This window comes from Lactuca virosa, chromosome 3 (genome assembly GCF_052849685.1).
Source record: "Lactuca virosa cultivar CGN04683 chromosome 3, Lactuca_virosa_CGN04683_v6, whole genome shotgun sequence".
Lineage (NCBI taxonomy): Eukaryota > Viridiplantae > Streptophyta > Magnoliopsida > Asterales > Asteraceae > Lactuca > Lactuca virosa.
In genome coordinates, this window is record NC_136428.1 from 175,321,518 (window position 1) to 175,609,875 (window position 288,358).

The window sequence follows — 288,358 nt, forward strand, 5'->3', positions numbered from 1 at the left end:
GCATGGATTCTAACTCATGAATTTAGAACTCTTCTACATCCAAAAAATCAATGTACGAATGTTTTCCATTCAAATATTGTCTTCCAGGAAACTTTTAGAATTCACCACCATGATATATTTTCAAACAAAAACATACTTGGGTCTGAAGTTGTAAAATAATACTATGAGCTTTGATCCCCAAAATGTGTTATGAAGAAGAATACGTATTATTCTTTAAAATAAGAGAAATAGAGGAACATACCGTAAATAGCATCGACGTCTTCATGCTCGTTACTAAAGAAAATACATACCATTATTTGATAATTGAAAGTTACATTATTGTTTTCCTAGTAATTATTACATGATATCCGACTATTGTATACTTCTTAACGAATAGAAAGGTAATTGTAAAGCTTCTCCTGTTCGAATACATACCAACTTTTCAATTTCCTGAAAACACATGCATTTAAAAATATGTCAACATAAAGTTGGTGAGTCCACAGGTTTTGACTACATATAGAAATAATACATTTTCCAAGTTCAAAAGTATAGTTTTGAAAGTATCATTTTGACTCTCCATCGTTTAGTAGATATATTATGTATAATAGTTTACTTATCAATTAAGTGATATACCTAAACGTTCCATGTACCTTGAATGACGACAAAGTATAATGTTTCTATCAATTTTCTACCATGAGCCTATAACCGCTGCTATGACATAATACCTCTGATAAAACCCACTCATGATTTCCATGCGGACAACCCACTCATGATTTCCATGAGGACAACCCACTCATGATTTCCATGAGGAACACCGCACGCTTCATCGACGCCGGAACAAATAACAAATAAAAGGATAGTTCGTCACTCGCTTATGGTTGACTGTAGCTAACAATCACAAGTGGGGTGGTTTACCCGTATACTAATTATACACGACTTCTTCACTCACTCGGGATTAACGGTTACAGTTCAGAGGATTTCTGCTAAGATCCCCAATCTTAGTTGATGAATACAATTACTCATGTAGACTTCGACGGCTTCCTATAGCTCTAACAACAAAAGCATTTTCGTGTCTAAAACCCTAAGTTACTAGACTATGCTTTTAAACATTACTCCTAACTTCATAACATTTAGGCAGTATAACAGCCATAACTTGAAGTAAAACCAGGTTTTATCTTAACATAAAACCAATAACAACAACAACATATAACATACCAAGTTTTATATTGTCATAAAACTAACAATAACAACATATAGCATACCATGTTTTATCTTGACATAAAACCAATAATAGCAACATACTTTATAAAATAACGTATAGAAATTCCGAATATAACTTCGGAACTATATCGCACACAACATATATATAGAATCCTAAGTATAACTCAAGATCTACATTAGTATAATAACATGCTAACAAGTTGATAATAGTTGTATATATTCAAAATATTATATTTGGAACAACTATATCCCGGTTAATATAATTATTTACATTGATACTACTATACCATCATATAGACATAATAGTAACGTATATACAATATTTAGCATGCGTTCTCCCCCAAAAATATTAGAAATTTGGGCCGTGAAACACAACCTAGTAGCGTGATTTTATGTAATCTAAGCATAAACGGTCAGCGGTACGAGGTCGTCGGGGCTCGGGATGCAAGAGGGCTTCAACAAATGAGAGAAAGGGAAGAAGTTCAGGTGTAAGAAGGGCATTTCTGTCATTTCACAATCACAGGGACCATTTATGAAGTTTTGCCTCTTTAAAAAAAAAGAAAAAAAATATAATTATTTAATACTAAATGGTCTCTCTCTCTATATCTGTCTCTCTCTCTCTCTCTCTCTCTCTCTCTCTCCCATTAAACCCCTAAATCCTCAAATCCATTCTGCATCCCCTCGGCTTCACGGCTTGCAAATTCCTGAGCCATAGTCCAATCGTAGAACCTTCATTTTTCTGAATCGCTCAATACATCGTAAACTTCTCTTAGTCTCCTGAACATTTGAGATGCTGTTTTCAGTGGCAGAGAAGTGGTGGCATGGCTGTATTATTTTGATAATCTCCGGTATGCCGCCTTGATTTCTTCCAAGTCAGCTTCTGCTGCCACCCCTAAGAATCAATTGTTGTTTAGTTGATTGAAGGTCTTATTACAATCATACAATTGCTTGAGTTGTGTTACTGAATGGAGAAAGATTTATTCGTAATGAGAATCGGTGGAATTGTTGAGTAATTCGGAGAATTTTTCACCGAGTAAGTTGTTTGTCTGGTCTTCTTCTTTTGCAGATTCGGTGGCGCCGCTGCCAACCCATCCGTCATCGTCGTTTTCCCAGTGGATTCTGGTATCGATTCCTGGTGGTTCTATCTGCCTCCCTCCTCCGCCTTCTATGTATGTTGCATAAAATCTTAGGACTCTTTTGCTGCCTACTCCATTCATAGTTTTCCAGCAAGAGACGATGGTAGATTGGGGGTGTTGGTGGTGACGTGTCTTCCTTGTAGGAGACAGAGTTGAGGTGAGGGTATTGTTGTTCTTGCAGACATATGATTTTGTTGGTTGAAAAAGAACCTGAGAAACCCTAAGAAGAATCACAAGTACCCATATCTTTCATAACACAACCATCCTAGTAAACACAAAATCGGAGCAAAAAAGGTAAACAATATTTGAAATTCGGAAAGGCTTCTGGATTCAATTAGAAATCCCATTTGGTAAGGTAATTTGAGATTCTTGACAGGGGTTCCCTCATATCATTTTTTTTACTAGAAATTGAAGGACGTACAAAACTGCAAAATCCAAATGATGAACAGGTTGTAGATTTTAGGATTTTATTTTGATTTTAGATAGAGAAAGCACTCAAAGATGAGAGTGAGAGAGAGAGACCATTTAATATTAAATATATATATTTTTTTCTTTTTTTTAAAAGAGGCAAAACTTCATAAATGCTCCCTGTGATTGTGAAATGACAGAACTATCCTTCACGTAACAACTAAAAGCTAACGGAGTTAGTGAAAAGGACCATCTGTTAAAAGTTTTGAAACCACAGGGACCATCTGTGAGGTTTTTAAAGATTAGGGACTAAACTTCAAATTTTCGAAAACCACAGGAACCGTTTTTGAAGTTTTTTCATATATATATATATATATATATATATATATATATATATATATATATATATATATATATATATATATATATACATGCACTACTACATGTTTCTAACATATACATCATACGTACTCTAAATATACGTACATGCTTTGGTAGATGTTCTTGCACGTATAACCATCATATATATTATTATCTAATCACTTTGGGGCATTCACTTAGTCCCCTAAGATCCAACATAATATATTATAATAAAATATAATATATTATATTATATTATTTTATATATATATATATATATATATATATATATATATATATATATATATATATATATATTATAATGTATAATAAAAAAATACTTAGTCTAAATAGAGAGTGAGAGCTATAGCTCACCTTATTAGTTAGTGAAAAGTAACTACCACTTGGATCCTTTATTCAATTGATGCATTCTTGATTTATCTTCTTTACTCATAGGCATATTTGTGCGCATATTGAAATTTCTTAATACTTGTCTTAACCTATTAAGAGCTTAATGACTCTCTTGGTCAAAATGACCACTTAATGGATCATAATTATATCTTCTCAATTGCTAGTTCTTAATTGAGTCCAAGCAATGACTTAACAATCACATACTATCTGATTCATATTAATAAAACCTCTAATGTGTCAATCATATTCTCACTAGTTAGCGTTTCAAACCCAAACTCTCATTGGGTTGATTATACCATGGAAATCATTTCCCAAGTGTGATTAAGGCATTTAAAGACTCTTAATAACATCATTATCAGGCTAGAAGTTGATCAATTCAACTAATCTACACATTTCACCAATAGTGGAGAAATCATACATTAATATGGAGAGGATGAAAACCCTAACAATCCACCATTTCTAGCTTCTCTTTGCATAGCTTTGACCCTAAAATCCCCACCTTTAAGCTCCGAGTCAATCCTACCTTCAAATGGATCGATATAAGCTCTTAATACTTTTCAAAATCTATTATGGCACTGTCACCACGCCGTGGTGGCCTTCTTGCCACGCTGTGGTGACAGCAATTCACAAATTTCAACTTTGGTATTTTTTGCTTCCAATCATTAAAAAGTCATAACTTCTTCGTTTCAAACCCGTTTTCAGTGATCTTTATACACACACGAAGGTATTGGAAATCTATAAAATTATATCCAATTACTTTTGGCTTAATTCATATGGAACTTATACCATTAAGCCATGCAAAAAGCTTAAAATATAATTTTGTCCCATTTTCTAATTCATCTTCAAAGACGCATAACTTCTTCATCTCATCTCTATTTTGCATAAATTTTATATCCACATGAAGGTGAAGATTATTTCTAAAACTCCATAAAGTCACTTCTAACTGAACTATTATGGGTCTTAATCTATTAGCTCACAAACTAAGCCGAAAAAAGCATAAAATTTCCCAGATTACCGTTTTTGCCAAAATGCAACTTCTCATGCATTTCTTCTCTTGAACTTACTTATCTAATCTCACCTAATTGACTTAAACTTATCTTGGCCATTTTCATGAAGTCACAACTTAATAATCTCACTATATTCTTATTAATGGCCATTTTTCCCTTTTGGTCAATATTTGACTAAAAGTCAAATGTCTCTAAATTTCAGGTTCATACATTACATGAAGTGTTATTGAAGAAGATATGGTTTTTTTATTGGCAAGGTGGTGGTATAGGGACATTTGGTCTAGAAAGTGTGGTGTTTTGGATGTGTATTGTTGAGGGAACCTTCGGTTGAGGTTATTAACAAGGAGACCATACTCATTATGAAATTATTTATCAATTGGTTTATCAAAAGGGTACATTTGATTTGGATTAAAGCCATGAGTGCTTTGGACAACTAGAGCAAGGGGTCATCCATTCCTCTGATTTTGTTGAAGAATACTTGAATCTTGAGCTTGAAATTCACCATATAGTTATATAAGACTCATTTCTTGAGATTACCATTTCCCTACAAGATCAATTTAACAGTAACCCAACCATCACAAAGACCATCCCGGAATTTGACATCTATCTTAAGGTTGGTTTTCGTGGTTTTAACATTAATGATTTGGTTGAGAATGAGTGTGAAACGAGTGACAACCATCTACAACTTTCACTAGGAATGATATGAAGTTTGTCGAAGTCGTTGATAACAGATGTGGGTTTCTTATCTTTAACATTCTTTGTTCCTTCAAAAAAGGTATGTTATAAAAAAGATCAATAGGTATTCTATAAAAAAGCTTAGTACCAATAAGGGTTGCAACCAGAACATCTATGGGTTTTCTTCTATTGTTGGAGTTCTTGGTTGTCTTCTTACACCACCAGTACCAAGAATGGTTGTAGCAATAATATCTAGGGGTAGAATTATGACAAAGTGAGGACCTTGAATAAAAAAATGCCAGACATCCTTTTCTTTTCTTTTAAGGTAGTTTCCCATTCTAGTTTTCCATTGCTCATATTCTTCCACAATGAGAATGGGAGCTCTGGTAGAACAACCGACACTATTGGATACTTTTACGACATATATCGGTTGTAAGTTTGCTATTTTGAAACCACAATTTTTCACCAACGATGGCATATAGAGAATGCTTCTAAGCTTCCTAGAAATGTAAGTCGCCATGGTTTCTTACAATTAGAATATGTAGATAATATATAGTAAACAACCAATCTAGGCTCTGATACCAATTGATAAACCATGATTAATCTTTAATAATGAAGAGTCGGTGAGGAAGATATTAAATGAACAAATAATAAATAAATTAATAATGAAAGACCAAATACGTAAGTAGATAAAGAAGATGAACAAAAGAGCAATCTTGTATTTCAAGGAAGATTATGTTACAAAGCCTTATGAATGGTGCAAGGAGAACCATAGATTGGTTCCACTTTTATAGACATGTAAAAGGATAATCTTCTAAATACAATCTGACACAAGATATAGATAAGATCCTCTACAAAATTTAAGGATCGAGTGTCTTTACAAACTGATAGAAAAAAAATACTAACACTAAATGACAAAATACGTGTTGCGCTCCCACTGATGACAACTATGTTTGGAAAATTCAACTCTTCGGTCAAAAGCTGTGGAGGGTCACTTTAAGGCTCAATAGTTTTGAACAATGTATGTTTAAATTTAGTTTGACTAAATATATATGTTTCATTTGCATGTTCGGGTGAATGATATTTTACTTAATTGATTTTTAAGATGATGAGATTAATATTCTAAGATCATTAATTGAATTTTGAGGATTAGACATCTTAATGGAACTATAAAGTAAATCTAAATGGTTTTCTACATAATAGTTCCATATATAATTCAAACATCTTTAGACTCAAATATGATTTGAATCAAACTTATATATGACATTGTCACCTTTTCTGATACATAACAAATTCAAAAGAGTGAAATTCAAAGGAAAATAATATGATTCATTTGATAAATGTGAATCTTATTTAAATGAAAGATGACTAATGTTATTTTCTCAAGTAATAGAGAAATGACTTTTCTTAGGAATTATATGTAGTGATGCTTTACATCATTTCAAATAAATGTATAGTAATGGTACAAGATACCTCATGAACTTCACTAACAACTATAGTTATTGTAATTATATTATATATGATAAATCATAAGTACAAAACATTTGAAATGTTTAAGTTGTTTCAATGTGAAGTTGAGAAGCTACTTATGACAATTAAAAGCCTTAGTGATAATGAAGGAAACAAATATCTAAACCGAGAGTTCTTAGATCGTATTAGTTGTTGAAGATTTGTCTCATAAGTTACATAATGTATTAAACCACAAGATAGTGATGTGTCTAAAAGGAGCGGCAAACCTTATAAGATATAGTTTGATCTATGATAAGAAGAAGTACACTTCCCTTATCATATTAGATTTATTCTTTACTCATTGTTTATTACAATTTGAATATGAAACCAACCAATAAAATAGATAAAACTCCATATGAGATTTGCCATGGAAAGGTTTCATCCTTATATTACTTAAAGATGTGAAATTATTAAGCCTTTGTTAAACAAAAAGCTTCATGTGAACTTGACCCAATATCTACTAAGTGTACTTTTTATGATATTGTAAAGATTTTTTAGCGTATTATTTCTATAATTTGAACGTTTAAGGATATTGTAAAGACTATTTATCATATTTGTACAATCCAAACGAAAATGAGATGTTTATTTCTTTGGAGGCTAACTTCTTATAAAATAAGTTTCTATTGGCTGAAACTAGTAAGAGGATGAAGGTTTGTATCAATCAGATACACTTCAAGTATAATAAACAAGAAAAAACAAATTAAGCAAATAAAGAAAAGAAAAGTAAAGAACACAAAGGATTCTCAAAATTGTATTTCACCAAGAAAACAAGTTGTCAAAAAGACGGTCACCAAGACGTACACCTTAGGGTTTCACCCTAATGTCGAATATATACTAATCCATACAAGTATATCCCTTGATTGAAGGAATTGTATCTAATCTATACTAAGAACTCATCTTCATCACAAAGATACCACGTCTGTTATCTATTCTATACATATCTATATAACTACCTAATATACAAAGATTACATTAGATTATATAACTATGCGATGACGATGATAAGGCTTGAGGCGCTTGTGCTGATGCTAATGTTTAGGTTGGCAATGTCAGTTAGCGTGCAGAGTGTTTAGTTTTCCAGATCATAAGGTGTGACCTTATAATCTCTCATATATGATGATGTCAAAACTAATCTTCAATAGATTCTTTAGCTCGTACTCCCCTTAAGAGTAAGATTGAAACTTTAAGTTCTTCAATTTTAAAGATGCTCCCTTTGAAAAAATGTGACCTCTAAATTTTTTGATTATCAACAGTAGATTAGCGTTTATGAGAAGCAGCGGACGAACGGATAGATGTAAGCTTAATGTGAAGCTTGACTACCCCTTAAATTTTTCTTGTCTTTAGATATAGCAAGTTTCTCCCCCTTTTGGACATCAACAGTAAATATGGGACTAGAGGAACTAGTAATTGCAGCTTGTAATCCAATAAGTATGTGATGTCTCCTAAGAGTATGGGTGTGAACTATCATTCGCTGACATAGTTTTCAACATGTTCATCAAGATGTGGTTTCATACACTGACTCATTAATCACTTTTATTTAGAAGAAAATGGAAAGAGTGGTATGATGCGTGTAATACATTCCGGTCTGAAATGTACTTATCGGCAAAGAGTTTTGAAATTTTGTCACTGTATGCCGAATTAAGTGAATTATTAACTTCTTAAGAGAATAAATTTAAAAAATAATGGATTGTTTTAGTCATGCTGAGGTGGAATCAGTGTGAATCATAAACGGAGATAACTCATTAACGAGAAGTGGTTTAACTTCCGTATCATAGAGTTTAGTTGCAATCTAGAACTTTGAAGTGCACCGTCAATTCATAATGGTACCATGTGGTGCCTCAATCTTGGAGGTTAATGAAATAAATGACTGTGCAATCAGGGCAAGCCATTGGGTTATGCTCAATGTTTCAGCATGACATGAGACTTGTTGCATATGGCAAGCATGCTTCCAAGGATGAAGTCAGGTAAGAGACAATTGAAAAAAAGTGAACACCTAAGCCTTTCTAGAATTTATTAAATTTGGACCAGAAAATCTCACTTTGAAAGCTTAGACTATGCTAGACAATCAACGTGAGTGGGTGACTCAATGTCATCTCAACAGATGGTCTCACTAATTAGATACTTAGAGAGATTTACGCACATACAGCAACATGCTTCTAGGGACAAGGATTTGTTAATGGTTACATACTTGGCTTGAAAAATGCCACCGTCAACATCAATAAGAAAGGTAAAAAATAATAAATAATATAAGAATACAAACAAAGGAGTTAGTGAATCGAGGATATATTCTAAAAGAGAAATATGTGCATCTTTTTAAGAAAGATGATATAGACTCGATCCACCAAATCTTTTGAATTTAAGGGCCATAACTGTACTTCTGATGAGAATTAAGTTCTCTATGATCGTTTAGATTCATAACAGACTTAGTCAAACACAATAAAAGTAAAGAACACACGATGAATCAAACAAGAGCTGAACGATTAATATGCTCCACCTCAGAAGAGCTCGACAATGAACTTCGACTGTAGAGGTGTGCTAGGGTTACAGTACAATAAAGGAATAATTATTATCAAGCGTACAGAGAACGATGCATGCATGCATCTTATGTACTAAACCCTAATGACATAAACACGGTTGGACAGGCCCAAACCGTGATAACAATGGACCGAAGTAACAGGCCCAATGACGCAACTTTTAGACCCAACAATCTCCCCCTTTGCGTCAATTGAGGCGAGAGATCATTTCGGTTGAGTGAGAGTAGATTTCTTCACAGTCTTGAATAGCTTCGGTATAATGGCAAGAAGGGTTTGACGGAAGTCAATATACTACCGAAGCATATGCGAAATTTTTTCTTATCAGCTTCACTGTTTAGCTTACACCTGTGAGTGATGTCAAGAATGTGCTCCAAACAAGAAGTGGAGAACATGTGTTTATCATCAAGAGCGAAGAAGCACTTTTGGCCTTCGGCTCTGGTGAACATGACTGTGTGATACTTCGGGGCAATCTTTCCCATCTGCATCTTGTTAACATCACTTTCCTTCCCAATTGGTCTGATTGTAGGCTTCTTTCTTAAGGCAGAGGCGATCTCTTGATCAATCTTGGCAACCTCATGAATGTAAGAAACTAACATTCGCTTGATGTGATCAATGATAGGCTCGTACTGCTATTGATCATTTAGAAAAATGTTGTTCAAGAGGATCCAGTTGTGTGGGTTTAAGTTTGGCAGGTCAGCAAGAGAAATCTTATCAACCGAGTTGTAAGAGCCTCGGGTCACTTTGAACATTACATTTATAAAATTTCCCACTGGAGTTGGTTTCAATACCTCGACTGTTGTGATCTTTTGTGCACTCCAGGTCAAGTATTGTGGCTGAGAGAATGCAAGATAGTAGTCAATTAATTCTCGATCAACCTTCGGGTTAGGAGAAGGAATAGCGGCGATTGGCTCAAAGTAATGAAACACAAATGCCTTTCGGGTGATAGGCATGTCGAACTGAGAGTCTCTCGAATTTTCACGATCAAACGAGATGACCGGTTCAAGCCAGTGAATGTTAGGAGACTCGATTGCTTCTTTTAAGAGTTTCTCCAATGTCCACAAAGGAAATAGAGTTTTTCTACTCTCCAATGCGTCATAAGCTTCTTTTCGTTTTCTTGCCCTCTCTTCTTCTTCTCTTGCAATGCGAATATTTTCATCAAGCTCTCGATCACATTTCTTTATTTTGAGTGCATCTTCTTCAGTTTCTTCCTCATCACTATCACCGACTCTCTTTTTGTTTTTGTCCTCCACACTAGAACCCGAAGCAACATTACCCTTCGGTTCAGTGGTGACTTTCGGTTGTGAAAAGATTTGAACATGTTTGCTTGTTGGAGGTTGTGGGGGTTGACCCTGACTTGCTTCTCCCCCTTGTTTCGGAGGGACAACAGTCTCCGGAACACCCTCTATTCGGCTTAACATCTCAAGAGCAGGTCTCAGCTTCTTAGCCAAATGTCGTCGGACAGTGAGAGTAAGAACCGAATCATGTGCCTCTAGGAGATTGGACAAAAGAGAATGCACATCACCAACACAACTTTTGATAACTGCCCATTCAGACTTGAGATCACCAATTTCATTGGTCGCTAGAGTGAGCTTCAAGGTCTGAGTTTTGAGCTGAGCAGTGCGACGATCCAGTTCATCCATGACTTTGTTTCCACAACTAGCTCGGTCTGGAGTTGATCAAGACAAGCCTTAACTGAAGATACGAACTCTGCATTATCAGCTTGAATCCCCGTTCTAATGCTTTCAAAATGCTTATGCTCCTCCTGAAGCTTAGTGGTGAGATCCTTAATCGTAGCATTCACCATATTGGCATTTTTTTTAAGCAGATGCCTGGAGAGAGTCCAAAAACACTTGAGCATCAGAGATTATTTTGTCAACATTTTCAGCCGCTTTTTGACAAGAAGTAGTAGAAGCATCCACAGCTTTGGTAGCTTTGTCAATCGAGTCCTGATGCTCTTTGACCAGAGTAGAGAACAGTGCCTTGACCGCTGCTTCCGAGTATTCAGTAGTAGAAGAGGAAGATGCAGAGGTAATAAGCTTGTCAAGTTTCTCGTTAAGATCCTTTAAATTTCGTTTCGTTACAGGAGCAACATCATCATCATCACTCTGAACTCTTTAGGGGCTAAAATAGAAGGAATCAAAGTCTACGTTCTCTCCACCGAGAACAATGTCCGATTCATTTGAGTGAGGTGGAGACAGAGGTTTAGAGGTCATCGGGGTTTCGGTCCCTGAAGTAGGTGCCCCCGTATCAGATACGTTTACACGAACTTGAGGTTCGATTGGAGTAGTGGTGGTGGTGGTAATTTTGGTGAATAAGGGTGTTGGGATTAGTATAGAGGTTGCAGTTGAATAAGAGAGTGGAGGAGGGCATGGAGCAATAGTTATAGGAACAGAGCGAGTAGGAGAGGAAGGAGGTGATTTTCGATTAACCTGATGAGCCGGTGTAGGTGGAGGCGAATCTCCTCTGAGCGAACTCTCTTCTTGAGAATGTTCACTATCGCTTGACTCTTGTTTAGGTTGATGGTCAGAGGGAACATATTCGGAATCACTTGATGACTGAGCCTTTGGCTTGGGCGCCTTCTTCTTGATCTTACGCTTCTTAGGATTGGAAGGAGCTGCTTGTTCTGACTTTCGCTTTTTAGGCGGAGCAGCTGTAGATGATGGTACTTCCTTCTCCCTATTTTGTTGATCAGCCTTCTTCCCTCGTTTCGCTGGTTTATCAGCGGTATCCAGCGATCTTTTCATTTCAGGGGTTAGCTGCCTCGGTCCCGTAGGAGGAAGCTTCTTGTATTCACGAATGAGCTTTCTTTCCCCAGAAACACAATGGTACATTGACTCAGGAATCGAACCGATGAACAGAAACTTGGATGGATCGGTAATAATAATATTCGTCGTGTGAAAAGTGGCAATAGACGACATCAAAGAGTCTGCCATTGTTGGAATGTGGAATTTCTCCATTGCCCATTGAGTAACAAGGGTCCAAAACCTGCCACATGATATTTTAGAATAACGAGAAGACGAAGTAAGGCTTTGTACCAGTTGTGGCCATAGAATAGACCCATAGTCCATCTTGATCGCATGGTAAAGACCATAAAGAAGAGTAATAAACGCTTTGCTTGCCCCGTCAGACCCTACAACCCTCTCCGATAAACTCTTGAAAAGAAGAGTAAATAGACCATTCCATTGCGGAGGAAGACAAGACTTCTGGAACTTTGTCATTGTGGTAAGAACTTCAGTGTACCCCATATCCTAAAACATGGTGAAAAACTGTGTGGTGCTGATTGAATCTGGGTTTACCATGGAGTCGTCTAGGAAAAGCCTTAGCAATGAGGAAAATCTAACCTTTGAAATCGAAGTCTTCTGATCCAAAACCTGAAAGAAAATCCTCTCCTTGGCTTTATCGTATGACGCCGTTGAATAAACTTGAGAAAGGAAAGACATCGGGACAGACTCCACCTTGGTTAGAGCAATCACAAGTGGTGAATATTTGAGGCATTCAACCACATGAAGCATGTAAGGATCGTACCGAAAAGGAGAGAGTTTGATAATCAGATTTTGATTCGGCTTGATGGTGAGAAGCGACGACTGTGCGCTTTGTTCTTGAATAGACGACGAGTCAGCCATTGTTGAAGCTTGAAGTGAAGAAGATGAACAGTAGAGAGAAATCGCCGTTTAATGCTCGAGAGGGTTTTGTAAGTGGTAAAGACGTAAAAAGGAGGTGAGAAAACCCTTTATACGATTAGCAAGAGGGAGAAAAATCCAGAGTGATGATTGCACGATTTTCTGAATCGACGCCTGAAAAAGCGTGATTTGACAACGATTTTCTGAATCCAGAGTCAATGGCGTCAGGCGACATGAGAAAAGGAAACGGTTCACATTCACGCGCCTTTCAAATTCACGGTTCAAATTCACGCGCCTTATCCATTCATCGCCTCTTTAAATTTTTTTTAAACGCTTCAAATTCCCTTTGAAATGGGACTCACTCTTTCGCTTTCATTGGAATTGTCTAGCCTTCGCTTCCAAACATAGTCGAATATCATTACGTATTGAACCGAAAGTACATATATGAGAAATAGACATTAGTACCATGATCAAGACTTGTGGATGTTGGGTTTTTGAGCATTCTAACACTCCTAAGTGTACATGCAACCCTAAACACCTTGGATCTATGTTTTCTCTATTATACATGCAAATATGAATATTCCAAGGTATTACCCTATCTAGCATACAATCCTTGATACTTGGGTAATATAACAAGTTAGAATACATACCTTTTAATGAAGCTTGAAGTCTTGAACTTTAAGAGCTTAGCCCCAATAGCGTGGAAGCCTCAAGTGGAATCACAAATCACCAAAACACCTTGGAAAAACTTCAGAGAATATGGATACTTGGGTCACACTTATGAAATCGGTTATTGCCCTCTTTAGTGTATCCACACTAGCCACTCGCCTAATTTCATGAACCATAAGACCCTTTATATAGTGTGGAGGATTAGGGTTAAACCATAATACCCATGACCTTTCATTTCCTAGGATCCATGGCTTAAAGCTCCATGGACTATCCATGAAGACTTAGCCCAACCTAAATGAACTTGGCCCACTACACATATATATCTAAGAGTCCATATTTAATTAGTTCCTTTTGATCCCTTAATTAATTATAAATTAATTCTTGATCAATACTAATTAAATAATATGATTATATATTAATATATTAGAAATTATAATATATTAATATAAATCATAAGTATACTATTCTCAAAAGACTATCCATATAAATTGTGTCGGTGAAGTGCAACCCAAATGGACCATGTCGGATCGGGTCAAGTACATACCAAATATAGTTATCGACTTAGACATTAATCCAACAGTCTCCCACTTGGATAAGTCTAAAACTATTATTGAGTATGACTTCAAAAACCAACTGGCAATCGTAGCTCTTAAAGCCGCTGTCGAACTCTGATCTTGTCAACGAACTCTGACCTTTGTCAATGACTTGTCCATTAGATAAGGGATCATATATTCCTCCATTCTAGATATCATATGGACTGAGACATGGATTATCAATCATTCTCTCTGTCCATTTGTTGTTTCCCGATTTTCGATTTATGATGACTGACTGATTGAACAAATGAAATCAGTCCTGGCTTGGCCAAGCACTCACATGAGTCATCGCTAAATCATCGAGGGGCCCACAAATATCGCTTTTATCCCGAAGGTAAAAGGAATGGATAAACTTCGACTCATATGGCTTGTTCTACTACTTGTTGAATCATACACAAAGGCACGTTTTATAACATCGAGTTACCAAATGCGTTTTCGTGCAATCAATGTATAACCAACTCATAGTAACAACTCATATCTCTAGGTTTGAAGAACATAAGATATTATCGTCTCATGATTACTCGTGATAAAAGCCATGAAGTGATTCAAATGAGCGCGGGTTGAATCCAATACTCAGAACTTATGAGCACTCATGAGTGTTGTAGCACCACTTTGTCCACCAACTTGGACCTCTACAAACCAACCCATGACAGTCTTGATTCATATCTACTTCCAACATATGACCGACTGTTGATGGTTTGAATAAGTTGTTGGGTTTTGAGCATTTTAACACTCCTATGGTGTACATGCAACCCTATAAACCTTGGATCTATGTTTTCTATATTATACATGCAAATATTAACTATTCCAAGGTTTCATCCTAACTAGCATATTATGAAGCACCTATACTACAAAGTTCTAGTTAGATGACATACCTTTTGATGTAGCTTGATGTCTTCAAGATTTAAGAGCTTAGCCCCAATAGTGTGGAAGCCTCAAATGGAATCACAAATCACCAAAACACCTTGGAAGAACTTGAGAGAATATGTATGCACACTAAAATCGGCCCACTCTTATTTTCACACACTTGTGCCAATTTTGTGAGCCAAGGACCCCTTTATATATTATGGAGGATTAGGGTTACATCCATGTAAACCCTAATACCCATGACCTTTCATTTACATAGGATCCATGGGTTAAAAGCTCCATGGACCATCCATGAAAGCTTAGCCCAACCTAAATGAACTTGGCCCATTCCATATATATAAGAGTCCATATTTAATTAGTTCTTTTTGATCACTTAATTAATTCTAAATTAATTCTTGATCAATACTAATTAAATAATATGATTCCATATTAATATATTAGAACTTATAATATATTAATATAAATCATAAATATACTATTCTCAAAAGACTATCCATATAAATTGTGCCGGTGAAGTGCAACCCAAATGGACCATGTCGGGTCGGGTCAAGTACATACCAAATATAGTTATGGACTTAGACATTAATCCAATAGTCTCCCACTTGGATAAGTCTAAAACTATTGTTGAGTATGACTTCAAAACCTAACTGGCAATCGTAGCTCTTAAAGCCGGTGTCGAACTCTGACCTTGTCAATGACTTGTCCATTAGATAAGGGATCATATATTCCTCCATTTTAGATATCATATGGACTGAGACATGGATTATAATCATTCACTCTGTGCATTTGTTGTTTCCCGATTTTCGATTTATGATGACTGACTGATTGAACAAATCAAATCAGTCCTGGCTTGGCCAAGCACTCACATGTGTCATCGCTAAATCATCGAGGGGCCCACAGATATCGCTTTTATCCCGCTTGTAAAAGGAATGGATAAACTTCGACTCATATGGCTTGTTCTACTACTTGTTGAATCATACACAAAGGCACGTTTTATAACATCGAGTTACCAAATGCGTTTTCGTGCAATCAATGTATAACCAACTCATAGTAACAACTCATATCTCTAGGTTTGAAGAATATAAGATATTATCGTCTCATGATCACTCGTGATAAAATCCATGAAGTGATTCAAATGAGCGCGGGTTGAATCCAATACTCAGAACTTATGAGCACTCATGAGTGTTGTAGCACCACTTTGTCCACCAACTTGGACCGCTACAAACCAACCCATGACAGTCTTGATTCATATCTACTTCCAACATATGACCGACTATGGATGGTTTGAATAACTTAATCATTCAGGAAGAGCGACTTAGTTATTCTGGAAGTCAAAACATGCAAAGTGAAACACAAGAATAAATGAATCAAATATGGTATCAAACCTTATGAATATAAATAAACACTTTTATTTATCACCATACTGATTACTCATTATTCATTGTTTCAGTTTTATCAACTTTATACTTGAATTAAAAACACTAGTTGTCCCATGCTCCAAGCATGTACACTATGTTTTTCTTAAACAATAGCTTTGCCATACACCAAGTATGCACTCTATGTTTGTCTATGATCCTTACTTTGTGAAATAAACCAATTGAACATAATTTCAATGATTCTAATTTCACACTCCCAAATCCTTATCGAAAAACGTGAGAATTTCAAATTCCTATCATTTATCGAAATCTGTTTAGATTTTAAACTTATATGCACTGACCCTCCTGTAATGAATATGTACAAAGTCACAAAGACTTGTCAACAGTCATTATAAGGTATTCCAATGGAGATCAACTCCATGGAAACTAAGTCTCATATTCAAAGTACATTGCTTTGGACATGCTTCTTGCATTAAGTTTTCTAATCTTACACAGATAACTTCCACCTATGCAGACAACTCCATATTCTCATTTTGACTATCACTTCTGAATAAGAGATGCCTCTTTTCAGAATATGTCAATATGGTCCTTCCAAAATTAGCACTATACTTCCAATTGTCCCTGAGCAACCAATCTTTGGTAAACCTCAGATTGTCCTCGACAATTGCTTAATCATTTTAGTCATATCCAATTCTAGACCTTTTCCCTTCTTAATGACTCTGGGCGTTTGGAAAAATTTAGAAATGACAAATATTATAGCACATGCAATCGATCCTGTACCCAAAGCAAATGGTACACAATTCATGATGTCTCACATAAAGACATGATTCTAGACCAGTCTTTTGCTACAATATTTTTATTTGCCATGTTTTCAAAATTTGACTATGAAGAGGGATGCCGTAATCATAATCGAATTTTGAGAACGCAATATATAAAATTTCCTTAAGTTGAACCAATCCAACATGAAATTCATATATATATTCTTGACTAAAGATGATTAAGGTCTCAATCTAAGCCTTTAGAACTGAAATGAAGTATATCCTCTCCCTTAATTATAGCAAAACAACTTTTTCAATCCCTTAATCATAATCGAATTTTGAGAATGCAATATATAGAATTTCCTTAAGTTGAACCAATCCAACATGAAATTCATATATATATTCTTGACTAAAGATGATTAAGGTCTCAATCTTTAAGACTCCCACTTTTGTTTTCTATAATTAACATTGCTAACTTGCAACACTAACAATAATTATCATGCTCCCACTAACATGATGATTATTAGCATAACACTTATGCTCCCACTAGCTTTGACATGTACTCAGAAATCAGCTGGACTTCTAGAAATGAATACTTTATTGACTTTCTTACCAAAGTTCAGATTTCTGATACGAGATGCTTTGATAAAACTTTATCAAAATCATACACCTTTCCTTAGATAGCATGCATGTGTGTCTAAACAATTTCAGAACTATGAAAAGGGATGCCGTAATCATAGTCTCAATTGTTTAGACCTTTATGCCATCTGCTTCAAATCTACTTGGTGGAAGTGTTTCCTCACCATCATTTTCATGAATCGGAGAGAAACCTTATGACCCTTAGATTTTATGGTGTATGTGTTCTTATCCATGTGAATCGTCAAAACCATAGTCACAAGACAAGGATAATGACAAATCCAAACTCATATGGACTGAACTTATGCAATCTTAACTTCTTGCCACCTGGCGGTACAGGGCCTGCCATTGCTTCCAAGTTGTTATGCAACCAATTGAGAACATTCAGAACTCCTATGCAAAGCCAACTTTAACTGGAATGGGCACAGAATATGTCAACACGATAGGTTATAAACCTCAAGTCGTGTGCTAGTGAAGAAACTCAGGTTTTATTCTTGATTAGTTCTTGAAATTCTTTTTAGGATCTTTAAGACTCCCACTATCCTCTTGACATATAAGACTATCTTGCCAAATATTCAAGAGATAGTGCAGATTCTTTATCAAGACAAACACTTCACACAATTGGCCTTAGTTGGTCTTTGTTTTATCCAAAACATCACAACTTACCAATTTCAAATGTACAAGAGTAGGACACTTTTACTCTTACATTTGACAAGTGTTTTAAACCTTTCTTTAAGATATGTCACTCAAGTTACAATCTTGGAGTATGACTCTAAGAATTGTTTTGGAACGAAGTATAACTCATCTTCCTGATCTAACCATTTCAACAATTCATGAATCCTCTTCTTAGTCACAAGAATGCACTAAGATGACCTTTAGAGGACTAATTGTGATATGATTTCTAAATCATTAAGATGATCACAAACATGATACTAAAGTACTCTCCCATCTTTTCAGATTTGAGAAACTTTTATCTTTCTGCCTAATTTGATTCTTCCCATTCGTCCTTCCATACATTGAGACTTTTCCAATGTCTCAGAATTATACTTAAACTTGTAAGTATAACCATATTTACTAAACTTTAGTAAATCAAATAGTCTTAACGATCTTTGTGGTGGACATGACCAGTGCACAAGAATGTGTACTCGATCCCTTTAGTCCTTCACTTGATTCACACATCCATGTGAACAAGTAATTAGCCTTGATTTTCCAATGCTTGAAAGTTCTCATTCATCATACTATTCAACTTGCATGATTCCAAGTTTCGGTCCAATTGAAACTTGGGCGATGAGGAACTTTCCTGATTTGGTAAATTTAGACACTACCACAAATGAAAGACTCAAATCCATTTTCCAATATTGCTGTCAGTGGAATCATATAAGCAACAATTTTCCACAAATGCCATTGTAAGGATACTTCAAATAAATAAAATTAAACAATTTTCTTTTATTTTAAAACTTTGCGGAAAAACTTATCCTTACAATCCACATGGAAAATTGTTGTTATCTATTCCTTAGCAATATATCATAACTTCTTAAGCAACTGCTCAAAATTCTGATGCGATCGAAATCCACCTTCGCGATCAGAATCAACATATACATCCTTTAAGTTTTCTCTCTATTCTTTGATTGTTAAAACATCAACATGTGACTCAGTCACATCATGTAATGAGGATCTCAGAATAGAACTTAATAGAGTTAGATAATGGGCTGTACCTGATATAGACTCAAACTTATTGACTTTAACATCCTTAGGTAAATTTGGCAGCATTGCAATCAACGCCCCTTCCTTTGGCAAAATAAACATATGGACCCTTTGGTAATGGGACTATCTCAGACTTAACCTTTCTCTTTACCATTTGGTCAACCGGGTTAACTATGGCCAATCCCTTTCCATTGGGAAGAGAATGCTTTTTCTGGATTTCCAGTGTCACCATTGTCACTGTCCATAAAGTTTTTGGGAAGTTGATCTTCTAATCAAATTTGCTTTACTATCATTCCAAATCATTGCTGATTCAGCAGCACCAAGCAAATAGATATGATCATTAAGGTTCATGTCATAGTCTGTTTCATAGTAGTCCCAAAGGAACTCACTATGTGACTTAGAAAGTGATTGAACATCCAACTTTCTCAAGACTTTGACACCCAACTCTCCCGGCTTGTCAATATGTGACTTCATCTCTAAGATGTGATCACACATAGACCTTGCTTGCCATTAGGGCTTGAGTGACCTTGAACTTGTGGGTTAGGGAGAATAATTGGAGGAGGTGGAGGAAGAGAAGTATGACTTCCATGAGCCAAACTCGGGAAGTCATATTCATTAGGAAAGCTTGGTTTAGGAAGATCAATGTTGTCTAAACCAGACATCAACAATGGGAGAAATTCACGTAAAGTTGATTTAAGTCCTTAATATAACACCCAATATGATATATTAAGGCTAGGCCCCAACAAACTATTTTATAACTTGGAAGAGGGATGCCGTAATCCAAGCTATAAAATATTTGAAGGTAGGTGAATGACGATTCACCAATTTCCACCAAGATAAACGAAATGTATTATTAGGTTTTAATTGGTTTTGAAACTCCTAGATTCTTTTGAGATTCATTGAACTTTTCAATGGCATGTTTCAATCTCGAGTGTGCCCTTCAGGATTTGTGACTGGGATGCCGAGGATCACAAAACAAGGTGTGAAGTAACCATGCAAATATACTTGGTACCCTTAATATTTACCCCTCAATCGATGTGCCGGTTAACCACACACGCTCCAACGATACTATGATAAACATTAAGTTACCCTTTGCCTACCTTGTTAAGTCCAGGTTAGTGTGCCGGTTAACCACACACGCTCCACTAACAGCTTAAACAAAGTGCAAAGTGTAATTTCATGGATAAGCACCTTATTCACATTTTCCTAAGTAACTAAGATTGGTAATTTATAAGTGTTTAGTTACTTAGTATTTATCATTATACTTATAATGAAGGGAGAATTATAGTCCTTGTCCTACCTGTTCGGCTAACGACCCTCCACCGGTCAAGGAAGCGGTGAGTGAGAGTGGACACCCATTAAACTGACATTTTATAGGCAGTAACCTTATACCCCCCTTATAGACCGGCTTCGTGAATGAGGCCTACTAATGGTAAGACGACTTGCTCTTATACATATAATATATTAAACTTTTAATATTATAATAGTATAAGGGTGTATTTTAGACATTTAAAATATTTGGTGGTTTAATCTATTAATTAAACTAGACTTTTAATTTAATTAAACTCAAACCATATATTTATGGATTTAATAATACTCTTTTAATTAAACGCTTTAATTAACTATTAATAAAGTCCATAAGAGTTAATTTGAACTATTCAACAAAACATCATAATTCCAATTATTAAAATCAAAATTAAAACCATTTAATTAATTATTTAAGTTATGAACCGAAGAGTTTTAGAATTCAATACTTTTTTTCATAAAAAACTTTTCTCAAATTTCAAAACTTGAGGGCAAGTTTTGTAATTCTTGAAAACCTTTGGATTCCATAACTTATGGAATTAATGGTGTTTTATGATGAAACTTTCCATGTTCCATAACTTAAGAACAAGTTATAGAATTCTTTAAAACATTAACACCAAATTTTGTAACTCCACAAAAACTTTGAATCAAATTTTTTTTTTAAAAAAAAAAAAACTTTCATATCCATAACTTATGGAAGTTTCAAAAACCCTTAAGATCACAACTTTAAAAAAAACTTTTGAGCTCCAAAATTTTATGACAAAATATGTAACACCTTAAAACGTTTAGATCAAACTTTTAAAACTAATAAAATAATCATATCATTTTATCTTTTACTAAATTTGACCTAATTCAACTCATATAACAAATGATTCAAATTTTACAAATAATTCGTTTTTCACAAAACAAGTAATTATCTTAAAATTTGACAAACGTCATGTTTTTTTTCGTTTTTTTTCCAACTTGAAAATAAAACATTTGCATCAATATAACAGAAAACAACCCATGGCTCTGATACCACTGTTGGGTTTTGAGCATTCTAACACTCCTATGGTGTACATGCAACCCTATAAACCTTGGATCTATGTTTTCTCTATTATACATGCAAATATTAACTATTCCAAGGTTTCATCCTAAGTAGCATATTATGAAGCACCTATACTGCAAAGTTCTAGTTAGATGACATACCTTTTGATGTAGCTTGATGTCTTCAAGCTTTAAGAGCTTAGCCCCAATAGTGTGGAAGCCTCAAATGGAATCACAAATCACCAAAACACCTTGGAAGAACTTGAGAGAATATGTATGCACACTAAAATCGGCCCACTCTTATTTTCACACACTTGTGCCAATTTTGTAAGCCAAGGACCCCTTTATATATTATGGAGGATTAGGGTTACATCCATGTAAACCCTAATACCCATGACCTTTCATTTACATAGGATCCATAGGTTAAAAGCTCCATAGACCATCCATGAAAGCTTAGCCCAACCTAAATGAACTTGGCCCATTCCATATATATAAGAGTCCATATTTAATTAGTTCTTTTTGATCACTTAATTAATTCTAAATTAATTCTTGATCAATACTAATTAAATAATATGATTCCATATTAATATATTAGAACTTATAATATATTAATATAAATCATAAATATACTTTTCTCAAAAGACTATCCATATAAATTGTGCCGGTGAAGTGCAACCCAAATGGACCATGCCGGGTCGGGTCAAGTACATACCAAATATAGTTATGGACTTAGACATTAATCCAACATAAGTTAATCATTCAGGAAGAGCGACTTAGTTATTCTGGAAGTCAAAACATGCAAAGTGAAACACAAGAATAAATTAATCAAATATGGTATCAAACCCTATGAATATAAATAAACACTTTTATTTATCACCATATTGATTACTCATTATTCATTGTTTCGGTTTTATCAACTTTATACTTGAATTAAAAACACTAGTTGTCCCATGCTCCAAGCATGTACACTATGTTTTTCTTAAACAATAGCTTTGCCATACACCAAGTATGCACTCTATGTTTGTCTATGAACCTTACTTTGTGAAATAAACCAATTGAACATAATTTCAATGATTCTAATTTCACACTCCTAAATCCTTATCGAAAAATGTGAGAATTTCAAATTCCTATCATTTATCGAAATCTGTTTAGATTTTAAACATATATGCACTGACCCTCCTGTAATGAATATGTACAAAGTCACAAAGGCTTGTCAACAGTCATTATAAGGTATTCCAATGGAGATCAACTCCATGGAAACTAAGTCTCATATTCAAAGTACATTGCTTTGGACATGCTTCTTGCATTAAGTTTTCTAATCTTACACAGATAACTTCCACCTATGGAGACAACTCCATATTCTCATTTTGACTATCACTTCTGAATAAGAGATGCCTCTTTTTCAGAATATGTCAATATGGTCCTTCCAAAATTAGCACTATACTTCCAACTGTCCCTGAGCAACCAATCTTTGGTAAACCTCAGATTGTCCTCGACAATTGCTTAATCATTTTAGTCATATCCAATTCTAGACCTTTTCCCTTCTTAATGCCTCTGGGCATTTGGAAAAATTTAGAAATGAAAAATATTATGGCACATGCAATCGATCATGTACCCAAAGCAAATGGTACACGATTCATGATGTCTCACATAAAGACATGATTCTAGACCAGTCTTTTGCTACAATATTTTTATTTGCCATGTTCTCAAAATTTGACTATGAAGAGGGATGCAGTAATCATAATCGAATTTTGAGAACGCAATATATAGAATTTCCTTAAGTTGAACCAATCCAACATGAAACTCATATATATATTCTTGACTAAAGATGATTAAGGTCTCAATCTAAGCCTTTACAACTGAAATGAAGTATATCCTATCCCTTAATTATAGTAAAACAACTTTTTCAATCCCTGCAGCCTCACGAATTGAAACTTTTGTTTCTATAATTAACATTGCTAACTTGCAACACTAACAATAATTATCATGCTCCCACTAACATGATGATTATTAGCATAACACTTATGCTCCCACTAGCTTTGACATGTACTCAGAAATCAGCTGGACTTCTAGAAATCAATACTTTATTGACTTTCTTACCAAAGTTCGGATTTCTGATACGAGATGCTTTGATAAAACTTTATCAAAATCATACACCTTTCCTTAGATAGCATGCATGTGTGTCTAAACAATTTCAGAACTATGAAAAGGGATGCCTTAATCATAGTCTCAATTGTTTAGACCTTTTACCATCTGCTTCAAATCTACTTGGTGGAAGTGTTTCTTCACCATCATTTTCATGAATCGGAGAGAAACCTTATGACCCATAGATTTTATGGTGTATGTGTTCTTATCCATGTGAATCGTCAAAACCATAGTCACAAGACAAGGATAATGACAAATCCAAACTCATATGGACTGAACTTATGCAATCTTAACTTCTTGCCACCTGGCAGTACAGGGCCTGCCATTGCTTCCAAGTTGTTATGCAACCAATTGAGAACTTTCAGAACTCCTATGCAAGCCAACTTTAACTGGAATGGGCACAGAATATGTTAACACGATAGGTTATAAACCTCAAGTCGTGTGCTAGTGCAGAACCTCAGGTTTTATTCTTGATTAGTTCTTGAAATTCTTTTTAGGATCTTTAAGACTCCCACTATCCACTTGACATATAAGACTATCTTGCCAAATATTCAAGAGATAGTGCGGATTCTTTATCAAGACAAACACTTCACACAATTGGCCTTAGTTGGTCTTTGTTTTATCCAAAACGTCACAACTTCCAATTTCAAATGTACAAGAGTAGGACACTTTTACTCTTACATTTGACAAGTGTTTTAAACCTTTCTTTAAGATATATCACTCAAGTTACAATCTTGGAGTATGACTCTAAGAATTGTTTTGGAACGAAGTATGACTCATCTTCCTGATCTCACCATTTCAACAATTCATGACTCCTCTTCTTAGTCATAAGAATGCACTAAGATGACCTTTAGAGGACTAATTGTGATATGATTTCTAAATCATTAAGATGATCACAAACATGATACTAAAGTACTCTCCCATCTTTTCAGATTTGAGAAACTTTTATCTTTCTGCCTAATTTGATTCTTCCCATTCGTTCTGCCATACATTGAGACTTTTCCAATGTTTCAGAATTATACTTAAACTTGTAAGTATAACCATATTTACTAAACTTTAGTAAATCAGATAGTCTTAACGAGCTTTGTGGTGGACATGACCAGTGCACAAGAATGTGTACTCGATCCCTTTAGTCCTTCACTTGACTCACACATCCATGTGAACAAGTAATTAGTCTTGATTTTCCAATGCTTGAAAGTTCTCATTCATCATACTATTCAACTTGCATGATTCCAAGTTTCGGTCCAATTGAAACTTGGGCGATGAGGAACTTTCCTGATTTGGTAAATTTAGACACTACCACAAATGAAAGAATCAAATCCATTTTCCAATATTGCTGTCAGTGGAATCATATATGCAACAATTTTCCATAAATGCCATTGTAAGGATACTTCAAATAACTAAAATTTAACAATTTTCTTTTATTTTAAAACTTTGCGGAAAAACTTATCCTTACAATCCACATGGAAAATTGTTGTTATCTATTCATTAGCAATATATCATAACTTCTTAAGCAACTGCTCAAAATTCTGATGCGATCGAAATCCACCTTCGCGATCAGAATCAGCATATACTTCCTTTAAGATTTCTCTCTATTCTTTGATTCTTAAAACATCAACATGTGACCCAGTCACATCATGCAATGAGGATCTCAGAATAGAACTTAACAGAGTTAGATAATGAGCTCTACCTGATGTAGAGTCAAACTTATTGACTTTAACATCCTTAAGTAAATTTGGCAGCTTTGCAATCAACGCCCCTTCCTTTGGCAAAATAAACATATGGACCCTTTGGTAATGGGAATATCTCAGACTTAGCCTTTCTCTTTACCATTTGGTCAACCGGGTTGACTATGGCCAATCCCTTTCCATTGGGAAGAGAATGCTTTTTCTGGATTTCCAGTGTCACCATTGTCATTGTCCATAAAGTTTTTGGGAAGTTGATCTTCTAATCAAATTTGCTTTACTATCGTTCCAAATCATTGCTGATTCAGCAGCACCAAGCAAATAGATATGATCATTAAGGTTCATGTCATAGTCTGTTTCATAGTAGTCCCAAAGGAACTCACTATGTGACTTAGAAAGTGATTGAACATCCAACTTTCTCAAGACTTTGAAACCCAACTCTCCCGGCTTGTCAATATGTGACTTCATCTCTAAGATGTAATCACACATAGACCTTGCTTGCCATTAGGGCTTGAGTGACCTTGAACATGTGGGTTAGGGAGAATAATTGGAGGAGGTGGAGGAAGTAAAGTTCCAAGAGATTTAGGAAGATCATAGATGTCTGAACTCGACATCTTTTGGGAGATATTCAAGATAGTTCATTTAAAGTCCTTAATATAACACCCAATATGAAATATTAAGGCTAGGATCCAACAACCTATTTATAACTGGAAGAGGGATGTCGTAATCCGAGTTATAAAATAGTTGAAGGTAGGTAAATGACGATTACCAATTTCCACCATGAAAAACAAATAATTTAATTAGGTTTTTTACTTGGATTTGAAACTCCTAGATCTTTTGAGATTAATTGAACTTTTCAATGGCATGTTTCAATCTCGAGTGTGCCCTTCAGGTTTTGTGACTGCGATGCCGAGGATCACAAAACAAGGTGTGAATAACCATGCAAATATACTTGGTACCCTTAATATTTACCCTTCAATCGATGTGTCGGTTAACCACACACGCTCCACCGATACTATGATAAACATTAAGTTACCCTTTGCCTACCTTGTTAAATCAAGCTAGTGTGCCAGTTAACCACACACGCTCTACTAACTGACTTAAGCAAAGTGCAAAGTGTAATTTCATGGGTTAGCACCAAATTCACATTTTCCTAAGTAACTAAGATTGGGTATTATTAAGAGTTTAGTTACTTAGTATTTATCATTAATACTTTTAATGAAGGGAGAATTATAGTCCTTGTCCTAACCGTTCGGCTAACGACCCTCCACCGGTTAAGGAAGCGGTGGGTGAGAGTAGACACCCATTAAACTGTCATTTTATAGGCAGTAACCTTATACCCCCCTTATAGACCGGCTTTGTGAATGACGCCTACTATTGGTAAGACGACTTGCTCTTATACATATAATATATTAAACTTTTAATATTATAATAGTATAAGGGTGTATTTTAGACATTTAAAATACTTGGTGATTTAATCTATTAATTAAACTAAACTTTTAATTTAATTAAACTCAAACCATATCTTCATTTATGGATTTAATAATACTCTTTTAATTAAACGCCTTAATTAACTATTAATAAAGTCCATAAGAGTTAATTTGAATTATTCAATAAAACATCATAATTCCAATTATTAAATTCAAAATTAAAACCATTTAATTAATTGTTTAAGTTATGAACCCAAGAGTTTTAGAATTAAATTCTTTTTTTTTCATAAAAAACTTTTTCCAAATTCCAAAACTTGAGGGCAAGTTTTGTAACTCTTGAAAACTTTTGGATTCCATAACTTATGGAGTTAAATACTTGTTTTATGATGAAACTTTTCATGTTCCATAACTTAAGAACAAGTTATGGAATTCTTTAAAACATTAACTCCAAATTTTGTAACTCCATAAAAACTTTAAATCAATTTTTTTTTTTAAAAAAAACTTTCATATCCATAACTTATGGAGGTTTCAAAACACCTAAGATCACAACTTTAAAAAAAACTTTTGAGCTCCAAAATTTTATGACAAAATTTGTAACTCCTTAAAACATTTAGATCAAACTTTTAAAACTAATAAAATAATCATATCATTTTATCTTTTACTAAATCTGACCTAATTCAACTCATATAGCAAATGATTCAAATTTTACAAATAATTAGTTTTTCACACAACAAGTAATTATCTTAAAATTTGACAAACGTCATGTTTTTTTTTCCTTTTTTTTCAACTTGAAAATAAAACATTTGCATCAATATAACAGAAAACAACCAATGGCTCTGATACCACTGTTGGGTTTTTGAGCATTCTAACACTCCTAAGTGTACATGCAACCCTAAATACCTTGGATCTATGTTTTCTCTATTATACATGCAAATATGAATATTCCAAGGTATTACCCTATCTAGCTTACAATCCTTGATACTTGGGTAATATAACAAGTTAGAATACATACCTTTTAATGAAGCTTGAAGTCTTGAACTTTAAGAGCTTAGCCCCAATAGTGGGGAAGCCTCAAGTGGAATCACAAATCACCAAAACACCTTGGAAAAACTTCAGAGAATATGGATACTTGGCTCACACTTATGAAATAGGTTATTGCCCTCTTTAGTGTATCCACACTAGCCACTCGCCTAATTTCATGAACCAAAAGACCCTTTATATAGTGTGGAGGATTAGGGTTAAACCCTAATACCCATGACCTTTCATTTCCTAGGATCCATGGGTTAAAGCTCCATGGACTATCCATGAAGACTTAGCCCAACCTAAATGAACTTGGCCCACTACACATATATATCTAAGAGTCCATATTTAATTAGTTCCTTTTGATCACTTAATTAATTATAAATTAATTCTTGATCAATACTAATTAAATAATATGATTATATATTAATGTATTAGAACTTATAATATATTAATATAAATCATAAATATACTATTCTCAAAAGACTATCCATATAAATTGTGCCGGTGAAGTGCAACCCAAATGGACCATGCCGGGTCGGGTCAAGTATATACCAAATATAATTATGGACTTAGACATTAATCCAACAGTGGAAAATCATAAAGATCTTCGTGCATTAGAGTGCCAAAGAAAAGAAATAAAGACACAAAAGTGTGGATCCCGGGCACGAATCTCTTCCTTCAAAGTCAAGAGACACTTAGAATTTTTTGTGTGGTTTCCCGTTAAAATACGATCAAATGCTTATTAAGAAGCATTGAAAGGCATCTTTTCAGTGTTAGGCTAATAGGATGGCTTTTGCTTCAATCGAACTACGGAACTTGATGTAAGACCGAAAGTTGGATGAAGTACTTGTGAGATCGGTGTAGTCTATAAAACAAGTAGGTTTGATCATTTTGCAGTGACTTGATGATATTTTAGAAATCTCTAAAACAAAAATAAACTGGATCTTTTGGGTAGAAAAGTCTTGGTGTTAGACAATTTCATAAAGATCGCTCAAAAAATGAAAAGAGATATCTTGGTACCTTCGACTAAAGTGGTTTCATTAATACTTGGGTGAAAACTAGAACATGTGATTGTTCACCGTCAATTCATTGTAGGTGTTGGATTTTGGGTTTCACTTGGATCGTGGTTGTGACAACCCGAAATTTCCATTTGAACAAACTCTACCATCTAGCACTTCAATTACAAGTCAAATTCTTTTCTGCTAATTTTTAGCCCGGTTTAAAGTCCGGTTGAATATTTTTAATATTTATTTTCTTGAGAGAACAAATTAGAGGAAGTATACTTTAGGAATAATTGTGCAACATTTATGTCACAAAACTTCAAGAGTTGGGAGTTTTCGGCCCAAATAGTGTTAGGGCCGAAAACCCTAAAGGGTATATAAATGACACTTAGTCATTTTTAGTCTTTTTTTCCCATTTCCAAGTCAAGAACAATTCTCTGTCAAGTATCATCCGAATTTTTGTCAAGATCTTCAAGATTGTAAGTGTTTCCTTCCTTGTTTAGTTGATCTCTTCCATTATCTAGTGATCTTACATGATTTCATCCATGAAATCATTCCATTTTCTTAGATCTTCAAGTGTTCTTCATTTCACCAAGGACACCAAGAACACACACTAGTGTTTTGGACCGAAAACACCCCTCTTTGCTTCCATATTGTAAGTATGTATCTCCTATACTTGTTATCTAGTAAGGATACTTGATTTATAGCTTTGAAATCGTCATTTATCCAAGAACAAAAGGCGTTTTCGGTCTAGTGCATCTCCTTAGACCGAAAACCCTTATAAAAGGTGCAAAATGACTTTAGGCCTTTCCTAATCCTTAGTATTGAGTCTAGAACACTTATTTGATTGTTGAAGGTCCTTGGAAATCATCTTATGCATCAAAGACCATGGGTTTTCGGTCACCTTTTGGACCGAAAACCATTTGAACCGAACACCTTTTGGACCGAAAACCTCTTTGGACCGAAAACTCCCTTAAGTGGCTTTACAACCCTTAGATGCAACCCTTAGTACTTCTAACACTTGAATCAAAGTGTTTTGCATGTCCTAGGGTGTCTTAACTTGATAAATTAGTTGTTATTTGACTAATTAGATACATGTATGTGTTATTATATGTTAAATAGGATCCGTGTGTGTGCTCAAGTCTTCACTTGACACTTAGCATCCTATACCATCCGTTCAACCAAACCACTCACTACAGGTGAGTTCATACCCCTTAATCAACCTTTTAAATGATTTTTAAATGCTTTTATGGGTGGGGGGAATACAAGTTGAACTATTATAGCTATTATATCAATCACATGTGATTAATAACTATCAAGCTTATGGATTTTCTTACTTTTCAAACTATGTTATCAATCAAACTACTTCAAACTGTTTTGCAAACTCTTTTACATGTTAAATACTTTCTATTCAAACTCTTTTAAACTTATACTTTGTCAAATGTGTATCTATATAGATATAGTTATATACGTAGGATTGGAAGGACTTACGACTGATAGTTCGCCTTGCTTCCTGTTCCTTGTTTGGTTGTGGACTTAGGGTATCGGTTATTTGTCCGAAGGTCGTTTCAATCCTAGTCATATATTATGTATATGTAAATAGATATAAAAGTTACTTCTTTCAGTTCAATGCCTTTGGGTAGCAAAGGTATACCAACATGTTCATACATACAAACAACATTACTAGTAAACTATAATAGGTATAGTTTAGGAAGTTACAATACTATTACTAGAACAGTGAAACATTCAATGAGTCAGTTCATACATGAGTCAATACATACTATGATGAGAAACAAACATAACATTCAGATAGAGAATACTATAACGAGAAACAAATGATAACATACAGAGAGAACATACATACATACTAGACAGAGAGAGAACATACAATACAGCTAGTACACACAATACATATACAACTACATTACAATAGTTATGTGAGCCACGTAATGAGACATGGCATCACCTGTCATCGCTAGTTTTGTATCCAGAATCTCCTTAAGTGGAGAGCATTGAGTTTGTGTATAGATCTATAATGGATTGACTATCCTACACCTTGCTGCTCGCTACAGTGGGACTTGCAAGTCTACGGGTGCCAAATGTCATTTCTTCCGACGTCTTTCATCGTCGTGTTTTTAGTCGGTAGTATGGTACAGGCATATCACATGGTACTTTAAATAAAAATTTGTTTAAGGTAGTTAGTACAGCAGTAGTTACTTAATACAACACTACAGTACTTTATTATTTCCCCATTGCATTCACTGTGTGAACTTCACACAATGAACAGTAATGTAAAACTATATTTTTGGTTAATGATAGTCATATTTGGGAAAATTCACACTTTTACAAGAAACAGACATACAAACATTTGATGCCTTGGTAGAAGGCTACTTTTAGTAGAAAACAAAGGGTTTTCTAGGAGAGTTCAAACGTTTACAAACAATTACAAACATTTACAAACTTATACATCACATACTTACAAACACTTTCATACAAGCAATGACACCAAAATACTTATGATCTCACCAGCTTTAAAGCTGATCAACTCTTTCAAAATAACTTGTATTCTCAGGTCACCAGTAGACAGGTACCGGTGCCAGGTTTTGAGAAGATGGAGCTCGTTCAAGACTCATCTTTTATTTTGTTTCATACTTTTGGTGTCTATTAAACTTAACAGAACACACTTGTATTAAATTATATTATTAATGCAATGGATGATGTTGTTGCTTGTTTACTACTATTTATTGTTGTGATACTGTACATGACGTCCTCCACCCCTGAACGTTTCTGCCGTTCCGGTTTTGGGGTGTGACAGTGGTTGACGAAACTAAGATCATGACCACATATGTTGTGTAATCATAAACCTCAGTGGTAAATTCTGAGAGTCTCAAGGGTTACTATTATGAACCGAAAGTGATGGAGAAAAGTGTGAATGTGGTTAAAGAACCGAAAGTACCTCTGCTATATAGTAAGGACCGAGTAGAAAACTCTAAACTCAATATGAGAAGAGTAAGGTAGCTCGTGACTTAAGTGATTTTATCAGCCTGATTGGGAAGAATCGATTTGTATATATCGAATCAGTAAGGCTTCACTTGAAGTCCTTGAGGCTTTGGACAACATGCAGCAGCATGCTTCTAGGGACATGTAGCTAGTACAGAGATAAAGAGAGTTATACCTTCCCCAACTCCTCCAGTGGAAGTTATCCAAGAGTCCTTTCAGTGTGATATTTTTGGTATTTTGCTTTTATATTTGAAAAAGAAAAGAAATAAAACTAAACACAAAATAAAATATTTTTGATCATTTTGATTTTTCTGAAAAATAACAATAAAAATAGAAAAGAATATATTTTTGGATTTTATGAATTTTTCTGAAAAGAAAGAAAAACAGAAAAGAAAATATTTTTGGGTTTTATGAAAAGAAATGAAAAACATAAAACGAATTGAGAAAAAGGTATACATAGTGTACAGTGTATACAACCGAAACATCACATTTGGAGTGATGAAGCAAAATGGATCGAGCGTTCGGTTCATTTCGGTTCCCGAAAAATCTACACCCGAAATAGACCGAGCGTTCGCTCTATTTCGCTTGCTTAATTTTAATGACGCGAAAGGGGTTTCGGTACTGACTCAACTTCCATCATTCCCAAGCCTTTGAGTATTTTATTAAAACTTGCTTTTCGTAAGGCTTTCATGAAGATGTCAGCTAATTGATCAGCGAATCGAACAAAGTGGATCTCAACGTTACCATCTTCTACGTGATCCTTGATGAAGTGTTATCTCAGTGCTATATGTTTCGTTTTCGAGTGTTGCACTGGGTTGTGACATATCCGAATAGCGCTTTCTGAGTCATAATAGAGGGGAGTTTTCTTCATGTTTATACCATAGTCTCTAAGCTGACTTTGTATCCATATGACCTGTGAAGTGCAAGACGCTGCAGCGATGTATTCAGCTTCGACCGTAAAAAGAGACACGCATGTTTTTTTCTTGGATTGCCAACTAATGAGTTTTCCATCAAGGAATTGAAACCCGCTAGTTGTGCTCTTACGGTCTAGACCACATCCTCCAAGATCGGCATCGGAGAATGCTTGAACAAAGAAACCTGACTTCGCAGGGTACCAGAGACCGAGAGATGAGGTTCGCTTCAAATATCTGAGGATATTTTTCACAGCCACCATATGAGGTTCACGTGGATTAGCTTGGAACCTAGCACAATAGCAGAAAAAAAACATAATATCTGGTCTACTAGTTTGTAAATACATTAGAGACCCTATAATTTTGATGATAGAGAGTCATATCAGCAGCCGGTTTCTCCAGAGATGGTGTTAGCTTCGTTCCGAATGCCATTGGAACCTTTACTTTAGAATCTCCCATCATACCGAACTTCGCCAGTAGATTCTTCGTGTAAGCCTCCTGATTAATGAATATGCCTTTTGGTCCCTGTCTTATGTTCAGTCCAAGGAAAAAGTTAACCGGACCCATTGATCTCATCTCAAATTTACTCTCCATCAACTTTCGGAATTTAGCCGTTAAGCTAGGATCCGTAGAACCGAAGATGATGTCATCGACATAGATTTGGACGATCATTAAATGGTTACCCTCTTTCTTGCGAAAGAAGGTTGGGTCAACCGAACCTTGTTTGAATTTTGTCATTTTTAGAAAGCGAGTTAGTGTTTCATACCAGGCTCTCGGGGCTTGCTTTAAACCGTAAACTGCCTTGTCCAGAATATAGAAATGATCAGGGTACGTCTCATTCACAAATACAGGTGGTTACTCCATATATACGGTCTCTTCTAGTTCTCTATACAAGAATGCACACTTGACGTCCATTTGAAAAACTTGGAAATTCTTGTGAGCAGGATATTCCAGAAAGATCCGAACTGATTCCAACCTTGCTACTGGAGCGAAGGTTTCTTCATAATCTATACCTTCTTCCTGACAATATCCCTTAACCACTAGTCTTGCCTTGTTGCGTATCACATTCCATTCTTTTTCCATCTTGTTCCAAGATACCCACTTTAGTCCAACCACAGATGCATCCTTTGGGTAGGAGTCAGTCTCCAGACTCGGTTTCGCTCAAACTCACTGAGTTCGTCTTGCATAGCCTGTACCCAATCAGAGTGATCAAGTGCAGTGCTAACCGTTTTCGGCTCAATTTTAGAGACAAATGAATTAAACATGGAGAATTCCATTTGAGAGAATAGAGTTGTTTGCTTCGCTTTCAGTTGAGAGCGTGTAAGAACTCCGTCAGATGGTTCACCAATAACTTGAGGTTTCAGATGATCTTTTGTCCATTTAGTGAGAGGAGGGTAGTTAGGATCATAAGCAAGATCCAATTCGGCATTGACATCTTCTTCAAATTCTGACTGAAAGTCATCATCATTCGTATTACTATTCTCCCCCTCGAACGATGAAAAATTTCAACATCAGTTTCAGAATTCTCCCCCTCGATTAGACTTTAATGGTTCATTGTTGGAGATGGGTTCTCCCCCTGGAAAGGTAAATCAGAGTGCTTTGATGTAGACGAACCCTGCCCCTGGAAAGTAGGGCGATCATTTTTGGGTTCGCTTGGACCTTTGGGTTGGATTGGATCTTTAGGTTTGCTTTCCATGGCTTTTGCAGCTTCATTGATTATCTCCTTCAGGTTGTCAACCTTGTTATCAGCCGCTTTCGCTTCAGAGAGATTTGCATTTTTCGGTTCATCAAGGAGCAACATGTACTCTTCAAACAGATTTGCTATAGGAGCCGTGACTTGACCTGTTTGTGGAAAGATCTCATCCATTGGACTTTTGCTGGATTGAAGTTTCTTCACGTAATTGTCATGAAAAGTGACATAATAGGTTTCTTCTATCTTCTTTGATCTTTTATTCAGAACCCTATATGCCTTGGAGGTAACAGAGTAGCCTACAAAAATCATTTCGTCTGCCTTCACATCAAACTTGTTTCGGTTCTCTTTTGAGTTGAAGATGAAGCACCTAGAACCGAAGACATGAAAGAATTTATCATTAGGCTTGCGATTATTCAAAATTTCATACGGTGTGATTGAAAATCGCTTATTCAGGAAGGTTCGGTTCTGGGTATAGCAAGCAGCAGAAATCGCATCAGCCCAAAAGTACAGAGGTAGAGAAGCGAAGCTGAGCATAGTTTGGGTGGCTTTACACAACGAACTGTTTCGCCTTTCAACTACACCATTTTGCTGTGGAGTATAGGGTGCAGAGAAGTTGTGAGTTACTCCCTTTTCGGCCAGAAATTCTTCAAAGTCGTGGTTTTTGAATTCTAAACCATTGTCACTTCGGACATTTCTCACTACCTTTCTCAGCTTTACTTCCACCTGTTTTATGAAGTTTTTGGGTTGTGGAGTTGTCTCTGATTTCTTTTTAAGAAAGAAAACCCAAGTGAAACGTGAAAAATCATCGACAATAACAACAATGTACTTATTACCACGAACACTTTCTATGGCCGATGGACCGCTTAGATCGATGTGTAGAAGCTCAAGAGGTTCGATGATCTTTGTGTTAACACGTATGGGATGACTCTTTCGGCTTTGCTGTGACAACCCGAAATTTCAATTCTATACAACCATTCACTTCAATAGAAATCAGAACTGTTTCTGCTAACTTTCAAGCTTTTAGGAATAAGTTTGAGTGTTTTTAAGTTAGTACTTCAGGAGATATTAGGAGAGAGGATGCCCTAGGGTTTATTGTGCAACAATAATATTCCAAAACTCCAAGAGTTTGGAGTTTACGGCCTAAACAAGGGTGTTTACGGCCTAAAACCCTAAAAGGGGGTATAAATATGACACTTAGTCATATTTTACCACTTTTCACATTTTCAAGATCCAAAATCAAATTCTCTCTCAAGTATCATCCAACAATTCTTCAAGATCTTCAACTTGTAAGTGTTTCTAGCCCTAATAAGTTGATATCTACCTTAATCTAGTGATCTAACATGGTTACATCCGTGAAATCATTCCAAAAGTGTAGATCTTCAAGTTTCACCAAGAACACCAAGAACATACACTAGTGTTCTTGGACTTTTAGCAACTTTTCAAGCTTCTACCTAGTAAGTACTTCTACCCTAGTGTATTATAAAGCTTGTTACACTTCTAAATATCAAGAAAACAACCAAGAAACACAAGATCAAGGTGTTTACAGTCCAAGATGTTCTTGGACCGTAAACCCTATTAAGGGTGCCAAAGTGTGCCCTAGTCCCTTCTAAGCCTTGGAAAACTAGTCTAGACCCCTTCCTTGTTGTGCTTAGGACTCAAAACAACCAAAAGACCATAATCATTTGGGTTTACGGCCGTAAACCCAAAGGGAAATGGTCTAAGGACCGTAAACTCCTAAAAATGAGTGAAATGGTTCCCTAATCACTTCCTAAGGCTTAAACATGAAGTAGGAATGCTTCTTGTGATCTTTAACGCTTCAAAACACAAAATGGTCAAGAAACATGAGTTTACGGCCGTAAAATCATGGGTTTATGACCGTAAACTCAAGGATTTATGGTCACAAAACCGTAAACTCCAAGGGAAATTACGCTTGAACCCCAAACTCAATAGCAAGGTCCTACCACCCTTAGATGCAATCCTTATGACTTATAGCACTTAAATCAAGTGTTTTACATGTCTTAGGATGTCTTAAACTTGGTTAATTAGTTGTTTTATGACTAATTGGATACATATATGTGATTATATGTTAACTAGGATCATTGTGTGTGTACAAGCCTTCACTTGACACTTAGGATCCTACATCATTCAGTTCATCCACAACCACCCACTACAGGTGAGTTCATACCCCTTAATCAATCTTTTAAATGATTTTAAATGCTTTCATGAGGGGGGGGGGAATACAAGTAGAAAACATGAAGTTATAAAATCAATCACATGTGATTTATAACTGTGTTTTCAACCAGCTGATTTCACATACTTCAAAATGTGATAAATACAATAGTTTTCGGCTGTTTTATACTTTGTTATCAAATGATTTACTTTTGAATCTTTTTATAAACTGACATCAAGTCATCATTATTTATTGTTCAAAACTCTTAAATGTTTTACAAAACCTCTTTGAACTTATTGTTAAAAACCATATCTATACACTTATGTGTCATATACATATGTATTGATATGAGAGCTTTCATTCTTTCTTCAGTTCCAACACTCTTGTGTCGCAAGGGTGTATAAACCTACTTGGATATTTAATTTACATTCCAATAAACTATTATAGGTATAGTTTAGGGGATACAAACTACTATTCCTATTACAAGGAATTACACGAGAGTCAGTTCATTCATGAGTCTATACTAATACATTACATGCTATATGAAGAGATACTATTACATGGATACCATTACATGGATACTTTTACATGGATTCTTTTACATAGATACTATATGATGAGATACTATTACATATTATATGTGTAGATACTATTATATATGTACGGGACTAACCATTCTACACCCAACTGTTACTACAGAGGGAAAATGCACATCGACGGATGTCTACGGTTAATACTATTCGGCAATTACTATGCCGTGTTTATCCTAGTACCAAAGGATAATACTTAAATGATTATATAATTCCCCTTTTACTTTTATTTTGTGACACATTCACATAAACAATGAGGTAGACTATATATTTATAATAATAGTCACACATGGGAAAAACTTTCATTTATATAGAAATGCGTCTTTCAAAGCATTCAGGTCTTGGTAGAAGACTACCTTTTATACTAGTAGGAAAAATGGGATTTTCTAGGGTTTTCACATTTATACTAAATGTTTTATTAAACATTTACAAGTATTTCATAACAACTTTTCAAATCAATGACACCACAATACTTATGAATTCACCAGCTTTATGCTGATCTACGCTTTCAAAATAACTTGTATTCTCAGGTCACCAGTAGACAGGTACGAGGACCAGCTTTTGAGAAGACGGAGCACAGACAAGACTCGTCTTTTATTTTGATTACATATTTTGGTGTCTTATTACTATGAAAGAACACTCATGTATTAAAACTTTACTTTTAATGCAATGGATGATGTTATTGCTTGTTTACTACTTTGCACTGTTATGATACTTTACATGACGTCCTCCACCCCTGAACGTTTCCGCCGTTCTTGGTTTTGGGGTGTGACAGATTGGTATCCGAGCTTTGTTTATAGTTAATTGAGTATATCAACCCATAAAAGATATACAGACTATAAATACATTGGGATTAAAATACTCTGACCAAGAGTTTATACTTTTAAATAATAAAATATTTAACTAAGTATACATGTCTGCATTCATACTAAAATCAGTGTCACAATGACAAGAACAAAAGTATTACGATTGTTGAATATCACAAGTAAGCTCGGGGATGTATGGTCAGTCCTGGGAGTGGCATAGCCTGATCAACTATGCTGGTCCGAGGAGTGATTAGCACATGCCCAATAATGGTTGTGATATGGCAACAAGTCTAAAAACTTCCCAACATTACCACAATGAAATACCATAGGGGTATTTGGTGTTACTATAATTACTTATTTGAGAACTAAAAGGTCTTTATCAGTAGGTCAATAGTTGCTGAGTGGATACACTAAGATTATATGTATCTAGCATGTCATAGACTTAGAATCTGTGAATATTTGCTTTACTTCTTGTCCTTGTTTGGTTGTAGGCTTAGAGTTAGGGTCACTTATTCGAAGGTCTATCCTGTCCTGAGTACATATAACTGGTATGCACTAAATGTCACACCCCAAAACCGGAACGACGGAAACGATCGGGGGTGGAGGACGTCATGTTCAGTATCACAACAATGCAAAGTAGTAAACAAGCAACAACATCATCCATTGCATTAATAATATAATTTCATACAAATGTGTTCTGTCAAGTTATATAGACACCAAAAATATACATCAAAAATAAAAGATGAGTCTTGAACGAGCTCCATCTTCTCAGAACCTGGCACCGGTACCTGTCTACTGGTGACCTGAGAATACAAGTTATTTTGAAAGAGTTTATCAGCTTTAAAGCTGGTGAGATCATAAGTATATTAGTGTCTGTAATTGTATGAAAGTGTTTGTAAGTCTGTAATGTATAAGTTTTGTAAAAGTTTGTAATTGTTTGAACTCTCCTAGAAAACCCTATGTTTCCTACTAAAAGTAGCCTTCTACCAAGGCATCTAGTATCTGTGTGTGTGTCTCTTGTAAGAGTGTGTATTTTCCCAAATCTGACTATTATTAACCAAAAATATAGTTCTTACATTATTGTTTATTGTGTGAATATCACAAAGTAAATGTAAAGGGAAAATGAAATAGTACTGTAGTGTTGTATTAAGTAACTACTGCTGTACTAATTACTTAAAACTATTTGTTATTTAAAGTACCATGTGATCGGCCTGTATCCTGCTACCGACTCTATAGTAAAACGACGATGTAAGACGTCGTAAGAAATGACGTTTGGCACCCGTAGACTTGCAAGTCCCACTGTAGCGAGCAACAAGGTGTAGGATAGTCAATCCCGTATAGATCTATACACAAACTCATACGCTCCCCAATTAAGGAGATTCTGGATACAAAACGGGTCATGACAGGTAGTTCCATGTCCCCCGTTAAGTGCCTCACATAACTGTATGTAATGTATATGTATATGTATATGTATGTGCTAGCTGTATTGTGCGTTCTTTCTCTGTCTAGCTTGTATGTTTTGTTTATCATCATTGTGTATTATGTTTGTTTCTCATCACTATGTATTATGTTTGTTTCTCATCACTATGTATTATGTTTGTTTCTCATCACTATGTATTACTCATGAACGAACTGACTCATTGTATGTTTCATTGTTCTAGTAATAATATCTTCCTAAACTATACCTATTATAGTTTACTAGTAATGTTGTTTGTGTATATGAACATGTTTGTATACCTTTGCTACCCAAACGCATTGAACTGAATGAAAGAAGTAACCTTTTATATCTACACACATATACATGATATATAACTAGGATTCAAACGACCTTCGGACAAATAACCTGAATGCCCTAAGTTCACAACCAAACAAGGAACAGGAAGTAAGGTGAGCTATCAGTCCTAAGTCCTTTCAATCCTACTTATATAACTATATCTATATAGATACAGAGAATATAAGTTAAAAGAATTTAAGTAAAAGTATTTAACATGTAAAAGAGTTTGATAAGAGTATTTGGTATGTAAAAGAGTTTGTAAGACAGTTTGAAGTAAAACAGTTTGGTAACACAGTTTGAAAAGTAAGAAATCCACTTGTTTGGTAGTTATTAATCACACGTGATTGATATAATAACTATAAATTGTTCAACTTGTATTCCCCCCGTAAAAGCATTTAAAAACATTTAAAAGGTTAATTAAGGGGTATGAACTCACCTGTAGTGAGTGGTTTGGATGAACGGAATGTATAGGATGCTAAGTGTCAAGTGATGACTTGTACACACACAATGATCCTAGTTAACATATAATAACACATATATGTATCCAATTAGTCTTTAAACAACTAATTAACAAAGTTATGACATCCTAGGACATGTAAAACACCTTATATAAGTGCTATAAGTCCTAAGGATTGGATCTAAGTGTTGTAGGACATTGCTATTGAGTTTAGGGTTCAAGGGAACCCTTTATTTGAGTTTACGGTTTTGTGACCATAACTCATTGAGTTTACGGTCGTAAACCCATGAGTTTACGGCCGTAAACACATGTTTCTCTGACCATCTTGTGTTTTGAAGCTTTACAAGTCCTTATAAGCATTTCTACTTGAAGTATAAGCCTTAGGAAGATATTAGGGCACCATTTCACTCCTAAATGGAGTTTACGGTCCCTGGACCACTTCTCCTTGGGTTTACGGCCGTAAACCCATATGGTTTATGGTCTTTTGATGTTTTCAAGTACTAAAATCATTAAGGAAGGGATCTATGCAAGTTTCCAAGGCTTAGAAGGGACTAGGGCACACTTTGGCACCCTTTTTAGGGTTTACGGTCCAAGGTGTTCTTGGACCGTAAACACCTTTGATCCTTGGTTTCCTTGGTGTTTTCTTGATGTAATAAAGTGTAACAAGCCTTATTATACTCTAGGATATAAGTACTTACAAGATAGTGGCTTGAAAAGGTGCTAAAAGTCCAAGAACACTAGTTTGTGTTCTTGGTGTTCTTGGTGAAACTTGAAGATCTAACCTTTTGGAATGATTTCACGGATGGAAGTGTGTTAAATTACTAGATTAAGTAATATATCAACTTATTAGGGCTAGAAACACTTACAAGTTGAAGATCTTTAAAAATTGTTGGATGATACTTGAGAGAGAATTGAGTTTGGATCTTGAATTTGTGAAAAATGGTAAATAATGACTAAGTGTCATATATATACCCCCAATTTAGGGTTTACGGCCGTAAACATCTTTGTTTAGGCCGTAAACTCCAAACTCTTGGCGCTTTGGGACTTTATTGTTGCACAATAAACCCTAGAGCATCCTCTCTCCTGGTATCTCCTGAAGTACTAATCTTAAAATACTCAAACTTATTCCCAGAAAGCTTGAAAATTAGCAGAAACAGTTTTGACTCCTATTGAAGTGAATGGTTGTACAGAATAGAAATTTTGGGTTGTCACATCATCCCCCCGTTAGAAGGAATTTCCTCCCGAAATTAGAGTTTAAGCAAATAAGTAGTTACAAATAACTAAGTAAAGAGAAGAGGATATTTCAGTTTCAACTGATCCTCTCGCTCCCAAGTGAATTCAGGCCCTCGCTTGGCATTCCAGCGAACCTTCACTATCGGGATACGGCTTTGTTTTGTTTGTTTGACCTCCCGGTCTATGATCTCTACTGGTTCTTCCACGAAGTTGAGGCTCTCGTTGATCTCGATCTCGTTGAGTGGGATTACAAGAGTCTCGTCGGACAGACACTTTTTCAAGTTCGACACGTGGAAAGTAGAATGTACGTTACTGACTTCGCGTGGTAAGTTAAGTTTGTAAGCTACAGGGCCGATTCTTGCGAGAATCTCGAAAGGCCCTATGTACCTTGGATTTAGCTTTCCACGCTTTCCGAAGCGTATCAAGCCCTTCCAGGGTGAGACCTTCAGTAGAACACGGTCGCCCACCTGGAATTCCAATGGTTTCCTTCGTTTATCAGCGTAGCTTTTCTGTCGGTCTCTAGAGGCTTTCAATCGTTCACGAATCTGAACGATCTTCTCTGTCGTTTCCCGAATGATCTCCGGACCCGTGAGAGTGCTTTCAGGAACTCGTCCTTTAGCTAACTGGGTATCACCCACCTCAGCCCAGCACAGAGGGGATCTGCACTTTCGGCCATAGAGGGCCTCGAATGGAGCAGCCTTTATGCTCGTGTGATAACTGTTGTTGTAGGAAAATTCGACAAGGGGTAAATGAGTATCCCATGCTTTCCCAAAGTCGATCACACAGGCTCGCAACATATCTTCCAAGGTTTGGATAGTCCTCTCACTTTGCCCGTCTGTCTGTGGATGGTAGGCTGTACTCATGTCCAGCCTAGTTCCTAGGGAACTTTGTAACGACTGCCAGAACCTCGAAGTGAATCTACTATCTCCGTCTGAGATAATGGATATGGGAACACCGTGCAGTCGTATAATCTCCCTAATGTAAGTTCTTGTAAGTTTCTCTATCTTGTCTGTTTCCTTGATAGGCAGGAAGTGTGCGGACTTGGTCAATCTGTCGACGATGACCCATATGGTATCAAGTTCACCCGTTGTCTTTGGCAACTTGGTTATGAAATCCATAGTGATCCGCTCCCACTTCCATTCCGGTATCTCTGGTTGTTGTAGTAGACCGGAGGGTTTCTGGTATTCGACCTTGACCTTTGCGCAAGTAAGGCATTTACTTACGAAGGTAGCAATCTCTGCTTTCATGTTAGGCCACAAGTATAACTTTTTAAGATCCAGATACATCTTATCTGAACCTGGGTGGACGGAATAACGAGTGTTGTGTGCCTCGTTCATGACCAAGTCTCTGAAACCACCAAGTTTCGGGGTCCAGCTCCGATCCATGAGAAAATAAGCTCCTCCACTCTTAACCTCCAAGTTCTTATCTATCCCTCTCAGGGATTCACCGCCACATTTTTAGTTTTCAAAGCGTCGAGCTGAGCCTCCTTAATTTGCGTGGACAAGTGTGAATGGATAGTCATAGTCAATGATTTGACTCTACGACCAGAATATTCTTTCCGACTTAGGGCGTCAGCTAATACGTTGGCTTTACCCAGATGATAACAAATTTCGCATTCGTAATCACTGAGTAGCTCGACCCACCGTCGTGGTCTCATGTTGAGCTCTTTCTGGTCGAATATATGTTGTAGGATCTTGTGGTCTGTAAAGATTGTGCTCTTTGTACCGTACAGGTAGTGTCTCCAGATCTTCAGAGCAAACACAACTGCTCCTAGTTCTAGATCGTGGGTAGTGTAGTTGACCTCATGTGTCTTTAGCAGTCTCGAGGCATAGGCGATGACCTTACCTCGCTGCATCAGAACACACCCGAGTCCTTGATTTGACGCATCACAATAGACAACGAAGTCTTCTATTCCTTCGGGGAGGGATAGTATTGGTGCGGTGCACAAGGCTCTTTTGAGCGTTTGGAACGCTCTCTCCTGCTTCTCTTCCCAGTCAAAGGCCATGCCCTTCTGGGTCAGTGTCGTAAGAGGTTTCACAATGCGGTAGAAGTTCTGAATGAACCTGCGATAGTAGTTAGCGAGACCTAGAAATTGACGAATTTCGGTAGGCGTCATCGGTGCTGACCAGTTCTCAATGGCTTTAATTTTGGAAGGGTCCACGTGTACTCCCTCTTCGCTAACCACGTGCTCTAAGAATTCATCTCGTCGGATCCAAAATTTGCATTACGAGAACTTCGCATAGAGCTTCTCTGAACGAAGGGTTTCTAAGATTAGTCGCAGATGTTGACTATGCTCCTCCTTACTATGAGAGTAGATAATTATCTCATCTATGAAGACGATGACGAACTGATCCATGTAAGGACGACACACCCTATTCATTAAGTCCATGAATACAGCAGGTGCGTTTGTTAATCCGAACGGCATCACTACGAATTCGTAGTGCCCATAACGAGTTCGGAAGGTTGTCTTCGGAACATCCTCCCCTAGCACCCGTAGTTGGTGATATCCGGACCTTAATTCGATTTTTGAAAAGAAGTTCGCCCCTTGAAGTTGGTCAAATAAATCGTCAATACGAGGCAAAGGATAACGATTCTTGACGGTCAGTTTGTTGAGCTCCCTGTAGTCGATGCACATACGAAACGATCCGTCTTTCTTCTTGACGAACAAGACTGGAACTCCCCAGGGTGAGAAGCTTGGTCTTATAAAGCCCTTGCTGAGCGGTTCGTTAAGTTGACAGGACAGTTCTTGCATCTCTGCAGGTGCTAGACGATAGGGTGATTTGGCTACGGGGGTAGCCCCTGGAACTAAGTCGATTCGAAACTCGACTTGATATTGCGAAGGTAATCCTGGGAGTTCTTCCGGAAAGATGTCGGGAAAGTCGTGTACTACTGGAATGTTATGAATGTCTTTCGCTTCTTGGCTCACATCGACCACATGAGCAAGGAATGCACGACATTCCTTTCGCAAGAATTTCTAAGCTTGAATGCTCGAGATGATACGAAGGTTTGTGCCGGGTTTGTCGCCATATACTACTAGAGTTTCGCCAGACGGCAGATTAAGGCGTACAACCTTTTCGTAACACATGATCTCGGTACGATGAAGACTCAACCAATCCATGCCGATAATGACATCGAAACTTTTAATTGAAACCAGCATGAGGTCGATCGAAAATGAATGGTTATCAAGTGTTAGGGTACACCCTATGAATATATTGCTAGTGCTCTCTATCTTTCCATTAGCCATTTCTAAAGTGAACGGTTCTTTAAGTGCTCGTGATTTTTGCTTAAGTAAATGAGCAAATTTTTGATTCACGAAGATCCTCTCCGCTCCACTATCAAACAATATGCATGCATAAGAGTTATCGAGGAGAAACGTACCAGTGACCACTGTGGTGTCGGCAACCGCTTCCTCGTGGCCTATGGCCAGAACTCTTGCCACTCCACCGTCATTTCCTGCCTTCGGGCAGTTCCTTTTGTAGTGGCCCACCTCGCCACAACCGTAGCAAGTTTGGCTCACACCAGCGCCGGGGACTTGGGTGATTGGCCTCGCCGGGGCTTTGCAGAAACGGGCAGTGTGCCCCTTCCTGTTGCAGTTCAAACACTGCATTTCCCGGCAGGCTCCTACGTGGTGGAAGTTGCACTTGTTGCACTTGGGCAAACTTCCAGCGTACTGCTTTACCGGAGCAGCAGCGGCAGGTGCTATTGCAGCATGAACTGCCACGACCTACTGCTTTTTGGCAGCCTTTATCTTTCTCTTTTCATCCCAAAACTTCCGCTTGGAATCAGCGGGTCTGACGGGTTCTGAGATGGCCAGGATTGTTGTTGCGGCCGGGGTACGAACCCCATGGTCTATGAGCCACTGTGCCAATCGCTTGGCACTATCAAATGTAGTGGGGTTTGAAGCCAAAACATTTCCCTAGAATGGAGGCATCAGCCCCCATACGTACCTTTCAATCTTCTTCCCCTATGTAGGAACCATGTTGGGATAGAGGGCCACCAGTTCACAGAACCTGGCGGTGTAGGAGAATATGTTGGAGCCCTTCATGGTTAGGCTCCACAGTTCTTCCTCTAGCTTTTGGATTTCGCCCCTCGGGCAGTACTCCTCAACCATTAGCTCTCTCAGAGCTTCCCAGCCCATAGCATTTGCCACTATAAGAGATAGTGACTTGACATGGCTATTCCGCCATGTCAGGGCTTTTGACTCGAAGGTTCAAGCAGCAAACTTGACCTTGCTTCCCTCCGGGCATGAGTAGATCTCAAAGAACAACTCTGTTTTTTCGAACCATTGCGAGAGGGCAATGACTCCGCTAGTCCCCTTAAAGGACAATGGCTTGCAGTTTGTGAAGTCCTTGTAGGAGCACTCTCTGGAGCGCACAGGGATTTCACCATGAGTAGATAGGACAAGGGTTCCTCCTCCAGTGGAACCAGAAGAATGATATTGTGCCGTGGCCGTAGCCACAGCCGCAGCTACAGCAGCATTTAGGGTTGCCGCGTCGAATTGAGGAGCATGTGGTGTTGGTGCGGGAGGATCGCGTCTTGTCGATTTACGTGGAGGCATATTTTAACTATAAGTTTAGAAAGATGAAGATATTGATAAGAATTTAATAGGAAGTAGATAAGAATGACTCATGGACTAACTCTCCATAGTCCAACAGCACAAATGAATAGCACGATTGAATAGTATTATTGAATGAAGATCTAGTACTAACAGATGATAGCAATTGGATATTGATTTCCATGAGATTAGATATCTGTCAATAATACTCGAATTACAGATGTAATGAGTTCAGGAAAAATGACCTAGAAGTAGGTCTTACATCAACCAAGATGGGAAATTTTGACAGACTACTACCAAATCAAGACCTAACGGGTCTAAGATTTACAAATATAGGAAATTAGACTAGAGTTTTTACACAAACTAGGTTATATCCAAAAGAGAAGTCGATAATACTCTATCGGCGACGAGAACTACTAGAGTGAGTTCTTGAATCCGACAAAAGGCGTTATATGTCTCTCACGCGCCTATCAGATCTTGCTTGCTGAGCTCGAAGTTCCCTGACTTCAGCTTGGGTTTCAGCAAGTTCCCTATGTAGAACTGCATTACGGACCTGAGTCCTTTCATGAGCAGACTCTAGTTGGCGAATGCGGACAGTGTTAACGCTAGAGTTGGCGTCAATCTCTATGACTCGGTCGATAGCTGCTCAACCTTGCTCGGTGTTCCGAGCAATCCTACGGACCATTATGGGTAGGACCCTGTCAGCTGAACCTCCCTCAGTGAGGTTGTAGAAGCTTCTGTCTCCATTGTAGGGTATGGGTTGACCCTGTTCCTGACTCCATCTGTTCAAGTTTGTGGCCCACAGAGGAGTGGGTCCTTGAAATGTTGGACGAGGGTTCAGGTTTGGGTCTTGAGCAGCTGGGGGTAGGTTGTTGACTTCAGGCTCTGAGTCAGAACCATCAGAAAAGCCTTCAACTTCGTGATCATCCAAAGGGATTGGGTGATCATCTTCTGGCTCTTCTCCCAGCCATCCTGCATTGCCGTTGTTGGGATAGTACGGGTCTCCGGGAAAATGGAATCCAGCCATTATATCTACGCGAGAAAAGGGATAAGGAAATAATTAATAGACGAACTAACTAGATAATTATAAGATGATCTTTATCAGTTACTCCAACATTTACGTAGTGCATACCAGTCATAGGTAACCTAGACAGGATAGACCTTCAAATAAGTGACCCTAACTCTAAGCCCACAACCAAACAAGGAACAAGAAGTAGAGCAAATATCACAGATTCTAAGTCTATTCCATCCTAGTTACCTATAACCTTAATGTATCCACCCTGCAACTATTGACATACCAATAAGGACCTTTTTAGTTCTCAGATAAGTAATTAATAGTCACGCAAAATACTCCTATAGTATTTTAAGTTTGTGTTCTGTTCTACTGTTCTCGTTGTAGTAGTGTTGGTAAGTTTTTTAGACTTGTTGCAACCTCACAACCATACTTAGGCACATGCTAATCACTCCTCGGATAATGTAGTTGATCAGGCTACATCTTCCCAGGGTTGACCATATGTCTCTAAGTCTACTTGTGCTGTCCAACAATCGTAATACTTTTGTTCTGTCCTAGTGACACTGATTTTAGTATGAATGCAGGTATGTATACTTAGTTAAATATTTTATTATTTAAAAGTATAAACTCCTTATCAGAGTATTTTAATCCCGTTGTGTTTATAGTTCGCATATCTTTTATGGGTTGATACACTCGATTCACTATAAACAATGCTCTGATACCAATCTGTCACACCCCAAAACCGAAACGACGGAAACGTTCGGGGGTGGAGGACGTTATTTTCAGTATCACAACAATCCAAAGTAGTAAACAAGCAACAACATCATCCATTGCATTAATAATATAATTTCATACAAGTGTGTTCCGTAAAGTTATATAGACACCAAAAATATACATCAAAAATAAAAGATGAGTCTTGAACGAGCTCCATCTTCTCAGAACCTGGCACCGGTACCTGTCTACTGGTGACCTGAGAATACAAGTTATTTTGAAAGAGTTTATCAGCTTTAAAGCTGGTGAGATCATAAGTATATTAGTGTCTGTAATTGTATGAAAGTGTTTTTAAGTCTGTAATGTATAAGTTTTGTAAAAGTTTGTAATTATTTGAACTCTCCTAGAAAACCCTATGTTTCCTACTAAAAGTAGCCTTCTACCAAGGCATCTAGTATCTATGTGTGTGTCTCTTGTAAGAGTGTGTATTTTCCCAAATCTGACTATTATTAACCAAAAATATAGTTCTTACATTATTGTTTATTGTGTGAATATCACAAAGTAAATGTAAAGGGAAAATGAAATAGTACTGTAGTGTTGTATTAAGTAACTACCACTGTACTAATTACTTTAAACGATTTGTTATTCAAAGTACCATGTGATCGGCCTGTATCCTGTACCGACTCTATAGTAAAACGACGATGTAGGACGTCGTAAGAAATGACGTTTGGCACCCGTAGACTTGCAAGTCCCACTGTAGCGAGCAGCAAGATGTAGGATAGTCAATCCAGTATAGATCTATACACAAACTCATACGCTCCCCAATTAAGGAGGTTCTTGATACAAAACGGGTCATGACAGGTAGTGCCATGTCCCCCGTTAAGTGCCTCACATAACTGTATGTAATGTATATGTATATGTATATGTATGTGCTAGCTGTATTGTGCGTTCTTTCTCTGTCTAGCTTGTATGTTTTCTTTCTCATCATTGTGTATTATGTTTGTTTCTCATCACTATGTATTATGTTTGTTTCTCATCACTATGTATTACTCATGAATGAACTGACTCATTGTATGTTTCATTGTTCTAGTAATAGTATCTTCCTAAACTATACCTATTATAGTTTACTAGTAATGTTGTTTGTGTATATGAACATGTTTGTATACCTTTGCTACCCAAACGCATTGAACTGAATGAAAGAAGTAACCTTTTATATCTACACACATATACATGATATATAACTAGGATTCAAACGACCTTCGGACAAATAACCTGAATGCCCTAAGTCCACAACCAAACAAGGAACAGGAAGTAAGGTGAGCTATCAGTCCTAAGTCCTTTCAATCCTACTTATATAACTATATATATTTAGATACACAGAATATAAGTTAAAAGAATCTAATTAAAATTATTTAACATGTAAAAGAGTTTGATAAAAGCATTTGGTATGTAAAAGAGTTTGTAAGACAGTTTGAAGTAAAACAGTTTGGTAAAAAAAGTTTGTAAAGTAAGAAATCCACTTGTTTGGTAGTTATTAATCACATGTGATTGATATAATAACTATAAATTGTTCAACTTGTATTCCCCCCCATAAAAGCATTTAAAAACATTTAAAAGGTTAATTAAGGGGTATGAAGTCACCTGTAGTGAGTGGTTTGGATGAACGGAATGTATAGGATGCTAGGTGTCAAGTGAAGACTTGTACACACACAATGATCCTAGTTAACATATAATAACACATATATGTATCCAATTAGTCTTTAAACAACTAATTAACAAAGTTATGACATCCTAGGACATGTAAAACACCTTATATAAGTGCTATAAGTCCTAAGGATCGCATCTAAGTGTTGTAGGATATTACTATTGAGTTTAGGGTTCAAGGGAACCCTTTATTTGAGTTTACGGTTTTGTGACCATAACTCATTGAGTTTACGGTCGTAAACCCATGAGTTTACGGCCGTAAACTCATGTTTCTTTGACCATCTTGTGTTTTGAACCTTTACAAGTCCTTAGAAGCATTTCTACTTGAAGTATAAGCCTTAGGAAGAGATTAGGGCACCATTTCACTCCTAAATGGAGTTTAGGGTCCCTGGACCACTTCTCCTTGGGTTTACGGCCGTAAACCCATATGGTTTATGGTCTTTTGATGTTTTCAAGTACTAAACTCATTAAGGAAGGGATCTATGCAAGTTTCCAAGGCTTAGAAGGGACTAGGGCACACTTTGGCACCCTTTTTTGGGTTTACGGTCGAAGGTGTTCTTGGACCGTAAACACCTTTGATCCTTGGTTTCCTTGGTGTTTTCTTGATGTAATGAAGTGTAACAAGCCTTATTATACTCTAGGATAGAATTACTTACAAGATAGAGGCTTGAAAAGGTGCTAAAAGTCCAAGAACACTAGTGTGTGTTCTTGGTGAAACTTGAAGATCTAACCTTTTGGAATGATTTCACGGATGGAAGTGTGTTAAATCACTAGATTAAGTAATATATGAACTTATTAGGGCTAGAAACACTCACAAGTTGAAGATCTTGAAGAATTGTTGGATGATACTTGAGAGAGAATTGAGTTTGGATCTTGAATTTGTGAAAAATGGTAAATAATGACTAAGTGTCATATATATACCCCCAATTTTGGGTTTACGGCCATAAACACCTTTGTTTAGGCCGTAAACTCCAAACTCTTGGAGCTTTGGGACTTTATTGGTCCACAATAAACCCTAGAGCATCCTCTCTCCTGGTATCTCCTGAAGTACTAATCTTAAAATACTCAAACTTATTCCCAGAAAGCTTGAAAATTAGCAGAAACAGTTTTGACTCCTATTGAAGTGAATGGTTGTACAGAATAGAAATTTCGGGTAGTCACACTAAACAAGTATTGAAGTAACTGATAAAGATCATCTTATAATTATCTTAGTTAGTACGTCTATGAATTTCTTCTTATATCCCTTTTCTCGCGTAGATATCATAGTTGGATTCCATCCCCACGGCGACCCGTACTACCCTAACCACGGCAATGTTGGATGGCTCGGAGAAGAGCCAGAGAATGATCACCCAATTCCTTTGGATGATCACGAGGCTGAAGGCTTTTCTGATAATTCCGACTCAGAACCAGAAGTCAACAATCTACCCCCAACAATTCCGACTCAAGGACCCAAACCTCTGTGGGCCACAAACTTGAATAGATGGAGTCAGGAACAGGGTCAACCCATACCCTACAATGGAGACAGAAGCTTCTACAACCTCACTGAGGGAGGTTCAGCTGACAGGGTCCTACCCATAATGGTCCGTAGGATTGCTCGGAACACCGAACAGGGTCGAGCTGCTATCGACCGAGTCATGGAGATTGACGCCAACTATGGCGTTAACACAGTCCGCATTCGCCAACTAGAGTCTGCTCATGAAAGGACTCTGGTCCACAATACAGCTCTGCAGAGAGAACTTGTTGGAACCCAAGCTGAAGTCAGGGAACTTCGAGCTTAGCAAGTAAGATCTGACAGGCGTGGGAGGGACATAGAACGCCTTCTGTTGGAATCAACAACTCACTCTAGTAGTTTTCGTCGCCGATAGAATCTCATCGACTACTCTTTTGGATATAACCTAGTTATGTAAAACTCTGGTCTAATTTCCTATCTTCGTAAATCTTAGACCTGTTAGGTCTTGATTAGGTCGTAGTCCTGTCAAAATTTTCCTTCTTGGTTGATGTAAGGCCTCCTACTAGGCCATTTTTCCCGATCTTGTTACATCTGTAATTCCAGTAATATTGACAGGTACCTAATCTCATGGAAATTATTATCCAAATGCTATCATCTGGTAGTTCTAGATCTACATTTAATCGTGCTGTTGGACTATGAAGAGTTAGTCCATCAGTCATTTTCATCAACTTTCCTATTGAATTCTTATCTATATCTTCATCTTTCTAAACTTATAGTTAAAAGATGCCTCCTCGCAGAAATCTGAGGCGTAACAATAATAACGAAACACCGATACCACCACCACCTCCACCACCTCCTCAATTCGACGCTGCTATGTTCCAAGCAGCTGTCACGGCGGCCGTAGCGGCTGCCATGTCCCACATCAATACTCCTGTCCCTAGTGGATCGGGAACAAGTGCACCTCATTCCAACCATGGCGAGATCCATGGGCGCTCCCGGGAATGCACCTACAAGGATTTTACGAATGCCAAACCCATAAATTTCAATGGGACTGGAGGGGTTATGATCTTAAGGAAGTGGATAGAAAAGACAGAAGCAGTCTTTGATATCTACACCTGCCCAGAGAACAATAAGGTCAAGTTTGCTACTTGTACCTTTTGTGACAGGGCCTTAACTTGGTGGAATGGCCACGTTAAGTCACTGACTCTAATAGTGGCAAATTCGATAAGTTGGAAAAACTTGAAAGCCATGCTGATGAGAGAGTACTGTCCACGAGGGGAAATTCAAAAACTCGAACAGGAACTCTGGGGTCTTGAAATGGTTGGTTCTGACATATCAAATTATACTAATAGATTCTGTGATCTGGCAATTCTTTGCCCTCATATGGTTGCTCTTGAGAGCAAGAAAGTAGAGAGATATATTTGGGGACTATCGCCCCAGATCCAGTCAAGTGTGTTAGCATCCAGGCCTGTTACTTTTGACAGCGCCAAAGAGCTGGCACAATCTCTTGTAGATCACGGAAACCACCAGAACCCATCGATTTCTACACCTGAACAACAAAAGGGAAACAACAACAACAACAAGAAAAAGGGGTGGAACAAGAGGAAAAGCATGGCTTCGCAAGAATCCTCAAAGAGACAACAACTAGTTACAATCAATGCTGCCACAGTAACTCTTGTTGTCCCTGCTAACCCCTTACCAGCAAAGCCTTATGCCGGTAATCTTCCGAGGTGCAACAAATGCACCTTCCATCACAACGGACCTTGTCGGGAAATGCAGTGCTCTAACTGCAACAGAAGGGGGCATACTGCCCGTTTCTGCAAGACTCCAACAAGACCGACCGCTCAAGTTCCTAGCGCCGGTGTGGGCCAAGCTTGTTATGGTTGTGGCGAAGTGGGCCACTACAAGAGGAACTGCCCTAAGGCAGGGATAGCTGGCGGAGTAGGAAGAGTTTTGGCCATAGGCCACGAGGAAGCCGTAGCTGATCCTGCAATAGTTACTGGTACGTTTCTCCTCGATAACTCATATGCTTGCGTACTTTTCGACAGTGGAGCGGAGAAAAGCTTCGTAAACCAAAAATTTGCACACTTGCTTAAACAAAAACCACGTGCACTAGATAAATCATTCACTATAGAAATGGCAAACGGGAAAACGGAAAGTACTAACTACACATACGTAGGTTGTACTCTAACTTTAGATGGTCATACTTTCGAGATATACCTCATGCCGGTCCCAATTAAAAGTTTCGACGTCATTATCGGCATGGATTGGTTGAGTCTTCAACGCGACGACATCTTGTGCTTTGAAAAAGCAGTTCGTCTTAACCTTCCTAACAGCGAAACTCTAATTATCTACGGTGACAAACCTAGTACGAGTTTTCGCATCATTTCGTGCATCCAGGCTCAGAAATGCTTACGAAAAGAATGTCATGCATTTCTCGCTCACATCGTTGATACGAGTCAAGAAGTGAAAGACATTCAGAACATCCCCGAAGTACACGACTTTCCCGACATCTTTCCAGAAGAACTCCCAGGATTTCCACCACAACGCCAAGTCGAGTTCAGAATCGACTTAGTGCCAGGGGCTACTCCAGTAGCCAAATCTCCATATCGTCTGGCACCAGCGGAGATGCAGGAACTTTCCAGTCAGCTTAACGAACTTCTCAAGAAGGGATTCATTAGGCCAAGCTTCTCACCATGGGGAGCACCGGTCTTGTTCATCAAGAAGAAAGACGGATTGTTTCGTATGTGCATCGACTACAGGGAACTCAACAAGCTTACCATTAAAAATCGTTATCCCTTACCCCGCATTGACGATTTATTTGATCAACTTCAAGGAGCCAACTACTTCTCGAAGATAGATCTACGATCCGGATACCACCAACTACGAGTGTTAGAGGAGGATGTTCCCAAGACAGCCTTCCAAACTCGTTATGGGCACTACGAATTCGTAGTGATGCCATTCGGATTAACTAATGCGCCCGCAGTATTCATGGATTTAATGAATAGGGTGTGTCGGCCTTACTTGGATCATTTCGTCATTGTCTTCATCGATGACATACTCATCTACTCTCGAAGTAAGGAGGAACATAGTCAACACCTACGAAGAGTCTTAGAAACATTATGATCGGAGAAGCTCTATGCGAAGTTCTCTAAGTGCGAATTTTGGATTCGAAGAGTCGAATTCTTGGGCCACGTAGTTAGGGAAGAGGGAATTCATGTGGACCCTTCCAAAATCAAGGCCATTGAGAACTGGTCAGCACCGAAGACACCTACAGAAATTCGTCAATTTCTAGGTCTCGCTGGCTACTATCGCAGGTTCATTCAGAACTTCTCCCGCATTGCGAAACCTCTTACAACACTGAACCAGAAGGGCGTGTCCTTTGACTGGGAAGAGAATCAAGAGAGAGCATTCCAAACGCTCAAGCGAGCCTTGTGCACCGCACCAATACTGTCCCTCCCCGAAGGGATAGAAGACTTCGTTGTCTATTGCGATGCTTCAAATCAAGGGCTCGGTTGTGTTCTGATGCAACGAGGTAAGGTCATCGCCTATTCCTCGAGACAGCTGAAGACACACGAGGTCAACTACACCACCCACGATCTTGAACTAGGAGCAGTTGTGTTTGCTCTGAAGATCTGGAGACACTACCTATATGGTACAAAAGCACGATCTTTACAGACCACAAAAGCCTACAACATATATTCGACCAGAAGGAGCTCAACATGAGACAACGACGGTGGGTCGAGCTACTCAGTGATTATGAATGAGAAATTCGTTATCATCCGGGTAAAGCCAACGTAGTAGCTGATGCCCTAAGTCGGAAGGAATACTTTGGTCGTAGAGTCAAATCTTTGACTGTAACTATCGATTCACACTTGTCCACGCAAATTAAGGAGGCTCAGCTCGACGCTTTGAAACCTGAAAATGTGGCGAGTGTAACCCTAAGAGGGATGGATAAGAATTTGGAAGTCAAGGGTGGCAGAGCCTTATACCTCATGGATCGGATCTGGACACCAAAACGCGGTGGCTTCAGAGACTTGGTCATGACCGAGGCACACAAAACTCGTTATTCCGTCCACCCAGGATCAGATAAGATGTATCTGGATCGTAAAAAGATATATTGGTGGCCTAACATGAAAGCAGAAATTGCTACCTTTGTAAGTAAATACCTTCCTTGCGCAACGGTTAAGGTCGAATACCAGAAACCCTCAGGTCTACAGCAACAGCCTGAAATTCCTGAATGGAAGTGGGAGCGGATCACTATGGACTTCATAACTAAGTTGCCCAAGACAACGGCTGGACTTGATACCATATGGGTCATCGTCGACAGATTGACCAAGTGCGCACACTTCCTGCCTATCAAAGAAACAGACAAGATGGAGAAGCTTACGAGAACCTACATTCGGGAGATTATACGACTGCACGGTGTTCCTATATCCATTATCTCGGACAGAGATAGTAGATTCACTTCGAGGTTCTGGCAGTCGCTACAAAGTTCCCTAGGAACTAGGCTGGACATGAGTACAGTATACCATTCACAGACCGACGGACAAAGTGAGAGAACTATCCAAACCTTGGAAGATATGTTGCGAGCCTATGTGATTGACTTTGGGAAAGCATGGGATACTCATTTACCCCTTGTAGAATTTTCCTACAACAACAGTTATCAAACAAGCATAAACGCTGCTCCATTCGAAGCCCTCTATGGCCGAAAGTGCAGATCCCCTCTGTGCTAGGCTGAAGTGGGTGATACCCAGTTAGCTAAAGGACGAGTTCCTAATAGCACTCTCACAGGTCCGGAGATCATTCGGGAAACGACAGAGAAGATCGTTCAGATTCATGAACGGTTGAAAGCCTGTAGAGACCGACAGAAAAGCTACGCTGATAAACGAAGGAAACCGTTGGAATTTCATGTGGGAGACCGTGTTCTATTGAAGGTCTCACCCTGGAAGGGCTTGATACGCTTCGGAAAGCGTGGAAAGCTAAATCCAAGGTACATAGGGCCTTTCGAGATTCTCGCAAGAATCGGCCCTGTAGCTTACAAACTTAACTTACCATGCGAACTCAGTAACGTACATTCTACTTTCCACGTCTCGAACTTGAAAAATTGTCAGTCCGACGAGACTCTTGTAATCGCACTCGACGAGATCGAGATCAACGAGAGCCTCAACTTCGTGGAAGAACCAGTAGAGATCATGGACCGGGAGGTCAAGCAAACGAAACAAAGCCGTATCCCGATAGTGAAGGTTCGCTGGAACGCCAAGCGAGGACCTGAATTCACTTGGGAGCGAGAGGATCAGATGAAACTGAAATATCCTCATCTTTTTACTTAGTTCTTTGTAACTACTTATTTGCTTAAACTCTAATTTCGGGACGAAATTCCTTCTAACGGGGGGATGATGTGACAACCCGGAATTTATATTCTGTACAACCATTCACTTCAATAGAAGTCAGAACAGTTTCTGCTAACTTTTAAGCTTTTAGGAATAAGTTTGAGTGTTTTTAAGTTAGTACTTCAGGAGATATCAGGAGAGAGGATGCCCTAAGGTTTATTGTGTAACAATAATATTCCAAAACTCCAAGAGTTTGGAGTTTACGGCCTAAACAAGGGTGTTTACGGCCGTAAACCCTAAAAGGGGGTATAAATATGACACTTAGTCATATTTTACCACTTTTCACATTTTCAAGATCCAAAATCAAATTCTCTCTCAAGTATCATCCAACAATTCTTCAAGATCTTCAACTTGTAAGTGTTTCTAGCCCTATTAAGTTGATATCTACCTTAATCTAGTGATCTAACATGGTTCCATCCGTGAAATCGTTCCAAAAGTGTAGATCTTCAAGTTTCACCAAGAACACCAAGAACACACACTAGTGTTCTTGGACTTTTAGCACCTTTTCAAGCTTCTACCTAGTAAGTACTCCTACCCTAGTGTATTATAAAGCTTGTTACACTTCATTACATCAAGAAAACAACCAAGAAACACAAGATCAAGGTGTTTACGGTCCAAGATGTTCTTGGACCGTAAACCCTATTAAGGGTGCCAAAGTGTGCCCTAGTCCCTTCTAAGCCTAGGAAAACTAGTCTAGACCCTTTCCTTGTTGTGCTTCGGACTCAAAACAACCAAAAGACCATAATCATTTGGGTTTACGGCCGTAAACCCAAAGGGAAATGGTCTAAGGACCGTAAACTCCTAAAAAGGAGTGAAATGGTGCCCTAATCTCTTCCTAAGGCTTAAACATGAAGTAGGAATGCTTCTTGTGATCTTTAAGGCTTCAAAACACAAAATGGTCGAGAAACATGAGTTTACGGCCGTAAATTCATGTGCTTACGACCGTAAACTCAAGGAGTTATGGTCACAAAACCGTAAACTCCAAGGGAGTTTACCCTTGAACCCCAAACTCAATAGCAAGGTCCTACCACCCTTAGATGCAATCCTTATGACTTATAGCACTTAAATCAAGTGTTTTACATGTATTAGGATGTCTTAAACTTGGTTAATTAGTTGTTTTATGACTAATTGGATACATATATGTGATTATATGTTAACTAGGATCATTGTGTGTGTACAAGTCTCCACTTGACACTTAGGATCCTACATCATTCAATTCATCCACAACCACCCACTACAGGTGAGTTCATACCCCTTAATCAATCTTTTAAATTATTTTAAATGCTTTAATGGGGGGGGATACAAGTAGAAAACATGAAGTTATAAAATCAACCACATGTGATTTATAACTGTGTTTTCAACCAGCTGATTTCACATACTTCAAAATGTGATAAATACAATAGTTTTCGGCTATTTTATACTTTGTTATCAAATGATTTACTTTTGAATCTTTTTATAAACTGACATCAAGTCATCATTATTTATTGTTCAAAACTCTTAAATGTTTTACAAAACCTCTTTCAACTTATTGTTAAAAACCATATCTATACACTTATGTTTCATATACATATGTATTGATATGAGAGCTTTCATTCTTTCTTCAGTTCCAACACTCTTGTGTAGCAAGGGTGTATAAACCTACTTGGACATTCAATTTACATTCCAGTAAACTATTATAGGTATAGTTTAGGGGATACAAATACTATTCTTATTACAAGGAATTACACGAGAGTCAGTTCATTCATGAGTCTATACTAATACATTACATGCTATATGAAGAGATACTATTACATGGATACCATTACATGGATACTTTTACATGGATTCTGTTACATAGATACTATATGATGAGATACTATTACATATTATATGTGTAGATACTATTATATATGTACGGGACTAACCATTCTACACCCAGCTGTTAGCTACAGAGGGAAAATGCACATCGACGGATGTCTACGGTTAATACTATTCGGCAATTACTATGTCGTGTTTATCCTAGTACCAAAGGATAATACTTAAATGATTATATAATTTCCCTTTTACTTTTATTTTGTGACACATTCACATAAACGATGAGGTAGACTATATATTTATAATAATAGTCACACATGGGAAAAACTTTCATTTATACAAAAATGCATCTTTCAAAGCATTCAGGTCTTGGTAGAAGACTACCTTTTGTACTAGTAGGAAATATGGGATTTTATAGGGTTTTCACACTTATACTAAATGTTTTATTAAACATTTACAAGTCTTTCATAACAACTTTTCAAGTCAATGACACCATAATACTTATGAATTCACCAACTTTATGCTGATCTACGCTTTCAAAATAACTTGTATTCTCAGGTCACCAGTAGACATGTATGATGACCAGGTTTTGAGAAGACGGAGCACAGACAAGACTCGTCTTTTATTTTGATTACATATTTTGGTGTCTTATAACTATAAAAGAACACTCATGTATTAAAACTTTACTTTTAATGCAATGGATGATGTTGTTGCTTGTTTACTACTTTGCACTGTTATGATACTTTACATGACATCCTCCACCCCTGAACGTTTCCGCCGTTCTTGGTTTTGGGGTGTAACATTTGCTTTCCTATTGCACATGCAGCACATAAATGTTCCTTGTCAAACTTTAGAAGTGGCAGTCCTCGCACATGATCACCAAGAACCAGGTTGTTGATGTCTTTGAAGTTAAGGTACGAGAGTCTTCGATGCCATAGCCAGCTTTCATCAGGATGAGCTTTCGTTAGAAGACATACAGCTGACTTCAACAGAACTGTCTTAGTTTTCTTTTCAACGATCTCGGATCCTTCATCATCAAATGAGACCTTCAGGCCAGTCCCTACTACCAATTGTGTAACACTTATAAGATTGTGTTGCAATCCTTCCACGTAGGCCACCTTTCGAATGGAAAAAACTCCATTCGTTATCATTCCATAGCCTTTTATTGTGTCATATGAGTTGTTTCCATACTTGACACAACCACCATCTTTTAGAGCCTGAAACTCCCTCAGCTCTTCCTGTCTCCCTGTCATGTGACGCGAGCAGCCACTATCGATATACCATTCGTCGTTGAACTGCTCGTCATTGATAACCTGCAAAAATCAAGAAGATTTAGGAGCCCAAAGTTGCTTGGGTCCACGTGAGCTTTTTACAGAACAGGGAATAGCAATAGAAAGATCAACCAAATATTTTCGTTTTCTTAAAGTGGTTTCGTCCTTCCTTTTGATGGTGGAAACCGTAATGTTGTTAGCTTTCCTTTTGTTTGAATCAGTTTGTGGAATTTTATTTTGATTCTTAACAAAAACTTTTCCCTTTTGAACAATGTCGGCCAGTTGATCAGTGTATGGATTGTAAAATTGCTCCACTTTTCCCTTTTGAACAATGTCCCTGATGAAGTGATGATGAATATCGATGTGCTTGGTATCATCTGAATGACACTTATGTTGTTACAGCCGATCAGAGTCTTTGAGAAGTTTTGAACAATGTCCCTGATGAAGTGATGATGAATGTCGGCCAGTTGATCAGTGTATGGCCAGTTGATCAGTGTATGGAATGTTGCACTGGATTTTGTATCATCTGAATGACACTTATGTCGTTACAGCCGATCAGAGTCTTTGAGAAGTTTTGACCATAATCTAAAAGCTAATATTAAATCCATCAAATCTAAGCACAACATCTTCCAGCGGATATATATTCATCTTCAGCAGTAGAATAAGCCACTGATGTCTGCTTCTTGCTGAACCAACTCACCAATCTATCTCCAAGAATTTGAGTCCCTCCTGAAGTACTTTTACGATCAATGCCACATCCACCATGATCGGATTCAGTGTATCCAACCAGTTTGAACTCAGAATCACGAGGATACAATAACCCAAGATTGGGTGTATGTTTCTGATGAACCAAAGAATCGAGTAATGAATTAATCAGAGTATGAATTCAAGTAAGAGTGCGAGATTTGAACACGGAATGTATATATGATCTGTTATGCTCTATTACGCTTTCGAATTCTTTACAGAGTACAAAATACAAGTCTGTAAAAGTTCTTATCTAACTCTAGTAAATAACCCTATTTATAGGGAACTGAAAGCATAAAAAAAATATACTAAGGCATAGACACTAAAGCTTCGAATAAAAGTGCCCTAGTAAAATACATTACAAAATATTCGAAGAGTACAAAACATACTTCGACTAATTACAACAATTCGACCCTTACAATCTCCCCTTTTGTAATCATAGTCGAAGTCTTCAATTTGTAAGAAGCGTGATGGAATATAGTAATACTCTTCGAATCTCCGTGTACCAGGAGATAATCTTCTTCAGCTCTTTCTTGTCACCTTCATTGTTCTTCTTGCAATGATTCATACGAACAATTAAGTTCGTATACTGTGATGTTGAATACCTCTCCACTTCACTTGCCTGGAATAAAAACCTTTTAGCTTTTCCAGCTTTGTCTTTTCCTGCGAAGACCATTCCAAATGGCTTCAGGAAAATTTCACCATCAGCATACTTTTTCAATTCAACCTGAGTCTTCGTAGCAGCCATAGGTGCTTTTATTTCCATTCCCTTGGCAGTAGCTAACTCCACATCTGTTAGTGCCAAGCACTCATAATAATTTTCGATAAAAATCTTGATGTGAGCAACTCCAAGCTTGAATTCATCTGGTTCAGTGTTTTGAAGGAATGAAAATGATTTGTCTTTTAAGAGCTATGCAACTTGTATGAGATCATACAAGTTCATCAAAGGAAAATCAGCAATCGTAAATTCGCAAATCTTTCCATTTGCCCTGGCAACCACATACTTAACATTCTGGACTGTGTTTTTAAAAATCACATCCTTCTTCATACTGATCACTTTCTTTATTTTAATCAATGACCATACTTCCTCACGGGCTTTTCCAAGAACAGCATGAAAACGAATTTTCATGTGTGTACCTTCATCTTTATTTTTAAAATTCCCTTCTGCTTTGAACTGAGGCATGATAAACATCATTTCATTTATGGGAAAATCCAGTTGGCTTGCATCAGTGTTTGTGACCAAATAGCTCTGCTTTGGTTTCTTTTCGAATGTATACATGTGATTGAACGCAACCTTGGCCTCGATTGTTTCGTAATTATAATGTTTGGCTGGATCACCTTTATCCATTCCCTTCGGATCACTAGCACGTTGAGTCCTAATGCTTTGGATAATCCCCGGTTTTTCAATTTCAGCTTCTGCTTCAGCCTTCTTTTATTCTTTCGATTTTTCCACAAGAATTGATTTCCCTTTATCTTTCAAGGCTGGATTATCAATTGTTTCTTTTGGATTCGAACCACTCCCACCAGTCTCCGAAGATTTATCAATCACAATTCCTTTCGAAATTGGTCTTGCAATTGGTATTGTTGTTACGACTGTTGAAGTAACCATTTCAGCAGAAACAATTATTGGTTTTGTTGTTGAGATTTTTGAAGAAAAAACTTTTCACACAACTTTCTCATCCTCACCACTAGCCTTCGACTCAGTAGTTTTTCTTTCTCCCCCTTGCACCCCTGTGGAAACAGGCGGGGCATTTGTTGTTAGAAGAAGGCTTGATATGCGAAAGAGAGGAGCGAGTTGTTTGTTGAGAATGGCTTCGAATTGTATAAACTTCTGAGATAAAAATTCAGGAGTAATCAATGAAGAAGACATTGGCCTATCAGAAATCTCCTTTAACTCCTTGAGCAACTTAAGTACCTCCTCAAAGCTTGCACTTTCGGATGTTGAAAGTTGAGTAATTTGAGGACTCAAATTTTCATACAACTTAACAAATCGAGTGACTGCGTCACAAATGATATCAACCTTTTGATGCAATGATGCATAGTCATGTTGAACAGTTGCTATTTCTCTTTTCATATCTTCACGAAGTTCGTGAATTTGCAAGTTGACATCCTCTCGTACTTTCTTCACATCTTGAATAAAAAGAACGTGTCTTTCCTTTGCAACATTCTTCAACTCTCTCAGATCACCAGTAAATTTCGAATTTTGAGAATTGATCCGAAGTTCATTGTTTTCATCATTATGATCAATCTTCTCCAAGACTCGAGATTCAGAATCTTTAATCATCCCCGATACTTTACTTGTGATTTTGGATTCCAACACCTTCAGCAACGAATCAACTTCAATACTTGAAACAGACGAACCAACCCTGAGATCTGCTTGATATTGAATGACAGAATTCAACTTTTGATTTAAAATCTTAAACTGCTTCATGGTCATCAGCATGTGATCTGGAAACTGCTCTTCTTCGTCATGAAACTCCAAATCTTCAAACATTCCGCCAAACCCCTCATTATCAGTCTCTGTCTCCGTACAAACAGTTTCTTCAACAGGTGAATTTGGTTTGGGTGGCTCAGTAGATTGAGAAGAAAAAATAGAAGCAAAGGGTTGATCAAGAATATGTTCGAATGTTGGGGAATCTGTTGTTGAAGTAAGAGGAGTAGAAGATAATGGTAAGGAAACAATACTTGCAAAAGGAGCAGAAGTAGATGGACCTTTAGCTTCATTTTTCGAAACTCCTTCACCCATATTGACATTTGCATCCGTATCAGATACGTGTGCAGGGATGCCTGAAGTTCGAACCTCCTCAGGAACTGATTTGGCAATCGAAACTTCGGGTGGTATAACGACTGTCTTCTCAGGAGTAGAACTTTCTGTGATAAGAGTAAACTCTGGAGTTTCTGGAATTATTTCACCTTCATCTTCGGTTGGCTCAGTAGAAATCAAAAGTTTGCGAGTCTTCTTCTTCTTCTTCTTCGACAAACGTTTTGCCATATATTCAGCCCTTCGTTTCTTTGACACAGGACAAACAGGTGTTGGCACTTCCTTAATTAAAACGCCTTGATGAGTGATTTGAGGCTTTCGAATCATTTGTTGTGTGGGAGACTTGCGTTTATGGGAAGACTTCATTTTAATTCTTTGTAACATTCCAGTCTTCGAAGGAATGATAACATTTTCTTGTGTTTCCTCAAGAATGGACTCAACCACTTGAGTCTCAGCAGCAACAGATACTTCAACAGTTTCAGGCTTCTTCTTGGGAGATTTCGAAGATTTTGACTCAGTTGCATTCTTCTTCGTCTTCTTGGATTTCGTATCTTGTCTATCCAATAGTACGCCAGTTTCAATTGTAGAATCAATAGTCTGCAAATATGCCACTAAAACTGAATTCGAAGGATCGACCCTTTTAAGCATTGCATCGGGAATACGAGCAACTGATGGAAAAATTCCAGCAATGTCTGTGACATCCTTCGGATAGTGGTATGGTTGAAAAACTGCTCTTTCTTCATCATTGGGTACTAAAATACCTTCCTTATTGTAGAAATGTTGCAAGATCAAGCTCCAGTATCTTGGACACGAAATGCCGTGAATGGCATTCGTATGTTCTACACCCTTTTGAAATTCCTTCCATAATTGAGTAGAATAGTCCACTTGAATATCATAATATATGCCAGCAACCATGGCATAAACTTCCATCCTTCCTTTATCAAGACCAGCGGATCGCCCAATCAAACATCTTAGAAAAATTCCAAATAAGAAATTCTAGATTCTTGGAAGTCCAGATTTCTTAAAATCACTAATGTTGGACAATGGTGGCTGATATCCCATCTCATTGAACATGTGAACGATTTGTGGAAAAGTACATGAAACATATGGAGGTGAATTCGGAATATCAAGAATTTGACAAAATAGTTTCTTGGTTAGCCTGACCTTTTTATCGTTCACCAGATGAAATGTAATCGTATCAGATGCTTTGTTGTATGTTGCAGTCGATCCTGCTTAAGAGAGCTAGGACAATGGAACAGAGAAAGATTTGAACATCGCTTTAGCCAAAACCGAGTTCTTCAAAGCAACTACGAGCATCTTTAATTCTTCCGGATACTGAGAAACTTCACCCTCCAAGTAGTAGTTTGTTGCTTGAATCTTCATTATTGGTATTGAAGAGGCATCTTCAGTTGTATGAGAATCAACATGAGCAGAAGTCGCCATTGTTTGGGTTTGAAGAAGATGATGAACAGAGAATTTTGGGAAATTTGCTTTTTGATCGCGTAAACGGACAATGAACCCTTGAATCCCCTTTTTTGATCGCGTAAACGGAAAATGCTATTGCTTCATCATCCGAATTCATGATGAATCCTTCTTCTTCCTCAGAATCACCATTCTCAGCTTCTTTCTCCGAAATCTTTGACACAAGAGCTAATGGACTTCCCAAATTCAACTTCGATTCCTCAGCAATTTCATTTACTTCAATTTCGTGTGTTTTCAACTGATTGTACAAATCATTGAGAGTTGATGTATCAAAACTTTGCTGATTCTTCACCATCATACTCACACTTCTCCATTCTTTTCGAAGCCCCATTACAAAGATGAGATTGAATTCCATTGAAGTCCTGGTAATTCCATAGCGATTGCATCGATAGATTAGCTCATTCAGACGATCATAGTAAACTTCAATTGTTTCTCCTTCTTTTTGTTTGAAGTCTTTCAGCTCAACCAAACACTATTTAACTGAATTGATTTTTGTCTTCTCACTTCCTTGAAATTTATCTTTCAGATTGTTCTAGATTTCCTTTGCAGTTGTACAACTCCTAACGTAATTGTACACAACTGGAGGTAAAGCACCTCATAATTCCCTCATACACCTTCTCTCCAATTTCTTCAGACGATCACCTTGATTATCAACACCAGAATTTGTGGAAGAAGATCCGATTGGTTGAACATTCACAGGAACATTGATACTTCCAGTGATACATGTCCATAATTCTTCATCAAGAACATTCAGATAATCATGCATCCGATCAGCCCATTGATCATAGTATTCAGGGATTAGCATTGGAATTTTGGTTGATGAACCTAGCAGATGAGAAAACGAGGTCATCGAATTGAGATTGAAACTCGCCATTGTTGTACGGAAGAAGATTTTGAGAAGTTTGAAAAGATTTGAGAATTTGAAAACAAACTAGATGAATCAAATCGAATTGATGAGAATAACACTCGATTCAACAATTCAAATGCAGAATCGAATCACAGACTAAGATCTTGACAATTTTTCACTTTCAAAAAACTGCGGAAACTTTTGAATCAAAGAGTTGATTCAAAAACTTTTTGAACAGCGTGAAAATCAGATCAGAGATATGATTCCTGCTCTGATACCAATTGATGAACCAAAGAATCGAGTAATGAATTAATCAGCGTATGAATTCAAGTAAGAGTGCGAGATTTGAAGACGGAATGTAAATATGATCTGTTATGCTCTATTACGCTTTCGAATTCTTTACAGAGTACAAAAGACAAGTCTGTAAAAGTTCTTATCTAACTCTAGTAAATAACCCTATTTTAAGGGAACTGAAAGCGTACGAAAAATATACCAAGGCATAGACATTAAAGCTTCGAATAATAGTGCCCTAGTAAAATACATTCAAAGAGTACAAAACATACTTCGACTAATTACAACAATTCGACCCTTACAGTTTCAAGTAGCAAAAAAATCTTTTTACAGCGATAACATGAGATTCCTTAGGATTGGCTTAATAACAAGCACACAATATGGTAGAAAGCATAATGTCATCATGACTAGCAGCAAGACATGGCAGTGATCCCATCATTTCTTGGTAAAGAGTTGCATTCACATCAGCGCTAGTTGGATCAGCACCACTACACAATGATGAGGACATTGGAGTCTTTTTCGGCTAGCAATCAGAAAAACCAAATTTATTCAACATATTTGCAATGTATTTATCTTGAAAAACAAAAATTCCATCAGTAAGTTGTTTAAACTACAGATCTAAAAAGAAAGTTAGTTCACCCATCATGCTCATCTCAAACTTCTAAACCATGATCTCAACGAATTCTGAACTTAGTTTCTCATCAGTCGATCCAAAAATGATATCATCAACATACACTTGAGCAAGAATGATATGAGCTTCTGAATTCTTGACGAACAAAGTGTTGTCAATATTTCCTCGTTTGTATCCACTTGCAAGAAGATAGCTCGCCAATGTGTCATACCATGCTGTAGGTACCTGCTTCAAACCATAGATAACTTTATCAAGAAGATATACATGATTTGGAAATTCTTCACTTTCAAACCCTAGAGGTTGCTTTAGAAAGACTTCTTCTTGAAGATTTCCGTGTAAGAAAGCAGTCTTAACTTCTATTTGATAGACTTTGAAATTCTTAAATGAATAAAAAGCAAGAAACAGACGAATTGCTTCAAGTCTAGCAACAGGAGCAAATGTTTCATCATAGTCTAACCCTTCCGATTGACAAAACCCTTGAGCCACAAGTCTTTATTTATTTCTTATGATGATCCCATCTTCATCCATCTTATTTTTGAATACCCAACAAGTGCCAATGATAGTTTTTCCATGAGGCTTTGAACAACAGTCGGCACTCAATGACGTTCACATTGATTCAGTTCATCCTGCATAGCCTTGATTCAGTCAGCTTCTCTCAGAGCTTCAACGACATTCTTTTCTTCAATCAGCGAGACAAAGTTCACACACATGTAAAAGTTGTTGCTGACTCTGCTACGAGTGAGAATCCCATAACTTACATCTACAATTATTTGAGATTCAGATTGATCTCGAAGAATACTAGGATTAGAACATTCATTTGAATTATTTGGAACATAATCTTCATTATTAGATGGCCCAGCTTCTTCAGAATTGATGAAGGGTGATCATATCAATCATGAATGAAACAGTCTTCAATTAAAGACACATGAGCAGTTTCCTCAACAGTTTGCCTTGAATGTTTGAATACCCTGAAAGCTTTGGATATACTCGAATAACCTAGAAACACGCCTTTATCATCTTTGCCTTCAAAATTAGAACGTTTATCTCTTTGATTCAAAATGTAACAAACAAATCCAAATACATAAAAGTAAGAGATATCCAGTTTCCTTCCCTTATGTAGCTCATAGGCAGTTTTCCCATGACACTTAACAATGATTGACCAATTTTAGGTATAACAGGATGTACTGACAGTTTCAGACCAAAAGGACAAAGAGAGACTAACTTCAACAACCATAGTTCTTTCAGCTTCAATGAGTGTTTTGTTTCTTCTTTCAGCAATGCCATTTTGTTGAGGAGCTCTAACAACATATAAATTTGGGAAATTCCTGAGATTGAGCAAAAGTCTTCCAGGGAGGAATATCTAAACTCAGTTTCATGATCACTACATAATTTCCGGACTTTGTGATCATAGAGATCTTCTCATTTCTTAATGAGAGAAATGATTTCATCACCGGCATGACTCTTCTTTATTAAAAAGACTACCTAAGTAAATTTGAAAACTTATCTACAATAACGAGAGTATACTTCTTCCCAGCTCTTGACTTAATCGGGACCGGTTCAAAAAGATCCATATAAATGAGATGAAGTGGTTTGATGATGGGATAACAAGACTTATGCGTGAAAGAATACGTGATTTTCTTTCCCTTTTCACACGCTGAGCATAACTTATATTTGACTAATTGCATCTTAGGAATTCCTCTTACAAGATGGTTTCCCGAAATCTTTAATATGTTCTTGAAATTCAAATGAGATAATCTCTTGTGCCACATCCAATTTACATGAGACTGAACACGAGAGAAGAAGCAGTGATGGAGAGAGTTGTCAGCTAAGAACATATCCAAGACATAAATATCATTCTATTGATTAGCAGTTAGAACAGTGACATTATTTTGTTCAACAACCTTTCCTTCTTTATTGTTAAAGTGAACTTCATAATCAATGTCACATAGTTGGCTAATTGAAATCAGATTGTTCTGAAGACTTTTCAAGTAAGAAACATTCTTGAATACAATAGAATTGCACTTCATAGCTCCATAACCCTTGGTAGCTTCCTTTCCATTATCTTGATATGTAACAACACGACCATCCTTCTTTATGAAATCTTCTGGAAGAGACTTAAATCTCGTCATATATCTTGAGCAGGTGCTATCTAGATACCAAATATGTGTTGGGTTTTGAGCATTCTAACACTCCTAAGTGTACATGCAACCCTAAATACCTTGGATCTATGTTTTCTCTATTATACATACAATTATGAACATCCAAGGTATTATCCTAATCTAGCATACAAAATAATAAATATAACAAGATAGAATACATACCTCTTTGATGTAGAATATCTTCATGAAGCTTGAGTGCCTAGTGCGCCAAGTGTGACACCTCAAATGGTTCACACAACACCAAATACACTTGGAATAACTTGAGAGAAACTTGAACACTCCTTGAAATCGTCTAGCGCTCACACTCACACATTAGTCCACGATTTCTTGAGCCATGGGATTCTTTTATATGGTGGCTATTAGGGTTACACCGTGTAACTCATAACTTTACCCATTCCTTATGCTCCATGGATTTTAACCTCCATGGAGTATCCATGGGTCACCCCATGGACTTAGTCCAACATAAGGAATCTTGGATCACAAGCCCACATATATAAGAATGATTGATTTGCACAATCAACCCATATATTTAATTAGTCTCCTTTTAATCACTTAATTAATTCCAAATTAATTCTTGATCAATACTAATTAAATAAACTTATTAATATATTAGAAATTATAATATATTAACCAACCTTAAGTGTTATTTCTCTCATTATAGTCTATCCAAATGCATGATGCCATGCAACCCAAATGGACCATGCCGGGTCGGGTCAAGTCTTACCAATTATAGTTATGGACTTAGACATTAATCCAACAGTCTCCCACTTGGATAAGTCTAAAACTATTATTGCGTATGACTTCAGGAACCGATCAGCAATCGTTGCTCTCAAAAGCTTCTGTCGAACTCTGACCTTGTCGATGAACTATGACCTTTGTCAATGACTTGTCCATTAGATAAGGGATCATATATTCCTCCATTCTAGATATCATATGGATTGAGACATGGATTATCAATCATTCTCTCTGTCCATTTGTTGTTTCCCGATTTCCGATTCATGATGACTGACTGATTGAACAAATCAAATCAGTCCTGGCTTGGCCAAGCACTCACATGTATCATCTTTAAATCATCGAGGGGCCCACAGATATCGCTTTTATCCCGAAGGTAAAAGGAATGGATAAACTTCGACTCATATGGCTTGTTCTACTACTTGTTGAATCATACATAAAGGCACGTTTTATAACATCGAGTTACCAATGCGTTTTCGTGTAATCAATGTATAACCAACTCATAGTAACAACTCATATCTCTAGGTTTGAAGAATATAAGATATTATCGTCTCATGATTACTCGTGATAAAATCCATGAAGTGATTCAAATGAGCGCGGGTTGAATCCAATACTCAGAACTTATGAGTACTCATGAGTGTTGTAGCACCACTTTGTCCACCAACTTGGACCTCTACAAACCAACCCATGACAGTCTTGATTCATATCTACTTCCAACATATGACCGACTGTGGATAGTTTGAATAACTTAATCATTCAGGAAGAGCGACTTAGTTATTCTAGAAGTCAAAACATGCAAAATGAAACACAAGAATAATTGAATCTAATATGGTATCAAAACCTATGAACATAAATAAAACACCTTTTATTTATCACCATATGATTACACATTATTCATTGCATAGTGTTTCAGCTATCAACTTTATTCTTGAGTTAAAACAATAGTTGTCCCATGCTCCGAGCATGTACACTATGTTTTTCTAAACAATAGCTTTGCCATACACCAAGTATGCACTCTATGTTTGTCTATGATCCTTACTTTGTGAAATAAACCAATTGACCAAACTTTCAATGATTCTAATTTCACACTCCCGAATTCTTATGGCAAATGCAGGAATTCCAAATTCATGCCATTTTACCGAAATTTGTTAGATTCTAAACTTATATGCAATGATTCTCTTGTAATGATTATGCACAAAGTCACAAAGACTTGACAACAAACATTGTAGAGCATTCCAAAGGAGATCAACTCCTTGGAAACATCCTTCTTGCATTAAGTTTCCTAATCTTACACAGATTTACTGAACAACTTTCACCAATGGGATCATTTCCACATTCCCCTTTTGACTATCGCTTCTGAACAAGAGTTGCCTCTTTTCAGAATATGTCAATATGATCCTTCCAACAATTAACACTATACTTCCAACTGTCCCTGAGCAACCAATCTTTGGTAAACCTCAGATTGTCCTCGACAATTTCTTAATCGTTTTAGTCATATCCAGTTCTACACCTTTTCCCTTCTTAATGCCCCAGGCATTTGGAAAATTTTAGAAAGGATGAATATAGCACATGTAATCGATCCTATATCCGAAGCATATGGGACACGATTCATGATGTCTCACATAAAGACTAAACCAGTCTTTTGCTATAATATTTCCATTTCTATTTGCCAAGTTCTCATAATTCAGATTATGAAAAGGGATGTCGTAATCATAATCGAATTTTAGAACGCAAATAATGAACCCATATATAGAATTTCCTTATGTTGAGCCATTCTAACATGAAATTCATATATATATATATATATATATATATATATATATATATATATATATATATATATATATATATATATATATATATATATATATATATATATATATATCCTTGACTAAATTTGATTAAAATCTCAATCTAAGCTTTTAGAATTGAAATGAAGTATAATTTCCTCTCCCTTAATTAGAGCAAAACAACTTTTTCAACCCCTGCAGCCTCACGGATTGAAACTTTTGTTTTCTATAATTAACATTACTAACTTGCAATACTTATCATAATTATCATGCTCCCACTAACATGATGATTATTAGCATAACACTTATGCTCCCACTAGCTTTGACATGTACTCAAAAATCAGCTGGACTTCTAGAAATCAATACTTTATTGACTTTCTTACCAAAGTTCAGTTTTCTGATACTAGATTGCTTTGAGAACTATGAAAAGGGATGTCGTAATCATAGTCTCAATTTTTTAGACCTTTGTCACTTCTCACAAGTCCAAGTTAGTGTGCCGGTTAACCACACACGCTCCACTAACGACTTTGAGAATGCAAATATCACAATTTCTATCTAGTTAAAATCTACTTAGTGAAAGTGTTTCCTCACCACCATTTTCATGAATCGGAGAGAAACCTTATGACACTTAGATTTAATGGTGTATGTGTTCTTATCCATGTGAATTGTCAAAACCATAGTCACAAGACAAGGATAATGACAAATCCAAACTCATATGGACTGAACTCAATCTTAATTTCTTGCCATCTGGCAGCTCAAGGGCCTGCCATTGCTTCCAAGTTGTTATGCAACCAATTGAGAACTCTAAGAACTCATATGCAAAGCCAACTTTAACTGGAATGAGCACAGAATATGACAAAGTGATAGGTTATAAACCTCAAGTCGTGTGCTAGTGATAAACTTACAGGTTTTTATTCTTGATTATCCTTTCAGGATCTTTAAGACTCCCACTATCCTCTTGACACATAAGGCTCACTTGCCAAATATTCAAGAGATAGTTTGGATTCTTTATCAAGACAAACACTTGACACAATTGGCCTTAGTTGGTCTTTGTTTTATCCAAAACATCACAACTTACCAATTTCAAATGTACAAGAGTAGAAAACTTTTACTCTTACATTTGACTAGTGTTTTAAACCTTTCTTTAAGATATTTCACTCAACTTACAGTCTTGGAGTATGACCCTAAGACTAGTTTTGGAACAAAGTATGACTCATCTTCTTGATTTGACCACTTCAACAATTCATAGCTCCTCTTCTTAGCTATCAGAATGCACTTCGGGAATGAATTGCGATAAGGTCTCTTAATCATTAAGATGATCATATGACATGATACTAAAGTACTCTCCCATCTTTTCAGATTTGAGAAACTTTTATCCTTCTGCCTAATTTGATTCTTCTTATTCGCTCTGCCATACATTGGAACCTTTTCCAATGTCTCAGAATTACACTTAAGCTTGTAAGTGTAACCATATTTACTGAGCTTTAGTAAATTATGACGAATAATCTTATCGATCTTTTGTGGTGGACTTGACCAGTGCACAAGAATGTGTACTCAATCCCTTAGTCCTTCACCTGACTTCACATATACATGTGAACAAGGAACTAGTCATAATTTTCCAAAGATGAAAATTTTTCATTCATCATGTTGTACAACTTGCATGATTCCAAGTTTCGATCCAATTGAACTTTGGTGATGAGGATCTTTCCTTATTTGGTAAATTTAGACATTACCACAAATGAAAGAATCAATTTCATATTTCCACTCTTGCTATTAATGGAATCATATAAGCAACAATTTTTCTTTCCCTCAAATGCCATTGTAAGGATATTTTAAAATAAATAAAATCATCATTTTTTTCCTTTTATTTTAAAGACTTTGCGGAAAAACTATCCTTACAATGCAAAAGAGCATGAAAACTATGTTGTTATCTGTTCCTAAGCAATATATCATAACTCCTAAGAAGTAGCTCAAGAATCCGATCTTCAAACTATGCGATAGAAATCCATCTACGCGATCAGATTCAGCATATTCTTTCTTTAAGTTTTTTCACTTTTCTTTGATTCTTAAAACATCAACATGTGACCCAGTCACATCATGTATCAAGAATCTCAGAATAGAAACTAAGCAGAGTTAGATAGTGGACTTTACCTGAAGTAGAGTCGAACTTATTAATTTTAACATCCTTAGGTAAAATTTGGCAGCTTCGCAACTAATGCCCCTTCCTTTGGCAAAACATATGGAGCCTTTAGTAATTGTACCGGTACTATCACAGACTTAGCTTTTCTCTTTACCATTTGGTCAACCGAGTTGACTATGGCCGATCCCTTTCCATTGGGAAGAGAATGCTTTTTCTGGATTTCCAGTGTCATCATTGTCAATGTCCATAAAGTTTTAGGAAGTTGATATTAGCAAATAGATAAGATCATTAAGGGTCTTGTCAAAGTCTGTTTCATAGGAGTCCCAAAGGAACTCACTATGTGACTTAGAAAGTGATTGAACATCCAACTTTCTCAAGACTTTGACACCCAACTCTCCCGGCTTGTCAATATGTGACTTCATCTCCAAGATGTGATCACACCTTGACCTTGCCTTGCCAATAGGGCTTGAGTGACCTTGAACTTGTGGGTTAGGGAGAATAATTGGAGAAGTTTCAAGAGATTTGGGAAGATCATAAATGTCTAGACCAGACATCATTTTGGGAGATATTCAAGATAGTTGATTTAAAGTCCTTAATATGACACCCAATATGAAATATTAAGGCTAGGACCCAACAAACTATTTTATAACTTAGAAGAGGGATGCCGTAATCCAAGCTATAAAATATTTGAAGCTAGGTGAATGACGATTCACCAATTTCCACCATGAAAAACGAAATAATTTATTAGGTTTTAATTGGATTTGAAAGTCCTAGATCTTTGAGATTCATTGAACTGTTCAAAGGCATGTTTCAATCTCGAGTGTGCCCTTCAGGTTTTGTGACTGGGATGCCGAGGATCACAAAACAAGGTGTGAATAACCATGCAAATATACTTGGTACCCTTAATATTTACCCCTTAATCAGTGTGCCGGTTAACCACACACGCTCCACCGATACTATGATAAATATTAAGTTACCCTTTGCCTACCTTGTTAAGTCCAGGTTAGTGTGCCAGTTAACCACACACACTCCACTAACGACTTAAGCAAAGTGCAAAGTGTAATTTCATGGGTTAGCACCAAATTCACATTTTCCTAAGTAACTAAGATTGGGTATTACTAAGAGTTTAGTTACTTAGTATTTATCATTAATACTTTTAATGAAAGGATAATTATAGTCCTTGTCCTACCCGTTCGGCTAACGACCCTCCACCAGTCAAGGAAGCGGTGGGTGAGAGTGGACACCCATTAAACTGCCATTTTATAGGCAGTAACCTTATACCCCCCTTATAGACCGGCTTCGTGAATGAGGCCTACTAACGGTAAGACTGACTTTACTCTTATACATATATATATAAATATTATTAACTTATAATATTATAAAGTATAAGGGTTGAATTTTAATTTTTAAAATTCTAAGGGCTAACTTGGAATTAAAGTATTCGTAAGTGAAAACTTTTCAAATTCCAAAACTTGAGGGCAAGTTTTGAAACTATTCAAAACTAATTAATTCCATAACTTATGAGTTTAAAGTAGTTTTAATTAAAAAAAAAACTTTTCAAGTTCCATAACTTGAGGACAAGTTATAGAAGACTTTAAACTAATTAATAAAAAAAATAACTTTTTTTTATTGTAACTTATGGAACTAATTAAGGTTACACTTTTTTTTTTAATTTAATGAAGAGACTCTTGAACCTCCATAACTTGAGGACAAGTTATGGAGTCATAAAACCATTTAATTAGAACTAGACTCTTCATTTTGTAACCTTTGCCAACTTTTATGAGTTTTATGATTCTTAAATGTGACTTTTCATATAACTTGAGGACAAGTTACAAAAACACACTTTGGAATCAATTCTTAGATTAAAATGGATTGAAAACAACAATTTCACACAACTTTTTTATTAATCTAAGAAGCTCATAAGAACAAGATAATTCAAATCATCAATCTTCAAGAAATTAGCATGAACATACAAACTAATACAAATCTTGAAATTATGACAATTATCTTAGAAATTGGATTAGCATGAACATTACCACATCAAAAACAAGTTTATAAGTCCAAAAACATCTTAGGGTAATGTTCCTAGTCCAATTCCAGCCAAAACAATCGAATATATGCATCCAACTCGATTTTTTCAGCTACTTTTGCAAGTATAACAAGAAAAAAAACAGGCTCTGATACCACTGTTAGGTTTTTGAGCATTCTAACACTCTTAAGTGTACATGCAACCCTAAATACCTTGGATCTATGTTTTCTCTATTATACATACAATTATGAACATCCAAGGTATTATCCTAATCTAGCATACAAAATAATAAATATAACAAGATAGAATACATACCTCTTTGATGTAGAATATCTTCATGAAGCTTGAGTGCCTAGTGCCCCAAGTGTGACACCTCAAATGGTTCACACAACACCAAATACACTTGGAATAACTTGAGAGAAACTTGAACACTCCTTGAAATCGTCTAGCCTCACACTCACACATTAGTCCACGATTTCTTGTGCCATGGGATTCTTTTATATGGTGGCTATTAGGGTTACACCATGTAACTCATAACTTTACCCATTCCTTATGCTCCATGGATTTTAACCTCCATGGAGTATCCATGGGTTACCCCATGGACTTAGTCCAACATAAGGAATCTTGGATCACAAGCCCACATCTATAAGAATGAATGATTTACACAATCAACCCATATATTTAATTAGTCTCCTTTTGATCACTTAATTAATTCCAAATTAATTCTTGATCAATACTAATTAAATAACCTTATTAATATATTAGAACTTATATTATATCAACCAACCTTAAGTGTTATTTCTCTCATTATAGTCTATCCAAATGCATGATGCCATGCAACCCAAATGGACCATGCCGGGTCGGGTCAAGTCTTACCAATTATAGTTATGGACTTAGACATTAATCCAACAATATGTTCTTTCCATGAAAGTAAAATATACAATTAATATACACTGACCCATCTTGCAATGGCTCACTTAAGAAAAATATTATAACAATCATCAGGGAGACAGTTTAACGAGTTTTGCTTTTTTATCCAATTATCATTTCGAATCATGATGTTGTCAGCGCGAATGGATTTCTTTTCAAAAGTACACTTGCTGACTTTTTGAGAAGTATCACCACGTAGATAACAAACTTTGATACTAGGATTCTTTCCTTTAATATTATATTTTGATTTCTTTTTAACTGCTGAATCCAAAGAACTTTGATTATTTTCTTTTAGAGTTCTTGTTTTAGTTTTGGAACAAGGAATGTCATCGATGGTGTGCTTAGATGATACCTTATCATGAGGTTCATGAGACGTTGAAGAGTCATCTAAAATAGAAGATTTTGATTGATCTTTAGGTTTAGATTTGTTGACAGAGCACTGAGGAAAAATGCTAAGAATTTCATTTACTGAATGAAATTCACCATTTGATTAGGGAAACTTTTGCAAAATCTTAGTGGAGGGGAGAACATACTCACAATGAGAAGGTTGGTGGGAAGTATCAAGAGCAGATAATTGAGAAACACATTTGGTGTTACCATTAGAGTCAATAGAGCAATGAGTGTCAATTAAGGTTTGCTTTATAAAATACGTACTTACAAATCTGCACTTAAAATCTTTTTCTACATAATCAACGTTATAGAAAGTTTGTTTCGTCTCAACACTTTTTGTTAAGGAAATAACACTTTCTATATCGCCACCAAGAATTTTCTCACACTGATGTGAAATCTGAGCATTAATAATTCTTATGACATTATAATGAGAAGAAGCCCAGTTTCATAAAATAGGTTGAATACATCTAGCATAATCAACAACCTTTTCTTTTTCAACGTGAAGAAAATTTTTGGCTTTTTAAAAGAGAATGAGATTTTTCAAGAAAGGAGAGTTTTTCATTGATATTTTTTAACTCAATTTTAAGAGAATATCATTCTTTGTTTGAAACAGATAAATCAAAATGTAAGAGATCAATCATGTCATCTTTTTCAAAAGAAGAGTAGTTATCAAGATCATTTTACCAGATACGCTGACGATGCATCCTATTCTGACTAAAGGTCATTAGGAGCTTGAGAAGAATCAGTATCAAGAATGACAACACTATCATTTGATGTGTCAACGTGAGATTCAAAAATTTGGGCCATGAGAGACTTACTTTTTGAAGCTTCGTCTTCTGAAACTTTTTCTATTTCAAAAGGAGATGATAGTGTGATCATAATCTCTTGAGCGGTAGAGTAGTTTTAAACCAAATGGTAGACCAAAAAGGAAGTGAATTTCTAATAACTATTCTATCCTTCACATCGAGATTCCGCATCCTTTACTCCTCATTGTTGTACCCCGACACATATATTTTCTTTAGCTTACTATCAGAAGCAACATCATTGGATTATTGATGCATAGCGACAATGGGGCCTTTGTTGATGATGTCGAGCATATGAAAGTCCATGATCTCGAGAGCCTCCATGGCCTTTGATTTCCAACCCGTGAAGTTAAGTTCATCAAATTGAGGGATCTTGTTGCAAGAAGTTATTTGGGGATTATAAGAGGTAGACATAATTACTTGAGTGTATCAAAAACCTACTCTGATACGAATTAAAGATTTGTATCAATCGGATACACTTCAAGTATAATAAACAAGAATAAACAAACTAAGCAAATGAAGAGCAGAAAAGTAAAGAACTCAAAGGATTATCCAAATTGTCTTTCACCAAGAAAGGAGTTGTTTTAACTAAGAAAGCGGGTTGTCACAAAGACGGTCACGAAGACATACACCTTAGGGTTTCACCCTTATGTTGAATATATACTAATCTATACAAGTATATCCCTTCATTGAACGGATTATATCTAATCTATACTAAGAACCGATCTTCCTCACAAAGATATCGGATCTGCTATCCAATCTATACATATCTACATAACTACCTAATATACAAATATTACATTAGATTATATAACTATGCGTTGACGCTGATGAGGCTTAAGGAGCTAGCGTTGAAGCTGATGTTAAAGATAGCGTTGACAATTAGCGTGTAGAGTGTTTGACTCATCAGATCATAATATGTGAACTTACAGAGGAAAGTGGAACTTGAAGGATCTTTATGCTTGATAATCATTATATAATGATATTTGCTAGATAACACATGATCATAAAGGGTCACACTAACAACTTAATGTTAATATATTATTTATAAGAATTTGATCATTGATATATATTTATATTCCTTGTATTTTAGTGGAAAATTAGTATTTTATGAAAATAAAATTTTACCAACATATAGGAAATAATAATTAAAGAGACCAAAACTATTCATAGGTCATGTGGTATGAATATATGTTTTAGGTACATTTATTTGGACACTTTTGATTAGTTATCTAAATGTAACATATAACTAGCCAGTTAGGAAGTAAGGAGAAAATGACAATCAAGTTTTGCCTTTTCAAATCAAAACCAAAAGTACACACAAGCATGGCTTTTGTGTTGCTAGTTGGAATTCCTTCCTAAAAATATCTAGTATGCTCAAGAATCATATTAAAATTATATTACTAATTAACATATGATACTAATGGGTCATACTAACAACAACTTTGTATAATTGATTATTTATTAGAAATTGATTTTGATAAATATTCAATAATTTCTTATAATTAATTGGGAAAATATTATTTCATGGAAATAATTATTTTAGAATAACACGTAACATATATTTTATATGGTACTAATTATTAAGTCGTGCACAACGTTTTGGACTAGTTGAATCCTTTTTTGTCTTTTACCAAAATACAAAGTTTTTATTTTATAATACACTAGTTTATAAAATTTAATTTTTTTTTCTCTTTTTCTTCTCTATGACCGAAAGTTTGAAGAGGGAGAAGAAGCATGGACATTCAAATTGTTTAATCTAAAGTACTAAGTATGGGGAAAACATGAGGGACAAGCTTGTCTAAAGGTCTTAATGGTTAAGGACATTTAGATTAAGTGTATACTTTAACTAGCTTAGAAGCTTGCATTTGGTCTTGGATTTTTGCATGCAATTGCCGAGAATTCAATAGGATTATCCTTCTCTTCATTTTATTTTGAATCAATAAGAAGTCACTTGCAATTTATGCTCTCTTTGAACCATACTTGGGTTTGGTTCAAAGCTTAAGAGTTTTCTTGCAACGACTACCAACTTTACATCAAATTGAGTTCTTGTTGGTGTCTCAAACGTTCCACATTCTCCATCAACTTCCAAGCATCCCAAGAGGACCCAAAGAACTACAAAGGTTGTTATTTACTCATCTTCTCCTTTGGTGCTTGTTTTCTTTCCAAATTTGCAAGAAGATACATGGTTGGTTATAAACTTGTTTTATGTTGTTCAAAAATCAATGTCTTCCATTGCTAAATCCTATGTTCTTTAAACTAATTTTTTGAATAAAAACCCAACAATTGGTATCAGAGCCATCCTTACATGTTTGGTTAGATTTTATGATTTTTGGAAATCTTAGTTTTTGGAAAATATGAATAACTTGTTTTTGTGATAAAATGAGTTCATATATATTTTCTAGGACAACTTTATAATTGTTATTTTAGTGACAAAAGTTTTCATGCATCTTTTTTCATTTAAAGTTGTCTTAGAAAAACAAAGGTTGTTTTATGTGTATGTTGATATGTATATTGTGCATAAACTAGCCAAGGAACAATGTGTTAGTGTGTTTGTTGTTTTTGTTATTAAAATGTTTGTAATAATTTATTTATTCATATGGTATGTAATAAATTAAGTAGATTAGTTTTAGTGGTTTATTTTCGTAAGTTATAAATTAGTTTTTCGAAATAGTTTATTTGTACAAAAATCTAACAAGAAATTAATTTGGAGCTATTTTTTGAAGACAAAACGGTGAATTTTAAAGTTAAGAAGCATGTGGGAAAATTGGTGACAGTTTCTAAAAAGTGTCACTAAAGCGGTTTCTTAACAGCTATTGGACTTTTAGCAACAGTTACTAAAATATTAACTTTAAGAAGTGTTTCCAATCTTTTGCATGCAATGAGAGATTACTCAAGTGGGAGCTTCTGCAACAACATTACAAGAACTTTTTTTTGGTCCCTTTAAATGTCCATTTAGGAATGGACTTCACATCTCTTGTGTTGGCTCACAAAAATGTCATTACTTGGTTATGTTTATGCACATATATTTTCATGCATGTTTGTATTGTTTATTTTATGCAATTATTATGTGTGGTTGATAAATTAGTTTTTCACATGCTAAAATAATTTTGAACAAAATAAACATCACATGGAGTTTGCTTTTCAAAATTTGGTTTAAAATAAAATATGGTTTTATAAAACGTTACTAATGGCAAATTTTGAAATACTCAATTATAAGTTTTAAAATGGTAATTTTTAGAACTTATACGAACTCCAAATAATAAGTAATAAAATGAATTCTTATTAAGGATATAAAAGGTTCAAAAGCACTCAAACTCAAACTTAATACCGGTTATAAAATTTAAAATTGAATCGCGCCAAATTATATAAAAACTAGTTTTTTATATAGAACCTTTAAAAATGATTTTATTTTGAAAATTAGTACCACGGCTTATTATATGCTTGTTGTAACCATGAAATAATATGTTTTTAAAACTACAATTATAAAACATAAAAATACCCTTTCAAACCTCAAATATACGCAATCCATTTTGAAGAAATTTTGCATATCACTTGTATGCACAAGTGCAATAAAGGATAGCCACTTAGTGTTATCTTTTGATGGTCGGGGTGTATTCACGATTTCTATAACCAAGTTATAGGTTGATTACACAAGTTTTTCAAATTGGATGATTTGATCGGAAATCTTTTGTGATAACGGATACCTAAGCAAAAGAGTTTTGAGGCATAGATAACATCAAGCATGTCTAATTAAATTTGTTAATACCTAACCATTTATTTTTTTTGAAAATTAGATCCTACACTTTGATAATTAATGTTTTTGGAAACTAAAAGGGTATTAATTATTAAAGATTAAATATTGAAAATACTAAATGAATTTTGTTAAAGTTTTGTAGATATAAATAATCAACTCTCAATACCATGAATTATCATTTCCTTTGTTGGCTTAATGAAACAATAACATTCAATACAACTTCAATGAATGAGTTCATGTCTTGAGAGACAATCCCGTAAGAGATATGAAATTGTATACACTTAATGGTCCTACTCGTAAACCACTTACTTTGAGCAATAGAACTGAACATGATACTAATAAAGGCATCATTGTGACTTCCAGGAAGTTATGGACAATTTATATATATATATATATATATATATATATATATATATATATATATATATATATATATATATATATATATATCTGATGATGTAATAGGTTAAGCAGTATTCTAATAAATACAATGATATTTTGTTTTAAACTAGTTCAAACACGGATATGGTAAAAGGCTAAAAGAATCACCTTGTATAATATAGGAGGCCCATGTTTTATGGATTAAACGCCTTTAAGTCCAAGAAATCCAATAATTCCCACATAGATGGATCTTGTTTCTCTTGTGGAGAAACTAGACACTGGAAGAGGAATTGCTCCTCTTATATGAAAAGAAAGTCTATAAGAGGCTAGTACTTCAGGTATCTACTAGATAGAACTCTTACTTTTCAAATAACACTCAAGTACTTGGTACTTAAATGTTAATCAAATATTTGTAAATGGCTTGCAGATATTTATAGAAGAGTTACCAACTGAGCACAATCAATTTCAAACTACACTCTCGGAGTTTAGTTTATTAATTATCCTAGGAAAATAATGTACTTGTATTATAAAACAATGTTTGTTTTGGAACAATATATGTTTTAATTTAGCTTGTCTAAATATATGTCTCAGCTATTTTAATTTATGGATGATTGACTATTTACTTGGATCGTTTTTCATAATGATGACCTTCATATTCAAAAATGATTAAAATTATTTTTATGGACTAGATCTCTTAATGATAATTATAAAGTAAATATCAATGTTTTATAAATAACAAGTTATATATGTGAAGTACCTTTTGACTTAAAATTCTTTTGAATCCAAATCATCTTTCAAATTTTTTTCTTTATTATAGAAATGACATTCACATATTCCAACTTCGAGAAAGGGATCTTTGAAGGAAAGTAATGTATCTTATTTGACGTATGTGAAATCTGTTTATATATAAAAGATTCCTAATGATATGTTCACTGAGTAGTAGAGTAAATAAATTATTAAGGAACTATACATTGTGATGTATGACTTCATTTCTAATGATTGTCTAAGATTTTGCACAAGATAGAAAATCAAATTTATTAACGACTATAGTAGTTATAATTATATTTAAATGGTAAAGCATAATTATGAAATGTTGGTTGAGGCTTTCAAATATAAAGTTGAGATACAAACCGGTAAGAACCATTTAAAGCCTTAATGATAATAAAAGGATGAAATAAATCTTACTTGTATGATTTACTTTCTAATCGGTAGAAATGTCCTCCTTTTATTTCCTTGGGGTAACAACTAGAACACTATCAATTGTACCTTGAGTACAAATACCAACTAAAAAGTAGATAGACCATTTTCTTTATAAGATTTAGTATGGAATGGCTTCTGCCTCATCTTATTTAAATGTTTTGTGGATTTGATGCCTATGTTGGACTAAAACTTCTAAACCTGAAATCTACTAAATACATGTTTGTATAACATTCTAAATGTGGCTAAGATTATTTTATGTAAACCTACCAAGAATAAGTTCTCTTATTCTTATTATAGCTAAGTTAGTAGAAAACTTGATTCTAATGACAAATCAAATGGGAGGTACATGGAACTTGAAGTAGCTCAAGACCTATAGCCTGATGTAGTAATAGTTGGCACTAGTTTTAACAAAGGGATCGTTAAACTTAAATAATAGCTATTCATAAACACAAATTGTACGCATTAGTGGTAGAAATCTTCTTTAACTTGAGAAATGTGGAATCTCTCATTGATGAGTTTTTCTTGATGGTTTCTAGCAAATTCATCAACTACCAAGTTGCTATGTTAGATCTCGAATATGATAAATGAATTGGAGTCATGAACATGAGATATAATCCATGTATAATAATCAAGTATGGTCTTGGTTATACTTTCTTCCTATAGAAAGGCTAAAAGGAGTAAATGATTCTTCTAGAAATAATACATTACATGGATAACTATACACATCTAAAGCAAGACGTATTATAAAAGGATTTTCTCATACTCATGTCATTGCCTATGGTCCTCATCATACTCATGACATTGACTACGATCAAACCTTTTTCACAAGTAGCTATGATTCGATCAAAAATGATATTATTTACTATAAATCATATTCTTAATATGATATATCACAAATAAATTTCAAGAAAGACCGCTTTTCTTAATAAGACATCTTCTAGAGAATATTTGTATAGATTAGCCTGGAGGTTTTCTTAATTCATGGTATCCTAGAAAAATGTGTAAAGCTTGAGATCCACTTGTGGATATAAAGAAAACATCTCAAGGTTGTAATCATCATTTTAATATAAAACCATAACGTATTATTTTATATCAAAATGAATAGAACATGTATGTTTACTAAGAACTAGTGGAAGCATAGCGACATTCCTAATCTTGTATGAATAAGACATACTTATCATGAGAAATTACATTCTGTCCACGCTAGGCCTTTTCAAATTGACTCAGAATGTGTTTCTAAAATGAAAGACTTAGGAAGGACAAGATACATTCTTGGAATATAAAATCTACAAGAGATAGATAAAGATGAATGTTAAAAGTAATATTTCTGTATGCATATATTGACAATGTCATGAAAGAGGTTAAGATAGAAGATTCATTTCGAGGAATCTTGGCATTGTCACATGGAACTAAGTTTGAGCCAACCTCAAAAGGACCTAGATCATAGGTTTAAACTGGATGAAATGATTAATATTCGATTTTTTTGGAAAATGAATCCATCATTTATGCCAGATAACGGATAAGACCTGGTATATGATCATGTGATCATATCATAAGATAATAATTGAATTCATGTTTAAGTCAATGGATGACTATAGGAACATTTTAAGAATAATTTAGAAGAACTAAGAGAATCCATACGATATAATTAGTTTAGAATAAAATTGTCATCTAAAGAGCTACATAAGGTTCTGATTTCTAAAACAATATAGATAACTATGGATTATAATTGGACTATGACTTCATTGTTGGATGAAGAGTAAGTTTAGATGGAAAGAGGTCCAAGCAAAACATAATGACAAATTCTACTATAAAATAAGAATACACTACTTTAAAAGTTAAAATCAAATATGATTGGATGAATGAGTTCATTGAAAAACTATGTTGATTTCTACCATTCAAGAGTCACGTATAAATCTTTGTGACTTCGAGAGTATACTTAATCAAGCTAAGAGACTCTATGTCAATAAAGAACAACAAACATATTCTCCAGGATATTTAACAATACCTACAGTAAAGTAAAATATAGAGATGATAATATTAACAGAATTCACACAATTTAAGTTTACTCAAACCCATATATAAAGTCCTTCTTCTGAGTGATACCTTATTAAAAGGTACTATGTTTGTTTCCTTATCACTTGAGATACATAGTGTGACTTAAGTGTAGGGATTGTTGTGCTTTGATATTGTTAAATGTTGATCCTTAACCGGACAAATTATAAAATCCATTTTCAGGTACCATGTGAACTACACAAGAGGCTTATGTAGTCAAGATGAAATTTGTTCCTATTATGTGTTACGAGATAGACATCTTAAGCGCCTTACCAAAAGTGGAACACCAGATGACAACATGATGTTTGTCACAAAGGGATAATTGATAACTTACCTTAAACACCAATTATAGCTTTGAGCTTCTGGGAATTGGGCATTGATAGAATGGCACAATAGTCGTATGTTGATACAGGCAGTGAAATGTTACTAGACGTTCACCACTCTCTATATCAGTCTAATATGAGTCTTGCGCAAGTGGGAGATTGAAGGCTCTAGTATTCTCAAGAGTCATATTAATGTGATATTACTAACTAACATATGATATTAATGGGTCATAATTACAACTTGATATAATTGATAATTTATTAGAAATTGATTTTAATAAATATTCAATTAACTCTTATAAATAATTGGGAAAATATTATTTCATGGAAATAATTATTTCACAAAAATAAGTAACATATTATTTCATATATAATGTTTTAGACTAGTTGAATCATTTTTTATTTTACCAAATTATAAAGTTTATATTTTATAGAACACTACTTTATAAAATTTAAACAATTCTTCTCTTTTTCTTCACTATAGCCGAAAGTTAAAAGAGGGAGAAGAAACATGGGCTTTCAAATTGTTTAATCAAAAGTAATAAGTATGGGAGAAAGCACGGGGGACAAGCTTGTCTAAAGGTCTGAATTGTTAAGGACCTTTAGATTAAGTGTATGCGTTAACTAGCTTAGAGGCTTGGATTTGGTCTTGGATACTCGCTTGCAATTGCTGAGAATTCTATAGCCTTCTTCCTTTCTTCATTTTATTTTGAATCAAGAAGAAGTTACAAGCATTTTTACATCAAGTTGAGTTCTTGTTGGTGTCTCAAAGGTTCCACATTCTCCATTGACTTCCAAGCCTCCCAAGAGGACCCAAAGAACTATAAAGGTTGTTATTTATTCATCTTCTCCATTGGTGCTTTTTTTCTTTCCAAACTTTGCAAGAAGATCCATGGTTCTTTAAAAAAAATTATGTTGTTCAAAAATCAAAGTCTCCTGTTGCTAAATCTTATAATTTTGAAACTAATTTTTGAGTAAAAACGCAACACTTCCTACAACATACTTGTCATGAAAGGCCACGCCTTCCAAAAATTACTAGCTTTAACTAGGTACTTACGTATTAGTATATAAATGAGAGAATACTAGGTTTTGAAGTTTGATCTTCTTCTTCATTTCCCTCTTAAAAGCTAATTGTAACATCCTGTTATTTTCAATATTGTAAAAGTCAACTCAAGTCAAACCCATCAAATAAAAGTCAAACTTTGTGAATTACTATTTTAATAAAGTTAAAATAAATATGTTTGATACATTTAAACACTTGATAAAGTGTTGTATAAAATAGAAGCTAAAATCACCCAAAAAAACCGAGAAGCCTCGCTCTTCCTTCTTCTCCTCGGACTGCAAACACTCTTCGAGCCGCAAACGGTTCGCGGCTGCAAATCGTTCGTAGCTGCACAATCCGGACCGCAAACCTGCGAGACAGCTTCTATCTCCTCGGAAAGTGTTCTCGGCCGCAATCCTTTATGTATATATATATATATATATATATATATATATATATATATATACATGTTTGACTGATTTTTCCCTTCATTCTACACTTCTCAGCGGAAAACTCAGGGATTCTCTCTCAAGTATCATCAACTGAAAACCTCCTCTCTCCTCAAGAACATGAGAAACTTCTTCTTTTCTTGAATTTCATGTGAAATTCTCTTGAATTCAACTTAGAATCTTGCAAGGAGTATACCTTGATCTTGTAATCAACTTACAAACACTTCCATCTCCATAATTTTGGCCAAAAACCCTTGAATCTTCTTGGTTTCACCAAGAACACCAAGAACACATACTTGAAGGTGGCCGAAAACTCAAGAATTTCAACCCATTCTCGCCGTAAACTCCAATCAGCCATCCATTTTGCTTCTAACACTCTTATTTTTAAGTTAAACTTACAAATTAGTCCATTTCCTTATCATATTTGTGATTATTTTGACTAAAAGTATACATGTGTATTCCATGAAATGCTTATAGGATTCGTTTTGCTTCGGGATCTAACATGTGGAAAAACATCCTAAATCGAACCTTCAATCGAATCACTCACAAAAGGTGAGTTCATACCCCTACATTTTTATGACTTTTAACTGTTTAGGGTGGAAATACAAGTGAAACACAATAAAAATTGTGTTAATATCTAAAATGTTTTTAATTTTTTTTAGTGTTTTTAAATTGCTATAATTATCAAAATTTCATATTTATATCTGTGTAAATTATATAATTTGGATTCAGAAGATTTAGAATATGTAATTTGACCCCATTTACTGTTCCTTGTTTGGTTGTTGGCATGGGGTAAAGTTATTTAATCAAAGGTCTTATTAATCACAATTATATAAATATTACATTTATATAAATATAAAATGGTTTTCAAACTCTTTAGTACTATTTGAGTACAAACAGTGGATTTCATAGGACAACAGTATTACAGATTCTTACAAAAGCTAACAAAGGTTTTTATTTCAGTAAAACAAACAATAAACTATAATATGTATAGTTTAGAGAACTTATTCATTGGTTTCAAGGTTCAGAATACATAACAGAAAACCAACAGAGTACATAACGGAAAACAAGTAGCGGACATTTTTCAGAAAACAAACAGAATACTTTACTGAAAACAAACATATAAATTACAGTTTATGAAACTTACTTACAGTGTATTTATTTCAAAGTAACTTTTCATTATTTTACGAATAATCATCAATATAGCATTTGTGAGACGATATTCACGTACTTTTCTAAGTACCAACCAAGTCCTAAAATTATAACCAGAATCTCCTGGAGGGGGAGCGTGACACTTATGTATAGATCTTACGGGACTGACAATCCCACACCAGAACTGCTTGCAACAGCTAGGTCGGCAGACCTGTGGTGACAAATGTCGTAACATTTGCGACGCCTGAAGAACGTCGTGTTCAGGCCATCTTAGGTCATCTAGTATGGTTATAATAACTCACAATTTGGTATTGAATAAAATGATTAGTGTATGAATAAGGAAACAACTTCACATAGTTTTATCAAAATGAAACTATAATACAACATTTTATAAGTATAAGTACAGAATACTATTTCAGTACAGAGAAAACATACTTTGCATGGTTTCAAGTGAACTAAATTACAATTTACCACATTAGAGTACAATAACTTTCACATGTTTTACTTACATTATACTACAACAGAAAATATAGGATTTTCTAGGAAAACATGATTACTTTATCAAACAACAAGAAAACAGATTTCAGTTTTAAACATACTTATGAACTCACCAACATAATTGTTGACACCTTTTCAAAACTATTTGTATTCTCAGGGAAACAGTAAACAGGTACATCCACAGCTTTTGAGAAGATGGAGTTATATAAACTCATGTCTTTTAAACTTGTACTTTTGGTGTTATACATACTATGTTTTAAACCCAGATGTAAAACATATAGCTTTGTAAATATAATGGTTGTTGTACTTTGATTACTATTATGCATTGTTGTGATATTGTACATGACGTCCTCTGCCCCCAAATGTTTCCGTCGTTCTGGTTTGGGGGTGTGACAGTTTGATATGAGAGCATTGTTTATAGTGAATTAAGTATATCAGACCATAAAAGATATACAAACTATAAATGCTATGGGGCTGAAACGCTCTGACTAAAATTATATTTTTAAAATATAAGTATTTTATAAGAAGTATACTAACATGCATACATACAAGAAACAGTGTCACAGTAAGAACTATACAAAAGTATTTAGATGTTGGACACTACAGTTAAACCTGGACAGTTATGTAACCATATTTGGGATCAATATAGCCTGATCAACTATATTTATTTCAGATATGACCAACATGTGTTTGGGAGTGATTGTGGTGTTGCAACAAGTCTAAAACTTACCTAAGTACCAGAATAACTCTAGAATCAAACATAAAGATAAAATACTATAGGAGTATTTAATGACACTATAACACAGAAACAACAAGATACAAGAGAGTCATCCTTACTAGAAATAAGCATGTGAAAACAAGGGATCATTGATGGTAAAGCTATAATTACTAAGTGTATACATTAAGTGATATATAATTAAGGTTTTATAGACTTAGAATATGTGATTTAGCTTTATTTCCTGTTCCTTGTTTGGTTGTGGACTTAGAGTAGGATCACTTATTCGAAGGTCTATTTAGTCTTGATTATGTATGATTCGTATACACTAAGTGATTATAGAAAGACCGAGTATGGATTACATTATACATATTCATATGAATAGATACCACAAGTACCATTGCGATTATTTGCTTGTATTAGTAAGCTCCTGTCGCAGAATATTAAGAAAATCAGGATATGATGTGTTTATAATTAAAATATATTTGTTCAATATCACCTGGCTCATAATTACTATAGAAAACTTATCATCATTTTCTCTTAAATTATTCTAGATAAAGATGCCTCCTAGGAAGTCTAACAGGAAGAACAACAACAATCCACCAAATCCACCACCACCACCACCTCCACAATATGATGTTGCTGTCTTCCAAGCAGTAGTAGCTACCGCCGTGGCCGCTGCCATGACGCAAATTAATGCTAGTGGTATAAGTGGCGCTGGCAGTGGTGCTCTTAACTCTAATCATGGGGAAAATCTAGGACACCCTCGTGAGTGTTCGTATAAAGACTTTGCAAATGCAAAGCCCAAAAATTTTTATGGCACCGGAGGTGTCATTACTCTGACACGCTGGTTCGAGAAAATAGAATCAGTGTTTGAAATATGTGCTTGTCCTGAGGCAAGCAAAGTAAAGTTTGTAGCATGTACCTTTCTAGACAAAGCCCTTTCTTGGTGGAATGGCTATGTCAAATCCTTATCCCTTCCAGTCGCTAATGCTATGGGCTGGGATTATTTAAAAATCCTGATGCTAGCAGAATATTGTCCCCGAGGCAAAATCCAAAAGCTAGAGGAAGAACTCTTGAGTTTGACGATGAAAGACTTTGATATTGCTGCATATACTGCCAGGTTCAGTGATCTGGCTATTCTGTGTCTAGGGATGGTTCCCAATGAGAGAAAGAAAGTTGAGAGATATATCTGGGGACTCTCTCCTCAGACACAAGGAAATGTAATAGCCGCTAACCCTCTCACTTTTGACAGTGCCAAGCGTTCGACACAAACACTAGTAGACCATGGACTTCGTCAGGGCTTTATGGTACCCATCCCGGAGAAACCCAAGGAAGAAGTAGCAAGAAAAAAATTTTGGAATAAGAGAAAGGGGTAATCGTCTCAAGAGCCCTCGAAACAACAAGAAACAATGGCAGCACATGCTGCTATTGTTCCTGCTGTTGTTCCAGCCCCTGTTCCTACCACCGTGTCTGTTACTCTAGCAACTCCAAGTAGATACGCTGGAACTTTGCCAAAGTGCAATAAATGCAACTTCCATCATACGGGAGCTTTTAGAGAAATGCACTGCAAGAATTGTAACAGAAAAGGGCACACTACCCATATCTGTAAAGCACCAGCACAACCCATTTCTCAAGTCCCTGCTGCGGGAGTGAGCCAAGCTTGTTATAAATGTGGGGAAGTAGAACATTTCAAGAGAAACTGTCCTAAGTCAAATAATGCTGGTAATACAGGAAGAGTCTTGGCGATTGGCTATGAAGAAGCAGTAGCGGATCCTAATGTGGTGCCCGGTACGTTTCTTCTTAGGAATTCTTATGCATGCATTCTTTTCGATACCGGTGCGGAGAAAAGTTTCATTAGCCATAAATTCAAAAACCTACTAAAACAAAATCCCAAAGCACTAAAAGATACATTCACAGTTGAGATGGCCAACGGAAAAACCGAGAGTACCAATGAGATATACATAGGATGCACACTTACTCTAAATAACCATTCATTCCAAATTGACCTTATGTCAGTCTCCATTAAAAGTTTTGACATCATAATAGGCATGGATTGGTTAAGTCTTCATTGTGCTGATATTCTATGTTACGAAAAAGCCATCCGTCTGAATCTGCCAAGTAACGAATGTCTCGTTATTTATGGCGATAAATCCGGTGCAAATCTCCAAATCATTTCTTGCGTCAAGGCTCAGAAGTATTTTCGCAAAGATTATTGTGCCTTCTTAGCTCACGTTGTTGCTAAGACACAAAAAGTAAAAAGCATCAAGGATATTGCTGAAGTCTGTGATTTCCCTGATGTGTTCCCTGAAGATATCTCATGAGTTCCTCCTGAACGCCAAGTCGAATTTCGAATTGACTTGATTCCCGGAGCTACCCCTGTAGCTTAAGCCTCGTATCGTCTTGCACCTTCAGAAATACAAGAGCTATCCAGCCAGTTGAACTAACTTCTCAGTAAAGGCTTCATTAGACCAAGCTTCTCACCCTGGGAGCACCGGTCTTATTCGTGAAAAAGAAGGATGTATCGTTTCGCATGTGCATAGACTACCGGGAATTAAACAAACTTACCATTAAAAACCGATACCCTTTACCACGGATAAATGACCTCTTCGATCAACTTCAAGGAGCTAGTTTCTTCTACAAGATTGACCTGAGATCGGGATACCATCAGCTACGAGTCCAGAAGGCCGACATTCCAAAGACAGATTTTAGAACTCGCTACGGTCACTACGAATTCGTAGTAATGCCCTTTGGTGTAACGAATTCACCCGCAGTATTCATGGACCTGATGAATCGAGTGTTTCGACCTTACTTAGACAAGTTCATTATTGTTTTCATTGACGATATATTTGTCTATTCTCAGAGTAAGGAAGAACACAACCAACACTTGAGACAAGTTTTGGAAACCTTAAGGGCAGATAAATTGTACGCGAAGTTCTCAAACTGTGAATTCTGGATTTGAAAGGTGGATTTCCAAGGTCATGTAGTCAGCAAGGATGGGATTCATGTTGACCCCTCCAATATCAAAGCTATCGAAAGTTGGGCGACCCCACGAAACCCAACAAAAATTTGTCATTTTCTAGGTCTCGCTGGCTACTACAGGAGATTCATTCAGAACTTTTCAAAGATCGTGAAGCCACTCACCACCTTGACCCAAAAAGGTGTGATATTCAAATGGGAGGAGAAACAAGAAATTGCTTTCCAGACACAATGTAACACCGTAAAATTTCAAAAAAAAAAATTTATTTTTAATCACATAATTCTCATAACACATTTCACAAAAATCTCATTTATTTAATTCACAAATCACAACTCCATAAATGTTTAATTAAGAATCCAGGATCCTCAACACATAACTCTTTCTATGGTGTGTACAATCAAGCCGACGCCTTCCCGCGATCCTGAGAAAAATTTGAAACACATATCACATAACACGGTAAGCACGAAGCTTAGTGAGTTCCCCAAAATACCACACATATCTCCTTAGCCTCTCATGGCTATACTCAGATAAGACCCTCCGGTTAATGTGTCTCAGTGGGACCCTCCGGTCCCACAACTCGGGTGGACCCTCCGGTCCTAACTCAATAAAGCTCAGCATAACACACAACATAAATCACAAAGACATAATGCAGGATATGACAATATTTAATATAAGTGCATTAGAGCCTCCGGTCACACAAATTACCACTCAAGGTAGGTATAGTGAGAAGACTCACCTCGGATGATGAACAACCCCTAGAAACGTTGCTGCTACGCACCGACAACTAACACTGTGCCAAACCCACAATTATCCCAATTAGGAACTAAGTCCAAACTCTCACTCATTAGGTCTAAAGGTAGTCCACTAACCAGCCCATCAATGACCTAAAATGCATTGGGCCCACCAAGTCCCAATAATAAATGGGCTCTCCCGAGGCCCAAATCTCACATCAAAAAGGCAAGCCCAACTCAAGGGCCCAAAACACATATATAATTATTCCTCTGGTCCAAAACTCTATTGCAACAAGCCCAAACTCCAGGCCCAACACTCAAGTCCCAAAATGAGACTTAGCCCAAAAGTCCACAGTGAGGTTACGCGGGGCGTACCTCTCTTGGTACGCTCAGCGTACTCATGAATCCATATTGGACATCGGGGACACTAGGGCAGTACGCGGGGTGTAATGGAATTACGCTCAGCGTAATTCCCAGAATCACTCTTTCTACTCATTTGGTCTTAAGCCGTTAAGACATTAACTCAAATCCCAGATCTGGACTCCATAATGGCTCTTACTCCATAAAGTCAATGACTTTAAGCCTTTGCTAGGCTGATAAGGTCACAAACAGACGAAACTCTTACTCTCTTAATAAAAAATGCTCATATCTCATGCATGGGCTGATTCTCATGTTCAGGACCTCATTTTTATGGATCCTCTCCACTAGAAACACTTAAAAGGACATATATTAAGCTCTGGAGTGAACAACTCATAAAGCCTCAAGATTTGGGACCAAAAACCCTAAAATGGACCATATCATGCACAAAATAAAAAGGATGGGAAAGCTTTGAGCTTTATACCTTCAAATGATGCTCCAACCACAAAAAAGCTCAGATCCAAAACCTGGACTCCAACTCTATTCTCTTCCATGCTCCTTCTTCACTCCAAAAATCCCACAAGAACACTTAAAGGCTCACAATGGTCACACGCAATCTCAAGAACGAGGATTAGGGTTTGAGAGGGTTTATTGATTGAGGATGGTGGCCAGGAATGAGGCCATCTCATTCTTTATATAGGGATACTCCTCACACTTATGGTTTTCCTTATGTGCCAAGTACGCCTAGCGTACCCTCTGGTATGCCCATCGTACTAGGTGACTCCGCTTAAAAGTCACGCACATGAGTACGCTAAACGTAGACACATGTACGCCCAACGTACTCAGCTGCCACCTTTCTCAAATAAGGGACTTATCCTACAAAAACATCAAACTTCCATTGCTTCCTCGATATAAATTCGTTTTCAACGAACCTCATATCCACGGAAAGGTGACGAGATGTCATACGCTTCTAGCAACTCGTCGCAACCCTGAGACTTCCTCATGTCCGGGTTGCAGCCCATGAACCCTGATCTCGGACGATCTGAAACAGGATGTTACACACTAAAAGAAGCCCTTTGCAGCGCACCAATTTTGTCCCTCCCAGAAGGGACGAAAGATTTTGTAGTCTATTGTGATGCGTCCAAGCATGGGCTAGGTTGTGTTCTGATGCAACGAGGAAAGGTTATTGTTGGATATAGTGTCTAAGTCCATAACTTTATTTGGTATGTACTTGACCCGACCCGGCATGGTCCATTTGGGTTGCATGGCATTGCAATACTTGGATAGACTAAATGAGAGAATAAGGCACTTATGATTATTAATATATTATAAGTTCTAATATATTAATAATAGTATTATTTAATTAGTATTGATCAAGTATTAATCTAGTATTAATTTGGTGATCAAAGTGAGACTAATTAAATATATAGGGTTGATTATGACAATCATCAATTCTTTTATGGTGGATTAATGATCCATGGTTTATGGGTTTGGTTATAACCATATGGAGCTCCATGGATAGTCCATGGGAGTTACAAATCCATGGGTCATGGGAAATCAAGAGTCATGACAATTAAGGGCATTCATGTGTAAACCCTAATTGTGACAACACTATAAAAGGAACCCTATGGCTAGCAAAATGAGGACCTAGTGGACATAGTGTTACTAGAGAGGGCATAACCAATTTTGAGTGCTAGAAGTATTCTCTCAAGTTATTCCAAGTCTTGTGGTGTTGTGTGAAGCATTTGAGGCACAACATTTGGGGTGCTAGGCTCACAAAATCTTGAAGGAATCCAAGCAACAACAAGGTATGTATTTCTACTAGTTTTTATGTTTTATGTAATCCCCATGCCATGCTAGTTAGGAAATAACCTTGAAAAAGAAATTTGCATGTATATAGAGAAAACATAGATTCAAGGTTATTAGGGTTGCATGTACACTTAGGAAGTGTTAGAATGCTCAAAACCCATCAGTTATATCCTATGCCTCGAGACAGCGTAAGAACCACGAAGTCAATTATACTGCGTACGATCTTGAACTAGGAGCGGTGGTTTTTTCCTTGATGATCTGGAGGCATTACCTGTATGGTACAAAATGCACAGTCTTTACGGATCATAAAAGCCTTCAACACATCTTTGATGAGAAGGAACTCAACATGAGGAAACGACGATGGGTAGAGCTACTAAATGATTACGAATGTGAGATTCGTTATCATCCTGGCAAGGCCAATATGGTAGCAGATGCCCTTAGTTGGAAACAGTACTCGGGCCGCCGAGTAAAGTCTCTGACCATGACTATCCATTCCCACCTATCTACACAGATCAAAGAGGCTCAGCTCGAAGCGTTGAAACTTGAGAACATGACAGGTGAAGCCTTGAGAGGAATGGAAAAGAATTTGGAAATCAAGGGTGATGGAGTTCGTTATTTCATGAATCGAATCTGGACATCGAAGTTCGGTGGCTATAGAGATGTTGTCATGAATGAAGCCCATAAAACTCGATACTCCGTCCACCCGGGTTCAGACAAGATGTACCAACAAGGTACAAGGGAAGGTCATTGGATGGCTATAAAGAAAATTCTAAAAGTACTGATGAAGATCAAAATAAATGTTCGTAAGTTACTAAGGCTAGAAGAATATTATAGTAAAATGTGTTAGACTCATGATAATTTCCAAATAGATCGAGAATGTTCTCGACCACAATCGGGTATGTCTTCATTATGAAAAAAGACGATGTTTTGATAGAAGAAACTACAGAATAAGAGTACATTGTTGATTCAAAAGCTTCAAATAGAATATTATTGGATGAAGAACTCCATTTAAAAACTTGGATGATTCTTTGCATTCAGGATCCCCTAGAAAAGACACCCTGAGTCACATCATAACACCAAGCATTTTCTCTAGAGATTTAACAACATTCAAAATAAAGTTAAATAATGAGATGACTGTATAAGCAAATTTCACACTTATTAGAATTTTTATAGATGCATTCACAAATGCCTTCACTAAGCTAAGAATAAGAGTTGATCTTAAGCAATGAGACTTTGTTATTATATTGATGGGATTTATTTTGGATCTAGTATTTGGATATTTGAACATATTAAACAATAACTATTGTATTGAAGTTTCTATATAGGATACATCTTTTCATTAAAAATTATTGTGTTTTATGTTAACATGTTTAATACTTGAATAATCTAATTATTTGAAAATAGCCATAGTCGGTAACAATTATAGGAACAACTATAAAGTAAGACTGTAATATGAGTTAGATTATTTGACTTTCATTTGGATGATAGTGGCAAGGTGTTGCAACCAAGTTAATATGTACTTGTTAGAGAATAAGTATTGGTCTTGAACTACTTCAGGATCACTCCATGGATCGTCATCATAAGTGACTCTTGAGTAAAAGGTTGTATATTTGTATACTTAGACCGTAGATGAATATTATCGAATTGAGTGTAGGAAGATCTATGCTTTGAGGTGGTTAAACGCTACTCTTTGGCCATGCAATTATTAATGTCATTATTAGCTATGGTATGAACTATATAGGAGCTATATATAGTCAGGATGGGGTTTGCTCCACTTGTGTGTTGAGAGTTAGATATCTAGGGCACCTTCCTAAAAGTTGAACACAAATAACAATGATTGTGATCTAGTATCATGTTCAACACTGTAACATCCCGTAAATTTTCTATATGTAAAGTCAACCCTAGTCAACCACAGTCAAACTTGGGTCAACTAAAGTCTTCTTTATTGTTTTGGGTTTTTATTAGGGATAAAATAATAACCTTTGATTATTAAAAATCCTTAAAATAATTGTGGTTGAAATAGGAAAGGAAATGCTTGAAATCCGAGAAGTCTCACATGCATTTTCTTCTTTTCCTTCGGATCGTACACCAACCTCGGACCGGGAACACTTTGGCCATGAACGAGGCCGCGAACGGCTTCGGGCCGTAATCAATTTCGGACCGCAAACTCGCAACCGCCATAGGACCGTATACGAGGTTCACGGCCGTGAACCCCTCGGACCGTGAACCCTCGCATATATATTCATTTCAGCCGATTTTTCCTCACTTTTTACACATTCAAACACAAATTCAAGTCTTTTTCTATCAAGTATCATCAGTCAAAAACAGAAAGAACAACCTCTCTCCACAAGAACATGCTATAATCATCCCTTCTCATCATATTTAAGAAATAATCACTAGTTCTTCGCAAGATCTAATAGGTATCATTTCTTGATCTTGTTAACACTTCAAGAACATCTTTCAATCTTCTTATATTAGATAAAAACTCATTAATTTCATCTATTTTTCACAAAGAACACACGAAGAACATGAACAACAAGCACCTGAAAACCTTTGAATCTTCTTAGAAATGTGCTTAGGATCATCAAGTGTTCTTCAATCATTCAAGAACATTGGGTCATGAACCCTTCAAGCTAGGGCCGTGAACACTTCAGGGCCGTGAACCCTTCATACTCTTGGGCCGTGAACACCCCTCTCTTGGCCGTGAACACCTATCAGCTTCCATTTTAGCTTCTAACACTCCAATTTGACTTGTTTTGCTACAGGATTTCTTGTGGAACTAAACATCCTATATCAAATTATCAATAGAATCACCCTCCAAAATGTGAGTTCATACCCCCGTATTTTCATAGTTTTTTACTGTTTATGGGGGGGGGGGGGCAATACAAGTCTAACACAAAGATTTTGTGTTATAAACAAATGGTTTCAAATATCTTATCAAAATGGATTTCAGTTTTTTTTAGAAAGAGATCAAAATGGATTTCAGTTATCACCAAATAAAATTGTTTTTCAAAGATTGTGTTAAAATGACATCAAGTCTACAAAAATATTTCAAAATGTTAAACTTCTTTTAAATGGTTTTATAAACTTATATTTTTCCCCAGAAATCATATATATATATATATATATATATATATATATATATATATATATATAAATAAGATTTAAAAGGCTTAGGACTAATAACCCACTTTGGTTCCTTTTCCTTGTTTGGATGTGGGATTATAAGTATCAGTTATTTGTCCGAGTGTCATTTAAATTTTACTTATATATATTTGTATATGTATATAAGTATAAAAACTATTTCATTAAGTTCAAATACCCTTTGTAACATGTTCAGCAAAGGGGTTGCATTCATGAATACTCGGTATCAATTCAGAAAGTACATATAATAGGTATAATTAATGATTCACAGAACATTAATTCATGATTCAAGTATACTAAAGTACATTGTTTTACAAGAACAAAGGTTGATTCAAAACTAATCAAGAATATACATCTTTCATATACATGTTAAGAATACTAATTCAAGAACATACTATCAATCATTTATTTCAAAATGATTGGGTTTTCATAACTAATATACATGTAACGTTTATATGCTTTTTATGAGTCATTTGATACATGTTGTTTAATTCATTTAAACAATATAGTTAAAGTCCTGACATTATAACCAGAATCTGCAGCCGGAGATCGAAACAATGTGTGTATAGATCTATATTGGGATTGACAACCCCGCACCCAGACTGCTAGCTTCAGTGAGGCATACACGCCTACGAGTGACAGTTGTTATCAACAGATTTCAATGCCTTCAATGCGTTGGGTCAGGCCATCTAGTCTCAGTATGGTTATAATAACTCATTAAAAAGATATTAACAATACGTTAGTGTATAATTAACTAAACATACGTACATTTTCAAAGTACTAGTTTACAAGATAAAATTTACAATATTACATTACATTTTACAATAACAGCTGGTGAAGCCAGTCATACTCACAGTTACAAGTTTTACAAAAGGAATACAAATACAGAACATTGGTTTACAAACAGAATGGTTTTATGTGATTCAAACTACTTTACATATACAATAGAAAGTATAGGATTTTCTGGAACAGTTTACATATTCAAGAAACAGAAAATATTCTTTCAAACATAAACACTTATGCACTCACTCAACTTTATGTTGATACTCTCTTTTCAAATTACTTGTATTCTTAGGGAACCAGTAGACAGGTACTCCCCGAGCTTTTGAGAAGATGGAGCTATTTTGAGTATTGTCTTCTTGTTTTGTATAACTATTTTGGTTTCAATATACAATGATGAAACACATGTAAATACTTGTACTTTTTAAATACAATGGTTGTTTGTACTCTGATTACTATAATGCATGTGTTGTGATACTACAAATGAAGTCATCCACCCCCAGCCGTTTCCGCCGTTTGATTTGGGGGTGTGACAGATTGGTATCAGAGCATTTTTTATAGTGAACTCAGTATATCAATCCATAAAAGATATACAAATTATAAATACATTTGGGGCTGAGAGCTCTGACTACAAGTATACTTTTTAAAAATTTAAGTACTTTTAAAAGAAGTATACTAACACTCATACCTACAAGTACAGTATCACAGTCATAAGAACTTAAAAGTATTTGGATGTTGAACATTATAGTCAAACCTGGGCAGTTATGTAATCCTATATGGGATTAATATAGCCTGATCAAGTATATTGATTTGAGATATGACCAACATGTGTTTGGGAGTGATAGTAGTGTTACGACATGTCCAAAACTTACCAACCATACATATTCAGAAGAACTCTAGAACAGAACATAAATATTAAAATACTATAGGGGTATTTTAGGCACTATATACTAATAACAAACATGAGAAAACAAAAGAACCATTAAGGGTAGAATTAGAAATATTAAGGGTATATTTATAGTTATATATAATTAAAGTTATATAGACTTAGAATAAGTGATCTAGCTTCATTTCCTGTTCCTTGTTTAGTTGAGGATTTAGAGCCGGGTCATTTAACCAAAGGTCATTATACCCAAGTTATATATAATTAGTATACACTTTATAGTTATTGTAATACCTAGAACAAGTCATACAGAATACATTACTTGTTAAATGTAAGTCTCTCTCGTAGAAGCTTGTATCTTTAATCTATCGTTACTAACTATATTCTATATCTCTTACCCCTATTCTCGCTTAGATAACTATGGTTGGAGTTCATCTACTTGGAGACCCTTATTTTACCAATCAAGAGCAAGATGCAGAGCCAAAAGAGAATCATGAAATTCCCTTAGATGATGATTTTGCAGAACATTTTCCTGAAGACACTGATTCCGAATCAGAAGCCTATAATCCACCACCAGTTGCCTAGAATCCAAATCCACGACAAAATTTCCAAGGCCCGACGCCTTCGTGGGCTGAGAACTTGGGTAGGTGGAGCCGAGAGCAAGGTCAACCCTTACCCTACAACGGAGACCGAAGCTTTTACAACCTAAGTGAGGGAGGATCTGCAGATAGAGTTCTTCCTATTTTGGTTCGCCGAGTGGCTCGAAATATTGAGCTAGGAGTGACAGCCATTCAGCAAACCATAGAGCTAGATGCTGACACGAATGCCAATACGGATAGTATTCACAATCTTGAACTTGCTCATAACAGAGCAATGAGAGACAATGGGGCACTGCTGCAAGAGCTAGCTGTAACTCGAGCTGAAGTCATAGAGCTCCGAGTACGCCAGACAGTGTATGAAAGACATTTGCTTGATGTGGAGCGTCAGCTGGCTGAGTTGAGGGTTCGTCCGAGTGATGCCCGTCGCTAGTAGGAGATACTCTACTTATCCTTTCTTTTGGTTTAAGAAATGGATTATACTCTACTCGCTCTCTGTTTACTCTTTTCGTTATAGTTAAGTCTGCGGATATGTTCTAGCGTTATTTTTCATGTTTTTCAGTACGACCGCGAAAATTTCATTTTCGATAGGTCAGTATGATGTCGATGTTTTTCCCATAATTTGGTGTATTGTAGACCTGTTTAGGGTCAAGTTTTCCAGACTTTATGTATTCAATATCCCAATATAATCGACATGCATTTTCATACTCCTTGAAAAATAACCACTCAATTTCATATTATCCTGTTGCAAGTTGTACTTGTAGTAGACTCCTATATCCGATTCCTTACAAGATTCATGTTGAACTAAATGTTTTAGTTCAGAGATATCAAATTCATATTCACTCTTGATATCTTACCATCTTTTTATCTTTTAACTTTTATAGTAAAAGATGCCTCCTCGGAGAAATCCAAGACGTAACAATGTGAAGGAAGCACCGACACCACCTCCGCCACCACCTACTCAATTCGACGCTGCTATATTTCAAGCGGCCGTCACGGCAGCTGTTGCAGCTGCCATGTCTCATATCAACACTCCTGGTGCTAGTGGGTCAGGAGCTGGTGCACATCCTTCTACCTATGGCGAGAGTCATGGGCACTCGCGAGAGTGTACTTACAAAGATTTATCGAACGCCATACCCTGGACCTTTAACGGGACTGGAGGAGTCATGACGTTAAGACAGTGGATTGAGAAGACAAAAGCTATTTTCGAAATCTGCTCCTGTCCGGAGGGTAGCAAGGTTAAGTTCGCTGCTTGTACCTTTTCGGATAGAGCCATAACATGGTGGAATGGCCATGTTAAGTCACTAACTCTGGTAGTGGCTAACTCGATAAGCTGGGAGAACTTAAAAACTATGCTTATGCGAGAATACTGTCTGCGAGGGGAAATTCAAAAACTCGAGCTAGAGCTCTGGGATCTTACAATGGTTGGTTCGGACATAACAACCTATACCAATAGATTCTGTGACTTGTCAATTCCTTGTCCAGAAATGGTTGCTCCGGAGAGAAAAAAGATCGAGAGATATATTTGGGGACCGTCGCCCCAAATTCAGTCAAGTGTATTAGCTTCAAGGCCTGTTACCTTTGACTGTGCCAAAGAGCTAGCACAATCTCTTATGGACCATAGAGCCCGTCAAAACTCAGTGGTTGCTGCACCAGAACAACCGAAGGGAAACAACAACAACAACAATAACAACAACAACAACAAGAAAAAAGGTTGGAACAAGAGGAAGGGCAAATATTCACATGAATCCTCAAAGAAGCAACAGCTAGTTGCAGTCAATGCTGCTACTATACCTGATGATGTTCTTGCTAACCCTGCACCATCTAAGCCTTATGCTGGTAATCTCCCCAAGTGCAACAAGTGCAATTTTCACCATAACGGATATTGCATGGAAATACAGTGTCGTAACTGCAACAGAAAAGGGCATACAGCCCGATTTTGTAGATCACCACCCCAACCGAATAACCAAGTACCTGTCGTTGGAGTAGGTCAAGCATGCTACCAATGCGGTGATGTGGGGAATTTCAAGAGTGATTGTCCAAAAGCTGGAAAATCTGGTGGAGTTGGGAGAATTTTAGCTTTGGGTCACGAAGAAGCAGTGGCAGACCCTGCGGTGGTCACGGGTACATTTCTTCTCAACAACACTTATGCATGCATTCTATTTGATTGTGGTGCTGAGAAGAGCTTTGTGAGCCATAATTTCAAACACTTTCTAAATTAAAACTCCCAACCACTAAATCAAACTTTCACAGTCTAAATGGCTAACGGGAAATCCGAATCCACCAACGATGTATACATAGGATGTACTCTTACCTTGAATAACTTTTCTTTCCCAATAGACCTTATGTCGGTCTCTATCAAAAGTTTCGACGTCATAATAGGTATGGATTGGTTGTGCTCTAACCATGCTGACATCCTGTGTTACGAAAGAGCCATTCGTCTGAACTTGCCAACTAACAAAACTCTTATTATTTACGGCGACAAACCCTGAACAAACCTTCAGATCATTTCTTGCATCAAGGCACAGAAGTACCTTCGCAAAGAGTAATGTGCTTTCTTAGCTCACGTGGTAGACAAAAAGCAAGAAGTCAAAGATATCGCGAACATTCCTGAGATCTACAACTTTCCCGACATATTTCCCGACGATCTTCCAGGAGTGCCTCCAGAACGACAAGTCGAATTCAGAATCGACTTAATCCCTGGGGCTACCCCTGTAGCCAAATCCCCCTATCGTCTTGTACCTTCTTAAATGCAAGAATTATCCAGCCAGTTTAACGAACTCCTTAGCAAAGGTTTCATAAGACCAAGCTTCCCACCTGGGGAGCACCGGTTTTATTCGTAAAGAAAAAGGCTGGATCATTCCATATTTACATAGACTACCGCGAGCTGAATAAACTTACCATAAAAAATCGATATCCTCTTCCTCGCATTGACGATCTGTTCGACCAACTTCAAGGTACGAGCTACTTCTCAAAAATAGACTTAAGATCCGGATATCACCAGTTACGGATTTTGGAGGATGACATTCCCAAAACCGCATTTAGAACTCGTTATGGTCATTACGAGTTTGTAGTGATGCCATTCGGATTGACGAATGCACCTGCTGTGTTCATGGATCTAATGAATAGAGTGTGTCGTCCATTCCTGGACAAATTCGTCATAGTCTTTATTGATGACATCCTTATCTACTCAAGAAGTGAAGAGGAACATGGCCAACATCTTCGTCAAGTATTGCAAACTCTTAGATCAGAGAAACTCTATGTGAAGTTTTCAAAGTGTGAATTTTGGATCAGGAAGGTTGATTTCCTAGGTCACGTGGTCAGTTCAGAAGGAATACACGTCGACCCTTCCAAAATAAAGGCAATTGAAAACCGGTCAGCACCCAAAACACCTACAAAAATCCGTCAATTCTTAGGTCTTGCTGGCTACTATCGCAGATTCATCCAGAATTTCTCTCGAATAGCTAAACCTCTTACCACCCTGAGGCAAAAGGGTGTAACTTTTAGCTATGGAGAAAAGCAAGAAACAGCGTTCCAAACGTTGAAGCGAGCTCTATGTAGTGCACCGATCATATCTCTTCCTGAAGGGATAGAGGATTTCGTAGTGTACTGTGATGCTTCTAAACAAGGGCTTGGATGTCTTCTTATGCAAAGAGGAAAGGTTATATCCTATGCCTCAAGACAGCTAAAGACACATGAAGTCAACTATACAACACATAACCTTGAACTAGGAGCAGTGGTATTTGCTCTGAAGATCTAGAGACATTATTTATATGGCACGAAATGATCAATATTCACGGACCATAAAAGTCTCCAGCATATCTTTGATCAGAAAGAGCTGAACATGAGACAACGACGATGGGTGGAGCTACTGAACGACTACGATTGTGAGATTCTTTATCACCTTGGTAAAGCTAATGTAGTAGCTGACGCCCTTAGCAGAAAAGAATACTCGGGATGCCGAGTAAAGTCGTTGACCATGACAATCCATTCACATCTGTCCACACAGATCAGAGAGGCTCAACTCGAGGCCTTAAAACATGAAAACGTGGCAGGTAAAACCTTGAGAGGAATGGATAAGAACTTCAAAGTCAGGGATGATGGAGTCTATTGTTTCATGAACTGGATCTGGACACCAAAGTTCGGTGGTTACAGAGACATGGTTATGAACGAAACACACAAAACCCGATACTCCATTCATCCAGGTTCAGACAAGATGTATCTGGACCTCAAGAAACTATACCGGTGGCCTAACATGAAGGCCAAAATCGCTGCCTTTGTGGGCAAGTGCCTTACTTGTGCCAAAGTTAAGGTAGAATACCAGAAACCTTCGGGTTTATTAGAACAACCTGAAATCCCTGAATGGAAGTGGGAGCGGATTACAATGGATTTCATAACTAAGCTACCCAAGACATCAAGTGGTTATGATACTATTTGGGTAATCGTCGATAGATTAACCAAATACGCACACTTCTTACCAATCAAAGAGACCTACAAGATGGAGAAGCTAACAAGAACTTACCTTAAGGATATCGTTAGACTGCATGGTGTGCCAATATCTATTATTTCCGACCGGGATAGTAGATTCACTTCTCGTTTCTGGCAGTCTTTACAAAAATCTTTGGGAACTAGGTTGTACATGAGTACAGCCTACCATCCACAAACTCACGGACAAAGTGAGAGGACGATTCAAACTCTAGAAGATATGTTGCGAGCTTGCGTGATAGACTTTGGAAAGGCATGGGATACTCATTTGACCCTTGTCGAATTCTCTTACAACAACAGTTATCACACTAGCATAAAGGCTGCTCATTTCGAAGCCCTCTATGGCCGCAAGTGCAGATCACCTCTATATTGGGCTGAAGTGGGTGACACGCAGCCAGCTAGAAGTCAAGTTCCTGGCAGTGCTCTCACTGGTCTCGAAATCATTCGCGAAACTACGGAGAAAATCGTACAAATCCGGGAGCGACTTAAAGCTTCCGGAGATAGACAGAAAAGCTACGCTGACAAAAGAAGAAAACCTTTGGAATTCCAGGTTGGTGACCGCGTCATGTTGAAGGTCTCACCCTGGAAGGGCATAATATGCTTTGGAAAGCGTGACAAGCTGAATCCAAGGTACATAGGACCATTCGAGATTCTTGCTAGAATCGATCCAATAGCTTACAAACTCCGACTACCTCAAGAACTAAGTAACATACATCCTGTATTCCACGTCTCTAACTTGAAAAATTGTTTATCCGATGAGACTCTTGTTATCCCACTCGATGAAATCAAGATAAACAAGAATATAAACTTCGTGGAAGAACCCGTAGAGATTTTAGACAGGGAAGTAAAGAGAACCAAACAAAGTCGTATCTCGATAGTGAAGGTTCGATGGAATGCAAAACGGGGACCTGAATTCACTTGGGAGCGGGAGGATCAAATGCAACAGAAGTATCCACATCTTTTTCCCTAGTCTTGTTGTATCTCTTTAATCAAAATTTCGGGACGAAATTCTCTCTAACGGGGGGATAATGTAACATCCCGTAAATTTTCTATATGTAAAGTCAACCCTACTCAACCAAAGTCAAACTTGGGTCAACTAAAGTCTTCTTTATTGTTTTGGGTTTATATTAAGGTTAAATAATAACCTTTGATTATTAAAAATCCTTAAAATTATTGGGGTTGAAATAGGAAAGGAAATGTTTGAAATCCGAGAAGTCTCGCATGCATTTTCTTCTTTTCCTTCGGATCGTACACCAACCTCGGACCGGGAACACTCCGGCCGTGAACGGCTTCGGGCCGTAATCAATTTCGGACTGCAAACTCACAACCTCCATAGGACTGTATACGAGGTTCACGGCCGTGAACCCCTCGGACCGTGAACCCTCACATATATATTCATTTCAGCCGATTTTTCCTCACTTTTTACACATTCAAACACAATTTCAAGTCTTCTTCTCTCAAGTATCATCAGTCAAGAACACAAAGAACAACCTCTCCTAAAGAACATGCTATAGTCATCCCTTCTCATCATATTCAAGAAATAATCACTAGTTCTTCACAAGATCTAATAGGTATCATTTATTGATCTTGTTAAAACTTCAAGAACATCTTTCAATCTTCTTATATTAGAATGAAACCCGTTAATTTCATCTATTTTTCACGAAGAACGCGCGAAGTATACGAAGAACAAGCACCTGAAAACCTATGAATCTTCTTAGAAACGTGCTTAGGATCATTAAGTGTTCTTCAATCATTCAAGAACATTGGGCCGTGAACCCTTCAACCTAGGGCCGTGAACACTATCAGGGCCGTGAACGCTTCATAATCTTGGGTCGTGAACACCCCTCTCTTGGCCGTGAACACCTTTCAACTTCCATTTTAGCTTCTAACACTCCAATTTGACTTGTTTTGCTACGAGGTTTCTTGTGGAACTAAACATCCTATATCAAATTATCAATAGAATCACCCTCCAAAATGTGAGTTCATACCCCCCGTATTTTCATAGTTTTTACTGTTTTAAGGGGGGGGGGATACAAGTCTAACACAAAGATTTTGTGTTATAAACAAATGGTTTCAAATATTTTATCAAAATGGATTTCAGTTATCACCAAATAAAATTGTTTTTCAAAGATTGTGTGAAAATGACATCAAGTCTACAAAAATATTTCAAAATGTTAAACTTCTTTTAAATGGTTTTATAAACTTATATTTTTCCCCAGAAATCATATATATATATATATATATATATATATATATATATATATATATATATATATTTGTATAAATAAGATTTAAAAGGCTTAGGACTGATAACCCACTTTGGTTCCTTTTCCTTGTTTGGATGTGGGATTATAAGTATCAGTTATTTGTCTGAGTGTCATTTAAATTTTACTTATAGATATTTGTATATGTAGATAAATATAAAATCTATTTCATTAAGTTCAAATACCCTTTGTAACATGTTGAGCAAAGGGGTTGCATTCATGAATACTCAGTATCGATTCAGAAACTACATATAAATTATAATAGGTATAATTTATGACTCACAGAACATTAATTCATGATTCAAGTATACTAAAGTACATTGTTTTACAAGAACAAAGGTTGATTCAGAACTAATCAAGAGTATACATCTTTCATATACATGTTAAGAATACTAATTCAAGAACATACTGTCAATCATTTATTTCAGAATGATTGGGTTTTCATAACTAATATACATGTAACGTTTATATGCTTTTTATGAGTCATTTGATACAGGTTGTTTAATTCATTTAAACAATATAGTTAAAGTCCTGACATTATAACCAGAATCTCCAGCCGGAGATCGAAACAATGTGTGTATAGATCTATATTGGGATTGACAACCTCGCACTCAGACTGCTAGCTACAGTTAGACATAGACGCCTACGAGTGAGAGTTGTTATCAACAGCTTTCAATGCCTTCAATGCGTTGGGTCAGGCCATCTAGTCTCAGTATGGTTATAATAACTCATTAAAAAGATATTAACAATACGTTAGTGTATAGTTAACTAAACAGAAGTACATTTTCAAAGTACTAGTTTACAAGATACAATTTACATTATTACATTACAGTTTACAATAACAGCTGGTGAAGCCAGGCACACTCATAGTTACAAGTTTAACAAAAGGAATAGAAATACAGAACATTGGTTTACAAACAGAACGGTTTTATGTGATTAAAACTACTTTTCATATACAATAGAAAATATAGGACTTTCTGGAACAGTTTACATATTCAAGAAACAGAAAACATTCTTTCAAACATAAACACTTATGAACTCACTCAACTTTATGATGATACTCTCTTTTCAAATTACTTTTATTCTCTGGGAACCAGTAGACAGGTACTCCCCGAGATTTTGAGAAGATGGAGCTATTTTGAGTCTTGTCTTCTTCTTTTGTATAACTATTTTTGTTTCAATATACAATGATGAAACACATGTAAATACTTATACTTTTTAAATACAGTGGTTGTTTGTTCTCTGATTAATATAATGTATGTGTTGTGATACTACAAATGAAGCCATCCACCCCGAGACGTTTCCGTCGTCTGGTTTGGGGGTGTGAAAAACACGATGTCTATGACAAAGTGGTAACTGATACATAATCATATACATCAATTGGAGCTTTAAGCTTTTTGAATAATTGGATGTTGTTGAAAGGCATTTCGTTATGTGTAATTAGGGGTGTGTGAAATATTGTTGGACGTTCACCAATCTATGATAAAATATTATGCAAGTGGGCGATTGTTGGTTTTATATTCCTAAGAATGATCACAAAATGATATTTCTCATAACATATGAACCTATATCGTCACACCAATAATAAGTTAGACCACAATTTGATCATTTTATATTATGAATTTGATTCATGATAATGTATCATAATTCTTGCAATTTATTTTAATGAACCATTATTTTCAAAAACTATTAACATTTCTAAACTTAGTATATTAATTTATAATTCATATGGTATGAATTGCTTATGTGTGGTTTTTATGTTATTTATGGGTTAAATAATCTAAATACGTTTATATAACGTTTTATGAATTTATATATTTTTATAATATGAAAGAAAACAAACAAACACAGACACACACACATACATACACACACACACACACACACACACATATATATATATATATATATATATATATATATATATATATATAAAGATTTAATAAATCTTTTTATATAAAAGACATAAAGTATGCTTTATAATATATAAAAGGGAGAGAGAATACTCTTTCTATTAAAATTTTGCCACCTCCCTCCTTGGAGGTCAAATGATAAGTTTTTATGCTACCAATACACTGTTGCATGCTTTGGTGTGGCCAAGCTAATTATTATGCATGAGAAAAACTCTATTTCTCTTAAAATTTAGTCTCCTCTGTTTTTCTTCTTGATCGAAATATTGAACACAACCACCATTTTTCTCTCTAAGTTGTTAGCACTAGAAAATATACACTGCCATTTACTCTTTTGAAGAACCAAAATTGGAGTTTAGGTTTTTCAAGATTAAGTGCTTTGATTTTTGTAAGAAGTACTAGAATACAAGGTGTTTCCAAGTTTGTTGGTCGATCCTTTCTATAAAGGAAGTCTTCTTGCCTTCTTTACATCTTCAACCTTATCCTAGTGTTTTCAAAATTTTCCAATGTTTTTGTTCTTAAACTCACTATGGTTGTTTTTATAATATCTTTACATGCATTCATTTGAATTATTGGTGGGTTATATAAAATTTACTTCCAGTGCCAAGGTTTTATGATTTTATTTGTTTTGGAAACCCATTGTTGAACCATATCCCAACAGATTTAATAATTCCAAGTAATCGTTAATGTCATCCATGTATTCCACCATAAATTTATCCAATAATAGGTGGAAAAATTATTCATCAAGGTGTAAAATTTGGCAGGGGAATTGGTCAGTCAGAAAGGAATCATTAGGAATTCAAACAAACCTTACCTTTTCACACACACGTATTGGTTTTGTCGCCTATAGATATGCATACTTTCCAATACCCTAATGTAAAATACATATTTATGAACCATCATGCATTCGTGATCCGGTCAAAGAGATTGGCTACCAATGGGATAAGGTACTTATTCTTTCTTGTTATCTTGTTTAGTGCCCAATGGTCGATGCACATTCTCAAAATCCCATTATTATTTCTTTTTAAACAAGACCGGGTCACCAAGTTAGGCCTTTGAGGGTTGGATAAGTCCAACTTCTAGAAGTTCCATCAATTGGTTCCTTAGTCTTCCAACTCAAGTATAGCCATTCTATAAGGCCATGTTGTTGGTGACATAGCTCCTTACTCTAATGTTATCTCGTGATCCACTTCCCTTCTTGTAACGCCCGATTCCTAGGTACTAATTTTATTATTTCAATTTGTGAATTTGGGTTGGCCACGACGTGGTGATATAGACCACCACGGTGTGGTAGACATTTTAATTTATGTGCATCATTATGGTTCCCACGACATGGACATGTAATGTCCATGACGTAGTGATGCCAAAATGGAAAACCCTAGATTTCGAACCTAGATCCCTATTTAAAGGAAGTGACGACTAGTGTTTCCTCCATCCTTAGCCTCCATCACCTCCAAAATGCCTTAGAGAAAACCCTAGCAATTTTGCAAGTTTTGAGTTCATCTTTGGTGTTTTCGTGACCTTGGAAGGAAGAAGAATGAGTCCTTGGTGATTTAATCCAGCTAGCAAGCCACCTCCATCCTTTTGTGCATCTTCTGGAGTATTTCTGAGTACTCAAGTTCCCATTTTTAGGATTCATTTCTTGTATATCTAGCTTTCTTATCATGGTTTGGTCTATATATGAAGTTTGAGTGATGAAATGAGATAAGATTTGAAACTTTATGGATCACCAAGATCCTTTGTGCCTAATATCTTCTGGATCTAGAAGTTGAATGGGTTTTCAGATCCATACATGAGTTTTACGTCCTTTCTCATCATTTTCAACTAGTTGGGTGAAGGATATGCGTGGCTCATGCATGTCCATAAGGTTTGGATTTTTATGGACTATTATGGTCCCAAGAAGATATTTGGAAAGTATGAACAAGGAACTTTACGGACTAAGGACTCAATTCATTAAGTTATCTTAATACAGTTTGCACGACGTGGCATGATGGGTACCATGATGTGGCGAGGGAGGATGTTGATACTGTTTTGTCGGGACTCTGCCATGACATGGTAACATGTCTACCATGACGTGGTAGTGGATGTGACCGTGAACAAGTTGAATGGCCATGATGTGGTGGCCTCCCAAAGTTGACTTTAACCTTTGACAATTGATACTTTGGACTTGGTTGTGATGGGTTTTGAGCATTCTAACACTCTTATGGTGTTCATGCAACCCTAAATACCTTGGATCTATGTTTTATCTATTATACATGCAAACTTGAAGTTTCCAAGGTATTACCCTAACTAGCATATAATCATATGTATTTGCATAACAAAAACTATATAGAATACATACCTTTTCTTGTAGTTGGTTACTTGGAGCTTTAAGAGCCTAACACCAATAATGTGAATGTCTCAAGTGGAATATATAATCACCATCAACCACTTGGAAGACTTGAGAGAGAGAGAGAGAGAGAGAGAGAGAGTTGCTTCACAAAATCGGCCAAGCTTCTTACACATACTAGTGCCAATTTTATGAGCCAAGGACTCCTTTATATAGTATGCATGATTAGGGTAAACCCTAATACCCATGACTTTCCACATTACTTAGGATCCATGGGTTAAAAGCTCCATGGACTATCCATGGTCTTCCATGTAGGCTTAGCCCATCCTAAATAACATTAGCCCACATGGATAAGTCTAATAACTATTATTGCAAGTACGACTTCACAACCCAACTAGCAATCGAAGCTCTTAAAGCCGCTGTCGAACTCTGAACAAATCAATGACGCGTCCGTTAGATAAGGGATCATATATTCCTCCATTCTACAAGATATCATATGGACTGACACATGGATTATAATCATTCTCTCTGTCTATCTGTTGTTTCCCTATTTCCTATTTATGACGACCAACTAATTAAACAAATAAATCAGTCTAGGCTTGGCCAAGCACTTAGGGGTGTCATCACTAAATCATTGAGGGGCCCATAGATATCGCTTTTATCCCTCCAAGGGTAAATGGAATGGATAAACTACGACTCATATGCTTGTACTAAGTACTTGTTGAATCATACACAAAGGCACATTTTTTAACATCAAGTTACGGATGTGTTTTCGTACAATCAATGTACAACCAACTCATAGTCAACAATTCATATCTCTAGGTTTGAAGAATATAAGATATTATCGTCTCATGATCACTCGTAATAAAATCCATGAAGTGATTCAAATTAGCCTGGGTTTAATCCAATACTTGAATCTTATTCCAGGAGCACTCATGAATGATGCAGCAACTTTTGTTATGCGTAGACAACTTAGACATCTACAAGCCCAATTCTTGACAGTCTTGATTCATACATACTTCCAAAGTATGATTGACTGTGGAGAGTTTGAATAAACTTAGTAATTCGGGAAGTCAAAACATGCAAAGTGAAACACAAAAATAATACTAATCCTATATGGCCCCAAAACTTTTGAGAGTAAATAAAACACCTTTCATTTAATCACCATATTGATTACTCATTATTCATTGTATAATGTTTCGAATAATCAACTTTATACTTGAATTAAAACAATAGTTATGCCATGCTCCAAGCATGCACACTATGTTTGTCTATGGTCCTTTCTTTGTGGAATAGATCAATTGAAAACATTTCAATGATGCTCATTTCACAACTCCAAATCCTTATGATAAATGTAAGAATACCAAATTCTTACCATTTTCCGAAATCTGTTAGATTCTAAAGTTATATGCATTGATCCTCTTGTAATGACTATTGACAAAAGTCACAAAGACTTGGCAACAGACATTACAAAGTGTTCCAATGGAGAGCAATTCCATTGAAACGAAGTCTCATATTCAAAGTACATTCCTTTGAACATCCTTATTGCATTAAGTTTTTCTAATCTTAGACAGATTTAATGAACAACGTCCACCTATGGAAACATTTCCATATTCCCCATTTTGACTATCACTTTTGACCAAGAGTTGCCTCTTTTAAGAATATATGTCAATATGGTCCTTCCAAAATTTACACTATACTTCCAACTGTCCATGAGCAACCAATTTTTGGTAAGCCTCAGATTGTCCTCGACAATTGCTTAATCATTTTAGTCATATTCATTTCTGGTCATTTTCCCTCTTAGTGCCCTAGGCATTTGGAAAATTCAGAACACATGGAAATATTATAGCATATGTAATCGATCCTATACCCGAAGCATATGCGATACGATTCATAATGTCTCGCATAAAGACATGATACTAGACTAGGCTTTTGCTATAATTTTTCTATTTGCCATGTTCTCACAATTCGGACTATGAAGAGGGATGTCGTAATCATAATCGAATTTTAGAACGCAAATAATGTTCCCATATATAGAATTTCGTAATGTTGAACCATTCCAACATAACATTCATATAACATTCATATATATACTTGACTAAATTTGATTAAAATCTCAATCTAAGCTTTTAGAATTGGAATGAAGTATAATTTCCTCTCCCTTAATTATAACAAAAAAAAATTTCAAACCCTATAGCTTTGCAAATTTGAAACTTTTGTTTTCTATAATTAATATTGCTAACACTTAACAAAATAATCATGCTCCCACTAACATAATAATTATTAGCATAACACTTATGCTCCCACTAGCTTTGACATGTACCCATAAATCATCTGGACGTCTAGAAATCAATATTGTATTGACTTTCTTACCAAAGTTCAGATTTCTTATACGAGATGCTTTGATAAAACGTTATCAAAATCATACACCTTTCGGTAGATAGCTCACCAGTGTGTCTAAACAATTATGAAGAGGAATTCTGTAATCATAATGTTTAGACCTTTTTACCATTTCTCACAAGTTCATGTTAGTGTGCCGGTTAACCACACACGCTCCACTAACGACTTTTGAGAATGCAAATATTACAACCGCTATCTACTTAAAATCTACTTAGTGAAAGCGTTTCCTCACCATCATTTTATGAATCTGAGAGAAACCTTATGACACTTAGATTTTTATGGTGTATGTGTTCCTATCCATGTAAATTTGTCATAACCATAATCACAAGACAAGGTTAGTGACAAATCCAAACTCATATGGACTGAACTTGTTTAATCATAATTTCTTGCCTCCTGGCAGCTCAAGGGCCTACCATTGCTTCCAGATTGTTATGAAAACAATTAAGAACTCATAGAACTCACAAGCATAGTCAACTTTTAACTGGAATAGACACAAAAATAAGAATATGTCAACACGATAGGTTACAAACCTCAAGTCGTGGGCTAGTGATTAACAATACTCTTGATTAGTTCTTGAAACTATCTCAAGATCTTTTAAGACTCCTACTGACCTCTTGACATATAAGATTTTCTTTGTCAAGAACCATAAAACAAATATTCAAGAGTTAGTGCGGATTCTTACCAAGTTAAACACTTCACACAGTTGGTCTTAGTTGGTCTTTGTTTTATCCAAAACATCACAGCTTACCAATTTCAAATGTACCAGAGTAGAAAACATTTACTCTACATTTGACAAGTGTTTTAAACCTTTTTAAGATTATGTCACTCAAGTCTCAATCTTGGAGTATGATTCTAAGATTTGATTTTGAAACGAAGTATGATTTATCTTTTGATTTAACCATTTCAACAATTCATGATTCCTCTTCTTAGCCATAAAAATGAACTAAGATGTCCTTAGAGGATCAATTGTGATATGGTTTCATAATCACTAAGATAATCATAAACCAAGATACTAAAGTACTCTCCCACCTCTTTAGATTGGAGAAACTTTTTTCTTTCTACCTAATTTGATTCTTCTCATTCGTTCTGCCTTGCATTGAAACTTTTCCAATGTTTCAGAATTACACTTAAACTTGTAAGCATAACCATATTTACTAAGCTTTAGTAAATCATAACGAATAATCCTGTCATTCCTTGTGGTGGATTTTACCAACGCACAACCAAGTGTACCCAATCCTTTAGTCCTTCACTTGACTCACATTTACATGTGAACAAGGAATTAGTCTTAATTTTCCAAAGATGAAAATTCTCATTCATCATACAATACAAGTTGCATGATTCCAAGTTTCTATCCAACTGAAACTTGGGTGGTGATCATCTTTCCTTATTTGGTAAATTATGACACTACCACAAATGAAAAAATCAAATCCATTTTCCAATATTACTATCAATGGAATCATATAAACAACAATTTTCCACTAATGCCATTGTAAGGATACTTAAAATAAATAAAATCAAAACTTTTCTTTTATTTTAAAACTTGCGGAAAAACTTATCCTTACAATGCAAAAACATATGAAAAAACATGTTGTTATTATTCCTAAGCAATGTATCGTAACTCTTAAGGAGCAACTCAAAATTCTGATCACCGAACCATGCGATCAAATCCATCTCTTCGCGATCAGAATCAGCTTAATCTTTCTTTGAGCTTCCTTACTTTTCCATGATTCTTCAAAACATCAAAATTTAATTACATTACATCATGTATTAAGAATCTCCAAACAGGAACTCAATAGAGTTAGATAGTGGACTTTACCTGAAGTAGAGTCAAACTTTTTGACGTTACTATCTTTTAGATATCTCAGGTTGTCATGGCAGCTTCGCTTCGAATATCCCTTCACTTGGCAAAAGAAACATATGGACTCTTTGGAAATGGTACACGAGACTATCTCAGACTTAGCCTTTCTCTTTACCATTGGGTCAAACGACTTGACCATCTTCGATCCCTTTCCATTGGGAAGAGAAAGCTTTTTTTGGACTTCTAATGTTACCATTGTAAATGTCCATGGAAGTTTGGGAAGTGGACCTTCAAATCAAATTTGCTTTACCAGTTCTCCAAATAATTGTTGATTCAGCAGCAACAAGCAAATAGCTAAGATCAATAAGGATCATGTCGTGATCTGTCATCAGGAAGTGACTAAAGAACCCAGTCAACAGCCAGCTTCCTCGAGACTTCGACACCCAACTCTCCCGACTTATCAATGTGTGACTAGATCTCCAAGACCCGAGCACATATAGATTTTACTTGCAAATATGGATTGAGTGACCTTGAACTTTTAAAGTCTTGAAACTTGTGGGTAGGGAGAATAATTAGAGGAGGTGGAGGAAGTGAAGTATGATTTCCAGTCCCATTAATGCACAACAAAGGGATCAATCTTTCACCTTGATTGCCATGTGGGATATCATCTTCACTAGGAAGCTTGTTCCTAAAGATTTGGGAAGACCATAGTTGTCTAAAATAGACATCTATTAGGGAGAATTTTAAGTTAAGTTGATTTAAATCCTTAATATAACACCCAATATAAAATATTAAGGCTAGGATCCAACACAATATTTTATAACTTGGAAGAGGGATGCCGTAATCCAAGCTACAAAATATTTGAAGGTAGGTAAATGACGATTTATCAATCTCCACCATCAAAAACGAAATTGTTCATTAAGTTTTAATCGGATTGAAACTCCTAGATCCTTTGAGATTCATTGAACTATTCAATGGCATGTTTAAATCTCGATTGTGCCCTTCAAGTTTGTGAGTCGGATGCCGAGGATCACAAACAAGGAGTGAATAACCATGCAAATTAACTTGGTACACATAATGTTACAACCACCTAATCAATGTGTCGGTTAACCACACACGCTCTATTGATCTATGATTAACATCAAGCTACCCTTTGCCACGCATTGTCAGTCCCAGATTAGTGTACTGGTTAACTACACACGCTCCACTAACGACTTAACAAGGTGCAAAGTGCAATTTCATGGGTTAGCACCAAATTCACATTTTCCTAAGTAACTAAGATTGGGATTTATAAGTGTTTAGTTACTTTGTATTTACCATTATACTTTTAATGAAGGGAGAATTAATGTCCTGTCTTACCTGTTCGGCTAACGACCCTCCATCCGTTAAGGAAGCGGTGGGTGAGAGTGGACACCCCGTAAACTGCCATTTTATAGGCAGTAACCTTATACCCCCCTTATAGACCGGCTTCGTGAATGAGTCCTACTAATGGTAAGACTGACTCTATTCTTATACATATATATATAAATATTAAACATATAATTTTATAATAGTATAACAGTTGAATTTTAAACTATTAAAATTCTAAGGGTTGGAATTAAAGTATACATGGGGGGGTAACTTTACAAATTCCAAATCTTGAGGGCAAGTTTTGAACAATTCAAAAACTTTTGGAATCTATAACATATGAGTTTAATATGGTTTTTAATGGCAAGACTCTTGAAAATCTATAACTTGAGGACAAGTTATGGATGTCATAAAACAATTTATGGGAAAAAACTCTTCAAAAACATAACTCATGACTTTTAAAGACTCATGAACAAGAAAGACTTTTGGTTTTCCATAACTTGAGGACAAGTTATGGATTCATTAAAGGCCATTTAGATCATCTAATAAACAAACAAACATGTCAAGAAAAACTATGATCTAGACTAAACTCATATGAACCAGACAATTCAAATCAAACAATTTTCATGTAATTAGCCTAACCATTCAACTAATATAAAACATGAAACTTTTGACAATTATCTTTTGAATTGGATTATAATGATCATTACCAAATCAAAAAAATGTTTAGAAGTTCAAAAACAGCTTAGGGTAATGATTCTAGTCCAATTCCAGCCTTAAAAGTCGAAAATCTGCACTCTGGGCCTCCTACTCGTCGAGTGTATGAACCTACTCGACGAGTAGGATGAACTTACTCGTGGAATTGGCGAGTCCCCCAGTGGACTCGGCGAGTCCACTTTCCAGAAAGCCAGTTTTTCGATTTTTTAGCAATTGCATCAAGTATAATTGAAAACCAAGCCCAGGTTCTGATACCACTGATGGGTTTTGAGCATTATAACACTCCTAAGGTGTTCATGCAACCCTAAATACCTTGGATCTATGTTTTCTCTATTATACATGCAAACTTGAAGTTTCCAAGGCATTACCCTAACTAGCATATAATCATATGTATTTTCATAACAAAAACTAGATATAATACATACATTTTATTGTAGTTGATTACTTGGAGCTTTAAGAGCCTAGCATCAATAATGTGAATGCCTCAAGTGGAATCACAAATCACCATCAAAAACTTGGAAGACTTGAGAGAGAGAGAGAGAGAGAGAGAGAGAGAGAGAGATAGAGAGAGTTGCTTCACAAAATCGGCCAAGCTTCTTACACACATACTAGTGCCAATTTTATGAGCCAAGGACTCCTTTATATAGTATGCATGATTAGGGTAAACCCTAATACCCATGACTTTCCACATTACTTAGGTTCCATGGGTTAAAAACTCATTAGCCCATACTATATGAGTCCATGTTGAACTAGTCTCTTTTGATCACTAAATTAATTCCAAATTAATTTTTGATCAATACTATTTAAATAATATGATTTCATATTAATATATTAGAACTTAAATATATTAATAAATCATAACTATCCTTTTCTCATAAGTCTATCCATACAAATTGTCCCGGTGAAGTGCAACCCAAGTGGACCATGTCGGGTCGGGTCAAGTACATACCAATTATAGTTTTGGACTTAGACACTAATCCAACAGGTTAACCATGGGTCATATTGCTAGTTTTAGAAGGTAGACTAAGGGTTTACCTTGTATCATTCATTAAGAGGTGTGTAGCATCCACTTCTCGACTCTATGAGGTTGTTAGATGTCGACTGCACTTATGAGGTAAGTCTTCTCACTACAATATGTAGGACACCAGGTGTCAGATATGCTTCTAATCTTTGTGACTCTTGTTGATATATTTGCCTGTATGTCCATGGGAAGGCCATGTAAATTGCAGGAGTGTTGTAAGACTACAAATTTTTCTTGTAGCTTTCACTTGGGATGAAATAGGCCCGTTGGCTAAAATATGTCATTATAGGAGTTGTTATACATCAATGATTTGCTCATAACATTTCACTTGGGATGAAAAAGGCCTGGTAGCTTAAACAGGCTATGTTGCATGCTTACGGTTTTATGTTTAAATGTTTTAGGTACTCATGGTTCGAAGGGAAAGAGACCAACTTGCTCGTAATGCATCCACCAGAGTTTTTTGCAGTATCTTTTATGATGAATAACACATTATACTCTGATTATCTTTTGGGAAGGAACAAATGAATGTTTTGGTTGTTTTAGTAGGAAAAAAATTCAATTAGTATTTTTGGGACGTTACAAGTTGGTATCAAAGGCTTAGTTTGAGAGATTTGGATACACCTTCAGATCTGTTTGAACTTAAACAGAGGATTTATAAATGTTTTCCTAAAAAGAAAAGATTTATATATATAAAAAGGGGTGCGATATATGCAATCAACCGAGCTCAAGTAAGTAATTCCCAAAATACCCATACATGTATGCTATATTTTATCATGATATTATGTGAGTTCCATTCTAGAATAGGGATATGGATCTGCTCACGATTGGATGATAACCATGCCAGTTACAGGAGATGTGTTTATACACATGTTATATGTGGATTTCTTAGGTGCGTTTGGGTTTTGTTGATACTAGAAACTCTTTGATGAATGTGATCTAGTAGTACATAGTTAACACTAAATAGCCTAAGAATGTTTGATTCCGCCTTATTGCCTATTCTTGTCACATGAAAGCCCTATGGTAGAGACATCACTTCGAGCATCTATTTTCTTACGATTATGTGTGAATTGCATTCATCGAGTGGTTTTTAGTATCGGAAGCAACCTTTCGGGAACGTGTTTCCTAAGAGAGACTAGGAAGTACTATAGTATCTTTTGTATGTTGTTTAGCGTAATAAACTATGAGAGTAGTCATAAGCGGGTGACTTAGGGATTCAGGGTGATTCTTGAGGAAGTGTGGATAGGCGTGGAAGGTAGTATTGGCCCCGTACTACTCGAGGCACATCATCAGTACTCGAATCAAGGAATGTCATATAAATTCTAAGAAGCTTATAGCATGAGAGATTCTTCGAGTATGTTCTGATCCTTTGTATTGTTGTCTTCAGTATAGTGGTGATTACTCGAGGAGGTTCTGGTTCCAGATCTAGCTCCTGTGCCAAACCAAGTAATGAGAGGATACGTTAGTTTATCAGATCATAGATTACACATGGAATCTTGGATGAAACACCTGTGATGTTTGGTACAATCAATGAAGGGATTATGGACTTACTGGATGAGCATCTAAGGGCCTTTCATGTAGAGATTGCAACCTTTCATGTAGAAATTGTAGATGGACAGTTTGGGGAATGCATTCTCATCCCTTGGGAGTTCAAAGATATTAGGGCTCCATAGTTCTTCGGGAAGAAGGACCCCATTGATACTAGATGATGGATTGAGGACATGAAGAGTGCTTAATGGTCAAAGGTCAGGATTCCAGCTTGTCTTCTGAGGGATCAAGCTTGCATTTTGTGGGAGGAGGTTGGTCATGATTTGGGACCGGAGGCCGTTGAGGCCATGACATGGCCTGATTTTGTTACTAGATTTATTGGTTCTGCAGTATGTGGAAAATGAGGAGATGAAGAAGAAAAGGTACCATGATATTTTAAGGGATGATATCAGGGAGTTTGTGAGCATCTATATCAATGCAGGAAATTGGAGGGTATGATAGACAGAGCCTGGGAATGGAAGATAGAGTTGCATCTTCGAGAAAAGTGGAAGTCGGCCCAGATTCAACAGACATAGGTCTTAGCAAAAAAGCCTTTGAATCTCGATCTATATGACAACAGGGTCGGAGTCATTACAACAAGTATGGGAGATTGCTCGAGGGACTTTTTCGTGCAGTAGGGGAGGCTACTACATGTGCGGAAAAATGAGACACATTAGCAAAGATTGCACTCGTGGAGCACTCACATGCTTCCATTGCAATCAAACGGGCTACAAGAAGGTTGGTTCCCCGAGATTGTCAGAAGGAGCAACAAGAGCACCCACACCATCTACACTGAGAATTATCGATGGTCGTGAGAGCAAGGTGGATGCTCATGTTATGTTCGAATCGGAAGCTCCCCAATATTTTGTGTCTATGTGCGTAAAAAGAAGTTCGATGACGCCCGGCAACGTTGGATTACCCATTAGAGGTTGAGATTATTGGTGATCGTACAGTGAGTGCTCCGAGGGTTCATCGGGATTGAGTTCCCGAGTTGTTTTGTGATAAGTATTTGATAGACCTAGTCTCTATTCCTATGTGAGGCATAAAGATCATTGTTAGAATGGATTGGTTAAGTCATAATGGGATTACCCATTAGGGATGTTTTATGTAAATGATGTGGATGCTCATGGTATGTTCGAATTGGAAGCTCCCCAATATTTTGTGTCTATGTGCGTAAAAAGAAGTTCGATGACACTCGGCAACGTTGGATTACCCATTAGAGGTTGAGATTATTGGTGATCGTACAGTGAGTGCTCCGAGGGTTCATCGGGATTGAGTTCCCGAGTTGTTCTGTGATAAGTATTTGATAGACCTAGTCTCTATTCCTATGTGAGGCATAAAGATCATTGTTAGAATGGATTGGTTAAGTCAGAATTGGGATTTGATTGACTGTGAACATTAAAAAGGGTGGGTTCGAACCCCAAGTGGTGGATAACTGGTTATTCCTGGTGAGGGCATTTAGTATGGGCCATCTATTTGTTCAGAAATGAGAGTTGGGAGGTATCTTTAGCAGGGATGCTCTACATTTTCCACATATTTCATGGATACTCAGATTGTGGTGAAGAAGACTGGGGATAGTTTACCTATCATTCGAGATTTCCCCGATGTGTTTCCTGAGGAATTGTCAGGAGTGCCTCCTGAGAGGCAGATAAAATTTCTAATTGATTTGGTTCCAGGTGAAGCCCCTATACCCAAGGTGCCCTAGCGCTTAGCACCTCCGAAGATGCGGGATTTATTTACATAGTTGCATGAGCTGTTAGACAAGGGGTTTATTAGACCGAGAAATTCACCATGGGGAGCGTCGATCCTGTTTGTCAAGACTATGGAAAGGTCACACAATATGTGCATAGATTATAGAGAGTTGAACAAGCTTACATTGAAGAACCAGTAGCTGCTTCCGAGAATTGATGATTTGATTAATCAGCTTCAGGGTGTGTCTTAGTTCTCCAAGATTTATTTAAGTTAGGGTTATCAACAGATGAGGTTTAGGGATGAGTGTAACATCCCCAAATTTATCGGCCAAAAAAAACTGATTTAGTTTATGATTTTAAAATAAAATCAGAGTAATCTTCCAAAAGATGTGCGGAATTTGTCCCCAAAACAAAATATGATAAAATTTTATCAAAGCATTTCTTAAAGAAATGTATTTTCATTATATTATAAAACCTCAGGATATCATGTTCCGATACAGACCAAAAGCATAAACAGTACGATATAGTCCTTACAACAGTTATTTACATCTACTGGCCTATAATCCAAAATCCCTCGTCATCATCCAACTATGCTCTTTTTCCACTACCTGTAATATAAAAGCTGAGTGGGTCAGGCTTGGGAGCCTGGTGAGCATATAGGGTTTTCAACCCAGAATAAATAAATTTATTAATTTTCATCAACCAACAATAAATTTATTAATTTCATCAACTAACAATAACCCTGATTGCCCGTTCCCGTTATCCTCACTTTATGTCCCTAAACATCTAATAAAAGGGATCTAGCTTAAGGATCATCATCAGGCTAACAACACTATTTAAGGGATACTTCTACAGTTTCTTAAGGTTCCACCCTAAGAATCCTCTATCATTCACTCATTCATTCCAAAGGATTGTGCTAAGGAATAGGCACGAAGTCCATCACTGCCACGGTTCTTAAATTACAACTGGTGAACACGTAGTTTAAAACATCTGGTAAACACTCAGTTCAAAAATACTTAATGAACACCTAGTTCAAAAACACCTAGTTCCCCATAATGTGATAATAATGTATATCTCAAACCTGCAAAACCACTATTATTATTAACACATATATATCATATCTCTAAAACAATCTATCCCATCCCGTCGATCCCCACATACTGATCCTATACAATGATCTTACGAGATCTAGCCTAAAGGATCAATATGAACAACAAACTGACGAAGCTGCTTTGGAAATTCGTTGGCAACAAACGAGGATCAATAACGACATCAAATCAGGGTAATGGAATAAGTTTCACCACGAACCTCTGTTCGTAAAAACCACAACATAGTTAAGTCAGGGGTAGTTATCTAGATAACTGTGCCTAGCAGTGGTCTGACATCGTGAGGTATTTTACCCCCAGACTCACCCTATCCGACATCGAACTTTGCCTAGCAGTGGTCTGACACTGTGAGATATTTTACCCCCAGACTCACCCTATCCGGTAATATAACACCAGACATACCTAGTAGTGGTCTATTACCGACACACTTTATTAGGCAGTCTACGAAGTTCCCTCAATTACTTTGTGAAAGGAAACGCTAACACATGAAGCTCGTATGATCACTTCATAAAAGAAACGATGACTCCAAAGCTCTTTAAATAAAAAGTATAGGGAAATAATAATAAAGTACTCCCATACGCTCCCGTACCCCGACACGCAATAGTGTCAAAAAGAAGAACTTTGTACATGATACCTATCGGATGAACACATAGTTCAAAAATACCTGATGAACACATAGTTCAAAATCACCTAATGAACACATAGTTCAAAGACATCTAATGAACACATAGTTCAAAAACACCTACAGGTTACGAGCCTGCTAACGTTCCACTGTACTGTCTAGAAAGGTTCGTGGTCGTCATCTATACTCCGCTAGATGACAACAACAACAACAACAACATCGAGGCCTCTCATCTTTTTAACAAACATTAACTATTTCATCTACCCATGTTTTACCCAACATATTTGTAAATAAAATACATATACAGTTTAAAACTTGTATAAAACATCTATTCAACACCCATCTCAAATAAACAATCAATATAATTACACATAGCACGTATTTTATAGAAAATATTTCATATCTATGTGTAAGGTGAAAGTGACTACACACTCACCTGATAAGACGGCGGTTGGACAGCACTTCATCCCTTAAAATAATCTTTTTCGATGAAACCGGGATGTTTTCTCAAAAACCGGGCTTCACGCGGGCAGACTTTGGGCTCGAAAAACTCTTTTTCTTGGAGACTTCGGGACTCCGGGCTTGCTTCGGGTGTTAGGGGCATTCTCGAGGCTTCGGGGGGTTTAGGATAGGCTAAATATGGTATAAAGAGTGAAAGAGAATGAGAATTGTAAACCGTTTCCGGAAAGTCTCGCATCCTATTTATAGGAGGCTTATGCCTCGCATTAGGTTGGGCATAATCTTCATGTACGCGGGACGTACTGCCTTGCGAGCCACTACGTTGGGCGTAACTTCGTACGCTGGGCGTACGAAGTGGATCAGCTCGGACGCGTCAAGGCTTCGACAGGTGTCTCTCATGCGAAGGAGTAGCGGGGGTGACGGACTCCGGATCACTTACACGAGTACGTTGGGCATACTTCGGTACGCGGGGCGTACTCCTTCGGACCAGCCTCGAAGTTTGTGCCCAAAACTTCAAAAATTCGTAACTTTCGCATACGAACTCTGTTTTTGACGTTCTTTATATCCACGCGTAGGTGAAATTATGCTCTACAACTTTAGTTTAGACTCCATCGGCTAATTTTGACTTTATTTTTAAAGTTATATTTTTAACAGGCCGGGACAGGAAAAGTCCGTTAAAAATTCATAACTTCTTCATCTGACGTCCGTTTTCGTCTATCTTTTTACTGTTGAACTACTATCTACAAGATCTTGGATTCTTGTTTAGGTTGTTTCGGCTAAAAATCACTCGATCTAAATTTCGAGTTTCGGGCTACATACTGTTAAGCCGAAACTTAGAAAAATCATAACTTCCTCATACGAAGTCAGATTTGGGCGTTCTTTTTATTCATGCTCTCGGTTTAACGTATAATACGACTTTCATTTAGGTCACTAAGTCTAAAAAGCACTTTATCGTAAATTCACTTTTTACGTCACACAGCGTCATGCTGGTTCTGTTGCGAAACTTCGACATGTCATAACTTCTTCGCTATAACTCGGATGTCGGTATGCTTTATATCTTTGGAATCCTTGTTTCAACTACTACAACTTTCTTCATAGATATCGGGTTTATCTAGCATTTATTTTTTAGGCTTATTTTTATCCTTAATTTATTATATCATAATAATTAAGTATAAAACACATAATACTCAAATAATTCATTCTTATTACTTCAAAAGGAGTTACAAAGGTTGACCTAGACTATTACAACATCTTTAATGGTTTAGCCCAGAAACACGGGCGTTACAATGAGGATGTGCAAAAGACAAACTTCATAACTCGTTATGTTCATTACCAATTTATGGTGATGTCATTTGGTCTTACCAATGCATCGGCATCATTCATGGATCTCATAAACCGGGTGTGCAGTCTGACGTTGGATCAATCACTGATTGTATAAATTATTGATATCTTTGTATATTCTAAGACCAATGAGTAGGATGAGGAGCACTTGCGAGAGGTTCTGGAGAATTTGAGGATGGAGAGGCATTATGCCAAATTCTCCAAGTGCGAGTTCTGGTTGCGTGAGGTGTAGTTTCTGGGGCGCCTCGTTGACCATAATTTATATATCAGTTGATCCAACCAAGATCAAGGAAGTGATGTAGTTGGCGATTCGATGGTCTCCGTTAAAGATTCAGAGTTTCCTTGGATTAGCAAGATATTACTGGAGATTCATCCAGGATTTCTCCAAGATTCTAGTACCTTTGACTCGGTTGACAAAGAAGAACGTTACCTTTGGACTGGGGCCTGAGGAACAGGCGACATTTGAGAGTATTAAGGCAGAAGCTGTGAGAGGCTTTGATACTGACCCTTCCAGAAAGTGTGGATGATTTTGTGTCTATTGTGATGCTTCTATCATGGGGTTGGGGCAGTGCTTATGCAGAAAGGTCATGTGATGGATTACGATTCGATGCAGTTGAAGCCATAAGAGGCGAATTAACCTACTCATGACTTCGAGTTGGCGTTGTGGTCTTTGCTCTGAAGCTTTGGCGGCATTACAAGTATGGGGTCTGGTGTACCATCTACACGGATCACAAGAGTTTGAGATACTTAATGGATCAGTCGAACTTGAATATGAGACACTGTATATGGTTAGATTTGGTGAAGGATTATGATTGTAAGATTCTGTATCATCCTAGGAAGGCCAATGTAGTGGCCGATGCTTTGAGTCGCATGGCGACTAGTGCTCCTATCAACGATCTATGTTTGAGGATGATCGTCACGTCACTATTGTTAGACTTGATCAAATAGGCTCATGTTGAGGGGTTAGAGAAAGAGAATTCCAAGAATGAAAAGACCAGGGGTCAGATTCCTTTAGTTTTCAGAGATAGTCAAGGCTTATTCACTCAATGTGATAGAGTACGGGTTCCTGTTTATGGGCGGAGTTAGGCAGACGTTGTTGGAGGAAGCACATAAGTTAAAGATTTCAATCCATCCATGCACTACAAAGATGTGTAAATACATGATATTTAGCTATCGATGGCCCTGCATGAAGAGGGCTGTAACTTGGTATATGGAGCGGTGCTTGACTTTCCATAAAATCAATGTCGAACTTGATATTCCCATATGGAAATGGGAGAGGATCACCATGGATTTCATCACGAACTTGACCAGTATGGGGCGTGGGGTTGATTGTATTTGGGTTACTGTTAACAGATTGACCAAGAGTGCCCACTTCATCCCAATGCAAGAGAGTTCATTTGTTAAGAAGCTAGTCGAGAACTACATGAATGAAGTGGTTGCATGTCATGGGGTCCCAGATTCTATTGTTTTAGAAAGTGACGTTTGTTTTACTTCCACATTTTGGAGGAAGTTTCATAAGGAGCTGGGTATACGGCTGGTTTTCAGTACCACTTACCACCCGCAGACTGATGGTCAGAGTAAGCGGACCATTCATACGCTTGAGGATATGTTACATGCATGTTTGTTGGATTTTGGTGGGAGTTGGGATACTTATCTTCTTTTGGCTAAGTTCTATAATAACAACAGTTACGACGCCAGCATTGGTATGCCTCCCATTGACCTTCTTAATGGGAGGATATATTGGACTCCGATTTATTAGAGTGAGGTCGGTCAACGACTAATAGGGAGCACCTAAGGGATGCTCAAGACCACAAATTTGATTCAATAGGTGTGTGGTAGGCTTCGAACCGTGTAAAGTATGCAGAAGAGTTATGCTGGCCGATGTTGTTCTGATCTCGAGTTTCAAGTGGGGGATTTTGTGCTTCTGAAGGTGTTACCCTGGAAGAGTGTCATCCGGTTTCGGAAGTGAGGTAGGTCAGGCCCTAGATTGATTGGTCCATTCATAGTTATTTCCTGTGTAGGCAAGGTTGCATATCGTCTGAACCTACCCGTAGAGAATAGTCAAATTTCCAAACACTTTTCAACTATCACAGTTATAGAAGTGTGTAGCTGATGATTCCACAGTATTTTCCTTGGCTGGCATTTAACTTGGTGATTGCCTAAACTATGTGAAGAGACCGGTTGATGTTTGAGACAGTAAGACAAAGGCCTTGCACAACAAGGTGGTGGGTTTGCAAAACATGAAATGGTAGCAGGAGAATGGTTCTTAATGAACATCGGAGCCTGAGGAGGAGATGAGGGAGCATTGCCTTGAGTTGTTTCAGGCATCAGATTTCGAGGAAAAAATATGATTCAAGTGGGGGAGAGCTGTAACGCCCAGTTACCAGGTACTAATTTTATTATGTCAATTTGTGAGATTGGGTTGGCCACGATGTGGTGCTATGGATCACCATGGCATGGCATCCATTTTAGTTTCTATGCATCATTCTGGTCACCACGACGTGGACATGCAATTTGCACGACGTGGTGACGCCAGAATGGAAAAGTCTATATATCTGGTCCTAGAGCCCTATTAAAAAAAAGTGATGGCTATGTTTTCCGCCACCCTTTCCCTTCATCACATCCAAACTGCCTTAGACAAAATCCTAGCCTCTTTTCAAGTTTTGAGCTTATCTTTAGTGTTTTTGTAGCCCTGGATGGAAGAATAAGGATTCCTTGTTGATTGAATCCAGCTAGCAAGCCATCTCCATCTATTTATGCTTATTATAAAGTATTTGTGAGTCCTAAAGTTCCCATCTTTATGATTCCTTTCTTGTAGATCTAGACTTCTTAGCATGTTTTGGTCCATATAAGAAGTTTAAGTGATGAAATGAGATAAAGTTTGCAACTTTATGGTTCACCAAGGTCCATTGATCCTAATATCTTCGAGATCTAGAAGTTTAATGGGTTTTGAGATCCATGCATGAGTTTTAAGTCCTTTTATCATCATGTTGACCTAGTTGGATGAAGGACATACATGGGCCATGCATGTCCATAATGTTTGGATTTTTATGGACCATTAGGTTCCTCATAAGCTTTCTAGAAAGTATGAACAAGGATCTTTAAAGATTACCAACTCAATCCATTAAGAGATCTTAATACACTATCCACGATATGGCATGATGGGTGGCTCGACGTGGCGAGGGAGAATGTTGCGACTGTTTTTTCAGGACTCTTCCATGGCGTGGTGGCATGTCTTCCATGATGTGGTAGTGGATGTGACCGTTATCAAGTTGAATGGCCAGGACGTAGCAATTGGCTGGCCGCAAAGTGGTGGCCTCCTAAAGTTGACTTTGACCTTTGACCTTTGACTTTTTGACATGGTTGAACTTTGGTCACACTGCTAATTTTGGAAGGTGGACTAAGGGTTTAACTTCTATGATTCATTAGGAGGTGTGTGGCATCCACTTCTCGACTGTGTGAGCCTGTTAGCTGTCGACTGTGCTTGTGAGGTGAGCCTTCTCACTATACTATGTAGGACACTAGGTGTCAGATATGTGTGTTGTCTTTGTGCATCTCGCATATATGTTTCCATGAGAGTACATAAGGATGGCGATGGAAATTGTAGTAGTGTTGTAAGACTATTAATTTTCATGTAGCTTTCATGTGGGAGTGATTGTATGTCGCTGATTTGGCCCATGGCATTTCACTTGGGATGAAATAGGCTCGATGGTTTAAACAGGTCGTGTTACATTTTTATGGTTATCTATGGTATGTGGTATTTTGAGTAACTCACTAAGCTTTGTGCTTACGGTTTTATGTTTAAATGTTTCAGGTACTTCTGGTTCGAAGGGGAAGGGTCCCGCTTGATCGCACTACATCCTCTAGAGTTTTTTCTCATTATCTTTTATGATATATATTTGATGTTCAAATAACGCATTATACTCTGATTGTCTTTTGGGAATGAACAAATGAATGTTTTGGTTGTTTTAAAAGCAAAAATTTTCATTTAGTATTATTGGGACGTTACACTTCTACTTGTAACTGGTTTAGTAACTCTGGGGCATCACGTCCTTGGATTCATCCATTAATTACATTATCTTTTTGGTTATTTTTGGCTCGGAGGAGTGACTTATTCTTTCCACATTTCCACATATGTAATTTATGATAGGTTTTATAGGTTACAAAATCATGTGGCGGAAAATAACTTAACTCTTAAGTTGACATGCAACCTAATTTGGATCTATGTTTTCCCTATTGAATGCAATAATATTTGAACATCAAAGACCCTAAAGAAACCCTAATTTAATCAAAATTCATAATATGGTTAGAGCTTACATACATTTTGATTATTATTATTGTAAACAACCACTGAAATCCTTCTTCAAAAGATCTTGGAAGCAAGCAGCAGAATTATTGTGCCTCTGATGGTTCACACCCAAACCCTAGTAACTAAGGAAACTTGAAGAGACAGCGTAGAGGGCATGATTTTCGGCTATTCTCTTTAGAGTGAGAGTGGCGGAAAATATGAAGGGTTAAATACCTATTTTTAGTCGCACTAGGAAACCCTGGAAATCGTAATTTGAATATAGGATTTAGGTCATTTTTGGTATTTTAACTTTTGGTTTTGTGCTCATTTGGTCACTTAACTATTTTTAAATTTTAAAAGGTCATCGAACTTTTGGCTTTGTGCTCATTTAGTCACCTAACTTTTAGTTTGGTCACTTAACTTTTGGATTTGTGCTCATTTAGTCACCTAACATTTAAAATTGTGCTCATTTAGTCACTAAACTTTTAAAATAAAGCTATAAAAATGAGCATAATTTTAAAAGTTAGGTGACTAAATGAGCACAATTTTAAAAGTAGGGTGACTAAATAAACACAAATCTGAAAGTAAAGTGACCAAACCAAAAGTTAGGTAACTAAATGAGCTCAAAGCGAAAAGTTCGGTAACCTTTTAAAACTTAAAATGAGTTAAGTGACCAAATGAGCACAAAGTGAAAAGTTAAGTGACCAAAAATGACCTAAACCCTTGAATATAATACTATTATTTCAAATTAGGTAATTATTCGATCTCCTAATTATCTTCAAGGGATATTCTAGAACCCCTAGAATATACCTCAAAACCCGTCCACCACTTAGAAACCCTTTTGTTCAACTATTGAATAATTACAGCTTATGCCCTTGTACTTTTAGTTAATTCAGTTAATCCCAAAATTAATCCTAATTAATTTCTGATTAATTATTAATTAAATAATATTATTTCTAATTAATATATTATTCTCATAATATATTAATAAATCATTTATTTTTATTTATTAATCATATAATAAATCAATAAATCAGTCCCTCTCTTTCCAAAAGTTATCTTATTCAATTACCAGGCTTAATGGCAACCCAAAAGGACTTTGTTAATAAATCAAGTATATATCAATTTAGTTATTGGCTTAGACACCTAATCCAACAGTCTCTCAGTTGAATAAGTCTATAACTATAATTGTCACTATAACTTCTAAATTAAACAGTTTTAAACCCTCAAAATCGCCATCCTTAATGATGTAGTAAATTCGAGCATGTGAAATGGTTTAGTAGTTAAAATCATAGGCATTATATAAAGCTCGAAAAACCCTATGAAAAACCCGCTAGAATTGCAAGAAAATGTTGAGAATCAAGGGAGAAATCGGGGTTATAACCTTGAAGATTTTTGGAGCTTTCTAGCAAATTAAGGTATGATTCTTTGATTTTAGCTTGGTATAGTCCTTTGATTAGGTTTATACATCTATACTTCGTGTTTTGGTTCCATTTAATCTCTCTATTCGGGCCACTAGGAGTTTAATTGATGATGATTTTGAAGTGTTTAGATTTTTGGTAAAAAGCTTGAATTCAAGTTGATTTGAGTTTATTTCAGAAAAATTATTTATGAATCTATGTTAGAATGAAGTGGAGATGACTAATAGTGATTTTATTTATTTATTTGACATTATTTTCGAAGCTCCAAGATGTTTAAAAATGGCACAAAATGAGGATTTCCGGGTAAGGAAGAAAGGGTTCAGTATTAGTTCGATGGATGGGTTCAGTTCGGTACTATTTAAAAAAAATATGAAATTTAAATAGTAAAACAAAAGTCCTATGTGGAATATTTTTGTCAAGCCTTGCCGCCTACCTACACAAAAACAGTAATTACAAAAGTGATCCCTGAAACTTGTATAACCTGATGTTCTTTTTAAAGCTATCAAATTTCTACAATTTCAATCCCAACAGAACAATGTGCGCGTTCCTTTCTTTTTCAAGCGTCAATTTCAAAAGTGTTTCCATTGAATTAAAAAGATATTTACATAAATGGTCCCTGCAATATTAACAATTTGTTAATTTTCATTAATATTATTATTATTATTATTATTATTATTATAAGTCCTTGTATTTTAAAGGTTTATTTGTTTTGGCTTTTGAGTGTTAAATTTTAAGGGCGAAACCTTATCTTGGAAATGAAAGGTTAAAAAAATAAAAGATAAAATAGTTTTGTAAAAATTATTACAAATCGTTGTAATTAATGAACGTAAATGAATAATCATTAGTTGGCCGAACGAGACACGTAGATAGTGGAACCAAAATGAACACATATAATGTTTTCCTGGATCATAGTCTTAGAAAAATTGTTGGTGAAATGTAGGGCGTGGGTATTGTGGTAAATTTCGGTTAAGATATAACGACAACGAGGTGAGTTTTTTCGTGTTCTGTGGTTGCTCGCACATAAATGTTTATCATGTGATTTATATGCGGCTTTTCAATTATTTATTTACATTATGTTTTATGATAAGTATGGTTGTGTGTTTTTGTGTAAACGTTATTTCGACTTATTTATCTACTGTGTGTTTTTTTTGGATGATATGTTTAGTAGGAACGAGTGTGTGTTCAATCGTCGTGAACATGACGGATGCGTGTGATCGGAGGGGATGAGAATTGAGAATTATACTCATTTCCTTGGATATTTAAAATACTTGAGTACAATGGATGATGAGTTGTCTCGAGGAGAAGGGAAATGAACCTTTGGTTCTTTCTCTGGATAAATAATCGTTCCCCTGAATTATGTCATCGAGTGATATGTTTTGTTGTATAATTTATTGAACATATATATGATATAACTATTTTTTTTAAGTGATGAACATGTATGTGCAACACGAACTGACTAGGCCCTAGGCTTACCCTTTTAGAAACTTTAAATGTACGCAACCCAAGAAACTATTTAACAAGTGACAATAAGAAGGCTAGGGAGAATGATTGATCAACAAGACGACAAAGGAGTTCCGCAAAGATATAACACCCGAAGCTCTTCGGTTGAAGACTATATTTTATTTTATTTACTTTCGTTGTAGTTTTTAGTCATTAGTTAAGTTTTAGAATTGATCTTGGGAGATGTTCGAATAGTTATAATTTGATATTTATTATCTTGTAAATTAGGGTGTTACATAATATCTGGATTTAAAACAATAATAACACATATGAAATGGTCATATACAAAGTGAGAATATACAAACAAACTTTCATGAATTCAATGTTTAAAGCATCGTGAACTCCTCCACCTTCACCCTTAAAAAATGTCTTTAATATATTTTTTTTTCATTTAAACATATTTATATGTATTGCTAACAATATTAATAATAACAAATTTAAAAAAGGGAAATTGTCAGAAAAATCTCAATATTTTCAGGAAAGTTACACTTTAGTCCCAAGATTATTTTTTTGAACATTAAAGTCCCGATTATTTTTAAAAACACGATAATATGTCATTTCCTGTTAAAAGACAAAAAATGACTTTTTTGTAAACTTGAGCCAAAATGAAATAATCGGGACTTTTTTGTTCAAAAAAAATCTTGGGACTAAAGTGTAACTTTCCTGAAAATATTAGGATTTTTCTGACAATTTCCCTTTAAAAAAATAGTATACTTATTTATATCTTTAATAAAACAACAATAATAATAATAATAATAATAATAATAATAATAATAATAATAATAATAACTAGAAAGGTTACCCCCGCTACGCGGGGGCCAGAAGCTTTCAATGTTGTTTCCGAATCGATAAATATGACAGACGTAGAAAGTGCAAGGATGACAAGCCCGGGCTTTGCCCCGGACCGTTTTGTTCATGTTTTTATGAAAAAATGTAAAAGTTTTGACTGCAAGGAGCAGAAGTGTCAAAATGGCTAAAGAATTAAAGCGGTAGGACTTAGCAAGTTTTTAGAAAAGGGATCAAAGTTGTTGAATCGTTAAAGTTTTGTGGCCAAACTTTAAATATTAAAAGGTTCCTAAATAGAAAAGGGATCAAAGTTGTCAAACCGTTAAAGTTTTGTGGCCAAACTTTAAATATTAAAAGGTTCCTAAAAAATATAAAAATATCGATTATAAGGACCAAAAGTGTCAAAATGGCTAAAAAATGAGGACCAAAGTTGTCAAACCGTTAAAGTTTTGTGGCCAAACTTTAAATATTAAAATGTTCCTAAATAGAAAAGGGATCAAAGTTGTCAAACCGTTAAAATTTTGTGTCCAAACTTTAAATATTAAAAGGTTCCTAAAAAATATAAAAATATCGATTAGAAGGACCAAAAGTGTCAAAATGGCTAAAAAATGAGGACCAAAGTTGTCAAACCGTTAAAGTTTTGTGGCCAAACTTTAAATATTAAAATGTTCCTAAATAGAAAATGGATCAAAGTTGTCAAACCGTTAAAGTTTTGTGGCCAAACTTTAAATATTAAAAGGTTCCTAAAAAATGTAAAAATATCGATTACAATAACCAAAAGTGTCAAAATGGCTAAAAAATGAGGACCAAAGTTGCCAAAGTACAGGGACCAATTCTACCAAAAAAACAACATAAAGTCCAGGGACTAAAATAGACAAAAATTATGGAAGTTCACTATTCATAAGAAACAATTTCCATAATATATATATATATAATAATAATAATAATTAGGTTTTTGTTAGCAGAAAAGTCTTAATATTTTTGTTTACGGAAGAGTCCCATTATTTTGGGTCGGTCAACGAAATAATCCCAAATTAACTTGTTACTGGTTCCAACTGGTCAAAAAGGGTTAAAATGCAAACTTTTACCGGTTTTTAGGATTTTTTCGTAAAAAAATATAAAATAAAATAAAAATTAGGACTAAAATATAAACTGAACCAAACTTTTGGGACTTTATTGGAGATTTCCCTATATCTATCTCCTTTTGCGACAAATTTAATTTCAAAAGTTAAATATTGGGGAGACTTCGGTCAAAATGTCTCTTAAATACTTTTGTTTTAGTTTAGTTGTTTATATTGTATAAGTATTTAAATCAATTGGTTGGCAAATAAAATTATAAATTTTGAAGAGGACATGCAAACCACTTCTAGATTTTTATTTTTTTTGGAAATGACGATTTTTATTAAAGAAACAAGAACCCGTCCTGGGAGAAACAACAACAAAAAACTTAGAAAGTTTTAAAGGGGCAAGAGACCCATTTAGACAAATTACAAGAACCCATATTATCATTCCTTGCAATCCAAATGCGCCAAAGAAGCCCGTAAATGATGGCAATAAAAATCTTTCTTTTCTTTGGACAATGCCCCTAGTATGCAGCAAAAACAATGAGATCTTTAACCGAAGAAAAACCTTGGAAAGTAATATCACACCACTTGAAGATCCAATGCAAAACCTCATGAGCATAGGGGCAGCCAACCAGGATATGATCCGTGGAATCTATACCATCAGGGTAGAATTGGTAGGAAGAGGAAGGGATCGGGATCCCCCTTCGGTAAAGAGCATCAGCCGTAGGGATAAGGTCTCAGCACGCCCTCCAGATAAAGCAAGTGAATTTTAACGACACCATCTTAAGTCAAACAGTCGGGTTATCAACCATATAAGTCAAACGAGAGTCAATTTCGTGCCTGAGATCACACATATAAAATCTGCCATCAGGGGAAAACATAGATTTGCAAGAATTTGGGTTTTCAGAAGGAAATAAGTTGTTAAGAAGATGGTAGAGCTGGCCCATTTCAAGAATCTCGGAGGGCAATCTGGGGTTGCGTCTCCATTTCTAGGAGAAACCATCAAGAGATATTCTCATAGAAATATAACAAGATTTCCTGGAATCCACATCCAACAAGTAGGGAAAACTAGAGGCGAGAGTCCCACCACCAACCCAATCATCCAACAAGAAGAGAGTTTGACCCACAGTCTCAACATTGCAAGACATAATTTATCGAAGCTGATACCAAGGCCTGCAAGATCAATAACACATTTAAAAATATTGCCAATCCCTTGGAATAGATTTTTTGCTAGATTGTTGTAACGCCCGTATTTCTAGGCTAAGCATTAGTATGATGAGGTAATAGTTAGGTTCAACAACTATAACCAACTTTGAAGTAATAAAGAGGAATTATTTGCATATTATGTGATTTTATGTGCATTATACTTATTTATAAGATATAATAATTTAAGAATAAAAATAAGCGTCAAAAATAAAATAATAGATAGACCCAATATCTAAGACTAAAGTTGTAGTGGTCGGGACAAGGATTCTGAAGATATAAAAAACGTCGAAATCCGAGTTATAACGAAGAAGTTATGACTTGTCGAAGTTTCGCGACAAAACCGACACGACACCGGGAATTGTAAAAAAAGTGAGTTTATGATAAGTTACTTTCTAGCCTTAGTTATCTAAACGAAAGTTGTATAGTACGTCTCCAGCTATGCGTGGATATAAAGAACGTCAAAAACGGAGCTCGGATGAAAAATTTATGAACTTCTGAAGATGTAGCTGTCTGAGAGCATGACACATGGAAGAAACCATAATCTGTCAGGGCTCACGACGTGAGCATGTATTCTCACGATATTAGGAGTCAAAAGGACACTTTTCAGGGCTAGAATGAAGATAGCAAGTCTACAAAGTGATAAGTTTAGGGCTCACGATGTGAACATGTATTCTCACGACGTGAGAAGTCAAACGAACACCTTTCGAAGCTACAAACGCAAATGGCAAGTCTACGAGGTTATGCAGCCAGGCCTCACGACGTGAGCATTGTTTCTCACTATGTGAGAGAGCCCAAAACAGCCTATAAATAGAAAGCTCAACCCGAACAATTCTTACACCAAATTCTTTTCTCTCTCTCTCTCTCTCTCTCTCTCTCTCGTTTGTTGAAGGCATTCCGCGTCCCGAACTCGACGATCACGAACCGCTGACCGTTTCTATTTAGATTCTATCAAATCACGCTACTAAAGTGAGTGCATAGTTACTTTCATCTTACACATAAATATGAAGTATTTAATATAAATTACGTGCTATGTGTTCATATTATCTGTGTTCTTGATATCTATGCTAGATGAACAATTTATACATGTTTTAAATGATTTAAACTGTATATGTATTTTATATCTACGAATATGTTGGGTAAAACATGGGTAGATGAAATAGTTGATGTGTGATAAAATGATGAGAGGCTTCGATGTTGACGATGATCCAGTCATCTAGCGGAATATAGATGACGACCACAGACTATTCTAGACAGTCTACTGGAACGCTGGTAGGCTCGCAACATGTAGGTGTTTGTGAACGATGTGTTCACTGGTGTACTCCATCCCCCTCATGGTTTCCTTACGAACATATATGGTTGAGAAACCCCCTTAGCAGTAGTGTCCATCCCGATGAAAATCCTTAAACTAGGTCCCTTACTTTAGATGCTTTAGGGACGGAAAGTGAGGATAATGGGAAAGGGTAATCGGGTTGTTTGATTTGATGAAATTAATAAACTTAATTATTGTGGGTTGAAAACCCTATTTGCTCACCAGGCTCCCAAGACTGACCCACTCAGTTTATTGCATTACAGGTAGTGGCAAGAGAGCATAGGAGTGATGGTCTGATGAGAGATCAATAGATTATAGGCCACTAGAATAAATAGATATTATAAGGCCTATGTTGTTTCTGTTTATGGTTTTCATATGTACTGACAATGACATCCCGCGGTTTTTAATATAATACATTTCTTTGGAAATGCTTTGGTAAATTCTTTATCATATTTTTTGGAACAAATTCCGCAACATATTTCTTTAAAAATATACTCTGATTTTCAAATAAAGCATAAACGAATCGGTCTTTTCTGGCCGTGAAATTGGGGATGTCATAATTGCTAACATGCTTTCTATCAAGATTTGTGGATGCCATAAATCGGTCTTTTCTGGCCGTGAAATTAGGGATGTCACAATTGCTAACAGGCTTTCTATTAAGATTGTGGATGCCACAAATAACTTGTTTCCAAAGAGCCGAGTGCTCGGTTTTGAAATGCCATATCTCTTTGAAGAGCAAAGACAAGTTGATGCTTCTTAAGGAACCAATCCCTATACCACCATTTTCTTTACTAGCAAGAACCACCTTCTAATTAACTCAATGGATTTTGTTTTTTTCCTATGTTCCTCCCCAAAGAAAGCGTCGTCTAAGCATCTCAAGATGCTTGAGAATAAAAACGGGGGCTGTGAAGAGCGAAAAATAGTAGAGAGGGAGAGATCCCAAGAAAGATTTAACCAGTGTTAAACGAACTCCAAATGAGAGAGTTTTAGACTTCCAATCCGATAGTTTGCTATTAACCCTTTCAATAATGGTGGCCCAATTTTGATTAAGTCCAATTTTGCACCGACGGGCAGACCAAGGTAGGAAAAGGGGAAGGACCCCGATTCGCATCCAAGGATATCTACACGGCTTGCGATCTACGTATCGGGAACCTAAATCCCAAACACTTTGGATTTGTTGAAAATAACTTTAAGACCCGAAGCAGCATGAAACCAGTGCATGATCCTAGAATGGTTCGCGAAATTGGTGTTTGACCAGTTGCCGATGAAAATGGTGTCATCAACATATAATAGGTGGCAGATAGAAGGACCATTGTTTGGGATTTGAACGTTTTGGAACAAATAGGAATGGTAAGAAGATTTCATATCATCATTGAGACCTTCCATGGCAAGGATAAACAAGAAAGGAGATAGAGGATCCCCTTGTCGGGCCCCCTTAGGGATACAAAACTCCTTGGTCGGTGAGCCATTGATCAATATGGAAGCCCTCGAGGCAGCAAGAAAACCCCTAATCAGGAAATGCCATCAATTCCCAAATCCGATTTGCATCAACACATAATCCAAATAGTGACACCTAATAGAGTCAAAAGCCTTATCAAAATCGACCTTAAAAAGAAAAGCTTTATTTCTACATCTTTTAGCCTAAGAGTAGATTTCATTAATAATTTGAGGCCCAGCGAGAATGTTTCGACCTACGATGAAACTAGTCTGAGTATCATCAACCATAGTTCCGACCACCTTTTTGATCCGATTCGCAAGGGCCTTGGAAACTATCTTGTAGAGGTAACCGATGAGACTGATCGGCTTATAGTCGCTAAGGGAGAGAGGATCTTTTATCTTGGGGATTAGGGTGATGAAGGAGGAACTACAACCCCTAACAATACATCCACCAACCTCGAAAAATTTAACGAAGCGCATTATATCATCTTGCATTAGATTCCAATATATCTTGAATAATTTAAAAGTAAAATCGTCCAGTCTGGAGGCCTTATCACTCCCACAATTTCAAACAACATCTCGAGACAAAAATCCCGTTCAGGAAAACCATTGTCGTCTGGAGAGAGTTGTTTGTAGTTTTGATTCATTAGTAGGGGTCGGACGGTATGGGATTCTTTAATTTTGGCCTCAAAAAAGCGAAGAGCTTCCTTTTTAATCGATTCTCCATCAGAAACCCAATTCCCATTCACCATTATACCATGTATAGTGCTCTTCCTATTCTTTATTTTTTTAAAATTATGGTAGAACCAAGAATTTTCATCTCCTTCCATAAGCCATTTAACTTTAGATTTTTGTTGTAAATCAAGTCGATTAAGAGTTTCAAGTTCAATAATTTTTTGATTGTTGTTTCTAATGGTTTCTGTTTCCTCAACAGATAAGCTTCTCTCCTCAGCAGCTCCATCTAACCTTTCAACAATGGCTTTGGTGTCAAGAAGATCTTTGTGCTATTTTTTAATTCAATCCTTCTCCAGTTAACACGAGCGCATTATACAACCTTGAGCTTGCAGAAAAGAAGCTTCTCCGCCTCTTCATTCCCACTGTAATTTGACCAGGAGCTGATCACCACCTAATCAATGTCGTCACACATGAGCCAGGAATTGTAAAAGTGGAACGAGGGAGGTCCAAATTTAACATAACCCCTTTGCATAATCACCGGGGAGTGGTCTAAGTACTCATGAGGTAAGGAGGTGACAGATATAGATGTAAAATTAGCCAAAACATTTGGGCAAACAAGCACTCGTCAAGCTTACTAAGCTTAAATCCATCATCACAGAATAACGTGAACCTTCGACCACCCATCTGAAGATCAATGAGTCTGACGCTCTGTATTAAGATGTTGAAATCAAAGGCGGTGGACTGACAGAAAACAATATTGTATCTCTCCTCTTGTTTCCTAACAGAATTGAAGTCAATAAGAAAAACCCAATTCCCAGGTCTGGAAGACATCAAATTCACCAAATTCGACCAAAGTTGTTTCTTATTCGAGGGGGCTTAAGGGGTGTAAACAATGACGAAGATAGTCTCACTAAAAACACCATTACAACATCCCACAATTGCTAAGAAATGTATGTTCTTAATGGAGGTGATTTTTTGAAATAAACCTTTATCCCACATACAAATTAAACCACCAGATCTTCCAGTAGCTTCCACAAAGACATAATCGAAGTCTAGGTTACCGCAAGCCAGTTGTATATCAGACTCACGAAAAGTAAAAAGTTGAGTTTCTTGGATACCATAGAAAGCTAAATTATAATCACTTCAAATCCTCCTAATCCATTCGATTTTGTGAATTTCACATATTCCTCTGATATTGAGAGACATCATATTCATGGGAGAGCAGTATGACCACCATCACCAAAGAAAGTCCTTTCAAGAACCATTTCGCCACTCTCGAGTTGAAATCCTACCTGAGAATCAACATCAATTTTATGGTTAAGCTTAGACGTCGCGGAGGATTGGGACTTTTCCATTTCTTTAATGAGGTCGAGGGAGGGGGTACTTTACTTGGAGATCATGTGACGAGGGGATTAACAGGGAGATAATTAAGAGTATTTTTCTTTTTGATCACATTCTTATAAGAGTTTTGTCTCCCTAATTGAATTCTAGGCTTATATTGTTTTGGGTTGATATTGGGCTTGAGACAGCATTAACCTGGAGAGGGTGAAATCTGACCCAAATCTGAGGACCGGGGGTGGAATGGCATCGGGAATGGGAGGAGCACTAAAAGATATGTTGTGGCGGTTTGAATTCCCAAGTGACCCTTCACCATCCTTTTTATTCCCATGAAAAGACTCGCCCCCAAATCTGAGGACCGGGGGTGGAATGGCATCGAGAATGGGAGGAGCACTAAAAGATATGTTGTGGCGGTTTGAATTCCCAAGTGACCCTTCACCATCCTTTTTATTCCCATGAAAAGACTCGCCGACCAACGAGGTCGTCGGAGAAGCCAGATTATTGTTAGCGGGGATTTGCAAATCGTCGATTGAAGGAATTTCATATTCCTCAACATCCTTTATGTTGAAATTCCACGTCTCAGAGATACCCTCATCATCTTCACAATGATCACCATCAGAATCAGATAAGACCTCTAGGGAGAACCGTTTGAACGGGAACCAATTGTCATTTATCTCGTTGATTTTCTTCTGGAAGGCGATGACGATGCAAACCTTTCCATGGGAAAAATTAGTGTTGTTGCAAAAATGTTTCGAATGGAGAAGAACCTTTCCAAAATTACTAGCAATGACATCAAAGGTGGATTCATCGCACGCGTAAATTAAGACACCAGTGATCTTCATACAAACAATTCTTTCAAAATGAAAATCGGACCTTTCAACAATCTCCAACTAGTTGAACCACTTCATCCAAATGCACTTATTCAGGTGGAAGACCTCAGCTGCCTTGGAAGATCGGAAACTTAGGGCCACAAACATCCCACATATGTTTTCAGACATTCACCCTTAACTTTCGACCAACGACTGATATCTAAGTCAAAGTAGACACCATCTAATCCTTGCACCCAACGTTAGAGAATCAAACGAAGGCGAAGTACGAACCGCCAACATCGTTTCTACCAAAAATATAAACATCGGTAAGTTTACCAAATTTTGTGCACCGCTTCCAAATATCCGATATGCTAACGCCACAAGGGATGTTTTTAACGTAAAAGGATATAATCTCATTGTTTTTGCTAAGCACCGGCCACCGCCTTTTGACCTCCTTCTAGTCGCCCATTAGAAAGAAAACTTATGTATGCAGCTGAAGTATCGCAACCCACTTCTAGATAAAGGGGTTGATACAAATAAGTTAGTTATTTATTTTTAGTCTTATAATGTAATTTTGAAATCAAATGCTATATATATATATATATATATATATATATATATATATATATATATATATATATATATATATATATGGAGGTTCAAAATATAACAAAATAACACGGTCTAACCACATTACTCCCTAACAACCTTTGGATCATTTTTAACGCCTGGTTCCTGGTACATATTTAAATATTAATTATTTCATTTTGATGAAGCAACTCAACGAGTTGGTAGCCCAAACTCGTCGAGTAGAGTCTAGAAAAGGACGTGGGTTTTAAGCAATCTACTCGACAAGTTAAGAGGCCTCCACTCGGCGAGTAGGTCTGCCATAATGAAACCCTAATTCCAAGGTTTTGCACCCTATTTAAAGGACTTAATCATTTCCCTCAGCCCCTCCTCAGCCTCCCTGAAACCCTAAATCGTTTGTGAGCCCGTTTGAGAGAAACTTGAGGTTTTTAGTGTGTTTTTGTACTTGGTAAAGGAGTTGGAAGAACTAGAAGACATCAAGCTGGAAGAGAAGCTTTAGATTTGGGATGTGATCTACCTTTGGCAGCTTTCTAAGGTAAAAAGTCACTAAGTTGATGAATAATAGCCTAGATCTCTCTTAGTTTTGATTTGTGAGTCTTTTTAACCCCATTGTGGGAAATATGAAGTCCTTCATGGATTGTATGCTAAGGATTCCCATTTCTAGTAGTATTTTGCCCTTAGAATCATAAAAAGGATGTTAAACCCGTTCTTGTCCAAGAAAAGGCCATTTTCATGGAAGTAGATTGTTATAACTTGAGTTTGGGTCCATTTGACGCGTTCAAAGCCATCAAGTTGCCAAATTTATAGAAATGGGTCATGGAAGCAATATGGATCTGTATTCTGGAACCTTAGATCTGAGGAAAAGGCTGTATAGGTTAGATATGCAAGGGACTCGACGAGTTTATAAAGGAACTCGACGAGTCCGATCGAAAATTTCCGATCCTGTTCATGGAACTCGGCGAGTCGGCAAGGAACTCGACGAGTTCTTTTAGGAACTCCCGTTTCTGTTGAGTAGGAGAAACTCGGCGAGTTGAAGGAAACTTGAAGAGTTAGATCGCGAGTTCACGATTCAGTGATTTATGAGAACTCGACGAGTTGAGTCAACTCAGGGTTGACTTTGACTTGGACCTTGACCTTGAATTTGACCAAGGTTGACCCGTGAATGGGTTTTGAGCATAGAATGGTAGCTAAGTGGTTGTTATGTATAGGGTGTGAGTAGAGCTGGTTGCGGATCAGGGACATTTTAGCTATTCACACGACTTTGAGGCGAGTTTCCTTTAGTAGGAACGGGTCTACGACACCAAGGTAGGCCTGTATATGTGATATGTTTAGTAGTTGAGTGTGGGCGGTGCCTGTATCTCATAGATAGCACAATATGGTACATATTTATATGCTTAGTTATACTTGTTGTCTGTGTGATACTTATATGTTATTTGCATGACTAGCCGAGTGTGGGCGGGGCCCGTATCTCACAGTAGCTGGGTGTGGGCGGGGCCCGTATCTCATAGTTACATGTTATGTGTATGGTATGTGGTAGTTTGGGGACACTCACTAATCTTCGTGCTTATAGTTTAAAGTTTTGGTTTCAGGTACTCCCGATAGCAAGGGGAAGAGCTCGGGATGATTGCGGTGAATACACCATTTGTTAGCCTGGGATGTTTTTACTCTGAAATGTTAGACATATATTTATGATATTATGAGATACATGATATATGTTTTATATGATGTTTGGATAGTTATGGCTTTTATCAATGATTTAAAACGAAATTTTTGGACCGTATTTTTGGGATGTTTCAAGTTGGTATCAGAGCCTTGGTTTGAGGGATTCGGGCACACTCCCGGGTGTGTCTGAAGTCAAACTAAGGACTTGGAATAAAAATTTTCAAAGGAAAATCATTTTTATCAAAAGAATTTTGAAAAGAGAAAAAGAACTTTGAAAAGAGAAAAGGGTGTGGTGCATGCAATCAGCCGAGCTCAAGTAAGTACTCCCAAATTTACCCATACAAATTTATGTTATGATATGTTTATGAGAACTGCATGCTAGATTATGGCTAAGGTTCTAGGAAGGATGCCTTATGTGCCTGTTATATGTGTATGAGCTTTATGAGAATTGCATGCTAGTACAGAGTAGTCAGTGATATGATGGCCTGATTAGGATATGCTTGATTATGCGCACTCAATGCTCGAATGCTGCTTGCTTTGTGCTTATAGGAGTTCTAGTTATCTCTATCTAACTAGTAAACGAATATGTTAAGTTACATATTGCAAGGACTAAATAGTTTTAGAAGGTTAGGTTTAGCTCTATTTTGCAGCTCTCGTTTGAGTCTAACCGTTGTAGGTTACGACCTTTCATTCGAAGAATTATCTAGTCTTAGTGATATGTAATGGTATTCGCGAGCTAGTTAGGGGAGATATCAGGGACTTCTTATGCAGCTGATAGCGGAGAGTGGGTTGGTGAATACCTTAGGGCAAGCTTAGGATGAGATTAGCGTGAGAACAGTAGTAGCAGTAGAAGGGACTTGGTGGAGTCAAGGCAGTTCTTGAGGAAAGTATGGACAAATGTGGAAGGTAGTATGGGCCCGTACTACTGAAAGCAGAGGATCCGTACTCGAATCAAGGAAGGCCGAGATGAATCCAAGAAACTTGTAGTTTGAGAGATCCCTCGAGTTATGATGAATATTCTGATGTTTGTTATGGTGTATTTTCAGAATGGTGACTCTACACACTAGGCCAGTCGGCAGTTCAGGTGCCGATGAGGGATCAGGCTCGGGCTCTGGAGCCGGGCGCTAGACGAGCCGACGAGGGAGTTCATTTCATCTGAGGTCATGCACAGTATTCTGGATCAGACTCCTGTCATATTCGGCATGATCAAGGAGGGTATTTTAGAGCTTTTGGATGAGAGACTGAGTTCATTCCGCACCGAGGTGGCAGCCATGATAGGGTCACGCAGACTGACATTCAGGGAGTTCAGGGCTTGTGGAGCTCTCGATTACCATGGGGCTCGGGACGCCATTGCTAGCACTTGATGGTTGGCTGATGTCGCCAACACTTTCCATACGAGCTGATGTCCCGAAGGGGAAAAGGTCCGACTTGCATCCTGTCTTTTGAAGGACAGGGCACGTGACTGGTGGGAGGAGGTCGGACATGCCATTGGTGATGATGCAACTCTTCATGCTATGACTTGGAGTGAGTTCTCGGCTAGGTTCAGGGCCAAGTTTTCACCTGTGATTGATGTGAAGCAGCTTGCTAGGGAGTTTCAGGATCTCCAGCAGACGACTGAGACGGTTACCGAGATCACCGCTATCTTCAGGGAGAGGCCCCTTCCCGTTCCGCAGTACGTGGCAGCCGAGGAGATGAAAAAGACCCGATATCATGAGATGTTGCGGAGTGATATCCGCCAGTTTGTGAGTCGATCCAGCTGCAAGACGCTGGAGGATATGATTTCTAGGGCTCGTGAGAGAGAGAGAGAGAGAGAGAGAGAGAGATCAATTTTGAGATGGAGAGGAAGAGGAAGCAAGAGGCAGTGTCTGGCGTGGAGGGCTCGGGCAAAAAGCCCAAGGTAGATTCCCGAGAGAAGGGCTAGCAGGGTCGGTGCCGCTACAGCAAGTATGGTAGGATGCACGAGGGCACGTGTAGGGCGGGTAGTTCTGGCTGCTTCAAGTGCGGCCGAACTGGACATATGAGCAAGGACTGTGCTGGTACCACCACCACCACAATATCTGATCTAATCTGCTTTCAGTGCAATCATAAGGGCCACAAGAGGTCCCAGTGTCGGAGTTTAGCAACAAAAGGGATGGTGGTGGCACCCGCTCCTGCTACGTTGAGGATTACAGATGGCCGACAGGTCCGGACAGAGGCGCTATGTCACACCCCCAATCCAGAATGGTGGAAACGTCCAGGGGTGGGTGACTTCATGTCAAGTATCACAACACATGCACTATAATAATCAAAGTACAACAACCATTTCATTAATAATTTATAAGTTCTTACATAAGTGTTCAAACATTAGATATTCGACATCAAAAGTAGGTACAGTAAAAGACAAAAGAAGCAGCACGGTATTAGGTTGTCTTCTCAAAAGCTCTGGGAATGTACCTATCTACTGGATTCCCTGAGAATACAAGTTATTTTGAAAGAGAGGATCAACATTTAAGTTGGTGAGGTCATAAGTATTAGTTTCATCTATGGTTGCTTTAGTTTTAAGAAAGTGATTGATTACGTTCCAGAAAATCCTATATTTTCTGTTGTATTATAAGGTAAGCAAACTAATGAAAGTTTATGTGTTCTTAAGTGGTAAAAATGTGGTTTAGTTTACATAAAACCATAAAGAAAGGTGTTTACCTATACGAAAATAGTATTCCGTATTTATACTTGTCAAATATTGTGTTATAGTTTTATAAAGATAAAACTATGTGAAGTTTTACTTATTCATACACTAATCATTTTATTCAAGATCAAAGTCTGAGTTATTATAACCATACTAGATGACCTATGATTGCCTGAACACGAAGTTCTTCAGGCGTCACAATTGGTAGGACATTTGTCACCACAGGTCTGCCGACCTAGCTGTTGCAAGCAGCTCTGGTGCGGGATTGTCAGTCCCGTATAGATCTATACACAAGTGTCGTGCTCTCCCTTCAGGAGACTCTCGTTATAATTTCAGGACTTGGGGGATACTTATAAAAATACATGAAGGTTGCCTCACAAATGCTATATTGATGATTGTGTATAGAATACTGACAAGTTATTTTGTAATAAATACTCAATAGGTCAGTTTCATAAGATATAGTTTATAGGGTCGTTTTCTGATTGTTTTCTACTCGTTTTCCATTAAGTACTCTATTTGTTTTCTGTTATATGATTGGAAATTTAAAACCAACGAATGAGTTCTCTAAACTACACCTATTATAGTTTAACTATTGGTAAGAATTTGTAATATTGTTATTCCATGAAGTTTACTGTTTGTACCAAATAGTACAAAACAATTTGAAAACACTTTTATATTTATATAAATGTAATATTTATATAATTGTGATTAATTAGACCTTCGATTAACTAACTTTACCCCAAGCCCACAACCAAACAAGGAACATGAAATGGGGTCAAATTATATATTCTAAATCTTTTAAATCCAAATTGTATAATTTACACGTATATAAATATGTAATTTTTAATAATTATAACAATTTAAAAACTTAAAAGACATTTAAAAGAATTGTAGATATTAACACAATTTTCATTGTGTTTCACTTGTATTCCCCCCTAAAACAGTTAAAAATCATAATAATGTAGGGGTATGAACTCACCTTATGTGGGTGATTCAACTGAAGATTCGATATAGGATGATAAGTTTCACGAGTGAAGTCCCGAAGCACAAACGAATCCTATTTAGCATATTACCATATATATATATATATATATATATATATATATATATATATATATATATATATATATATATATATATATATATATATACATTTAGTGAATTTAACCTCAAAAGTTTAAAGGAAACAATTTATGGTGTAAGGAATACTTACACAAGAAGTGTTATAATCGAAAATGGAAGGCTAAAAGGAGTTCACGGCGCAAGAACACTTGGTGTTCTTGAGTTCACGGCCCAATCTGGGTGTTCACGGCCCAATATGTGTGTTCACGGCCCAATGATCTTGAAGAACTTGACAGATGATGATGAATCAAGGTTGAAATCAAGAGAGTTCCATATGAACTACAAGAAGGAAGGTGTTTCTTATGATCTTAAGGAGAGAGGAGGGTTCTTGGCTGATGATACTTGAGAGAGAATGGATGAGTTCACGACCAGAAGTGAAGAAGTGAAGGATAAATCGATCAATCATATACATATATATATATATATATATATATATATATATATATATATATATATATATATATATATATATATATATATATATATATATATATATATATATATATATATAAGGTGAGTCTACGGTGCGAAGTGTTCACGACCGTGAACCCTCGTTTCCGGTCGTGAACCTCGCATGCAGATGTTTACGGTCCGAAGTGTTCACGGCCCAAAGGCTCGTTCACGGCTCGGAGGTTTGCGGCTCAGATGTAGTGGGTTGCGAAGGTTCCCGGTTTCAACATGTTTTACATCTTAAACAAACAACACCTTTGGTATAAGGTTGATACATTTAAAGCCCACTAATGTAGCCACATAAGATAATAAAAGAAATGAGTTTGACCTTTACATGATAAGAAATTTTCGGGTTGTCACATCATCCCCGTTAAAGGGAATTTCGTCCCGAAATTAAGTCTAAGGTATACACATGGACTAAAGGAAAAGAGGTGGATACTTATGTTTCTGATGATCCTCACGCTCCTAAGTGAATTTGGGTCCTCGCTATGCACTTAAGCGAAATCTCACTATCGGGATAAGGATCTCATTAATCCTATCGATTTCACTGACTAGGATTTCTACGGATTCTTCCACAAAGTTGAGGCTCTCGTTTAACTCGATCTAATCGAGTGGGATAACAAAATTTCTTATCGGATAAACACTTTTCAAGTTACAGACGTGGAAGGTAGGGTGTATGTTATTGAATTCTAGAGGTAATCGGGGTCTATAAGCTACTGGATTAAATCTAGTAAGAATCTCGAATGGTCCTATGTACCTTGGATTTAGTATTCCATGCTTTCTGAAGCATATCATGCCCTTCCAGGGTGAGACCTTCACATGACGTGGTCACCAACCTGTGGTATCAAGTCCACATGTTGCCTTGGGTAACTTGATTATGAAGCCCATTGCAATCCGCTACCACTTCCACTCAGGTATCTCTGGTTGTTGTAGTAAGCCTGCAGGCTTTTGCTCTGAAGTTCATGATAAGACTCATACTTGGCTCATCCACCATCACCTCGTGTATACAAGTTGTATATAATTTAGATTGACAAAACGTTCGGGTGGGTGGCTCTGCCCCAAGTCCACAACCAGACAAGGAACAGGAGATAGGGCAGAATCACACATCCTAAATCTTGTTGAGTCTAAATTATATACCACTCTCGCGTATACACTTAGCAACGATAGATTAACCTCATGAGTTCTTAGTCTCTATTCTCGAACATGACTTGCGGCACAAGTGATCTCCCTATGAGATTTATTGGGGATACTTCGGGTAGTTATTAACTTCTAAGACTTCTTTGGTGCTTTTCGCTTCAAGTTTCCTATCTAGTGAGTAGACTTGAAGGGCGTGGTACCCCTCGCATAGGTACTTCTGAAGTTTCAAAGTGAGAGATGATATAAGGGTTTGTATTAGGTTTGCCGTTATAGATTGAAAGAATTTCATTTGACGGTTGATTAAGAGAAAAGTTCTTTTACACAGCACATGAATTTTGCATGGTGAGGACCAAGCCAAACCATGTCGGATGATGATGTCGGAACTTCTCGACGTAATAGATATTAAGTCGATTTGGAAGAAAAGATTATCAGGACGATCTGCTATTTAATGCACATATGTTTTCAGTGCTTTCGGTTTTGTCCTTGGTATTATTACCATGAACTTTTTGCTCCAAAATTTACGAGCACTAACAATACGAGGGTTCTGATAATTTGAAATAATGAACTTTCATGAAATGATCCCTACTAGGTCTCTCTATAACCTCTTGGTGTACACAAGTCATGTATAATTAAGATTGGAAAGACAGTTGACTGAGTGACCCTGCCCTATATCCACAACCAAACAAGGAACAGAAAATGAGGCGAAATCACTCACTCTAAGTCTACAAATCTTAATTATAAATGGCCCTAATGTATACACTAATCCATCATAGCTTACCTGTTAGGGTTCCTAGTTTTATATGAGTGCTGTGATTTGGTTCGAACGAGAGAGTAAGTATAATTATGATTAATTATTGGGGTTTGGAAGCGTACCAAAAAAAACTAGCAGGGTTCTTTGATGCCTCCCCATGCTCTGGGGTCAAACTCCTCCTAATCCCCCGTTATTCTTCTCTATTGGACAGTCCCTCTTGAAATGTCCTATTTCACCACAAAGGTGGCATATTGGACTGATTTCCACATTGAAGGTTGAAGTAAGGTAATCAGTCGGAATCCTAAAGGAACGGGCGGTGTGCCCCTTCATGTTGCATCTATTGCAATGCGGCACTCGACAGACTCCATAATGATCATAGTTGCACTTGCTGCACTGTGGGAGGTTTCCTAAGTACGGTGTGGTCAGTGTTGGGATAGCAGAGTCGATGGGGGTATTGACTGCCCCAGATTGTTGCCCTTGGGTAGGTCCTTGAGTTGAACAACTCCCTTTCTCGTTCTCGAACTTTCATTTCAGGATATTAGGTTTGAGGTCCGGAGTTTCTTTACAAGTAGGCACTCGCTGCTAAAATTGGTTATCACCACGATCGGGATTTCCGATAACATTTCCACTAACATTTGCGTTGTTAGCATTAAGGTGAGCCATGACAGCTGCTACGGCTGTTGTGACTGCAGCTTGAAACGTAGCGGAATCTATCTGAAGGATTGGTGTTTTGCCGGTGGGTTGGTTACGTTTCTTCAGAGCATGATTCTGCTACACGGTGAGAAAACAACCTCGTGAGCCACGATGGTTGTCTCTAGATGTATTCTAATTATTTATATATACATATAAATTTTTTGTTTTGTTATACGGTTCTCAATGTTTCGAACTACATCCCTATGATGCATTCCTGGTAAAGGGCAGAAGTAAGTTTTTAGAATGGTTATAAATCGAGTGTCGTACGAACTAAGTTATCTTTGACTGGTGGATATCATGTTCCAACTTTCGAAAATATTTGAAAACAATTCATAATAGAGTCTACATGGAATAGACTTATGAATTTTATAAATAATCACTCTCAATGCAGATTTCGTGATCCGATTTACTGTTATTAGTCGTGACGGGAAAAGGCGATAAGCTTAATACCTAACGTGAGTAGTATAATCACGAACTCACTAGGTTGTATTAATTTATTAGTTATAAATGTGACGAAAAGGCACTCAAACACTTCACATGTAGCACGTGTGGTTTTCCTCTGTTCTCCATTCTACTCTGAGCGGTAATGATTTGTTCTCTCCTGGTATCTATATGGTGTCCTTCTCCTCCGTAGGTATATTGAATTCCTGTGACATCTTACTTCCGATTCTGACACTGATCCCCATTACTTCATAATGGAGAGTTCGAATCCCGGATGTTCATGCGAACCTCTCATCGGTGCCCTTAATAAGGTAAAGGCACTTAGTGGTTTCTATAGTTTCTTTACTCCTCAACTGTTTCTTTCTCGGAATCCTCCAAACAAATCCCTTCTGGATCTTCGTTAATTCCTCCGTTGGTTATTGTGGTAGGGTGGTTACATCTATCTAAGTGGTTTATACGAGAATGGGAATGTCTAAAGAATCTATGAGATTAATAAAACATTTTCGTTACAAATGCATTTTTACGAGGATGATCCATTCCAGTCTTTCTATAATCACATAGTGTGTACCGATTATATATAATCCAGATCAAATAGACCTTCTAATAAGTGATCCAACTCAAAACCACATCCAAACAAGGAAAAGGAAGTATAGTGAAAATCACCTATTTTAAGTCTATAAAATCTCAACTATATATAGCTTTAACGTATACACTTAGTAATTATAGACCTAACAGAAAGGGTCTTTTAAAATTTTCACATAAGTTATTTATGGTACCTAAAATACTCCTATAGTATTTTAATTATATGTTTGATTCTAGAATTTCTTGATATAGGAAGTTGATAAGTTTTCAGTTTTGTTGTTATAGTATCATAAAATACTCCTATAGTATTTTAAACTTTATATTTGGTTCTAGTATTCCTTTATGTAAATGGTTGGTAAGTTTTAGACTCGTTGCAACACCACTATCACTCCCAAACACCTGTTGGTCGTATCTCAAATAAATATAGTTGATCAGGCTATATTTATCCCAGATATGACTACATAACTGTCCAGGCTTGATTGTAATGTCCAACCTCCAAATACTTTTGTTTTGTTCTTCTTGGGATACTCGTTCTAGTATATATATATATATATATATATATATATATATATATATATATATATATATATATATATATTCTGCATGTACTTATACTTTTATAAAATATTGTTATATTTTAAAGTATAACTCTTGGTCAGAGTGTTTTTATCCTAATGTGTTTATAGTTGTATATCTTTTATGAATTTGATATACTGAGTTCACTATAAACAATCCTCTTATACCAAGGTAGATTCCCGAGGGAAGGGCCAGCAGGGCCGAGGCCGCTGCGGCAAGTGTTGTAGGATGCACGAGGGCATGTGTAAGGCGGGTAGTTCGGGCTGCTTCAGGTGGAGCCGAACTGGACATATGAGCAAGGAATGTACTGCTACCATCACCACCACAATATCTGATCTGATCTGATTTTAGTGCAATCATCACAAGAGGTCCCAGTGTCCGAGTTTAGCAGCAGCAGGGAAGGTGGTGGCACCCGCTCCTGCTACGTTGAGGATTATAGACGGACGACAGGTCTGGACAGAGGCGCTATGTTACACCCCCAAACTAGAACGACAGAAATGTCCAGGGGTGGGTGACTTCATGTCAAGTATCACAACACATTCATTATAGTAATCAAAGTACAACAACCATTTCATTAATAATTTATAAGTTCTTACATAATTGTTCAAACAATAGATATTCGACATCAAAAGTAGGTACAGTAAAAGACAAAAGACGCAGCACGGTACTAGGCTGTCTTCTCAAAAGCTCTGGGAGTGGACCTGTCTACTGGATTCCCTGAGAATACAAGTTATTTTGAAAGAGAGGATCCACATTTAAGTTGGTGAGTTCATAAGTATTAGTTTCATCTATGGTTGCTTTACTTTTAAGAAAGTGATTGATTACGTTCCAAAAAATCCTATATTTTCTGTTGTATTATACGGTAAGCAAAAGAATGAAAGTTTCTGTGTTCTTAAGTGGTAAAAATATAGTTTATTTACATAAAACCATAAAGAAAGGCGTTTTCCTATACAAAAATAGTATTCCGTATTTATACTTGTCAAATACTGTGTTATAGTTTTATAAACATAAAACTATGGGAAGTTTTACTTATTCATACACTAATCATTTTATTCAATATCAAAGTGTGAGTTATTATAACCATACTAGATGACCTATGATCGCCTGAACACGACGTTCTTCAGGCGTCGCAATTGGTAGGACATTTGTCACCACAGGTCTGCCGACCTAGCTGTTGCTAGCAGCTCTGGTGCGGAATTGCCAGTCCCGTATAGATCTATACACAAGTGTCGCGCTCTCCCTCCAGGAGACTCTGGTTATAATTTCAGGACTTGGGGGATACTTATAAAAGTAGATGAAGGTTGCCTCACAATTGCTATATTGATGATTATGTATAGAATACTAACAAGTTATTTTGTAATAAATACACATAGTAGGTCAGTTTCGTAAGATATAGTTTATATGGTTGTTTTCTGATTGTTTTCTACTCGTTTTCCATTAAGTACTCTACTTGTTGTCTGTTATGTGATTGGAAATTTAAAACCAATGAATGAGTTCTATAAACTATACCTATTATAGTTTAACTGTTGGTAAGAATTGGTAATACTATTATTCTATGAAGTTCACTGTTTATACCAAATAGTACAAAACAATTTGAAAACCCTTTTATATTTATATAAATGTAATATTTTTATAATTGTGATTAATTAGACCTTCGATTAAATAACTTTACCCCAAGCCCACAACCAAACAAGGAACTGGAAATGGGGTCAAATTAATTTATTCTAAATCTTTTGAATCCAAATTATATAATGTACACATATATAAATATGTAATTTTTAATAATTATAACAATTTAAAAACTTAAAAGACATTTAAAAGCATTTTAGATATGAACACAATTTTCATTGTGTTTCACTTGTATTCCTCCCTAAAACAGTTAAAAATCATAATAATGTAGGGGTATGAACTCACCTTATGTGGGTGATTCAACTGAAGATTCGATATAGGATGACAAGTTTCACGAGTGAAGTCTCGAAGCACAAACGAGTCCTATTTAGCATATTACCATATATATATATATATATATATATATATATATATATATATATATATATATATATATATACATACATACATTTAGTGAATTTAACCTCAAAAGTGTAAAGGAAACAATCTATGGTGTAAGGAATACTTACACAAGAAGTCTTAGAATCGAAAAAAGAAGGTTGAAAGGAGTTCACACCCAAGAACACTTGGTGTTCTTGAGTTCACGTCGCAATCTGGGTGTTCACAGCCCAATCTGTGTGTTCACGGCCCAGTGATCTTGAAGAACTTGACAGATGATGATGAATCAAGGTTGAAATCAAGAGAGTTCCATATGAACTACAAGAAGGAAGGTGTTTCTTCTGATCTTGAGGAGAGAGGAGGGTTCTTGGCTGATGATACTTGAGAGAGAATGGATAAGTTCACGGCCAGAAGTGAAGAAGTGAAGGATAAATCGATCAATCACACATATATAAGGTGAGTGTACGATCCAAAGTGTTCAAGACCGTGAACCCTTGTTTTCGGTCGTGAACCTCGCATGCAAATGTTTACGGTCCGAAGTGTTCACCGCCCGAAGGCTCGTTCACGGCTCAGAGGTTTGCGGCTCTGACGAAGTGGGTTGCGAAGGTTCCCGGTTTCAACATGTTTTACATCTTAAACAAACAACACCTTTGGTATAAGGTTGATACACTTAAAACCCATTAATCTAGCCACATAAGATAATAAAAGAAATGAGTTTGACCTTTACATGATAAGAAATTTTTGGGTTGTCACACGCTAGCGGCGAAGAGCAGAGCCTTCCAGTTAACAACAGAAGAGGCACATGCAGCTCCTGATGTCATTACGGGTATGTGTCTTCTCCTTATCTCTTTATCTATATTTATTGTCACTAACTATTATGTGTTTCATTATAGGACCGTTCTTAGTGAATGATATATCTTCCCTGGTTTTGTTTCATTTGGGGGCTATCCGATCTTTTGTTTCTCTCACGGTTAGCAGGCGGTTTTTTGGAGCTCCGGGAGAGCTAGACTGTCCAGTGGATGTAGAGATAGGAGATGATAGGACTGTGCGGGTTTCCAGAGTTTATCGGGGGTGTACACTGCAGTTGTTTGACGAGCAGTTTTCAGTAGATTTGGTCCCTATTGCTCTGAGTGTGAATAAGATTATTGTGGGTATGGACTGGTTGAGTCCCAATGGAGCAGTGATCGACTGCGAGTGGTAAATAGTGAGAGTTCAGACTCCTAGTGGGGGAGGGTTAATGATTCAGGGCGAGAGGCCGCAACGTGGACTGACTTTATGTTCAGCAGCGAGAGTGAGGAGCTACCTTCAGCAGGGTTGCATAGGGTATGTCACCTATGTTATGGATACCTGGGATAAGGGTAAGGCGACAGTGGATGATATACCGGTCGTGCGAGAGTACCCGGACGTATTCCCGGTGGATTTGCCTGGGATACCTCCGGAGAGACAGGTTGTGTTCAGGATTGACCTAGTCCCTGGTGTGGCTCCGATAGCCAAAGCACCATATCGGTTGGCTCCACCCGAGATGCAGGAGTTGTCTTTGCAGCTGCAAGAGCTACTAGACAAGGGATTTATCAAGCCGAGTAGTTCGCCATGGGGAGCCCCGATCCTGTTTGTGAATAAAAAAGGATGGGTCACATCAGATGTGCATAGACTACCGGGAGCTAAATAACATAATGGTGAAGAACCGTTATCCTCTCTCGAGGATTAATGATTTGTTTGAATAGCTAAAGGGTGCATCTTGGTTCTCCAAGATTGATCTGCGATCGGGTTATCACAGATGTGAGTCAGGGACGAGGATGTGTAGAAGACAACTTTTAGGACTCACTATGGTCACTATGAGTTTGTGGTGATGCCGTTTGGGCTCACCAATGCTCCAGCTGCGATCATGGGGCTCATGAACTGCGTGTACAGACCGATGTTGGACCGGTCTCTGATAGTTTTCATCGATGACATCTTGGTTTACTCCAAGACTCAGGAGCAGCATGAGGAGCACCTGATGGAGGTGCTGGAGACTCTGAAGAGGGAGCGAATTTTCTCAAAGTTCTCCAAGTGTGAGTACTGGTTGTGCGAGGTGCAGTTTCTAGGGAACCTTATAAACCAGAAAAGTATTCTGGTTGATACAGCCAAGATAGAGGCGGTGATGCAGTGGGAGGTTCCGAGGTCTCCAACTGAGATTCATAGTTTTCTTGGTCTAGCGGGTTAGTACTGGAGATTCATCTAGGATTTCTCCAAGATCGTTGTTCCTCTGACCCGACTGACCAAGAAGTCGGTGACATTCCACTGGGGGCCTAATTAGCAGGCAACCTTCGAGATTCTCAAACAGCGGTTATGCGAGGAACCGATTTTGACCTTGCCAGAGGGAGTTGATGATTCGTGGTTTATTCTGACGCTTCGATCATAGGCATGGGCGCGATATTGATGCAACGGGGTTATGTGATAGCTTACGCTTCGAGGTAGTTGAAGCCTCATGAGGCGAACTATCCGACACATGATTTAGAGCTGGGGGCTGTGGTTTTCGCCCTCAATATTTGACGACATTACCTCTATGGTGGTTGTTGTACCATTTACATGGACCACAAGAGTTTGAGGTACCTCATGGATCAACCGAATCTAAACATGAGGCAACATCGGTGGTTAGATGTGGTGAAGGAATACGATTATGAGGTCCTTTATCACCCGGGAAAGGCCAATGTAGTGGCCGATGCTCTCAGCCGCAAGGCGGTGGCGGCCCCGATTCGAGACATATGTCTGACGATGACAGTGATTACTCCATTGCTAGAGCGGATTAGAGAGGCGCAGGTTGAGGGCCTGAAGGAAGAGCGACAGATCGTGGGCAAGGTGGCCTCATTTGATTATGATAGTCGTTGATTATTGACCCTACATGAGAGGGTATGGGTTCCGTACTAGGGCAGAGTACGACAGGTTCTGATGGATGAGGCCCACAAGTCGAGGTTCTCCATCCATCCCGGGGCGACGAAGATGTATCGGGATATTCGCCCTGATTATTGGTGGCCCTGCATGAAGCGGGACATAACATGGTACGTAGAGCTGTTTCTGAATTGCAGGAAGGTCAAGGCCGAGAACCATAGACGACACGACAAGATGTAACCGCTAGACGTTCGCATGTGGAAAAGGGAAGATATCACTATGGACTTCATTACGAAGCTTCCCAAGACCGCACATGGAGTAGATTCGATATGGGTCATTATGGATCGGTTAACCAAGAGTGCTCACTTCATCCCGATCCAAGAGAGTATATCGGTTGCGAAGCTGGCCGAGATCTATGTGCTTGAGATAGTGGCACGAGATGGAGTTCCTGTCTCGGTGGTGTCAGACCGGGACGTTCGTTTCACTTCCCTATTTTGGAAGCGGTTTCACGACGAGATGCGTACTCGTGTCCATCTCAGCACTGCTTTCCACCCTCAGATAGATGGACAATGCGAGAGGACGATTCAGACTCTCGAGGACATGCTACGCGCATGTGTATTGGATTTCGGTGGCAGTTGGGATACGTATCTTCCGTTAGCAGAATTTTCATATAACAACAACTACCACTCTAGCATAGATCGACCTCCCTTCGAGATGCTCTACGGGAGAAAGTGTAAGACTCCAATATGTTGGGGCGTGGTTGGTCAGAGAGTCATGGGGAGTACTAAGGTAGTACTCCAAACTACTGAGAGGATCCAGTAGGTCTGGAGCAGGCTCCAGACTACTCAGAGTCTGCAGAAGAGCTATGCCGACAAGCAGCGTTCAGACTTGGAGTTTCAGGTGGGCGACATGGTCCTCCTGAAGGTGTCACCTGATTCAGGAAGTGGGGCAAGCTGGGCCCCATATACATCGGTATGTTCCAGCAGAGCTTAGCCAGATTCACAACACTTTCCATGTTTCTCAGTTACGGAAGTGCTTAGTGGATGACTCAGCGGTTCTGCCTCTAGAGGATATTCAGTTTGATGACCACCTAAATTACATAGAGAGACCAGTATCCATTCTCGAAAAGAAGACGAAGGAGCTAAGGAACAAGAGGGTTGAGCTGGTGAAGGTGCAGTGGCGGCACCTCAAGGGTTCAGAGTGGACTTGGGAGCCCGAGGAGGAGATGCGGGAGCACTACCCAGAGTTGTTTTCCGATGCAACAGACTTGGAGGACGAATTTTAAGACAAGTGGGGGAGAATTGTAACGCATGGTTCCTGGTATGCATTTAAATATTAATTCTTTCATTTTGATAAAGCAACTTGACGAGTTGGTAGCCCAAACTCGTCGAGTATAGACTAGAAAGGGACGCATGTTTTAAGCAATCTACTCGACGAGTTGAGAGCCCTCAACTCGACAAGTAGGTCTGCCAGAATATAACCCTAATTACAGGGTTTTGCAACCTATTTAAAGGACTTAATCATTTCCCTCATCCCCTCCTCAACCTCCCTGAAACCCTAAATCGTTTGTGATCCCTTTTGAGAAAAACATGAGGTTTTGAGTATGTTTTTGTGCTTGGTAAAGGAGTTGGAAGAAGTAGAAGCCATCAAGCTTGAAGAGAAGCTTTAGATTTGGGATCTCATCTACCTTTGGCAGCTTTCTGAGGTAAAAACTCACAAACTTGATGAATAATAGCCTAGATCTCTCTTAGTTTTTTATTTGTGAGTCTTTTTGACCCTATTGTGGGAAATATGAAGCCCTTCATGGATTGTATGTCAATGATTCCCATTTCCAGTAGTATTTTGCCCTTAGAATCATAAAAAGGGTCTTAAACCCATTCTTGTCCAAGAAAAGACCATGTTCATGGAAGTAGATTTATATAACTTGAGTTTGGGTACATTTGAGGCGTGCAAAGCCATCAAGTTTTCAATTTATAGAAATGGGTCATGGAAACAATATGGATCTGTATTTAGGAACCTTAGATCTGAGGAAAAGCCTGTATAGTTTAGATATGCAAGGGACTCAGCGAGTTCATAAAAGAACTCGACGAGTTCGGTCGAAATTTTCGATCCTGTTCATGGAACTCGGCGAGTCGGCAAGGAACTCGACGAGTTGTGTTAGGAAGTCTCGTTTCTGTTGAGTAGGAGAAAATCGGCGAGTTGGAGGAAACTCGACGAGTAAGATCGTGATTTCACGATTCAGTGATTTATGAGAACTCGACGAGTTAAAGGGTAAACTCGACGAGTTGGGTCAACTTAGGGTTGACTTTCACTTTGACCTTGACCTTGACTTTGACCAAGGTTGACCCGTTGATATGTGCATAATTAGCCATATGTTTAGTATAGATTTTTATTAATTTTTAGCTAATTATTTGCATAATATGGACAAAAGGTACTTAATAAGGTCTAAATTATATTTTCAGTCCAGAAGACATGCTTGGAAGCAAAAAGGAAGAAGGAGAAGCAATTAGAAGCTGGAGAATGAAGAAAGAAGAGAAAACCTGGAGATACTCGGCGAGTCCACGAAGCTACTCGGCGAGTTCCGAAGAATGTTCGCGAAGTAATGTCCAGAATCCTTACCGCACACGGATTTAACAAAGGTACTCGGCGAGTTGGAGAGCTACTCGCCGAGTTGCCCCTATTTTGAGATAAGTATAAATAAAGGATCTTATTCCGAATTGGGGGACTTTTGCTGGCTTTTTGGGAGGATAACCTGCGATTGAAGAAACCCTTGGAGACCTGAAGAACCCTAATCTTTGATCTTTTGAAGACTCAAGGCGAATTAGGTTAAATTTTCCACTTAATCTTAGAAGTGAATCATGTTTAGACTAACTAAATTCGTTTTTGAGCTTGTTCTTACTGTAATCATGAGCTGAATTTTCGTAGTTTCTGTTTAGGAAAAACCAAGTTACTCCTATGGTTTGATTTATACTTTTATTGATTGGTTATTGGTGATTTTATTAAATTAAGTTTGTTAAAGAACCTTATGCATTAACCATAACTATTATCTGTTAATTGGAAGACAATTAGGCTGCATGAACATCTCTTAATTGTTAACCTCATATGATTTATGTGAACACTTCATTATATGCCTAGGATTAGTGAATATGAAACTAGGATTAACTAGAGAATGGGTAAATTAATGTGTGAGCTTGTTTGCGAAACCAACAAACAAGAGGTTAGTTGAATTACTAATTTGATTAACCAATTACAAATCTTATTTAATCCAAATAATTGAACTAGGGAGTTAATTAGTTTAAACAATTGGCCACTGCTTGAATTGATTAATTTTCTAAGGGTTAATAATAGTGAATGCGAATTTAACCACTATAGTTGGTAACCAATAACAATTAATTTATCACTTTATCATAAAATTAACCATAGGAGTGAATTGGTTGGACCTAAACAGAAACCCTTTATTAAATTTGGTGAATTTTTACTTGTTTTAGTTGATTTATTAATTACTTGTTAGGTGGTGTGTTTAAGTTTCTAGTCTTGTGAAACTAGAGAAAAACCCTTTACTTTTATTATTTATTTAGTTAAAATTAGTTATTAGTTTAATCTCCGTTCCCTGAGTTCGACACCCTACTTATCCAACTATACCACTAAAAGACAGGTTTACTGCATTTGTGTGCTAAATCAATATTTTTAAAGTAGGAATAAAACCAGTGCATTTTACACACATCAAGTTTTTGGCGCCGTTGCCGGGGAATATAACACTCCTATGGTGCACATACAACCCTAGATGCTTTGGATCTAAGTTTTCTCTAATTATACATGCAATTTCATTTTCCAAAGCATATACCCTAACTAGCATGCAATTGGAGATGTACAACATAAAACTAGTTAGAAGAATACCTCTTATTTGTAGCTTGTTGTTCTTGGCCTTTCAAAAGCTTAGCACCTTAAATGTGATGCCTCTAATGTGTCACAAACACCAAAAACAAGAGGAGGCTTATGAGAGAGAGGCTAGGAAGCATAAAATCGGTTATGGTTCTCCTTTAGGACGCCTTAGCCGATTTTAGGTGTTAAAGGGTTACTTTTATATTGTGGAATTGCTAGCATTTCTTCCATGCAAACCCTAATTCATCATGACTCTTCATATTTCTTAGGCCCATTGGATTAAACCTTTATGGACTCTCATATAGGTTTAGCCCATCCCTAATCAACATGGATCATTAGCCCAAACTATAACTATTACTGATTTACCTAATCAGTCCCCACAAATTTAATCAGTCTGTTTTGATCATTAAATTAATTCCAAATTAATTCTTGATCAATACTAATTAAATAATATGATTTCTTAATTAATATATTATTCATATAATATATTAATAAATCACAAATAACCTCCTTCTCAAGTATCCATACTGCCAAATTGCTCCGGTGAAGGGAACCCAAAAGGACCATGCTACTATCGGGTCAAGTACATACCAGTTATCGTTATGGGCTTAGACACCCAATCCAACAGTTTTGAGCATGGAATGGTAGCTAAGTGGTTCTTATGTATAGGGTGTGAGTAGAGCCGGTTGCGGAGCAGGGACATTTCAGCTATTCACATGACTTTGAGGTGAGTTTCCTTCAGTAGTAACGGGTCTACGACACCAAAGCCCGCCTGTATATGTGATATTTTTAGTAGCTGAGTGTGGGCGGGGCCTGTATCTCATAGATAGCACGATATGGTACAGATTTATATGCTTGGTTATACTTGTTGTTATTGTGATACTTGTATGTTATTTGCATGACTAGCCGAGTGTGGGCGGGGCCCGTATCTCATAGTAGTTGAGTGTGGGCGGGGCCCGTATGTCCTAGTTGCATGTTATGTGTATGTATGTGGTAGTTTGGGGAGACTCACTAAGCTTCGTGCTTACAGTTTACAGTTTTGGTTTCAGGTACTTCCGATAGCAAGGGGAAGAGCTCAGGATGATTGCGGTGCACACACCATTTGTTAGCCTGGGATGTTTTTACTCTGAAATGTTAGACAGGTATTTATGATATTATGAGATACATGATCTATGTTTTATACGATGTTTGGATAGTTATGGCTTTTATCAATGATTTAAAACGAAATTTTTCGATCGTATTTTTGGGATGTTTCATCATTATATCAAGGGATTAGATTAAAAGGTGCACCGTTACAGTTATAGACGTTGAGTAGGGAATCCTATAATCGTCAGGGCATAATAGGCAAATTAAAATCATCTTATAGACATCTCAGTCCCAATACTACGACTAAGATTGATTTCACAGTCAGCATCATGATCGCCATGTCTATTCCGATGAACGCAACTGAAATCCATCAGAAATTGATTTCTTCTTCCTTTTCCCTTTTTATCTCTGGTTGTAAATAGGAATCAAGATGGATCACCAATTGAAGAAACTCAACCATTGAATATCGAAATTGAAACGACGATGGTTATAGTAGTCCATTTTCCCTTTCTCTTTTGAGTCTAGTGAAGTAAAAAATGATGACCAAGGATTATTTTTTGAGGATGATGGCGTATGGTTAAAAATGGTATTTGATAAATCATCATGACTGGTGTCTACTCTCGCTGGACCAACCTCATGATCGAGAGAAACACAGTAATAAATTCGATCAGTAGACATCCATGAGAATCGTTCAATCATCCAAACAGGCATGTCATTCAATTTTGACATCAACTTTCCTACGATAATGGTAATGGATTAAGGAACATTGAGTTAATTATCGGCATATACATCAATAACGATTATGAGAATCTATATTAATTGAAGGTTGTAATAACTCACTGGACAAGGAACATTGATTTGTTAATAAAACTCTTTTTATGATCTATTAAAACATGTGCAGTGAAGATGCACACAATGTGCTTCTTAAAATGCCAACACGAGTTATTTTATGATTCTCATTTGTCACTTATCGCTGACAACTAAAAGTGCACCACTTCTGGTCATTCCTTTTGTTCTTGTTCTTAAACAATGTGTATGTATGTGTGTGTGTGACGTTTAACCTTCAAGTATAAGATTTTTTACTTTGAACCGACATAAACATGATGTTTTATTAGAATAGAAATGATGAGAAGTATAACAGGAAATTTAAGAAACAATGGTAAAGGAACAAATTGGTAAAGAAAAAAATGATTGTGTACACAAAGTTATCCTATTTGGGAACAAAATTCTAGAATTTTTAAAATTTTCTTACATCATTTTTGTCATATATGATTTTGCATTATATATATATATATATATATATATATATATATATATATATATATATATATATATATATGTATGAATTTTTGTTCATATATGAACATTCTTCATATAAAAACATAGAACAACTATTCTCCTAAAATTGATTCTTTAAGCTTTGGTGAAATTAATAAAGAAGAGGATACAACAACTAGTGGTAGTTGTTTGAATTGGATTGTTATAAACAAGTTTATGAGTAGGTATATCCTATCTCTAGGTGGCATGTTTATTGGCTTTGGATATTTAATAATAGAATGTTTCGTTTAAATGTTATTGATAAATTGTCATCAATTCGAAATTCTGCTTTTATGTCATCTTCTTCATCAAAAGATGATTACTCTATGTTTTGGCATGCCAGATTGGTTCATGTTAATTTTAAAATGATTCATGAAATGTCAAAAAATAGTCTAATTCCACCATTTGACATAAATCTACAAAAATGTAAAACATACATGCTTACAAAAGTTACAAACCATCCATTTCCAAATGTTACTAGAAAATCGGCTATTTAATCAAATATGTAATTTAATTTAATTAATTAATTAAAAAGATATCTTAAATACTAAGTTTAATTGTACCAACCCAAATTTCCAAATACTTTTTTCATTTTTAATTAATCAAAAATTCCCATAGAATGTGAAATATCAATAATAATTGTTTTCAAATACATAACATCAACATTTTATTTCAAATATCAGAGTATCCCATCAAATCAAATGCTCGAGAGTGCATGACACGCCATCAAGTCTTGCCCTTGCCCTTAGGCTCAGAAGTACCTGAAACAAATCAAAAAACTGTAAGCCAATGCTTAGTGAGTTCCCCAGAGCACACCCCACACAATCCACATAATCACACAAACCATATTAGCTATAAAGCTACATAAACCGCATAAGCCATGCATACAGCATATAGGGATGTCGTGGGCTCCTCCCAGGGTCTTACTCCAGGATGTCATGGGCTCCCCACACGGTGTTACACCTAAGTGACATGGGCTCCCCCATGGTCTTTAATTGGAAAGCCATGGGCTCCCCACATGGTCTGACATCCAAGTGTCATGGGCTCCCCCCATGGTCTTTACCTGAAAAGCCATGGGCTCCCCCACATGGTCTTACATCCAAGCGCCATGAGCTCCCCCCATGGTCTTTCATGCAAGTATACCACATATACAACTAGCATACCACCTAGCATATAACCAACTAACTTGCCACATAACACTGCATCAACTAGTGTACCACATATCATAAAATGGGTCGGCCTTGGTGCCTTAGACCCATTGGTATGGTGAGGAGACTTATCTCTCAAGAATGCTGAACTGATAAGATAAGATCAGATAAGTCCCAACGCGCAGCTCCAAATCAACTGCCTACAATCATCATATGACTACTTTGTCAAAATCCAAACATACCAATAATATCCTCAAAGTCAAACTTGGTCAACCATGGTCAAAGTCAAGGTCAACAGTCCATGTTGACCCAGCCCGTCGAGTGCATCTAACAACTCGTCGACTTCCTTCAGTGTTCAGAAAACCGGGGAAAACCCTAGCCAACTCGCCGATTTATCTCATCAACACGCCGAGTTGCTTAGCATCTAAAGACAGGGAAACCCGTCTCAACTCGTTGAGTTGTCAGGGCAACTCGTCGAGTTTCCCTTATCTTCACGCACTCAGTCCTTTCCAGTCGAATCTAAAGCTCCATACAATAGATCCTTAACCATAGAGACGTCTAGAAGGGTAAAGTTTCCAACTTTACCCCCAAAGTCCATCTAATATGTGTTAGACTCAAACCCTAGCTCCTTTGAGGAAGGTCTTGACTCATTAAGCCTTTAAACTCTCATCCCATTGACCCAAAACACAGATCTGATGTTCAAAGGTGGACAAATCACGTAAAGTTTCTAACTTTACGTCCATGCATGCGTGAAATACTCTCCACGGTCCATTTTGGCCTTAATTGTGGACATAATGCATAAATGGGACATGGAGGCTATTAAAGTTTGCAAATTTAATCCTCTAATGGTCTTATAGAGGCCATATCTACACTCCTAACCTCTGGAAACCTCTTATCTTGGGACATCCAACGCAAAGTCCCAAAAGAAACCCTAAACTATCAAAAGATGAGATCTAAAACACTACATGTCAAGGTTATCGATTTATACCTTCAAAATGCAGCCCTTGACGTAGAGTTTCTGGATCCAAGATCACTCCTCCAAGATTGCTACTTCTCTCTTCAAGGCTTCCTTCAAAAATCACACCACAACACTCAAAACTTCAACGAACAAGAGGGGGAGGCGATTCTAGGGTTTCTCTGAGTAACGAGGCTGGTCAGGAGGCCAGCCCTAATGGTTAAGTTCTTTAAATAGGGTACTAAACCCGGAAAATTAGGTTTTTCTTTTATAGTGTCTACTCGTCGAGTTGGGGCCTTCCAACTCATCGAGTAGACCATAAGTCTTGCATCCAATATCGATCTCTACTCGTCGAGTTGGGCTCCCCCACTCGTCGAGTCCCAGTGCAAAACACTAAAAACTTAAAAAATATAAATGATACCTGGAACAAGCATTACAAATCTCCCCCACTTGAACTAGACTTCGTCCTCAAAGTCCGTTGACACAAACAAATCAGGGTAGTGATCTCGCAACTCCTCTCCCGGCCCTCATATCCATTCGGAGCCTCTTCGGTGCTACCATTGCACCTTCAATAACTTCACATATTTGTTAAGAAGGACCTTGGTCTTCCTATCCAGAATCGCAATGGGCCTCTCAATGTAGTTTAGGCTCTCATCCACCTGGATGTTGTCCAGAGAAACAACTGCGGCCTCGTCTGTGACACACTTCCGAAGCTGGGACACGTGGAAGGTGTTGTGTATCTGGCTATGCTTGTCCGACAGATCTAAGCGATAGGCCACATTGCCCATTCAGGCAGTAATCCTGAACGGTCCGATATATCGGGGCCCTAGATTTCCCCTCTTCCGAAACCTAATGACACCCTTCCATGGTGACACTTTCAGCAAGACAAAATCCCCCACCTGAAACTCAAGATCCGATCGGCGCCGGTCAACATAGCTTTTCTGACGGATTTGTGCAACTCTTAGCTTGTCACGCACCTGTTGAATCAACTCAGTAGTCTTGAGCACCACCTCGGTGCTCCCCATGACTCGGTGCCCTACCTCACCCCAACAAACAAGGGTCCAACACCTCCAACCATACAACATCTCAAACGGTGGTCGATCGATACTAGCAAGATAACTATTGTTATATGAAAACTCTGCTAGTGGGAGGTATGTATCCCAACTCCCTCCGAAATCCAATGCACATGCCTGAAGCATATCATCCAGTGTTTGGATCGTCCTCTCACTCTGGCCATTTGTCTGGGGGTGGTAGGCCGTGTTGTAATCACTACTAGAAAAACAGCCTTTTACGACGCGCAAAGCGCGTCGTAAAACGCTCAGACGACATGCAAATGCATGTCAAGGAAGGCCCTGCTATAACGAGAGACGACACGCTTTTGCGCGTCGTCTATAGACAACGCGCATTTACGACGCGTATTTCTGACACGCATTTAAGACGCACATTTACGACGCGCAATGCGTATCAAGGAAGGCCCTGTCATAAAGGAAGACGACACGCATTTGCGTGTGGTAACCTTACGACACGCGCGTTTATGACACGCAGTACGTATCAAGGAAGCCCATGTCATAAAGGAAGAAGACACACATTTTTAAGTGTCATAATTTTAAATGTTTTTAAAATTATATTTTTTTGATAGATTTACTAATTTTCAAATTAAATAACACATTAAAAGTCTCATAATACAAAAGAAAATACCACAAACAATAAAGATAATTCATTGCACTAATATGTCAAATACAAATAATTATTCCAATAGTAAGTAAATGTAACACATTGCTAATATTTCATAATATTTATTATAGAAAACAAAACATGTACAACATTAAAGAAACCCATGACTAAATTCTACGTTGACAATTTCCTTTCTAAAAAGAATAACCTGATGCAGGAACTTTGATAGGCTTCAAGGCATGGAAGGAGGTTGCTAGAGCTGTCAGAACCTGCACATGGCAAATCGGTAACTTAACATGCAATACAATACAAGATGATATGATAGAGCTGGTATGGCATCCAACTATATATTTTTTTTTTGTCTATTTTCTTTGCCAATGCCAATTAGGCCACTAAGCTTAGGAAAATGATTCTTTGGATCATTTTGTAAATAGGATTTTGAATATATGGTCAATCTTACTTCTCCCTCTCCCTCTCATCTCATTAATAGATTATTAAACACCAACATCACCATATACATTTACTTATTCTCAGTCACTACATGCATCACCAATATATGCATGTGAGATGTTGGGCATTTTTTGATAAAATATTTCAGAAATTCAACAAGTGGGAGTTTTTTGATTAAATATTTCAAAAAATCTAATGTGTGCCTAATGTTGATCATACATATTTCATGAAATTTCACCAAAAATAAATTAACCCTGAAATTTACATATAAATAATATTTTTCATAGTTCATACCAGCAATGTTTTTGCCCCCATAGTAAACATTTGTTACATTTTTGCATAGATCCAAATGATACTTGTTAATTAAAATAAAAAAATCATGAAACTTGTATTTTATATTAATGATTAAAATGTGTCATTTGTTGATATGTGCATGCCTTATGTCAATATTTGAAGAACATATGCTATCATTTGAAGGTGCCACCTGGAAATATGCAACTTCACTACAAACTTGGAACCACCATAACCGGTCAGCAGATTCATACACATTTGGGTTTGTCTTTTTCAGATTTTCTAGGTTTTACGATTCAACACCTGCTTAACTTCCTATATAATATTCCTTCATGTATTTTGCATACGCTTTCTCCATAAAGATTGCTTCTTTGTTAATATAAAAAAGGTTTGAGAACAAGATTTTCAAAGAGATTTGTAAGTCAATTACAACTAGATCCTCTCCAGCCTTCTTAGCTTCAGTCATTGGGGTGCAAAGTTTATCTGGATTCCCATATTGAAACTATAAAGATTCAAATATCATGTCACATTAATATACATCAACGAAGAGATTAAATACATGTGTAAAAAAAATATACTTACAGCTATGGATGCAACCTCTTCTAGAAAATACAAAAAGTCGCCATCTATTTTCAGCTGAAAAAGGATATTTTAGTAGTCAAACATGACATTTCATAAAGTCAATCACTGTCCCCATATCTATTACCTGAGTAGCACCAAATGTGCTCTGGAATGCTTTGCTATTTGATGCAAGCTTTTCTTCAACAAGTTGAGTAACTTCTTGTAATACGGCTTTACATTCAGGACTCTGCTGAGTCACCAACCTGCCATTATGTATGTAATCACAAAAATGGTGAAATGAGTCTTAAAATAAAGAAATATGTTTAAAAATTTTCTATTGTTTTGAACACCTACATGATCAGAATGCCCAAAAAACACATAAACATACTGAATTAACTTAATTCACAAATTGGAGCCTTAGCAACCATTGCAATAAGTTTTCTTGATCGTCTCAGTAGACTTATTTTATTGCCCATATTAACAAACATTTTTATGTAAGGGCTAAATACAAGAAATAGAAAAATACTTCCATTTCTTTCTATTACAACATTGTACTTTTTTTTATTTTTTCCTTATTATTGATGCATCATATGATAAAAAAATCTACCCAATTCCAACGTTATACTTTCAATCTTTTTCTTCTTACCACATCATACTTTGAAAGATCAACCCAATTATAATAATGAAATTGCTAAAATAACTGAGTAGATTTTTCTTGGATTTATCCCTTTATTTAGAATCACACATCACAAAACAAAACCATCTCTATATAAATTAAGCTTTTTTATACTCGGTTTTGGCAGAAATGAAAAGGTCAAAGCAAAAGAAACACTAGACATATCAGCATCATGCAAATGAAAAAGAAAAACAGACAACAAAAACCTTTTCATCAATTCAAATGCATACAGATCAGATCATTCAGAGTTGCTTGGAGGCTTCTCCTTTGGATGCTTGGAGCTGTAATGATCAACAAGCTGCTTCTCATTTGCTAACTGCACCTGAAAAGTCAAAACCCCAATGCATTTTCCATTAACTATCTTATATATTTACAAGCTATTGTTGTTTATAACTTATATTACAAGCAGTTGTCAAACAAGAAAGTCATTTTTTTCATTAGGTACTAATTCCGGACAAAAGGGTAAAATGATCATTTACTATCATTCAGAACTAAATGAAACTTAAATAAGCAATAAATGATTCTATATCTATGTGTATCATCTAATTTAGTTCTACAACCTCCGAATAATAAGAAAGTAATATACACCCTAAATCTTAAATGAGTTAACACATGTATGCTAATATAAAAGTTTTACTATCACTATATATCAGAGAGCATAGAATAATCTCTAGCTAATATAACATCTCAAAACAAATACCTCAACTATAGTTTTAAGCTAATCAAAATATCAGAAGCAATTTGATAGAGAGCTCAGGTATTAAGAGTGACATCCATAGCAGTATTAACAATAACCCAAGCACATCTCTTCCATCCCAATGAAGCATCTGCTGAAGATTCCAAAGAACTATCAGTCTCGACAACAACATTTTCAAGTTTTTCACCTCTTACAACACTCTCAACTTTTCCAGTTTTTGAAACTGGTTTCAAAGTATTATCAAGCTTTCTTGTTTGTTTAAAAACAATATGGCCTTACATCCTTCAACAACTGGCAGACCTCGGTGGGGCCACTGTAGAAATGGCAGTTGCCAGGTGGAAACCCAAAGATGCAGCAAAAGGCAACACTGATTTTTATCACATCTTCATTCTCAATTTGGTGAACAGAACATGTGCTGTAGACTACTCTCTCAACTCCTGGAACTAAACAAATAAAAAAATATTACACAGCAAAAGGGTATTTTGGTCTTTTCAATACAACAAAAAGGTAGAATTGTTGAATTATAGCCATACCAGATAAACAAAGCGTATTGTGTATTTAAATATTTGATTATAAATTTATAATGAATTATAGCTACCTGAACATCTTTAAGATCAGCACAAGCATGGAAAGCAACATGATAAAAAGTGAAAAACCTTTGGACGAAACCGCCCCTCCTGTGAATATAATTAGGAGTAGGATATCATATAACTCTTCCTCAGAAATCCCCTTCATCATATTTTCAGCACTACAACAGAGTTTTGAACTGCTAAACCTACCTAAAAGAGTAATGAGGGGAAATTTGTAATTAAAGTTTTTTTTGATAATATAATGTGAGAAAAATTAGTAAGATTTCATTTACATGTACTACTTACTAGAGTAGTTGAGGTGAAGTTCTGAAATCATCCAAATACCCTCTCATAAGTTCTTCCAATCCCCTCTCATATGAGAACCCTCATTCTCAAAATCTGAACAAGCATTTGTAGTGATTTCAGGCTTCTTTAGCAGATGTGGTCAAACATAGGTCATTTTGTCACCAACCCTACCCACCTTAATTTGGCACCCTTTGGATCCGAAACGAAGCTTTGTTCGTTACTGAAGATGAACGAGAAATCTCCATAGACATAATGTGAAAGTCAAAATTGTAAAATTAAACAAATTCTAATAACTAGAATTCAAATTGTGAATGATTTACACTGCGGATGGAGAAGGGGTGACGGTTTGAAGTCGGAGCTATGGTGGAAGGAAGGTTGTGAATACTAGTTGTAAAGGCCGTCACGTTTGCGCTCATTGTTGCTTTTGTGCATAGAGATTTTAGCAGCAAGTGTGGAATTTGATTGAGCCCAAAAACCCTAAACCCCTTCTTTGGTTGCTTTCGAATGTCGATATGTTTGAAATTGAAATTTTGGAAATTGGAAGAACTGTGAAAGAATTTGAGAAATTAGCACTGGATTCCGATTTATTTGGGCTTTGTACAAGCAACTTAAAGGTTTATTTAGGCTAGAGGATCGACGGGAGGGGACAGAGGAAGGAAAAGGGGAAATACAACGATTAGGGGTTTTATAGGGTTACTGCATCGTTCTTTGCTCTCTGCATTTTTCGTATTTAGAAGAACGCTTTGGAGTAGAATCGTTGGAGTTTATTTCTTGAGTGTTAGGGTTTACTGCATCGTTCATTTTTTGAGTGTTAGGGGTATCTAGAGGTTGGTCGAGAGGGCTTGAACATCATCGTCCTGTGATGCCTGAAGAGTCGGTGTGGGTTGGAGGTAGTGGAGGTGGGTGAGGGGCGGAGACGAATGAGAGGAGATGTTAGAGAATAGATCGATACGAATGTAGGAAAAGAAAGCGATGTTTAAAATTTTTGGGGATTTCATTTTCCCTCTAAGAAGAGAGACGCGCGTTTCTTAAAAAAAATATAAAATGACATTCACAGATGACACACATTTTAGATAAAGTGCCCTCCGTGTTTTTAATTTTTTTACATGAGACACTAATTTAAGGGCACGCAATAATGCGTGTCCTCTATCCTTAAATATTTTGAAGAGATGACACTTTTTTAATGTCACACTCTTTTGCGTAACATAAATCAATGAGTGTCATGGTTTGCTAGTCGTAAAAGGGTCTTTTCCTTGTAGTGAATATAACCTAGTGCCCAGTTCCTCATGGAACTTTCTCCAGAATCTAGATGTAAATCGGACATCCCGGTCTGAGACCACTAACACTAGGACTCCATGCCTATCCACCACCTCTCTCATGTAAATATTCGCTAATTTCTCAATGGAGATGGTCTCGTAGATCGGAATAAAGTGGGCACTCTTCGTCAATCTATCCCCAATAACCCATTTGGCATCCACACCCCTCGCCATCCTCAGTAACTTTGTGATGAAGTCCATAGTGATCTCTTCCCATTACCACATAGGAATGGGTAACGGCTGAACCTTGCAGTGAGGTCTATGATGCTCGGCCTTGACCTTCCTGCAGGTCAAGCACCGCTCCACCAACCATGTAATCTCCCGCTTCATGCAGGGCCACCAGTAACTCAACCTCAGATCCATGTACATCTTCGTGGCCCCCGGGTGAATAGAGAACTTGGATTTGTGTGACTCCTCCAAAATCTTCTTCCTCACACTCCCGGTTACCGGTATCCACCCCTGGCCACAGTATGTAAGAAGACCTCGACTATCCCTAACAAACAAGGGATACTGACCCCGAATTCGCTCTATCTTCCAATTCTCTCTCTTCACACCCTCCACCTGGGCTTGCTTGATAATATTTAATAATTGAGAGATCACCGTCATCCTCAAACAAACGTTCCCGATCGGTGCACTTTCCGCTTTACGGCACAAAGCATCGGCCACCACATTGGCCTTCCATGGGTGGTATAAGATCTCGCAATCATAATCTTTCAGTACATCCAACCACCCTCTCTGTCGCATGTTCAGGCTCTGCTAACCCATCAAATACTTCAAACTTTTGTGGTCAGTAAAGATGGTGCACCGAACTCCATACAACTAATGCCTCCAAATCTTGAGGGCGAACACCACTGCCCCCAGCTCCAAGTCATAACTGGGGTAGTTCGCCTCTTGAGGCTTCATCTTCCTCGAGGCGTACGCGATCACATGACCTATATGCATCAATACAATGCCTAACCCAGTGATAGATGCATCACAGTACACCACCAAATCATCCAACCCATCGGGTAATACAAAAATCAGGGCCTCACATAACCTCTGTCTCAAGGTCTCAAAAGCCAACTGCTAGTCCGGGCCACACCGAAGAGTCAGATTCTTCTTGGTCAAACGTGTCAAAGGTACAACGATCTTGGAGAAATCCTGGATGAATCTCAGATAGTACTGTCACACCCCAAAACCGGAACGGCGGAAACGTTCGGGGGTGGAGGACGTCATGTTCAGTATCACAACAATGCAATGTAGTAAACAAGCGACAACATCATCCATTGCATTAATAATTTAATTTCATACAAGTGTGTTTTGTCAAGTTATATAGACATCAAAAATATACATCAAAAATAAAAGATGAGTCTTGAACGAGCTCCATCTTCTCAGAACCTGGCACCAGTACCTGTCTACTGGTGACCTGAGAATACAAGTTATTTTGAAAGAGTTTATCAGCTTTAAAGCTGGTGAGATCATAAGTATATTAGTGTCTGTGTTTGTATAAAAGCATTTGTAAGATGTTTGTAATGTATAAGTTTTGTAAAAGTTTGTATTTGTTTGTACTCTCCTAGAAAACCCTATGTTTCCTACTAAAAGTAAGCTTCTACCAAGGCATCTAGTGTATGTGTGTGTGTCTCTTGTAAGAGTGTGTATTTTCCCATATCTGACTATTATTAACCAAAAATATAGTTCTTACATTATTGTTTATTGTGTGAATATCACAAAGTAAATGTAAAGGGAAAATAAAATAGTAGTGTAGTGTGGTATTAAGTAACTACTGTTGTACTAACTACTTTAAACTAATTGTTATTTAAAGTACCATGTGATCGGCCTGTATCCTGCTACCGACTCTAGTAAAACGATGATGTAAGACGTCGTAAGAAATGACGTTTGGCACCCGTAGACTTGCAAGTCCCACTGTAGCGAGTAGCAAGGTGTAGGATAGTCAATCCAGTATAGATCTATACACAAACTCATACGCTCCCCAATTAAGGAGATTCTGGATACAAAACGGGTCATGACAGGTAGTGCCATGTCCCCCCGTTAAGTGGCTCACATAACTGTATGTAATGTATATGTATATGTATATGTATGTGCTAGCTGTATTGTGTGTTCTTTCTCTGTCTAGCTTGTATGTTTTGTTTCTCATCACTGTGTATTATGTTTGATTCTCATCACTATGTATTATGTTTGTTTCTCATCACTATGTATTACGTTTGTTTCTCATCACTATGTATTATGTTTGTTTCTCATCACTATGTATTAAGTTTGTTTCTCATCACTATGTATTATGTTTGTTTCTCATCACTATGTATTACTTATGAATGAACTGACTCATTGTATGTTTCATTGTTCTAGTAATAGTATCTTCCTAAACTATACCTATTGTAGTTTACTAGTAATGTTGTTTGCGTATATGAACATGTTTGTATACCCTTGCTACCCAGAGGCATTGAACTGAATGAAAGAAGTAACCTTTTATATCTACACACATATACATGATATATAACTAGGATTCAAATGACCTTCGGACAAATAACCTGAATGCCCTAAGTCCACAACCAAACAAGAAACAGGAAGTAAGGTGAGCTATCAGTCCTAAGTCCTTTCAATCCTACTTATATAACTATATCTACATAGATACACAGAATATAAGTTAAAAGTATTTAAGTAAAAGTATTTATCATGTAAAAGAGTTTGATAAAAGCATTTGGTATGTAAAAGAGTTTGTAAGACAGTTTGAAGTAACACACTTTGGTAACACAGTTTGAAAAGTAAGAAATCCACTTGTTTGGTAGTTATTAATCACATGTGATTGATATAATAACTATAATTGTTCAACTTGTATTCCCCCCCATAAAAGCATTTAAAAACATTTAAAAGGTTAATTAAGGGGTATGAACTCACGTGTAGTGAGTGGTTTGAATGAACGGAATGAAGACTTGTACACACACGATGATCCTAGTTAACATATAATATCACATATATGTATCCAATTACTCTTTAAACAACTAATTAACAAAGTTAAGACATCCTAGGACATGTAAAACACCTTATATAAGTGCTATAAGTCCTAAGGATTGCATCTAAGTGTTGCAGGACATTGCTATTGAGTTTAGGGTTCAAGGGAACCCTTTATTTGAGTTTACGGTTTTGTGACCATAACTCATTGAGTTTACGGTCGTAAACCCATGAGTTTATGGCCGTAAACTCATTTTTCTTTGACCATTTGCGTTTTGAAGCTTTACAACTCCTTAGAAGCATTTCTACTTGAAGTATAAGCCTTAGGAAGAGATTAGGGCACCATTTCACTCCTAAATGGAGTTTACGGTCCCTGGACCACTTCTCCTTGGGTTTACGGCCGTAAACCCATATGGTTTATGGTCTTTTGATGTTTTCAAGTAGTAAACTCTTTAAGGAAGGGATCTATGCAAGTTTCCAAGGCTTAGAAGGGACTAGGGCACACTTTGGCACCCTTTTTAGGGTTTACGGTCCAAGGTGTTCGTGGACCGTAAACACCGTTCATCCTTGGTTTCCTTGGTGTTTTCTTGATGTATAGAAGTGTTGGGTTATGAGCATTCTAAAACTCCTAAGTGTACATGCAACCCTAAATACCTTGGATCTATGTTTTCTCTATTATACATACAATTATGAACATCCAAGGTATTATCCTAATCTAGCATAGAAAATAATAAATATAACAAGATAGAATACATACCTCTTTGATGTAGAATGTCTTCATGAAACTTGAGTGCCTAGTGCCCCAAGTGTGACACCTCAAATGGTTCACACAACACCAAATACACTTGGAATAACTTGAGAGAAACTTGAACACTCCTTGAAATCGTCTAGCCCTCACACTCACACATTAGTGCCCGATTTCTTGAGCCATGGGATTCTTTTATATGGTGGCTATTAGGGTTACACCATGTAACTCATAACTTTACCCATTCCTTATGCTCCATGGATTTTAACCTCCATGGAGTATCCATGGGTCACCCCATGGACTTAGTCCAACATAAGGAATCTTGGATCACAAGCCCACATATATAAGAATGAATGATTTACACAATCAACCCATATATTTAATTAGTCTCCTTTTGATCACTTAATTAATTCCAAATTAATTCTTGATCAATACTAATTAAATAACCTTATTAATATATATTAGAACTTATAATATATTAACCAACCTTAAGTGTTATTTCTCTCATTATAGTCTATCCAAATGCATGATGCCATGCAACCCAAATGGACCATGCCGGGTCGGGTCAAGTCTTACCAATTATAGTTATGGACTTAGACATTAATCCAACAAGAAGTGTAACAAGCCTTATTATACTCTAGGATAGAAGTACTTACAAGATAGAGGCTTGAAAAGGTGCTAAAAGTCCAAGAACACTAGTGTGTGTTCTTGGTGTTCTTGGTGAAACTTGAAGATCTAACCTTTTGGAATGATTTCACGGATGGAAGTGTGTTAAATCACTAGATTAAGTAATATATCAACTTATTAGGGCTAGAAACACTTACAAGTTGAAGATCTTGAAGAATTTTTGGATGATACTTGAGAGAGAATTGAGTTTGGATCTTGAATTTGTGAAAAATGGTAAATAATGACTAAGTGTCATATATATACCCGCAATTTAGGGTTTACAGCCGTAAACACCTTTGTTTAGGCCGTAAAGTCCAAACTCTTGGAGCTTTTGGACTTTATTGTTGCACAATAACCCTAGAGCATCCTCTCTCTTGGTATCTCCTGAAGTACTAATCTTAAAATACTCAAACTTATTCCAAAAAGCTTGAAAATTAGCAGAAACTGTTTTGACTCCTATTGAAGTGAATGGTTGTACAGAATAGAAATTTCGGGTTGTCACAAGTACCCCGCTAAACCCAAGAATCTACGAATCTCATATGCATTCTGCGGTACTTCCCGCTGCATCACCACCTCAATCTTGGCCGGATCAACCAAAATACCCTATTGGTTGATGATGTGTCCCAAAAACTACACCTCTCTCAACCAAAAATCACACTTTGAGAACTTGGCGTAAAGCCTTTCCGTTCTCAGTGTCTCTAATACCTCCCTCAGATGATGCTCGTGCTGCTCCTTGGTCTTAAAATAGACCAAAATATCATCGATAAACTGTTGGATTAGATGTCTAAGCCCATAACTATAATTGGTATGTACTTGACCCGATCATATCATGGTCCATTTGGTTTGTAACACTCTGGAACAATTTGATAGGATAGATACTTGAGGAAGAGGTTATTGTGGTTTATTAATATATTATAAGTATAATATATTAATTGAGAAATCACATTATTTAAATTAGTATTGATATTTAATTTGGTATTAATTTAGTGATCGAAAGAAACTAATTAAAGTTACAGGGATTGATTAGGTAAATCAGTAATACTTATAATTGGACTCATGCCTCATATTGACTAGGGTTGGACTACACATACATGAAAGTCCATGAAAGGTTTATCCCAAAAGGCTTATGTAATATGAAGAGTCATTAGGGTTTGTATGGTTGTAATCCAAAGCTATAAAAGAAGTCCCTAACACCTAAAATCGGCACTCATGCATGCTAAAGTAGTGGATAGCTGATTTTGAGCTCCCAAGCTTCTCTCTCAAGTTCATTCTCATGTTCTTAGTTTTTTATAAGACATTTGAGGCATCACACTTGAGGTGATAGGCTCCTAAAGGTCAAAGACAAGCAAGCTACTACACAAGGTGATTCTCTAACAATTTTGTAAGATTCAAATGTTGCCTTGCATGCTAGTTTAGGCTTTATGCTTTGGAAAAACAATGTTGCATGTATAATTAGAGAAAACTTAGATCCGAAGCATTAAGGTTGTATGTAAACAATAGGAATGTTAGAGTACATAAAATCCATCAGTGGTATCAGAGCCTAGGGTGTTTTCTATTATATTGATGCAAATGTGAGATTTTCAAAGTTGGAAAAATGACTTTTTCTAGCCACTGTCTGATGAACTCGACGACTCCATATATGGACTCGACGAGTTGGATGAGTTTTGCCATGAACTCGATGAGTCCAAAGCCTGGATCGAAGAGTTGGCTCATCTGGTGGTAGATTTTTTGAGTTTTTGGCATGGTATGGATTAGGATCATTACCACAAACTGTTTTTGTTCATAAAATTTGATTTTACTAGTATGGTAATGTTTATCCCCATCCAAAGCCATTAAGGTTATCAAATTTTAAAATAATTACTTGATTTTATGAAAAACTAATTATTGGTAAAATTTGAAACTATCTTGAATATGAACTAGGTGAAATTGGTAAATGATGAATAATATGGTAAGTGGATTATTTTAATTTGATCTATGTGTTCTTGAAAAGTTCTATAACTAGTCCTCAAGTTATGGAATATGAAAAATATTTATTTATGAAACCATTAACTACTGTAAGTTATAGAATTCAAGAGAACTTGAAAGGTTTCAGAACTTGTCATCAAGTTTGGAATCTAAAAGGTCTCATTAATGGAACTTTAAAATCCATAAGTTATGGAAATCAAAAGTCTTGACAAGTTACAAAACTTGTCGTCAAGTTTTGGAACTTGAAGAGTCTCATTTATGTAACTTTAATTCCAAACCCTAGAATTTTAAAAGTTTAAAATTCAACCCTTATACTATTATAATATTAAAGTTTAAAACTTATATATATATATATATATATATATATATATATATATATATATATATATTGTCAGGACATATTTATATGTGGTTTGGGCTACGCAATCATTTGTATATGTCTTTATAGGGTCTTGGTCTTTCTATGTATGTTTTTGGTGTTGTTTGCGGTTGTGAAGGTGTTCACGGTCGTGAACCATGTGTGCGGCTGGTCTTTCCCTATAAATAGTGTAAGAGTCTGTTAGAGTCTAGAGACGTATCAGAATAGTTTACGGTCATTGTGTGTGTTACTCAAGGTGTACCAGACGTTTCTTCTAATAGACGTGTGCATTGCTTGATAATCTTCTTCTACTACTGCATTCTTGTTCTTATTGATTGCTTACTGTTTTGATAACTGATTTGGGTCACTGGATTGGGACTCTACAATTGGTATCAGAGCCAATCCAGTTTTCCAAACAGATTCAAGTATTGTATCAATCATTTTGGCCAGATCTGGAGCGTTTTTGATCTTATTTTTGAAAGATTTTGCGTTTTTGGATAGCTCCTGGCAAAATATAAGGGGTTTGTTCTTTGATTTTTTCATAAAAACGAGTTTTTGATCGAGTTTTTGGGCTTAAAAAGGTGAAAAACATCGTTTTTTTTGTAACTGTTAGGTTCTCGGCCACCGAAGAAGGGTTCACGACAATCTAAAGAAGGTTTCACGGCCATCTGAAGAAGGGTTCACGGCCGCGAACCGAAGAAGCTTTCACGGCCCGAAATCCGTTTACGGCTCAGCAGCGTTTACGGTCCTCGATGTACGGCCAGCTTCGCTCGTTCACGGTCTCGCTAGTTCACGGCTTCGGACGTTCTCCGCTAGGATCCTCGCACGTTGCGTCCTCGCTTTAGATTTAATTCAAAAACGCTTTGGGGGTTGTCAGGGATCGAACCCCGGTCCCCTGATTCATCAATCAGGCGCCTTTCCAACTGATCTAGCTTGCTAGATGGTATATGCCTTCTAGATTTAATTCAAATACAATATCTTCGATTCCAATTTCGCAACTTTAACACTTTTAACCCAAAAATCAATTTCCTTTTATTTTTAAATTCCATTTTCTTCCAAAAATTTTAGCTTTTAATTTTTAAATTTCTAAATTTACTTTTTACTTAAAAATTTTGACTTTGACTTTCAAGTTAGACCTTTGACTTTAAACATTGACTTTCTCGTTAAATTTTCTAATTTTCAAATTTAGTTTTTCGGTTTGACTTTTAACTTTTAAGGTTGACTTTTGAGTTTTTAGTCAAAGGGCATTTTTGATATAAAAAAATGAGTTCCTCAAACATCAAAGTCAATGAAATTTCATTGGAGAATTTACGTGTGCATTACGAATTATTACGTAGAGAGAACAAGGAACTGAAATACGAAGGATACCAACTTAGGAAATGCCAGAAACCATTGAAAGAACAATTAGAGGCCAAGACTAGCGATTTTAGGAAGTTGCAGGAAGATTACAGCAACAAGTGCAAAAATTATAATTACATAAAGAAACAACTTGTTGCTGTCACTGAGGAACTTAACACATTGAAGATACATTTTGAAAATGCTGATTTTAACTTTAAAAAATTCGATGTGTCAAGTGAGAAAGTGGAAACAATAATTGAAAACCAAATGAAGTGGAAGGAACAAAAGCAATTAGGAATTGGTTATGAGAGTGTCCATTCTCCATATAATCACACGTATACTGTCACTCCTTTGACTCAGGAGGAGATTGATAGAGAACCATTTATGGTGTATGACAAACCTGTTGTACCAGTGACTGAAAGCAGTGCTAAGAAAAAAGATACTAACGTTTCTACTTCCCATGCAGATATATCTTTAAGTCAAGGAAAGAAGGAGTCTGGAGAGAATGGTGCTAATGATAATTTTGTTTTGAAAAATGATGTTTTTGTTTATGATAATATTGTTTCTAAAACTGATGATTTGATTGGTGATGTGTCTAATAATTCTGATGTTTCTGTTGCTAGCACACCCATTGCACCTACACCTGTCACACAACCTGAATCATGCACTTGTACATGTGGGAAGAGCAAGGGAGTCAATAAAACCACTAAACCAGAAAAGAGCAGTACCAATTTTTATTCTAAGAGACAAACATGCTTTAACTGTGGCACTGTTGGTCATATTGATCGCAACTGTCCAAATCGGGCATTTGTTCCTTTTCATGCACACAGAAGAGAGAGCAAGTCGCGAGGAAGATCTCTCATGAGAAATTTCTCGAGACCTCGTTCTCGTGATTGTGATTGGAATGTTCATAAGGACAGAAAAAGGGATGAACTTAAAAGAAATAAACAAGTTTTTCATGTAAATACAACCGATACTTTCACAAAACCGAACGGGGCTAAGCGAAGATCGGATTCATCAAAGTCTTCGTCTGGGTCTACAGCTAATTTTAGAAGGAAACCCAAAAGATCAAACCCAAAGAAAACTATTTCAAAATCACATGTAAAAGTTTCTAAACCTAACTACCAATGGGTGCCCAAGAATCTAAATGTCCAATCATCTCAATCTTCTGCTTGTGCATCTGGTGATAAATCAAATTCAAAAATTGAAAAAGGAAAATCTGTTGCTAACAAAGAAAAACCCAGTGTTGTTATGACCTGGGTCCCTAAATGACTTTTTAATAGAAGATTATTTAGAATGAATAATATTAACCAAGTCATAGTATATGTTATAAAGGTTTCGTCCATGTAAAGAACACCGAAATCCGAGTTATAACGAAGAGGTTATGGTCCGTCGAAGTTTTACGGCAAAACCGGCAAGCCACCGGGAGACGTAAATAGTGAATTTTTGATAGAAGACTTTTTAGCCTTAGTGATCTAAACAAAAGTTGTAGTATATGTTAACCCGAGAACATACAAAAAACGAACGTCAAGATCTGACTTCGTATGAGTAAGTTATGATTTTTCTAAGATTTGGCGTAACAGTGCACAACCCGAAATTCGAATTTTAGATCGGTCGATTTTTGGCCGACGCAACCTAAACGAGAATCGCAGATCTCGTTAATAGTAGCGCCACGGTAAAAAGACAGATGAAAACAGAAGTCGGATGAAGAAGTTATGAATTTTTAATGGACTTTTCCTATCCCGGCCTGTTAAAAATATAACTTTAAAAATAAAATCAAAATTAGCCGACGGAGTCTAAACGAAAGTTATAGGGTACGGTCCCGCCTACGCGTGGATATAAAGAACGTCAAAAACGGAGTTCGTATGAAGGGGTTATAAATTATATTAGCATATTTACGTATTAAAATAATGTATAAATCATATATTCGTATACATATATATATATATATATATATATATATATATATATACATATATATATATATATATATATATATATATATATATATACAAATGTATATATCATTAGAAAGGTATCGACGACGCGGTCATTATAAGACTAGTGTTGAGAACTTTCGACATTAGTTTAGTACAAATATCGTTAAATGTATTTAAAATAGTACTATGAAGGGGTGTTTAGTCGTTTATATAACTATAAGGTCATTAAGTAATTATGGAGGGTAGTTTTTGTAAATTCAATTCCTATAAATAAGAGTGTTGGGGTGCAAAGTTCTTCATGTATGACTTTGTAATGGTTTGACTCTTGTAGACCCACTTGCATGTGGTGCATTAGCCTTTAGACCCATGTGTTAGTGAGAGTGAGAGAGAGACATGTAAACACTGTTGGATTAATGTCTAAGTCCATAACTATAATTGGTAAGACTTGACCCGACCCAGCATGGTCCATTTGGGTTGCATGGCATCATGCATTTGGATAGACTATAATGAGAGAAATAACACTTAAGGTTGGTTAATATATTATAAGTTCTAATATATTAATAAGGTTATTTAATTAGTATTGATCAAGAATTAATTTGGAATTAATTAAGTGATCAAAAGGAGACTAATTAAATATATGGGTTGATTGTGTAAATCATTCATTCTTATATATGTGGGCTTGTGATCCAAGATTTCTTATGTTGGACTAAGTCCATGGGGTGACCCATGGATACTCCATGGAGGTTAAAATCCATGGAGCATAAGGAATGGGTAAAGTTATGAGTTACATGGTGTAACCCTAATAGCCACCATATAAAAGAATCCCATGGCTCAAGAAATCGTGCACTAATGTGTGAATATGAGGGCTAGACGATTTCAAGGAGTGTTCCATTTCTCTCAAGTCATTCCATATGCATTTGGTGTTGTGTGAACCATTTGAGGTGTCACACTTGGGGCACTAGGCACTCAAGCTTCATGAAGACATTCTACATCAAAGAGGTATGTATTCTATCTTGTTATATTTGTTATTTTGTATGCTAGATTAGGATAATACCTTGGATGTTCATAATTGTATGTATATTAGAGAAAACATAGATCCAAGGTATTTAGGGTTGCATGTACACTTAGGAGTGTTAGAATGCTCATAACCCAACAGTGGTATCAGAGCCAGGTTTGTTTTCTTATTATACTTGCAAAAGTAGCTGAAAAATCGAGTTGGATGCATATATTCGATTGTTTTGGCTGGAATTGGACTATTCGTCATGATTTACTTAAGTTCGATTGTTTACCAACTCGATTTAGCATACAAAATAATAAATATAACAAGATAGAATACATACCTCTTTGATGTAGAATGTCTTCATGAAGCTTGAGTGCCTAGTGCCTCAAGTGTGACACCTCAAATGGTTCACACAACACCAAATACACTTGGAATAACTTGAGAGAAACTTGAACACTCCTTGAGATCGTCTAGCCCTCACACTCACACATTAGTGCACGATTTCTTGAGCCATGGGATTCTTTTATATGGTGGCTATTAGGGTTACACCATGTAACTCATAACTTTACCCATTCCTTATGCTCCATGGATTTTAACCTCCATGGAGTATCCATGGGTCACCCCATGGACTTAGTCCAACATAAGGAATCTTGGATCACAAGCCCACATATATAAGAATGAATGATTTACACAATCAACCCATATATTTAATTAGTCTCCTTTTGATCACTTAATTCATTCCAAATTAATTCTTGATCAATACTAATTAAATAACCTTATTAATATATTAAAACTTATAATATATTAACCAACCTTAAGTGTTATTTCTCTTATTATAGTCTATCCAAATGCATGGTGCCATGCAACCCAAATGGACCATGCCGGGTCGGGTCAAGTCTTATCAATTATAGTTATGGACTTAGACATTAATCCAATAGTCTCCCACTTGGATAAGTCTAAAACTATTATTGCGTATGACTTTAGGAACCGATCAGCAATCGTAGCTCTCAAAAGCTTCTGTCGAACTCTGACCTTGTCGATGAACTCTGACCTTTGTCAATGACTTGTCCATTAGATAAGGGATTATATATTCCTCCATTCTAGATATCATATGGACTGAGACATGGATTATCAATCATTCTCTCTGTCTATTTGTTGTTTCCCAATTTCCGATTCATAATGACTGACTGATTGAACAAATCAAATCAGTCCTGGCTTGGCCAAGCACTCACATGTATCATCTTTAAATCATCGAGGGGCCCACAGATATCGCTTTTATCCTGAAGGTAAAAGGAATGGATAAACTTCGACTCATATGGCTTGTTCTACTACTTGTTGAATCATACACAAAGGCACGTTTTATAACATCGAGTTACCAATGCGTTTTCATGCAATCAATGTATAACCAACTCATAGTAACAACTCATATCTCTAGGTTTGAAGAATATAAGATATTATCGTCTCATGATCACTCGTGATAAAATCCATGAAGTGATTCAAATGAGCGCGGGTTGAATCCAATACTCAGAACTTATGAGCACTCATGAGTGTTGTAGCACCACTTTGTCCACCAACTTGGACCTCTACAAACCAACCCATGACAGTCTTGATTCATATCTACTTCCAACATATGACCGACTGTGGATGGTTTGAATAACTTAATCATTCAGGAAGAGCGACTTAGTTATTCTGGAAGTCAAAACATGCAAAGTGAAACACAAGAATAGATGAATCAAATATGGTATCAAACCCTATGAATATAAATAAACACTTTTATTTATCACCATACTGATTACTCATTATTCATTGTTTCGGTTTTATCAACTTTATACTTGAATTTAAAACAATAGTTGTCCCATGCTCCAAGCATGTACACTATGTTTTCTAAACACTAGTCATGCCATACACCAAGTATGCATACTATGTTTGTCTATGATCTTTACTTTGTAAAATAGATCAATTGAACATCACTCCAATGATCCTCTTTTCACAGTCCCAAATCCTTACTGCAAATGCAAGAATTCCAAATTCATGCCATTTACTGAAATCTGTTAGATTCTAAACTTATATGCATTGATCCTCTTAATGATTATGCACGAAGTCAGAAAGACTTGACAACAATCATTACAGAGCATTCCAAAGGAGATCAGCTTCTTGGAAACATCCTTCTTTCATTAAGTTTCCTAATCTTACACAGATTGAATAATTTCTAACTTTGAAACATTTCCATATTCCATTTTGACTATCACTTCTGAACAAGAGTTGCCTCCTTACAGATTATGTCAATATGGTCCTTCCAGAATTAACATTATACTTCCAACTGTCCTTGAGCAACCAATCTTTGGTAAACCTTAGATTGTCCTCGACAATTGCTTAATCATTTTAGTCATATCCAATTCTAGACCTTTTCCCTTCATAATGCCTCAGGCATTTGGAAAATTTTAGAAAGGATGAATATAGCACATGTAATCGATCCTATATCCGAAGCATATGGGACACGATTCATGATGTCTCACATAAAGACTAAACCAATCTTTTGCTATAATATTTCCATTTCAATTTGCCAAGTTCTCAAAATTGAGATTATGAAAAGGGATGCCGTAATCATAATCGAATTTTAGAACGCAAATAATGGACCCATATATAGAATTTCCTTATGTTGAGCCATTCCAACATGAAATTCATATATATATCCTTGATTAAATACGATTAAAATCTCAAACTAAGCTTTTAGAATTGAAATGAAGTATAATTTCCTCTCCCTTAATTATAGCAAAACAACTTTTTCAACCCCTGCAACCTCACGAATTGAAACTTTTGTTTTCTATAATTAACATTGCTAACTTGCAACCTTTGTCATAATTATCATGCTCCCACTAACATGATGATTATTAGCATAACACTTATGCTCCCACTAGCTTTGACATGTACTCAGAAATCAGCTGACTTTCTTACCAAAGTTCAGATTTCTGATACTAGATTGTTTTGATAAAACTTTATCAAAATCATACACCTCTCTTAGATAGCTCACATGTGTGTCTAAACAATTTTAGAACTATGAAAAGGGATGCCGTAATCATAGTCTCAATTGTTTAGACCTTTGCCACTTCTCACAAGTCCATGTTAGTGTGCCGGTAAACCACACACGCTCCACTAACGACTTTGAGAATGCAAATATCACAATTGCTATCTAGCTAAAATCTACTTAGTGAAAGTGTTTCCTCACCATCACTTTCATGAATCGGAGAGAAACCTTATGACACTTAGATTTAATAGTGTATGTGTTATTATCTATGTGAATTTGTCAAAACCATAATCACAAGACAAGGTTAGTGTTGGATATAGTGTCTAAGTCCATAACTTTATTTGGTATGTACTTGACCCGACCCGGCATGGTCCATTTGGGTTGCATAGCATTGCAATACTTGGATAGACTAAATGAGAGAATAAGGCACTTATGATTATTAATATATTATAAGTTCTAATATATTAATAATAGTATTATTTAATTAGTATTGATCAAGTATTAATCTAGTATTAATTTGGTGATCAAAGTGAGACTAATTAAATATATAGGGTTGATTATGACAATCATCAATTCTTTTATGGTGGATTAATGATCCATGGTTTATGGGTTTGGTTATAACCAAATGGAGCTCCATGGATAGTCCATGGGAGTTACAAATCCATGGGTCATGGGAAATCAAGAGTCATGACAATTAAGGGCATTCATGTGTAAACCCTAATTGTGACAACACTATAAAAGGAACCCTATGGCTAGCAAAATGGTGACCTAGTAGTGCTAGTGCACCTAGTGTTACTAGAGAGAGCATAACCAATTTTGAGTGCTAGAAGTATTCTCTCAAGTTATTCCAAGTCTTGTGGTGTTGTGTGAAGCATTTGAGGCACAACATTTGGGGTGCTAGGCTCTCAAAGTCTTGAAGGAATCCAAGCAACAACAAGGTATGTATTTCTACTAGTTTTTATGTTTTATGTAATCCCCATGCCATGCTAGTTAGGAAATAACCTTGAAAAAGAAATTTGCATGTATATAGAGAAAACATAGATTCAAGGTTATTAGGGTTGCATGTACACTTAGGAAGTGTTAGAATGCTCAAAACCCATCAGTGGTATCAGAGCCTAGGATTGTTTTCTGTATACTTGATGCAAACCTGCTTAAAAATCGAAAATTCTGCATTCTGACGACTGGACTCGCCGAGTCCATGGGGAGGACTCGCCGAGTCCATGAACAAATTCATTCTACTCGCCGAGTAGAATAGTGCACTCGGCGAGTAAGAGCGTGCTGGGCAGTTTTTTCAAGTTTTGTTGCTGGAAATGGATTAAGATCATTATCGCAATCTGTTTTGGACTTGTAAAATCTGTTTTTCAAAATGATAATGATTATGTTAACCCATTTTACATGACTTTTATCAATTTTCAAGTATTGTATATGTTTATATGATTTCTTGAAATTGCTTGACATGAATTTGTGTTCTTATGAGTTTTTAGAAGATCATAGGAATTATGTGTAACCACCATGTGTGTTTAATTCATGATCTTAATGGCTATGATGGTGTCCATAACTTGTCCTCAAGTTATGGATAACCAAAAGTCACTTCTTCTAATTATGATTAAAGAACTAAAGAGGTTTCATAAAATGAAGAGTCTTCATTTTATGAACCATTAAAACTCATAAGTTACAAATTGAAGAGACTTGGAATAGTTTCAAATCTTGCCCTCAAGTTTTGGAATTTGAAAAGTCTTACACTTTAATACTTTAATTCCAAATTAAACCTTAGATTTTTAAAAAGTTTAAAAATCAACACTTATACTATTATTATAATTTTATTATATAGATATGTATAAGAATATGTCATTCTCACCGTTAGTAGGCCTCATTCACGAAGCCGGACTATAAGGGGGGTATAAGGTTGTTGCCTATAAAATGGTGACTTAATGGGTGTCCACTCTCACCCACCGCTTCCTTGATCGGTGGAGGGTCGTTAGCCGAACGGGTAGGATACGACTTTAAATACTTGTTAAAAGTATAATGAATTATAAAGTAACTATACATTATAAATTCCCAATCTTAGTTACTTTAGGAAAATGTGAAATTGGTGCTAGCCCATAAAATTACACTTGGTACCTTACCAAGTCGTTAGTGGAGCGTGTGTGGTTAACCGGCACACTAACATGGACTAGTAAGAGTGGCAAAGGGTAACTTGACTTTATTATAGATCGGTGGAGCGTGTGTGGTTAACCGGCACATCGCTTAGGTAATATTGTTGAGGGTACCAAGTCAATTTGTATGGTTATTCACACCTTGTTTCTGATCCTCGGCATCCCAGTCACAAACTTGAGAGGGCACAATCGAGATTCAAACATGCCATTGAAAAGTTCAATGTATCTCAAAAGATCTAGGAGTTTCAAAACCAATAAAACCTAATAATAAAATATTTCGTTCTTATGGTGGAAATTGGTAAATCGTCATTTACCTACCTTCAAATATTTTATAGTATGGATTAAGGCATCCCTCTTCCAACTATAAATAGTTTGTTGGATCCTAGACTTAATATTTCATTTGGGTGAATTATTAAGGATTCCTAATCTAATGAAACTTGTCTTTCTTTCCTTTCAGATGTCTTCCAACAATGCTTCTGGCTCAAACCCAACAGGCTCCTTTTCCCTTATGAACTTGTGTGGTAAGGTCATCTTTGATGGATCCAATTTCAATGAGTGGATCAGAAACATCAGAATGATTACCCGCTATGAGGACAAATAATATGTCCTCGATAGGGAGCTTAAGGTTGTGAATGAAGCCACTGCTACTCCTGAAGAGTTTGCGGAGTTTGTTGCACATGAAAAGGATGCTACTAAAGTAGCATGCATCATGATGGCCACCATGACTCCTGAACTTCAAAAATCCTATGAAGATTTCTACCCCTATGAGATGCACCTGGATCTGATGGAAAGGTACCATCAGAGCGCGCGTCAGGAGAGGTATGAAATCATCTCCTCCATGATAACCGCAAGGATGAAGGATGGTGAACCCATCACCGGTCACTTGCAGAAGATGCAAAGGTTCGTTGACCGGTTGCTGAAGCTAAATGTTGACTTTCCTGAGGAAATGGCGATTGACATCATTCTCCATTCCTTACCTCCAAGTTATGATCAGTTTCATATGACTTATCATATGAACAAGGAGGAAGTCACACTTAGCAAACTTCAAGGACTCTTAAGGACAGCTGAAAATGGCCTTAAGGGTAAAGCGGTTGCTACTTCTACTCCTTCAACAGCCCCTGTTCTGGCTATTGGGCAGGGAAAGGGTAAGAAGAGGAAAAGCCCTTCAAAGGGTACCAAGGGTAAGACTCTTGATGGTTCGTCTTCAAGTGGGACAAAGAAAGGTCCCATTACTCCTTCTTCAAACCCAAAGGAAGCACAGTGCTTCTATTGCCATGATAAGGGACACTTCAAGCGAAGCTGCCCCAAATATCTGCAAGATCTAAAGGATGGGAAGGTTAAACCCACCCATGCAGGTATTTACACAATATTGTCTAACAACTCATCTAATGCTAATTCTTGGGTGCTTGATACAGGGTGTGGTATTCACATTTGTACTGATTTGCAGGCACTAAGAAGAAGTGAGCAAGTGGAGCACGGGAAGATAAACTTAGTCATGGGCAACAGGAAAGCATCACCTGTTACCAAGATAGGAGTTTATTCTTTATTGCTTAATAATGGGTTAATGTTAGATTTGAATAAGTGTTGTTACTCGCCCGAAATGGCGAGAAATATTATTTCCTTTCATGGCTTGTACAAACAAGGTTTTACGTTTTCATTTGATAATAAAAATGGTGCTATTAATGTTTATTACAATGATGTACTTTACTTTAAAGCATTACCTTGTGATGGTGTATATGAAGCTGTGAATGTTGTAGACAATCTAGGAAATAATGTGTTGCATATTGATTCTTCAGATAGCTTGGATAAAGCATCCTTGTGGCATTGTCGTCTTGGACATGTTAACAAGAAGCGTATAGGCCAACTCCAAAAGGCTGGAGTCTTGGAATCATTTGACCTCAAGTCAGATGATAGTTGCGAGTCTTGTTTACTTGGAAAAATGACAAAGTCACCCTTCAGAGGTACTTGTGATAGGGGTGAAGGTTTGTTGGACCTTGTACACACGGATGTGTGTGGGCCCTTCAGAGCTGCTACAAGGGATGCTAATCGCTATTATGTGACTTTTACTGATGATTACAGTAGATATGGATATATTTACTTAATCAAGCATAAGTCAGAAACCTTTGAAAAATTCAAAGAGTTTAAGCAGGAAGTGGAGAATCAATTGGGCAGGAACATCAAGATGCTCCGATCCGATCGGGGAGGAGAGTATCTTAGCATTGAGTTCCTTGACTATCTTAAGGAATGTGGGATTGTCTCACAATTGACACCTCCCAGAACACCACAGCTGAATGGTGTAGTTGAGAGGCGCAATCGAACCTTGCTGGATATGGTTCGTTCCATGATGAGTCGAGCTTCGTTACCAATCTCTTTCTGAGGGTATGCCTTAGAGACTGCCGCCCATATCCTTAATCTAGTCCCTACTAAAAAGGTTGCCAAAACACCTCACGAGATGTGGACTGGGAAAGTTCCCAATTTGGACCACATCAAGATTTGGGGTTGTGAAGCTTTCGTGAGGCGTGAGACTCATGATAAGCTTGAACCTCGAAGTGAGAGGTGTATTTTCATCGGCTACCCACAGAGATCCTTTGGTTACCTCTTATACAGACCCAGTGATAATGTGGTTTTTATGGCAAGAAGAGGAGTCTTTCGTGAGAGAGAATTCATAAGCCAAGGGGACAGTGGGAGGCAAATTGACCTTGAAGAGCTTCAAGAGTCAAGTGGTGAAGGAACCTCAAATGCTATCGACCAACCTGAGGAGGAAACTCCTGTTGATCCGATAGATGAGTCTGTACCTCCAAGACGTTCCACTAGGGTGAGGAACACACCTGATTTTTATTATGGTTATCACATCACCACTGAAGGTGATACATTTATTAGTGATAGTACACTAATAGATTTGGATGATCCTAATAATTACAGGGAAGCCATGGCAGGCCCTGAGTCTGCTAAATGGAAGGAGGCTATGGACAGCGAGATTCAGTCCATGTGTGACAATCAAGTTTGGAACTTGGTTGACAATGTACCAGGTCGTAAGACAATTGGGTGCAAATGGATCTTCAAGAAGAAGACCGACATGGATGGGAAGGTACATACTTACAAAGCGCGTCTAGTTGCGAAGGGCTTTACTCAAACTCCGGGAGTTGACTATGATGAGACCTTCTCACCAGTAGCTAAGATTAAGTCTATTAGAGTATTGTTAGCCATAGCTGCATTTCATGATTATGAAATATGGCAAATGGATGTCAAAACCGCTTTCCTTAATGGAAAGTTGGCTGAGGATGTTTACATGTCTCAACTAGAGGGTTTTGTCGATACAAGATACCCTAATAGAGTGTGTAAGCTTGATAAATCCATTTATGGATTGAAACAAGCATCTCGCAGATGAAATCTTTGCTTTGATGAGAAAGTCAAAGAGTTTGGCTTTTCTAGGAGTGAGGATGAGTCTTGTGTGTATGTCAGGGCTAGTGGGAGCATATTTAGCTTCTTGGTGTTGTATGTGGATGACATACTTCTCATAGGAAACGATGTCCCAACCTTGCAGGAGGTTAAGTCCTGGCTTTGGAAGTGTTTCGCTATGAAGGACCTTGGGGAAGCTGCCTATATCCTAGGGATAAGGATATTGAGAGATAGGAGTAAGAGACTAATTGGACTTAGTCAAAGTACTTACTTGGATAAGGTGCTGAAGAGGTTCAGTATGCAAGATTCCAAGAAAGGAGAATTACCAATCCAGAGTAATGCCAAGCTGAGTAAAACTCAGAGTCCGAGTACAGAGGCTGAGATAGCTGAAATGAGTCATATACCATATGCTTCCGCTGTGGGCTCGATCATGTATGCTATGACTTGTACTTGCTCTGATGTGGCCTTTTCTTTGAGCATGGTCAGTAGATATCAAGGGAACCCTGGCAAGGCACACTGGACAGCGGTGAAGAACATTCTCAACTATCTGCGGAGGACTAAGGATTGGGTCCTTACCCTCGGAGGCAGTGATGACTTGAGAGTGGAAGGATATAGCGATGCTAGCTTCCAGACTGATAGGGATAATTTCCGCTCTCAGTCAGGCTGGGTCTTTATCCTAAATGGAGGGGCAATTACTTGGAAAAGTTCCAAGCAGGAGACAGTAGCTGATTCTACTTGTGAATCAAAGTACATAGCAGCAAGTGAAGCAGCTAAGGATGCAATATGGCTAAAGAACTTCATCGGAGACCTTGGAGTTGTACCAGCTATAAAGGAGCCAATGGAAATTTTCTGTGACAATGAAAGTGCGGTTGCTTTGGCTAAGGAACCGAGAGATCACGGGAGATCTCGGCACATTGACAGAAAATACCATTTCATCAGACATCGAATAGAAGAAGGACTCCTCGTGGCTAAGAGGGTATCATCAGATGAGAAACCGGCAGATCCCCTCACGAAGGGACTGAGCAGGGTTAAGCATTTACAGCATGCGAGGCGTATTGGGCTGAAGGATGATATTAGTTTCAAGAATTAGATTCCTGAAACTTGTAAAATGTAATTGACATTTGATGATAAATAAAAGTTGTTATTTATTTATGAGTAAGGTGTTACTATCTTGTGTTGATTGTTTACTATGTTTCAATTTTGCATGTTTTTACTTCCAGAATAATTATGTTATTATTCAAACCATCCACAGTCAGTCAAACTTTGGAAGTAAGTATTGATTTAAGACTGTCATGAATTTGGCTTGTATGATTTGTCTGAAAGTGCTTTGGACAATGCAATGGTTGCTACAACATTCATGAGTACTCATAAGGGCTGAGTATTGGATCCAACCCACGCTCACTTGCATCACTTCATGGAATTTATCTCGAGTGATCGTGAGACGGTAATATCATATAAATCTTCAAACCTAGAGATATGAGTTGTTGACTATGAGTTGGTTATTCATTGATTGCACGAAAACGCATTGGTAACTCGATGTCATAAAACGTGCCTTTGTGAGTAATTCAACAAGTAGTTAGTACAAGCATATCAGTCGAAGTTTATCTGTTCCTTCTAGAAATAGAAGCGATATTTGGGCCCCTCGATGATTTGGTTTTGACTTATGTACCGGGCCCGGTCAGAACCTAATTGATGTGTTCAATTTAGTTCTATGTCGAAACAAATCAGAGATCGAGAAACAAATGCTGGACAATAAGTAAGACCATGTTCCATGTGTTTGTCCGGCTGATATCATGAGAACAGAGGATTATATGATCGCTTATCTTAAATGGCGTATCATCATCATCTCAGTTCCGAGAGACTTTGAAAGAGCTATGATTGCTAGTCGGATTTTGAAGTCATATTTGCAAATATAGTTATTAGACTTATCCAAGTGGGAGACTGTTGGATATAGTGTCTAAGTCCATAACTTTATTTGGTATGTACTTGACCCGACCCGGCATGGTCCATTTGGGTTGCATGGCATTGCAATACTTGGATAGACTAAATGAGAGAATAAGGCACTTATGATTATTAATATATTATAAGTTCTAATATATTAATAATAGTATTATTTAATTAGTATTGATCAAGTATTAATCTAGTATTAATTTGGTGATCAAAGTGAGACTAATTAAATATATAGGGTTGATTATGACAACCATCAATTCTTTTATGGTGGATTAATGATCCATGGTTTATGGGTTTGGTTATAACCAAATGGAGCTCCATGGATAGTCCATGGGAGTTACAAATCCATGGGTCATGGGAAATCAAGAGTCATGACAATTAAGGGCATTCATGTGTAAACCCTAATTGCGACAACACTATAAAAGGAACCCTATGGCTAGCAAAATGGTGACCTAGTAGTGCTAGTGGACCTAGTGTTACTAGAGAGGGCATAACCAATTTTGAGTGCTATAAGTATTCTCTCAAGTTATTCCAAGTCTTGTGGTGTTGTGTGAAGCATTTGAGGCACAACATTTGGGGTGCTAGGCTCTCAAAGTCTTGAAGGAATCCAAGCAACAACAAGGTATGTATTTCTACTAGTTTTTATGTTTTATGTAATCCCCATGCCATGCTAGTTAGGAAATAACCTTGAAAAAGAAATTTGCATGTATATAGAGAAAACATAGATTCAAGGTTATTAGGGTTGCATGTACACTTAAGAAGTGTTAGAATGCTCAAAACCCATCAGTTAGTGACAAATCCAAACTCATATTGATTAAACTTGTGCAATCTTAAATTCTTGCCATTTGGCAGCTCAGGTGCCTGCCATTGCTTCCAAGTAGTTGTGCAACCAATTGACAACTCTCAGAACTCCTATGCAAAGCCAACTTGAATAGGCACAAAAATTTCAACACGATAGGTTATAAACCTCAAGTCGTGTGCTAGTGAAGGACTTTAGGTTTTATTCTTGATTAAGTCTTGAAACTTTCAAGAGCTTTAAGACTCCCACTGTCCTCTTGACATATAAGACTCCCTTGTCAAATATTCAAGAGATAGTGCGGATTCTTTATCAAGACAAACACTTTACACAATTGGCCTAAGTTGGTCTCTGTTTTATCCAAAACAACACAACTTACCAATTTCAAATGTACAAGAGTAGATAACCTTTTACTCTTACATTTGACTAGTGTTAACAAACCCTCTTTAAGATATGTCACTCAAGTTACAATCTTGGAGTATGACTCTAAGAATTGTTTTGGACGAAGTATGACTCATCTTTTTGATTTAACCATTTCAACAATTCATGACTCCTCTTCTTAGTCATAAGAATGCACTAAGATGACTTTAGAGGACCAATTGTGATATGGTATCTTAATCATTAAGATGATCATAAACATGATACTAAAGTACTCTCCCATCTTTTCAGATTTTAGAAACTTTTATCTTTCTACCATACTTTGATTCTTCTTATTCGTTCTGTCTCACATTGAAACTTCTCCAATGCTACAGACTTATACTTAAACTTAAAAGTATAACCATATTTACTGAACTTAAGTAAATCATGACGAATAGTCTTCTTGATCTTTTGTGGTGGACTTGACCAGTGCACAAGAATGTGTACTCGATCCCTTAGTCCTTTCCTTATTCACATAAGGAATTAGTCTTAATTTTCCAAGCTGAAAGTTCTCATTCATCATACTATACAACTTGCATGATTCCAAGTTTCGGTCCAATTGAACCTTGGGTGATGAGAATATTTCCTTATTTGGTAATATTAGACACTACCACAACCGAAAGAATCAAATCCATTTTTCCAATATTGTTATCAATGGAATCTTATAAGCAACAACTTTTCACAAATGCCATTATAAGGATACTTAAAATAAATAAAATCAAAACCTTTTTCTTTTATTTTAAAACTTTGCGGAAAAACTTATCCTTACAATCCATATGAAAACCTTGTTGTTATCTATTCCTAAGCAATATAAATATCATAACTCTTAAGTAATAGCCCAAAATTCTGATCACCGAACCATGCGATTGAAATCCATCTTCGCGATCAGAATCAGCATGTACTTAATAGAGTTAGACAATGGACTTTACCTGAAGTAGAGCCAAACTTATTCACTTTAACATCCTTAGGTAAATTTGGCAGCTTCGTAACCAATGCCCCTTCCTTTGGCAATAGTTACCTATGGACCCTTGATAATGGGACTATCTCAGACTTCACCTCTCTCTTTACCATTGGGTTAATCGAGTTGACTATGGCCGATCCCTGTCCATTGGGAAGAGAGAGCTTTACTGGATATCCAATGTCATCATTGTCAATGTCCATAGCGTTTTAGGAAGTTGATCTTAGCAAATAGATAAGATCATTAAGGGTCTTGTCTTAGTCTGTTTCATAGGATTCCCAAAAGAACTCACTATGTGACTTAGAAAGTAGTTGAGCCACCAACTTTCTCAAGACTTTGACACCCAACTCTCCCGGCTTGTCAATATGTGACTACATCTCCAAGATGTGATCACACCTAGACCTAGCCTTGCCAATAGGGCTTGAGTAACCTTAAACTTTTTAGGAACTTGTGGGTTAGGGAGAATAATTGGAGGAGGTGAAAGAAGTATGATATCCATGGGACATCATCTTCATTTAGGAAAGCTTGTTTCAAGAGATTTGGGAAGATCATAAATGTCTAGACCAGACATCTTTTTGGGAGATATTCAAGATAGTTGATTTAAAGTCCTTAATATGACACCCAATATGAAATATTAAGGCTAGGACCCAACAAACTATTTTATAACTTAGAAGAGGGATGTCGTAATCCAAGCTATAAAATATTTGAAGGTAGGTGAATGACGATTCACCAATTTCCACCATGAAAAACGAAATAATTTATTAGGTTTTAATTGGATTTAAAAGTCCTAGATCTTTGAGATTCATTGAACTGTTCAAAGGCATGTTTCAATCTCGAGTGTGCCCTTCAGGTTTTGTGACTGGGATGCCGAGGATCACAAAACAAGGTGTGAATAACCATGCAAATATACTTGGTACCCTTAATATTTACCCCTTAATATGTGTGTCGGTTAACCACACACGCTCCACCGATACTATGATAAATATTAAGTTACCCTTTGCCTACCTTGTTAAGTCCAGGATAGTGTGCCGGTTAACCACACACGCTCCACTAACGACTTAAGCAAAGTGCAAAGTGTAATTTCATGTGTTAGCACCAAATTCACATTTTCCTAAGTAACTAAGATTGGGTATTAATAAGAGTTTAGTTACTTAGTATTTATCATTAATACTTTTAATGAAAGGAGAATTATAGTCCTTGTCCTACCCGTTAGGCAGTAACCTTATACCCCGCTTATAGCCCGGCTTCGTGAATGAGGCCTACTAACGGTAAGACTGACTTTACTCTTATACATATATATAAATATTATTAACTTATAATATTATAAAGTATAAGGGTTGAATTTTAACTTTTAAAATTCTAAGGGCTAACTTGGAATTAAAGTATTCATAAGTGAAAACTTTTCAAATTCCAAAACTTGAGGGCAAGTTTTGAAACTATTCAAAACTAATTAATTCCATAACTTATGAGTTTAAAGTAGTTTTAATTAAAAAAAAAAGAAAAAAAAAAAAAAAAAAACTCTTCAAGTTCCATAACTTGAGGACAAGTTATGGAAGACTTTAAACTAATTAATAAAAAAAAAACTTTTTTTTTTATTGTAACTTATGGAACTAATTAAGGTTACACTTTTTTTTTTAATTTAATGAAGAGACTCTTGAACCTCCATAACTTGAGGACAAGTTATGGAGTCATAAAACCATTTAATTAGAACTAGACTCTTCATTTTGTAACCTTTGCCAACTTTTATGAGTTTTATGATTCTTAAATGTGACTTTTCATATAACTTGAGGACAAGTTACAAAAACACACTTTGGAATCAACTCTTAGATTAAAATGGATTGAAAACAACTATTTCACACAACTTTTCTATTAATCTAAGAACCTCATAAGAACAAGATAATTCAAATCATCAATCTTCAAGAAATTAGCATGAACATACAAACTAATACAAATCTTGAAATTATGACAATTATCCTAGAAATTGGATTAACATGAACATTACCACATCAAAAACAAGTTTATAAGTCCAAAAACATCTTAGGGTAATGTTCCTAGTCCAATTCCAGCCAAAACAATCGAATATATGCATCCAACTCGATTTTTCAGCTACTTTTGCAAGTATAACAAGAAAACAAGCCTAGGCTCTAACACCACTGTTGGGTTATGAGCATTCTAACACTCCTAAGTGTACATGCAACCCTAAATACCTTGGATCTATGTTTTCTCTATTATACATACAATTATGAACATCCAAGGTATTATCCTAATCTAGCATACAAAATAATAAATATAACAAGATAGAATACATACCTCTTTGATGTAGAATGTCTTCATGAAGCTTGAGTGCCTAGTGCCCCAAGTGTGACACCTCAAATGGTTCACACAACACCAAATACACTTGGAATAACTTGAGAGAAACTTGAATACTCCTTGAAATCGTCTAGCCCTCACACTCACACATTAGTGCACGATTTCTTGAGCCATGGGATTCTTTTATATGGTGGCTATTAGGGTTACACCATGTAACTCATAACTTTACCCATTCCTTATGCTCCATGGATTTTAACCTCCATGGAGTATCCATGGGTCACCCCATGGACTTAGTCCAACATAAGGAATCTTGGATCACAAGCCCACATATATAAGAATGAATGATTTACACAATCAACCCATATATTTAATTAGTCTCCTTTTGATCACTTAATTAATTCCAAATTAATTCTGATCAATACTAATTAAATAACCTTATTAATATATTAGAACTTATAATATATTAACCAACCTTAAGTGTTATTTCTCTCATTATAGTATATCCAAATGCATGACGCCATGCAACCCAAATGGACCATGCCGGGTCGGGTCAAGTCTTACCAATTATAGTTATGGACTTAGACATTAATCCAACACATAATTGTATGTATAATAGAGAAAACATAGAACCAAGGTATTTAGGGTTGCATGTACACTTAGGAGTGTTAGAATTTTTATAACCCAACAAACACCTCTATAAATAGTGGGTTCATGCCACATGTAGAGGTGTGCTTGAGAGATGTAAAAGCTGAGTGTGTAAGTGTGTGTTATTTATGTAGTCTAGATCTAGATCCTTTTTGTGTAACACCATATGCAATCAATACATCTCTTGAACACCCAAATCACCATGTTCATTGTGCAATCTATAATTCCGCCTGCCAAACCATGTTCTTATGTCACTACAACTGGTATCAGAGCGGGTCTTCAAGATCAAGGTGATTTTTGAAGAACGATTCTCGGTTTGGCAACTTTTGTCACAATTAAAGCAATTTTGGTGAGTCTCTCTCTATGATCTCTCTTAATTTCATTGAATTCGTGCGTTGCGTTTTTGATTTGTGATCGTTTGACTCGTTGGATCAAATTTTTCTTGAAAAATCCCATTGATTGATCCAATTATTTTTTGTTTAGATCAAAATCAAATTACACTCATTTTGTTTAATTCTCGAAATTCACTGTTCATTCAATCAAAGTCAAGCCCAAAAATCATATTAAGGATCCATTACAATATCTTCTTATCTTGAGTACATCATTTCAATGTCCATGATTGTTACTCGATTTCTTAAGCCCATAGTTTCGATTTTGTTCCTGTTCATCAGTTTTAAGCCCATTAATCACTTTTATCCAATAACATCATATTTGAGTCCATATTTCGTATCTGTTCATCTGTATCAATATATGACCCAAATCCATTTGATTTTTTTTTCTTCGTGAATATTCTTCATAGTTGCATCATCTGTGCACAACTTGTTCTTTCTGTTAATTCACGATTAATTGATTTGATCAATATGCTTGTTTGACAAATTATTTCAATCGAGTTGTTTGAGTCGCACGATCGTAAATCGTATCTCAAAATCATGAAATTTCATGATTAATCTTTTCAGCAATTTTGTGTTTCTCTTTGTCGATCGGAAATAGTATTTCACAATTGTTGAACTGATTGTGAAATTGATTTTCTGATTCATCAATCGATTCTTAAACTTGAAATTAACGATACTAATGAATGCTCAAGAACACGATGAAGATGGTTCTATTTTTGAAATTGGGCGTTTTGATCTGAAATTGTTCAAAGAATTGTTGATTTCGATGTTTATGATTGCAAGGAGAATACTAAATCGACGGGTTGATGATGTGTTTGGATGAATGATCACGAAGGCTTGAGATAATATCGACTTGTTGATCTCGATGTGGGTTATTGATTTGGAATCGACTGGGATATTTTGGGGTTCGAAGGTTTTGGAATCGTGAATGGAATTCAATGTCGATTGCTGCCAGTTTATTTTGATGGGTCTGATGAACAGATGATTTACACTAAAAACCGAAGGATTGTAATCGATGAAAAGTGAATCCATTAACGAACGAACAGTTGATGTTGGAATCGATGATTTCAATTAACGAAAATTTTGGAGTCGTCGAATGTTTTGGGAAGAAATCGTTGATGTACGAAGGGTTACTGTATTGTCGATGATTTTGAATGTTGAGTAACGAAAAATTGATTTTGGAGTTAAACTGAGATTCGATTTTGGAGTCTCAGTGTTTAGATGTTGATGGCTGAAAAACGAAGTATTGATTTTGATGTCAATATGAGAAAGAACGAAAGCAGTGCAAACGAATTGTACTGGAAAAGAAAATGGGAGATGAAATTTCGTATGTTTGCTTGTGGGAAGTTTCGTACGAATTGTGCTGTTATTTCGTACGAATTGTGCTGTTATTTCGTATGAATTTTCGTTAAAATGATAAAGGTGATTTCGTACGAAGGGAAGGGAACTGCCTGGGATACGAAATTGGGAAAGAAGAAAAAGTTTCGCATATGGTCCTTAAACTTTTGAATGTTTAACACCTTTTATAAACATTCGAAAGATGGTACATGTTTCGTATGTTTTGAAGAAAAATGGAAAATGTTACGAAAATGGCCCTTAAACTTTCGATTGTTTAACACTTTTTCCAAGTTTCGTACGAAGGCAAAATTTCGTGTTTCATGTTTTGGAATGAAAATAAAAAATTTTCGAATTCAGCCCCTGAACTTTCGAATTTTTGGCAAACTCCACAATTAATTGAAGTTTCGAATGTTTGACACTTTTCACCCAAATTCGAAAATTTTCTGAATTTTCGAATGTTTGGGACAACTCTTCGTATGTTTGGAACACAAATGGCGGAATTTTCGAAAATAGTCCCTGAGGCTTCGAATGTTTGGCGGTTCATACCCAAATTCGAAAAAGGACTGTTTTTGCTGAAAATTGAAGAAAATGCATTTCAAGCCCCTGCAGTTTGTGGAAATTGACGCTTTCTACCCAGCTTTGGAAAAGGGGGAGAGTTTTGCATTTTTGCCTGTTTTGGGCGCACCGGGTCACTGTAAAATTTTGAAATTGACAATTTCTACCCATTTTTGAGAAATTTTGTCAAAGGCGATCCGTAAACGAAGCTAAAAATTGAATATTTTTTGGGTTTTCCGGATTGAAGCACAAAGTTTATGCCACATGTTAAGGGGGAGTTTTGACACGAAAAATTCCGAATAGAGCACGTTCTCTTTCCTTGAAGGTTTTATAATCAAGTTTCGACTATAAAAAGGGGGAGAAATTTATTTGGAAATTCGAACTTGAATTTTTCATATTACGCGGATTTGACGACCGAAGTCATCTTGAATTTTTGAAGCTTACGAAATGATGAAATTGGAAGTTCGGAAGTGATGTATTCGAAATGGGTTTGGTTTTATTGAAGATTTTTGGGGTGTGCCTTATGCTCAACTTTTGGTGATCAATTTGGAGTTTGAGAAGCTCGTGATCATTCGTTGATGCTCGGTTTGTATGGTTTCACATACTAGAGCCCAAATTGAAGAATCATGGAAGAATTGAAGATTGAAGTTCGTTTCGACATGTATCACCTTTGAGGCTCGAACCGCGTAGTTGCTCGATTTTGGAAGATTTGAAGTGGGTCATCCATTCCTAACTTTGAGGGGGAGAATGTTGGGGTGCAAAGTTCTTCATGTATGACTTTGTAATGGTTTGACTCTTGTAGACCCACTTGCATGTGGTGCATTAGCCTTTAGACCCATGTGTTAGTGAGAGTGAGAGAGAGACATGTAAACACCTCTATAAATAGTGGGTTCATACCACATGTAGAGGTGTGCTTGAGAGATGTAAAAGTTGAGTGTGTAAGTGTGTGTTATTTATGTAGTCTAGATCTAGATCCTTTTTGTGTAACACCATATACAATCAATATATCTCTTGAACACCCAAATCACCATGTTCATTGTGCAATCTTTAATTCCGCATGCCAAACCATGTTCTTATGTCACTACAAAGAGCATTGGGCTCTAATATTTCTTGCACCATTCTCTTGATTCAAGAGTCTTTCTCTTCTTATCCCCCGAGCATTTCGGTCCCTCGTGATTCGACTTCTCTTTCTGTAGTTTTAGTATAGTAAGGTGAGCATTGAAGCGTTGCACGAATCTTTCTTAGAAAGATTCAGCGACGAAGTTCTGCCCCTGCAGAGCCCGACTCCTAGCTAAAACCCCCTTGTAAGTAAGTTATGCTTACCCTATTTTAATATAGCTTATATTTAAAATTAGTATTGTTATTATGAACTTATAATAAATATTTGGGCTATTATTATGACTTATATAAGTGTCGTTATAATATCTTTTTAACTACTCGCGGTACGATAGGGTTGTTGGATTTCAGAAGTGTATATGCCAAAATGGTCCTGCCCTCCGGTGTTTTATGTCTGGCCCATATCTGTACATAGTGGTTGTAAAATATTGTTTAAACGCTTATATAATAATAATAATAATAATAATAATAATAATAATAATAATAATAATAAATATTATAATAATAATAATAATAATAATAATAATAAGAATAATAATTAGTCACTGTAAATATTAGACTAAAATCTAGTGGTAATAATACTAGGTTTCGTCGAAGGAAATTTTTTTTAAGAAGCGAAGCGCTGTCTGAGTTCGGAATCACCACTTTAACAAGTGAGTGCATAGTTAATTTCATCTTACACATAGTATGAAATATTTTATATAAATTACGTGCTATTTGTGCATATTATTTGAATACTTGCTTTCTATGCTGGATGAACGATTTTATACATGTTTTAAATAATTTAAACTGTATATGTATTTTATATCTACGCATATGTTGGGTAAAACATGGGTAGATGAATGATGAGGGATGAAAGTTGATATAGAGGAACATTGGCAGTATGGACATAGTGCCCTATAGGTGAACATTGGCAGCAATGGACCTAGTACCCAATAGATAAGCATTGGCAGTTGTGCCACAATCTTTAGATGTTTTTGATCTACTCTAAACATCCTAGCAGCTGCGCTCTAAGGATAGTATCGGCAGCTGCGCCTAATAGAGGACATTATAAGCCTGGCAGCCGCGCCCAAAGTATCGGGAGCTGCGCCTAATAGATAATGTCATAATTCTGGCAGCTGCGCCTAAACGATATATTGGCAACTGTGCTTAATAGATAATATTGACAGCTATGTCATTGGCGACGATGGATTTCGTGCCTATTCCTTAGGATAATTCTTAGGAATGAATGAACGAGGAATAACTGATTCTTAGGGTAGATCCTTAAGAGTAAGGAAGATAATGGGGATGGGTAATTAGGTTGATTATTTGATGTTTAAACATAATAATTATATTATTGTGGGTTGAAAACCCTATATACTCACCAGGTTTCCCAACCCGACCCACTCAAGCTTATTTGTATCACAGGTGTCGATACGAAGCTACTTTACACTGAGAGATTTAAAAGAGATATAGATCACTAGTGTAAATAAATGTAAGTTTTGTTTATGCTTATGTTTCTGTATTGACAATGACATCCCAAATGTTTTAAAATGAATAAAATACATAGGAAATGCCTTGATAACGTATTTATCATGCTTTTCTGGGAACAAATTTCGCAACACTTTTATTAAAAGAGGTACTCTGATTTTTATAAAGCATAAACAAAATCGGTCTTTTTTGGCCGTAAAAATGGGGATGTCACAGTTGGTATCATAGCATTAGTTTAAGCGAACTAGGAATAAGGATTTATTTCTAGACTTAAACTTAGAATGCTAAGCGATGATCGTGACGAGTGTGTCTAATATATTTTAGGAAGTACACCTGAATAGACATAAGCACTAGCTTAATTAGGGAAGATGCCTAAAATGTTTTTATGTGCTAAATGATTTGTGATGCTTTATGCTATTGTTTGATCGGATCTATGGTCTGTTGTCGACCGGATCTGGAAATTTTATGTGTTCAGATTCCTATACATTTAATTATGGTATTAGAACTAGCATATAACGTTTTGTATTAATTAGGAGGATTACACATCTAAACCTTCTCGTTTCGATACACCAAACGCTTGCTTGGGTGTATAGGATGTCTTGATAAGGACTCATAGCAGACTAAGCAAATGGAGGAAATGAGAAGGATTACGATAGTGAATGACACATATCGGAAGATATCGTCAAAGTGATATCTTGCCTTTAGAATGCATCTAACAAATAATACGTCTAGTACAGGAGAAGTACACTTTTGATTAGCAGAAAGAAAGATTTTTGGTATAATCCATGAAGTTATCCCATCGTCTAACATTTCCATCATCAACAGAGTTGAATCAGAATTGATGATTGAAGATACACATGGAAGAAGTCCTAGTAGAGTCTACGGAAAATTATATGATTGTTTGTACACATTTGTATGTGTAAAAATTGTTTTTGTGCTAATAACTTGGAGAACTGTGAGACAATACTTGGGGCGAGTATGAGTAGGTGTGAAAGGTAGTAGAGGCCTATACTACCGGAAGCACAGGACTCGCACTTGGATCAAGGAAAGTCACGAGGTTACCAAGGCACTAGTAATTGATTCCGTTTTGTTCAAGTATGTCGTTACCATCGATTCGGTAACAACTAAGAAGATAATTACTATTCCGACCCTAGTGGTCATATCATATCGAGTCTGACTAAGATATGTACTTTACGTGGTTAAGAGAACCAAGCTCGATGTAGCGTCTGACTTAAGCCAGAAGATTGAAGTGAAAGATAATCGATGCGATCAATAGAAGTATCGCGATCGTTATTAAAGTAAGAAGGTTATAGCAAGAGATGCTACATGCTAAAATGTGATCATATCACATTAGAACATTAAGGAAGGTATATTTCATTCAGGAATTTGACTCTAAAAGACCTGAGTCTAAGCGTTGCATCATACAATGAGAAGTCATTAGAACATAACCCATCGTTATGTTACGATAATCAAAGGAAAGAACCTATCTTAAGTTAAGTCTATCAAGAAGGAGCAGGAGTCTCCAATAAGTATCGAATTTATAACTCGAAGGTTACGATTGAAAGTCCAACATAGTATGAAGAGCAGGTGCAAGATTGAGCACCGTCAGCAGTCAAGAAGTCCAATAGTTAGATACTCATTCGAAGGAACATAGAAGTTACAGTTATTACCTAGGATGAAGAGATAACGTATGGAATCATTATACAAGCCATATTTCGTTGATGATTCTGGGACGTAATCATCCTAAGGGGGAGATAATTGTAACGCCCGCAGATTCGGGCTAGTCAATTTAGAGACGATAAGCGTCAAAAATGACTTTTTAATAGAAGATTATTTAGAATGAATAATCTTGACCAACTCATAGTATATGTTACAAGGGTTCCGTACATGTAAAGAACGCCGAAATCCGAGTTATAACAAAGAGGTTATGGTCCGTCGAAGTTTTACGGCAAAACCGGCACGCCATCGGGAGACGTAAACAGTGAATTTTTGATAGAAGACTTTTTAGCCTTAGTGATCTAAACAAAAGTTGTAGTATACGTTAAACCGAGCACATACAAAAAAACGAACGTCAAGATCTGACTTCGTATGAGGAAGTTATGATTTTTCTAAGATTTGGCATAACAGTGCACAACCCGAAATTCGAATTTTAGATCGGTCGATTTTTGGCTGACGCAAACTAAACGAGAATCAAAGATCTTGTTAATAGTAGCGCAACGGTAAAAAGACAGATGAAAACAGACGTCGGGTGAAGAAGTTATGAATTTTTAACGGACTTTTCCTATCCCGGCCTGTTAAAAATATAACTTTAAAAATAAAATTAAAATTAGCCGACGGAGTCTAAACGAAAGTTATAGGGTACGGTCTCGCCTACTCGTGGATATAAAGAACGTCAAAAATGGAGTTCGTATGAACGAGTTATAAATTATAATAGCATATTTACGTATTAAAATGATATATAAATCATATATACGTATACATATAGATATACAAATGTATATATCATTAGAAAGGTATCGGCGATGCGGTCATTATAAGACTAGTGTTGAGTACTTTCGACATTAGTTTAGTACAAATATCGTTAAATCTATTTAAAATAGTATTATCAAGAGGTGTTTAGTCGTTTATATAACTATAAGGTCATTACGTAATTATGGAGGGTAGTTTTTCTAAATTCAATTACTATAAATAAGAGCATTTGGCTCTCATATTTCTTGCACCATTCTCTTGATTCAATGGTCTTTCTCTTCTTATCCTCCGAGAATTTCGGTCCCTCGTGATTCGACTTCTCTTTCTGTAGTTTTAGTATAGTAAGGTGAGCGCTGAAGCGCTGCACGAATCTTTCTTAGAAAGATTCAGCGACGAAGTTCTGCCCTTGCACAGCCCGACTCCTAGCTAAAACCCCCTTGTAAGTAAGTTATGCTTACCCTATTTTAATATAGCTTATATTTAAAATTAGTATTGTTATTATGAACTTATAATAAATATTTGGGCTATTATTATGACTTATATAAGTGTCGTTATAATATCTTTTTAACTACTCGCGGTATGGGGAATCCGGTTTAAAGGGCCGCATCGGGTTGTTGGATTTCAGAAGTGCTATATGCCAAAATGGTCCTGCCCTGCAGTGTTTTATGCATGGCCCTGTCTATACATAGTGGTTGTAAAATATTGTTTAAACGCTTATATAATAATAATAATAATAATAATAATAATAATAATAATAATAATAATAATAATAATAATAATAAGACTAATAATTAGTCACGGTAAATATTAGACTAAAATCTAGTCGTAATAATACTAGGTTTCGTCGAAGGAAATTATTTTTAAGAAGCGAAGCGCTGTCTGAGTTCGAAATCACCACCTTAACAAGTGAGTGCATAGTTACTTTCATCTTACACATATATATGAAGTATTTTATATAAATTACGTGCTATGTGTGCATATTATTTGAATACTTGCTTTCTATGCTGGATGAACGATTTTATGCATGTTTTAAATAATTTAAACTGTATATGTATTTTATATCTACGAATATGTTGGGTAAAACATGGGTAGATGAATGATGATGGATGAAAGTTGATATAGAGGAACATTGGTAGTATGGATATAGTGCCCTATAGGTGAACATTGGCAGCAATGGACCTAGAACCCTATAGATAAGCATTGGCACCTGTGCCACAATCTGTAGATGTTTTTGATCTACTCTAAACATCCTAGCAGTTGCGCTCTAAGGATAGTATCGGCAGCTGCGCCTAATAGAGGACATTATAAGCCTGGCAGCCGCGCCCAAAGGACAATATCGGTAGCTGTGCCTAATAGAGAATGTCAAAATTCTGGCAGCTGCGCCTAAACGATATGTTGGCAGATGTGCTTAATAGATAATATTGACAGCTATGTCATTGGCAACGATGGATTTCATGCCTATTCCTTAGGATAATTCTTAGGAATGAATGAACGAGGAATAGTTGATTCTTAGGGTAGATCCTTAAGAGTAAGGAAGATAATGGGGATGGGTAATTGAGTTGATTGTTTGATGTTTAAACATAATAATTATATTATTGTGGGTTTAAAACCCTATGTACTCACCAGGTTTCCCAACCTGACCCACTCAAGCTTATTTGTATCACAGGTGTCGATATGAAGCTACTTTACATTGAGAGATTTAAAAGAGATGTAGATCACTAGTGTAAATAAATGTAAGTTCTGTTTATGCTTATGTTTCTGTATTGACGATGACATCCCAAATGTTTTAAAATGAATAAAATACATTTCTTAGGAAATACTTTGATAACGTATTTATCATGTTTTTCTGGGAACAAATTCCGCAACTTACAAAAATCGGTATTTTTTGTCTTTTCTGGCCGTGAAAATGGGGATGTCACATTGTGCCGGAACAGCTGCCGGGGAATATCGTCAGACCTTGGTACGTCGACAACGGTTGTTCCAGGCACAGGACATGAGACATCTCCCAACTGCACGTCATTCAAACTCTTAATGGGGACTATGTTTCCTTCGCGGGAGGAGATGGAGAGAAGATCACACAGAAAGGAACAGTTACAAATGGAGTGCTGAGTTTTGAGAACATCATCTACGCTCCTGAGTTAAAGTGTAGCTTGTTGAGTGTCTCACAGATCAGCTTATGGACTATGGTTTGAATTTTCTTGAGATCCATATTTTCTAAAAATGCTACGTTTTGAGGACTGATTTTTGTTTTTAGATAGTTTAAATTTGCGCATTTGAATTCCATTCTCTCCTATGCACAAATTTAGGGGGGGGGGGAAATAAAAACAAAACAAAAATCAGAAAATTCAAAAATTATAAAAATCAGAAAATTTAGAATATTCAAAAATAGTTGGTCTGTAGGTAATGTGTTGGGAAGTGATATATTCATGTGATAACAGACAACTTGAATCTGTGTAAGGTACCAAAGCTGAATTATCTAGGCTTTGTGTTCGATGTGTTGGTAGGCACGAAAGATTCATATGGACTTGACTAGGTACAGATGAACTTAAGGAATCTAGAGACTTGATAATAGCCTGACAATACGACACTCGGGTAGGTTGAGCAGGGAGATATACATGGGAATCTGCGGATTACACTAAATAATTTGTATCTAGAACCGTGGTTTAACTTTTTGTTTGGTCAAAAATATGGTTCATACTTTGCTTTTCTAGGCAATTGTAATTTTTCGTCTAGGACCGAAAACTGGTTCACGACCGTGAACCTATTCATGGCCCATATCCACCATATAAATAGATGTAAAGGGTGAGGAGTGAAAAAGAGAGTTTACGGTCTAGAAGAGAGAGAGAGAGAGAGAGAGAAAGGAGAGAAGGTGCAAGTGTGTGTGAATCTTGTGTATTGTTCATCATTCCAATCTTGAATACATCATAGATTCATATTATTCTTCATCTCCTTCTTCTCTATTTTGATCCAATTGATCGGGATTCCACACCATCAATTGGATCTAATTGATACACAAGCAGATTTGATACACAAGCAGATTTGGGACTTACAAGTGATATCAGAGCTTGGTTGTATGAATCAATTTTGTTAGATCTGGAGCGTATTTGATCTTATTTTTGAAGGATTTTTGCGTTTTTGGATAGATCATTGAAAAACAAAGGGGGGTTTGTTCTTTGCATTTTTCATAAAAACAAGTTTTGGATCGAGTTTTGGAGCAAAAAGTGTGAAAAACATCGTTTTTTTCGTATCTGAAGCAGTGTTTACGGCCCGGAAGAAGGGTTCACAGCCCGGAAGAAAGGTTCACGGCCACGAGTCCGAAGAAGCGTTTGCGGCTAGGGTTTCTCGGCGGCGGTGTTTGCGCCTAGGGTTTCTCGGCGGTGGCCGTAATCACGAATTAGGGTTTCTCGGATGTTTACAGCTCAGCAGTTTGCGGTGAAGCAACACCTCGGCCCAGCACATGTTCGGCCCACTTGCTCGTTCAGCAGCCTAGGTCTCGATCAGCAGCAGCCTCTTTCTCGTTCAATGCTTATTAAAAAAAAGGGATTTTTGGAGCTGCCAGGATTCGAACCCGGGTGCCTCGCCTCATCAGCCAACGCATCTTACCAACTGGACTAGCTTGCCTTACGCTTAAGTCTTCCCGAATTTAATTCATAAGGCCTCTCTATTTCGACCAAATTTCGCAACATTGACATTTTCAGCCCAAAAATCAATTTCCTTTTATTTTTAAATTTCATTTTCAACCCAAAAATTTTAGCTTTTAATTTTTGACTTTCTAAATTGACTTTTGACCTAAAATTTTAACTTTGACTTTCAAGTTTGACCTTTGACTTTAACTTTGACTTTCACTTTAGCTTTCAAATTTTCAAATTTAGTTTTTCGGTTTGACTTTTAAGTTTGACTTTTTAAGTTTTACTTTTTAAATTTGACTTTTAAGGTTGACTTTTGAGGTTTCAAGTCAAAGGGATTTTTTTTAAACGATGAGTTTACGGTCGAGAGGAGCTTAAAGGTGTTTTAGAGAGAGAAGAACTAGTGTGTGTGTACTATGTGTATGGAGCATCGTTCTATTCATTGAATACATTGTAGATTCACTTGTTCTTCTTCTCCTTCTCTTCTATTTTGATCTGGCATCATCCGCTTGATTGGGATTCCACACCATCAAGAGGATCTGATTGATACACGAGCAGATTGGGAACTTACACTTTTCCTCGATGTGCAGACTTTGTCCTTAATTTCAGTATTGACCAGGGGGGGGGGGGGTTTAACACGCACAATGACCGTAAACTCTTCTGATACGTCTCTAGACTCTGACAGACTCTGACATTATTTATAGGTACAAACCAGCCGTACACATGGTTCACGGTCGTGAACACCTTAACAACCGCAAACAACACCAAAAACATACATAGAAAGACCAAGACCCTATAAAGACCTATAAAAATGATTGCCTAGCCCAAACCACATATAAATATGTCCTAACAATCTCCCCCTTGGTTTGGAGCTAGCATTGATTCAATCCTTCTCGATAATGAGCAGATTCGACCTCCCCATTGACCTAAGCCACATCTGCTTCTTGATAATCTCAGCAATCATAGCAGTATAGTTCTTAGCGGCCGCTTCAAAAATATCTTCAGCAACCTGGATTTGATGTTGAGTCAGATAATGTATATCCCATTTTCCAAATTGAAGCAGATCTTTCTTGTCAAATATCCAAAATACACATTCTGGGAATCTGATGACAACAAAAGCTATGGTTTCATCATAGACGCAGTAAAGCATACTCTTTAGTGAACCAACCTGGAAGTTTTGCACAACAGGAATCTGTTTCAGTTGGTTAGTGGGAGGCCACATCACATCTTTGAATGGCTCATTAGTCTTTGGATCTAGTACATGCGGGAAACTCTTGATGAAAGACTCAACAATCTTCATATCAGTAAAGCCCTTCTTCACTTGATCTTCCATAAAATGCTTAAATTCTATTGCTTGTGGATCATTGGATGGATTAGCAAAGGGGGCATTGGCAAGTTCAGACAGATCAACCCTTGTCCATGAACAAAAGTCATGTTTGTCCTTGTAATACTCCACATTTGAAATTTTACGCTTCACAAGCCATAATTTCAATCGGTCATGAAAGCCCCACGACACAATTCCTGACCGATCACCATACTTAGTACCAAATTTTTTCTTCTTGAGTTCAGTAATGGTGAGTCGGGGTTGATCTCCATGAATGTTCTGATCTGAACTATTTTTGAACAACCACCTTTGTTTTTTAGAAGATGAAGCTTGTTGAGCTCGCTTCATAGCAACTAAGTGTGGAGCTTGAACTGGCTCACGGTCAAATCAATCAACTATTCCGGTTGTTCTTATAGTGGGAGGATCAACAGGGGGTCCTTTCTGTGAAGCTTGGGCAAGGTCAGCTCTGCCTGGTTCTCCGTCAGAAGATTTGAATTTGTCACCAAATTCCATAGCCAGTTTATCCTTGAGGTCGAAGTAACAGGCAGTCAGAGCTCCTAGGTGGGTCTGTAAATCGGAGATCTGTGTTTTCTTCAAAGAGTTGGCTGCCTTAAGCTCTGAAACTTGAGTTTTGAGGTTATCGATTAAAATATCTCTCTCAATGATTCTCTGATTTAACACAACCATTTCTTCCTTAAGCTCTTGGAAATATTGGTCCACTCCCCCTGATTTTCCTTCCTCAATTGAGATACCTTTTCCGCGAGGAGGAAGGCCTATTGCTTCTTGTTCAGCCAAGACCTTTGCAAGCCTCTCAGAGGCGATGTTGTGTGCAGGTCTTGGGGAAGAGGAACCTCCAGGAGCTGAAGAGCTGAAGACTGAAGACTTCATTGTTGGATTAAATCTGCTATCTTGTTATTATTTTATTGACCAATCATGTGAATATATTCTGAAGCAGCTATCAGTCATGCAGAAACTAGTGCAATGTCCAGAAGAGTGTAGAGAGACTGTTGCATCACTGATGTTTGATGCTGCAAGATTTTCTGATCTTCCTCGATTAGGTGACCTCAGGGATGTATTTCTAGAGAGATATGGGAATGGTTTAGAATGCTATGTTAATCAAATGTTTCTTGAGAAGTTAGCCTCTAAACCTCCTGTGGTGGAAAAAAGAATAAAGTGGCTGCAAGATATAGTAGTAGAGTTTTCAATTCAGTGGGATTCCAAAGGATTTAAACAAAGGATGGATTCACCCTCCACACTTGCTCGGGATCAAGTAAGGAAATATGTAGCTTTGAATACCACTGATGAAAATAATGTTTTTCGGAAAAATGATCATCGATCTAAAGAAAGAATAAAGCATATTCCACATAATGATGGGAGTGTAAATGTTAGGAGGAAAGAGGTGTTTGTCAGAACAGAAGAAGTACATGCTAGTCCCAAACCAAGGGGGAGAAATAAGAACAAAACAAAAATCAGAAAATTCAAAAATTATAAAAATCAGAAAATTTAGAAAATCCAAAAATAGCTGGTCTATAGGTAATGTGTTGGGAAGTGATATATTCATATGATAACAGGCAATTTGAATCTGTGTAAGGTACCAAAATTGAATTGTCTAGGCTCTGTGTTCGATGTGTTGGTAGGCACGAACGATTCATATGGACTTGACTAGGTACAGATGAACTTAAGGAATCTAGAGACTTGACAAATCTTGACCTAGATAGATCCGTTTAGCCTGACAATACGACGCTCGGGTTGGTTGAGCAGGGACATATACATGGGAATCTGCGGATTACACTAAATAATCTGTATCTAGAACCGTGCTTTAACTTTTCCTCGATGTGCGGACTTTGTCCTTAGTTCCGGTATTGACGGGGAAACTGGGGAATTCCGATAAATTAGGTCTGTAGAAGGTTATTGTCTTGCTTTCTTTCTGTTAGTCATATGTTGCCTCCTCTGCGTGATTGAAATACATCCGACTTGGACCGCAACATATGCAATTCTATCTCTCTGTATTTCTTTTCTATGAAATTCTTTCTGTCTCTTAGTCATATGTTGTCTCCTTTGCGTGATTGAAATGCATTCGACCTGGTACACAACATATGCACCATTCTACTTCTCAATCCCTCTAAATCTGGGTAGTCATATGTTTCACCCTCTGCGTGATTGAAAGATCCGACCTAGGTGTACACCATATGCATTCTAAATCTGTTTTCTCCCATAAAAAGTGTCTTCTCATCTAAAGTAAGGAGTATTTTGGAAGTCCCTTATTAATGGGGTATATCAGGAAGCAGGAAACATGTTCTAGTACATCTAAATTTGAACAATTAATAGGTTGTCTGTAGATCTCGCTGCACAATTTAGGTGGACAACAATATCCTTGGTCGTCGTTAGATGAATGGTCCTTAGGAATTTTATCTAGGAACATAAGTTCACAATGTCTTGTCACTTGTAGTATGTCCTAATTTCGTCACAATATTTCGTGTTTAAGTGGACCACAATACCAGCGATTGGCCAGATCTATTAATGAAGGGCGAGTTACCGATAAACGGATTAAGGCTGTCTAATAACTTTGATCCCAAACTCACAAAAAAATTATTAGCATGGATGAAAGAGAAATTAGTGTTAATTCATTTTAATTTCAAATTTTATTTTTATTTTTACTTTTATTTTGCTAAAAATCATAAATTAAAAAATTTATTATAGTTTAGTTTAAATTTTTAGATTTTATTTTATTTTAATTTTAATTTTTAAGTCTTCAAAATGCCTTATTTTTAAAAACTTTAGTTGTATTGGGTTTGCAACTCATGGGTTTTGAGAAGGATAATGATATAAGGTTAAGCAGTGAAGACCTCGATGCTTTCTTTGATACTGTCCATGATGTTGTGCAACCTGCAACGGAGACATAAGGAGTTAGTGGTGTTCTCAAAGTGACACCTCCAACTTCAGTTCAGATGGCCGACACATCATTGAACACGGATACGACTTCAAGGATTCCTCCCCTTCCAGTTGTCACTCCAATTCTGGTGTCGTCTGGAAGTGATCTTGAATTGACACATGCCTCCCAGCCTCCGTTGAAAAGAAGGCGAGCTGACCCGAGGCCGGGAGTACTTATTAGAGATGAAGCCCAGCCAACGCAACCAGCAACTACAGCCGTCGCTACACCATAACAGTCAGCCTAAGTTGATATTTAAGAAAGTCCAAGCACTGTTTTTGAAACCGGGAGTTCTTCATCTCTTGGGGATTCCTTACCTCCAAGGCCTATGCATGGCGCTGCCTCTGAGAGGCTTGCCAGGTTCTTGGAGGAACATGATGATGATCCTAATCCTCGCGGAAGGCAGGTTAGGGGAAGCGGACCCATCTGTCCCAGAGATAAGAGAGCAGATCACTACTCTTAAACAGAAAATCATCGAGAAAGACGTTCTGATCGGAAACCTCTATATTCGAAATTCCGAGCTTGAAGAAGAAAACTTTCAGACGTCTAAACAGATCTCCGATCTCCAACTTCATCTTGGTGCCCTATCAGCAGACTACTTTTACTTGAAGAACAAGCTTATTGCAGAATTTGGTGATAAGTTGAAGACCATAGTCGAAGAGTCTAGCGCCACTGCAATGATCAAGTTCCGAGATAGCAATAGCAATATTCGTCTTGTTGATGCTAAGGATCTTCTGAGGTTCAGGAAGCGAGACATACACACCTTGGTGATGCTGATCAAGAAGACCTGAGTACATGCTAGTCCCAAGGGGGAGATTGTTAGGACATATTTATATGTGTTTTAGGCTAAGGAAATCATTTGTATAGGTCTTTATAGGGTCTTGGTCTTTCTATGTATGTTTTTGGTGTTGTTTGCGGTTGTGAAGGTGTTCACGGCCGTGAACCTGTTCACTGTCGTGAACCATGTGTGCTGCTGGCTTGTCGCAATAAATAGTGTCAGAGTCTGTCAAAGTCTAGAGATGTATCAGAAGAGTTTACGGTCATTGTGTGTGTTACTCAAGGTGTACCAGACGTTTCTTCTAATAGACGCGTGCATTGCTTGATAATCTTCTTCTTTTACTGCATTCTCGTTCTTATTGATTGCTTACTGTTTTGATCACTGGTTTGGATCACTGGATTGGGACTCTACATATATATATATATATATATATATATATATATATATATATATATGTATAAGACATGTCAGTCTTATCGTTAATAGGCCTCATTCACGAAGCCGGTCTATAAGGGGGTATAAGGTTACTGCCTATAAAATGGTGGTTTAATGGGTGTCCACTCTCACCCACCGTTACCTTGACTGGTGGAGGGTCGTTAGCCGAACGGGTAGGATAGGATATTAATCTTCATTAATAAGTATAATGATAATTATTAAAGTAACTAAACTTTTATAAATTCCCAATCTTAGTTACTTTAGGAAAATGTGAAAATGGTGCTATTCCATGAAATTGCACTTTGCACCTTGTTAAGTCGTTAGTGGAGCGTGTGTGGTTAACCGGCATACTAATGTAGGACTGACAATGTGTGGCAAAGGGTAGCTTGATGTTAATCATGGATCAATAGAGCGTCTGTGGTTAACCAGCACATTGATTTCATGATTTGTAACATTAAGTGTACCAAACTAATTTGCATGGTTATTCACACCTTGTTTATGATCCTCGGCATCCCAGTCACAAGCTTGAAGGGCATAATCGAGATTTAAACATGCCATTGAAAAAGTTCAATGAATCTCAAAAGAATCTAGGAATTTCAATTCATTTAAAACTTAATAATCAATTTCGTTTTTCATGGTGGAAATTGGTAAATCGTCATTGACCTACCTTCAAATATTTGAAATTGGATTACAGCATCCCTCTTCCGAATTGTAAAATATTGTGTTGGGTTCTAGCCTTAATATATCATTTGGGTGCTATATTAAGGATCCTTATCTAATCTAAACTTTCTCTTTCTTTTTAGATGTCTTCCAACACTGCTTCAAACCCAAACCCTTCAGCCTCTTTCTCCCTCATGAACCTATGTGGGAGGGTCATATTTGATTGATCGAACTTCAACGATTGGATTCGAAACATCTAAATGGCCATTCGCTATGAGGACAAAGAAAATATCTAGATAAAGAGCTTAAGGAGATTTATGAATCTACCGTTACCCCCAAACAGATTGTTGAGTTCAACACCCATGAGAGGGACACGACAAAGGTGTCGTGTATTATGATTTCTACCATGACTGCTGAGCTTCAGAAGTCCTTTGAGGACTTTTGGCCTTATAAAATGCACCAGGATTTGATGGAAAGGTACCATCAAAGTGCTCGGCAGGAGAGGTATGAAATCATACCCTCCATGATTACTACCAAAATGAAGGATGGAGAGTCTATCACGGCCCACTTGCAAAAGATGCAAAGGTTTGTGGACCGCTTGCTAAAGTTGAATGTCAATTTCGATGAAGAATTGGCAATTGACATTATCCTACACTCTTTACCTCCTTATGAGCAGTTTCGTATGACTTATCATATGAACAAGGAGGAGGTGACTCTAAGCAAGCTTCAAGGTCTTTTAAGGACTGCTGAAAGTAGTCTTAAAGGAAAATCTATTGTTTCTACTCCTACTGCTGCTGCCCATGTCTTGGCAATTGGACATGGGAAGGGAAAGAAGAGGAAAGGTTCCTCAAAGAGCCACAAGGGAAATTCCCATGTTGGATCCTCTTCTAGTGGGTCCAAAGGTGGTCCTGCTACACCCTCCTCAAACCCAAAGGAAGGAAAGTGTTTCCATTGTCATGTATAAGGGAAATGGAAGCGAAGCTGCCCCAAATACTTGCAGGACATAAAGGATGGGAAGATCAAACCCTTATTCGCATGTATTTATACTATTTTGTCAAACAACTCATCACATGCTAATTCTTGGGTCCTTGATATAGGATGTGGTTTACACATTTGTTCTGATTTGCAGGGTCTAAAATTGGAGTTTACAATTTATTACTTAGTAGTGGGTTAAATTTAGAAATGAATAATTGTTGTTACTCGTCTGACATGGCGAGAAATATTATTTCCTTTCATAGTTTCTATAAACAAGGTTTTACCTTTTCTGTTAATAATGAAATTGGTAGTATTAATGCTTATTATAATGGTGTATTTTATTTTGAAGCATTACCTTGTAATGGTATATATGAAACTGTGATGGTTGTAGATAACATAGGACATAATGTGTTGCACATCGATTCGTCCAATGGTTTGTGTTGGGATTAAAACCCTAATTGTGATTTTATGAACAAGATGCGGAAAATAAGAACAAACACAAATAAAGAAGATATGTCGAGTGATCACTTGATTTATTCAAAACATGAGGAATAAATTACACTTTCAGCATAGACTAAAGAATCTACCACTACATAAGAAACCTCACAACGTGGCGGTTACATTTTGCCTTACTCTTAACCCTAATAATGAATAATACATGACTATTTATAGGGAAAAGACAAGTCTTGGGCTTTTAACCTACACTTCATCAAGGGGCCCATTGCCATCATCCATGGAGTGCTTTGAAACCCTACAATCTCCCCCTCAAAGTATGGAATGGATGACAATGCTTTAACTTCCAAAACAAGCATCTAGCAAATAAAAAGATCTTGCAACGAGGAATAGATGAAGCAATCCACGAATCTTGATTCTTCAATAGTCTTCAAACACGAACTCTAGGATATATTGATCAAGCACTGAAGTAATGTCTTTAAACTTCATTTTCAAATGTAATCCCGAAAAAATCTTCATGAAAACCAAACCCGCCATAAAAACCCATTTCAGAACAAAGAAACCAAATCACTTCTTATCTTTGAAGAGCTCCCCCTCCAAGTCACAATGATCTTCAAATAAGCTAATGATATAAGCCACCAAAAATTATCATGTAACAACCCAAATTTTAAGATTCGTAACGCCACTTGATCGAGAAAATACTAGAAGTCGGAGATATAACAAGTCCTTAGATGAGCTCGATGAAAAACTGCTACTGTAAAGGATACTTCTCTGTAAAAGCTTTAGCAGAGCTCGATGACGAACTTCTACTGTAAAAGCTACCTTCATAATTCTACCACAAGCTTTATCAAAAATCTTCAACTTTGGAAATTCACAAATCCAATTTCGAATGGCCATATCAAATTCTCCCCCGATTTATAATAAAAATGTGATTATAAAGCCTTTAAATGGTCATGAGAATGATCTTGAATGGATAAATAATTATCGTGCTCCCCCGTGACAAAATGATATACGCAATGAATTATAAAATCCAAAAAAGTCATGAAAAGTTGACATTATCACGAAAAACGACTTTCCGAACCGCCAAGACTTGATGGAATCTTTAATTTTTCTGTTCACAGAAAAATATGTGCGTTAAAAAATCCAAAACTGTTCACCGGCCCTTGAATTTGCAAACTTTTCTGAATATTGGGCAGAAATTGTCACTTGCTGAAAGACAGGGGCTGGAATGGTAATTCTGCATCAATTTTCTCCTTTAATTGTAACAAAAACTAGAAATGGTCCAAAAATGCCAAACTGTGAAAACAACAGGGACCAAAAATGCCAATTCGCTGAAGTTGCAGGGACCATTAATGTAACATTAGTCATCTTCATCCCCAATATATGCGACTGCTAAAAGAACATGACTGGAACGATACCACCACAATTTGCACATTCGGTCCGAGCACAAGCAACCGAAACCAAGTTCGGTCCAAGATCGTTGATGTTAGAACGAAACTATGTTCGTTACGAGCATCAAGAGGCGAATTCAATTCCATGACAAAAGCGAAACCATAAGCAAACCGAATCACAGGTTCGCTTTCCGTTCATCCCTCTTTTGTTCCATTACTTTTGTTCCAAGTGCTTTCGTTACAAGAGCTACCAACCGAACTCAAGTTCGTTCCAGGTACGTTCCAAGGGCATTGATACAAAAGCGAAATCAAGCATGACGATGCGAACAAAGAGGGAAACATTAGACAAGCCGAACCACAGGTTCGCTTTCTGTCTTCCCTTTTTTCGTTCCAAGGCAACAGACGAACCCAATCATAGATTCGCTTCAATTTCTTCGATTATACCCCAAAGAGAAGCACAGTAACCGAGCGTTCACAGGTAAGGCTTTCATAGCGATTTTGACTTTTCTGTTGACCAATGTTCGTCCCAATTGAGATTGATTCGTTTACAGTTCATGTAACACCCATATCACAGTCAATTTCGTTCGTTCGTAGGTAAGACTGCGAATCCAACATCGTTCGATCGATGTTATTAAGCCTCTATTAAGAGACCTGCTTGGCGAAGCGAACAGGATGTCAAGCCAAATCACGATTCAAGATCTGACAAGGACCACAAATCTCCTTTGTTCCAATTTCTATTCCAACAATCTGATTTTACAGTTCCGATCAAAAAGAATATATTCACACCTCCGATTTTGACTTTTCTTTCTAGGACCATCAAAAGCGATTGTTGATCAATACCAAAATTGCCTTTTTCAGATCAATCAAGTCACTATTCAACATCGACAATCAATGAAAGAATCGATTTTAACAATATTATCGTTTACAGATTACAATTCATGAATGGAAGAACAAAGATGATGTGGAATAAGGCAACATCAAAGAAATGATCGATGCTCGAATTGAGCACAGAAGACGCAATCGAAAAGCAGATCAAAATTAACAAAGAAAATGGGCCAGATCAAAATTAGAATCGAATAGATCAAATTGGATCAAAACAAATGACTAACATTAATAGATTTTTGGATTAAGCTAACGACCAGATCCAATATGAACAGAAGAATGAATCGAAAAAAAAATACCAGATGAACAGTATAAATCTCCATGAATAGTAACTTGAACAAAAATCTTGATTCCATACCGCCAAAACACCGATAATCTTCAATATATGTGCAGAAAATCACCAAATCAAGAGCCGATACTTCAAAAATCAATAGATCTTCAAAGACCCGCTCTGATACCACTTGTTGGGATTAAAACCCTAAATGTGATTTGATGAACAAGATGCGGAAAATAACAACAAACACAAATAAAGAAGATATGTCGAATGATCACTCGATTTATTCAAAACATGAGGAATAAATTACACTTTCAACATAGACTAAAGAATCGAACACTACATAAGAAACCTCACAATGTGGCGGCTACATTTTGCCTCACTCTTAACCCTAATAATGAATAATACATGACTATTTATAGGGAAAAGACAAGTCTTGGGCTTTTAACCTACACTTCATCAAGGGGCCCATTTCCATCATCCATAGAGTGCTTTGAAACCCTACAGTTTGGATAAAGCATGCTTATGGCATTGTCGTCTTGGACATGTTAACAAAAAGTGCATAACCCAACTCCAAAAGGATGGAGTGTTGGAGTCATTTGACTTAAAGTAGGATGACACTTGTGAATCTTGTTTGCTTGGAAATATAACCAAGTCACCCTTCACTGGTACTTTTGAAAGGAGTGAAGGTTTGTTGGATCTCATACAGACCGATGTGTGTGGTGTCGGATATAGTGTTTAAGTCCATAACTATATTTGGTATGTACTTGACCCGACCCGGCATGGTCCATTTGGGTTGCACTTCACCCGAACAATTTATGGATAATCGTTTGAGAATAGTATAAGTTATGATTTATTAATATATTATAAGTCCTAATATATTAATATAAAATCATATTATTTAATTAGTATTGATCTATAATTAATCTAGAATTAATTTAGAGATCAAAAGTATGACTAATTAAATATGGGCTCTTATATTTATATAGTGTGGGCTAATGCTTATTTGGAATGGGCTAGGCTTGCATGGAAAGTCCATGGATACTCCATGGAGCTTTAACCCATGGATCTCATGGAAATGAAAAGACATGGGTATTAGGGTTTACATGGATGTAACCCTAATCCACCACACTATATAAAGGAGGCTTTGGTTCTTGAAATTGGACGAGTTGATATGAGTTGTGGTGAGTAAAGTAAGAGGGCCGATTTCAAGAAGGTGATTACTATTCTATCAAAGTTCCACGTTTGTGGTGATTTGTGATTTCCATTTGAGGCATCCACACTATTGGTGCTAGGCTCTAAAACTCCAAGCAATCAACTACAACTACAAGGTAAGTAATTCTACTAGTTTTATTTGATTCAAGTACCCCCATGCCATGCTAGTTAGGATAAGAATCTTGGAAACATAATTATTTGCATGTATCATAGTCAAACATAGATCCAAGGTTTCTAGGGTTGCATGTACACCATAGGAGTATTAGAATGCTCAAAACCCATCAGTGGTGTCAGAGCCAGGTTTGTTTTATTTGATACTTGAGGCAAAAAAAAAAAAAAAAAAAAAAAAAAAAAAAAACTTGAAAATCAAGGTTTTGTTCAAAAGCTCGTATCAAAATTTCAAGTTTTGTATATGTACTTACGATTCTTGAAATTTTTGATATGAACATTCATAAACATATGAGTTTAGAAGATCATAGAAATTATGTGCTAATAATTGATTAGATTAATTCTTGATCTTTATGTGTTTTAATGGAGTCCATAACTAGTTCTTAAATTATGGATAACCAAAAGTCACATTTATAAATAACCATTAAAAGAACACATAGGTTACAAAAAATGAAGAGCCTTCATTTTTAATAACCATTAACTCATAAGTTATGAGAAATGAAAAGTTTTGAAAGTTTACAAAACTTGCCCTCAAGTTTTGGAACATGTAAAGTCATACTAAAAACTTTAGTTCCAACCCTAGAATTTTAAAAGTTAAAATTATCAACCCTTATACTTTATAATATTATAAGTTTAATAATATTTATATATGTATAAGATCAAGTCGTCTTACCGCTAGTACGCCTCATTCACGAAGCCGGTCTATAAGGGGGGTATAAGGTTGTTGCCTATAAAATGGCAACTTAATGGGTGTCCACTCTCACCCACCGCTTCCTTAATCGGTGGAGGGTCGTTAGCCGAACGGGTAGGACAAGGACTTATAAATTCTCATTAAAAGTATAATGATAATACTAAAGTAACTAAACTTTATTGAATTCCCAATCTTAGTTATTTTAGGAAAATGTGAATAAGGTGCTAATCCATGAAATTACACTTTACACTTTGTTTAAGTCGTTAGTGGAGCGTGTGTGGTTAACCGGCACACTAACTTGAACTTAACAAGGTAGGTAAAGGGTGCCTTAATGTTTATCATAGTATCGATGGAGCGTGTGTGGTTAACCGACACATCGATTGAGGGGTAATACCGTAAGGGTACCAAGTAATTTGCATGGTTACTTCACACCTTGTTTTGTGATCCTCGGCATCCCAGTCACAAAACTTGAAGGGCACACTCGAGATTGAAACATGCCATTGAAGAAAGTTCAATGAATCTCAAAGAATCTAGGAGTTTCTAAACCAATTAAAACCTAATTAAATATTTCGTTTTTCATGGTGGAAATTGGTGAATCGTCATTCACCTACCTTTAAATATCTTATCGCTTAGATTACGGCATCCCTCTTCTAAGTTATAAAATATTGTGTTGGGTCCTAGCCTTAATATTACTTGGATGTTTTGTTAAGGACTATCTCTATATCTAATCTAATCTATTCCCTCTTCTTTTCAGATGTCTTCCAATAACAATGCTTCTGGCTCAAACCCTACTAGCTCCTTCTCTCTCATGAATCTTTGTGGGAGAGTCATCTTTGATGGGTCCAACTTTACAGATTGGATCAGAAACATCAGGATGGTCACTCCGTATGAGAACAAAGAATATGTTCTCGACAAGGAGCTGAAGGTACCCGAGCCAACTGCTACTCCTGAAGAGCTTGCTGAATATGAGGTACATGAAAGAGATGCTACAAAAGTGGCATGCATCATGATGGCCACCATGACAGCCGAGCTCCAAAAGTCCTATGACGACTATTATCCTTTTGAGATGCACCAGGACTTGATGGACCGCTACCATCAAAGTGCTCGTCAAGAGCGATATGAAATAATCTCCTCCATGATAACAACCCGAATGAAGTATGGTGAACCCATCACGGGCCACATGCAGAAAATGCAAAGGTATGTGGACCGTTTACTGAAGCTGAATGTGAACTTCCCTGAGGAGTTAGCAATAGACATCATTTTGCACTCCTTGCCATCGTGTTATGATCAATTCCGCATGACATATCACATGAACAAGGAAGAAGTCACCCTCAGCAAACTTCAAGGACTCTTGAAGACCTCCGAAAGTGGTCTAAAGGGTAATTCGGTTGTTACTACTCCTACTCCTACTCCAACTGCGGCCAATGTCTTGGCAATCGGGCATGGCAAAGGGAAGAAGAGAAAGAACCCTTCTAAGGGTACCAAGGGTAAGACCCTTGAAGGCTCCTCTTCAAGCAAAAACAAGAAAGGTTTTGTCACTCCTTCTGCTAACCCTAATGAGGCTGAATGCTTCTATTGCCATGAAAAGTCGCACTGGAAGCGAAACTGCCCAAAGTACCAGCAAGATTTGAAGGATGGGAAAGTAAAACCCAACCATGCAGGTATATACACTATATTGTCTAATAACTCACCTCATTCTAAGTCTTGGGTTCTTGATACAGGTTGTGGTATTCACATATGTTGTGATTTGTAGGGACTAAAAAGAAGTGAGAATGTGGAGCAGGAAAAGATAAACTTGATCATGGGAAACAGGAAAGCTTCACCTGTCACCAAGATAGGAGTTTATTCCTTAGTGCTAAATAGTGGGTTTACATTAGATTTGAATAAATGTTATTATTCGCCAGAAATGGCAAGAAATGTTATTTCCTGTCATGCATTGTATAAACAAGGTTTTACCTTTTATTTTGATAATAATAATGGTATTATTGATGCTTTCTTTAATAATGTTCTTTATTTTAAAGCATTACCTTGTGATGGCATGTATGAAACTGTATCTGTTGTAGATAATAGAGGAAATAATGTATTGTGTATTAACTCTTCCACTAGCTTAGATAAAGCATCCTTATGGCATTGTCGTCTTGGACATGTAAGCAAGAAACGCATAGGCCAACTCCAAAAGGATGGAGTCTTGGAGTCATTTGACCTAAAGTCAGATGATAGTCGTGAATCTTGTTTGCTTGGTAAAATGACAAAGTCACCTTTTACTGGCACTTGTGCTAGGGGTGAAGGTTTGTTGGACCTCATACACACGGATGTGTGTGGACCCTTCAGAACCGCCACAAGAGATGTTAATCGGTTCTATGTGACTTTAATGATGATTTTAGTAGATATGGATATGTCTACCTAATCAAGCATAAGTCAGAAACCTTTGAGAAATTCAAAGAGTTTAAGCAAGAAGTGGAGAATCAGTTGGGCAGGAACATTAAGATGCTTCGATCCGATCGTGGTGGTAAGTATCTTAGTACTGAGTTCCTTGAATATCTTAAGGAATGTAGGATTGTCTCACAATTGACACCTCCTAGGACACCACAGTTAAATGGTGTAGCTGAGAGGCGCAATCGGACCTTGTTGGACATGGTTCGTTCCATGATGAGTCGAGCTTTGCTACCAATCTCATTTTGGGGGTATGCCTTAGAGACTGCCGCCCATATCCTTAATCTAGTCCCTACAAAGAAGGTTGCCAAAACACCTCACGAGGTGTGGACTGGAAAAGTTCCCAATCTAGACCACATCAAGATTTGGGGTTGCGAGGCTTTCGTGAGACGCGAGACTCACGATAAGCTAGAACCCCGAAGCAAAAGGTGTATTTTCATCGGCTACCCACAGAAATCCTTTGGTTACATCTTCTACAGACCCAGTCATAATGTGGTCTTTGTAGCAAGAAGAGGATTCTTTCGAGAGAGAGAATTCATGAGCCAAGGAGACAGTGGGAGGCAAATTGACCTTGAGGAAATTCAAGAGTCAAGTGGTGAAGGAACCTCAAACCCTAGCCCTCAACCTGAGGAGAAAACTCCTGTTGAGCCGACTGAAGAATCTATACCTCTGAGGCGTTCCACCAGAGTTAGGAATGCACCTGAGCATTATTATGGTTTTCATATTACTGCAGAAGGTGAGACACTTATCAGTGATAACACACTGGTAAATCTGGATCAGCCTAACAGCTACATGGAAGCCATGGCAGGCCCTGAGGCTGCTAAATGGAAAGAGGCTATGGATAGCGAGATACAGTCCATGTATGACAATCAAGTTTGGAACTTGGTTGACAATGTACCTGATCGTAAGATAGTTGGGTGCAAATGGATCTTCAAGAAGAAGACCGACATGGATGGTAATGTACACACTTATAAGGCACGACTGGTTGCAAAGGGTTATTCTCAAACTCCGGGAGTTGATTATGATGAGACCTTTTCACCAGTGGCCAAGATTAAGTCTATTAGGGTTCTGTTAGCCATTGCTGCATTTCATGATTATGAAATATGGCAAATGGATGTCAAAACCGCTTTTTTTAATGGAAAGTTGGCTGAAGATGTTTACATGGTTCAGCCAGAGGGTTTTGTCAGTACAGAGTACCTCAGTAGAGTGTGTAAGCTCGAGAAATCCATTTATGGATTAAAACAGGCACCTCGCAGATGGAATCTTTGCTTTGATGAGAAAGTCAAAGAATTTGGCTTTTCAAGGAGTGAAGATGAATCTTGTGTCTATATCAAGGCTAGTGGGAGTATAGTCAGCTTTTTGGTACTGTATGTGGATGACATACTACTCATAGGAAATGACATCCCAACCCTGCAGGAAGTAAAGTCCTGGCTTGGGAAGTGTTTCGCTATGAAGGACCTTGGAGAAGCTGCCTATATCCTAGGGATAAGGATTTTGAGAAATAGGAGTAAAAGACTAATTGGACATAGTCAAAGCACGTATGTGGACAAAGTGTTGAAAAGGTTCAACATGCATAACTCCAAGAAAGGAGAGTTAGCCATCCAGAGTAACGCCAGATTGAGTAAGACACAAAGCCCTAGTACTGAGGCTGAGATAGCAGAAATGAGTCGAATACCTTTTGCTTCAGCTGTAGGATCGATCATGTATGCTATGACGTGTACTCAACCTGATGTAGCCTTTGCTTTCAGCATGGTTAGCAGATATCAGGGGAACCCTGGCAAGGCACACTGGACTGCGGTAAAGAATATCCTCAAGTACCTACGGAGGACTAAGGACTGGGTCCTTACCCTCGATGGCAGTGACGACTTGAGAGTTGTAGGGTACAGTGATGCTAGCTTTCAGACTGACAGGGATAATTTCCGCTCTCAGTCGGGCTGGGTCTTTACTCTAAACGGAGGGGCAATTACTTGGAAAAGTTCCAAGCAGGATACAGTGGCTGATTCCACTTGTGAATCAGAGTATATAGCAGCAAGCGAGGCAGCAAAGGAGGCTATATGGCTAAAGAACTTCATCGGAGACCTTGGAGTTGTACCAACTATAAAGGAGCCAATGGAGATTTTCTGTGACACCAATAGTGCGGTTGCCTTAGCCAAGGAACCAAGAGATCATGGGAGATCCAGACACATTGACAGAAAATATCACTTCATCAGACATCTAATAGAAGAAGGAATCCTCGTGGCAAAGAGGGTATCATCGGATGACAACCCAGCAGATCCCCTCACGAAGGGATTGACTCGGGCTAAGCATCTCCAGCATGCTCGGAGCATAGGGCTGAAGGATGATATTAGTTTTAGTAGTTAGATAATCTTGAAATTTGTAAAATGTAATTGACATTTGATGACAAATAAAACCTGATATTTATGAGTAAAGTGTTGCTATCTCTTGTCAATCGTTTACTATTATTTCTTTTTGCATGTTTTGACTTCTAGAATAATTATGTTATGGTTTATATCATATTATTCAAACTCTCCACAGTCGGTCATATGTTGGAAGTAGATATGAATCAAGACTGTCATGGGTTGGCTTGTAGAGGTCTAAGATGTTAGACAAAGCGGGGCTACAGCACTCATGAGTGCTCATAAGTTCTGAGTATTGGATTCAACCCACGCTCACTTGTATCACTTCATGGAATTTATCTCGAGTGATCGTGAGATGGTAATATCATATAATTCTTCAAACCTAGAGATATGATTTGTTGCCTATGAGTTCGTTATGCATTGATTGCACAAAAATGCATTGGTAACTCGATGTTATAAACCGTGCTTTTGTGTGTAATTCAACAAGTAGTAGAGCAAACATATGAGTCAAAGTTTATCTGTTCCTTCTAGGATTAGAAGCGATATCTGGGCCCCTCGATGATTTTGTTTTGACCTATGTACCGGGCCCGGTCAGAAGTAAATTGATGTGTTCAGTTAAGTTCTATGTCAAACAAATCGGAAATCGGGAAACAAATGTTGGACAATAAGCAAGACCATGTTCCATGTATTTTTCCGGCTGATATCTAGAACAGAGGATTATATGATCACTTATCTAAAATGGCGCTTCATAGTTCAATAGAGTTTAAAGAGCTACGATTGCTGATCGGTTCCTGAAGTCATACTTGCAACTATAGTTATTAGACTTATCCAAGTGGGAGACTGTTGGATATAGTGTCTAAGTCCATAACTATATTTGGTATGTACTTGACCTGACCCGGCATGGTCCATTTGGGTTGCACTTCACCCGGACAATTTATGGATAATCGTTTGAGAATAGTATAAGTTATGATTTATTAATATATTATAAGTCCTAATATATTAATATAAAATCATATTATTTAATTAGTATTGATCTATAATTAATCTAGAATTAATTTAGAGATCAAAAGTATGACTAATTAAATATGGGCTCTTGTATTTATATAGTGCGGGCTAATGCTTATTTGGAATGGGCTAGGCTTGCATGGAAAGTTCATGGATACTCCATGGAGCTTTAACCCATGGATCTCATGGAAATGAAAAGACATGGGTATTAGGGTTTACATGGATGTAACCCTAATCCACCACACTATATAAAGGAGGCTTTGGTTCTTGAAATTGGACGAGTTGATATGAGTTGTGGTGAGTAAAGTAAGAGGGCCGATTTCAAGAAGGTGATTACTATTCTCTCAAAGTTCCAAGTTTGTGGTGATTTGTGATTTCCATTTGAGGCATCCACACTATTGGTGCTAGGCTCTAAAACTCCAAGCAATCAACTACAACTACAAGGTAAGTAATTCTACTAGTTTTATTTGATTCAAGTACCCCATGCCATGCTAGTTAGGATAAGAACCTTGGAAACATAATTATTTGCATGTATCATAGTCAAACATAGATCCAAGGTTTCTAGGGTTGCATGTACACCATAGGAGTGTTAGAATGCTCAAAACCCATCATGTGGACCCTTCAGAACCACCACAAGGGATTCTAACCGCTTCTATGTGACTTTTAAACAAGAAATGGAGAATCAGTTGGGCAGGAAGATAAAGATGCTCTGATCCGATCGAGCAGGAGAGTATCTTAGTATCGATTTCCATGACTACCTTAAGGAATGTGGAATTGTTTCACAATTAACGCCACCTAGGACACAACAGCTTAATGGTGTGGCTGAGAGGTTTAATTGAACCTTGCTGGACATGGTTCATTCTATGATGAGTCGAGCTTCATTAATTGTCTCATTCTGGGGGTATGCCTTAGAGACTGTCACCCATATCCTTAATCTAGTCCTAAATAAAAAGGTTTCCAAAACACCTCACGAGATGTAGATAGGGAAGGTTCCCTCGTTGGCACACATCAAGGTTTGGGGTTGCGAGGGTTTTGGGAGAAAAGAAACTCACGACAACCTCGAACCTCGAAGTGAGCGATGTATTTTCATCGGCTACCCACAGAAATCCTTTGGATATCTCTTATATACCGAGTAACAATGTTGTCATTGTTGCGAGGAGAGGAGTCTTTCGCGAGAGAGAACTCATATGCCAAGAGGACAGCGGGAGGCAAATTGAGCTTGAAGAGCTTCAAGATTTAAGCGATGAAAGAACCTCAAACACTGGCACTCAAACCGAGGAGGAAACCCCTGTTGAACTGATTGACGAGTTCTTACCTCTGAGGCGTTCCAATAGAGTTAGACATACACCTAAGTTTTATGGTTTCCATATTACTTCTGAGGGTGATACATTTATCAGTGATAGTACACTAGTAAACTTGGATGAACTTAACAACTACAAGGAAGCCATGGCAGGCCCTGAGTCTGCAAAATGGAAGGAGACTATGAACAGCGAGATACAGTCCATGTATGACAAACAAGTTTGGAACTTGGTTGACAATGTACCAGGCCGTAAGACAGTCGGGTGCAAATGGATCTTCAAGAAGAAGACCGACATGGATGGGAAAGTACACACATATAAAGCACGATTGGTTGCGAAGGGCTTTACTCAAACTCCTGGAGTTGACTATGATGAGACCTTGTGACCAGTGGCTAAGATTAAATCTATAAGGGTTATGCTAGCCATAACTGCATTTCATGATTATGAAATATGGCAAATAGATGTCAAAAGCGCTTTCCTTAATGGGAAGTTGGCTGAAGATGTTTACATGAATCAGCCAGAGGGTTTTGTCAATGTAAAGTACCCTAATAGAGTGTGTAAGCTTGAGAAATCCATTTATGGATTGAAATAAGCATCTCGCAGATGGAATTTTTGTTTCGATGAGAAAGTCGAAGAGTTTGGCTTTTTGAGAAGCGAGGATGAGTCTTACGTATATTTCAAAGCTAGTGGGAGTACAGTTAGAAGGGCTTTACTCAAACTCCTGCCTTGGGAAGTGTTTTACTATGAAGGACCTTGGGGAAGCTGCTTACATTCTAGGGATAAGGATATTGAGAAACAGGAGTAAAATACTAATAGGACTTAGTCAAAGTACCTACTTGGATAAGGTGTTGAAACGTTTCAGCATGGCGAATTCAAAGAGAGGAGACCTACCTATCCAGAGCAATACCAAATTGAGTAAGACTCAGAGTCTGAGTACAGAGGCTGAGATAACAGAATTGAGTCGAATACCATATGCTTCCGTAGTTGGCTTGATCGTGTATGCTATGACTTGTACTCGCCCTGATGTGGCATTTTCTTTGAGCATGGTCAGAAGATATCAATGGAATCCTGGTAAAACTCACTAGACTGTGGTAGAGAACATTCTTAAGTACCTGCGGAGGACTAAGGATTGGGTCCTTACCCTCGGTGGGAGTGATGACTTAAAAGTAACAGGGTTAATGACGCCAGCTTTCAGATCAACAGAGATAATTTCCGCTCTCAGTCGGGCTGGGTTTTACCCTTAATGGGGGAGCAATAACTTGGAAAAGTTCCAAACATGAAACTATGGCTGATTCAACGTGCGAATCAGAGTACATAGCAGCAAGCGAAGCAACAAAAGAGGCAATATGGCTGAAGAACGTCATTGGAGACCTTGGAGTTGTACCAGCTGTAAAGGAGCCTTAGCCATGCAACCAAGGGATCATGGCATATCCAGGCACATCAACAGAAAATAGAAGAAGGACTACTCGTAGTGAAGAGGATATCGTCAGAGAAGAACCCAGCAGATCCCCTTACAAAGGGACTCAGCAGGGAAAAGCACTTGCTGCATACAAGGAGTATTGGGCTGAAGGACGATATGAGTTTTAACGATTAGATAGATATTTAGAAACTTGTCATAGTTAAAATGTAATTGACATTTGATGATTGAATAAAAGGAGTTTTATTTATAAGTAAAATTAATATCTTGTGTGAATTATTTACTATTGTTTCATTTTGCATGTTTTGACTTCTAGAATAATAAGATTATTCAAACTATCCACAATCGATCATACTTTGGAAGTAGGTTATGTAAGTAGACTATCATGAATGGGTTATGTAAGATTATCTAAGGAGTTAGACATTGCAAAGGTTTGCTACAACATTCATGAGTACTCTTAAGATAAGATTTGAGTATTGGATCAACTCACACTCACATGAATCACTTCATGGAATTTATCACGAGTGATTGTGAGATGATAATATCGTATCATTTTAAAACCGAGATATATGAGTTTTTGATTATGATTTGGTTATACATTGATAGTACGAAAACACACCAATAACTCGATGCTATAAAACGTGTTGTTGTGTATGATTTAACAAGTAGTTAGTACAAGCATATAAGTCAAAGTTTATATGTTCCTTTTATCCTAAGAGGATTAAAATCGATATCCTGGGCCCCTCGATGATTTTGTTTTGACTTATGTGTCGGGCCCGGTGACAGCTAAATTGATGTGTTCAATTAAGTTCTATGTCAAACAAATCAGATATCGGGAAACAAACTGCTGAAAAATAAGTATGACTATGTTCCATGTATTTTTCTACATGATATCTTGAAGAACAGAGGATTATATGATCCCTTATCGAAATGGTGCTTTGGGATTCGACATTGGCTTTTAGAGAGCTACGATTGCTACTCGGATTTTGAAGCTACATTGGCAGTTATAGTTATTACACTTATCCAAGTGGGAGACTGTTAGATTAGATGTCTAAGCCCATCACTATAATTGGTATGTACTTGACCCGATCATAGCATGCTCCATTTGGGTTGTAACAGTCTAGAACAATTTGATAGGATGGATACTTGAGGAAGAGGTTATTGTGGTTTATTAATATATTATAAGTATAATATATTAATTAAGAAATCACATTATTTAAATTAGTATTGATCAAGAATTAATTTGGTATTAATTTAGTGATCAAAAGAAACTAATTAAAGTTACAATGACTAATTAGGTAAATCAGTAATACTTCTAATTGGACTCATGACTCATGTTAACTAGGGTTGGACTAAACTTAAATAAAAGTCCATGAAAGGTTTAGCCCAAAAGGTTTATGTAATACGAAGAGTCATTAGGGTTTGCATGGTTGTAATCCTAAGCTATAAAAGAAGTCCCAAACACCTAAAATCGGCACTCATGCATGCTAAAGTAATGGCTAGCCGATTTTGAGCTCCCAAGCTTCTCTCTCAAGTCCATTCTCTTGTTCTTGCTTTGGTATAAGACATTTGAGGCATCACACTTGAGGTGCTAGGCTCCTAAAGGTCAAAGACAAGCAAGCTACTACACAAGGTAATCCTCTAACTGCTTTTTATGATTCAAATGTTGCCTTTCATGCTAGTTTAGGCTTTATGCTTTGGCAAAACTATTGGATTAGGTGTCTAAGCCATACCTATATTTGGTATGTACTTGACCCGGTTGTAGCATGGTCCTTTTGGGTTGCCTTCACTGAAGAAACTTGACTGAAAGAATAATAGATAAAGAGGTTATTGTAGTTTATTAATGTATTATTTGAATAATATATTAAAAGAGAAATCATATTATTTAATTAACATTCGTCAAGAATTAATTTAGAATTAATTTTGTGGTCAAAAGAGGTTAATTGAATTAAGGAGGCTGATATTGTACTTATGTGATAGTTGCAATATGGGCTGAGGATCCCTAAGTTAAGGGATGGACGATTTTATGGGGAAGCCAATGAAGAAATCGTCTAAGGGCTAGGTACTGGAATATTCCTATGGGTTGCTTAGAGCCTAAGCAACCGAATTAGGTCTTTGAATGAAACCCTAATTCCTCACCTATATAAGGAACCCTTGGGCACTAGAACTCGGCTACCAGAAACCCTAGAAGGAATCCAAAGCCGACTTTGTGCCCTCTCCCTCTCTCTCTTGCATTTTGCTTTGGTGTTTGTGGTCTACTAAAGGCATTACACTTGAGGTGCTAAAGTTCTCAAAAGCTCAAGATCTTCAAGCTATAATCAAAGGTAACATTCTTACTAGTTATTTTGTTGATTTCGATTTTGTAGTATGCTACATTAGGGTTTGCAAGTCTTTCACAATTATTACATGTACAACTAGAAAAACTAGATCTAATTAATAGGATTTGCTGTGCACCATAGGATTAATGTAATGCTCATAACCCAACAGTAGTATCAGAGCCTAGATCATTTTTCTTTTGTATTTGATGCATTGTTAATTTGTTCAAAGCTTGAAAATTGAAAAATTTGTGCCTCTGACTGATGAACTCGTCGAGTTACCTAATGAACTCGACGAGTCAGATGAACTTGATGAGTCTAATTTGTGACTCGGTGAGTCGGGTCGTCTGGTGGCTGATTTTTCGGGATTTTAACTGAAATAGAATTAGAATAATTACCAAAAACGTTTTTGACTGATAAAATTCGATTTTTTCAATGAGGTATTGATTATCCTAATGCAATTCAAAGATAATTGTCATAAATAAGATAATTACTTGTTTTATATGAAAAAAATTGATTATTTGTATTTTGATTTGAATTATCTTGTCAAGTAAAAGGATTAAGTCAAATTATATGATGAAGATTAATAATATGATTAATTAATTATTTTTCAAATTTGATCTAAAAGATATTTTGAAAAGTTTCAAAACTTGCCCTGAAGTTTTGGAATTTAAATTTTTTTGATTAATAGTTTTCGTTTGAAATATTTAAATTCTAAACCCTAGAGTTTTAAAAGTTAAAATTGAACCCTTATACTATTATAATATTAAAAGATTAATAATATATATATATATATATATATATATATATATATATATATATATATATATATATAAGATAAAGCTAGTCTTACCGTTAGTAGGCCTCATTCACGAAGCCGATCTATAAGGGGGTATAAGGTTGCTGCCTATAAAATGGCAGTTTAATGGGTGTCCACTCTCACCCACCGCTTCCTTGATTGGTGGAGGGTCGTTAGCCGAACAGGTAGGATAGGGCAACAAATTCCTCATTAATAAATATAATTATTATATAATGTAACTAAATGTTTTTATAAATTCGCAATCTTAGTTACTTTAGGAAAAATATGAAAATGTATGCTATTCCATGAAATTACACTTTGCACCTTGCCAATTCGTTAGTGGAGCGTGTGTGGTTAACCGTCACACTAATTTGGGACTAGCAAAGGTGGCAAAGGGTAACTTGATGTTTATCATAGATCAATGGAGCATGTGTGGCTAACCGGCACATTGATTAGGTGGTAAATGACATCGAGAGTACCAAGTACATTTGCATGGTTATTAACACTTTGATTGTGATCATCGGTATCCCAGTTACAAACTTGAAGGGCATAATCGAGATTTAAACATGCCATTGAAAAGTTCAATGAATCTCAAAAGAATCTAGGAATTTCAATTCATTTAAAACTTAAAGTCTTTTTTGTTTTTCATGGTGGAAATTGGTAAATCGTCATTTACCTACCTTCATGTTATTTACAATTAGATTATGGCATCCCTCTTCTGAATTGTAAACAATTATGTTGGGTCCTAGCCCTAATTTCTCATTTGGGTGTTTGATTAGGGATTATTATCTAATATAAACTTTGTTCCTTTTCTATTTCTGATGTCTACCCAAAACAACAACGCTTCTGGCTCGACCCCTTCTGGCTCATTCTCACTCATGAACTTGTGTGGGAGGGTGATATTCGATGGGACCAATTTCAATGATTGGATCCGCAACATTCGCATGGTCACCCGCAACGAGGACAAATAATATGTTCTCGACAAGGAGTTGAAGGAAGTCAATGTGGACACTGCTACTCCTGAAGAAATTGTCCCGTATGAAAATCATGAGCGAGATGCTACGAAGGTTCATTACATCATGCTCGCAACAATAACTGCTAAACTCCAAAAGTCCTACGAAGACTACTATCCCTACGAGATGCACCAAGATTTGATGGAAAGGTACCATTAAAGTGCTAGGCAGGAGAGGTACGAGATCATCGCTTTGATGATCACTACCAAAATAAAGGATGGAGAGTCCATCATGTCCCACTTGCAGAAAATGCAAAGGTTTGTGGACCGCTTGCTAAAGTTGAACGTGAACTTCGATGAGGAGCTGGCCATAGATATCATTCTACACTCGTTGCCTCCTTGTTACGACCAGTTTCGTATGACCTATCATATGAACAAGGAGGAGGTCACTCTGAGCAAGCTTCAAATCCTACTAAGGACTACTTTGAGTATTCTAAAAAGCAAATCTACTGCATCTACTCCTACTGCTGCTGCCTCTATCTTAGCTATTGGGCAAGGGAAAGGAAAGAAGAGGAAGGCTCCTTCTAAGAGCCACAAGGGTAAACCCCACGATAGATCCTCTTCTAGTGGGACCAAAGCTGGTTTTCCTACCTCCTCTTCCAACCCAAAAGAAGCAGAGTGCTTCTAATGTCATGACAAAGGGAATTGGAGACGAAGCTGCACGAAGTATACGCAGGACATCAAGGATGGGAAGATAAAGCCATCCTTCGCAGGTATTTATACTATTCAATCTAACAACTCATCACATGCTATTTCTTGGGTCCTTTATATAGGATGTGGTTTTCACATTTGTTCTTATTTGCAGGGTCTAAGAAGAAGTACGGATGTGGAGCATGGGAAGATGGACCTGATCATGGGGAATAGGAAAGCGTCTCCTCTCACCAAGATTGAAGTTTACTCTTTAGTGCTTAGTAGTGGGTTATGTTTAGATTTAAATGATTGTTGCTACTGGTCAGAAATGGCGAGAAACATGATTTATTTTCATTGTTTGTACAGACAAGGCATTATTTCTTTTAGATTTTCATTTAATAATGAAATTGGTTCTATTAATGCTTTCTTGAATGGTACTTTCTATTTTGACGCATTGCCTTGTAATTGAGTATATGAAACTGTGAATGTTGTAGATAACTTTGGAAATAATGTGTTGCACATTGATTTGTCCAATGGTTTGGACAAAGCATGCTTGTGTCGTTGTCGTCTTGGACATGTCAACAAGAAGCGCATAGCCCAACTCCAAAAGGATGGAGTGTTGGAGTCATTCGACCTCAAGTCGGATGATACGTGCGAATCTTGTTTGCTTGGAAAGATGACCAAGTCACCCTTCACTAGTACTTGTGAAAGGGGTGAGGGTTTATTGGATCTCATACATACGGATGTATGTGGACCCTTTAGATCCACCACAAGAGATGTGAACCGCTTCTATGTGACTTTTACCGATGACTATAGCAGATATGGGTATATCTACTTAATCAAGCACAAGTCAGAAACCTTTGAAAAGTTGAAAGAGTTTAAGCAAGAAGTGGAGAATCAGTTGGGCAGGAAAATTAAGATGCTCCGATCCGATCGAGGAGGTGAGTACCTTAGTATTGAATTCCACGACTACCTCAAGGAATGTGGAATCGTCTCGCAACTGACGCCACTTAGGACACCGCAGTTGAATGGTGTGGCTGAGAGGCGTAATCGAACCTTGTTCGATATGGTTCGTTCCATGATGAGTCGAGCTTCGTTACCTATCTCATTCTGGGGTTTGCCTTAGAGACTGCCTCCCATATCCTTAATCTAGTCTCAACTAAGAAGGTTGCCAAAACACCTCACGAGATGTGGACAGGGAAAGTTCCCTCGTTGGCACATATTAAGGTGTGGGGTTGCGAGGCTTTCCTAAGACAAGAGACTCACGACAAGATCGAACCTCGAAGTGAGCAGTGTACTTTCATCGGCTATCCACAGAAGTCCTGTGGATATCTCTTTTATAGATCGAGTGATAATGTTGTCTTCGTTGCGAGGAGATGGGTTCTCCAAGAGGACAGTGGGAGGCAAATTGATCTTGAAGAGCTTCAAGAATCAAGCGATGAAGAAACCTCTAACACTGACGCTCAACCCGAGAAGGAAACTCCTGTTGAACCGATTGACGAATCCTTACCTCTTATACGTACCAGTAGAGTTAGTGTTCCACCTGTGTTGTATGGTTTCCATATAAAAACTGAAGGTGATATGTTTATTAGTGATCGTACGCTAATAAATTTGGATGAACATAATAACTACAAGGAAGCCATGGCAGGCCCGGAATCTGCAAAATGGAAAGAGGCTATGGATAGCAAGATTCAGTCCATGTATGTTAATCAAGTTTGGAACTTGGTTGACAATCTACCAGGTCATAAGACGGTCGGGTGCAAGTGGATCTTCAAGAAGAAGACTGACATGGATGGGAAAGTACACACGTATAAGGCGCGATTGGTGGCGAAGGGCTTTACTCAAACTCCTGGAGTTGACTACGATGAGACCTTCTCACCAGTAGCGAAGATTAAGTCTATAAGGTTTATGCTAGCCACAACTGCGTTTCATAATTATGAAATATGACAGATGGATGTCAAAACCGCTTTCCTTAATGGGAAGTTGGCTGAAGATGACATGAGTCAGCCTGAGGGTTTTGTCGATGCGAAGCATCCTAATAGAGTGTGTAAGCTTGAGAAATACATCTATGGATTGAAACAAGCATCTCGCATATGGAATCTTTGTTTCGATGAAAAAGTCAAAGAATTTGGTTTCTCAAGAAGCGAGGATGAGTCCTGTGTATATGTCAAAGCCAGTGGGAGTATAGTTAGCTTTCTCATTTTGTATGTGGATGACATACTGCTCATTGGAAATGACGTCCCAACCTTGCAGGAGGTTAAGTCCTGGCTTGGGAAGTGCTTCGCTATGAAGGACCTCGGAGAAGCTTCTTATATTCTAGGGATAAGGATATTGGGAAATAGGAGTAAGAGACTGATAGGACTTAGTCAAAGTACTTACTTGGATAAAGTGTTGAAACGTTTTAGCATGGAAAATTCAAAGAAAGGGGAGTTATCGATCCAAAGCAATACCAAGTTGATCAAAACTCAGAGTCCGACTACCGATGTTGAGATAGCAGAGATGAGTAGATGTCACACCCCAAAACCGGAACGGCGGAAATGTTCGGGGGTGAAGGACGTCATGTTCAGTATCACAACAATGCAAAGTAGTAAACAAGCAACAACATCATCCATTGCATTAATAATATAATTTCATACAAGTGTGTTCTGTCAAGTTATATAGACACCAAAAATATACATCAAAATAAAAGATGAGTCTTGAACGAGCTCCATCTTCTGAAAACCTGGCACCGGTACCTGTCTACTGGTGACCTGAGAATACAAGTTATTTTGAAAGAGTTTATCAGCTTTAAAGCTGGTGAGATCATAAGTATATTAGTGGCTGTATTTGTATGAAAGTGTTTGTAAGTCTGTAATGTATAAGTTTTGTAAAAGTTTGTAATTGTTTGAACTCTCCTAGAAAACCCTATGTTTCCTACTAAAAGCAGCCTTCTACCAAGGCATCTAGTATCTGTGTGTGTGTGTCTCTTGTAAGAGTGTGTATTTTCCCAATACTGACTATCATTAACCAAAAATATAGTTTTTACATTATTGTTTATTGTGTGAATATCACAAAGTAAATGTAAAGGGAAAATCAAATAGTACAGTAATGTTGTATTAAGTAACTACCGCTGTACTAATTACTTTAAACTAATTGTTATTTTAAAGTACCATGTGATCGGCCTGTATCCTGCTACCGACTCTATAGTAAAATGACGATGTAGGACGTCCTAAGAAATGACGTTTGGCACCCGTAGACTTGCAAGTCCCACTATAGCGAGCAGCAAGGTGTAGGATAGTCAATCCAGTATATATCTATACACAAACTCATACGCTCCCCATTTAAGGAGATTCTGGATACAAAACGGGTTATGACAGGTAGTGCCATGCCCCCGTTAAGTGGCTCACATAACTGTAAGTAATGTATATGTATATATATATGTATGTGCTAGCTGTATTGTGTGTTCTTTCTCTGTCTAGCTTGTATGTTTTGTTTCTCATCACTGTGTATTATGTTTGTTTCTCATCACTATGTATTATGTTTGTTTCTCATCACTATGTATTATGTTTGTTTCTCATCACTATGTATTACTCATGAATGAACTGACTCATTGTATGTTTCATTGTTCTAGTAATAGTATCTTCCTAAACTATACCTATTATAGTTTACTAGTAATGTTGTTTGTGTATATGAATATGTTTGTATACCTTTGCTACCCAAAGGCATTGAACTGAATGAAAGAAGTAACCTTTTATATCTATACACATATACATGATATATAACTAGGATTCAAACGACCTTCGTACAAATAACCCGAATACCCTAAGTCCATAACCAAACAAGGAACAGGAAGTAAGGTGAGCTATCAGTCCTAAGTCCTTTCAATCCTACTTATATAATTATATCCATATAGATACACAAAATATAATTTAAAAGAGTTTAATAAAAGTATTTGATATGTAAAAGAGTTTGTAAAACAGTTTGAAGTAAAACAGTTTGATAACACAGTTTGAAAAGTAAGAAATCCACTTGTTTGGTAGTTATTAATCACATGTGATTGATATAATAACTATCATAGTTCAACTTGTATTCCCCCTCCCCATAAAAGCATTTAAAAACATTTAAAACGTTAATTAAGGGGTATGAACTCACCTGTAGTGAGTGGTTTGGATAAACGGAATTTATAGGATGCTAGGTGTCAAGTGAAGACTTGTACACACACAATGATCCTAGTTAACAGATAATAACACATATATGTATCCAATTAGTCTTTAAACAACTAATTAGAAAAGTTAAGACATCCTAGGATATGTAAAACACCTTATATAAGTGCTATAAGTCCTAAGGATTGCATCTAAGTGTTGTAGGACATTGCTATTGAGTTTAGGGTTCAAGGGAACCCTTTATTTGAGTTTACGATTTTGTGACGATAACTCATTGAGTTTACGGTCGTAAACCCATGAGTTTACGGCCGTAAACTCATGTTTCTTGATCAACTTGCGTTTTGAAGCCTTAAAGATCACAAGAAGCATTCCTACTTCATGTTTAAGCCTAAGGAAGAGATTAGGGCACCATTTCACTCCTTTTTAAGAGTTTATGGTCCTTGGACCATTTCCCTTTGGGTTTATGGCTGTAAACCCAAATGGTTTGTGGTCTTTTGATGTTTTCAAGTCCTAAACACATTAAGGAAGGGATCTAGGGTAGTTTCCAAGGCTTAGAAGGGACTAGGGCACACTTTGGCACCCTTAATAGGGTTTACGGTCCAAGAACACCTTGGACCATAAACACCTTGATCTTGTGTTTCTTGGGTGTTTTCTTGACGTTTAGAAGTGTAACAAGCTCTATAATACTCCAGGATAGAAGTACTTACTAGGTAGAAGCTTGGAAAGGTGTTAAAAGTCCAAGAACACTAGTGTGTGTTCTTGGTGAAACTTGAAGATCTACACTTTTGGAATGATTTCACGGATGGAATCATGTTAGATCACTAGATTAAGTAAGATATCAACTTTTTAGGGCTAGAAACATTTACAATGTTGAAGATCAAGAAGAAAAGTCGATGATACTTCAGAGAGAATTGAGTTTTTGGATCTTGAAATTGTGAAAAGTGATAAATAATGACTAAGTGTCATATTTATACCCTCTTTTAGGGTTTACGGCCGTAAACACCTTTGTTTAGGCCGTAAACTCCAAACTCTTGGAGTTTTGGAATAATATTGTTGCACAATAAACCCTAGGACATCCTCTCTCCTGTTATCTCCTGAAGTACTAATCTTAAAATACTCAAACTTATACCAAAAAGCTTGAAAATTAGCAGAAACAGTTTTGACTCCTATTGAAGTGAATGGTTGTACAGAATATAAATTTTGGGTTGTCACAATAGAGTACCTTATGCTTCCGCAGTTGGCTCAATCATGTATGTTATGACATGTACTCGCCCTAATGTGGCCTTCGCTTTGAGCATGGTCAGCAGATATCAAGGGAAACCTGATAGAGCACATTGGACAGGGGTAAAGAACATTCTTAGGTACCTGCAGAGGACTAAGGACTGGTTTCTTATCCTCGGTGGGAGCGATGACTTGAGAGTGCGAGGGTATAGTGACGCTAGTTTTCATACCGACCGAGATAATTTCCGCTCTCAGTCGGCCTGGGTCTTTACCCTGAATGGAGGAGTAGTGACATGGAAAAGTTCGAAGCAGGAGACCGTAGTTGATTCAATGTGCGAATCAGAGTACATAGCAGCGATCGAAGCATCGAAGGAAGCAATATAGCTAAAGAACTTCATCGGAGACCTTAGAGTTGTACCGGCCATAAAGGAGCCTATGGAGATTTTCTGCAATAACGAAGGTGCGGTTGCCTTGACCAAGGAACCGAGGGATCATGGCAGATCCAGGCACATCGACAAGAAATATCATTTCATTAGACATCGGGTAGAAGAGGGACTCCTCGTAGTAAAGTGGGTATCGTCTGAGGATAACCCAACATATCCCCTTACGAAGGGACTGAGTAGGGTTAAGCACTTACAACTCGCTAGGAGCATTGGGCTGATGGACGATATTAGTTTTAGTGATTAGATAGATTTTAGAAACTTGTAATAGATAAATTGTAATTAACATTTGATGATTGAATAAAAGGAGTTTTATTTATAAGTAAAATTAATATCTTGTGTGAATTATTTACTATTGTTTCATTTTGCATGTTTTGACTTCTAGAATAATAAGATTATTCAAACTATCCACAATCGATCATACTTTGGAAGTAGGTTATGTAACTAGACTATCATGAATGGGTTTTGTAAGATTATCTAAGGAGTTAGACATTGCAAAGGTTTGCTACAACATTCATGAGTACTCTTGAGATAAGATTTGAGTATTGGATCAACCCACACTCACATGAATCACTTCATGGAATTTACTATTGTTTCACTTTGCATGTTTTGACTTCCTAAATAATAAGATTATTTAAACTATCCATAGTCGATCATACGTTGGAAGCAAGTATGAAAGAAGACTGTCATGAATTGGCTTATAGATTGTCTAAGCGTTTAGACATAGCAAAAGGTTTGCTGCAACGTTCATGAGTGCTTATGAAATATGATTTGAGTATTAGATCAAACCCGCACTCACATGAATCACTTCATTGAATTAATCACGAGTGATTGTGAGATGATAATATCATATAGTCTTTAAACCTAGATATATAAGTTGTTGTTTATGAGTCAGTTATACATTGATAATGCATAAACGCATCAGTAAATTGATGTTATAAAATGCATTGTTGTGTACGATTTGATGAGTAAATTGTACAAGCATATAAGTCGAAGTTTATCTGTTCCTTTTATTCTACGAAGTTAAAAGCGATATCTTGGGCCCATCGATGATTTTGTTTTGACTTATGTGTCGGGCCCGGTCAGGACTGAATTGATGTGTTCAATTAAGTTCTATGTCAGAAAAATCAGAGATCAAGAAACAAACTTTTGGATAATTAGTATGACTATGTTCCATGTGATTGTCCACACGATATCTTGAGAACGGAGGACTATATGATCCCTTATCTATAGGACGTGTCACAGTTCGATAGCAGCTTTTCAAAGCTACGATTGCTAATCGGATTTTGAAGTCGTATTTGCATTTATAGTTATTAGACTTATCCAAGTGGGAGACTGTTTGATTAGGTGTCTAAGCCATAACTATATTTGGTATGTACTTGACCCGTTTGTAGCATGGTCCTTTTGGGTTGCCTTCACCGAAGCAACTTGACTGGAAAAATAACAGAGAAAGAGGTTATTGTGGTTTATTAATATATTATTTGAATAATATATTAAAAGAGATATCATATTATTTAATTAACATTGGTCAAGAATTAATTTAGAATTAATTTTGTGGTCAAAAGAGGTTAATTGAATTAAGGGGACTAATATTGTAATTATGTGATAGTTTCAATATGGGTTGAGGATCCCTAAGTTAAGAGATGGACGATTTTATGGGGTAGCCCATGAAGAAATCGTCTAAGGGCTAGGTTTTGGAATATTCCTATGGGCTGCTTAGAGCCTAAGCAACCGAATTAGGTCTTTGACTGAAACCCTAATTCCTCACCTATATAAGGAACCCTTGGGCACTAGAATTCGGCTACCAGAAACCCTAGAAGGAATCCAGAGCTGACTTTGTGCCCTCTCCCTCTCTCTCTCTCTTGAATTCTCCAATTGCTTTGGTGTTTGTGATCTACTAGAGGCATCACACTTGAGGTGCTAAAGTTCTCAAAAGCTCAAGATCTTCAAGCTACAATCAAAGGTAACATTCTTAGTTGTTATTTTGTTGATTTCGATTTTGTAGTATGCTAGATTAGGGTTTGCAAGTCTTGTAAAATTATTACGTGTACAATTAGAAAAACTAGATCCAAGCATTAGGGTTCGCATGTGCACCATAGGATTGATGTAATGCTCATAACCCAACAAAAACAATGTTGCATGTATAATTAGAGAAAACTTAGATCTAAAGCATTAGGGTTGTATGTGCACCATAAGAATGTTAGAGTACATAAAACCCATCATAAACATGATCACCGACCGATCCAATATCAGCCTACACACCCTGTTCATGAGATCCATGAACGCTGCTGGGGCGTTGGTGAGTCCGAATGGCATCACCACAAACTCTTAGTTCCCGTACCGAGTCCTGAAAGCTGTCTTCGGTATATCCTCGTCCCTAATCCTCATCTGATGGTACCCCGACCGAAGATCAGTCTTGGAAAACCAAGATGAACCCTGCATCTGATCGAACAAACCAAGATGGTACCCCGACCGAAGACTCGTCCTTCTTTTGCACAAACAAGATCGGTTCTCCACACGGGTAAGTACTTGGACGAATAAACCCTCGGTCTAGTAGTTCCTGAAGTTGCGTAGACAGCTCCTGTATCTTGGGCGGAGCTAGCCGGTACTGTGCCTTGGCTATCGGAGCGGCACCCAACACCAAATCAATGAGAAACTCCACTTGCCTCTCCGGAGGCACTCCAGGTAACTCCTTGGGAAAGACATACCGAAACTCCTGTACAACCGGCACACTGACCAAATCTGTCGAGATCTCAACCCTCGTATCCGAAAGATATGCTAAAATTCCCGAACAACCCTGCTGAAGAATTCTCCTAGCCCTCACACCTGAACAGAGGGTTGGCCCCTGCGAGGCCCTCTCTCCATGAATAACTAGTTCTCCCTACTTGGGGTTTGAATCCTCACCAGCTGGCGCTCCCAATCTATCAAGGCCCCATTGGCCCCCTACCAGTCCATCGCAATGATCACCTTCAGCCCTCGCAACGGTATCGACAATAGATCAACACGAAAGCTCTCCCCAAGCACATTCAGGACACAGTCCTGGTACACCCTGTAAGTCCCCAATCTTCTTGTGTATCAATCAGATCTGTCTGATGGTGCGGAATCCCAATCAAACGGATGATGCCAGATCACAATAAGAAGAGAAGGAGAAGAAGAAGATGATGAATCTTGTATTATTTGATGATTAGAATGTAGATCCAAATACAAGATTCACACACACTAACACACACTCTTCTTCTCTCTAGCTTTCTATCTCTACAATATGCTCTCCTTTCTCTCTCTTCTGGTCTTACACTTGCATGCACTCCTCACCCTATATATATGAGACACCAGCCGTACACCCGTGTATGGTCGTACACAGGTGTGCGGCCGTACACACGAGTACGGCCGTACACTGCCACAAAATTACATATTACAATATAGAAAAATATATTTTCCTAGAAAAGCAAAGTATAAACCATATTTTTGACCCAATAATCTCCCCCTTGGTTTATAGCTTTCTTTTCTTAATTGACCCAACAAGCCCCCCCTAAAAAGTAGCTGGCTTTTCTTGTCAATCTTCATCGAGAGCTTGGCTTCAGCGTTAATCTTCAAATTCATCACAACTTCAAGATGAACTTGATTAATCTTCAACGAATGACTTCATCTTGAGCAGTTGGGCTTTTCTTCAGAATTTGACATTGAACGCACATTGGGTGAGGATGCATCTTGTACTGTTTCTTGAAAGATAGCGCTTTCAGCTTGAGAATCTTCAGAGAGAACATCAGAGAGAACAAATCTTTTGGATCACTTCAGCAGGTTCAAGATAGCAGCAGTCTGATTGAGGAGGCTTCAATGCAATATGTCACCTAATCTTCAAGTGCAGCTTCACCTTGCTACTGGGGTTGAAGGATTGAATGTTGAAAGAATAATCTTCATTTCTTGCTCCTTCGAATGAGAATTCTTCGATGCTCACGGATGAAGCCTTGGCTCAGAAATTTCAGACACAAACTCCATGATTTTCATCTTCACCTGAATTCACCTTTCAAGACAAAACAAAACTAAAAGAAAACTTAACACACAATATTTTTGGATTTTTCATATTTTCTGAAAAAGAAATAAAACAGAAATAACACTATTTCTGGATTTTTTTAATTTTCTGATTTTTGTTTGGTTTATTTTTAAAATTTTTAATTCTCCCCCTAATATTTAAATTAGAAGAAAACTATGAACAAATTTAACAAAAATAATATCTAACTTTAAGACTGATTTGGGATCAAAGTTTTTAGACAACCTTTATCCGTTTATCAGTACCTCTCCCTTCATGAATAGATTCGATCAGTCGCCGATATTGTGGTCCACTTAAACACGAGAGATTGTGACAAAATTAGGACATATTATAAGTGACAAGACAATGTGATCCTAAGTTCCTAGATAATATTCCTTAAGGACCATTCAGCTGACGACGACCAAAGATATTGTTGTCCACCTAAATTGAGCAGCGAGATCTACAGACAACCTAGTGATTGTTCAATTTTAAATATACTAGAGCGTGTTTCCCGCTTCCTGATATACCCCAATAATCAAGAACTTCCAAAGTACTCATTACTTTAGGTGAGCAGACAATTATTATGAGAGAAGTCAGATTTAGAATGCATATGCTATACACCTAGGTCGGATCTTCCGATCACGCAGAGGGTGAAACATATGACTAACCAGATTTAGAGGGATTGAGAAGTAGAATGGTGCATATGTTGTGTACCAGGTCGGATGTATTTCAATCACGCAAAGGAGACAGCATATGACTAACAGACAGGAAGAATTGCATAGATAGAGGATGCAGAGAAACAGAATTGCATATGTTGCAGTCCAGGTCGGATGTATTTCAATCACGCAGAGGAGGCAACATATGACCAACAGAAAGAAAGCAAGAAAATAATTTCCTACAGACCTACTTTATCGGAATTCCCCAGTCGCCCCATCACTACCGAAATTAGGGACAAAGTCCGTACATCGAGGAAGAGTTAAACCACGGTTCTAGATACAAATTATTTTAGTGTGACCGATGGATTATCATGTATATCTCCCTGCTCAACCTATCTGGGCGTCGTATTGTCAGGCTAAATGGATCTATCTAGGTCAAGATTTTTCAAGTCGGCTGTTTCACTTGGTTTGGTGGCCTGTACTTCTCAACGGCAGGTTGATCAGAAGCAGCTGAGTTCGGAGCAACAGATTCAGAGTTCAAGGAGATGTTGGTTTATTCAATGGTGTTCTCCTTGTTCTCATCCTCTGCTACTTTACCTGCACATGAAGTAGATGTGCTAGAAACAGGAACATCAGTATTTTCAAACAAATCATCAAATATGTCAAAAAAATTTAACTCAACATGATCCGGAGCAGAAGCACCACAAGATGTATCATTGATTTTAACATCGGAAACAAAAGAGTTATCATTTGAAACAAAAACATCAGGTTTAGACTCAATTTTGTTATCAGAAACATATCCTTCAACTTCGTGCTTTGACTGATCTAAGGATTGATCTGCAGGGGAAGTAGAAACGTTAGTATTTTCAACATTAATAAATCCTCCTGAAACAAAACCAGATGGCTTGCCCTAAACCATGAATGGTTCGTTGGCAATCTCTTCTTTAGACAAGTGTTGATACTGATATGTATGATTAAAAGGAGGAGGTACATTATCGTATCCTAAACCCTTTTGCTGGTTTCGTTTCAACTGCAGGCAATGGTCAATCATGTTGGCAACTACCTCGCTTGATACATCAAATCTTTTAAAATCAAAATTTGCAGTTTCAAATTGTCTCTTTAATGTATCAAGCTCAGTAATTAACTCATCATTCTGTCTCTTGATGTAATCATAATTTTAACATTTTTCACTGTAGTCCTGCTGAATTCTCTTAAAGTCCTTTATTTTTGTTTCTAACTAGGCCTTTAGGGGTTTTTGTCCTTTCCTGAGTTGATATCCTTCATATCTCAGGTCCTCAACTTCTCTTTTTAATAAATCAATTTGTTCCCGAAGAAATTTAATCGTAGCTTCACATGATTGAGAACATGAAACTTCATTGACCGGAAGGTTTGCGGAACTCATTGTTTTTCCACACTTCAAAGCATCAAGTTCTTGAATTACAGCAACAAGACTAAGACGTTTGAGATCTTTTCTCTTCTTGATGACATCCACGTTCATATCCCACGACTTTGGAAGTGCATTCAGCAGCTTTTTATTTATCTCAGATTTAGTCAAGAAAATCCCAACTATACTAATCTCAGTAGTGAGTGTAGTAAACCGTTGCAACTGAGCTTCCAGGGTTTCTTTAGGGATATAATTGAACATGCTGAACTTTTGTCTTAACATATCCTGACTACTCTCTTTCATGTCTTCAATTCCCTCGTAGACCTCAAAAACCATTAAAATCACAACTAGAAGCCAAAATCAAACTTAAAAGTCAAACTATAAAAAAATGCCCTTTGACTATAAACCTCAAAAGTCAACCTTAAAAGTCAAATTTAAAAAGTCAAACTCAAAAGTTAAACTTAAAAGTTAAACCGAAAAGCTAAATTTGAAAATTTAAAAGTTAAACGAGAAAGTCAAAGTTTAAAGTCAAAAGTCAAATCTTAAAAGTCAAATCTTAAAAGTCAAAGTCAAAACTTTAAGTAAAAAGTCAAAAATAAAAGTTTAAAAATTAAAAGCTAAAATTATTGGAAGAAAATAGAATTTAAAATTAAAAGAAACTGATTTTTGGGTTAAAAGTGACAAATTTGCGAAATTAGAAACAAGAAAGTGAGTCTTTAAGAATTAAAAACGGAAGGAGGATATCATCTCCCAGCCTAGATGAGTTGGTTAAGGCGTTGCTTCATTTGGGAGGAGACTCGGGTTCGATCCCAGGCACCCCCAATTTCCCCTTTGTCTTTTTTATACGAAGCTGATGCGAGGACGAAGGTTACTGAACAAACGCATGCGAGGTGCGAGTTCGAGGATGCTGGACCGTACACGAGACCGAACCTCACACTGCGAGGCCGCACACCGAGGACCGTACACCTTCAACTGGCCGCACACCTTCAACCAGCCGCACACCTTCAACAGATGCGAAGAAAAAACAACGTTTTTCACCCTTTTTGCTCCAAAACTCGATCAAAAACTCGTTTTTATGAAAAACGCGAAGAACAAACCCCCCTTATTTTGCCACGGTCTATCCAAAATCGCAAAAATCCTTCAAAAATAAGATCAAAAAAGCTCCAGATCTGACAAAATTGATTGATACAACCAAGCTCTGATACCAATTGTAAGTCCCCAATCTGCTTGTGTATCAATCAGATCCGTTTGATGGTGTGGAATCCCAATCAAACGGATGATGCCAGATCACAATAAGAAGAGAAGGAGAAGAAGAAGATGATGAATCTTGTATTATTTGATGATTAGAATGTAGATCCAAATACAAGATTCACACACACTAACACACACTCTTCTTCTCTCTAGCTTTCTCTCTCTACAATATGCTCTCCTTTCTCCTCTTCTGGTCTTACACTTGTATGCACTCCTCACCCTATATATATGAGACACCAGCCGTACACCCGTGTACGGCCGTACACAGGTGTGCGGCCATACACACAAGTACGGCCGTACACAGCCACAAAATTACATATTACAATATAGAAAAATATATTTTCCTAGAAAAGCAAAGTATAAACCATATTTTTGACCCAACACACCCTCGCAGCACTAACGTTGTGGTCATCCGCAAACTCAACCTCAAGCGGGGAATCCAAAGTCCCCGACGCATACCGGAACTTCTTGCTAAGTGAAGAGATACAAACGACCGGGTAGCACCCGAATCAAATAGAACGTGATCCGGCATACCATTGACCAAAAAGGTCCCTATACATGGGCACATGTATACACTTAAGCAATACAAATCAATATCAATTAGGAAAGATAAAACACGTACCAACCACGACGTCTGGCGCTGCCCGAGCCTCCTCGGTAGTCAACTGAAATGTGCGGCTCTTCACCTCTGGAGCATCCGCCTTAGCAGGGCGGCCATCAGTAATCGTCATTGTGGGGGGCGTAGGCGCCGCCACTACTCCTCTTCCTCCCTGCAATTGCGAACAATCGGCCCGTTTGTGGCCGGCCTGGTTGCAGTGGAAACAAATCAAGCCCTTCTTGGGGAAATCCCTAATCATGTTGCCCGACTGGCCACATGCGTAGCATCCCGATCCTGCCACTTGACAAGCCCCACTGTGCGGTTTACCGCACTTGGCACACCGGCCATGACCCTGTTGGCCCTTACTAGAAGAATCTGAGGTCTTAGGCTTTTTAGCCTGACCTACTACTATTTGTGCCTGCTCTGGCTTCTGCTTGGTGTGGAAGTCCAACTCCATCTCTCGCTTACGGGCCTTCTCCACCATCTCATTCAGGGTTTTTCACCTTGTAAAGCTCACAAACTCTCGGATATCATCCCTCAGCATGGAGTGATACCTCGTCCTCCTCATATCCTCGTCTGTATCATACAGTGGGATAAACAGTGCTCGTTCCTGAAACTTGGCGGTGGTCTCCACCACAGTCTCGGTGGTCTGCTGGAGCTCATGAAACTCCCTCACTAGCCGTTTGTAACAACACAATTTTTTAAGAGAAAATCTTCATTTTTAATTAGCCAAAATACTTTCCACAATCATGTAATCCCAAATACAATTGTTTTCAAATTCATAACAACAACAGTTTTATTTCAAAACATCAGAGTGTCCAATAATAACGTTTGAGAGAGAGTGCACGCCGCGCCATCAATCCTTGCCCTTGCCCTTGGGCTCAGATGTACCTGAAACAAATCCACAAACTGTAAGCTAATACTTAGTGAGTTCCCAGAGCATACCCCACACACAATCCACGTATCACATATCATATTAGCTATAAAAGCCACATATATCACACAAGCCATGCATACAACATATAAGGATGCCATGGGCTCGTCCCCAGGGTCTTACTCCAGGATGCCATGGGCTCCCTACATGGTCTTGCACCTAAGTGCTATGGGCTCTCCCATGGTCTTTAATAGGAAATCCATGAGCACACCACATGGTCTTACATCCGGTTGCCATGGGCTCTCCCATGGTCTTCCATACAAGCATACCACATATACAACTAGCAAAAACATATCATAAAATGGGCCGGTCTTGGTGCCTTAGACCCATTGGGATGGTGAGGAGACTCACATCTCAAATGCTGAACTGACAAGATAAGATAAAAAATATCCCACACACTGATCCAACTCAACTGCCTATAATCATCTTGTGATTAACTTGTCACAATCCCGAAATATCATAATTATCCTCAATGTCAACCCTGGTAAACCTTGGTCAAAGTCAAGGTCAACAATCAAGGTCAATAGTCAAGGTCAACAGTCCATGTTGACCCCAACTCGTCGAGTGCATCCAGCAACTCGTCGAGTTAGCTGAATAATTCTTCAACTCACTGAGTCACCTAAGTGACTCGTCGAGTTCATCAACTGTCCAGAAAGCCTAAAGTCCATTCTGACCAAACTCTAATCCTTCACTGCACTCATTCAGATGCTCGAAAACGGGCAAGCCCCACCCCGACTCGTCGAGTCAACTAAGGGACTCGACGAGTTCCTTTAGTCCCTTTTGTGTTAAGCCCTTTTTAGTGGGATCTAAGGTCCCAAACTTCAGATCCAACCTCCCCTAGTGCAGTTGCCACGTAAATTTGTAAACTTTACGTCCATGCAAGGTCTTCCAAGGCTATTACATCAAAACTAAGCTTCCTACAATGTTTTTGTGCATGGAAAGGGCCTAAGCTAGATAAAGTGAGCAACTTTATGTCCTTCGGGACCTAGAGAGGTCCAGATCTGGAACCATATCCTTGTGATAAGTCTAGATCCGAGTATGACCCCATTTTGCACCATAAGTGACCATATCCGACCATGAAATTGTTGGATTAATGTCTAAGTCCATAACTATATTTGGTATGTACTTGACCCGACCCGGCATGGTCCATTTGGGTTGCACTTCACCGGCACAATTTATATGGATAGTCTTTTGAGAATAGTATATTTATGATTTATATTAATATATTATAAGTTCTAATATATTAATATGGAATCATATTATTTAATTAGTATTGATCAAAAATTAATTTAGAATTAATTAAGTGATCAAAAAGAACTAATTAAATATGGACTCTTATATATATGGAATGGGCCAAGTTCATTTAGGTTGGGCTAAGCTTTCATGGATGGTCCATGGAGCTTTTAACCCATGGATCCTATGTAAATGAAAGGTCATGGGTATTAGGGTTTACATGGATGTAACCCTAATCCTCCATAATATATAAAGGGGTCCTTGGCTCACAAAATTGGCACAAGTGTGTGAAAATAAGAGTGGGCCGATTTTAGTGTGCATACATATTCTCTCAAGTTCTTCCAAGGTGTTTTGGTGATTTGTGATTCCATTTGAGGCTTCCACACTATTGGGGCTAAGCTCTTAAAGCTTGAAGACATCAAGCTACATCAAAGGTATGTCATCTAACTAGAACTTTGTAGTATAGGTGCTTCATAATATGCTAGTTAGGATGAAACCTTGGAATAGTTAATATTTGCATGTATAATAGAGAAAACATAGATCCAAGGTTTATAGGGTTGCATGTACTCCATAGGAGTGTTAGAATGCTCAAAACCCAACAGAAATAAGATCTAAGCAAATAGAGATCAAGGTGGTAATTTTTTACCTCTAAATGGATGCTCACAACCAGTAGATGTCGGATCCCAAGCCTTCTCCTCTGTTCAAGCTCCTCAACCTTCAATTTTCTTTCTAACAAGCACAAGTTTTACTCTCTAAGACTCACACACACTCAAGGAAGCTCAACAATGCGGCTAGGGTTTCTTTCTGGGTTGTAAGGACGATAAGGGAGGCTACAAATGAGCCATAGGTCCTTTAAATAAGCTGCAAACCCCTGAAAATTACGGTTTCTCTCTACAGTGCCTACTCGTTAAGTCGGGGCCTTCCGACTCGTCACGTAGGGTTTAAATCCCGCGTCCTCATAATAGTCTCTACTCGATGAGTTAGAGCTCCCCAACTCACCGAGTCCACGCACAAAACCTTAAAACTTAGAAAAATTAAATAATACTTGGAACAGGTGTTACAAATCTCCCCCACTTGAACTAGAATTCATCCTCGAAGTCTGCTGGTCTAAATAAATCCGGGTACTGATCTCGCATCTCGTCCTCCGGCGCCCTTGTCAATTCGGAGCCCCTTCGGTACTGCCATTGCACCTTTACCAGCTTCACGTCCTTGTTCCGCAAAACCTTGGTCTTCCTATCGAGAATCGCAACAGGTCTCTCAATGAACTTCAGACTCTCATCCACCTGAATGTCGTCCAGAGAGACGATTGCGGCCTCGTCTGTGACACACTTCCAAATCTGTGACACACGGAAGGTGTTGTGAATCTGGATAAGCTCATCCGACAGATCCAAGCGATAGGCCACCTTGCCCACCCGGGCCGTAATCCTGAACGGTTCAATATATCGGGGCCCTAGCTTGCTCCTCTTCCGAAACCTGATGACTCCCTTCCACGGCGACACCTTTAGTAGCAAAAAGTCCCCCACCTGGAACTCAAGATCCGATCGCCGCCGGTCAGCATAACTTTTCTGACGACTTTGTGAGACCTGCAGCCGGTCGCACACCTGCTGAATCAACCCGATAGTCTTGAGCACTACCTCAGTGCTCCTCTTGATCCGTTGTCCAACCTCGCCCCAACAAACCGGGTTCCTACATCTCCCACCATACAACATCTCAAACGGGGGTCGGTCGATACTGGCATGGTAACTGTTGTTGTATGAAAACTCTGCCAAAGGGGGATATGTATCCCAACTACCTCCAAAATCCACACGCATGCCCGAAGCATATCCTCAAGTGTCTAGATCGTCCTCTCACTCTGGCCATCAGTCTGGGGGTGGTATGTCATGCTAAAATGCAACTGAGTTCCCAGTTCCTCGTGCAACTTCTTCCAGAATCTAGATGTGAATCGAACATCTCGGTCAGAGACTACCGACACTAGCACCCCGTGTCTAGCCATCACCTCTCGTACATAAATATATGCCTTATCACCAGATATACTCTCAGAGATCGGAATAAAGTGGGCACTCTTCGTCAATCTATCCACAATCACCCATATTGTGGCCGCACCCCTCGTTGTCCTCGGTAACTTCGTGATGAAGTCCATAGTGATCTCCTCCCACTTCCACATGGGAATGGGTAGCGGCTGAAGCTTTCGATGAGGCTACTGATGCTCGGCCTTGACCTTCCTGCAGGTCAAGCACCGCTCCGTGAACCAAGCGATCTCCCTCTTCATGCAGGGCCACCAGTAGCTCAGTCTCAGATCTCTATACATTTTTGTAGCTCCCGGATGTATAGAGAACTTGGACTTGTGTGCCTCCTCCAATATCTTTTGTCTCACTCCTCTAGTCACCGGTAGCCACACCCGACCACACTGCGTCAGTAGACCACGACTATCCTTAACAAACAAGGGATATTGACCCCGAATCCGCTCTATCTTCCAATTCTCTTTCTTCACACCCTCGACTTGAGCCTTCTTGATCATATCCAACAGTGGTGAAATCACCGTCATCCTCAAACATACATTCCCGATCGGGGAACCGGCCCCCCATTTCCAGATCGTGAGTGGGGTAGTTCGCCTCATGAGGCTTCAACTGCCTCGAGGAGTAGGCTATCACATGCACCCTCTGCATTAGTATCGCGCCTAACCCTGAGATCGACGCATCACAATATACCACCAAATCATCTAACCCCTCAGGTAGTACTAGAATCGGAGCCTCGCATAACCTCCGTCTCAAGGTCTCAAAATCCAACTGTTGATCTGTGCCCCATCGAAATGTAACATTCTTATTGGTCAAGCGGGTCAATGGCACAACAATCTTGGAGAAATCCTGTATAAATCTATGATAGAATCCCGCTAAACCTAAAACTCTACGGATCTCGGATGCGTTCTTCGGTACTTCCCACCGCATCAGTGCCTCCACCTTGGCTGGATCAACCGAAATGCCCTCCTGATTGACGATGTCCCCCAAAAATTGTACCTCTCACAGCCAGAAATCACACTTGGAGAACTTTGCATAAAGCTTCTCCGCCCTCAGAGTCCCTAGTGCCTCCCTCAGATGTTGCTCATGTTGCTCCCTGGTCTTAGAATATACGAGGATATAATCAATAAAAACGATCACCGACCGATCCAGCATCGGTCTACACACTCTGTTCATAAGATCCATAAATGTTGCTGGGGCATTGGTGAGCCCAAATGGCATCACCACAAACTCATAGTGCCCATACCGAGTCCTGAAAGCTGTCTGCGGTATATCCTTATCTCGAATCCTCATCTGATGGTATCCCTACCGAAGATCAATCTAGTAAAACCAAGACGCACCCTGCAACTAATCGAACAAATAATCGATCCTCGGTAATGGATAACGGTTCTTCACCGTTAATTTGTTCAGCTCTCGGTAATCAATGCACATCCTGTGAGATCCATCCTTATTTTTCACGAACAGGATCGGTGCTCCCCACGGGGAACTGCTTGGACGGATAAACTCTTGGTCTAGCAACTCCTGAAGTTGCGTAGATAGCTCCTGCATCTTGGGCGGAGCTAGCCGGTAAGGTGCCTTGGCTATTGGGGCAGCACCCGACACTAAATCAATACGAAACTCCACCTGCCTCTTTGGAGGCACTCCAGGTAATTCCTCGGGAAAGACATCCTGAAACTCCTGCACAACCGGTACACTACCCATATCTGTAGTGGTCTCAATCCTCGTATCGGAGATATAAGCCAAGAATCCCGAACAACCTTGATGAAGCAATCTCCAAGGCCTCGCAGCTGAACAGAGGGTTGGCCCCCGTGAGGCCCTTTCTCCATGAATAACCAGATCTCCCTCACTTGGCGTTCGAACCCTCACCAGTTGGTGCTCACAATCAATCATGGCCCCATTGGCCCCCAACCAATCCATCCCGACGATCACCTTCAGCCCTCGCAAGGGTATCGGGACTAGATCAATACGAAACCTCTCTCCGAGCACATTCAAGACACATTACTGATACACCCTCATAGCACTCATAGTACGGTCATCCGACATCTCCACCTCGAGCGGGGAATCTAAAGTTCCCGGCGCATCCCGAAACTTCTTACTAAGCGCAAGAGACACAAACGATCGCGTAGCTCCCGAATCGAACAAAACATGAGCCGACATACCATTGACCAAAAAGTTCCCTATACATAAGCACAATGTACACATAAGTAGTGCAAATAAATATAGAGTAGAGAAGAATAAACACATAACAGCCACGACATCATGCTCTGCCCGAGCCTCCTCAGTAGTCAACTGAAATGGGCGAGTCTTCACCGCTGGAGCATCCGCCTTAGCAGGGCGGCCATCTGTGATCCTCAGTGTGGCGGGTGCATGCACCGCTACTGCTCCTCCCCCTCCCTGCAACCTCGGACAATCGGCCCGTTTGTGGCCAGTCTGGTTGCAGTGAAAACAAATCAAGCCCTTCTTGGGGCAATCCCTGATCACGTGCCCTGACTGGCCACATGCATAACATCCCGAGCCCGCCATCCGACAAGCCCCACTGTGCGGTTTACCGCACTTGGCACACCGGCCACGGCCCTGCTGGCTCCGGCTGGAAGGATCCGAGGTCTTAGGCTTTTTAGCCTGACCCACTGCTGTGTGTGCCTGCTCAGGCTTCCACTTGGTACGGAAGTCCAACTCCATTTCCTGCTCACGGGCCTTCTCCACCAACTCGTTCATGGTTTTGCACCCTGTAAAGCTCACAAACTCCCGGATATCATCCTTCAGCATGGAATGATACCTCGTCCGCCTCATATCCTCATCTGTAGCGTACTGTGGGATCAACAAAGCTCGTTCCCGAAACTTCGCGGTGATCTCCGCCACAATCTCTGTAGTCTGCTGAAGGTCATGAAACTCCCTCACAAGCCGTTGCACCTCAATAAGTGGTGCAAAATCCATATTGAATCGCCGAACAAACTCGACCCATGTCATCTCAGCCACACCGGCTGCTCCCACCTGGCTGGTCACCTCTCCCCAACAGTCTCGGGCTCTGTCTCTCAGCATACATGAAACAAAACCCACATTTTCCGCATCAGGGCAAGAACTCGTGCGTTGGGCGTTCTCAATATCCGCCACCCAACGTCGGCTAACAATGGGGTCCCTGACCTCGAAAAACTCTAGCGCCCCGCACACCTTGGACTCCCAGAATGAGGGAGTTTGGGCCCCGACCTGGCCCGCAGCAGTCTCGGCTCTGAATGACCTGAGCCTCTCCTCCATAATCTCCATCATACCCTCCTTGACTGTCCCAAAGATCACTGGGGTAGCGTCAAGGATGCCCTTTGTCACCTCGGCTACAATGAGCTCGCGCAGCATCTCATCAATGGGCTCGGTACCGCTGGCTGACCCAGATCCAGATCCCGATCCTGATCCTGATCCCCCTGTACCCAATCGTGTCATCACCATGCTGAACTGAAATGTCATAAATCATAATGATCAGAATAGATAATTGGTGGATTCCCTCACACCAGTCCTCCTTAGAGCTTACAGATCTAACATTGGTTCGGGTACATGTCATGTGTTTCCAGTAGTACGGGCCTAATACTACCTTCCACACCTACATGTACCCTCCCCAAGGCTCTACCTGCTAACTCTAATTCCTCCCAAAAATAAATCATATCCCACAGACCATCACATATCTCAAATTCCTGGCTATCCTAAGATTTGCTCTACTCACATCAATCAGACCAATCATAACAGGTTGCCTTTATGCATACAAAAACACAGAAAAGGATCAAATAGACTTTCAAATAAAAGATTATACCCTAGGACCACAGCCAAACAAGGAACATGAAATAAGGCCAAATCAATTATTCTAAGGCTATAAGTTCCTAATCGTATACAATTTTAAAAGCATACACATAGCAAGATCCATACGATTATCATAGCTAAAATATCAGTATAACATGGCTTATCATATTGAGGAACCACATACTAGGCTCGGCCGATCACGCGCGTTCCAGTCTCAACTTTTTCATTCTTTAAAAGTTTTAACTTTTATTTTATTTTTGAAAACAATTATACCATTTCCTTAGTTTGAGTCCTGACACACCCAAGAGTGTTCCTGAATCCCTCAAAACAAGGCTCTGATACCAACTTGTAACAACCCAAAATTTTAAGAGAAAATTTTCATTTTTAATTAGCCAAAATACTTTCCATAATCATGTAATCCCAAATACAATTGTTTTCAAATTCATAACAACAACAATTTTATTTCAAAACATCAGAGTGTCCCATAATAACGCCTAAGAGAGAGTACACGTCGCGCCATTAAGCCTTGCCCTTTCCCTTGGGCTCAGATGTACCTGAAACAAATCTATAAACTGTAAGCTAATACTTAGTGAGTTCCCTAGAGCATACCCCAAACACAATCCACATATCACTTATCATATTAGCCATAAAAGCCACATATATCACATAAGCCATGCATACAACATATAGGGATGCCATGGGCTTGTCCCTAGGCTCTTACTCCAGGATGCCATGGGCTCCCCACATGGTCATACACCTAAGTGCCATGGGCTCTCCCATGTTTTAACAGGAAAGTCATGGGCTCTCCACATGGTCTTACATCCGGTTGCCATGGGCTCTCTCACGGTCTTTAGTAGGAAAGTCATGGGCTCTCCACATGGTCTTACATCCAAGTGTCATGGGCTCTCCCATGGTCTTCCATATAAGCATACCACATATACAACTAGCAATCACATATCATAAAATGGGTCGGCCTTGGTGCCTTAGAACCATTGGTATGGTGATGAGACCCACCTCTCAAATGTTGAATTGACAAGCTAAGATTAGAAATATCACACACACTGCTCCAACTCAACTGCTTTTAATCATCATGTGGTTAACTTGCCACAATCCCGAAATATCATAATTATCCTCAATGTCAACCCTGGTCAAAGTCAAGGTCAACAGTCCATGTTGACCTCAACTCGTCGAGTGCATCCAACAACTCGTCGAGTTAGCTGAATAATTCTTCAACTCGTCGAGTCACCTAAGTGACTCGTCGAGTTCATCAAATGTCCAGAAAGCCTAAAGTCCATTCTGAACAAACTCTAATCCTTCACTGCACTCATTTAGAAGCTCGAAATCGGGCAAACCCCACCCCGACTCGTCGAGTCAACTAAGGGACTCGACGAGTTCCTTCGGTCCCTTTTGTGTTCATCCCTTTTTAGTGGGGTCTAAGGTCCGAAACATCAAATGCAACCCCCCTAGTGCAGTTACCACGTAAAGTTACAAACTTTACGTGCATGCAAGGTCTTCCAAGGTTATAACATCAAAACTAAGCTTCCTACAAGGTTTTTGTGCATGGAAAGGGCCTAAGCTGGATAAAGTGAGCAACTTTATGTCCTTGGGGACCTAGAGAGGTCTTGATATGCAACCATATCCTTGTGATAAGTCCAGATCCGAGAATGACCCCATTTTGCACCAAAAGTGACCATATCCTTCCATGAAATGAGATCCAAGCAAATAGAGATCAAGGTGGTTACAACCAGTAGATGTCGGATCCCATGCCTTATCCTCTCTTTAAGATCCTCAACCATCAAGTTTCCTTCTTAAAAGCACAATTACTCTCTAAGACTCACACACACTCAAGGAAGCTCAACAATGCGGCTATGGTTTCTTTTTGGGCTGTAAGGACGATAAGGGAAGCTACAAATGAGCCATAAGTCCTTTAAATAGGGTGAAAACCGCTAAAAATTAGGGTTTCTCTCTACAGCGCCTACTCGTCGAGTCGGGGCCTTTCGAATCGTCGAGTAGGGTTTAAATCTTGTGTCCTCAAAATAATCTCTACTCGAAGAGTTGGAGCTCCCCAACTCGCCGAGTCCATGCACAAAACCTTAAAACTTAGATAAATTAAATAATACCTGGAACAGGTGTTACACCGTTGCACCTCAATAGGTGGTGCAAACTCCAAATAAAAACTCTTGACGAACTCTGTCCATGTCATCTTTGCCACTCCAGTTGCCCCCACCAGACTGGTCAACTCTCCCCACCAGTCCCGGGCTTGATCCTTCAGCATACACGAAGCAATCCCCACCTTTACCGTATCGGGGCAAGAACTCGTGTGCTGGGCGTTCTCCATGTCTCCCACCCAATGTCGGCTAACTATGGGGTCCCTGACCCCGATGAACTTCGGCGCCCCGCACGCCTTGAACTCCCAGGATGAGGGAGTTCAGGCCCCGACCTGGCCCGCAGCAATCTCGACTCTAAATGACATGAGCCTCGCTTCCATAATCTCCATCATCCCTTCCTTGACCATCCCTAGCTTCAAGGATGCCCCTCGTAACCTCGGCTGCAATGATCTCTCACAACCTCTCGTCAATGGGCGTTCTACCGTCGCTCGACCCAGATCCGGATCCTGAACCCCCTGCTCCAAATCAAGTCACCACCATCCTGATAAGACAAAATGGTCATGATAATCAAAAAAGGGAGTCCACCCACACCGGTTCTCCTTAGCGCTTCCAGATCTAACATCAGTTCGGGAACAGGTCCTGTGCTTTCAGTAGTACGGGCCCAATACTACCTTCCACACCTACCTGTACCTTCCCCAAAGCTCTACCTGGTAACCCTAATTCGTCCCAGAACAAAACATATCTCACTGACTACTGCATAACTTGCTCAATCCCCTCAAATCAATCATAACAGGTAGCATTATGCATGCAAATTATACATAGAACAAGATCAAATAGAATTTCGAATAATAGACTCTACCCTACGACCACAACCAGAAAAGGAGCAGGATATAAGGCAAAATCAATTATTGTAAGGCTATAAGATCCTAACCGTATACAATTTTTAAAGCATACACATAGCAAAATCCATCAGACCATCATAATCCAGATATCAGTATAACATGGCTAACATATTGGGGAACAACTTGAGCTCGGCCGATCATACGCATTGCACTCTCCCCTTTTTCCATTTTAAGGAGTTTTTAATTTTTGATTTTTGAAAACAATTTTACCATTTCCATTGTTTGAGTCCCGACGCACCTGAGAGTGTGCCCGAATCCATAGAACCAAGGCTCTGATACCAACTTGTAACAACCCAAATTTCCAAATAATTGTTTTTCATTTTCAATTAATCAAACATTCCCATAAAATGTGAAATATCAATGATAATTTTTTTCAAATCCATAACATCAACATTTTATTTCAAATATTAGAGTGTCCCATCAAATCAAATGTCGGAGAGTGCATGTCGCACCATCAAGCCTTGCCCTTGCCTTTAGGCTCAGAAGTACGTGAAACAAATCAACAAACTATAAGCCAATGCTTAGTGAGTTCCCTAGAGCACACCCCACACAATCCACATAATCACACAAACCATATTATCTATAAAGCTACATAAACCACATAAGCCATGCATACAACATATAGGGATGACGTGGGCTCCTCCTAGGGTCTTACTCCAGGATGTCATGGGCTCCCCCACATGGTCTTACACGTAAGTGCCATGGGCTCCCCCCATGGTATTTCATTGGAGAGCCATGGACACCCCACATGGTCTGACATCCAAGTGGTATAGGCTCCCCCTATGGTCTTTACCTTAAAAGTCATGGGCTCCCCCACATGGTCTTACATCCAAGCGCCATGAGCTCCCCCATGGTCTTTCATACAAGTCTACCACATATACAACTAGCATACCACCTAGCACTACATCAACTAGTGTACCAAAAATCATAAAATAGGTCGGCCTTGGTGCCATAGACCGATTGGTATGGTGAGGAGACTCACTTCTCAAGAATATTGAACTGATAAGATAAGATCATATAAGTCCCAACGCGTAGCTCCAACTCAACCGCCTACAATCATCATATGACTACTTTGTCAAAATCCAAACATACCAATAATATTCTAAAAGTCAAACTTGGTCAACCATGGTCAAATTCAAGGTCAACAGTCCATGTTGACCAAACTCGTCGAGTGCATCTAGCAACTCGTCGAGTCCCTTCAGTGCTCAAAAAACCAGGGAAAACCCTAGCTAATTCGCCGAATTATCTTATCAACTCGCCGAGTTGCTTAGCATCCAGAAACAAGGAAACCCGTCTCAACTCGTCGAGTTGTCAGGGCAATTCGTCGAGTTTCCCTGTTCATGCATTCAGTCCTTTCCAGTCGAATCTAAAGCTCCATACCATAGATCCTTAACCATAGAGACGTCTAGAAGGGTAAATTTTCCAACTTTACCCCCCAAATACCATCTAATATGCCTTAGACTCAAACCCTATCTCCTTTGAAGAAGGTCTTGACTCATTAAGCCTTTAAAATCTCGTCTCATTGACCCAAATCATAGATTTGTTGTTCAAAGGTGGACAAATCACGTAAAGGTTCTAACTTTACGTCCATGCATGCGTGAAATACTCTCCAAGATCCATTTTGGCCTTCATTGTGGACATAATGCATAAATGGGACATGGAGGCTATTAAAGTTTGCAACTTTAATCCTCTAGAGGTCTTATAGAGGCCAGATCTACACTCCTAACCTCTGGAAACCTCTTATCTTGGGACATCCAACCCAAAGTCCCAAAACAAGCCCTAAACTACCAAAAGATGAGATCAAAAACACTACATGTCAAGGTGATGGTGTCACACCCCCAAACCAAGGATGGCAGAAACGTCTGGGGGTGGAGGACTTCATGTATAGTATCATAACAACGAGTATAATAGTGGTCAAAGTAAATACAACCGTCATAAATATGATTGAAAAAGTTACACCATAGTATGAGTTTACATGTTTCAATATCAATTACACTATGATGACAAAATGAAATGTTTGACGATTTAACGTCCCATCCTCAAAAGCTGTTGATTTCCTGTTTCACTGATTTCCTGAGAATACAAGTAATTTCGAAAAAGTGTCAACAATTAAGTTGGTGAGTTCATAAGCTTTTGGATGTAGAATTTGAAAACCCTGGTTACTACCAGTATGTATAGTAGTTTTTGTTTGAAATAAAACCGAGTATTGTATCCCGAGTTTGAAAACCTTTGTTTGTAAATGTAATGTATACTTCAAGAAAATCCAATGTTTTCCTTATAAAATGTTATGTAGTCTTAAATCCCAAGACTGACTGTATGTGTGTGAGTTGTACTTGTAACGTGTTTCTAATTTTAATGAATACCCAAGAAAATCCAATATTTTCGTTATAAAATGTTATGTAGTCTTAAATCCCAAGACCGAGTGTAAGAGTGTGTTTTGTACTTGTAACGTGTTTGTATGCAGTTTCAAAATAGATAAAACCCCTTTTTAAAGTAGAAATTCCCGTAAACTATATGTGTCGTTATCTCCCTATGTGAGTCGCTATAACCATACTATAACAGAGATGTCTGCTGCGACGTTCTTCAGGCGTCGGAATCGAAATGACATTTGTCACCCCCGATCGGCCGATCGGGCTTTTGCAAGCAGCATGGGTGTGGGTTGTCAATCCCAATATAGATATATACACAATTATCACGCTCTCCCTACAACAGGCTCTGGTTATAACTATTCAGGAATTTTAACCCGTACTCTAAGAGTACAATGAAGAGGAGTCTCACAATTTACGATAACTAGTTTACGTGTAGTATGCGAGAAAAACCTTTTCTGTGGTGAGATTGAAACCCCTTTTCGTGCGGTATGTTTGAAATGTGAAATCCCTAAACTATACCCTTTACAGTTTATTGTGTAGTAAATGAAAAACTCATTTGTATTGAGAGTAAAACCCTTTTCATGTAGTATGCTTGTATTGTAAAATCCATAAACTATACTTATTATAGTTTATTGTACTTATTAGAAGTGTTTGAAATCCTTATCATGAATGACAAATTTTCTGTTTATGATGTTGAACTAACAAGAAATACATTCATCATTTGGAAACTTATTGTTATACACTTTGCTCAACATGTTACAAAGTGTAGTAAATATTGTAAGTTGTTTAACTAGTTTTTAACTTTTTTGCACTGTTTTAGAAAAATCACAGAAAAATCATACGAATTCAAAAATTGAATCTGTAAACTCTGGGAGTTTAGAAAATGTATCTAGTTTGTTCATAATTTGTGTTATGATTTTTAGATGTCTCTAACTTGTGTGAAAATGTTCATTCTCACGGACTGGTCCGAATTCGTTTCTGAAATGATAGGCAGTTTTGTAAAAATCACCATAAATTGTAGAAACATCGTATGGAGATGTGCAAGTGGTCATTAGAAAGGGATAAATCTGAAATATTTTAATGTTAAACAGTTTTGAAAGATATTAAGTTTAAGATGTTCATAACAGTCCGTGAATGGAACTAAACTTTCCTGTTCAAAGCTGATGTTTGAGTTTAGTTAAGTTTTTGGTGTTTTAAATTGTATTCTCCCCCTAAAACTTGAAGAAAACATGAAAATGTGGGGGTATGAACTCACCTTGAGTGATTTCTTGGGATGGATGTGGAAGAAAAGAAGTTTCCAAGTCAAGAACACTTGAAAAATGGTTGAAGATTTGAAGATCCTAAGCACAAATATGACGATATTTGTGTAAGAGATTCATGATTTGAGTGAAGGAGTGTAGAGTATTCAAGTGTAGGATGAAGATACTTACCAAAAATGGAAGAAAATCCTCAAGAACAGCCTTGAAATTTCAAGTTTAGAGAGAAAAAGTGAGAGAAATGGGTTTGATTTTTTTGGTGAGAAGAATGAATATTTTGGGAGGAGAGATAAGGATTTGTCCATCCTTTGATCAAGATAACTTGCTGTAGAAGAGTGTGAGAGTACAAATAGTTGACTAGCTAGAGGTGAATAGTGACTGGAGGTTGTCATAGAGTGGGTATGGGAGGTAGCTTGTGTCATTAATTTATGGGAAAGTCAACACTCCAAATCAATATCTTGCACAAAAGATATTATTCTTAGATAAAGATTTCCCGCAAAATGTGATTAAAATATGAATATATAGGGTCTTATATGTCAAAATATGAGTTTGGATGAAAATCCCACGTTAAAATCATGAAAAATAAGCTTAAAACGCGAAACTACTCGAAAACAGGGATCAAGAAGCGAAGCTGCGAGGTTTTGAGGGTCAGAACCGAGGGTTCGGTCCAAGAAGATTGAGACCCGAAGGTAGGTGGGCTGAAAGTGGAAGGAACCGAAAGTGGTCTTCGGACCGAAGGGTAATTCAGGGTCGAAGGTTGATCCGGACCGAAAGTGAGTTCGGTTCTTAAGAGCGGGTTCGGTCCTAGGCAGGTTCGGTCCTAATGGTAGGTATCGGTCCTTATAGCAGGGTTCGGTCCTTATAGCAGGTTTCAGTCCTTATAGGGAGGCTTTGGTTCTCAGAGTAGTTTCGGCCGTACATGGCTGTTTTTCGAGAAATCTTCCCGTTTCGAGCGGTTTTTGACTAAAGTAAGGGTCGGGACGCCCCGAGAGTTCATGAAAAGTTGGAAGAGATTTTGAAGAGAGATTTGGGAGAGAGAGAGAGAGAGAGAGATAGCGAGAGAGATTGAGAGAGACTTTGTTTGTGACCTTTGCGAGTGTTTAGCTTTGAAATGCAAGGTTTCTAGACCCCATTAAGCCTCGTTATGAGTGTTATACGCCCCCCAAGGGTATGTAATAATGTTTTATCGAGTAGTTCCATCACTTACCCTGATTAGGGTTTAGATTTTCTAAACACGTGAAAACTCAAAGTGATAATTTGCATTAGAATGATGTGTTGTACAATAGTAAACATAATGTAAACTCTAATATACAAGGGTTAACTGAGTTGACTGGTTTGACTGGTTGACTTTATTTGACTTTGACTTGACCATAAGGTGACGGTTGTCACATCATCCCCCCATTAGAAGGAATTTCGTCCCGAAATTAGCATTTCGATTGGGACTTCAGGCGTTGGGGAAAAGATGTGGGTATTTTTGTTTCATCTGGTTTTTGCGTTTCCGGGTAAACTCGGGTCCTTGTTTAATGTTCCAACGGACCTTCACATTAGGGATGCGACTTTGTTTTTTTTTTTTTTTGATCTCTCGATCCACGATTTCTACCCGTTCTTCCACGAAGTGGAGACTCTCGTTGATTTCAATCTCGTCAAGAGGAATAACAAGAGTCTCGTCGGACAAGCACCTCTTTAAGTAAAACACGTGGAAGGTCGGATGTACATTATTAAGCTCTCGTGGTGGTCGAAGTTTGTATGTCACTGGGCCAATCCTGGCAAGGATTTCGAATGGCCCAATGTATCTCGAGTTCAGCTTTCCCCGCTTACCGAAACGTATCAAGCCTTTCCAGGGTGAGACTTTTAACAGCACTCGATCTCCAACCTGGAATTCCAAAGGCTTTCGCCTGTTATCCGCGTAACTTTTCTGTCTATCTCTGGAAGCCTTTAGTCGCTCTCAGATTTGGACAATATTCTTTGTAGTTTCTCTTATGATCTTCGGCCCAGTGAGGGTGCTGTTAGGGACTTGTCCCTTAGCTAGTTGTGTGTCACCAACTTCAGCCCAGCATAGAGGTGATCTGTACTTGCGGCCATAGAGGGCTTCGAAGGGTGCAACCTTGATGCTCGTGTGATAACTGTTATTGTACGAGAATTCGACAAGTGGTAAATGGGTATCCCAAGCTTTACCAAAGTCTATCACACAAGCTCTTAGCATATCTTCCAAGGTTTGAACAGTTCCTTTTACTCTGCCTGTCGGTTTGTAGGTGGTAGGCCGTACTCATATTTGGCCTAGTTCCTAGAGACTTTTGGAGTGATTGCCAAATTTGTGAAATGAATCTATTGTCTCTATCCTAGGTAATGGACATTGACACATCATGCAGTCCTACAATCTCTTTGATGTACGTTCTAGTCAATTTCTCCATCTTGTCGGTTTCTTTGATTGGTAGGAAGTGCGTGGTAACTTGGTTATGAAATCCATGGTTATCCGCTTCCATTTCCTTTCGGGTATCACTGGTTGTTGTAGGAAGCTCGAAGGCTTCTGTGATTATACCCTGACCTTGGCACAAGTCAGATACTCGCCCACATATGTAGCGAGGTCAGCATTTCTATTCGGCCACCGATATCGCTTTTTGAGGTCCATATTCATCTTATCTGAGCCTGGATGAACGGAGTAGCGAGTTTTGTGTGCTTCGTTTGTGACGACGTCTCTGAATCCACTAACTTCAGTGTCCAGATCCGGTTCATGGGATAACGTGCCCTGCCGCTCTTGCCTTCTAGGTTCTTATGATCGGTGAAGATTGTACATTTCGTGTCGTAGAAATAGTGCCTCCAGATCTCTAGGGCGAATACTAATGCTCCTAGTTCGAGGTCATGCGTGACCTAGCCGACCCTGTACGTCCTTAGCCGTCTTGAGGCATAAGTAATAACTTCTCCTCGGAGCGCTGCATAGGGCCTGCTTTAGTGATTCTCGTTTGTCGATTAGATCGGTAGGGAGCATATGGGTTCGGTTTACGTGACTAGACTCATTCGAATGGTAGAACGTCCACTCGCACTCCTGGGTAGCCTCGTCCTGATGTTCATGGTAGGACTCATACCTGGTCCGTCTATCATGAACTCGTGCATATAGGTTGTATATAATTAAAATTGGTAAGGCAGTCAGATGGATGACCCTGCCCCAAGTCCACAACCAGACAAGGAACAGGAAATAGGGCGGGAACACTCATCCAACGTCCATCGAATCTTAATTATATACCGATCTCGCGTATACACTTAGTAACGATAGGTTAACCGCATTCGCCCCAAGCCTCTGCGCTTGAACTTTATCTGTTGCATGCGTGACATTCCCGAAGGGTCTGCTGGGAATACTGTGGAAAGGTTTCGGAAGGTATAATACTCCTCCAGTGAGTGCTTCAGGGTTTCGCAACGAAGGATGACCCGGAGGTCCGTGTCTGATTTTTTTTATGAGAGATGAGGGTTTCGATATTCAATTAGGAAGGTGAGGAATAAACCAATCCAAACCGAATAATGACAACGGATCTTTTTAGTAAAACGTGTGTTAAGTTGTATTCGCACGAAATATTGGTTAGTAAGATAGAGCATCATGTGCTTCTGGTTAGTACGTTCTGTGTTGGTCGTTGTTATTATTACTGCAGATGATTCTCATTGCTGCAACTAGTACTGATAATAAGAGTGTTTTGTTAACTAGCGATGATACTTCATATTATGATCCCCGACAGATCTCTCTATGATCGCTCGGTGTATGCAAGTCGTATGTAATTTTGGCATTGATGAAACCGTCGAGTGAGTGGCTCTACCCTAACCCCACTACTAGACATGGAACATGAATTAGGACGAAATTATTTGCTTTAAGTCTGTAGTATTTTAATTATATTTAACCCTAATGTATACACCAAGTCATCACAACTCACCTCTAATGATCCTAAGTTCATATATAAGTGTTTTGATTTGATTGAACGAGAGAGTATTTTTAACTACTTTTTGAAAGACGGTAATTTTAGCAAAACATACCACAATCATACAAACGTATGGTACATAATTATTCTTGTTTTTGAAACGATCCTAAAAGTCCTAATAAGGTTCCCTGTTGCTTCTGCTGGTTCAGTTGTCACACTCCTCCTGCTCCTCCGTCATTCCTCTCAGTTGGACAGTCCCTCTTGAAGTGTCCCGTTTCACCACATAGGTAGCATATTGTGCTTACACCGCTATTGGTGATTTAAGCGATGTGTTGGGCCTGAGCCCTGCAGAAGCGGGTAGTATGCCCGTTTATGTTGCAGTTTTTACAGTGCAACACCCGACAAACCCCTTTGTGATGGTAGTTACACTTGTTACACTTTGGAAGTGTTCCCATATATTGTCTGACCGGTGCTTGAGTGACAGGTGTTGTGGCTAATGTCGATGCATGTGTCGTGATCGCTGTTGTAATTGCAGGGGCAGACACGGATTATTATCTTTTAGTTAGTTTTTGAGATAGAATGCGCTCCTTTTTGTTCCAAAACTCTCGTTTCTTGCTCTTAGGTTTCTGGTCTGAGGCGTCTTCGTTGGTAGACACTCGTTGGTGTTCTTGATTGTTACTGCAGTTAGTATTGCAGACACCGCCTTCACCTCTGCTGGCGTTGTTAGCATTGAGTTGCGCCATGACGGCTGTCACGACTGCCGTGATCGCAGCTTGAAAGGTAGCCGAGTCTATTTGCAGGATTGGTGCCTTGCTTGTTGGCTGGTTTCCTCCTTGTGAAGACATAACTCTGTTGCATGGGGAGAAACGATTTCGTGAGTGGGGATGATTATCTCTAGTTATATCCTTACCATTTATATACACATATATAAATTTCGCACTTTACTGAACTATTCTCGATGTTTCTGCTAACCTTCCTGAGATGGAGCTATGGTAGTGGGTAGAAGCAGGTTTTTACGGGCGTTAAGTTTTACCCATCCTAGGATTATCTTTGCCCAAACGCACTTAGCTGAGGAGTTCTGATGGGATCCGGTGCATTAGTGCTGGTATGATCGTACCCTATAGGCCCACGAGAAAGGCACCTTTCAACCATGACATTTAAAAGGTGAGATGAAAATGAGTCTTGAATAAGGGTTTATACTTCGTGAGTTATCTAACAAAGTTTATCTTAGTTCTGAGTGTATCGTGTTCCGATTTTTATGGTGTTCTGAAAGCAATTCATAATGAGCGTCTATATATAATAAACTTATGAATTATTAGTAGTATTGTTCCCAATGAAATAATAAGCATGCCCATTTCATTCGTATGATTCTAGTATATTTAGTTTTTAGAGAAATTTTGTGCCTGATGCAGGCCTACATCATATCATCCCATGGAAAAGTTCTGACAACAACTAAATCCCTCGACTAGTGCAATCACTAAATCGCAGGGTCGAGCTTACACATGGAGGAGAGTAGCACCAACGCATACTAATAGACCTAATCTACAAGGTCTTGTGAGTAACATGAATTCTGCTCACGACAATACGTCCCCGGTGGTGCTTGAAACGAAGTCGATGCGTCCTATAGTTCTGCCAACCTACGCTCGGTTGCGACCACTCTCTCTTCGAGTGTCGAGTGTCTATCCTGACGCTCCCTTGCCTTCGCCCGAGCGGCGAAAGGGTCCTTAACAAGTTGGTCTCTAAAATAGCAGTCTCTTTCAAAGTGTCGAGTTTGTGAGATGGCAGCGTCTGTAGCAACACGCAGCTCCCTAACTCGATGTTCGTGATCTGCTGGGTCATCACCGGGAGGGCGCTATCAGCCGGTCCCCCATGGTCGAGGTCATTGCAACCTCGTTGGTCTCCAAATGGCGATCACTGTCGCTGATGGCGACTCCGCCCCTCGATCAATGTTGCCCAACGGGGCACATGTCCGATGTAGTCGAAATGGTTTACGAGAACCCTGGCTATGTACGGAGAGTTGATAACCTCTGGCTCCACTTCCGACTCTTTTCCTAATCATCCACTATTTCCCCGGGTTCGGAAAGTAGGGGTCTCCTGGTAAGTAGAATCCGTCTATGATGTCCGTGCGAGAATAGGGGTGGGGTAAGAGGCATATAATAATCATATTCCTAGAAATACTTATGGGGGTTTGATCCTCCTTAGTTATTTCTATAATGACATGGTGCATACCAGTTACATATAAAAAAAGATATGATAGACCTTCGAATAAGTGATCATACTCTAAAACCACAACCAAACAAGGAACAGGAAGTAAAGCAATGATCACAGATTCTAAGTCTATGATATCTAAGTTATATATAACTTTAGCGTATCCACTTACTGATTGTAGACCTACTAGGAAGGATCTATTTAGTTTTCACATAAGTTATAGTACCACAAAATACTCCTATAGTATTTTAAATGTTATGTTTGGTTCTTTGCGATTTTCTGGTATGGGAAGTTTTTAGGCTTGTTGCTCACTACCACCATTCCCGGGCATACATTAGTCATACATCGGATAAATATAGTTGATCAGGTTATATTTATCCCAAGTCTGATTACATATCCCAAGGTCTACTCGTAGTGTCCAACTCCTCATTTTACTTTTGTATCGTCGTATATATGATACTATACTAGTATGAGCGCATGTATTCATACTTGTTAACCAGAAACTATTTCATTTTTAAGAGTATAGTTATTTGAAAATGTTTAATCAGAGACTTTTAGTCCCAATGCATTTATTGTTTGTGTATCTTATGTGGTTCGATATACTTAGTTCACTATAAACAGTGCTCTGATACTAATCTGTCACACCCCCAAACCAAGGATGGCGGAAACGTCCGGCGGTGGTGGACTTCATGTATAGTATCATAACAACGAGTATAATAGTGCTCAAAGTAAACACAACCATCATATATGTGATTGAAAAAGTTACACCATAGTATGAGTTTACATGTTTCAATATCAATTACACTATGATGACAAAATGAAATGTTTGACGATTTAACGTCCCATCCTCAAAAGCTATTGATTTATTGTTTCACTGATTTCCTGAGAATACAAGTAATTTCGAAAAAGTGTCAACAATTAAGTTGGTGAGTTCATAAGCTTTTGGATGTAGAATTTGAAAACCCTGGTTACTACCAGTATGTATAGTAGTTTCTGTTTGAAATAAAACCGAGTATTGTATCCCGAGTTTGAAAACCTTTGTTTGTAAATGTAATGTATACTTCAAGAAAATCCAATGTTTTCCTTATAAAATGTTATGTAGTCTTAAATCCCAAGACTGAATGTATGTGTGTGAGTTGTACTTGTAACGTGTTTGTAATTTTAATGAATACCCAAGAAAATCCAATATTTTCCTTATAAAATGTTATGTAGTCTTAAATCCCAAGACCGAGTGTAAGAGTGTGTTTTGTACTTGTAACGTGTTTGTATGCAGTTTCAAAATAGATAAAACCCCTTTTTAAAGTAGAAATTCCAGTAAACCATATGTGTCGTTATCTCCCTATGTGAGTCGCTATAGCCATACTATAACAGAGATGCCTGATGCGACGTTCTTCAGGCGTCGGAATCGAAATGACATTTGTTACCCCCGATCGGCCGATCGGGCTTTTGCAAGCAGCAGGGGTGTGGGTTGTCAATCCCAATATAGATCTATACACAATTATCATGCTCTCCCTACAAGAGACTCTGGTTATAACTATTCAGAAATTTTAACCCGTACTCTAAGAGTACAATGAAGATGAGTCTCGCAATTTACGATAACTAGTTTACGTGTAGTATGCCAGTAGAACCTTTTCTGTGGTGAAATTGAAACCCCTTTTCGTGCGGTATGTTTGAAATGTGAAATCCCTAAACTATACCCTTTACAGTTTATTGTGTAGTAAATGAAAAACCCATTTGTATTGAGAGTAAAACCCTTTTCATGTAGTATGCTTGTATTGTAAAATCCATAAACTATACTTATTATAGTTTACTGTACTTATTAGAAGTGTTTGAAATCCTTATCATGAATGACAAATTTTCTGTTTATGATCTTAAACTAACAAGAAATACATTCATCATTTGGAAACTTATTGTTATACACTTTGCTCAACATGTTACAAAGTGTAGTAAATATTGTAAGCTGTTTAACTAGTTTTTAACTTTTCTGCATTCTTTTAGAAAAATCACAGAAAAATCATACCAATTCGAAAATTGAATCCATAAACTCTGGCAGTTTATAAAATGTATCTAGTTTGTTCATAATTTTTATTATGATTTTTAGAAGTCTCTAACTTTTGTGAAAATGTTCATTCTCACAGACTGGTCCGAATTCGTTTCTAAAATGATAGGCAGTTTTGTAAAAATCACCATAAAATGTAGAAAAATCGTATGGAGATGTGAAAGTAGTCATTAGAAAGGTATAAATCTTAAATATTTGCATTTTAAACAGTTTTGAAAGATATTAAGTTTAATATGTTGAAAACAGTCCGTGAATGGAACTAAACTTTCCTGTTGAAAGCTGATGTTTGAGTTTAGTTAAGTTTATGGTGTTTTAACTTGTATTCTTCCCCCTAAAACTTGAGGAAAACATGAAAATATGGGGGTATGAACTCACCTTGAGTGATTTCTTGGGATGGATGTTGAAGAAAAGAAGTTTCCAAGTCAAAAACACTTGAAAGATACTTGAAGATTTGAAGATCCTAAGCACAAATATGACGATATTTGTGTAAGAGATTCATGATTGAGTGAAGGAGTGTAGAGTATTCAAGTGTAGGATGAAGATACTTACCAAAACTGGAGGAGAATGCTCAAGAACAGCCATGAAATTTCGAGTTTAGAGAGAAAAAGTGAGAGAGAAATGGGTTTGATTTTTTTGGTGAGAAGAATGAATATTTTGGGAGGAGAGATAAGGATTTATCCATCCTGTGATCAAGATAACTTGCTGGAGAAGAGTGTGAGAGTACAAATAGTTGACTAGCTAGAGGTGAATAGTGACTGGAGGTTGTCATAGAGTGGGTATGGGAGGTAGCTTGTGTCATTACTTTATGGGAAAGTCGACATTCCAAATCAATATCTTGCACAAAAGATATTATTCTTAGATAAAGATTTCCCCCAAAATGTGATTAAAATATGAATATATAGGGTCTTATATGTCAAAATATGAGTTTGGGTGAAAATCCCACGTTAAAATCATGAAAAACGAGCTTAAAACGCGAAACTACTCGAAAACCGAGATCAAGAAGCGAAGTTGCGAGGTTTTGACGGTCAGAACCGAGGGTTCGGCCCAAGAAGCTTGAGACCCAAAGGTAGGTGGGCCGAAAGTGGAAGGAACCGAAAGTGGTCTTCGGACCGAAGGGTAATTCAGGGCCGAAGGTTGATCCGGACCGAAAGTGAGTTCGGTTCTTAAGAGCGGGTTCGGTCCTAGGCAGGTTCGGTCCTAATGGTAGGTTTCGGTCCTTATAGCAGGGTTCGGTCCTTATAGCAGGTTTCGGTCCTTATAAGGAGGCTTCGGTTCTAAGAGTGGTTTCGGCCCTACATGGCTGTTTTTCGAGAAATCTTCCCGTTTCGAGCGATTTTTGACTAAATTAAGGGTCGGTATGCCCCCAGAGTTAATGAAAAGTTGAAAGAGATTTTGAAGAGAGATTTGGGAGAGATTTGGGAGAGAGAGAGATATAGCGAGAGAGATTGAGAGAGAGTTTGTTTGTGACCTTTGCGAGTGTTTAGCTTCGAAATGCAAGGTTTGTAGACCCCATTAAGCCTCGTTATGAGTGTTATATGCCCCTGAAGGGTATGTAATAATGTTTTATCGAGTAGTTCCGTCACTTACCCTGATTAGGGTTTAGATTTTCTGAACACGTGAAAACTCAAAGTGATACTTTGCATTAGAATGGTGTGTTGTACAATTGTAAACATAATGTAAACTCTAATATACAAAGGTTAATTGAGTTGACTGGGTTGACTGGTTGACTTTATTTGACTTTGACTTGACCATAAAGTGACGATTGTCACATATGGTTTTATACCTTCAAATGCAGCCCTTGATGTAGAGTTCTTGGATCCAAGATCACTCCTCCAAGACTGCTACTTCTCTCTTCAATGCTTCATTCAAAAATCACACCACAACACTCAAAACTTCAACAAACAAGAGGGGGAGCCGGTTCTAGGGTTTCTCTGAGTAAAGAGGGTGGTAAGGAGGCCAACCCTAATGGTTAAGTTCTTTAGATAGGGTACTAAACTCGGAAAATTAGGGTTTTCCTTTACAGTGTTTACTCGTCGAGTTGTGGCCTTCCAACTCGTCGAGTAGATCCTAAGTCCCGCGTCCAATATCGATCTCTACTCGTCGAGTTGGGCGCCCCAACTCGTCGAGTCCCAGTGCAAAACCCTAAAAACTTAAAAAATATAAATGATACCTGGAACAAGCGTTACATTAATTTAAATAATTAATTTAAAAAAATGTTCATAATTATAAAAAAATAGAACATAAAAACCGTATTTATATAATAGTGAATAATATTGCTAAAGAGTTTAATAATAAATCTCAATTTTCTTTTCCCAATTTAAATAAATAAATATTATAAAAAAAATTCGGATGCCTTTAATTTAAAATATATAATCATATATTTGATTTTGTTTGGATGCATTTAGTCCAGCTGCATTTTAAAGAAAATGAGTAACACATTTTATTTCGACGAATTAAAAAAAATGAGAAAAAAACCTAAATAAAAGTATATATTTTAAAGAGCATAAAAGTTAATGTGTCATTGTAATATTTATAAAGATACCGAAAAAAAAATGATAGTTATTAAATGCAATAATTTGTTTATATTAATCTCAATATTTAAGATCTTTAACAAATTACAATAAATATTTTAAACCTGATAAACCTAATAACGATTAAGAGGGTGTTTGGCAAACTTATTTAAATTAGCTTTTAACTTTTTAACTTATATCTTATTAACTTATAGTGGTATCAAAACTAAGATTTAAAAAAGGTAATTTATTAGAGGTTCTGTCTATAAGTTGTTTTTTAAATGGTGAAATAAAGAGTTTTTGATAAGTAAGAAGTTTCTAAGCTTTGCCAAACATCCTCTAAGATATATACACATGATATAAACTAATAAAACATTAAACAAAAACATTAAAATATCCATGATTCAATTTTAATTTTTTATTTTGCATTATTATGATCCATGATTCAATTTTAATGATCCAATTTTTTTTTTCCATTTTTTTTCTCCCGGGCATAGATCTACGCTCGATTTTATGATTTGTATTTTTTTTAGATTTTTTTTCAATTTGTTTAAGGTGTTCTCACGAGTACTCACGTTAAAATGATCGTGTTTATATATATATATATATATATATATATATATATATATATATATATATATATATATATATATATATATATATATATATATATATATATATACAAGAAATTTATCCGCACAAAACGGCAACGATAAATAGCTTTTTTGGCGAATAATTTTCTTACAGTGATATAATTATTATATTTTATTATTACTTATTATATAATCAAAAAATACCACTTTCAAATAAAATATTTGTGTTTTAACCTTATATTTATATTTCATATTTTTAAGTTTGATATATATTATTAATATCGGTATCTATCTTAAGAACAACATAAATTAATTTATATACATGAATTTAATATTTTAAAATTATCATTTTGCTCTAAATTAAATTTATTAATAATCTTCCTTAAATCTAGTTTTCAAACTTTTGGCAAGTATTAATGATATATTTATTCATAAATAATTTGTACAAAAAACTTTATATTTTGTACCTTTTAAAGTTGAAGATATAACTAATATACTTTATAATACAGTATTATATATATATATATATATATATATATATATATATATATATATATATCAAGGTTGTAAAAATCGTTCGGCGGTAGCTCGGCGGTCGACTGACGATAAACGATTAATCAGACTCGGCGATGATTAATCTGTGACCCTAAATTATTAATAAAATTATTTAAAAAATTAATATTTCATAAAAAATTAAGTATTTGGAAATTTTAAATTTTAAAATTTTGAAATTTTAAAAATTTTAGTATAATATTTTAAAATTTGAAAGCTTAAAAATTTTAAATTTTAAAATTTTGGTGTAATATTTGAAAATTATTTTTTTTTGAATTTTTTAAATATTTCCCGCCTAAGACCGCCGAGGACCGCCAAGGACCGCCAAGCCCGAGTTTGACCGATTTTGACCAATTTCCGCCAAGCACGCTAATCGTAATCGGTTCGAGGCCGCCAAGCGATTAATCGCCGATATATATATATATATATATATATATATATATATATATATATATATCTTATGAATTAAGCGTAATGAATGTAACTATAAATCAAACCACACTAGTAAACTTTGATAAGAACTTTAATTGAGAAGAAAGAATATTTAGAGAGAATATGAAAGTTATATCTCTTATAACTTTTGGTGTCTTTCATTCTTTACAATGGAGGGGTATTTATACTACAAATTTTACTAACATATAATTGTAACTAGTTAGAAATGTTGACAAATTTGCCATGCACCAATTATTATGTCATCCACCAATTGTTTACAACACTCCCCCTTGGATGACATCATTTTAGCATTCAACTTTGACGTACTGCCTCATTAAAAACCTTGCTAAAGAAGACCCAGTGGGAAAAAACATTAGCGAAGGGAAAAAGAGTGCATTGTATAGTTGACTCCCCCTTATTTAGACATCCGTCACATTATGTTCTATGCACATGTCGTATTCTGATGCCATGGACATGTTTCCTGAAGATTGCAGTAGGAAGTGCCTCCGTAAAAAGGTCTGCTGCATTGTTACTGGATTGAACATATTTGATTTCAACTTGATGGTTCTTTATAAGCTCTTGAGTGTACTCAAAAAACTTTGGAGGTATATGTTTTGTCCTGTCGCTCTTGATATATCCCTCTTTCATTTGAGTGACACATGCTGAGTTATCTTCATAAATTAAAGTTGGACATATATCCTTCTCAAGTCCACATGAAGTTAAAACTAGTTGAGTCATCGATCTTAACCATGTACATTCTCTACTAGCTTCATTTAGTGCAATTACTTCAGCATGATTTGAGGATGTGGCAACAAGTGTTTGCTTTTGAGAACGCCAGGAAATTGCAGTACCTCTATTCATGAATACATATCCAGTTTGAGATCTAACTTTATGAGGATCAGACAAATATTCTGCATCTGCATAACCAATCAAGCCTTGTTTTGAATTGTTAGGGTAAAATAACCCTAAATCACTAGTTCCTCGAAGGTATCGAAAAATATGTTTGATTCCATTCCAATGTCTTTTTCTTGGGGCTGAACTAAATCTTGCTAGCAAGTTTACAACGAAAGAAATGTCAGGTCTAGTACAATTGGTAAGATACATAAGAGCTCCAATTGCATTTAGATATGGTACTTCTGAACCAAGGACTTCTTCATTTTCTTCGCATGGACGAAATGGATCCTTGTCAATATTTAATGATCTAACAACCATTGGAGTGCTTAAAGGATTTGCATTTTCCATATTGAAACGTTTCAAGACTCTTTCTGTGTAATTTGATTGATGCACAAGTATTCCGTTAGGCATATGCTCAATCTGTAAACCAAGACAATATTTGGTTTTTCCAAGATCTTTCATTTCAAATTCTTTCTTTAAAAGTTCAATCACTTCAAGGATTTCTTTATTCGTTCCAATGATGTTTAGATCATCAACATAGACTGCTATGATCACATATCCAGATGTTGTTTTCTTAATAAATACACATGGACAAATAGTGTTATTTTTATAACCTTTACTTGTCAAATAATCGCGTAAACGATTGTACCACATGCGCCCAGATTGTTTTAACCCATACAAATATAGAATACATTTCTTTGGGTTTTGCACTTAACGCTTCAGGCATTTTAAATCCTTTAGGGATTTTCATATAGATATCACTATCAAGTGATCCATACAAGTAAGCTGTAACAACATCCATAAGACGCATCTCTAAATTTTTAGATACTGCCAAGCTGATTAAATATCTGAAAGTGGTTGCATCCATTACCGGTGAATAAGTTTCTTCATAATCAATTCCAGGTCTTTGAGAGAAACCTTGAGCAACAAGCCTGGCCTTGTATCTTACAATTTCGTCTTCCTCATTTCTTTTTCGTACGAAGATCCATCTATATCCTAATGGTTTCACAACTTCAGGTGTGAGGATAATGTTCCCAAAAACCTTTCTCTTGTTAAGAGAATTTAATTCAACTTGCATAGCTTCCTTCCATTTAGCCCAATCATTTCTTCTTTGACATTCAATGACAGATTGTGGTTCGGGATCATCATTCATAATATCACATGCAACTGAATAAGAAAATATTGCACCTATATTATCAGTTTCATTTTGGTCACATATTCCATTTGTCTGACCATAATTTAATGCATCATCCTCCTTTCCTGGGGGAATTTGAATAATTCGTGTTTCTCCAGGAACACTTTCATCGTGATCTAGTGCATTTTCTGCTCCTCTTCTTTTTCGTGGGTTCTTATCCTTAGAACCAAATGGCCTTCCACGCTTCAGGCGTGTTTTAGACTCTTGAGTGACTTTATCATCAGATTGTCCATGTGGAATGTCAATTCGAGCTGGAACATTGACAGCTGGTATATATGATTTAGTCACCCTTTTTGTGTCAGTAAATGCATCAGGTAATTGATTTGCCATTTCTTGGAAATGCATTATCTTTTGAATTTCCATGTCATATTGCTTTGTGCGAGGGTCAAGATATGATAAAGTAGGCTCATGCCATGACACATCCTTTTCCAGAATCTTCTTTTCTCCACCTAATTATGGGAAATTTGCCTCATGAAATTGACAATCTGCTAGGCGTGCTGTGAAAACATCACCTGTTAATGGTTCAATATATCTTATAATAGAGACTGACTTATAACCAACATATATTCCCAACCTTCTTTGAGGACCCATTTTTGTCTGTTGAGGTGGTGCAATAGGGACATATACTGCACACCCAAAAATTCTCAAATGGGATATATTTGGCTCTTGACCGAAAGCAAGTTGTACTGGAAAATATACATGATATGAACTTGGTCTTATGCGTATCAATGATCCAGCATGTAAGATTCCATGGCCCCAAACAGAAACAGGAAGTTTGGTCCTCATTATCAATGGTCTAGCTATTAGCTGGAGACGTTTAATCAATGATTCAGCTAAACCATTTTGTGTGTGTACATGAGCAGCTGGATGCTCAACAACAATTCCTACAGACATACAATAGTCATTAAATGCTTGTGAAGTAAATTCACCAGCATTATCAAGTCTCACTCTTTTGATAGTATAATCAGGGAAATGTGCCCTTAATTTAATAATTTAGGCAAGAAACTTTGCAAATGCCATATTACGAGTTGATAATAGGCAAACATGAGACCATTTGCTGGATGCATCTATTAAGACCATAAAGTATCTAAATGGTCAAGATGGTGGGTGAATCGGTCCACATATATCACCTTGAATTCTTTCTAGAAATCTAGGTGACTCCCTTTCAACTTTCATTGGAGAATGTTTTATAATTAATTTTCCAAGGGAACAAGATGCACATGGTTTTATGCTATTGGATTGAGGAAACTTTTGGTCCTTCAATGGATGCCCGTGTGTATTCTCAATTATCCTTCGCATCATTGTTAATCCTGGGTGGCCCATCCTATCATGCCATAAACTAAATGTCCCAGGATCACAATGTTTTCCTTCTACTACCATATTTGATTCAATCATATGTATATATGTATAACGCAGACCAGAATCAAGTGTTGGTAGTTTTTCAAGCACATGGTTTTTGTCTATAATATACGTATATTTCTTATTTTCAATGGTCATAGTTTTTGTGTCATAACCTTTGAAATATATGTCATTGAAACTTAATAAGTTTCTATTAGACTTTGGAGAAAATAAGGCATTTTCTATACAAAATCTTGTACCATTTGGTAATGTAAAATGGGCTTTCCCGGTTCCCTCTATCAAGTCTGCAGGACCTGATATTGTATGTATGACTGTTTTTGTTGGTACTAATTCTGAAAAATATTTCTTTGATTTCAGAATAGTATGTGTACTACCACTATCTGCTATACAAAGATCTCCAATCTTTTGTGCTCCAGTTGGACTCATATTAAACTTCACATATAAAAGGAATAATAAGTGAATAAACATAATCATAATTATTATTAAAAAGAAAGCTCATTTATTGTAGGAAAGACATTACATGAAAAACAAACGAAGGAAAAACAGTTTTACTAGAACAATAATAGATTTTATTTTTTTTTAGTTTATGTCTTCCATGTCATTGCAGAAATCAGCAACATTTAGTGGAGTGAATTCAACGTTATCAATGAGGTTTGCTTCTTTTCCTTTTCCTTTAATGGACTCTTGATAAAGTTGACAAAGATGTGCAGGTGTGCGACAGGTCCTTGACCAATGGCCTGTGCTACCACATCTATAACGTGAACCATCAGATTTTTGTGATGTCCCAGTGTCATGCCTTGCCACTTTGGCCTTATCTTGTGTGTGGACATTGTTTCTTTGTGAATATTGGTAATTATTTCTTTTCTGGCCACGACCAAGATTATTACCTTGTCCACGACCAGAATTATGGTTCTGATTATGGCTTTGGTTTCGATTAAAATATCCACGGCCTCGCCCTCGACCACGACCTCGCCCTCGTCCACGTGTATTGTTTCGATGACAATCAATATTTGTAGCATTTGCTTCAGGAAGTGCTACTGATCCCGTTGGACGAGATTCATGGTTTTTCATTAAGAGGTCATTGTTTTGCTCTGCAACGAGCAGACATGCATTCAGTTCAGAATATCTTGTGAACTTTTGCATCCGATATTGTTGCATCAAAGTAATGTTTGTTGCATGAAATGTTGAGTAAGTTTTCTCCAACATATCTTCATCAGTAACCTCTTGTCCACAATACTTGAGTTGTGAACATATTCTGAACAAAGCTGTTGTATTCATTTACTTTCTTGAAGTCTTGAAACCTTAGTGTTCTCCATTCATCTCTAGCATTTGGAAGTATAACTTCCTTTTGATGATCAAATCTTTCTTTCAAAAGATTCCAGAGAATACTTGGATCAGTAACATCAAGATATTCAAATCTCAACATTTCATCATTATGCTTACGAAGGAAAACTTGTGCTTTTGCTTTGTCTTGTGCCAAGCAGTTATTAAATTCATATATAGTATTTGAGATACCCATGGATTCAAGATGCATTTTTACATCTATCATCCATGGCACATAGTTTTTCCCACTAACTTCAAGTGCTGCAAACTCGAGCTTTGCAATGTTGGACATAATGTAACTATAAATTTTAAACAAAATAAAAATTAAAATTAAAATCCATTTATTTCAATAAATATTACACAAAAAAGAAGCGGTAAAGCTAACATTGCATACAAGCCTAAAAGTAAATGAAATTTCATATTATCTTCGATGTTAAGGATTGGGATGAAAAGTAACATGACTATTATAGTCATGATTATCACAAAAGGATAAATCATCTTGAAGCTTGATTTCTTGAAATTGATTTATTTGATAGAAGAGAGAAATATTTGTTGTGGGTAAAATAAGCAGGGTAAAGATGTTTATTTATGGTAAAAAAAAATATAGCCGTTGATTTGATGTTTATAACCGTTGCATATATATTCCCGTTGTGTGTATATGTATATGTATTTTATAAATCATATAATAAGACTTATAACTAATACATAACTTTACTAATTAGAAACATAAATAAATATTAGTAAATGTTTAAATAAAATTATGAAGAGTATCTAAAATATAAATAAACATTGACATGTATAAATAAATATAATTTAAATGTTACTATGCACAAATAAAAGTTAGTAGCATAATATAAATGTTAGTATGCATAAATAAAAGTTAGTTGCATAATGTAAATGTTAGTTTGCATAAATAAAAATTAGTTGCATAATGTAAATGTTAGTTTGCATAAATAAAAATTAGTTGCATAATGTAAATGTTAGTATAAAAATTAGAATACATAAAGAAATGTTAGTATAAGAAATAAAAATTGTTAGTAGTCCATAATGTCCATAATGTATAAGTTTCATTAATTCATTAGTATTATTATTTTAATATGATTGATGTTTTTATAATTAATAGTGTTTTTACTAAGTAATACATACATTGATTAAGATAGATGTGATTTTCCACTTGTTTAGTAACCTTGATTAGAGCTTTCGTGCTGATAACGTGTTATGAATTAAGCGTAATTAATGTAACTATAAATCAAATCAAACTAGTAAACTTTGATAAGAACTTTAATTGAGAAGAAAGAATATTTAGAGAGAATATGAAAGTTATATCTCTTATAACTTTTGGTGTCTTTCATTCTTTATAATGGAGGAGTATTTATACTACAAATTTTACTAACATATAATTGTAACTAGTTAGAAATGTTGACAAATTTGTCATGCACCAATTATTATGTCATCCACCAATTATTTACAACACCACCAATAATTACAACAATATATATATATATATATATATATATATATATATATATATATATATATATATATATATATATATATATATATATATATATATATATATATAACCCTATGAATTCGAACAAAAAGTCAAAAAAGAAATATGTTATATAATATATATTTTAACAACAAATTAGGATATATTATTGAGCTTTTAAGTAACGATAAATTTTAGTGGAAAGTCAAAAAAAATATATTAATTTACCTCATTAAATATTGTAAAAAAATGGAACTTAAAAAAAAATTGTATTCAAACATATTTTTATATTATTACTCGAAATCTTTTCACAGATTAACTAATATATAACTCGAAATCCGTTTCATATTAGCTTATAACTGTTTTGTGTTAGTATGTGTATAACTCTAAAATGAATGTTAATCTATGTATTTGGATAAAACTTTAAAAAACATTTTTATATAATGTAAACGAAGATAACATTAATACAAACAACATTAAATACTTTATTCAAGTAAAACGTAATAGGAGAAAAATAAATGATTTTTAAAATGAAGAATATGAAGATAAATAAATATAAACAGTAATAAATAATAATATTTTATATAATTTGGATATTTGCTTTAAAAAGTAGAAATATATTTATAAATAATCTCTATTAAATTTATAATATAAAAAAACTAATTATTAGGCCGTTTGATACAAGTGAATTGATGGTTGATGTGAATGAAGCAACTGAGGAAAGTTTCATCAACCATCAATTCATTCTCATCATATATGGTCTTCGGCTCTCCGCTGCAAAACGGGATGGAAACCCTAATTATATACAAAGCAAGTCATGGTTGGTAAACTTCTCTGCTTTACTTAAAACAAAACACACAATACCTCATACTCATGTTCTTTGGTTTTTATTTCCGATAACATAATAATTAATTTACAATGGAATTATAAACGTGATACTTGAAAACTCAATTTTTGCAAGAAAAACATTATAATTATTTCTTTTAAGAAAATGGGCTTTTTTAATAGTTGTAAATCTGTCATGTCTAACTTAATGATCATATAAAAAAAAAAGTAAATGAATATTATAAACACTCAAATATATGTGCAACTACCACTGCAGTAAATGGTTTTCAGAAATTGTAACGCAATTTCGGGCCGTAGATAAGTTGTGGATAATTATTGACGAATTATCCAAGGATCATTAAGATATCACAAATCAATGACGGATTTTGGATTTGTTAGCGATCTATGGTAATACGATATAATCTACTACGACACAACAATTATTAAGTTTTGAGGTTTAATTGTCGTTTTTTTTTCATTTTTTGCACAATTTAATTTGTTAGGAAAACCAGAAGATACTTGTCAAGACTTTGAAGAGATATGATGTCACTAACTAAGTTCTAATGACCCTTGTTAGGAAGTAATGTGGATAACGCTCAAAATCAAAAGCATACAAAGATACAGTATGTACGTTGTTCAGTAAATGTGATATACGTCCATAGGCAGGAAAGGAATATTCTTTATTCACAGAGTTCTCAAACAGATATTACAACTACAATTCAACAGAGATTCAATCTACTAAGGATATAAAAGACACTTAACAAATGACTGTAAGATATCCCTATATAGATCTGACATAAAACCGTAATGGGCCAAGCCCAATAATCCATATGCACATGAAAGGTGTTAAGCTATCACAACCAATCATGTAGTCGTTTCTGGAACCTTCATCCTTGAGAGACATTGTATTGGCACCATCAATACACTACTTTTCACATCAGGTGTCATTGAGTGGCACCGCTTGTCACTTAGTCGCACATATGTCACTTGGTGACACCTCCGGTGCATTGCACTTAGTCGAGGTGCAATAATGGCACATAAGGTGCCATGGAGTAGCACCTTGTCACTTGGTGGCACCTCCTGTGCATGTCCTTGAGCAACTTCAATTTCTAAGCATCCATGGATATTCTGGAGTATCATAGTGTACATTATAGCATAAGTGACACATCAACGATTATCATGGCATATCAAGAACACATGTGGCACAACAGGAACATGTGTGGCGCATCAAGCTGCCTAATGGCACATCAAGATGCCTTAGTGGCGCATCATGATCATTAGTGGCACATACATGCTTCAACAACACATCAGCAAAACATCAATACCCCGGATTACACCATGCCACACTAGAGTGGCGCACCTTGTTCCCATGATGGCGTATCCACCTTCCATATGACACATCTTCCTTCAATATGGCACATCCTCGTTAATTATGGTGTATATTCTCTATGTTGGCTCATCCTCCTTCAAGATAGAACTTCCTCTTTCTAGATAACACATCTTTATTCCAAAGTGGCACGCCTTGTCTATAGGTGGCACTCCCTTTTCCTAAATGGTGCATCCAACATTCTAAGTGGCACATCCACTGTTAAAGTGAAACATATTCATCATGGATGGTGCATCCATGCTTAAGATGCTCCATTCCTTTCTCAGGTACTCCTTACCCCCTTGACCACTTCCCAATGAGCCTTCCCCCGATTTCCTCGAACCGCCAAAAAAGTACAAACAAGTTTGGATTGATCACAATAGAACGACCACAAGACTTTCTCAATTTAGTGAGAAATGTATAACTATCCTATTCTTATTTCCCTCCGAATCCCCATCATCACTATGTTCTTTTCAGCTCCTAAATCGATCATCACAAGCTTATTCTCTGAAGCTTCTTTAAGTTGTCTTTCCTGATATCAGCATCACCATACACTTCTTCCCTGGATCGTTTAAGGGATTCCTCACGTCTATCTTGTTCCATGCCACCTTGCTATTCCTCATTTATCACAAATCTATGTGGTGTTTGTGTTGCAAACTCTACCTTTTGGCTAGCACCCTGATCGTTCCCCGTAACACTTGTACTACCTCCACTCTGGTTACACATAGAAGATTTAAAGGTCACATCTCTGCTAATAACAAATTTTAGAGGCTTTCCTTCTTCAGCACACCATATACGATAAGCAGGGCATCCAAGCATTCATAAACAAGAATAATCATAAGGTTTTGGAGATCACACCCTTGAGGAGTCTTATAACTAATTGCAGATGATGGAGAACTATTCACCAAATATCAAGCAGTGTTTGACTGCTTCCTCCCAGAATTTCTCCAATAAATCAGTAGATAATCGCATGTACTGAGCATGCTCCACCGGTGTTTGGTTCATCTATTCTTCCACTACGCTTTGTTGTGGAGATTGTTATATAGTATGATGTCTCACTATACCTTATGTTTTGTACAAGTTGTCAATGGAAGCCTTTCAGAACTCAAACCCATTTTCTGTTATGAGTGACTTGAATTGGTTCCTGGTCTATTTTTCAACCATAGTCTTCCACTCCTTGAACTCCCCAAACACTTCATCTTTGTTTATTGTCTTTAGAAAGTAAACACAAGTCGATAAAAGTCACAAAGTATTGACATCAACCATGAGACTTCACTGGAGAGAAACCTTATAGATCTGAGTGAACACACTCGAGGATCTCCTTGCTTGAGTGTTGAACCGAACTAAAGTTCAACTTGTGTTGTGTCTATTAAACACAAGCTTCACAAGGTTTAGCATTTCCAGTTGCATCTCCACCATACAACCCCTTCTCGCTCACATGTCCCAACTTATGATGTCGCAACGTTCTTTTATCATTATAATGATCCAATGATTGGGATACAATCACCGTTCCTCTAACCGTATAGCCTTTCAGGAAATAAATCCCATGATTCATCTTCCCATTCGTAACTACAAGATCATCCTTGGAGACTCTTACCAAGTCACGCTTTCTAGAATACTCCAGTCCATCCTTCGCCAAAGTACCAAGAGAGATCAGGTTCTTCCGAAGATTTGGGACAAATACGCAATTCAATTTCTTGACCATACCATCATGCATCTTGGTATGCATTGTGCCACTACCCTTGAAATTTCTCACCTAATCATCACCCATCTTGATTGTGCTATTTCACTCTTTGAAGGAGTTGAATCAGTCGTGGTTGTAGGTCATATGATAGGATGCTCCAGAGTCCCAAGACCCAAGCATCATCAGAACGAGTTCTACATACATCCAATACTTTACCATCATCCCCTTCACCAGAGTTTCCGTGAACCACAAGAATATTGTTATTGTTGTTGTTGCATGGTTTAACCCCTTTATTATCGTTTTCCAACACTAAACAATCTCTTTTGAAGTTCCCATTTTCCTTGCAGTTATAACATATGATGTTAGCTTTAGATTCGTAACTTGACTTCCCTTTGTTACCTCTACCTCTATTTGATATTCTTCCTTTGTCTGCGAACAAACCGGAAGTAGAAACTTCTTCTACAACTTAAACCTTTCATTTCAGTTCCTTGGACATCAAATAATCCTTCATATCATTCACAATGATTGATTTCTTACCATACAACATGGTATCAACAAAATTCTTCTAAGAATTCGACAGTGAACATAAGAAGATAAGTGATTCATCTTCATCTTCAATATATACATTCATACCTTGTAAATCCAATATGATCGTATTGAATTTATCCAAGATGATCCTTCACTTGGGTACTTTCTGACATTTGAAGAGTATACAAGCATTGCTTTTGGTATAGCCTGTTTTTTAGAGAATTGTTTTGATACTTGTCACATAATTTCTCCTAAAGCTCATCAACACTCGTTTGATCCACGAACTCTCTCAATAGTTCGTTTGTCCAACTCAACAGAATAGTGCTATACACTCTTTCCAAAATACCCATTTTCCTTTCAGCCGCCATGCTGGTGCACATCCTTGTTGAACCCAAAAAGCCTTCATCTTCACCTTCCACAAAGTGAAATCACTCGAACCATTAAACTTCTCCAAATTGAATTTCTAACATGTCATATTCAATCATCTTAACACCAACTGTAGCTCTGATACCACTTGTAGGGAAACTAGAAGACGCTTGTCAGGAGTTAAAACAAATCTAATGCCACTTACGAAGTTCTGATAACCCTTGTTAGGAAGTAACACGGACAACACTCAAAACCAAAAGCACATAAATACACATTATATTACGTGGTTCAGTAAATGTGACCTACGTCCGCGGGCGGGATGGGAGTATTCTTTATTCACTCAGTTCTCAAACAGTGGTTAGGATTACAATTCAACAAAGATTCGACCTACGCACTAAGGATACAAAATAAAATTAACAAATAACTAGCAAGAATCCCTATTTACATACTAGGGATCAGACCTAAAACCCCAATGGGCTAAGACCATTAATCCATACGCCCATAAAAGGTGTCAACCAATCACAGTCCACCATCCAACTGCTTCCTGAACCATCATCCTTGAGAGACATTGTATTGGCATCATTAATACTCCACGGGCACATCGGGTGTCATTGAGTGGTACCCCTTGTCACTTAGTTGCACATCATGTCACTGTTGGGTTATGAGCATTCTAACACTCCTAAGTGTACATGCAACCCTAAATACCTTGGATCTATGTTTTCTCTATTATACATACAATTATGAACATCCAAGGTATTATCCTAATCTAGCATACAAAATAATAAATATAACAAGATAGAATACATACCTCTTTGATGTAGAATGTCTTCATGAAGCTTGAGTGCCTAGTGCCCCAAGTGTGACACCTCAAATGGTTCACACAACACCAAATACACTTGGAATAACTTGAGAGAAACTTGAACACTCCTTGAAATCATCTAGCCCTCACACTCACACATTAGTGCACGATTTCTTGAGCCATGGGATTCTTTTATATGGTGGCTATTAGGGTTACACCATGTAACTCATAACTTTACCCATTCCTTATGCTCTATGGATTTTAACCTCCATGGAGTATCCATGGGTCACCCCATGGACTTAGTCCAACATAAGGAATCTTGGATCACAAGCCCACATATATAAGAATGAATGATTTACACAATCAACCCATATATTTAATTAGTCTCCTTTTGATCACTTAATTAATTCCAAATTAATTCTTGATCAATACTAATTAAATAACCTTATTAATATATTAGAACTTATAATATATTAACCAACCTTAAGTGTTATTTCTCTCATTATAGTCTATCCAAATGCATGATGCCATGCAACCCAAATGGACCATGCCGGGTCGGGTCAAGTCTTACCAATTATAGTTATGGACTTAGACATTAATCCAACAGTCTCCCACTTGGATAAGTCTAAAACTATTATTGCGTATGACTTCAGGAACCGATCAGCAATCGTAGCTCTCAAAAGCTTCTGTCGAACTCTGACCTTGTCGATGAACTCTGACCTTTGTCAATGACTTGTCCATTAGATAAGGGATCATATATTCCTCCATTCTAGATATCATATGGACTGAGACATGGATTATCAATCATTCTCTCTGTCTATTTGTTGTTTCCCGATTTCCGATTCATGATGACTGACTGATTGAACAAATCAAATCAGTCCTGGCTTGGCCAAGCACTCACATGTATCATCTTTAAATCATCGAGGGACCCACAGATATCGCTTTTATCCCGAAGGTAAAAGGAATGGATAAACTTCGACTCATATGGCTTATTCTACTACTTGTTGAATCATACACAAAGGCACGTTTTATAACATCGAGTTACCAATGCGTTTTCGTGCAATCAATGTATAACCAACTCATAGTAACAACTCATATCTCTAGGTTTGAAGAATATAAGATATTATCATCTCATGATCACTCGTGATAAAATCCATGAAGTGATTCAAATGAGCGCGGGTTGAATCCAATACTCAGAACTTATGAGCACTTATGAGTGTTGTAGCACCACTTTGTCCACCAACTTGGACCACTACAAACCAACCCATGACAGTCTTGATTCATATCTACTTCCAACATATGACCGACTGTGGATGGTTTGAATAACTTAATCATTCAGGAAGAGCGACTTAGTTATGCTGGAAGTCAAAACATGCAAAGTGAAACACAAGAATAAATGAATCAAATATGGTATCAAACCCTATGAATATA